The sequence below is a fragment of the Thamnophis elegans genome, chromosome 11 (genome assembly GCF_009769535.1).
Source record: "Thamnophis elegans isolate rThaEle1 chromosome 11, rThaEle1.pri, whole genome shotgun sequence".
NCBI classification, from domain to species: domain Eukaryota; kingdom Metazoa; phylum Chordata; class Lepidosauria; order Squamata; family Colubridae; genus Thamnophis; species Thamnophis elegans.
The window spans coordinates 46193919-46481769 of record NC_045551.1 but is presented as its reverse complement, the minus strand read 5'-3'; the positions used below and the strand labels follow the sequence as shown (position 1 = coordinate 46481769).

The 287851-nt window shown below is 39.4% G+C and overlaps 6 protein-coding genes across 11 annotated transcripts; 4 read left to right on the top strand and 2 right to left on the bottom strand.

Moving 5' to 3' along the window:
• The first annotated feature begins 45416 nt into the window (after positions 1–45416).
• On the top strand, positions 45417–64505 carry CLDN10 (claudin 10). Its single transcript, XM_032226132.1, is given in 7 exon segments — positions 45417–45450; positions 45453–45635; positions 60662–60719; positions 60721–60821; positions 60964–61045; positions 61967–62074; positions 64385–64505. Coding segments are annotated over 7 exon segments (687 nt in total).
• A 3416-nt stretch (positions 64506–67921) lies between these two features.
• Positions 67922–90818, bottom strand: DZIP1 (DAZ interacting zinc finger protein 1). 2 transcript variants are annotated; one of them, XM_032226740.1, is made up of 17 exons: positions 90339–90818; positions 88284–88368; positions 85620–85747; positions 84942–85103; positions 84270–84407; positions 82986–83048; positions 80348–80399; positions 80120–80173; positions 79765–79848; positions 75150–75295; positions 74036–74228; positions 73181–73310; positions 72748–72801; positions 71148–71329; positions 69518–69645; positions 68502–68661; positions 67922–68072 (listed from the first exon to the last, which is right to left on the bottom strand). In XM_032226740.1, exons 1-17 carry the CDS (start codon positions 90810–90812, stop codon positions 67990–67992), a joined length of 2316 nt encoding a protein of 771 aa, XP_032082631.1. In that variant the 5' UTR covers positions 90813–90818; the 3' UTR covers positions 67922–67989. The 2 variants fall into 2 exon arrangements, with proteins under 2 accessions (XP_032082631.1, XP_032082632.1); XM_032226741.1 differs by having other exon boundaries at positions 85620–85744.
• Positions 90819–95964: 5146 nt separating this feature from the next.
• On the top strand, positions 95965–120873 carry DNAJC3 (DnaJ heat shock protein family (Hsp40) member C3). 2 transcript variants are annotated; one of them, XM_032226365.1, is made up of 12 exons: positions 95965–96161; positions 99529–99639; positions 100290–100414; positions 101813–101887; positions 107550–107702; positions 108357–108538; positions 110618–110737; positions 114384–114489; positions 114791–114911; positions 115052–115184; positions 117098–117246; positions 118726–120873. In XM_032226365.1, exons 1-12 carry the CDS (start codon positions 96080–96082, stop codon positions 118878–118880), a joined length of 1512 nt encoding a protein of 503 aa, XP_032082256.1. In that variant the 5' UTR covers positions 95965–96079; the 3' UTR covers positions 118881–120873. The 2 variants fall into 2 exon arrangements, with proteins under 2 accessions (XP_032082256.1, XP_032082257.1); XM_032226366.1 differs by lacking the exons at positions 95965–96161; positions 99529–99639 and adding an exon at positions 99786–99858.
• On the bottom strand, positions 119390–186842 carry UGGT2 (UDP-glucose glycoprotein glucosyltransferase 2). 3 transcript variants are annotated; one of them, XM_032226364.1, is made up of 39 exons: positions 186605–186841; positions 181671–181753; positions 175247–175377; positions 173702–173814; positions 172816–172990; positions 172206–172302; positions 171725–171797; positions 170195–170295; positions 167817–167916; positions 165379–165439; positions 163405–163496; positions 162895–163045; positions 160993–161112; positions 159452–159537; positions 157643–157778; positions 154853–154984; positions 153456–153617; positions 151493–151616; positions 151297–151395; positions 148892–148986; positions 147961–148167; positions 146784–146915; positions 144349–144476; positions 143412–143507; positions 141843–141945; positions 140103–140182; positions 138381–138570; positions 136361–136519; positions 134736–134821; positions 134203–134287; positions 133991–134070; positions 131493–131591; positions 130986–131070; positions 129312–129494; positions 128016–128176; positions 127653–127767; positions 126094–126210; positions 124130–124274; positions 119390–123561 (listed from the first exon to the last, which is right to left on the bottom strand). In XM_032226364.1, the coding sequence occupies exons 1-39, from the start codon at positions 186748–186750 to the stop codon at positions 123539–123541; spliced, it is 4551 nt and encodes a 1516-aa protein (XP_032082255.1). In that variant the 5' UTR covers positions 186751–186841; the 3' UTR covers positions 119390–123538. The 3 variants fall into 3 exon arrangements, 2 of the variants coding, with proteins under 2 accessions (XP_032082255.1, XP_032082254.1); XM_032226363.1 differs by lacking the exon at positions 119390–123561 and having other exon boundaries at positions 123842–124274; XR_004256160.1 differs by lacking the exons at positions 119390–123561; positions 124130–124274; positions 126094–126210; positions 127653–127767 and having other exon boundaries at positions 131493–131583; positions 186605–186842.
• A 23303-nt stretch (positions 186843–210145) lies between these two features.
• Positions 210146–253858, top strand: MBNL2 (muscleblind like splicing regulator 2). 2 transcript variants are annotated; one of them, XM_032226632.1, is made up of 7 exons: positions 210146–210812; positions 218782–218946; positions 221239–221436; positions 223215–223469; positions 228996–229149; positions 234764–234799; positions 253099–253858. In XM_032226632.1, the coding sequence occupies exons 1-7, from the start codon at positions 210639–210641 to the stop codon at positions 253224–253226; spliced, it is 1110 nt and encodes a 369-aa protein (XP_032082523.1). In that variant the 5' UTR covers positions 210146–210638; the 3' UTR covers positions 253227–253858. The 2 variants fall into 2 exon arrangements, with proteins under 2 accessions (XP_032082523.1, XP_032082524.1); XM_032226633.1 differs by lacking the exon at positions 234764–234799.
• Positions 253859–266388: 12530 nt separating this feature from the next.
• Positions 266389–277911, top strand: RAP2A (RAP2A, member of RAS oncogene family). Its single transcript, XM_032226739.1, has 2 exons — positions 266389–267390; positions 277050–277911. The coding sequence occupies exons 1-2, from the start codon at positions 267077–267079 to the stop codon at positions 277285–277287; spliced, it is 552 nt and encodes a 183-aa protein (XP_032082630.1). The 5' UTR covers positions 266389–267076; the 3' UTR covers positions 277288–277911.
• Positions 277912–287851: the final 9940 nt, after the last annotated feature.

Below are 287851 nucleotides of genomic sequence, written 5' to 3'. Positions count from 1 at the left end.
CACTTAAAAGCATTCAAAAGAGCCTCTTTTCTGGGTTTCTTTTCCTTTAGGGTCAAATCCTAGGCCAAAATTAAAAATCATCTCATCCAGCTCCACTCACTGTCCACTCACACTGCTCCAGTGCAATCTTCATTTTTTTGGCTGCCCCAGCTTCATGGCAGCCATAATGGCTGCCTCGTCTTCGTCTTTTGCAAAGAGGGAAGAAACCCTGGGTCCAGTGCAAGAACCTCTGCTCTCCGCAACCTGCATGGTGCCTCTGTGTTTCACCCAATGGGATGACTTTAGCCCCTTAGAGGGGCCCTCCAACAAAGAGCAGTCATTGTTTCTTGTCCTACTTCCCCCCTCCTTTATTTTTTTACCCCTGATGGTTATAAGAACTGGTCATATTTTTTTCAGTGCAGCTGTAACCTCAGTTTCCACCATTTAACTGATTTTCCAGATACTTGAGGTAGCAAGTTTTCATATCAGCTTCCAAATTAGCTCAAGAAACATACAGTGGTGAAACCCTTCAGTCTCATTTGACTAAGAAAATCATACAAAACAAATAATAAAGCCAAATGAGAAAAAGGAAAGAAGGATAATTTTTTTCAACAAACAGTTTCTCTTGTGGTTCAAACCAGCAACAGCTGTGACATGAGTTTTACTATTTTGTAATGGGGGATGATGAAGGAAAAAAGCATTTATAACCAGTAGAATAATAAGGGAAAAAAAATCTTTGCTTTCCTGCACGTTTGTGTTGGAATACATATTAGAATGTATTTTGTACTGCAACTACAAGAATTAGTATTGCAAGAATTATTCAGCCAGTAAATGGCAGTGTTTATTGTGCATCTATGGTTTCTTTATGTTCTGAGGAGAGTTTCCTGTTACAATTATACAGTTGAGAAGTAGAGCACATGGTGACTGTGCTCTTCGTTCGTTTTGTGGTGCTTTATTTCTATAACAGAATTTCTAATGTGATTATTGATGCTTTCACTTTGCACCTATAAATTGAATTCAATTTCGTGTACATATGTGCACCCAGAGAGAAAGGGAGAATATGTATATGTGTGTGAATAATGGTAGCCCTTGTTTAATAACCATTCATTCAGCAGTTGTTTGAAGTTATACTGGCAGTGAACAAATGGTACTTACCAATGGTCCTTGAACTTACTGGCCATCCTACGTACTATTCCTGAGGTCATGTGATCGCAATTTGGATGCCTGACAACCAGCTTGCTTTTATGAAAATTGTAGCATCCCACAGGTCACCATTTGCCACCTTCCCTGCCAGCTTCTCGCAAGCAATATGGAAGCCAGCAAGGCAGATTGCAAACTGCTCCAGTAAGTTGCTCACACCCTCCTTCAATCACCGACAACTACTCCTGGCCTTGTCACATTGACTTCACAGCTTATCTGCCTGCATGTTTGCAAGCCACCTGGGACTTGTTTTAACAACCCGCAATTTTCACTTAACAATGGCAATGGAGAGTGCCAGGATTGCTGTCATTCAACAATGCAGCCATGCAACATTGTGCTTTCCGACTGTATCATTTAGTGTCCATACCTGTTTTTTCTCAGCTGCTGTCTACTTCAGCTGCCATGAGCAAAAGGCCAAGCAGCTTAAATGTTTGCAAGCTGCTCCAGTAAATAAGGTGAATCCAATACATCTGGGGAGCAAGGAGGCTCACTTTCTAATTCATCCTCCTGCATAGGGACCCTCATTGGTGATGTCCTGTTTATTGATATCAAGGCTTTTGTGTATACTAATCTGGGCTTGATTGCACCTTGAAGTTAGTAATATGGCAGATCATTACCTATATCTGTGATTCACTAGCTTCCTTACAATCCAAAGGCCTTTTATCTACTAGGATAAAGTTCTTTTTGTACACTTCAGATGTGTGCCTAAAAAGAAGAGGTAAAGATGCAAATAGGTTAACAAATGAGCTTTGAACCCTAAAATAAATGACTGATTAACTCTCTCCTCCCACTTCAGAGCTTCTAAGTGTTTTGGCTGGATAATGTGCGATCTTTAAGAGCTAAGCTAAGGTGGCCAGGGCTTTGTGTATTGCTCCAAGTGTACAGCATGTGCACCAGGCACAGGAAGCTACCGCCCAATTCTCATCGCCTTGGAGTTGTGCTTTGTTGTTTTTGTTTCTTCCACATCCCCTTCCCTTCCGAAAACTTTTCTTGTAATTATATTTCCACTGCAGGAAGGGGAAAAAATAGTTTGGGATATTTTTCTGCAGAAAGAATTATAGAAACGGACTAGGATATTTTTTATACAAATTGGGATTGTCAGATTACACTCACGAGGGCTGCATGTTTTAACCTCAATATCCAGAGGACTCCTCTATCCTAATGTGATTCAATCTCAAACCTTTTTTTATTCATGTGAACTCCTGTCTTGTCTAATGGGTTCTGAATACATCTGCACTTATCTTCCTTTTAAAACATCAAAACTGCATCCTTGCAGAAGTGCTTAAGATACCCCATTTCTCACCCAACAAATCTCCAAGTGGCCTCAACAACTCTCTAAAAGGATGCAAATGACTGACCATCTGCAAGGAATATAAATCCTTCCATTCCCCACCATCCAAACAGGGCTGAAGAGCTTCTTGGATGAGAAATAAAATGTCTTCAAAGAAAAACCAGAAAATCCAGTTGCCTCTTGAAAAAAGCACCTTTGGGATTTTCCACCTACTTTGAAAAATCTGAAGACAAGTGAAATGGAAGATTGCAAACATGAATCCCTATTAAAATAATGACAAAACACTCACCAGTGCAGAGAAGAAACAGCCAGAACAAATGATTTTCTTCTTAGACTTGGGATTTATCATTTTGTTTTCCTTAGAAATCTATGAAGAATCAAGCAAAAAGTGTACGTGAATTGGCCCGAATTGCCTGAAGAATAGAATCAATTTAAAGAAGCTGGCCAGTTTGATTTATGGTGAATCCTAAACAAAGACTAGAAGGATGCAATGGCTCAGTGGCTAAGACACTGAACTTGTCAGTCAGAAAGGTCGGTAGTTCAGCAGTTCGAATCCCTTGCACTGTGTAATGGAGTGAGCTCCTGTTACTTTTCCCAGCTTCTGCAAACCTAGCAGTTTGAAAATATGTAAAAATGCAAGTAGAAAAATAGGAACCACCTTTGATGGGAAGGTAACAGAGTTCCAAGTGCCTTAAGTGTTTAGTCATGCCGGTCACATGACCACAGAGATGTCTTCAGACAGCGCTGGCTCTTCGGGTTGGAAATGGAGATGAGCACCACCCCCTAGAGTCAGCAACGACTAGGACATATGTATGAGGAGAACCTTTACCTTTATACAAAGACTACATTTGGACAAAAGGACAAAGCTGTAGCAATATTTATAACCAGCATAATAATGTCCGTTATGGACCCACACTTATATTTAATTATACTATATTAAAATTACAGGGTGGGGGGCATTGACTTTGAAGACTAATTTAGACAATTATGATCTCGTGTTAATGGCTTTATACCACAAATATACACAGGTGTTTTAAACTTGAGCAATTTGGAATCTAGCCTAAGTGGCTGCACACTCTAGTTGCTCCATTGGTTCTATAGTGCTTGAGGGCCAAATGGAGATAGTCATCAATGGTGGAGAAGAATGGGCAGAGTTTGGGGAAGAAATGGCCTCATGTAGGCCTCTTCTAGGCTCTACCAACCTAGATAGGATTAGGACTCTGAGCCAGAGGTTCTCCACTCTGCTTTAGGGGTCAAAGTATGTCAGAAATGGCTACGCCTGGTCTGCTATGAATATATTGCTTCCACGTTCTGTCCTCAAGATACTTGTTGCTTTCTCCATCTCTTTTCAGTTGCACAGTGAGACCTTTCCCCAGAACTAGAAATTGAGTCCAAGGAGGTACTCTAATGACTATCATTGAGGGCTATTTCATATTTCCAATTTGAGTCTTCCAATACTTGAATGGCTGCCATAGAGAAGAAGGGGTTAATTATTCTCCATAGCACTTGAGGGTAGGACAAGAAGCAACAGGTGGAGCTCATCAGAGGGAGAGCCATCCTGGAAATAAGGAGGAATTTCCTGAATGGGTAATCAAATTGAACAGCTTGCTTCTCAGAACCATGGGTGCTGCCTTACTGTAAGCTTGGACAACCCTCTAGAGTAGTAGAAAGACTCCTACCTTGGGCAGGGAATTGGACTAGAAGACCTGCAAGGTCCCTACTGTACTAGTCCTATGATTCTATCTACAGTATCTTCAGTATAGGATTTGCACATGCAACAGTATCCTGGGTTTGATAGGTCCAATCTGGCAGGACTTCTCTTATGTAAACTTTGGCTTACAATGCCTCCTATTAAAAAATATTTAAACACCTTTGGTCAAACAAGTGCCTAACGCTAAAAGTACCATTTGGACTCTGGACCTATTTCTCCTCTTCTTCTTCTTTTAAGCGAGAAATGTGTTGTGTTTCAGATTAACAAAAAAAATTAAGCATTAACTGAATGCTAGGATGCCAAAAACAGAAAAATATTAAAGAATAACATTCCAGAATTACAAATTAATGATGCTACGTTTTAAATTGGGGGATACAACTGAAGGATCCCAGCATTTTCGCACTCATTGTCTCACAGAGGTACTTGGCTGTTGGTGTCAGATATCAGTCAGATATGAAGAATGACTGCATTTACATCGGCCTTGCCACTCGTTGAACACTTGTTCTCATGTAATGTGGTAATGTTATACTAGAGAGGCACGTGGGCTTGCTACTCCCCATTGCAACAGAATAAGCCGCTGGAAGTTGATTGGCATCCCTGGAACATGTCGGGAATACAAATTGTTGCTTTCCTCTTCTGTTTCGGTGGGATAGGGGCAATTATTGCAGCCACGGCCTCAAACGAATGGAAAGTCACCAGCAGAGCATCTTCGGTGATTACCGCAACTTGGGTCTTCCAAGGTCTCTGGATGAACTGCGCAGGAAACGCAATGGGTGCTTTCCACTGTAGGCCTCATCTGACTATCTTCAACATAGAGGGTAAGCTACCAAACAGTGGTGGATAGTCATGCAACAGCGGAGGGGCTCGTGAATAACTGGAGCAGGGATGTCTAGGAACCAATGTGGTTTTATTGGTACCCTGATATTTGTAGCCTTAGAGCAAGAGAGAGTTCTGCAGGGAGCAGAAGCTGATTTCCAGACTGTTTATCTCTATTATTACTAACAATTTATCTACTATTAAATATTTTGTTCTCATAATCTTTAACCAGGCAAAGCATCATAGGGCGACGATTTTGAACCAAGGTTTTTCGTAACTTACAGAATGCATTCAAAATCCGGGCCTCATAACTCTGTGGAATTGAAATCTGACAAATTTTATAAATCTTTTCATGACCTAATGTTATCATTATAACTATTACGAATAGTACAAGGTGTCATCAAATATTTTCTGTAGCCAACTCTTGATGTTTGATTGTCTTATGCCAGTGTTTCTCAACCTTGGCAACTTGAAGATGTCCGGACTTCAACTCCCAGAATTCCCCAGCCAGCATTCGCTGGCTGGGGAATTCTGGGAGTTGAAGTCCGGACATCTTCAAGTTGCCAAGGCTGAGAAACACTGTCTTATGCCATTGAACAAGGGCTACTTTCAAGGCAGATACATCTCTGAACAACTCCCTGAATTTTTAGGAACTTTTCAAGTACCGGTACTTTACCGGTAGAAGCTCTGCCATTTTTGTTGAAAGCATTGAGGAATCTGGTAAGGAAATACCTCTGAAATGGTGATCCAAAGAATCATCAAGTTAGTTTAATAATTTCTCCCTTAAAGGAAAAGCATATTCAATCTCTTGACCTTACATTACAACTCTGCATTTTCTCTTTTACTGTTGAGGGATTGAAATGTAAACATATTTAGTTCCGGGCACCCAGGGGGCTGCTACGGGTTCACCCAGGTTCGGGAGAAGATGTAGCTAACGTTATGGCTGGTTCAGAGAACCTCCAAATCCCACCCCTGGCTAGCTATGCCATGGCCACCACACCCCTTCCAGGAGTCTCCACATGGCCCATTTTGGATGTGAGGTAAGTGCAGGGCCCATGCAGAGGCTCAGGGAGAGGGGAAGCAGGCCTCCCAGAAGGCCTCCAGAGCATGGGGAGGCAGTTTTCACGCTCTCAGAGGGCAAAAACTCAGATAGATAGATAGATAGATAGATAGATGATAGATAGATAGATAGATAGATAGATAGATAGATAGATAGATAGATAGATAGATAGATGATAGACAGACAGACAGACAGACATTATGAAGAAATATGCAACACCCTTTTCTTTCTTTTACACTACATAGACTGTAACATAAATCAATAGTAAATCATAAATTTAATAATAATGAATAAGTAAATATTACACTATTCATCGAGTAGGCCAAGGCAACACAGATGGAGATTTTATCAACATCATAACAGTTCTTTGAAATCGTTTGGCTGTTCAAACTTATCTTATTAGTTCCATGTTAAGATGGCGCCTGCCTAATTTCCTTGACTCTTATCACACTATCTTTCTTTTGCTTGAGTAAAAGCTAGTTTTGACTAATTCAGTAGAGTTGTGATTTTATTTCTATTATTTTGGATAGAAATAATGTTTTCAACTTCATTGTCTCCACACCCCTCAAGGGCTTACAAAGAGCCTTTTTGTACTCAATCGTTTCTGGGGCAAAGCACTCGGTTGATCTTTGTTACAAAATTAAGCTGTATGGCGTTTTCTGTAAAACTAACTGGGCGAGTTCCGAGATATATCAAGAGGTTTTCTGATTGTGAAATAATAATGGCTCATAATTGCTGCCATTGTTTCTGATTTTGCAATATAGTAACAGTTTCTACAATAAAGGGGGGAAAAAACCTTGCTCATCAATTTTTGGAGGAAGGAGAGTTTACATGTTTTATGAATAAACTAGAGATTAATTTCTCCTCAGTTTAAGAACCAGTTAGCCCCTTGACCCATTGTAACTTCAGAGAGGGCTCTTATGCAATAATTTATGTCATCTTTTGAATTGGACTGAAGTGTTTTCCTTCCAGAACTTAGAATAACATAGTTATGGGGGCACCTTGGAGGTCTCGTTGTATAAAGATGGTGAATAATATGTGAGGACAGAATGTTTATTGGAAAAAACAAAATTGGTTCCACGTAATAACATGCTTAAGGGACGTGGTGCTCAGTGGCTAAGACACTGAACTTGTCAATCAGAAGGTTGGCAGTTCAGCAGTTTGAATCCCTAGTCCCGTGTAACGGGGTGAGCTCCTGTTACTTATCCCAGCTTCTGCCAACCTAGCAGTTCGAAAGCACATAAAAAAAGCAAGTAGAAAAATAGGGTCCACCTTGATGGGAAGGTAAGCAGCCTTGGTGTTTAGTCATGCCAGCCACATGACCACGAAGACATCTTTGAACAGCACTGGCTCTTCTGTGTTGAAACGGACATGAGCACCATCTCCTAGAGTCGGGGATGGCTATCACATATGTGCAACAGGAACCTTTACCTTTATAAATAGTGTGGTTTCATGGCTCTTAACTTTAGAAGTCCCTCTTGCACTAAATCAGCGTTTCTCAACTTTGACAGCTTGAAGGTGTGTGGATTTCAACTCTCAAAGTGGCTGAGGAATTCTGGGAATTGAAATCCATGCATCTTCAAGTCATGCTGACCATATGACTACTGTGATGTCTTTGGACAGCACTGCCTCTTCGGCTTAGAAACGGAGATGAGCACCACCATCCCTACAGCCGGAAACAACTAGCACACATGTGCGGGGTAACCTTTACCTTTAATAACATGCTTGAATGTGAGAGTGGGTATATTAGGAGGGAAATAAGCTGAAATTATGGGAATGGGTTACTTGGGAAAAGTGTGTAGTAAAATAAATAATACAAATAAACCAAAACTAAACTAAAACTAAACTAAAGTAAAACAAAAAGATAGGATCAAAATTGAATGGATATTGGATTCAGTGTGGACTAAATATAGAATTGAGTAGCCAGTGAAGAAATATGCACTGAGGTGGTTTGGTCACACAGAAGTGAATGAGGATAGAATCACAAAAGAGTGAATGGATTGAGAGGGAGAAAAAAGCAAGACGGTGATTATGAATGGAATTTATGTGATCTTCATAATGAAAGCAATGAATGAGGTAGATGAGAGAATTTTGTCCAAGGACAAGAAAGGAATGGAGAAGTAGACCACAGGACTATACATATTGAGAATAATGTAGCTGTAGAAAAAAATCTTAGTTACATTTTATTTTGTCCTGTATTTAATTTCTTTTATTTACTTTTTTCCTATGTTTTGTCAATGCTCTTACATAAAAAAGGAATAATGCAATAGTTATATTTCTGTGTGTTCTAAGCTTAAATGTGTCATTACAAGTTAGAGTGAGTCTGTAAGTATACACATCAAAAGTCAAACTAAGCAATTTTATAGCTGATGATCCCATTTTATAGAATGTTCAATCCAATGAATGTTAGATATATTAGAAGGATTGTTTGCCAACAAGACGTTTCTCTCCTGGAGGGCCTTCCCATCAGCATCTTTTACAGGCAAAGACCTCTTAACATACTTATTTTTATCCCAATGCCCTCATTCTCCACTGTAAAATACAGAATACAATACAATACAATACAATACAATACAATACAATACAATACAATACAATACAATACAATACAATACAATAGCAGAGTTGGAAGGGACCTTGGAGGCCTTCTAGTCCAACCCCCTGCCTAGACAGGAGACCCTATACCATTTCAGACAAATGGCTATCCAACATCTTCTTAAAGACTTCCAGTGTTTGGGGCATTCACAACTTCTGGAGGCAAGCTGTTCCACTGATGAATTGTTCTAACTCTCAGGAAATTTCTCCTCAACTCTAAGTTGCTTCTCTCCTTGATTAGTTTCCACCCATTGCTTTTTGTTCTGCCCTCAAGTGCCTTGGAGAATAGTTTGACTCTCTCTTCTTTGTGGCAACCCCTGAGATATTGGAACACTGCTATCATGTCTCCCCTAGACCTTCTTTTCATTAAACTAGACATACCCAGTTCCTGCAACAGTTTTTCATATGTTTTAGTTTCCAGTCCCCTAATCATCTTTGTTGCTCTTCTCTGCACTCTTTCTAGAGTCTCTACATCTTTTTTACATCGTGGCAACCAAAACTGAATGCAGTATTCCAAGTGTGGCCTTACCAAGACATTATAAAGTGATATTAACACTTCACGTGATCTTGAGTCTATCCCTCTGTTTATGAGCCGAGATGGCGCAGTGGTTAGGGTGCAGTACTGCAGGCCACTTCAGCTGACTGTGATCTGCAGTTCAGAGGTTCAAATCTCACCGGCTCAAGGTCTACTCAGCCTTCCATCCTTCCGAGGTGGGTGAAATGAGGACCCAGACTGTGGGGGCAAGTTGCTGACTCAAATTGCTAAAAAAATTGTAAACCGCTTAGAGAGGGCTGAAAGCCCTATTAAGCGGTATAGAAGTCTAATTAATAAATAAATGTAGCCTAGAACTGTGTTGGCTTTTTTGGCAGCTGCTGCACACTGCTGGCTCATATTTAAATGGTTGTCCACTAAGACTCCAAGGTCCCTCTCACAATTACTACTATTGAGCAAGGTACCACCTATACTGTACGTGTGCATTTCGTTTTTCTTGCCTATACAGAATAAGCAAGAATAACCTTGGCATCTTGGAGGTTTCCTAGTTCAATCCACTGCTCAAGCAAGAGACCCTGTACAGCAGTGGTGAGATTCAACCAGTAACAACTGGTTCACTGAGCACATGCTTCACAATGTGTTTGAAAACAGCTCAAAAACTTACCTTCTACTGCAGCCCCGTTAAGTAAAACAGCTGAAGTGTGGCAATCCGCTCTGCCATACCTATCAGCGGGGCTTCAAACAAAAAAAATATAGGTCAGTATAGCCCAGGGATATGCAGACCCACCTGATTGTCAGAGCGAACTGATTCCCTCGCAGCTGATCATCAGAGCTACAGGTTTATCCAAACCGGTCCAAACCAGCTGAATCCCACCCCTGTTGTACAGGTTCCTTAAAAAGAGATCCAACCTAGAACTTAGAAGAAATTTCCTATCATGGGAACAGCAATGCCAAAAACATCGACTCTATTACGCATGTTTGGGTCATCTGCAAAAGGATGAGTTTTACCTAGCAATCCTTCTGTTATATCACTTACAAACACATTGAGCAGAACAAGACCTAGGACTGAGCCTTATGGTAGACCATTCATGACTTGTCTCTGTTCACACAGCGCCCAATTAAGAATCATACTCTGGGACCCATCCCTGAGCCAACTTCCTATCCATTGCATCACCCAGTGATTAAGCCCTGGCCTGTACAATTTTTAATGAGCTCATTATGTAGAACTGTATCAAATGCTTTGCTAAAATCAAGATAGGCTATGTCCATAGCACCAACCTCATTTGTCACATAGTTTAAAAAGATAACCGGGAAATTATCATTTTTGTATGATTCCTAATTAACTTTATTCCTAAGTATTGAGCACTGTTTGATTGGTGAAGGTACTGGTGGAGAAAGCAGGAAACTATGAATTCTACTCTTACCTTAGGCATGAAAGGTAGTTGGAAGTCTCTGGGCCAGTGATTCTGGTTGGTTGGTTGGTTGGTTGGTTGGTTGGTTGGTTGGTTGGTTGGTTGGCTGGCTAGTTAGTTAATTAATCAGTCAGTCATACAGTGTTTGTGTGTGTGTGTGTGTGTGTGTGTGTATAATAATTGCACATGCACAATAAAATATGTAGTATATTTGGATGTTACAGAAGGCTAGAGATAATTTTTAACAGTTTAGAAATGGCACAATTCACATGTTATCTCAAAATATATATTTTAGAGCTTTTGTTGATTTCCAAACCTCTTTTCCCAACGCAATACTAAGAGATCTTTCAAGTATTCTAGGTAAATATAGCTGTAATATATGAAGCAGAGAGAAATGTGTTTCATTCATACTAGAGGTAACCTTACCTTATTTTCACTCCCTAGAGAGATCGGAATGCAATTAACTGCTGAGATCCATACATTTCTGATTTTGCAATAGTCAATAAACTGTACCGGTAGTACATTAAAAATGCATTGAATTGTATTGGCAATATACGCAATTATATTTAAATTTGTATGGGAAAATGCATATAAAAATAGGTATATTCAGGGAACTGCAGACAAAATGTCACTTTTTAAAAATCTGGGCTGAAAAACTTTCTTGAATGTTGTAGAGAAATGAGACTGTCAAGGTTAGAAAAGTGAATCATCATCATCAAATCTTTATTCAATCATAGACCAACACGGAAAAGTGAATAATTGAATTTGATGGTTTATCTCCCATTAGTATTAATCCATTTTAATGACTCTTGCTTTACATTCAGTAGCTTTATAGAAATTAAAAGGAAATAGGCCAATATCGGAAAGTATATTTTTAAATGGCCTAGGTTTTAGCCAGAATAGAATAAAAATAATATTATATTATTTGGATGGATAAGAGATTATCTGGACTGAATCACATATTCAGGACAGAGTTTCTTGAGATACATGTTGCATAAGAATAAGGGTATATAGCTTCTGGTGTGAAAATTTCTCACTACTAAAAGTGGCGGTGTGAAAACATGGAACTCCCACATGATTTTCTGTCCCCAAACTGGCCAAAACCTTGTAGCATTCTATGGACAGTTATTTTGTGCAGCTTTTATCTTAAGATGTAATATCTGATTAACTATATTAATGCATGAGGTGATGTCTTTATAGACTTCAAAAACAGGGACAGTGGACTTTGTCTACTGTTTTTCAAGTGACAATGATAAGCAAAATGTTCCTGGAATTACGTGTCATTTTGAAATGGCCCATTGGTTCAGAAAGATGAACCCTGATGTAGGTTTCCAAAGGAAATGAGAACTCAAGACTTTAATATTTCCTTTTGCAAATGGAAGCAATCCAAAAAAGATGCATTTTATGGTGTTTGTGTGTGTACACACACACACACACATACATACATATATACATACATACACACACACTATGTATACCCAAAATGAAATAATTCTGAAAGTAGAATTTCCCAATGAATCTTTTTGCTTTCTTCTACTTTTACTTTTAAGCAACAGAAAAATAAGTGAAGAGGAAAGGTTGAAGACAGAAAAAAAAAGATAAATGGATGGAAGGCAGGCAGTCATGCAAACTTTTACAACATAAAATGGTTTATAGAGGCTTTAGAGACCAATTTTGTTCCTGAAAACATTTTTATATATTTTAAAAACTAAAATGGGCCAATTTAGAGACATTGGAGGATTTAAGAGCTATCATGGGTATCTTAAGCCTTTCCAATTTTGTTCCTCCAAAGCTGAAAAGGAAAAAAAAGCTCAAAACTTTTCACTCCCACCTTGACAACTTCTAATTTTGAAGGGGCTGCCACAGAGAGGAGGGTATCAAGCTATTCTCCAAAGCACCTGAAGGCCAGACAAGGAATAATGGATGGCAACTGACCAAGAATAGATTCAACCTAGAAATAAGGAGGAACTTTCTGACAGTGAGAACAATCAACCAATGGAACAGAAGTTGCCTTTAGAATAAGGTGACCAGATTTTCAGATTGGAAAAGAGGGACGCCCTTCACTGGGGGGGGGGGGGGGGGGGGTAAAAAAATTTTTTTGCCAAAAGGTCACCCCAGGACACTGAAACCAGCATAAATACGAATCTGTTGCCAAACAAAATTTTGATCACGTGACCATGAGGATGCTGCAACGGTCGCTAAGTGTGAAAAATGGTCGCAACAGTCGCTAAGTGTGAAAAATAGTCATCAGTCACTTTTTTCAATGCCATTGTAACTTTGGTCACCAATGTTCCCTCTAATTTTTTTTCAGTGTGAGCGGAAAAGTATAGTGTTTGAGCGGTACATTTTCATGCCTGAGCACCTGAATTTTTTTAACAGATGTCACCTAAGACAACAACAAAATCAGTATTATTTGAAACTCAAAGTTATGTTTATTCAAGGTACCCGCTTAATTAAAAGTGTTATATAATATCAGTATCACTTAACAACGGTCCTGCTTAGCAACCAAAATGTTGGCTCAGAAAGTCTAGCTTTTGAAGCACGCAAATCTTAAAGCTATTGTTACAACACCCTCGCACTCCTAACCCTTTAGAAAAAAAACCTCTGGGGTCTTCAAACCTGACAGCTTTAAGACTTGTGGACTTCAACTCCCAGAATTCTTCCTCCCGTCATGTTGGCTCAGAAACTCTGGCCGTGAAGCATGCAAGTCTTAAAGCTGTCAAGTTACAAGACCCTTGCACCCCTAACCCTTTAGAAAAAAAACCTCAGGGGTCTTCAAACCTGACAGCTTTAAGACTTGTGGACTTCAACTCCCAGAATTCTTCCTCCAGTCATATTGGCTCAGAAACTCTGGCAGTGAAGCATGCAAGTCTTAAAGCTGTCAAGTTACAAGATCCTTGCACCCATAACCCTTTAGGGAAAAAAAACACAGGGATCTTCAAACCTGACAGCTTAAGACTGTGGACTTCAACTCCCAGAATTCCTCCTCCAGTCATGTGGCGGCGACATCATCTGCTCCATCTTCGGGTTTTTTCACAGGGGCAGGGCTGCCGCTGAAGATGCCGACGAGCCTCCCCCCCACCAGAATAACTCCTGCCGCCTCCCCCTCCTCCTCCAAGAGGACCACCACATTTGCTGCCCAGCGCTGCAGCCGAGGTGAAGCCGCCAAAGCTCCCGCAGGCGCCCCCGCCCATGGCAGCGGCGGCGGTGCCTGCCTCCCCCTCCGCTCGGAACACCTCACCTAAGCAGGGATGCTGGCGGGAGCTTTGGCGGCTTCACCTCAGCCGCAGCGTTGGGCGGCAAATCCGGCAGTGCTGTTGGGGGAGGAGGAGGCAGCAGAAGATATTCCGTTCGAGCAGAAAGCAGGGCGAGGGATGGGAGGAAAGAAAAGAGCCTGAAGTGCCCGAAGCGATGGGCTTCCGGAAGGCGGAAAACGGGAGGGGGGAGATACCGGCAGGTCAGGCGTCCAGGAGAGCCATCTCGGTGCCGCCGAGGGGGGGGACGCCAGGTGCTGGGCTGCCTCTGACTCGCCCTCTCCATGGCTCCCCAGGGCTGCAGCAAACCAAGCAACAAAGCGAGCTAGAAGGCCGCGCAGAGATTTCTATCAAAGCAAACGTGGGAAAGTCCTTTGCAGGCGGCTAGAACTGGCCGCCCGCAAAGGACTTCCCCAGACTGGGAGAGATATTTTAAAAAAACGGCGGTCCTTCTAGCTCGCTTTGTTGCTTGGTTTGCTGCAGCCCTGGGGAGCCATGGAGAGGGCGAGTCAGAGGCAGCCCAGCACCTGGCGTCCCCCCCCCTCGGCGGCACCGAGATGGCTCTCCTGGATGCCTGACCTGCCGGTATCTCCCCCCTCCCGTTTTCCGCCTTCCGGAAGCCCATCGCTTCGGGCGCTTCAGGCTCTTTTCTTTCCTCCCATCCCTCGCCCTGCTTTCTGCTCGAACGGAATATCTTCTGCTGCCTCCTCCTCCCCCAACAGCACTGCCGGATTTGCCGCCCAACGCTGCGGCTGAGGTGAAGCCGCCAAAGCTCCCGCCAGCATCCCTGCTTAGGTGAGGTCCTCCTCCGCCGCGTGCAACGCTGGGCTGCTTGCCTTCCCCCCCTCCTCCTCCTCCGCGAGCAACGCAACGCGGGGCTGCTTGCCTTCCACCCCTCCTCCTCCTCCGCCACATGCAACGCTGGGCTGCTTGCCTTCCCCCCTCCTCCTCCTCCTCCGCGAGCAACGCAACGCGGGGCTGCTTGCCTTCCACCCCTCCTCCTCCTCCGCCGCGTGCAACGCCGGGCTGCTTCCCCCTCCTCCCCCTCCTCAGCCGCGAGCGAGGGAGCACGCGGCGACCAGCAACGCCGGGCTGCTTTCCCCTCCTCCTCCTCCGCCGCGAGCGAGGGAGCACGCGGCGACCAGCAATGTCTCCTCCCCCCAGCGCCTCCCGATTCCCACGGTACCAAATTAATTAGACAATACAAAACATACTCACCACCAGTGAGTAAGCGCAGCAGCTGCAACCCCAACAAGAAAGAAAGACAAAATAAAATGGAGAACTCGCGTATGCGTCCTCAGCTAAGGAGTCCAGCCAATCAGTGAGCTGGTTGGCCAGCTCACTGATTGGCTGGAGTCCAGCCAATCAAATTAGTGAGCGGCAGGCTGGGCTGGCTTAAATTTGTAGGTAGCATAGAACGAAACGATGAGCCAGCCCAGCAGCTGATGGGCGGGAGCTGCCAGCGCCAAAAAAAGCGTGCCTTTTTAAAAAGCGGGCGGGACGCGGGAATATGCATCAAAAGGCGGGGGTGTCCCGCCAAAAGCGGGACGTCTGGTCACCTTACTTTAGAAGTTGTGGGAGCTTCATCATTTGAGACTTTCAGGAAGAGATTGGACTGCCATTTATCAGAAATGGTGTTGGGTCTCCTGCTTGAGCAGGGGGGGTTGGACTAGATGGCCTATAAGGTCCCTTCCAACTTTGTTAATCTGTTATCTGCACTGTTGCTATAATATTTCGTGTAAGAAAGAATTTGGCCCAATTCGGATCTTACTGCAAGTCTCAGTATTAATGTTACCTTCTCAGGTAAATGCTTCTAAACAATGTTTGGTATCATCAATCATGCTAGTTCACTGAAGCGTTTGATCGTAGCCAAATGCCCTCACCATCACCCCAAGCAACTCTAAACCTTGCCAAAGACATGGGCATTGAGTTTATAGAAAAAGGCTTAAGTTAATCCTCAAATGCCAGGATCCCCATTCTTTGCCACTCAGATTTTATTGTGGCCATATAGTTACAGTATCTAAAACTGCCTGCTTGTGTCTGATTCTCTTCAAATCCACTACACCTAATGATGGTGAGAATACACACTTCTCTATTCCTAAATAGTGGACCAGAGATTATAATTATCCTTATAATGTAGGACAATGTTTCTCAACCTTAGCAACAATATGTATGGACTTCAACTCCCAAATTTGGCTGGCTCAGGAATTCTGGAAATAGATGTCCACCCATCTTAATATTGCAAAGATTGAGAAACATTGGTGTAGGAGAAATCCTCACCATATACTCTTGTTTCTAAGCAACCATCTCTATGGGTTGAAGTTGAACCTGTGCGACATTGCTGAAATGCATATTGTAAACATTCTTTTTTCCCTTTCCTTTCCAGTTTCTCGCATAATCAAGCTCAGGCTTGTTTTGCACAATTTGTCCCCAACTAAGCAACAGGATTAGATGGCTCATTAAGGAATTAATTCCAGCAAATACATTCCAAACCTGACTTTGAAAAAACAAAACAAACGGAAACTTCATTTCAGATGGACTCGGTATTAATTAAGTGGCCATGCCGAAAATAGAGGCATTGGCACAAAATTGAAATTAATCTTATTCGAGTGCTTTAGCCTCTGGGTGCTGAGAACTGGTATCCATAAAATTATTGTAATGACACCGAGATATATATTTTTTTGACAAAAAGGCTCCTTACTTCATTACCTATTTTAGAATTAGGATTTGAAAGTGTGATTAGAAATGTTATGAGACATTAGGTGAAACCATCCCAAAGATTTTAAATCTTCAGAGCTAACAAGTTAAATTATGAAACATATGGTGACTCTAGCTTTCCCAAAAGTATATATATATGGTATTAGTCATGGTGATTCCTAATGGATCATTAACTTCCTTACTCATACAATAAAAGCCATTTATTTCTGAGTCAGCTATAGCTGTCCGATTCTCTTATTGAAATTACATTTCCTCTACAGTCAGGTTTCCTCTAATCAGAAGTCTTCCTTCCTTTTCCATGTCTACCCATCAAATGCTCCTGTTTAGTTTTAGTTCACCTCAACAGCTGGTCAGATAAGGTCTGTGACTGTAAATCCTCCCTTGAAAGACTTTGCTGGATGTGAATGAGCAGAATTCACCATAAATTACTAAAAAGGGTTTTTGTCGGGACAAGGAGTTTGCTTTGTGCTCTTGGGAAGCCTCGGTCAGAACACCTCTTTTATTATTTTTACAAATAGCTCAAAGTGGCATATATACCCAATACACCTTCCTTCTCCTACTTTCTGCACAACATCAATCCTGTGAGTAGTCTATGGAGATTGTCATTCATCCAGGCCATGGTTGTCCCAAAGGTGCTTTTTCAAGAGGCAACTAGATTTTCTGGGTTTTTTTCTTTCTTGAACAACATTCTCTCAACAGAGGGGGAAGAATACAACATCATCTATCTCCAGTCTATAACACACAGTTCCAAGAAGGCTTCACATCTATTTGCACTACTCGGATGACCCTGACAATATAGATAAATCTACAGGTAGCCTCAACGACTCCCTAAAAGAATGCAAATGACCCACTGTCTGCAAGGAGTATACATCCTTCTATTTCCCACCATCCGTTCATCAAGAAGCTGAAGAAGCTGCTTGGATGAGAGGTGAAATGTCTTCAAAGTAATACCAGAAAGTCCAGCTGCCTCTTGAAAAAGCACCTTTGGGAAAATCCTGTGAGATAGGTTGGGCTGAGAGTACATGACTGGCCCAAAGTCACTCAGCTGGTTTTCATGCCTAGAACTCCTGTCTCCTGCTTTCTACTCTGGTGCTTTAACCACTACACCAAACTTGCTCTCAATGTTACAATTTTGGTGGATTCGGCCAACTCACTCTCAATAAAATCCATGACAATTTCTCTAATGTTCCAGAAAACTCCAATAGCAGATAAGGGCATTCCGGTCTTAAAAATAAAAGTTCCATACATGACTTTACAGGTAAAAATACTTTTTAAAAAAAAAATCTACCTTTTAACAATGTTTCCAGTATTTGTTGGTCTTCTAATTTTGAGAATTTCTTAAATCACCAGATCATAGACACCTTTATATTTTAAAGTACATTGTGCAGAATATTTACAATGCCAGCTTATTTTGAGTACTGAAAACTGGGATGTGAATGGAAAAAAACCCCACATGATTTGGAATTTAAAAATCCTTTTGTGTCAAACACTAAGAGATTTAATTAATTAATTCATGTATCTGATTGTTCAATTAGTAAACTTGAAAGTACATGCTGTGATTTCCACTAAACAGAGGATCTGGCTTCCCAGTTACGTACATTCCAGCTTAAGAGAAACATAATATTTATCTTCTTAACAAACAAATTTGCTAACTAACTAGAAAAAATGAATAGTTGGAAAGGCTTTCTACTACCTGTAGATAAACATTATTATCTTTAGAAGGGAGATAATAAAGGGTCAACCTTATTAATAGGCCAAAGGTTTGTAAGCCAATATATGTGATATCCAGTTAGTGAGTTTGAGGTACTTGCGTGTACCCAGCCATGTTTCATTCTTGCCCGAATATTTAGATTAAGGAATGATTTTCCTGAATGTTATTTCTGCCTTGATGTTCTTTGCTTCTAAAACTGTTTCCACTTTCACCCTCCTTTTCCCTAGTTTAATTATGCACTGGAGTATTTTGACAAGTTAATATAAACTGTACCAGAAAATGCTCTTCATACCAGTTTGTGTGCCAAGCATTGCTTCTCCTTTCTTAGCTATTGTTTAAGTAATACAAAGTGTGAGTGGTTTTCTATGCTTTGTTTCCCATTCTTTATCAGGATTCCAGTAGACCTACATCTGATTCCATGACAGTTTTCACAATGCCTCTTACTGCAACTTCAGAATTACACTTAGCTTAATTCCATGTCAACCACTACTTGTATTAAATTAAGATTGCTGTTAATCTTTGCACACATGAATTATTCTTCAGCCTCCTTATCTTAAAGCTAACCAGGTATTTGTTACATAACAATTTTTTTTCATGTGATGCTGTTGAAAAAGCAACAAGGGTTAGTTGTGTGGCAGTGACTGCCATCTGACTCGACCCAACAAAGGTTATTCCAGTTAAATATTCGATTTCTAAAGATCTGAGACTGTCTGGGAATATACAGACAATATACAGAGCCGAGGTGGTGCAGTGGTTAAATGCAGCACTGCAGGCTACTTCAGCTGACTGCAGTTCTGCAGTTCGGCTATTCAAATCTCACCGGCTCAGGGTTGACTCAGCCTTCCATCCTTCCGAGGTGGGTAAAATGAGGACCCGGATTGTTGTTGGGGTCAATATGCTGACTCTGTAAACCGCTTAGAGAGGGCTGAAAGCCCTATGAAGCGGTATATAAGCCTAACTGCTATTGCTATTGCTAAGACACTGGTGAATGGGAAGAACGATACTAGCTCAGTCCAATGCTTGCAGCAGAAGTAGCATTAAAGGCAACGTGCTTTTAATTAACGAATATTGAATAATGGATCTAAATAATCAGGCTGAACAGAAAAAAAATATTCTTCATGAAAATAGGCGAACTGCAGAATTCATATCAACTGATAGCAGTTGCAGAAGTGGAAGACACTGGGATGGATTTTCAACAGAGACCTAATAAGTTCACATAAAGCCTCAGCCGCTCCTCAGTCTGAGAGCCGTTTTAAAAGCAGGTTGTCTGGCATCACTGGATGCTTTCAATTGGACATGGGATTCAGAAAACAGGACTACGTGGACCAGCGCAGGGGTGAAATTCAGCAGGTTCTGACAGGTTCTGGAGAACCGGTAGTGGAAGTTTTGAGTAGCTCGGAGAACCGACAAATACCACCTCTGGCTGGCCCCAGAGTGGGGAGGGAATGGGGATTTTGCAATACCCTTCCCCTGCCACACCCACCAAGTCACGCCCACAGAACCGGTAGTAAAAAAAAATGAATTTCACCACCAGCAGGATATTTCTGCAGTCCTGTGTTGTGATGCCTAGATATATATGAAAGGGGAGCTAATTTTCTTTCCCCCCGTTATCAACTTTTAAAATGGGAGAGCTGTCTTAGAATTGCTGAGAATACCACGACGCCATGAATACTGCAAAGCAACTGGCCAAGCTCATCTTCAGTTCAGAGCTATCATTTCTGTCAAATGAACAAGACATTTCATCTTGATTCTCACACTGCACTGTGCCATGCTTTGACCCATTACAAATAGTATCTTATACAAACCATGGTTTGCAAATCGCAATGATTGTATGGTGTCTAATTACACTCCCCCAAATAGATTAATCTTTAGTGTATACACTGAGCCCAGTGTCTTAGTGCATAAGGGAGAATAGGTTTTTTTTTTCACCTCTTCTGAACCAAACGCAGGCTTTGGATCATGCCCTGAGATGGATTAAACTTCAACTCCTGTAATTTTCCAGCAAGAAGAACATTGACTGGAAAATCTGGGCCTGTATTTCCACAGAACTGAAGGGGATTCAGTGAGCAAGGCTAATAACATAACATAGAATAGAATAGCGGGGGGGGAAAAAACCCTTGTCAGTCAGTCTGTCTGTCCATCCATCCATCCTTCTATCTGTCTGTCTGTCTGTCTACACATACCTGTTCTAAATGTGAGACAGTACCATAAAGCAATCCTTATGGTGCTGTTGCATGCAGGAGTGTATTATTTTCAAACTGCCTAGTTTCTTCCTTCGGTTCTTATTTAATTTAGAGGATGTCTGACACCAAACAATTCTAGGCAACTTCCATTAAAACAGAACTGGAGAACAAACAGCCAGGTGTGTCTGGGAATCATCTGACATAACAACGGGCTCAGCACCTACCTTAGCCCCAGGTCTAGGATCACAGCCAGTCTTCAGGACGTTTGGGATATCATCAGAGTAGAAGCTATGTCGATCTCTGGGAGTGTCTGCTGTTCCAGGGGACAACTGCCGTGACAGTGAAGGTAGAGGTAGAAGGTAGAGGGAGAAAATAAATGAGCAGGAAATTATTTTTATGTGATTATTAAGTGCTGAATACTACAAGTATGAGTGTTAAAAGCATCCCTTAAGTTGAACAAGATTACCGGAATAAAATAATGAAAAATAGTAAAGAAAGGAGAGAATGGCCAAAATGCAGAATCATAAAATTAATATGCAAGAGTCCAGTCACAAACATATTCTTTGGATTTGTTGCCATCTAGTGGTTTTATTGGAAATATATTCCTAAACTTTATAATTTAAGATTTCACACAGCGACCACATTAAAACAAAGTGGACATACATTAAAACCTACAATAAAAGAAGTAGAATAGAATAACAGAGTTGGAAGGGACCTTGCAGGTCTTCTAGTCCAATCCCCTGCTCAGGCAGGAATAGCAATAGCAATAGCAATAGCAGTTAGACTTATATACCGCTTCATAGGGCTTTCAGCCCTCTCTAAGCGGTTTACAGAGTCAGCATATTGCCCCCAACAACAATCCGGGTCCTCATTTTACCCACCTCGGAAGGATGGAAGGCTGAGTCAACCTTGAGCCGGTGAGATTTGAACAGCCGAACTGCTGAACTGCAGTCAGCCTGCAGTGCTACATTTAACCACTGCGCCACCTCGGCTCTACACCACTTCAGACAAAGGCTTATCCAACATCCAACACAAAATGAGATAGCTTTATTTATTAAAATGCAGGTAGTCCTTGACTTATGATCACAACTGAGTCCAAAAATTTATGTTGCTAAGCGAGACAGTTGTTAAGTGAGTTTAGTCCCAGTTTACAACCTTTCTTGCCACAGTTGTTAAGGGAATCACTGCAGTTGTTAATCTGGCTTCCCCATTGACTTTGCTTGTCAGAAGTTCGCCAAAGGGAAATCACATGACTCCGGGCATTGCAACCATCATAAATATGAGTCAGTTGCCAAGCACCTGAATTTTGATCACATGAAGATTGGGATACTGTAAAAATTGTGGGGAAAATGGTCATAACACATTTTTTCAATGTCATTGTAGTTTCAAATGTTCACTTACATTACCATTACCATTACTTACGTTACCAAACCAACTTACAATAACATTGTAAGTTGAGAACTACCTGTACATCCAGAAGAAGTTGTTGAGTTCACTTATCTATTGTTGTAGCTGCTTATGCTATCTGCAGGGCATTCTTCTATTTTTGGAAAACTCTTGCCAGGAATGATTACAGTTCTTTTTAAATTACAATTGCTCTTTGCATATATCTGTATTAACATATCACATGCAAATTTTGTAATTGGTTCGAAGTCCTGTCTGACCCATCGCAATCCCATGGATAACGTTCCTCCATAACGTTCCTGCCCATATGCAAATTTATGCTGCCTGAAATGTGTGTCACTATGCTTTCAGTTCCTAAAAAAAAAAACTTCTTCCCACCACGCTTTCCTGCAATGAATCATCTCAGTGTTCTCCAAATATCATTTCTTTTTCTTTTCCTTGGTTCCTGAACAGGCTGTATCTTAACTGGGATGCTTTTGTGGGAAGGTGATCTCCTTTTTCAAAACATGGGATGATAATAATGATGGTGGTGGTGGTGATGATGATGATACTTCAGCATGTTAGATGGCTGGTTTGTCTCGTTCTTGCTTTTTTTTCTTCTGCAATATGATAAATAAATAAAGGGAGACTAGTATAGATCTATTTCAAGCTATTTAGTTCTCATCAGCTAGCCATACTTGAAATTGATCTATACTAGTCTCCCCTTTATTTATTTATCAGCACAATTGCAATACAAATGTAACAAGGCAAGATAAAAAGTGGCTTTCTACCTAGATGGCTCCCAGAGTGAGCTGATAGAGAGAAAAGGGAAGCAGTATGCTCCCTCCCATATTTGGGCAGACCAGGGGTTGTGACACAATACACACACACACACAGACACACACAGAGACAGAGACAGAGACAGAGACAGAGACACACACACACACACACACACACACACACACACACACACACACACACACACACACACACATATATATATATATATATATATATATATATATATGCTGGTCTTGTTGTATTCGGGTCTTTTCCCATGTAAGATTGAGATTGTCTTGGCAATATTTTTGGCGATGTCTCACTCGCCATCTTCAGGCTGGTGTTTTCGGCTTAAAGCGTAGTCGGAGCTGCCGTCTCTCTATAAATCTTGGTGGGGGGGTGTGGAGCGCTGATTTTGTTTCAGTAAGTGGATTGATTGGCTGTGTGGTTGTATCATGATTGGTAGATTGGTGCTGATTGGTGCCTGGCTGTGTGTTCCTTGTTGTTTTGTGTTGTAACGGCCTGGGTGGTGGGTGGGGCTCGTTGATTAGGGCTGGTTTCCAGATGTCTGGTAGGCGGGAGGTATTGTCATGTTTATTCATGTTGTGGGGGTGTTTCTCTATTTCTATAGCTTCCATAATTATTCTCTTGTTGAAGTGTTCAGTGTTGGAGATTAATTTGGTTCCTTCAAAATTAATTTCATGTCCTGTAGCTTTAAGGTGCTGGAAAAGGGAGGAGGTTTTTCCTTTTTTTCTTACTGCATTCTTGTGTTCTGTTCTGTGATGCGTGCATTTATTCTCCTGTTCGTTTGTCCTATGTATGTTTCAGGGCAGTTTTTGCAGTTTTTACATGGTATTCCTTGGTTTTCTAGCTGGATTTTGTCTTTAGGTACCAATCATGATACGACCACACAGCCAATCCATCCACTTACTGAAACAAAACCAGCACTCCACAAACACCCCACCAAGATTTATAGAAAAACGGCAGCTCCAAGAACGCATATAATAAATATAATATAATATAATATAATATAATATAATATAATATAACATAACATAACATAACATAACATAACATAACATAACATAACATAACATAACATAACATAACAATATAATATAATATAATATAATATAATATAATATAATATAATATAATATAATATAATATAATATAATATAATATAATATAATATAACATTTCCATCTTTAATTAAACAGTTTGTTGTCCGGGTTTTACAAATATAAATCAGTCAAATATAAGTCTCTCTTGTAACATAACTTCTTCATTTGACTCATCTTTTTGTTTCCCTGTTTCTAATTTCCATTTTTGTTATCTAATCATTGATAAAATAAGTCCCATGTCATATAATATTCAGTTTGTTCTTTGTTCTTGTAATTGCAAGCGTTAATCTATTCATTTCTACACATTCTAACATATTCCTGATCACATTCTCATCTGTAGGGATCTCTTCACTTTTCCAATTTTGTGCAAATACAATTGTAGCTGCAGTTAATATATGAATAATTAAATATGCATTCCCCTTATTGTATTTTTCAGGTAGAATCCCCAACAAGAATATTTCTGGCTTTAAATCAATATTTCTTCTGCATTCTTGATGTGCCCCTTGATCACCTCTTTCCACGCTAACATGCTATTTTTGTTGCTCCCTACAAGGAATCTTTCATTTTTCCTGCTGCCGTGCGCTATTCATCTACACCACTATTTTCTCCATTCACTCCAAATAAAATATAATGAAAAAGCCCTGGGCACTCCCAATTTCTAATATCCCAATGCCTCTCCTTCCACTATTTCACAGAAACATCCTTTTTAAAATCCCCAGCAATCTCTTTCACAACAAATCTTGTCTCTTTGCTTGATTCTTCTTATTCTGACATCTTTAGTTATTTTTTATTACAGTGAATCATCTTTGTGTCTGAATGACTGTCTTTAGCAGGTGTTTGTCCTGCACATGATTTGAATCATCTGTATTTTTTTATTTTTTTATTTTAAACACATAAACACATCAACAAAAACAAACACATAACTTAAAAACAACATAGGAACAATAAGTTCCATCGTATATCATACAGCAGTTCCGAATTGGTTTCTTTGCAGTTAGTGTTTTCCCTACTATACATTTCTATCTTTCATTCATAATCTCCTTATTCGTTATCCATTTGTATGTACATTTCTTTATTTATTTAAACTTAGCTACTTATGACCAGATATTATTTACCTATATTATGCTATATATTTTTACTGTCATTTGTTCTCTTACATAATGGAAAACCTCCTCTGTTTTCACTTGCATTCCCCCTACGTGGCTCCCTGCTGTCTTCTGCCTTCAGAATGTCTATCATCCCATACCCCACCCATCTCATGGTAACAACCCTAAGATTGTATTTCATTAATTGCTAAACCTAGCTCTCCACATCCTCAAGAGAAGTTCCATTTCAGAAAAAAACAATAAAACAATAAGGCTGTTTTATACGGCTGTGTGTATGTGTGTGTGTGTGTTCCAGCATAACTCTGGAACGCCTCGAGCGATTTCAACCAAACTTGGTACATAGATGACTTACTCTCTGGAGACAAATACTATGGAGATAAGACACCCCTAACTCCCCTCATTGTGGTGTGTGTGTGTGTCCCCTGGCACACAGGTGGCACGCAGAGCCTAGCTCAGCGCCGCCACGCATGCCCATGCATCTCCCACTGGCCAGCTGATTTTTGGGTCTCTGCCACACATCGAGTACCGAGACCTTCCATGCGTTTGCAGTAAATGTCTGGCTATTACCCTGGCTGCCATTTTAGATGACGAGAGGAGCAGAAGGCTTCAAGTGAGGGAAAAGCCCTCGCGGTGGGAAAAGCAGCAGCAGTCAAGAAGCGGGCAGGTATAGCGCCAGTTCCTCACGCAAGGGTGATTGGGGGGGAGTTTCACGGTCGGAGGCCGGGACTGGACCGGGTGGAGTAAGGGGATGCTGGGCTGCTGGCTCGAGAGGAAAGAAGTACTTGTGCACAATGCACAGTAGCCAGACTCAGGATTAGGAAAAATAAATACCCGGGCAATGCCGTGTTACCAACTAGTCACCAATAAAACATTCAAGCAATCTCTAAAAGTCTTACACTGAAGTTAGAAAGTATAAAAGCGTTTTTTTTCCTGAACTTTTATGCAGGAACTCAGCTCTTTTCCCTCCATCCTTCTCTGCCCAGGAAAAACTTCCTGTCTCTTCACTTTTTCTGTTTGGGTAGAAAAACTGAACTTCTGGCTTTTAATCAGATCCAAGACACAAAGATCTTTGATTTTTTTTAACCTTCTAGTGTTTGGGTATGTTATGTATTGTATATAGTTGTCAGTTGAAGTTCTCAATCTGGTCTTCTATTGGAGCAGGAAAATACTCTCTCCTGATTTGTTGTGGGCTGATCAACTTCCCTATAAAAGGAAGGAACGGTTGCCTCACAGGTAGTATTGAATAAAGAGCTGTTAGAAATCACTCTGGCATCACCTCCATTCTTCACCCAGAACATAACAGGGGATTTATTGAATCACAGTTTGCTGAATAAGCTTAAAAGGCTAGGTTCAGGCAGAACCCAAGTCATAAATAAGAATGGGGTCTGCAGGACCTCAAGTTCAAATATATGCACTGTTAAAATCTTGCAAGATCCTGAAATGAGATGTAGCACGTATTTAGGGTGTTTGTTACCACACTCGACAGCTGCAAAGATGTCTACCCTCTTCTAATCCATGGCTTATCAAGCAGAATTCATAGAAACACTAAGCCAAAATCAAAGCAACCACACAGATTTAACCTAATGCAGGTGATCTTGTGGGCTAAGAGATTTAATTTCTTTGCTTTGAATTTGTTTGAACGTTTTCCAACTTTTTGCACAGTTTTGTAGCAACTTCACCACTACTAGTATTTGCCCAACCCATCTAAAACGTGGCAGAGCTGTTTGTAAAGGTTATGCTGATAAATGACTCAGGAAGAATAGTGTAAATTGTGGGAGGATGACATTTGTTACAGCGAGGAGCAGAGATGGACACAGAATTTAGGGTTAACCTTCAGCTCCTTCCTCAGTTCCTCCTCAAACACAGAAAACAATGGTCTTGTGAAATGGAAGTTGGCAACACTAAATGTAAAATGGATGCCTCTGCAATTTTGCACCTTAAAATTCTCTCAAAACAAACAATTCTGAAAATGCTGTGCTGCCCAAGGTTTAGATATACAAAGGGGATATTGCCCTCAACTGGAAACAAACAAAGTGAAACATTTTATAGTTTAATAAATGCCACTATTGTGTATTTGCTGTTAGCCCTATTTGCAATTTATTCCACCACTTATTTCATCTTACCTTTGCCTTCAAAATGACATTAAATTGTATGTGAAAACTGGGAATTCACTGCTTCCTAAATGAATTGCTTTTCTTCCATTCAATCCTGCCCGATTCTCAGAAACTGCCTGGATAGATCCCTGCAGTTTTCTTGGCAAAGGATATCAGTTTCAGTTTCAGTTTATTTGTATGCCGCCCTTTTCCCTGGGGGGACTCAGGGCGGCTCACAGTTCAAAGGGGGGGGGGAGGACAAACAATTTACAACATAAAGGCACTACATCATTTAAGAACTCAACAGTCATACAATTCGAGAAGGGGTTAGAGTCTTTAACCCCAGGCCAGCCGGGATAGCCAGATTTTAAGGGCGGCGCGGAAGGTCTGGAGGGTGGTGAGGGTCCGGATCTCCACGGGGAGTTCGTTCCAGAGGGTCGGAGCAGCCACCGAGAAGGCTCTCCTCCAGGTAGTTGCCAGTCTACACTGGCCGGCGGATGGAATTCGGAGGAGACCTAATCTATGCGATCTTATCGGTCTAGTGGAGGTAATTGGCAGTAGGCGGTCTCTCAAGTACCCAGATCCAATACCATGAAGGGCTTTGTAGGTGACAAGTAGCACCTTGAAGCGCACCCGGAGATCAACAGGCAGCCAGTGCAGCTTGTGGAGGATAGTAGTTTGTCATTGCCTCCTTCCTAGGGCTGAGACAAAGTGGCCTGAGATCATCTAGCTGGCTTCATACCCGAGGTAGGACTGGAACTTGTAGTATCTTGGTTTCCACTACAAACAAACTGGGTCTCAAATGATAGATCTCTTAACTGAACTAAATCTACATGCAGAAGTTGTCATTGTATTGAACGTGAATAGAATTAGATCCATAAGTAACCTTTTGAGGAGGTAATTGTGGGAAAGATTCCAACTGTGAAACTTTACCTTGGAAGAAATAAAATCTGCCAATGCCTGGTAAAGCTTACAACATTGAGACAAGATATCACTTTCTACCTTTTTACTCTCAGGATCCAAAGTAATTAGAACTGTCTGTAGAAGAGTAGTTTATGGCCTTAATGGTGACTGATTGTGTGTGTCAGATGCTTCCTTGACTGGTGGTTCCTCTCAGGGCGTGACCCTTGGTGTCTTAATTGCTGTTACATTTGTACCAATTCTGCTTTTGCAATATACAAACATAGAATTGCTCATTATTTTCCCTCTAGCTCTAGCTTCTGTGTATCTCATTGTAGTTTGATCTGATAACATTAAATCAAACTTACTAAATAAAAGTGTCCTACAAATCTAGACAAGCTAAAAGTTCAAGAAGCAGAATGAACCCAGATAGCAACCATACACCTGGCTCGTGCCAAGCTGAGAAATCATGAAATAATAGATTACAGTTTAGCAGAGTTGGAAGGGACCTTGTAGGTCATCTAGTCCAACCCTCTGCCCAAACAGACTAGCGGAACCTCAGCAGAGTCCACTTCAATGCAAGCAAGTCAGAAAGTTTAAATATATCTCAGCAGAATGTAATAGTGATCTAGCAGTGATTTACCTGGGTTAGATAGATAGTTACAGATGGATACATACACAGATTAACAGAGTTGGAAGGGACCTTGTGAGTCATCTAGTCCAACCCTCTGCCCAAGCAGACCCTACACCATATTTCTGACAAATGGCAGTCCAATCTCATCTTGAAAGCCTCCAGTGATGAAGCTCCCACAATGTCTGAAGGCAAGCTGTTCCATTGGTTGATTGTTCCCACTGCTACAACATTTCTCCTTATTTCCAGGTTGAATCTCTCCTTGATCAGTTTCCATCCATTATTCCTTGCTTGACCTTCAGGTACCTTGGAAAATAGCTTGACCCCTTCCTCTCTGTGGCAGCCCCTCAAATATTGGAACACTACTAGCATGTCCTGCCCGCCCCCCCATCCTAAAGAAGATGCTGGGAACAGAAGGCACCACATTCAATATGCATTGTGAAAAATTGTAAACTAGGTGAAACTTTCTCAATACTTAAGAACAGAAAGAAACTCTTTAGGTTAGTTTGGTTTGTCTGTGCATTTATAGCACAATCAACAAATAGTTGAGGTTTCTTCCATGAATGGCTGCTTGGCTGCAGCAGGTGTTTAGATATTTCAGTTGCCAAGGCACCTTAAGGTGCTTTCAGATGTTATCATCCCTGATGCAGAAGTTCCTGGTCCTTTTCCTCCCGTTTTTAACTGACCACCTATCCTGAGATAACTGATGTTTGTACTGACCTACTCAGAAGACAACCTAGCAAACATTCCATTATTCGTTTGCTGGTGCTAGTCCAGGTATCAAAAGGGAGCACGTTCTGTTCTCTCGGGTAGGTGAACAAATCTGTGCCTACATTCAGTAGAAGGAAATGGTGAGAATATGTTTTCTTACCCTGCTCTTGTGTCTGGCAAAGGCATAGGAAGGAGGTGGAGATTTCCATGACACTACAAAGGAGAGGGAAAAAAAACATAATTGCTGGGTTTTTGGGTTTTGTTCTGTGTGAGATTATTGCGAATAGCCCAGACACAGATCCAATTTAAAACCAAACAAAATAAAATAGCATGGCAATATCATTTCCCAAAATAAAGGGCTTGGGGGGGGGGGTCCCTTTCACAGTGTTTGATAGTCTTCACAAATGTAGCACGTAATTGATTAAGGAAAGGTATGTGAAATTGTCTTTTGCTATAGCAAAAGTATCACTCAGAACTTTTGGTTACACAAATATCAGAGGAAGGGAAATAAAGTTCAATACTTAGAATTTAGTATGAATCTGTTTGTGTGTGTGTGTGTGTGTGTGTGTGTGTGTGTGTGTGTGTGTGTTCCAGCATAACTCTGGAACACCTCAAGCAATTTCAACCAAACTTGGTATACAGATGACTTACCCACTGGAGAAAATAATGTGGGGGTAAGACACCCCTAACACCCCTTGGGGTATGTGTTCTGTTAAGAGACAACCTGTTCTGCCTTAAAATGGCTTCTACTGTACTGCCATGAAATGGCTTCTACTGTACTGCCATGAAATGGCTTCTACTGTACTGCCATGAAATGGCTTCTACTGTACTGCCATGAAATGGCTTCTACTGTGCAGCGCAGTGGAGTTGCCATGATAATGACTTCACAGTACTCCACAGGGGAGCTTCCTCTGGTAAGGGGAAAATCCAACATTACAAATTACGTTTGGTCCAGACATATTTCCCCTATAAATAAATACCCGGGCAACACCAGGTTATCGGCTAGTCCCAAATAAAGAGGGTTTTAAGAACACTTAAAAGTAATCCACCCCAATTGCCTAATCCAAGGACGCTTGAAATTTACAAATTCATCTTCATCAATACAGGTAGTCCTTGACTTACAACAGTTGTGACCATTCAAACAACACTGAAAAAAGTGACAAATCTCCCCCCTCCCTCCTTTCTTTCTTGAAGTCCTGCAGAGCTTCAGGTCAGCTTATTCTCCCATGCTGGGAATTTGCCTCAACCCTTCTGTGATCGGCCATGTGTGAGGACTCTCCTTTCTCTTTCTTTAGCATTTGACCTCAGCTTGAGGTCAGCAACCTTGAAGATGATTGTGAATTGGCTGTACGCAGCTTTATGCAGCTTTTTGAAGATGGAGGAATGGAAATTTTATTCTACCTCAGTGTTACCAGCTCCACACGGTTTAGATTGCTCGGTGGCCCTCCTGGGATCTTTATTTACAATAGGAATTAACTAACATTGAAATGCCTTTCCTGTCAAGAATGCTATCTACTCCCTTGCAGTGTTACATGTTTTTTTTTTACTTTACAATCTAACCCAGACTTGTGGGATTTACTGATAGCCTCTCATCCAAGTGCAACTAGATCAAAACTGATTAGCTTTTTTTAAAACCAGCTAGATCCTATTATCTAAGCTGGGTTCTTATAAACTAAAAAGAAAAAGAAGACACATAGGAATGTTTTCAACTTCTAATAGTTAATGGCAGTGGTGGGATTCAGCCAGTTCGCACCTATTCGGGAGAACCGGTTGTTAACTTTCTAAGCAGTTTGGAGAACCGGTTAAAATCTCATTTTCTTTTTTTCACTTTACAGGGCTAATCCTGTAAGGAAGGCAGGAAGGAAGGAAACATTCTGGTGGTGCTTCTAGCCTATTCTTTATTGCCCTGCTTACAGAAACTGTCTCTCCAGTTAACCCTTATTACATTGTAACAACTAAGGCAAAGCACCCATCGACGTGACTGACGTTGAGTTGTCCATGCCCACCCGGTCACATGACCACCAAGCCACACCCACTCAGCTGGTCATCAGGGCAGAGAACTAGTTGTTAAATTATTTGAATCCCACCACTGGTTAAGGGTGACCTCAAATGAGAATAATATAAATTGGTATAATAGTAATACTTTCTGAATATGTATGGCAAAACCAAGTCCTTCATCATGTTTATCTGCTTCTGAAATGATCAAGAGACCAAACATGGTGTTTCCTAAACCAGGACAAAGAGAAGGTAGAATTTGGTTTGAAATCAATACATGAAACTGCCCTTTTCTCAAACACTTCTTTGATTTGGCTAAAACAACTGAAATTTCTCAACTGAGAGGAAATTTTTGAGAGAAGAGACTGTCAAATATCTTCCAGGTTCTGTATATTAAATGCCAATATTTATGTAATTTCAATAGATACCGTATTTTTTCGGAGTATAAGATGCACCAGAGTATGAGACACACCTTAACTTTGGGGGAGGAAAGCAGGAAAAAAAACCTTTCTGTCTGTTTCCCAGCAGCATCCATCAGTATTCATCTGGCTAACATCTTTGCTGCCTCAGTCGGAGCCTGATTCCCGAAGCTGCCTGGGAAACTGCGATGAAAGCCTTTTCAATGAAAGCTTCGGGAATCAGGTGCCATGTGAAAGTTAGGATCCCCACCGCATGGAGCCCCCCCAAAATGAGATGTGTGGAGCGGGTGGGTGGAGCTATATTCAGAGTATAAGATGCACCCAGATTTTCACCCTCTTTTGGGGTGTAAAAAGGTGCATCTTATACTCCAAAAAAAGTTATCTGATTTATTCCTCTCTCATTTTTTGATCACATTGACTGGGAATTCTAGAGATTGTAGTGTGACGCTGGAAGTGCTATGTGCTTAGAGCTCGAAGCATCGCTAGAGACCCCACACACCCACTTTACTATCTGTTTCTGTTGCTCCTATCTGGGAGGAGGTTTCTAAGTATTTCTAGTAGGACTACCAAATTCTGTAACAGCTTTATTCCCTATGCCATCCGTCTGGTAAACTTTCAAGGTTTGTTTTTCTCGCCATGTACATGTATACATCTGAACTAGATTGTGTTGTTTCTTTGTGTCATATAATATATGTGGGCATATGTATATTATTTGTTTGTTTGTTTATTTATTTATTTTGTCATGTTTACGGTATGTAGTGTATATTGCAGACGATGACTCTTTGAGAGCTGTATGCCAATTAGCATACATTCAAAGAGACAATAACATTATTCCCTCTCCCTCTCCCTCTCCCTTTCTCTCTCCCTTTCTCTCTCGCTCTCGTTCTCGCTCTCTCGCTCTCTCTCGCTCTCGCTCTCTCTCTGGTCTGTTGTGGTCTGTTGTGGCAGATTTGGACAGTGAGGAGTTTGGGGAGGAACATGGGCCAGTCCTGCAGTCTGGAGAAGGCTCAGACAAGTGCTCTGCATCAGAGGCAGAGATGGGGCCAGGACTGTCTGACAATTATCAGCTGCCTTCGGAGTCAGACATCAGTGAGGCAGATGAACAGCTGGAGCCTGTTTGCAGTGTGTGCATGCGCAGAATTGCCAGACGAAGGGAACAGCTAAGGAACAAGAGTTGACTTGGGAGTAAGGCCACAGGTAGACAGTGAGTGGCCCCTCCCATAGGGAATAAAAGAGGAGCAAAAGGGGAGGGGTGCTTGCAGGAGACAATATGTTCATTCCTGCATTCTTTCTAAGTATTGCGGTGTCTAAACAATATCAGCTGGCCACTCTCCAAGCCTGATAAATGTCAGTAATTGTGAACTATCTTGAAAGACTGTTGGCTGGGACTTTGTTGGAGAGGAATTCACTGTAAATTAAATAAAAGTGGTTTATCTGGATGAGGATGGCTTCATACTGCTGGGGAAGCCTAGGTCAGAACACTATCTATCATGCTGAGAACTAAAATTTGAATGTGCAGCTTATAGCTGCCACATTTAAGCCTTTGCATGACATGTTAACAAGGTCTTTGCAAAATCTCTAACAAGAGATGTTAGATGCTCTTCGTTCAATTGACAAATACCAAGCACAGTTGTTATACATTTGTAACTGCAGTAAATCAAAATTCATCCATCTATTTTTGAACAACTAATGATTCATTCAAAAGAATGCAGGAGGAGAGTTTTTGCCTATAGTTATTGGACTGAACTGCTGAAAAACTGCCTCCTGTTCTTGTACCGGCATGAAAGGTCCCTAAATCTTTTTGAAGGACGTTTTTGCAGATCTTATCTGCTCTCTATTTATTTTATCATCAGATTACAGCCAACAATATTTTATTTACACTAACAGCTCATGTAAATCTTGCCGGTATTGCTTAGCCATCAGAAAATTAAGAGGGAAACGTTAAAGAATTGCTGCAGCCTTAAATGACCCTGAACCATAAATATCTTAACAATAGATTATTATTTTTATTTCTTTCACCTGGAGCAATTTTAAACTGTTCAGAAACCAGTGAAGAGTTCTATGACAGGGAAGTGATCACGTGACAATCCCACCATTGTTGAAAGTAACCTCAAATGGCTTACTGTATATCCTAGAATAAAATCTAGTTTCTGTGCAAAATTAGGTACAGTCATTGACTTATGAGCACAATTGAGCCCAAAGTTTCTGTTGCTAAGCAGGACAATTCTTACGTGAGTTTTTCCCCATTTTGCAACATTTCTTACCGCAGTTGTTAAGTGAATTACTGCAGCTGTTAAGTTAGTATCATGGGTTGTTAAGTGAATCTAACTTCCCCATTGACTTTGCTTGTCAGAAGGTTGCAAAATCACATGATTCCAAGATACTGCAATTGTCATAAACATGAACCAGTTGCCCAGCATCCAAATTTTGATCACGTGACCATGGGGATACTGCAACGGTCATAAATGTGAAAAAGTATCATAAGTCACATTTTTTTAGTGTGGTAGTAATTTCAAACAGGCACTAAATGAATGGCTGTACATCAAGGATTACCTGTATTTGTAATCAGAGATTCTCCAGTTTTGCATAGGATTCCTTTCTGAAATTAACTACTGTAAAAGTAATACTAATTCCCAGGATCAGAAAATGAGATTAATCATGGGTTGATGGTTGTAGAAGTGTTGGTATTAATATATTTAAAATTCAAGCTTGTGTGGGTGTTCCATCATAGCTGGAAAAATCACAAGTAATTCCTAATTCTTCTAGTAGAACAGCTTGAGAGTTGAGCACCACAGTTTATTTAGCACTTTGATTTTTAAGGGGTTCATACCATGGTAAGTTTCCCTGCCAATCCTTATAACAATAAAAGCAAACAAAGTAATAACCAAAAGACAACATGGGCTTGTCAAAAACAGATCATGCCAGACTAATCTTTGACAAAGTGACAAAATTAGTGCACCAGAGGAATGCTGTCGATACAATTTACTTGGACTTCAGTAAGGCATTTGATAAAGTAGACCATAAGCTACTACTAGATAAAATAGAAAAATGTGAGTTAGACAGCATCACCACCAAATGGATTCGTAACTGGCTGACCAACTGCACTCAATGTGTAGTCCTCAATGGGACTGTATCTACACGGGGGAAAGTATGCAGTGGGGTACCCCAAGGCTCTGTTTTATGCCCAGTACTCTTCAATATCTTCATCAATGATTTGGACAAGGGGATAGATGATGAATTCATCAAATTTGCAGACGACACCAAGGTGGCAGGAATAGCCAACACTCCAGAAGATAGGCTTAAGATACAGAAGGATCTTGACAGACTTGAACATTGGCCGCTCTCTAACAAAATGAAATTCAATGGTGAAAAAAGTAAGGTTCTACATTTAAGGAAGAAAAACAAAATGCACAGGTACATTGTATGTGGTACCTTGCTCAATAGTAGTAACTGTGAGAGGATCTTGGAGTCCTAGTGTACAATAATTTAAATATGAGCAAAGCAGTGGGCAGCAGCTGCCAAAAAAGCCAACACAGTTCTAGGCTGCATAAACAGAGGGATAGCATCAAGATCACATGAAGTGTTAATACCACTTTATAATGCCTTGGTAAGGCCACATTTAGAATACTGTATCCAGTTTTGGTTGTCACGATGTAAAAAATATTTTGAGACTCTAGAAATAGTGCAGAGAAGAGCAACAAAGGTGATTCGGGAACTGGAGGCTATATAGAGAACGGTTGCAGAAACTGGGTATGTCTAGTTTGATGAAAAGAAGGACTAGGGGAGACATGATAGCAGTGTTCCAATATCTTAGGGGTTGCCACAAAGAAGAGGGAGTCAAACTAGTCTACAAAGTTCCTGAGGGTAGGACAAGAAGCAATGGGTGGAAACTAATCAAGGAGGGAAGCAATTTAGAACTAGGGAGAAATTTCCTGACAGTTAGAACAATTAATTAGTGGAACAACTTGCCTCCAGAAGTTGTGAATGCTCCAACGCTGGAAATTTTTAAGAAGAGATTGGATAACCATTTATCTGAAATGGTATAAGGTTTCCTGCCTATGCTGGGGGTTGGACTAGAAGACTTCCAAGGTCTCTTTCAATTCTGTTATTCTAAGACACAAGTAGAAATAGGATCATCTAATAAATATAGTGCATGCTGGTTCAGCTTTTCTTCTTGCATAATTTTTAAAGAGTGTATAACCAACTCTGAGAATATACTTAGCTGTAGTTTCATGATTCTAGGTCTGAAGAAGCAAAAGAATCTTTTTATTCAGTTTTTATACAATGGTAATACCTTATACCAAGCAAATTTTTTGTCATAGTGCTTGAGAAAGCATTAACTATGTCCCTATGTCTGAAATAATTTTCACGCTAGTCTGTGTTGCCTTTTATTTATTGGTTGCAAAAGCAAATGGAGAATAAACTTTTCTTTGTCACTATAAACTTGTTTGATCTTTGCCATCTCAGTTTCAGTTCAAATTGGTCTTGAGAAATTGATCTGTTCCATGTTTTCTTTTAATAAGTTTGGCTTCCCATGATGTGGCTGTGTTGGCATACACCAAAAAACCACACAATAAGGCTTCAGGCAGTGAGCATTAAAAGAAATGTAATTCCTAGAGTTTGAGGAATGTAGTAAAGTGGTTAAAGTTGATAACATTGGTTTAAACTGAGAACACTTAAAGTGGTGGAAATTGAAAAGATATTCAAATATTGCATATTATTGTAAATAATCATAAAATGGTCTAAGATGGCTATAACTGACCACGGGAAAAATACCGGAATTGTGATGGGTACTTGGAAAAGTTCTAGTCACTAAGCTTCAAAAGGGAAGAGATTGTTGAGATGAGATTGTTGTACTGATGTAGAGATAGAAAAGATGGAAGAATAGTCAACCACCATCAATTTTCTTCCAATGAGAAAAACTTACTTGGGATTTTTTTTAAGAAACAAAGGAAGTAAAGGGGAAATGTAAGATTCAACATCCCTCTGTTATAATATTAAAACCCTGGATTATTCAGCGATGCTAAAAGCATAAGACTAACACATAAATAATTTTCATACAGCACATAGTTAACAAGTATTTATATTCTATAAATTGTAGCACAAAAGGGAGAGTTTTAAATGATGTTAGACAAATTCATGGAAAAATCTGTTGGTGTCTGAAGATCTTCAGACAGAAGCTGGAAAACATGATTGGAAAGTGCTATCATGCGTTCACATCTGCTTTCTGATTTCCCAGAAAACATCTGGTTGGATGTTCTGAGAACCAAATATTGAACTTGATAAGACTTCCGCCTGTTGTATCAATTTCATTTTTTTGCTTTATTTCGGATCAAGAAACTGGGCTTCAGAAAAACATTTCTCTTATGGAGCTACGGAACACAAATGAAAGAAACAAGAGAGTCATGGAAGGATGGAGCTGCTACCATACCATTTATACAAACTGTATTTTAAAAAAGCATTTCCTCAATATACTGTAGTTCAATAGCATATCCACTCTACTGATACATTAGAGGTAAAACTAAGATACAAAGGTTTATCCTTCCCCTTTAACATTTACATGAGACCATTGGGACAGGTCATCAAGCAACACAAGATGCTTACTAACAGAATGTTGATAATAGTTGCAAATCTCCACTTCTGGTCAACCAATCACACTATTCTGGCACAGGCCCGGTTTCTGCGGTTCCACCACAAAACCGCGGTAGACTAAAGCGCGCTCGACGAAAGCGCGTACGTGACGTCATCACAGCGCGACGAAAACCTTACCCTAACCCCCCCAAACCTAACCCTAAACCTAACCCTAAGCCTAACCCTTAACCTAACCCTAAACCTAACCCTATACCTAACCCTTAACCTAACGCTAAACCTAACGCTAACCCTTAACCTAACCCTAAACCTAACCCTAACGCTTAACGTAACCCTAAACCTAACCCTAAACCTAACCCTTAACCTAACCCTTACCCTAACCCTAAACCTAACCCTTACCTTTATGTGAATCGGCTTGCTGTAAAAGCGTTTTTTAAAGCGCCCTTTTTTTCCCGCGGTCATATTTGTCGCGCTGCTGATGACGTCAGGTACGCGCTTTAATCGGGCGCACTTTAGTGGACCGCGGTTTTGACGGGTCACGGTTTCTGCAGGCTATATAAGAGTTTAGATGGGAGTAATCAACTTCAATTCAACTTTAGCAAGATGGAATGGCTCTGGGTCTTTGGTCCCTAGATATCCTCTTTGACTTTTGCTGGTGTTGCAGTTCCCTGGACAGGACTGAACAATCATGGAGTTGGAAGGGAGCTTTGAGGTCTTCTGGTACAACCCTCTGCCCAAGGCAAAAAGACCTTACACCATTCTGGACAAATCTCTTCTTGAAAACCTCCAGTGATGCAGCACCAGTGGTGAATTGCAGGCGGTATGCCCCGGTACGGGCATACCGGAGCCTGCCCAGAGCACCGGGTACCGTTCTGGTATGGTGCTCCGGAGGGCCCACCCGGCCGCCTGAACTCCTTACCTATCCTTTAAGCCTTTGGCGCTTCCGCGCATGGCGCTTAGAGTGCCTGCGTGACACTCTGCCGAGCAGCTGGAGCATCGTGGAGGTTTGCGGAGGCATTGCAGGCAGGTACGATGCATGTGCATGCCGCACGCATCCATGTGGGCGACACCGGACCCATTCCAACTGGGCCCAGTACGGTTGGAACGGGATCTGGAACCCACCACTGTGCAGCACCCACAACTTCTGAAAGCAAGCCATTCCAATGATTAATTGTTCTCACTGTCAGGAAATTTCTTACTAGTTTCAAATGTGATGTCTTTAATCAGCTTCCACCCATTACTTCTTGTCCTGCCCTCAGGTGCTTTGTAGAATAGATCAACCCCCTGTTCTCTGTGCTGAAAGAAAGCAACTGTGTCACCCCTAGTCCTTGTCTTTATTAGACTAAACATACTCTCAAATGTTCATCGTATGGTTTAGTCTCCAGACTCCTTATCCTCTTAGTTGCTCTTTTCTGTATTCTTTCTAGGGTCTCAATATCTTTTCTGTATTGTGATGACCAGACCTGGATGTAGTATTCTAAGTACTACCTCACTAGTGCTGTGTAAAGCGGCACTATCACTTCTGTGATCTTGATGCTATCCCTTGATGGAGCCTAGAATTGCATTGGCTTTTTTGGCACCTCGCCACACTGCTGATTCATACTTAAACGGTGGTCCACTATGACACCATTTATTCTTTTCTTACATTGTTTTGGATCAAGAGACAGGGCTTCAGGAAAACATGGTACCTTCCAAGACTGGGAGGCCTTGCTGATGAACCATATCTCTTCTCAGGGTGGATTACTGCAATGCACTTTACATGAAGTTGCCTTTGGAGACTCTTCAGAAATTACAACTGGTCACGCATTGGTTTGGGCACTCCTTGGTTTGCCAATGTTACACTACTGCTGCAAGAGATTGCATTGGCTTCCAGTTTCCTTCCAGGTGCAATAATCATCTTGTGAAACCCTAAATGGCACAAGGCTAGTGTCAGGCCTGTAGCCATCTTTTCTTTTGGATGTTTGGCCTGCCACACTTTGTATTATTCTATTATGCATTTTCTATTGTGGGAAACTGGGAGGGGGGATTGTAGGAGTAAGATGCGATGTAGCCATAACAACATTCTTTCTAGAAAGCCAAGGACATCCTTTGTCTTTGCACCTCTGCACCTGACTGGAACTGGATGGGTGGAACTGCCAGCATGGCAGTGGAAGATTGGACCATGGAATGGACTTGTGGGTGTGGGGGCAAGATTTTGAACTTTCAACTGGGTGGGGGAAACCAGGAAACTTTCAGATTCGGGTTTTCCCAGATGTGCCAACGTGGCTCTCTTAATAAATTGGAACTTTGAGCAATACTTTGCCTTGGACTCTGATTTACTTTTGGATGCTATTTGGAACCCCGAATATTTGCAGGACTCCCTCTCCCTGAGAATATCTGCCCACTCTAGACCTGATAGGGTGAGGACAGAGGAAGCAAGCTTCCTTAAAAGCAGCCCCTGTTCTTTGGAACATGTTTCCCTCTGAGAACTGGGAGACCTCTCCACTCATGGCTCTCCAAAATGATGTAAAGACCAGGCTTTTCGTGCAAGCCTTAGGGCGGTAAGAATCTGCAGCTCAAGGAAGCTCTACAATTGTTAAAACATACAGTAAGTGGATGTATGCTGTATTTGCAATGTCAGGAATGTATGTGTTGATTTGGATTACAGTTGGGAGCTACCCAGGGTTATAATATAGGAAGGAAGGAAGGAAGGAAGGGAGGGAGGGAGGGAGGGAGGGAGGAAGGAAGGAAGGAAGGAAGGAAGGAAGGAAGGAAGGAAGGAAAGAAGGAAGGAAGGAAGGAAGGAAGGAAGGAAGGAAAGATCTTATTTCCTGTTATCATCAAATTAAAGACCCTACATGTAGTATAGGGGTCCCCATGGCCCACAGCCAACTACCAGGCCATGAGCTGCTCTGAATTGGACCGTCCAAAGCAGCCTGCATGCGGACATGTGCACATCCTCACTTGCACGACCAGTGGGCAAGCATGCACGTGCAGCTCCATTTGTATAAGCAGCAGGCACACTTGCCCGCCACTCATGTAAATGGAGCTGCGTACGCACGCAAAAATGCCCGCCATTTGCACAGAACCATCCCTTCCCCTACCAGTCCGCAAAACCAAAAAAGATTGGGGAACTCTGCTGTAGTGCATGCAGTTAGCTGGAACTGGTGTGCAGGTTGCATCCCATGGCAAGTGATCTGATAAATAAATTAGCAAAGAATTTCAACCGTGGGAAAGCTCTGTGCCCCTGACCATAAATCCGAAATTAGAATTTAGGATTGCTTTATTAAGATTTACATGGTGAATTCAGAATGTACAGCATGATGATCACAAAGACATCATGCACTATGCCCATGAGGTAAATATAGTATTTTTGTTGTTGCAACAGTGAACATAGAATTTTGGTTGTTGCAACAAAAAACATTTCTGTGGTAAATGACTGAAGAATCACTTCCAGTGGACCGATTTGTGACACAATCCTAGGCAGGCTTGAAAGATTAATTGGCACTGGGCATTACTATTTTCTAGTGCAGATTTTCAGAAGTGTAATTTGAAAACTCGACTCAGATGTTTTTGAATGCAGAAAGGATGCTTCCAAATAATTCCTACCGCTGTGTAACTATTTGTCCTAAAGTTGAATTCCTCAACTGAATAGGCCAGAGGGTTTTTTTCCCCCTTTGATCTGGGTTACTTACTGTTGTAATGTACTATATGAAAACACCCACATGGTTTTTTCCTCATTCCAATTGCTCCTTTGCCAGCTGATTCTGGCAGCTTCTCATCCCATATTGCCAATTAATTCATCATCAAGTCACATTACAATTACTGCTTTCATGACTAAGTTCAGCTTGGCCAGCATTTCACCTTTTTACTTCTAATCTTTATAGTAGTGTAAAACATTACAAAACTCTTTCTTGCCCACAATCACAATTCATCTAATCCTGTGAAGAACAAGGCTGTACTTCTGTTATGTTGAAGTAATGTATTCTTAGCTATGATACCAAATACTTTAGATCTCTTACAGAAACTGCTGCTGGCCTTATCTTAGCAATATTCCCTCATTTGCAAATAACTGTATTTTTAAAAGCAACAACTCTTTCAGTAAAACATAGAAATTGGGTGTTTTTTAGTATGTGGAGAATGCATTACCCTCACAACTGAGAAAAAACAGTAAATCCCTGTATGCTTTAAATGTAATGATTTTTGTAATGTAAAACATTGCTAGATGGCTCGAAATTTAAATTTTAAATTAGAAGAAAAATTGGTGAAAACGTAACCAAAGGTGACATTTCTAAGTTTTTGAAGGGGTATAAGGAGACTCAGTCACTACAAAACCACACTGGTAAGGCAGGAAAAAGTGCACAACAGAAGCGATGATAGAATTAAGAGACTGTGCCTACATGACGAAAATCATCTGGGTATATACAAGATGAAATGCAATGCAATGTGAAGTTGAGTGCAAGGACTATTTGGCACATCCTGCAGGAATTTGGCCTAAATCTAGAATTCCACGAAAAAAAGCTGCTATTCTAATAGCAAATCCTTCATAAAAGTTATTGCATTACATTCTTGATTGAAGTATCTTTCCATTGATATATAATCTTATGGTACTACTCCAAAACAAAAATGGCCATCATACCTCAAAAATACTGTACACTTTTCCCAAAAGGTTTCCCATATTTTGGGCACTACTGTGTGTCTCCTTTTCTTGCCTTGAGTTTGATCTTTTCCTGATCTTATTTTGAAATGATGAATTCTGGTTTCAAGAACAAAATTCTCCCTCAGAATAGCAAGATATTTGGACAGAGATGGGAGTCCTTGCAGTGCATGACTGAAGAAATTATGGTCTTCTAGATACAGCTGGGTTTTACCTCCCAACCAAATTCTATTTTGAAATATTTTAAACAGAAATAAGCATTAATTAAACTTGGGTGAGGGTGGATAAGTGGAAGAAAAGTGGTTTCTCCATTAAAATTACCTCCTTGATCTAGTTGATATTATTATTATTTCTTTTATTCATTAAACATGAAACTCAAGTCAACTGAACATTTAAAAATGTGTCACAAATACCATTGACTCATGCCGATGGTTGATACGGGTTGCTGCCAGCGTCCTAGGTATCAACCAAGTATCTTCTTTAAAATATGATGTTCCTAGTAGCACACTTTTTTGCAGTTCCACTGATGTTATTGCAGGAAGCTGCAATTTCTTGAAGTGTTTTTTTAAAATTCCTGGACATGGTACCAAGTGCCCCGATGACAATGGGTATCACTTCATCCATAGCCCATATAGTTTCGATGGCCAGGTCGCGATATTTCATGATTTTTTCCATTTGTTTTTTCCCGACTCTGGCGTCTCCTGGTACAGCGATATCATTAAACTGTACGCTTTAGCCCTCAACAACCTTGATATCTGGCATGTTGTGTTCCAAATGATGATCCATCTGTATTTGAAAGTCCCAAAAGATCGTCACCTTCTCATTCACATTATTAGTAGTAGTAGTAGTATTACCATCATATTATATATATATATATATATATATATATATATATATATATATATATATATGTGTGTGTGTGACTTTAAAGTATACATACATATATATATCTATATATATATATATATATATATATATATTATATATATATATATATATATATAAATTCATGATACAGGTGGCTAATGTAGTGTAAGATGTGATTTTTCATGAATGGAAATGTATATGCTTCTTTAAAATCATAAATTGGATCAATTTTATTTTCCTATGAATTTTAGTGCAGTTCTTTTCTTTTGCATGATATTGCTTTGCAAATTAGAAAAAAATCTGAAGGAAAAAAAAATCATCACAGTTAAACTTGCATTGCACATAAAAAAAACTGTTTACTTTATAAGGACAAATTATAATAAGATTTACTTTTCTGCATTCCCTTATCCTCCTCTCTTGTCTAGTGTAACTGTAAGATTTGAATCTTAACCACAATTGTAGAAACAAAACAGTTTTTAATGTCTGCACACAACTCTGGAATTTGAGTTTAAATAAATAAAAGAGTGGCACTAAGCAGAGGCAGACTATCTTTTCTTTTTAATGAGTAATCACAATGGCAAGGAAAACTATTGTAAACAGCTGCTAAGCTAGGAAACCTAACTTCTAGCAACTTTCAATCACAGGACTTGCCTCGGAAATTAAACATTATTTTGTATCCATATTCATGCAGGCATTATGTTTGTATGTGCTGGTGGAGTGGGGTGGCTAGGTGAATGAGAGAAAATGGAAATGTAGTTTATACTTCAGCTTAGCTACATTAGCTCCCAGATCATTTACTGAATGTGTTTTTCTTCTTTATTCAGAAAAAAGGAGTTTTGTCTAATATCCTGTTCTGCTATGTTCTCCTTTACAGAATTAAACAAACCCAGTAAAATATACAGAGGTTAACTTTTCAACTCAACTAATAACCACCCATCTATTCTTAGCCAAGGGCTCTAAATACGGTGTACCTTAAAACAGGTCCGCTTCAAGTAGCCCAACATAGAGGATAAATGAAAAAGAAAAACCAATCTGGAGAACAACAGGCATGACGACCCTAATCTGTTCGCTCTGGCAGAAGAACAAGTAACATTGTCATCTGTAATATAATTGATGAAACTAGAAATGGTTGCTGGTGATTTATTCTTTGAGGAAGGGGGGAAACTCTATTGGGATGGAGAGAGAGAGAGATTGACTTACATCTTTTGCAAACCAAGTTGTTCAGCTCCGCCGGAGAGCTTACCTGGTTTTGGGTAGAATGAACATCTTGTCATGATGAAAACACTCTTTACAGCTAAGTTTATAAAGTGTCACATATTCTGTGAGAATATAATAGCCCATTTTCTGGCTGAATGTTTTCACAAGATTTATACCTCCTCTCTGATGATTTGCCGCAGTGAATTTGACACAGAACTGCAGGTCTCAAATGATTTCACCTAGAGATGCCCCCAAAGATAAATCCAGACTGGGAAGAGGTAGAAAACTGCCTCGGATTGATTACTTAGCAATTTGAGTTAGTAAAGCTGAGTTTCTTCGTGGATTTTGGTGGATGAGAAGAAACTCTGGTCAATAGAGGAGAAGGCAGTCCAGTCTGGCTTTTGTCACTGTCTGAATCTGCAGAAGGCTGGCTGGTCATAGCCCTGGGAAAGTGAATCTGCAAAATCCGGGGTGGGGGTGGCGGTGGTAGCATCTCTAAAAACCCGGAGTGTGGAAGGAATGGCAGGCCTGCCCCAGAGAGTACAGTATAAGGACATCCAGGGAAATATGATTTGTAGTCCAACATTTCTGAGAGGTTTGGGGATCGAAGCTACAAGCAGCATGCCAGCATTTTGGAACTGATTCTTGTTAAAGATCAGGCTGTCCCCTCCTTGCTAGCTTTGAGGAAAATGTTAAAAACTGAATTTTTGTAGAGTCCCCCCCCCAACAGTTAAGTCTATAATTGACACCTTCTTGATGGTTTCCCCCCCTTGTTTCTTAATCTTTATTTTTATTGTTATCTTTTAATAAGTGGTCACATGATCAAAATTCAGAGGCTTCACAACTGACTCCTATTTACAACCGTGATCCCCTTTTGTGACAAGCAACGCAACGGGAAGCCACATTTCACTTGACCACCCTGTTCCTAACTTACGTCCGCAGTGATTCGCTTAACAACGGTGGCAAGAAAGGTCATCCCATGGGGCAAGCCACCCGTAATAAAATGCCTCACTTAACCACAGAAATTTGGGTCTCCATTTCGGTTGTAAGGCGAGGGGACATGCCTGTTTTCTATATTCACACACAGTTCCTCTACACGCCCATGACTGAATGTTGCAGTGTGGGAATTTCACGCCAGTAGCCAATATTTGGAATGAATCAGGCATGGCCTCGTCCTTTTCCCGTTAGGGTAAAATTGAGAAAGAGGATTGCCGCCGCCGCCGGTCCCTCCTCGCTTGTGCGCCAAGGCGGGCCCGCCCTCTGCTCCCAGGCGCCACAGGGCCACCACCGCTGGGCGCGGGCGAGCGAGCGCACCGGCAGGCCGTGAGCGCCGCGGGCTGGCAGCCCATCTGGAGACACGGCTCCCTCTTCCAAGCCGAGGGCAGCGCCCCCTCACGGTCCGCCTTGGGCGGGAGGCGTGTCCGGAGGATGCCGCGCGGGTGGGAGCTCCCCGGGGCCGCGACAGGCGGCTGTGCTCAGACGGCCGTCCAACGGAGCGCAGGCAGGAGAAGGAGGAGGCTCGCGCGCCCTCGCCGCCCCGCTCCGTGCCGTCCCCGTCGGCCATGGCCAGCGCGGTGGTGGAAATCCTGGCTTTCCTGCGGTCGTCTCGGGCTGGGTGCTGGTGTCCTCCACGCTGCCCACCGACTACTGGAAGGTGTCATCCATCGACGGCAGCGTCATCACCACGGCTACTTTCTGGTCCAACCTTTGGAAGACCTGCGTGACCGACTCGACCGGGGTGTCCAACTGCAAGGACTTCCCCTCCATGCTGGCGCTTGACGGTCTGTGAGGCTCCCCTTCTCCCCCCCCCTTCCCTTCCTTCCCTTCCCCTCGGTTAAGCTAGCGGTGTCTGCCCTGTTCAGGGTCCCGAGTGGAAGGGAAGCCCGGCGGGGTTGCCTATCGTGGGAGCTGCTCTCCTAGAAGGAGCGATTGGGGGGGGGGGGGGTGTGTGCATTCAGTCACTGAGCCATTGGCTCCAGCCTTTCGATCTCTAAACCCGTTTTAATTTATATGATAACGGGAATAATGATGGGTCTAAGATTATTTTGCTCCCCTCTTACATGGTTGCTTTGCCTCATTTTTTTGGGGAAGTTGATGGTAGAAGAAATTGGTTGAAGGTACAAAAAGTATTTGCCTATTTAGAGAAGTGAAATCTAGAAAGAAATGTCTAACTTGTAGTGGGTTAATTTTCTTTTCATTCTAGTTAAGGTGTTTTTTTTTTTAAGATAACTCTTTTTATTTTTCAAATTATTGTCTGATTTCCTGATCATTTTCTCTTTCCTAAACTGTAATATTATGTTTGCCTCGTTTTTTTGGACTTGAGTTGCTAATGAACGTTACTCTTGGCTCTAACACTGCACTTGCCCACAGAAGCATCTCAGGAATTTGCCTGTCACAAGTTCCTATCTCAATGCCATGGATAAACCAATACAAAACCAAATATCTGAACTGTGGGTCTTTGAATTACAGCTCTTATACCGGTAGTCCTCGACTTACAACAGTTCATTTAGGGAACGTTCAAAGTTTCAACTGGCATTGAAAAAAAGGTGACCATTTTTTCTTATGACCATTTTTTCACACTTCAAACCAGTACAGCCTCCTCATGTGCGCACAATCAAAACTCAGATGCTTGGCAACTGGCTCATATTTATGACGGTTGCAGTGTCCTAGGGGTCATGTGATCACCTTTTACGACCTTCTGACAAGCAAAGTCAATGGGGAAGCCAGGTTCACTTAACAACCAGATTGCTAACTTATCGACTGCAATGATTCACTTAACAACCTGTAATTGATTTTAAAAGTTGCTCGAAGTGTCCAAAGGATAAGATAATTTCCGACATTTCAACTTGCAAGGGATATTTTGATCACCCTTTTCCTCTTAGATATATGCAGATAGGCTGGGAGGAATCAGGAAGATGGCAGCAGCTCAATAGCTCAGATGAATGAAAGGTGCCCTATTCAATTAATTTTTTCTACCAGAGCTGTCCCATGAATCTTGGGGCATCTTAACCGCTTTGTCAAAAATGACTTACCCATGTAGGTTTGGTTTGGTTTATTAGATTTATATGCCGCTCTTCTCCCAAGGACTTAGGGCGGCGTACAACATTAAAAAAAACACATATTACAAAAATTAAAAAGAATTAAATAGAATATCCCAAACAAACCCAATTAGAATTAACAATGACATTTTAAGAAAATTCAATTAAAATTAACAATGATCAATAATTTGTTTTGTTTTGTTCAGGCCAGACTGGCTTGCTGGAAAAGCCAACTTTTAGGGCGTGTCAGAAGGACCGGAGGTCGGGGATTATATGAAGCTCCGGGGGCAGCTCATTCCAGAGGGAAGGCGCTCCCACAGGGAAGGCTCTATCCCTGGGGGTCGCTAGCCGACACTGTCTGGCCGACAGCACCCTGAGGAGACCAACCCTGTGGGATCGCACTGGACGGTGGGAGGCTATCGGTGGCAGTAGGTGGTCTCGCAGGTATCCTGGGCCTAAGTAACTCAAGAGATCCTCGTTGATCATTTCACATTTCACATGTTCAGATCCCTTCTGCAATCTCCTTTTGTGAGAGGAATACAGGAAGTCGGCTGGAAAAGGTCCTTTTCATCACATAACATCAGGGGTATCCATAATTTCAAGAATTACCATAGCTGCCCAAAATATACATGTTGCCATCATGTAACATTTGAAGTTATATTCTTGTGGCTTCATACTTCTAACATGAGATAAGCTGGGGACTGTAGTCTGTGAAGGGCTGCTTATAAGTAAGCGCCCAGTAGACTAGTTTTTCTCAACCCCAGCAATTCTAAGATGTATGAAATTCAGTTCCCAGTTGAAGAATTTTTGGCTATGGATTAAGCCATTACCTTGATGAGTTAATTACTTCTTATTTTCCAAGAAAGTAGAAATCTTGTTGCATATGGAAGGAGCTATTATTTCTGTTTTCTCCCTTCATCGTTTTGACCCGAACCATGTGACAATATGCCCGTGTTGGCATCTTGTGCTTCTGTATAATGACAATAAATCATTCAATCAGAAGCTAGTGGTTTGTTTGACATAAAAGATTAGAAGATTGCCAATACCTTTTACAAGAAGGGAGACTGTGTTGAGCCCTCCATTTTGGAGATGCCTTCTCTGAATACAGCTATCATACATGTTTCCAGTCTCCCTCTTTTTCTTACTACTAGCAGACTAGCTTCATATCATCCTAGAATAAGAGGAATATTTGGACTCTGAATGTGAATGTGATAGCATCAATGACTCTCTTGGGTGTCCTCTGCCTAGAGTGGGAGAATGTCCCCTTCTTGGAACTCTCAGCCACCCTTTGATATTATCAACTGTGGTTCACCTGCAAAGATTCTATATGTGAAGGGTTATTTTGTAAATATTCTATTTCTTCTTCAGTGGGTGGTTTCAATGTGGAGTAATGCTGGAAGAGAACCAGCCTGATATGTAGAAGTTGCACAGATCAACCCTCTGATCCCCTGTTCTTTAACTTGTAGAATAGAATAGAATAGAATTCTTTATTGGCCAAGTATGATTGGACACACAAGGAATTTGTCTTTGGTGCATATGGTCTCAGTGTACATAAGGAAAATAAAATACATTCATCAAGAATAAAAAGATATAACTCTTAGTGATAGTCAAGGTTACTAATAAGCTATCAAATCTCACCAGGAACAAATAAAAACAATATAAAGATACAAGCAACCTGGTTATAGTCATAATGGGGAGCGATAGATACTAGGAAAGAAGAGAAGAAGAATAGTAATACAGTAAATTATTGACAGTGTTGAGGGAATTATTTGTTTTAGCAGAGTGATGGTGTTTGGGAGGAAACTCCTTGTGTCTAGTTGTTCTGGTATGCAGTGCCCTATAGCGTCGTTTGAGGGTAGAAGTTGAAATAATTATGTCCAGGATGTGAGGGATCTGTAAATATTTCACGGCCCTCTTTTTGAGGGGCAGTATACAGGTCCTATGTAAACCTACCAGATAGGATCATCTGACAATTTGGAGTACAATTTCACCAGTATACCCAGCGGTGTGATTCAGCCAGTTTGCACCACTTCGGGAGAACCAGTTGTTAATGTTCTGAGCATTGGGAGAACTGGTTGTTGGAAGAAATCATTAGGGCAGAGAACCGGTTTGTTAAATTATTTGAATCCCACCACTGATACTCATGGTATAAGCACTATCCTAACTGGGGAGAGATGCTGTTTGTGTGCTTTTTGGGCCCGGAGGCTTAAGGATGGGAGAGAAACAACGTAAAAGCTGAGCTCAAGAGTTGTTTTTTGTACCTCAGGATTTCCTGTTGCGCCCTGTGATGTCTCTGACAAGCAGGCACTACCCATGGAGGACCAGGTCTGTCATTTGAGACACCTTCTCTAGGAGCAGGGAGAGCCATGGTCAGAGCGGCCTATGCCTAGCTTCCAGGGCATACCAATTACAACTACAGGTGGTCCTCAACGTACGACCACAGTTGAGCCCACATTTAGGCTGCTAAGAGAGAAATGTGTTAGTGAATTTATGACTTTTCTTCCACATTGGTTAAGTGAATCACGGCAGTTGTTACGTAAGTAACACAGTTGCAGTGGTGGGTTTCAAAAATTGTTCGAACCTACTCTGTGGGTGTGGCCTCCTTTGTAGGAGTGGCTTGCCGCCCATGTGACTGGATGGGAGTGGCTTGCTGCCCATGTGACCGGATATGAAGATGCCAACGACACTTGTCAGAACCACCTTAAATTACCTCACACCCAGCACTGGCATGCATAAGAATATGATGTAAACTTGTTTTTTAAAAGGCATCTTTGGTTTGCGTTAAAACAACTTCAACACACACAATGTTCTGATTGCACCACAAACGCAGTAGTCCTCCTTACCTTTCACAGAGGCACTGAGTTTTATAAATATGAGCATGATAGTGTAGAATAATCATATCCAAGGACCAGTGGTGGGTTTCAAAAAAATATTTGGAACCTCTTCTGTAGGTGTGGCCTGCTTTCCGGGTCCACTGGTGGAACCTCTTCTAACCGGTTCGGTAGAATTTGACGAACCAGTTCTACCGAATAGGTGCGAACTGGTAGGAACCCACCTCTGCAAAGTTGTGAAGTGAATCTGGCTTCCCCATTGACTTTGCTTGTCAGAACGTCACAAAAGGTGGTCACATGATCCTGGGATACTGAAACCGTCATAAATGTGAGTTGGTTGTCAAGCATCCGAATGTAAATCACGTGACCATGGGAGTGCTGCAACAGTCATAAGTGCGAAAACATGGTCATAAGACACTTTTTCAAGTGCCATTGTAACTTTGAATGGTCACTACACGAGGTTGTAAGTCAAGGACTCTCTGTAATATCTAAGGCAAAAGGACTTAAAGAACTATGCCCCCATTAGTAACCTGGTTAGATAATTGAAGTATATTTCCTCATAAAGCTGCTTTTAAAGACACCTCAGAAATGGTAATTGGACTAGAATACAGCAGTCCACAAGCCTCCTAATCCCTGTGATTGCAGTACATAAGCCCAAATTTACAGGCCTTTTATGGCTTGGCACCTGATCTGCCTTTTTAACCAGCATCAGCCCAACATACAGGTAGTTCTCAACTTACAACAGTTCATTTTGCGACCGTTCGAAGTTACAAAGGCATTCTAGTCCAATTACCACTTCTGAGGTGTCTTTAAAAGCAGCTTTATGAGAAGTGGCTTATGAACCATTTTCCACACTTACGACCGTTGCAGCATCCCCGTAGCCATATGGTCAAATTCAGGTGCCTGGAAACTGACTCATCTTTATGACGTTTTTAGTGCCTTGGAGTTATGCGATCTGCTTCGGCGACCTTCTTAGAAGCAAAGTGAATGGGGAAACCAGATTCACTTAATAACCATGTTACTAACTTAACAACAACAGTGATTCACTTAACAACTGCGGCAAGAAAGATCGCAAAATGGGGCAAAATTCACTTAAGTTTTCCCTAAGCAACAGAAATGTTGGGCTCAGTTATGGTCCTAAATTGAGGACTACTTGCATGAGAATATCCAGGGAAATACAACTTGGTCCCACATTTCTGAGAGGTTGGGGATTAAAGCTAGAAGCAGTATGGCAGCGTTTTGGAACTGATTCTTGTTAAAGACCAAGCTGTCCCTTCCTTGCTGGCTTTTAGGAATTTTTGTGGAGGATTTTTTTTCCTTTTAGTCTATATTTAATGTCTTCTTAATGGTTTTTTTTCCCTTGCTTGTTTTTTTTATCTCTATTTTATTGTTATCTTTTAATAATTTTGTGCTATGGCTTTATCCATCCATATTGTGATTGCTTTTTAATCTGACCATGGATTTTTTTTAATGTGAGAGTATTCTTTATGCCAAGAGTTGTTTGATTGCAGAAGTACAAATGTTTGATTCCTAAATAATAAAAGGCAGAGGCTTTTATTTTAAGATTTCTGTGTAGTTTAATTGTCGATCAAGAAAATATCTTCAGGCTATAAAAAGACAGCTGTTGGGTAAAATTTGGAGGCTGAGATTTTTCATGATCTCAACGCCACCTTCCTCATTTATAAGGTTACATAATATTGTACAAGACAGATAAACTTTGACATCTCCATTTAACAAAGCGTCTGAGTAAAGCTTCTGAACTACTATTGATTTTTGTAATGAAATGGAATTAAGATTGCTCTCATTACTGTGGCTAAAATTAAGAGTATGATATGTGTTTATGGATAACAAAAACATGCTGAACAATATATTTTCATTATGATTTTCAATCTCATCTGCTGTTTCTGTCTCTTGGTTTCTTACCATGCATAGATAGATGCCACACTTCTCTTGATATATTAATAATGCTGGTGTCACCTTTAACACAGTTACCACCAAATCTTAATAAAGCATTTTGTAAGGTGATGCAACTACTTACTGTATTAGCATCTTGAAAGAGCTGTCAAAATTAATGACAAATAGGAAATAGGAAATCAGGAAATAAATGAATGCATCAAACTTTTACTCATTGTTTACTTTGGTTCATATTGGCTAATAAGGATTTAGCTGAGTTACTCCTTGTCTTTCCTGGAAAGTTCTTAATTAAATCTTTGACTCTCTGGGGTGAGGTATAAATCATTCTTTTGCACGCAGATGCTCTCATGATACTGTGAAATTGTATCAAAAAAACATCCCAAATTAATAGCACCAAACGTAGGAGCATAATAAGACATATTGCAATTAATTTATAAAACTCAAACCAATCTTCTTTTGTGGATAGTAATATTTTAAACAGGTGATTACTTTTACTTTCACAACTGAGCTAATACACAAAGTGTACATCTTTTCTTGAACTGAGGGCAATTGCTTACCACTTTTAGTGACTGTTGTGTTCATTTTTACCTCAATTTTAAGGGGAAAAAATTATAATTCTCAGAATAGAAGTCCCCATAATTTAACAATATAGTTTTTGATCCTGGTCTCTAGGCAAACAGGAAACAGATTTAACTCTTTGGGGTATGATTTCCTTAAAAAAATGCTGGTAACTTCCTGCAGTTGTCTTTTTTTTAAGGCTACGTATATTTTTTTCCTCAATCTATCCTTGTAAGATAAAATTTTAGTCCCCTGACTGTTCTTACTTGCCCTCTTTTGCCCCTCTTCGCTTTGGTTTCTAATATTTCTAAAAGGTGGCAGCCAGAATTACTCAATTACATGTTACCCTTACTTTACTAGCAGACAATAGAGTAGAATATGTGGTAATCTGGAAAGCATGTATCCTTGATGCAATTTATATCTGCCCTTTTTATACACCATGCTGTCCTAGTTATAATTATAGTTATAATTTCCAAGATTGTCTTTACTGGTACTATTGCAAACCAGGCATTATGAAGCATTTTCTCTAAAACTGTTCTTTAAAACAAAACAAACATTCTTTCCCAGCCCTTTTCTATAGCTAGCAACTTACATTTTGAGCTTCATTTTCTATTGCGTTTTAGTCCAGCCTCTTAGATATATATTCACTCATATATCTTTTTCTCATGATATGTTACTTAAATAATTGTTTCGTTTTTTTATGTACTGGGATTGTCGGAGTCAAAACATAATGTTGGAAATCACTGCATATTCCTTTGGTTGAATAATAGGATGTGTATGGTATTGTCTTCTTCCAGATTTAGTGACATCTGTTTTTGTTTATTTATGGCTTCTGCCATTGCCTGGAGATGCTTTCAGGCAAAAGGGAATGTATTATTGGGTTGGTTTTAGCATGTTGACCCAGAGGTCCCTTGCCATCTTGTGATACTTATAGTATGAACATTGTTCTCTGTTTGAGAGGTAAAATATAGAGGTCTTCACCTCATCCTTAGGGTAAATTTGTTAATTCCCAGAGAAACTATGTTTGTGAATCAGAGGGTTACCTAAACCTTGAGCCTTGAGGGGAAGACACAACACCTGGGAAGAAACTCAGTTTCTTTCATCTGAGGATCTGTATAAAGAAGGATAGGCAATCTCAGTCTTCTAAGAGTTTTACAGAACAGAATTTCTCCAGGTGTAGTTTTATTCTCTCCTATCTGAAAACCTGGACTTTAAAAATACAAGTGTGGGAGTACAAGAGCAGTACAGCGTTCTTCTCAGAAGGATTTATAATCAGATGCCTTTCAGATATATGGATTGCTCATGAATGGATGACTGAAATGTTGGTCCTGCACACCTGAAAGTTACTGTAAATTAATTATGAGTTTCCAAGAGACATCTTATCTCTGACAATTCCAAACTACGCAATGTAGTCTAACACCATGTTTATAGTGGATTAGCTGATAAACCCAGCGCTGCCCTGGTATTTATTTATCCAAACCCTCCTTCCATGAACCTCGCCACAATTTCTAATGTTGAATTTTCTCCTTTACCAGAGGGAGCCCCCTTATGGAGTACTGTGAAACCGTTACCATGGCAACTCCACAGCGCTGTACAGTAGAAGCCATTTTAAGGCACAACAGGCTTATCCTAACAGAACACACACCCCGAGGGGTGTTAGGGATGTCTTACTCCCCACAATATTTGTTTCAAGGGGGTAACTAATATCTGTATACCAAGTTTGGTTGAAATTGCTCAAGTGTTCCAGAGTTATGCCGGAACACACACACACACACACACACACAAACATGTATATGTGTGTGTATATATGTATGTATGTATATGTATGTATGTATGTATGTATATGTATGTGTATATGTGTGTGTGTGTGTGTGTGTGTGTGTGTGTGTATGTATGTATGTATGTATGTATGTATGTATGTATGTATATATAAATTTGAAGTGAGTAAAGCACTCTAGAGGTAGGATCATTCTGCTTTCGGATCACATACAAAGCTATAATGTTTAAGAAATTGACCCAATGCAGCCAGTTGTGAGGGGAGCCAGTGAGCAAATAGAACACAGTAGTGCAGTTCATTCATCACTTAATTAGGTTTTGATTAAATGTGAGGTAAGAACCAACCCAAATTGTAAGAATAAGAGCCAGTATGTGAAATTCATTTCTAACTTTATGAAGTCCCAATTTATATCTGATAAAGGATATGTATAAGGCAGGGGTGGGTTGCTGCCGGGTTGCTGCCAGTTCGCTTCACACGCGCTTTGCTTGATCTGTTTACCTGTATAAACTGCATGAATGTTTTGTTTAGGGGGGTTGGGTGCCCATCTTTTGGCCACTCCATCAAAGGGTGCCAGCATCCTTCTCTTTTTTTATTGTCATTTATTGATAAAGAAAGCTATATTATTTCTATTCCCAAGCTGGCAAAATTAACTTCAATTTTGCTTTAGAATCTTTCTAGAGAGCATCAGTGATCATTTTATTTAGGGAAGGAGAAATAAAACTTTCTCTCATTGTCATATTTCTTTTTTGTCTGTAGCAAGTCTGATGCCAAGCGCCCCAAATTAGGAGATTTATGCAGTGAGAACTCTTTACTCTGTTTTCTTTTTTTGTGTGTGAAAAATCACATGCTGGTGTGTAAATGATGGATGGCGGCCATTTTGTTGTGGTTGGGGTAAATCTTACCATTTTGCCCAGGAAATATAGCTATAAATTACCTTGAAAACACCTCTGGGTAAATAACTTCATGCTCCAGCACATTAAATGTCTTAATTAGCTACTAACAATGCTAATAAATTGAATGTGTCGGAAAATAATGACTTCCGTGGCTAATTTTAATGTATATAAGTAGCAAAAGAAAAAGTTACAAGATCCCCCAAAGAAAACTGGGGTTGAAGAGAAATTTTACACTAAATATCCATTTTTAGTAATAAAAACTAGGTGTAGGTAACTTTTCTCTTCTTGCAGAATTTAGCTTAAATTGTCTGGTGTTCCATGAGGTTATTTCCTGTGTTATGCCTTATCTAGAAAAGCATAAAAAGTAAGAATGCGCTCCAGGCCTACATTAATGCTTGAAATTAGGCATGTGCATTTACAGTTAACTAACAGCCTGTTTAAAAGACCGTGCCTCAGTATATAATCCTTAATAAAATGTAAACCTATAAAAATTTGAATAATGGGGAATTTGTTCTGAAATGTGTTTTTTTGTCTGCAATGGCACCGTCTTAAGGGGAAAAAAATCTTTTAAAAAATGACTTTTGTTCCTTCCAAAAACAATTTAATATAAATAAGGTAAATGAGAGAAGATTAATGCTAGAAAAAAGTGTCACTAGCAAATTTCTAATATCGGTATGTCATTAGGATTCGTAACTGGCTGACCAACCACACTCACTATCTAATAAAATGAAATTCAATGGTGAAAAGAGTAAGGCTCTACATTTAGGCAAGAAAAAACAAATGCACAGGTACAGTATAGGTGGTACCTCACTCAATAGTAGTAACTGTGAGAGGGATCTTGTAGTCCTAGTGGACAACATTTAAATATAAGCCAGCAGTGTGCAGCAGCTGCCAAAAAAGCCAACACAGTTCTAGGCTACATAAAAAGAGGGATAGAATCAAGATCATATGAAATCTTAATACCACTTTATAATGCCTTCGTAAGGTCACACTTGGAATACTGCATTCAGTTTTGGTCGCCATGATGTAGAAAATATGTGGAGATTCTAGAAAGAGTGGAGAGAAGAGTAATAAAGATGATTAGGAGACTGGAGACTAAAACATATGAAGAACGGTTGCAGGAACTGGGTATGTTAGTTTAATGAAAAGAAGGACTAGGGGAGACATGATAGCAGTATTCCAATAGCTCAGGAGTTGCCACAAAGAAGAGGGAGTCAAACTTTTCTCCAAGGCACTTGGGTGTAGAACAAGAAGCAATGGGTGGAAATTAATCAAGGAGAGAAGCAACTTAGAACTGAGGAGAAATTTCCTGACAGTTAGAACAATTAATCAGTGGAACAGCTTGCCTCCAGAAGTTGTGAATACCCCAATACTGGAAGTCTTTAAGAAGATGTTGGATAGCCATTTGTCTGAAATGGTATAGGGTTTCCTACCTAGGCAGGGGGGTTGGACTCCAAGGTCCCTTCCAATTCTGCTATTGTATTGAATTGTATTGTATTGTTGGACAGTTTTGACTTTGTTGATTTGGATGTCAAAATGCAGATCTTTATGCAAAACAACATTCATACAATATTTATTGATGGGGAAATTGGAATGGGAATGTATTACCCTAGGCAGCCTTTTCAGGCAAGAGTGGGGAGATGTTTTTAAGGGATATGTCACAACCGCATTGTCAGGGTTCTAAATAGCATCCAAAATTAAATCGGAGTCCAAGGCAAAGTATTGCTCAAAGTTCCAATTTATTGAGAGACATGTTGGCACATCTGGAAAACCCAAATCTGAAAGCTTCCCGGTTTTTCCCACCCAGTTGAAAGTTCAAGATATTGCCCCACACCCACAAGCCCATCACATGGTCCAATCTTCCACTGCCATGCTGGCAGTTTCCACCCATCCAGTCCTGTTCAGGTGCAGAGACAAAGGATGACCTTGGCTTTCTAGAAAGAATTTTGCTATGGCTACATATCATCTAACTCCATATAATTCCCCTCCCATTTTCCCACAATAGAAAATGCATAGTAGAATAATAGAAAGTGTGTCAGGCCTCAGATCCAAAGAAAAGATGGCTGCAGGCCTGACACGTGGGTATAAAGTATTGGATGGAACTTAGATAAAAACTAAACTTGATTTAATTTCATTTATCTATTAAAATTAAGTACAGTTAATGTCTACTCTTCAGTTATAGATTTAACAATTTTCTGTATCCATCATATTTTGATCCTCATGGCTATACTCAAGACCATTGGAGCAACCTGCAGTGATAGTGTCAGATTGTGCAACTCTAACTTAGGCTGCCGCCATTGATATTCTATTTGAAGCTTACTGTATGAAGCATTTCTGTTTGCAGTATTTACACACACAGATTTTTCTCTCAAGGATGGATCTGTCCTCCTTAACCTTCTTCTTTTGCACTAAGTATCACAATCACAGGGTACAGTTGACATGGCCCTGTAGCCTCCTTTTTATACCTTGAATGTGTGCAGGAGTTTCTGAACGTCACTTATTTTAATTATTATTTTTTTTGAAATAAAATATCTGATAGACCTTACTACCCTAGGTTTTTAACAGCTGCAGCACCAGTCAAAACAATGAAGTGAAACTTTCATTTTATCAGGCCAATGCTTTCAGCGTTGTAAGGGATAAGGTCATAACAATAACAACAAAAATTTAGTACAGTCATAGATCAGACTCAAATTATAGAGAGAAGTGTTTTATACAATACACAGTAGCAGACTTGGAAGGGACCTTGGAGGTCTTCTAGTTCAACCCCCTGCCTAGGTAGGAAACCCTATACCCGTTTCAGACAAATTGCTATCCAACATCATCTAAAAGACTTCAGTGTTGGGGCATTCACAATTTCTGGAGGCCAGCCTGTTCCACTGATTAATTGTTCTAACTCTCAGGAAATTTCTCCTGAGTTCTAAGTTGCTTCTCTCCTTGATTAATTTCCACCCATTGCTTCTTGTCCTGCCTTCGGGTGCTTTGGATAATAGTTTGACTCCCTCTTCTTTGTGGCAACCCCTGAGATATCGGAACACTGCTGTCATGTCTCCCCTGGTCCTTCTTTTCATTAAAATAGACATACCCAGTTCCTGCAGCCTTTCTTCATATGTTTTAGTCTCCAGTCTCCTTATCATCTTATCCTCTTGATGTACAATATATCCAAAGAGTAATATATCCAAATTAGTTTGTCCTGTTGCCTAATGGTGATTTGATGGTGTAAACGTGGCAGTTAGATAGCTGCTGGAAGATCATTTTGAGATCTCTATTCACCATAACAGTAACCTGTATTTGGGTTCGCCCAGCTAACTTTACAAAGTATCTTTATATCATGTACAAAAGACTACTTTACAAAAGTAGTCTTTATATCATGTGGCATATGGTAAAAATACAGAAAAAATATAGAAATTTAATAGTGTTTATATCATCTCCTATTGCATTCATAACCTGTCAGATCTGCCATCTTCAGCTTTGTGCTTTGCTGTCCATAAATTGTTGAGGGGGGGAGGTGGCAATTGGCATGTGGACAGTAGAGTAGAGATGAGCAAGGGTGTGTGTGAGTGTGTGTGTGTGTGTGAGAGAGAGAGAGACAGAGACAGAGACAGAGAGAGACAGAGAGGCTTGATGGAAACCAGAGTTGTGAGAACAGGCCTATTCCAGTCTTCAAGGACACCTTGCCTGGGGAAGAGAATATGATCTGCACCAAGTGGCACCAAACATCAGAGCTGTTCCCTAAACACCTATATAACACACCATTGGACAAAAACAAAGAGGGAAGTCAAGTGGGGAGGGCTGGGGAGAAGGGGAAAATCTTAATGCTTTGCACGGGAACCTAAGATCTAGCCTTGCTTTTGCTGCAACCCACTAATCCTTAATAAAAGAACCTATCACTTCAATCCAATGGAGTCGAGGTCTTTCTTTCCCAGGGACCTAGCTGGGGCAGGTCTGACATAACCCTGGGACCCTGGAGATTTGCTCCATCTGCCCTTCATACCTGAACAGAAGAGAAGTTCCACAGCTGTGGAAAACCAAGTACTCTCTTTGGGCAGGAAAGATTATTGACTTCTTAACTAATAACTATTGCTATTCCGCTTAGCAATGTTATTGCTATTGCTTTTTAAAGATCTTTTATAATGAGAGAGAGAGAGAGACAGAGACAGAGACAGAGACAGAGAGACTAGATAACCTCCTTTAGACTGTATTTTATTTCAATTCCATTTTAAATCATATTTTATTCCAATTCCATTTTAAATCGCTTTTATCAAATTTTAGTAATAATTTGTTTCTGGAAATTTTCACTTTGATATGGAGAAAGAAAGAAAGAAAGAAAGAAAAAGAAAGAAAGAAAGAAAGAAAGAAAGAAAGAAAGAAAGAAAGAAAGAAAGAAAGAAAGAAAGAAAGAAAGACAGACAGAGATAATGTGGTTATATGGTGAATGAACAAACTGTTGAAAGTTCATTTAAAATTATGAAGCAAATGAAATCAGGAAAAATTGGGTATTTTGATCACTGCTAACATTCAGAAATCCTTCTCCAACTTACCAGAATAGCGATGAGAATAGTACAGAGTATTGGTTGGAAAATTATCCCACAATCTAAAAAGATGCCATCTTTCTTTTGGCCAAATCTGCTTTGAGCAGATCCAATTTTAAAGTAAGGAAGAGGGAGAAAAATTGCTTTTCTTTTTGGTTTGATCTGTGCTGTCAGTATGATAAAGAGAATACCAACAGTTAAATTGAACATTGAATAGGAAACGAGAGAAGCAGTAGGAACATATAAACAAAAGAGAATATGGGAACACTGTGATTCTTTCACTTGTTTGCATTTTAATTACTGTGATTTATATTGATTGCGTTTCTACAAAACACCAAACATTAAATCAATAATACTGGCTGGTCTTGCAATATCCAGCTATGAATTAACTATATTTAAAACCCAAAACATAGATAATGAGAGTTGGAAGGGACCTTGGAGGTCTTCTAGTCCAACCCCCTGCTTGACCCTTATACCATTTCAGACAAACAGCTGTTCAGTCTCTTCTTAAAACAGTGATGGAACATCCATAACTTCTGAAGGGAAGCCTATCCACTGATTAATTGTTCTCACCATTAGGAATTTTCTCCTTAATTCTAGATTGCTTCTCTCCTTGACGAGTTTCTATCCATTGTTTCCTATCTGGCCATCTAGAGCTTTGGAAAATAGGTTGACCCCCACTCTTCTTTGTGGCAGTCCTGACACACTGGATGGTGCCAAGATCCCTGAACCAATAGCTATCTTTATAGGGTGCTATCCATAAAGGTGGGAGCACGTTTATTTCTAGTACAACCTGTCGTGTTCATATTTACATTACCCCCTCCCACCACGTTAGCTACTGCCATGTGAATTATTGCAAAAAAACAACAACAACTGTGAAGAAAGCGTGGAGATTTGCATAAGAGGAGTTCATCTAATAGAAGAGATATGAAAGCATCTTATTACCCAGGTGACCTAGACCAGGAGTGGGTTCTGGCAGTCACTACTGCTGGTTTGTTTGTGGGTGTGCCATGCACACGCAGTGCAATAACAATTGCTCTATGAATGTACAGGAGCAAAAAACAAGATGGCTGCCTCTATGGCACCGCCCGGAGAACCAGTTTGGGGGCGTGGCAGGCCTGGGTCGCTGCCCATTCCAGCGACCCAGGGTGCCAAACCACTACCAATTCAGCCGAACCGATCCATCTGTAGGAACCCACCACTGACCTATACTGTACCGAAAGCCCTTTAAACATGGACATCACACAATTTCTTCTTGCATTTTTAGGTTACATCCAAGCGTGCAGAGGACTCATGATTGCTGCTGTCTGCCTTGGTTTTTTGGCTCTGTATTGCCTTGATTGGGATGAAGTGTACAAAGGTTGGAGGCACAGACCAAACTAAAGCTAAAATTGCTTGTTTTGCTGGACTGATCTTTATTATCTCAGGTAAATATGAAATGATCAAAGCTGAGTTTTTCTAGGCAGGTCAAATTAAGTGGGAAAATTGATGTCGATGGTAGATTCTGGTGGATGTGTATCGAAGCATTTCCAGATATTAATCTGTTCTGCACTTGATGCATTTTTTTAGGACTGAGTGCATTGACTGGTTGCTCCCTCTATGCTCACCGAATCACATCTGAGTTCTTTGACCCCACATATATTGCACAAAAGTAAGTCCAGTTGAAGAAAAACCCACTGAAATAGGAGATGTTTTACTTGCTGTTTTGGTCTATCTGCCTGGTTCAGAGGAACCAGAGCTAATTAACCTGCCCAAAATAAAGTTTAAACTGGCTATAATGAAATAAAACAACAACTGCTGCCTTTTGAACTCCGTTAGTATTTCAGTGATGTTAGAATGGAAGATTATAAGGTCCATAGGCTTGAGGAAGTTCCTCATGTCAGACAGCTTTGAAAAATATACTACAGTACAATATAGCTAAAAGAAACTAACAAAAATTAAAATATCTTTTGTTCTGTTTCTGAAGTTAAATCAACCAATAGCTGATTATCTATATTCAAGGATCTTTTTCATCTTTCTAGTTATTGCAACCAAAACTGAAACATTTACAGCAAATAATCTAATTCTATATTAATTCTTGCCCATATTTAGTAGAAGTACTCATTTTTGTGACCCAACAAGAAGTAAAGGATTATTCTGCTATAATTACTCAAATAATTGATTGTTATTGCTGAATTATATGCAGCAAAGTACTCAGCTTTTTTAGTGCAGACAATTTATGGCCTCTTTCCTTGTAAATACTTAAGGTATACATTGGAAAGCAAGACAGTAACTTCTCCAACTCTTGAGAATTATAGAAGCGAAGACGGAATTAAAACTTAAATGCCCATTAGTAGTGACCATAATTAAAATGGCTTGTTTTAGACAGGAGCAATGTTTGCCAAGCTTTCAGATTTGTGTGGGGGGGTGGGGTGGGGGTGCTGAGGATTGCAGTGGAAAGAGCAAGAATTATTTTATTACATTTTGTTAATACAATGAATGAATTTAGCCTTGTAAACCTTTCCCATCAAGTAAATGAAACTGATTTGCGGATTAAACTATTTATTAAACATGAATTATCACCTATCTGCAGGTATGAACTGGGAGCCGCTTTATTCATTGGTTGGGCTGGAGCATCGCTTTGCATAATTGGTGGCAGCATCTTCTGCTTCTCCGTTTTTGAAAGCAAACACACTCCACGGTACAGACAGCTGCTTTTGTTAAAATTAATATTAACAGATTTATAATTACTAAATTGTAAATCAGTAGCCCAATCCAATCTGCAAATATTTCAGAAATGACCCTAATCAAAAGTCAAGAATGATTATTTGAAAAAAAAGAAGGAATTTTTTTAAAACCCTCTGCTTATAGGGGAAAAAAACTTGTCAGACACTGCTCATCTCTGTAAGATTAAAGAGAGGATTAGAAATCATGTAGCAGAAGCTGATGGTGAATTTATGCCACATAAGATGCCTTAGCGCAATGGGTCTCAACCTTCCTAATGCCGCAACCCTTTAATACAGTTCCTTGTGTTGCGATGACCCCCAACCATAAAATTATTTTTATGTTTTCCGTATTTTTTCAAAAATGTGTTTTCTGATGATCTTAGGCGACCCCTGTGAAAGGATTGTACGACCCCTAAAGGGGTCCCGATCCACAGGTTGAGAACCGCTGCCTTAGCGCTTCTTTAAAATAATGCATGTTGCATTTCAGTGCTTTTAAAATGCATGAATGACATGATTCACTTATGTTTAAGTTTACTGGGCATTTTGTTTCCACAGAAATAGATTTAAATTGTGAAACCACTTCCCAACTACCTCCCTTATCTTGAATAGTACTGAGACTGCAGTATTCACTAATAGTCCTTATCGTTCCAAGCTTTTTTCCTTTTCATCTATTATGTAGTACATTAATTTTGCTTCCCTAAATACAAAATGAGTGAAAATTGGGATATTGAGGAAATCATAAAGTACAGTGCAGTAATGCATTTACTGTGATTTTACCTATTGTGTTGAGAATGTTGTCTAAAAGTAGGGCTGTAATAGGAATTCATGAAAAATTCTACACTTCCAGCAAGAGCTACGTGTAGCCCAGTCTTAAATTTGGGAATGGATCCTATGTATCACATAGGGTTCACTTCCGAGTAAGCAACCTCAGATTATGATGTTTTGAACAAACAAGTACATCTCAAAAATGTAAACTCCATGCCTGAATTGAAGCTGTTTTGAGGACAGCTTGCTACAATAAATGGCATGGAGAGAGAGAAAAAAAGCATTGATTTCATGGATCTGTACTTGGTCAAATAAAATCAGCGTCATGGTAGCATGACTGAAATGATTAAGAAATGGTTGCTAAACAAATCCTTTTATTCCCTTCTGAAAATGAAGTGGTAGATTCTGAACATCAGATAACAGAACCAGGGGGTGGGGGGTGCAGGACAGTGGTTAGAGTGCAGTGTTGCAGGCAAACTCATTGCTCACTGCCAGCAGTTCGATTCTGACCGGCTCAAGGTTGATTCAGCCTTCCATCCTTCCGAGGTCAGTAAAATGAGATTATTGGGGAAAATATGCGGACTCTATAAACTGCTTAGAGGCCGTAAAGCTATATGAAGCTGCATTATCAGTCTAAATGCTATTACTAATAGGGTCCCTTCCCAGGTTTTTAATGTGAAGCAATTAGAGGTATCTGCCTGGAGAAGCTCTGTGACATTTGGGAATGTTCCACAGGCATCCTTCATTGTGTCATCAATAATAAGGTAGCAGCTGCATTACCTGGCTTGGCCAGAAAAGCATTTGACCCTGTAGGGCTTTGACTGATTGACCTCCATTGTATGGTCATTAAGACAATTTTAGCTTCCCACTGATACTCAGTATGAGCATATTCTTCAGAACACACCTATTTTTTTCTAGATATTTGATTATAAGGTTAAGACTGCTGTGCAAATAATCTTTAGTTCAGGCTGAGAAAAGCTGTTTCTACCTTACTAGTAAGTATTCTTACATCGGAGAAGTTTTGAAAATTGTTCAAAATGCCACCCTACACTTTTGATTACGGAAAGCTTTCCTCAAGGACTAGCAAAGTATTAACACTATTCTTGGTAAACTGTCACTCGAAAGAAAAAGTATTAACATTATTCTTGTTAAACGGTCACTTAAAAGAATATTGGGACTTGACCACAAGTAGACTCCTGAACTGCAATGTCTGAAAAGTTTTTACCCAACTTGAACAAAATGGATGAGTATATTGTTCTGATTTAAGGTGTGAGTACATGCGACCCCTGCAATTCATCCAGACAGGCATATCTTTTTCCAGGACTGTTAAGACAGCTGTGGGATCCTGGAAATCGATGCTGCTGCTTTAAATGAGCTGCAGATAGTGGCTGTGCTCATCTTTCCTTGTATTCCAAAATGTCTTGTCTATAGTAAAGCCCAAAGCACACAGCAGCCCGGTGACATCTTCCTTTCAATATTTCTTGACATTTAAATGAGCTCTAAACTTTCTCATGTTTCAGGATGGTATATGCGTACAACAAACCAGCGTCTATGATGTCTACTCGAACCAAGGCCTACTCAGCAGATTTTAAAGCATCCAAAATCCCTCCAAAGCACTTTGACAAAAATGCCTACGTGTAAATGGATGGTTGGAGGAATACTTTTGTTATTAAGAATCATAATGTATGTGCTGTCCATCCACAGAATGATTTTTAAAAGTGGCTTGGTATCTTGAGCATCAGCAGTTTTATAACTATTGTAACTGTTTTATAAATGAACTTTTGTCTACTTGATGTAAATTTTCTTCATAACTTGTTTTAAGATTTATACTTATACTAGACATAATTTATAACTGCTATGTTTTGCTTTCTGTAAAAAGAAATATAAATGAAGTTGTTTTGATTACAGCCAATATTGTCAGGGATCTTCCGAATCAAACATAACAGTTGCAGCTTTTAAATGGATCCATCAGTTTTGAAGATCTGCTTTTAATAACTTGGGACTAGTTTTCAAAGCATGTTAAAACATATAGTTAAGCTTAAGCAAGATCTTAATAATGCATTATGAAACACCAAGTTTTAATCCCAATATCACAATTATATGGATTAACAATCCCCTGCACAAACACCCAAATACCCTGTAACACAAAACAAAGATTTACCATAATTTTCCACAAGGTTAAAATTTGAATTTTAGATTTACATAATGCAACTTGTGTTCCACTGAGAAGATAAGTGTGTCCATTTCTGAGGAGTTTCTCTCTGTAATTTCACTTAATCCCTCAGCTTCAAATTGGTTGATTTAAAATCAAGACAGTCTCAGATATTGATTAGAACGACAAACTGTGTCCCTGAAGATTTGTCACATTGCTCTAAAAATTTAGTCTCATCACGGCACCAAAATGTACAATGTAATATACCGTTGGATTATATAGTTTTATTTTGTGTAATGTTTTTAGATGTGATTTAGAAACTAGGTAGTATTCAATTATTTTTTATTATTTTTTTGTGCCTGCTGGTCAGAGTTAATGCCTGGCAACTGCCTGGACTAATCCTGCAATATATTTTTTTGCCAAGCATTGTTTGCCCTTTCCTTTCTCTTGCAAAGACAGTGTGTGAGAGACTGGCCCAAATACACCCAGCTGGCTTTGTGCCTACAATAAGACTAAAACCCATGGTCTCCTGGTTTCTAGCCTGGTGCCTAACCACCACACCACACTGGTTGTCATAGTGTTGTAGTACATAATTGTAATGCAGTAGGAATGGCTTCTTCCTTGTTTTTCTCTTCTCCTGTTGACAAAGCTTCACTGCCTTGATACCCATTATATAGTTAAAGACCAATCCTATCCTGAGTTTTTGTAAGATATGAAACCCACTGAAATTTAGAATCCTCCACAGACAGTTTTTTTTTTTTTACTAGAGAGAACCACATTGTATATTTAGACGTCAGTAATGGGAAGATGGGGGAATGGAGCACATACATACTGGTTTCCAGATATGCTTACTTGTGCCTAGAACTAAAAATACCGAATGTTTAGGGAAAGAATAGGGTATAAGAAAAGAAGAGATTTTAGTCATTTTTATGAGACCAGAAATGTAGCTTTAGGAATTGTTTTGGATTAGAATAATGTTTAGAAGAACCTTATTGTTTAGTTGGGTTTAAAATAAACAATTTCAATTTTGTAAAAAAAAAAAAATTATGCCTTCTGTCCCCAATTCAGTTCAAATTTTGCTTGTTAAAGGGTCATTTAGGGTTACTAGGACACAATCTATAAAGTACACTGAAGTTATTAAATACCCTGAAACGCTAAGTGAGATAGTATCTGGTGTGATTCACCCGTCCCCTTGAGCAGTTATTTCTGCACGTTCAAGGCAAAAAGCAATTTTGTTGTTCGTAAGAGGCAGGAGTCAAAAGCAGGGGCATATATCACCTTCTCTTGCAAGTTTGATAATAATGACAGATGAGCAAACAGGCCAGGCCAGGCCAGAGGTCAGGTTTGACAGGTTACAAAACATGTGATGAATGTGTTCAACTTAAAGTGAACTGAAAAGCATTTTAATGCATCTTTCTTAGTTGCTTCAACCGATCCCCAAGCAGTGGTCATGTGACCTGATATGATCCCTAATATACCCGTGGTCACCATTTGTACAAAAATACAAAGCTTGGGATTCTCAGTCAACTTCTTTACCATTATAGAAATCTGCTAATCTTTCTTAAATTGAGGGGCTCCTTTCACAGAACGGCTGTATCAACAGATGTGGTTAAGTTTTGGGGTAGGGACTTTTAGCAGATGTGCAGTTAACTTTCAGCTCAGATGTTATGTTGCACCAGAGGAAACTGAATAGGTTTTGCAGTGTTTCCTACTAGTACCACTTTATAAATCCTTAGAAAAGACTACATCTGAAATACTGCATCTGGTTTTAGTCACCACATTACAAAAAATATGTTGAAACTTTGTGCGAAGAATAGCAACTAAGATGATTAAGGACCTGAAAATAAAAACATATAAAGAACGGTTGCAGAAATTGGTTATGGGCAGTCTAGAGAAAAGAAGGACTAAGGGGGACATGATAGTAGTATTTCATTGTTTGACGGGCTGCCACAAAGAAGTGGGGGTCAATTTAATTTCCAAAGTACCACAAGGCAAGGCAAGAAACAATGGATGAAAACTCATCAAGGAGAGAAGCAACCTGAAACTAAGGAGAAACTTCCTAACAGTGAGGACAATTAACTAGTGGAACAGCTTGTGTTCAGAAGTTGTGGGTGCTTCATCACTGGAGGTTTCTAAGGAAAAACTGGGCAGCCACTTGTCTGGAATGGCATAGGGTCTCCTGCTTGAGCAGGGGGTTGGACTAGAAGACTGCCAAGGTCCCTTCCAAATGATTGCCCAGCCCCCTCCCTCCAGTTACCCCAGCCCAGTATCCAATCTGCGACTCCCTAAGGTGTCATGTGGGGTGCATCTTCAAGGGGCCTTATCAGGTTGTTATGCGAGGCGATTGGCCTTGACCAAGTCCAAACATCAACCATCAGCATGCGCAGAGGATGATGAGAACAAAACTCCCTTTCCCAATACCCTCCCCATTTCTATGGCAGCCGATAGCAAGCAAGCGAAGCAGAGGCTGACATCCAGCTCTATTCTGATTGATAATGGGTCTCACTGGTGGAATGCCTGTTTTATCTTGCCTCCTGGGAATTCCCTTCCTGAGTGACTCTTCTTCCTCCTCATCCCCCAACCCAGAAAGCAACAAGGATGAAAGTTGGCAGTGATGCAGAGAGCAAGAGAGTCCAGGATAGGAGCTGCATGGAAGTGCCAGGAATCAAAACAAATCCAACTGCTTCCAACTTTTTTGTCGTCCTAGATGTTGGAAAAGCAAGAAAGTAGAATTAAGTTTATATAAAGTCTTTGTATGATTTAAATATGTGTTGATTTTTTAAAAAAAGTATTAAAGCAGTATTAATTGATAAAACACTTTTAGCCACTTCTTCCAGGAGAACTAGCTGGAAGTAATTAAAAGCTCGCGTTTGATAAAAGGTAAAACTTTGGACACAATTTTGTAAAGAAAAGTTCCTTGTTAGTGCACCGTAAGAAAAAAGGACAGAAATCAGATTAAACCTCCTTGCACAATCAAATATCCGAAGAGTCACTCCAATCTGTAACAGTGACCAAGCTGCATTTCGGTGAGCTTGAGATATCTGAATCTTGACGTCCTGTTTAAAAAGAAAACAGTTATTTCAAAAGATTATTTTTCAGTGAGAAAGATGCTTTCATTCCCTGCCACCTTTTGTTTTTACACTTAAGATAGGTTTTCATTATTATGCAGTCTAAATCTTTTTGGTTTAAATGCCATCTCCCATAATCATAGTTGGCCAATGTGGGAACTCTTCAGCTTTGGAATCAGTGCCATTGGGCAAAGCTAGGAAATTCATGAAACTCTCACCATGCTCTCAATGACTGCAATGGGAGAGTTGTACATCTTGTTGCCATAGGAACTCTTCCTAAACTAAGCTATCATGTAACTGATAGGTCTATATAAACAGTATCCACAGCCACAGTAGATGTAGGTCTAGATTAACACCCCCCTCCCTTTTCAAATTGTTCAGGAAAAATATAACACAGCAATTCTAGCGTGAAAATACCTTCATCCTTTATTGGTTTTCCCCCTTCATGGGTCGTTGACACAGCACCTGGATCATTCTTTTCAACAGCACGTACATTCTTATTTTTCTCATTTTTCAAAGGTTTTTCATCTTCCAGAGATGATAAATCCCAGTCATCCTCATCTTCAATATGTGTAAACTATATATAAAAAGAAATAACAGCAATTTCTTCAACTTAGGAAATGCTTAGCAATATTTCACTGAGCGATGGTTCTCAATCTTTTTCAACACAGTAAAACAGTAAGATGAAAGAGATACATCAGACTATCGAAAGACATTTGGAATTCTCAGGAGTAATGCAGAAAAACAATGATTTTATTTTCCTGCTTTAAAAAAACTATTTGAGGAGACAGTATAATAATGTATATTTTCTTGATTCATTACTAAACATGAACATTGTATCAACATAGATAGAAAAAACTGTTATTCTAAAAAAAAAAACAGCGACCTCTACTGAAAGGAGGTAGAATGAGTATGATGAAAGCAAAACAGAATACTGTCTATCAGATATTACAGTTGTAATTCTTTTTTTTAAAAAATGCAGCACTGTTAAAATGTTTCTACTTGTACCTCATTCGTTTACACTGGGAAGAACATGTATTTTATTCTCCATTGAAAATAATGTTTCATTAAAGCTACATTAAGAATTCCAGTGGATACAAAATACAAGCTGTATGTAGGATTCTACTGCTCTGAACTTAATTCTGGTAGTGGTTTGCTAGGAAAAATATTGATAATAATAAGACCAGGGTGATCATGGAACCACAACAATAGAAGCTGTTGGATCCATGGCACTAGGTGTGTATAAGCAAAGTCTGGAAATGTTAGGGATTTCTGCATGGAGGATTCTGGATTTGACGGTTTGAGTTGCTCTTTGCAATCACACAGTTACAGTTCTATGATTACGCCACTTGACATCGGAGTCAAATGGAAGTGTGGACAATAGGACCAGAAAACATTTAGCGGGACAGCCTAGAATCTGATTTGGGAAATACCTTTACTCCTTGGGCACATGCTTGAATAGATGATGAACCACCATTCATTCCTCCAATTTCTTTGCTTTCCTTTCTTTGGCTCAAAAGAAACTTCTCCATTTCATCCATCTCATTTTGAAGTAAAGAGCCTAAAACCCATCAAGATAGAAGACAGTTTATAAAACAAATATTTGAAGACACAGTGGCAGTAGCTGCTCCGCTCTCAACATTTCTTTAACAAGACTTAGTCCAGAGACTACACTGTACAGTTCTTACACCCACACCTATCTTTCTTCCAGCATTTCAAGGAGACATACAAAGAATAACCTCCATTTTTTCTCTCCACAATAACACTATAACATACATTGGTCTAAAAAATTGGCCCCAAGTCACCCAGTAAGTTTCCATGGCTGAAATCTGGGCTCCCTTTCGAAACTAGCAGACTTTTGACTATCCTGGTTTGGGTTGTGAAACTACACACCATCTTGCTGATAAGGTGGTTTTCTACTTTTGCCGCTAGCCCGTGTTCTGCCCCCTTTCATTCCCCATATAAAACACGGCTGGCTGCTGTTCCTTGTATGCCATCGCAGCAAACTTGTCCCACTGCTGTACCATCTCAGATTTTAAATTAAGGAAATATTCAAAAATGAATATTGTTTAGTTATTGTATATTTTAATTTCATAAAATACACAAGAAGTGTATTTTTATGAAATAAACATGGTGAAATTTATTTCTTCTGGGCATATGAAATGCAGCCCAAGTAAAATTAACCTTACATTAATTGGCAAAAGGTTAATAGGGAAGAAAACAATTAGATCCAAGGCAGCTGTTCGGAACTACATTCTAGGCATCAAGTACACACAGCAGAACCAGGATAATATGGCTATCAATAATTCTGCACTATCCTGACATTGGACGGGAAATTACAGCAAAGTAGAAGAAAAGAACACTTGCAGAGATTAGCCAATTTTGTACGCCTCACTGCATTATCACCCAAACTCTGATCTGGAAAATTAAAGTACATTCCAATCCTGAAATTAGACTTAATAAAATGTTGATTAGCTCCCACCTAAAATAATGATGAAACCTTAAAACAGCTGTCAATCTCTCAAGTCATAATCAAAGAAAAAAGCAACCTGGAATTAAGAAGAAACTTCTTAATGGTGGACAATAAACCAGTGGAACAGTTTGCCTCAAGGGCGCTCCATCACTGGATGTTTTCAAGAAGAGACTAGACCAGGGGTGTCAAATTTGCGTCGTCACGGCATCATCACATGACATACCAAGACTTTCCCACCCTTCGCTAAACTGGGCGGAGCCAGCACGTGACACATCCGGCCCGCGAGTTTGACACCTCTAGACTAGGCAGTCAGTTATCTGAAATAGTATAGGCTCTCCTGCTTAAGCAGAGGGCTGGACTAGAAGACTTCCAAGGTCTCTTCCAGCTCATTCATTCTATTCTATTTTCTAAAAGTCCTAATTTGGTGGTTTACAAGGATCCTTTAGGTTAGGAATTGTTTTCCAATTCTCTGACATGGTTCATCTGCTTCAGCTTGCCCACCTTTTAAAGGCAGTTTCTCCTCCCTTACATGTGCCATGTATTTTTAGCTCCCCCCCCCAAAGTACTGCCCACATAATTAGCTTTTGTACTTCTGGATGGCTTAAGATCTACTTCATCTTCAGGGATGTTTACATCACTCCGATATGCAAATCTTGGCAAATTGTCTTTGCTGTGGTCCTTGGATGCCTTATGCAGAGCTAATTCAGGTGAGATGTAGGAGTGCCTGATGTCATTTTCCTCCACTTCCTCTTCTGAGCTAAATGGAGAAGTTCTGGGAAAACAAAAATTCATCCATGAATTTAAGCTGTTCCAGTTACAGCAATTTTAAAAATATTGGTTGAGGGAGCTCAACCAAATCTCATTGTACATATGTTGTGCACTGGCAATAAAGAATTATTACTATTAATTAACTTTCTATAATAAAACTAGAATCGATAATCTAGCAAACATTATACCTAAAACAGTTCCTTAGCAACTCTCTTATCAAAGCAAGGCTAATTGGGAGATGTACCCATTTTTATTGGAAGATTATTTTGGCATCAATAGGCAGATATATAACTATTACATCATAAGAGCAATGAAGCAAACTCTAGAACAGGAGTGTCAAATTTGTGTTGTCACAGTGTCGACATATTGGGACTTTTCCCCCCTTCGCTAAAACAGGCGGGGTGAAGCCAGCATGTGACAAATCTGGCCCGCAGGCTGCGAGCTTGGCACCTCTGATCTAGAATAAACCCACTCTATAAAAATAAGAATTAGTTAAACTATTTTTTTTTACTATTTAGGCAGAATTCTATTTCAGCCTTTTCCAAAGTATTGCTCTCCAAAGGTGCTGGATTAAGTCCTTTCATGATTTTTAGTGAAATAACCTGTATTCCAGCTTATTTCAAAGGCACAAGGTTGGAAAATGATGAGCTACATATAGATTTCAGCCAACTAATTCACTTAATTCCATTCAAATTAAAAGGTAGATGACCTAAAGTAGTTGAATCATAACCATTGGTTGTTCCTGTTATGTATAATATTCAATGTAATTTATGAATCCAGAAGTATGCAAATAGCATTTTAGGAGGTCAAGAAATCAGAAGAAGATTAACAGATTTCGGATCAGAAGCAGAATGTCCTGTCCAACCCTCTGCTCCCCTTTCTCTTTTTGCTGTCCTTGTCTCCAATCAGCCTACACTACACTTCTTTAGGCAAAGTGGCACAGGTAGTTCTCGACATACGACAATTATTGAGCCCAAAATTTCCGTTGTTAAGCGAAACATTTGTTAAGTGAGCTTTGCCCAATTTTACAGCCTTCCTTGCCACATGTGTTAAGTGAATCACTGCAGTTGATTAGTTAGAAACCCAGTTGTTAAGGGAATCTGGCTTCCCCATGGACTTGGCTTGTCAGAAGGTCACAAAAGGGGATCATGTGACCCTGGAACACAGCAAGTCGTAAATGCCAAGCAACTGAATTCACAACTGAATTTTGATCACATGACCATGGGGATGCTGCAAAGGTCGTAACTATGAAAAACGGTCCTGAGTCCCTTTTATCAGTGTCGTTGTAACTTTGAATGGTCACTAAATGAACTGTTGTAAGTTGAGGGCTACCTGTATATCCAATTTGTTCCAAAATTAATTTTTGGTTGTCCAATAGAATTCTTATTTCAAAGCATGCAAAACAAAATGAAGGCAGCTTACACCGTACTAGGTGGCTTTCTAGAAACGTCATCCTTCAACATATTCTTCTTGGTTCTAGAAGGAAGAGAAAACAAATATTTGCAGTTTCTTTTGGCTAGTAAGATGCATACTTCATACACTGCCATTTGTTTTCCTGAATTTCCTCACTGGAGCCATTGGCTTATAGAGTTGGTTGATATGAAGGTTAAGCTGACTATTCCCTTGCTCTTCTTAAAAATGTAAATGTCTGTTTTCATGAGGTCAGAGGAAATAATATAATAATTTAGTAATCCCCACCATTACTTCCTGATCATCAATGGGCCACTCAAGAGTCACCTGAACCATGAGATGGGAACCTAATAAATTTCATAAATAAATAAATCACCAAGAAGACAACACTATCAGCTACTCATAAAGCATGCAAGTTATATCTTACCTGAATTTTTTAACTTACTTTGGGGTCGAAGTGTTTTCAGCAGGCAAAGTTCTTTGCATGGGTGAATGTTTGGCAAAGGAAGAACGTTTTACTGGCCTGGGAAAAACGGTTGGTAATGAAGTTCCTAAGCGAGTTGTCCTGTGTTTAGCTGTAATGTAATGATAAGAAAGGTGTCATTTAAACCACATGCCCTGTCTACAAAAGAATACTTTCTGAAATTATGTCACATAAAAGAACAAAAAAACAGTATTTCCATTTTGCTTACAAATATTACACTAACCCTATCAAGTCACTAGATTACCAAATCACAGGCTCTCTTTAGGATCCCACATTCCCCCTTTGTGGGACCATTTCCTGTCACTGTCTCCTTCCTCATGTTTCTCAATCTGAGCAACTTTAAGATACTGGACTTTAAACTCTCAGAATGCTGGCTGAGGAATTCTGAAAGTTGGAAGTCCATACATCTTAAAGTAGGAATAATATGAAGAATATTCTTGTTTTTATTTTACTTTCTATACCTACTGTGGCTTTGCTAAAAAATGAAGTTGTAAGTGTATACTTTTAATCTTTACTGCTATATTTAGTTAACGAAGCGTATAAAAAATCATGTTGATAATTTTTCATTATCTATTTATGTCAAGCTAGAACCAATCAGCCTATTTTCCATATAACTTGGAAATGTTTAAATCTGAATGACACAATGATTTCATGGGATTTATGATTAGCATTAATTGAGACCTGCCTGTTATCAGTAAATGTAAGTATTACAGTCATGTTATACATACGAACTGGCCCACGTTTATTTTAAGGAATCATTTACAGATAGCAAAGCTAAACTTTTAAATCTGACCCAAGCATAAATAAAGATCATACCTTCTGAAGAAAGATGAGGGTTGGAAAGAAATCTGCTGCAAGATGATTTTTCAGCAACTCTGAAACTGACTTGTCGTTCAAGTTTCTCTCGAATGTGCTGAATGTCAGGCACTTGTTTCCTTCTCTCTTCTCTAGCAGTCTCAACAGATATTAAGACTCTGTTCAGATGATCACTTGGGATGCCATGTACTCCCTGGATAAGATGAATTAACAAAAATTAAAAATAATTTTATTTCTTCGGGAATAATATAAATTATTCATGGGAAATGATGGAACAATACAAAGACAAGAAGCAGAAGAGAGGGAGGGAGGAAGGGGGAAAAAAGCTTCCTGTCAGGCCTGCATCTGTATTCCTTTTGGATCTTTGGCCTGCCACACTTTCTATTATTCTACTATGCCTTTTCTATTGTGGGAAAATGAGAGGGGGGATTGTACGGAGCTAAATGCTATGTAGCCATAACAAAATTCTTTCTAGAAAGCCAAGGTCATTCTTTGTCTCGGCACCTCTGCACCAGACCAAAACTGGATGGGTGGAACTGCTAGCATGGCAGTGGAAGATTGGACCATGTAATGGACTTGTGGGTGGGGGGCAAGATCTTGAATTTTCAACTGGGTGGGGAAAACCGGGAAGCTTTCAAATTCGGGTTTTCCCAGATGTGCCAACATGGCTTTCTTAATAAATTGGAACTTTGAACAATATTTGCCTTGGACTCCGATTTAATTTTGGATGCTAAATGGAACCCTGTATATTTTTCTTTTTCATGCAAAAAGTCTATTAGAGAAAACCAATATATTTAAGGTTGACTGGAAATAATAAAGTTTTTCTCTCTTTTGATTAGAATCTATTTAGTCATCTCTGCCAGTTCCATCATCTGACATTCCTACATAGTGTTGAGTCTTTCCACTTTTGAGCATATAACAGTCTTGTTACAGATGTACATCACTACTTTACTACCTCTGTGCTAAGATACTGTCTTTCGCATTTTTCCTATTCAAAAGCAATATTTTGCGTGACACAAGGTTCAGAATGTCAGGCAAGCACATCTAAAGATCGCTGCTCTGAAAAAGGCATTAACATTCCTTCACTCATTTGAACAATTTAAAGTGATCTTACGGATTTAATTCCCAAGGATTCCAACTTTTCTGCTAGGGTCTGCTCCAAAACAGTTCTCAGCTCTTTTGTTAATGAAGGATCACTCTTCAAGGTCTTTATCACGTGAGATGTATTCTTTCCTTTTGGGGGCACTTGCTTTTCTATTTCTGAAACAAGCCAGATATTTTTCTTTAAAAAAATCACATCATAAAATCAATACACGCTTCATCAAAATATTTGCAGTGTATTATGCACTCACCTGAATTTTCTGCCTAACAAATTCTAATGTTTCTATATCAAAAAGCAAAGCAATAACTTAATTTTAAATATAACTGGGCCAACTACAGAAGTCCACAATTCAACTCTTTCTTTTGGTCACAACTGCATCTGACAAATCATGTTATGCATTAGGTATCAATTATAGATAGAGTAAATCCATTAAAAGGTATTTATTATTTTAGTGGACCTACTCTTAAGAATAATTTTCAATCCAAACCAATGTAGATAAACATATAATGTGATCACAGAATCCTAATAATAACTACAGTGTTTTCCTCCAAAAAAAGACCAACCGGAAAATAAGCCCTAGCATGATTTTTCAGGATGCTCATAATATAAGCCTTATGCCCAAAATAAGGCCAAGTTAAGACTGTCAGCCAATCTAGTACCATATTTACTGGAAAATAAGTCCTAATGCATCTTTTGGAGCAAAAATAAATATAAGACCCGGACTTATTTTCATGGAAACACAGGTAGTTCAGTGAATATAGTTAATCATGCACATTGTTACTTATTGTAACATCTATGTCACCTATTATTTTTTTCTGGAGGACCAATCTGTAGCCAACTATTTCAAAACTACTCTCGATAGAGAAACTTGAATAAATAAATAACCTTAATCACTGACTTTTGTCCAGAATGGTATAAAGTCTCTTGCTCAAATGGGGTTAGACTAGAAGACTTCCAAGGTCCCTTCCAACCCTACAATTCTATGACTTCTTGAAGACAACTGTAAATCTAAATAAGACAGGAAGTATGTTTAAACAGTGGGCTGAAAGCCACACAAGCTAAGAATTGTATCAAATGAACTACAAAGAATTCCAACAATACCCCCCCCCCAATAAAGAGAAATTCAAAACCAAGGAAACTGCTTGGCCTACTTTCCTTGACTCAATTGTCTGTAGGTGTAAGAAAGTTCATGGGAGGCTGGATATAAGGATGAATAAAACAGAATCCTAGAGAGAATAGTGGTGGACACTAATTGGCAAAAGGGAAGCCAAGCAATAGGAGAAGCTACTTTTCAAAGGGATCACAGAAACACTGAGGCTATCTGAAAATGTTGAGATAAGACTTTTTGGGTCTTCTGGTAGAAGAAATGTGACACTGCTCTCATGTCTCTCGCTCTCTCATACACACACATCATGCAAGAAGAATTTAGGCCACAAAAACTTCCATTGGTCCTGTTGATTACCTTTTTCATTCTCTGGAAGCTCCTCTATGGGCTCCAGCATGTGTACCAAAAGGGCCTGTTCTAATAACGAGGAAAGACATGAATAGCAGGAGAGACAGAAAGACAGACAGTATAAAAACAGGTAAAGCTAAAGCCCAGAGAATGAGAACAATTCAAAAAAGTATGGAAACGTACGTAATACATATTTATTTGGTGATTAAAACCTAATCAAATGCAATTATTTATTGTCAACTTAATGCAAATTGTTATTTGCCTCCAGCTACATGCACCTGTCAAAATATTTATTATCACGCATAACTTTTTTTCAACCTCTAATCACAAACTGCAGGTTAAGTGGATGATGTTATGTTTTGGGATTTAAACTAAAAAAAAGCCATTAAGAAATTTGCTCTAATTTTTTCCTCCTGCCATCATATAATCCAACAGACATTAGAACTTTGCCCCTACACCATGTACAGATATTGGGGCAGTGGGGAGATACATTATTTCAGTCAGATTGCAGAAGCAGGCAATTTAATCTCTACTCTTGTATTAAGGATGCATTAATTGATTCCTGAATTACTTCTCCCAAGAGATGTAAGCCATAATAGCAATGTTATTCTTTGATGCAATTCTCACAGTACAGTCCATTGAAGCTTTTCTAAATTGGATGGTTACTTTAGCTTGGGCCATTATGTGTAAATGAGAAAACTGAGTAAAACCTCTTTGGCTATTTCTAACTCACATATGGTCCCTGTGCTCATATCACAACACTGATCTATCAAAGAAAGTATCATTTTACTAGTAACAGTTCAAAGCAAAGTGAGACATTTTACAAAAGCTTCAATGGACTGTACTGTGCAAATTGCCTCAGAGAATAATATTGCTGTCATGGGCATTTAGCATCAATCTTCATAACTGAATCTCTTCTTCAGTTTTCCAGCTTAAATATAAATCAAGAAGTCAAGTGGACACTACTTTGCAGGTAAGAATAGTTACTTGTGCCATCTACTTACGCTGTTTCCTTGTTTGGTTGCTCTACGATACAACCAAAGTCCCAGTTATTATGGCAGCTATGCTCAACAAAAAAACCATCCAAACCTCTGCTTTTGCATCTACCGTGTTTCTCCAAAAATAAGACAAGGTCTTATTTTCTTTTGACCCCCCAAATAAGCACTTGGCCTTATTTTCGGGTAGGTCTTATTATTTTTGAGGTACAGGAAGTGGCAAGCTTGGTCACTTCATGGCTGCTGCTATGTTGCAATATTTTGGGGGAAGGCTTATTTTAGTGCATGCGCTCAAAAGCCCGATTGGGCTTATTATCCAGAGAGGTCTTATTTTCAGGGAAACAAGGTACCCATCTTAAGATTCCAGCTTTTCTGGGAGAGATACAGTCATTATAAATCTAATCTTTGCCAACTTTATTACTGATTATAATAAAATGTCATCAAGAAATTCTACGCTCTCAGTATGCCATTTTCCTTCAGGATTCCATACAGGAAGCCTTCAGTATGACTACAGGTATATGAAGATCACCTATATGCTGGGACAGCCCCATACATATCAGGCAATCATGTTAAATAGCCTTTCTCCAAAACAATCATTACTCTAATAATATAATTCTATCGGAGAGTAAAAATGCAATCATAAACTCACACATTATAGTGCTGGGGAGTTGCGAATAATAATGCATTGGCACAATACAAACCTAGTAGTTTATTATTTGCACCTGGCGTCACAAGCTGGAAAAGTTAGTTGCCACTAGCAAATTAAGTTTCTTCATTTGTTATGAATACCTATGTTCATAGATCTGATTTTAAAGCAGTAACTATAAAAGGCAGGAGGAATGTGAAAGTGCAGGAAGAGAGGCATACAGAAGTAGAAAGGCTTTTTGCTACTTAAATAGGCAATCACCAATAAAATAACCCAGATCAAAACCCAAATATGTCCAAACTGAATAAGAAATACTAAATACTGAGAACTTTGTGATATCATTTAGACATTTTTGTATGTTTACAAATAGCACAGGTTAAATTGCTATTCAAAGGTAGCTTCAAGAAACAGAAGCTGCTACTACAAGTAATGATCTATTTGGAAAAAAATAAGATACCTGTACAAATTGAATAGCTATTCACAATGACAGATAAAAGATTCCCCATATCTTAAAATGTCCGATCCAAACAATCCAATTATTTGAATTGGTGCTGTTATCGTGTGATACAATTCCTGGTGCTGAAGGAGATTATACTTCTATAATCATGAACTTTTGTATGGGATACTAGAGAGATCCCATCTTACAATTCTTTGATTTATATTGATACACTGGGCATTTTTCCCTGGACATAAATTGCCTAAAATTGGAATTGTCCACATAGCAATTCCATAAATTGGAATTATCATAGAAAGGCAAATGCAAACTGGTGAGGTTGAAATACAAGCAACTCGTCCACAAGGTACCAAGTACAAATGTAGTTTGTACCCTGAATATACAGTAAAGTCAGTTCATTGAATCAACATATTTTCTACTCTAGCAAAAAAAACTATTTAATGAATGCAGAACTGCAGTTTGTACCCGGAATATACAAAACCCATTATAAAACCCATTTTATAAATAAATGCAGAAATTGCAATTTGTACCTGAATATACAGTAAAACCAGTCCAATGAGCCAACATATTTTCTACCCTAGCAAACCCCCTTTTTTATAGTAAGCAAACAATTGAGGCAAAATGATACATAACTTGCTTTGTTCCTGAATATGCCTCAGAGGTGGGGCTGGGACCTCTTCTGAATAGTCTCCCTTTTTCTTAGCAATAAATCCACCCATTTTACTCCCTCCCCACCCTCTTCATTTTCTCTTTGAGAATCATTCCTTTCCAAACACGCTTGTTTCTCCTTGAAGTGCTCCTGGCCAACCAGAAAAGCAATTAAATGTTACAAATGAAATAAATCTCCAGATCCACCCAGAGCCTTTTGCAAAATGAGAGTAATGGTTCTGCAGGCATAGTACAGTCCCTGGGAGCACTACGTTGCGCTTTCTTTGTCTAGCCTATCCATTTTCTCTCATCTCTTGCGTATTTAAAAATCTCTTGAGATAAAAACACATTTCAATTAGGTGGGTTTTTTAAAAGGTCCTATTATTACCAATTTTATTCAAGGTGCTTATCCCAGATTAATATAAACTAACCTTGGACAGCAGATTCTGGACGCTCTTTTGATAACAGTCTTACAGCTGGGAGAACGGATTGATTTTCTGCTTCAATTCCAAAATCTATTGAGCCAGCCACAAATTAATTTGATTACAACACGTTTTATGCTCTTAGTTAAAAATCCTTCAATTTTGATTTTAAATAGAAACAATTATTGTACAGAAAGAAAATGTCAGCAAGTTACATTTATGCCAATGAATACAATGACTGATTTTTCCAATATATTTCAGGAGAGCTTAATAAAAAAGATTGTTCCATTAATTAAATTTAGTTGTTACTTATTATCCCACAGGACAATACCTAAGGAGTTGCACGTCTATTACAGAAACCTACCATGCATGGATGATGGGCTTGATTTGGGTTGAAAATTTTGTGCTGAAGTTTTCACTGGAACAAAAATATGAGAGGATATAAGTGTCAAACCTCTCCTTAAAATAAACTGCACATATTTCTAAACAAGGATATGTATTTTTTTCCTGCAAAAGCAGTTTTGTAATAAAGTTTTTAAAAAAGTATTTGTGCCACATTTTAAACTCTTTCTTTCTTAAAAGTCCTACTTACCTTCAGATAACTTTAAGTTTTCTACTGGTTTTTTTGAAGCCAGTTTTTCTATCTGAAATTACAGGGTTAGAAAACATGGATAGTGATGCAGAAATGAGAATTTGCTTATACAGTGCTAGTTAAGAATCTGCCATTTTGATAAAGTAAGGCTTCCAGGTAAGTGATAGGGCTTCATCAACAGATGGGAAGCAATACGATGCTTTTGCAATAACTCCTCGCTGCACAAAGTCTCCCCTCCAGATGAACTGCTCTTAAGTGGTCCCAGGCACAAAGACAAGCACATACAATAGGTGGCAAGAAAGAGGAGACTATTCCTTATTATTATGAACTCAATGTTGGCTGAATATATTACTGTCAAGTCTGGCCCAGTGGCAAAAGGACCTTTTGTCATGGCCAACTGCAATTATAAGCAAAGTCTCCTTCACAAACTAGTGTTGGTGACTTCATGGCCATGAGATTTCTTGATAGTGGTCCATCAAAATTCTGGCTTCTGAGTTTAGCTCCCTAAGCCCTAAATTTGTATTTCTCTTTTATGCACATTTTCTTCCATTTTTCTAATTCTTTGAAAAGCAAAGCCCAGATGCAGCCTAAACATGTATTCACCTTTCAGCAGCCATGCTCTATTGCTGATTTGCAGGCCTACTAAAGGAACAAGAAACACTGATTGTAAGAACACAAAATGAGAAGTCTGTAAGGATAGAAAGTATTTACTTATGTAATTACTGAAATTCTAGCCGTATTTTTTCATATAAAAAAGGTCCCTTTGCTTATGCTCTGGCATTTTAGAAGGGCACTAATACATGGAACAGACCTGATTTTTCTGGATAATAATAAGATCATTTTGTTCTTGCAGCTTTTGTCCTAGTTCTTCTAGTCTCTTCTGATAGAAAATGTTGCTCATATTCAGTTCCTCAGCCACTGATGCTTTAAGCTTCTCAATTTGAGATGTGAGCTGAATAGGTTAAATATGGAAAATGTCTATTTAACTAGAATCATTATGTTTATCTTATGCTATCTTATGTATCTTATTATATATTTATAATATAAAATTACTGATCTAATTTCCTCCCAATGTTTTTTTGGACATAAAAGATTAAAGGGCAGACTCTCTTCCCCTTCAGCATTAGGAAAATAGAAATATATGCACTATGGAAAGTTAATCAAGACATTTCCCTTTTAGGATAAATAATTTAGATTTACGAAACAGGCTTATTTTCTTAAGGAATTAGCAAATCCATTAATTTATGATACTTTTGTGCTCTTTGGTACGGTTAGGCAACTTAGGGCCCTCAAGATAGTAACTAGAGAGTATCAGGGTGCCTATCCTACTCAACAGGTTTGTGATGACACACAGAAGATTTGTGTAGCTGTCACAATCAACCAAAACTAGACAATGCATTATGGGCATAACAGAGTGTATAGTTTGCAGTGATACTCTTTCAGAGGAAAAGATTGGTATCCTGATTAAGGTGACTCTTTTTAACCACATCATTCCACATTTCTCCATTTGTAAAACTCCTTTCCTGAGTCTTCCTATTCCACTGGAAGCAAGAAAAAAATATGTAAGTATAAATTTTGTCAAAATTCCTAAGTTTACCTTGTTCGTAATTATCTTATAAACCATGAATTTATCTATCTTATAAACTATGAAAAAAAAACCACACACACACATACACACTTTTACCCTTTACTTTCTGTACTTCTTTTAACCTTTGTCATGTATAAAGGATTTCTGTCAGGGAAGATGTTTCTCCATTGGAATTCTTGGCTTTACCAGTTCATATGTTCACAGAGACAAATCTGAATGTAACTGAAGAACTTCAAAGTAATTCTTGTAATAGCATACTTCTTGCATGCTGTAGCTTATTTTTCAATAAAAGAACTGAATGTGAATACTTCATGCAGTTATCATATTTTTTGGCATATAAGATATACCTTTTCCCCTCAAAAAAGGCTGAAAATCTGGGTACGTCTTATACACTGAATACAGAATTTTCTGCCTCCTGAAACCCCAACTCCTTCACCAAAATGACCATGCATAGCTTGTAGGCGGCTTTCAGAGAGCTCCTGGAGGCTGGGGAGGGCAGAAATAAGAGCCGAGGTGGTGCAGTGGTTAGGGTGCAGTACTGCAGGCCACTTCAGCTGACTGTTATCTGCAGTTCAGCGGTTCTAATCTCACCGGCTCAAGGTTGACTCAGCCTTCCATCCTTCCGAGGTGGGTGAAATGAGGACCCAGACTGTGGGGGCGATATGCTGACTCTGTAAACCGCTTAGAGAGGGCTGAAAGCCCTATGAAGCGGTATATAAGTCTAATAAAATAAAATAAAAACCACCACCCCCACCCCCCCGGAACACTCTACAAGTCTCCTAAGAGCTATTTATACCCTTTTAAAAAAGAACAACGGGGCCGTTTTCATGGAAACGGGCTGTTTTTGGGAGGTTTGCAGAGTGCAAAAACTTTTTTTAAAATTTGCCTCTTCAAAACCTTGGTGCGTCTTATGCTCCGAAAAATACGGTACTCAGCATGAGAATCAGTGAAATTTTACATAATCCAAGGTGGATTTAAAATAGTCATTCTGAATGGTTTACCATGTCTGTATTATTTTTTTCTATGTAGGAAACTTTTATTCAGATTTACCTGGTGCTTTTCATTTTCATGTTCTTCTTGAAGCGTTTGTACCTTAGAAGACCACTTAGCTTCCTACATAAAACAAATATGATATTGGTACTTTGAACAAAGTCTTAACTTTATATTGCTTAATTTTGTTTTATTGAAATCCAAGTTATCAACTTGTGTCAAACTCACAATATAAATAAACATGCTGTGGCAGTTATTAAATAAGTCTACATTGCTTATATTAAGAAAGTAAAATTAAACAGGTTATCTGAAACTAGAATCACACTGTGAAATTACTTTTGCTTTCTGTGCCCAAGTTGATTGCCTAGATCACTTCATGTTCATGTTGAAGCTACTGTACCATCTTAGTTTGAGACCATAATAGACATTATGAACTAATTTAGTTTGTCATTTTAATGTCTGGGATCTTCCTAATAATGCACCTGGCTCTGAGGGTCTAGAATACCTACTTATCAAAAATCAAATTCCAAGAATTTGTGGAAAACCTTTTTTTTGGGGGGGGGGGCAGGGGAGGGAAGGGAGAGAAGGATATCCCAGAGTTTATGGCATTAAGGAGAGGGAATCTGGATTCAGATGAGAGAAGACAAATATTACATCCAACCCAGGTATATATTATACCACACTCTAAGGTAAAAGTTCCCCTCGCACAAGTGTGCTAGTCGTTCCCGACTCTAGGGGGCAGTTATCACCTCTGTTTCAAAGCCGAAGAGCCAACACTGTCTGAAGACGTCTCTGTGGTCATGTGGCCGGCATGACTAAATGCTGAAAGCGCACAGAATGCTGTTACTTTCCCACCAAAGGTGGTTCCTATTTTTTTACTTGCATTTTTACATGCTTTCGAACTGCTAGGTTGGCAGAAGCTGGGATAGTTAACAGGAGCTCACTCTACTAGGGATTCAAACCGCTGAACTTTCTGATTGACAAGCTCAGCGTCTTAGCCAGTGAGCCGCCACGTCACTTTGTCACATTCTAGAAAAGACAAAAAGCTGAAACCACCTTTCACCAATCTAAAGCACAACTGAGTCTGAATCTAGAAGAAAATACATTAACATAATCTGAGCATTCCTGAGAGATCTAATTCTGCCTTCACTCATCCATGTCCCCAAATGAATTGCAATCTCAATCATCCCCAACCAATGTGCTCATTCTTGGCTTTATTGGAAACTGATTGGAAATGTGTTCATCTTACAGGGACGTGAGGGAAGACCAAATGCACATAAATTCTTTCTCCCTGTTTAAATCTGGAGTCTGAAGTCACAGTGCCTGACATTTGTATTAAATTACCTGTTTTTCAAGAAGCTGCATTACATTCTGATGATCCACAGCAATCCGATGTTTCTCATCTGTTAATTCAACGGTATCTTTTAAAGTGCCTAAATTGGATTTCAGATGTTGGTTGGACTTTTGTACCTCTAGCAAATGCTAATAGGGATACAACAGCAGCAATCAGAGTAAATTCAAAGTTCTCTTTGGAAAAATAAATAAGCTGGCATATTCTGCTAGAAATACTTCTAAAAGGCAAAGTATTTTTTTTTGCCATCTCCACCAACCCCCAAAATTTAGCCATTTTCTTGAACTCTAATTACTTAAATAATAAACCACCCCACAAATATAAAATACAATTATTTGTTTTTAAGTTCAAAGGAATAGGTGTTCAAGCCACATTTTTAGAAACTTTACAGGAAAGTAATGAATATGTGGGGCAAAAGGGGAAGAGAAGTGATATCCTTTCCAATTGAAGGGGTTCTGATGGACAATCTTAGCAGCTGCATATGAAAATAATCCTCGGCTTGAACATAGCAGGAATAGGGGTACATGGGAAAGGAAGGAATTTGTGGCTGAAGGACAACCAGTAAGCTCAGGTTTTTATAAAGTTCTACACCCTTTCCAATATTTAAAATATAAAACTGCAATATTACTCTATAGAGTACACCATCCAATTTCTCAGCTACTTACATTTTCTAATTCTGAATTTTTTGCAGTTAATTCTTTAAATTCCTTCATAAACATCTCTTTCACCTTCTCAAGTTCACGGGCCAATTTCTCCTTTTCTTCGTCTTTCCATTTGTGAAATAAGTGCCGAATCTCCTCCTCTTTGGATCGGCGATCTTCATATTCCTGAAATTGAATGAAAAAGCTATTTTAAGAATTCCAGAAAGTCATTTTCTAAAATTCCTGCCTTTTGATCATGATGCTTATTCCAAACCAATGAAACCTTATCATAAATTAATGTGATATATGGATTGTAAAATATTCCAATCTAACTAGAGGATTGCTGATCAGTGAAAAAAGGTTTGTAGGAAGAGATAATGGAAATGGTGATGTGTGAAAATGTATATTGTATATCCTTTTAACCTGGCTCATTGCTAGAACAACTTTTTGATGAAATCTATGGGCAGGATAGACAATTCTGTGAAATTTCCCAAAGAACATAAAAAAGAAGTGCAGATTTCATATGCAACCACCAAGTCTAAAACAGTCAATCATTTTTCCATCTACATTTCACTCTGTAAAGTGCAAAAATATCAAACAAGGCTAGTCTTGATTTTCTTCTTTGAATGCTGATATTGGTTTAGACTTATAATCTTAATTAGTAAGGTATAATTGGATGGCATCTTACAGAATGTCCCCTACCTTAGACAGTTTGACTACATGGGCATGTTGTTCAGCTTCTAATTGAGACCTGGTAAGTTGTAACTGCTCTTTCAGTTCGTTGATCTCCTCCTGCAGTTTATAAGTATGTGATTTTTTCTTCCGATCTGCTTCAAAGAATGTATAATGGTGATAGTGCTTGTTAATATACTTCATAGAAATGCAGTTCTACTTACACAGACATTTGAAGCATTATTTTTTCCTGTGGATTATAATACCAAGTACTTCCTCAGTACATTACCATCTAAAGAATGTAACAGAGATTCCCCCAAGTTACTTTAACAGTAAGTTACAGGGTACTTTTATAATCATTACTTCAATGTACTTTGCAAATACTAGCCTGCAAGAAAGTTTCACATTATCAGAGAATCATTATCTCATTATCATTTTCATTTCATTATCACTTTTTCTTCCAAATATAACACACTCCAGCCATGTCCTAGATCAGAATGGACTTTTCTATATGTCCCTGTACTAGACCTCACACCATTTTTCACATTAAACATGCCAATAGTTGTTGTCATCTAGGGCCACAGGTTTCCTGTTCTTCTTTTTGGAATGAGTAATGGGAGGAAAGGAACAGGAGTAACGCCTTCCTCAGCAGAGATGAATTCCATCGCAAATAGCATTACCGTATATACTCGAGTATAGGCCGACCCGAATATAAGCCGAGGCACCTAATTTTACCACAAAAAACTGGAAAAGTTATTGACTCGAGTATAAGCCTAGGGTGGGAAATGCAGCAGCTACCGGTAAATTTCAAAAATAAAAATAGATACCAATAATGTTTTTGAATATTTATTTCAAAGAAAAACAGTAAACTAGCGGTGTATTCAATGAAATACTTCACTCACCTCATGATGCTGATGTCCCGCTGTGATGATGATGTCCCGTGCAGCCGCGGGAGCGATGTCCCGCCTCCTATGACACACGGCACAGTGATTCCTATCATTGGATCACTGTACCAGAGGAGGTGGGACATCGCTATGTGGCTGCTTGCCATAACAAGGAGGAGGTGGGACATCGTTGCAGAGCGGCAGGAGGGGGAGGAAGGGGAATCGTAAGACAGCCCTGCATTACATTAGAACGTGAGGAGGGGGGATGGTGCGGTGCGCGCTGCGCGGCAAACTGACACAGAGGGAGGGGAAACTCATAGGGGCACTGGGCCATTCACGAGTGTCACCCAGCGGCATGGCCCCGCCCCTTTTTCTCCTCCATTTCGGGCAAATTTTTCACTGACTCGAGTATAAGCCGAGGCGGCTTTTTTCAGCCCAAAAAGTGGGCTGAAAAACTAGGCTTATACTCGAGTATATACAGTATATAGAAGTATTATCCAATCTTAAAACATAATCACCATTAGTGAACAAATAAGATAAAATAAAAGTTGGCATATTTCACTTCAACCATTTTGACCAAATTCTCTTTAGCCACAATGCTGAATAATTTTTATGATAGACATCCTGTCAAACTGAACCCAGGACCAACACAGCCTTACTCTTCTATTTTACTTCATGAAATCTTTCCTCTTTCTTATACATATACATAATAAATGAATAATAACTAAGCTCCGAGTGCCCTGATGACATCATAGTCTGTAAATAATCTGTGATAACCTCAATCAGTCTTCAATGCAAATACTTTGAACCATTCAGATCCCTCCTCCTGCTAAAAATTCAACCCTACAGAGAAAAGCAAATATGTGTAAGGAATATTGTGAGGCAATGCTCTTCACATCAACTTTCACTTTTCTAGAAATGTTAAATTGCAGATGTAGATTGCATAAAACCATAGGACCATTAGATGGCAGCAAAGACTTTTTTGCAATCTAAAACTGTTAACCTAAGTTTCTCTTTATCCATACTATTGTGTTATTAAATTTAAATTCTTGCAAGAAAAGCAACTGTATCTGAGAAGGCAATTAAGCTCCTAAATATCACGTATGATCATCTATTTTTGAGCTAGCTCCTTAATACAAATCCACTGCAATTTAACCAGTCAGAAGCTGCAGTAATGGCAAGAAAACAATTTGTTGAAGAAGTAAAAAACAGATCGAATATCTTTGATTTACACTTGATTTATGCAAATACTTTTAAACTATGTCCAATTATGTCTCAGAAAATTATATGCAATTATGTCATAGAAAAAAGTTGCTACCTGTTACATTGCAGGAAAGGAAATTATGTCCAATTATCCAGAAAACAAAAGCCTATCGCAAACAATATATTTGCTTAATGAAATTGGGTCAGTCATGTGATGACCTGCTTTACAACCATAATGACTTATGCCCTTAAGTGCCAGACTCAATTACGGTTGTAAGTTGAGGATTAGCTGTAGATCTTTTCCTCTGAACATAAACAAAAAATTAAAACTCACTAAAAATAAAACCTAAAAAAAATAAATTAAAAGTTACATAATGTTTTATAGATACAAACTGTACAAGCTGCATTTGTAAAATTCTCTTTAGCTTAATAAGGGCCCTAGTAGGTTCTTGAATATTGACAAGAAGTAACAAATGTGCTGGATTTCCTAATAACGAATTGGCTCTCTAAACAACCTCTCCTCCTTGTTCTCTAAATAGCACCTACTGCACTTGTTTGCTTTTTTTGAACAAGAAAGATTATGGATTGGATGTCAGATTTCACTTACCAGTGACTGGTTCTTCTGAATGGCGACGCTGCAAATGACTGTGCAGGAAAGAAGCGTTCATAAAGGCTTTGTCACAAAACTGACACTGTAAAATAAAAGTTTGGTTAAACAACATCTGTGAAAGTAAGTAATTTATCTCAGTATGTTTATTTTTATCTCTGTATGATTTGATGTATGTCATTATTTCAAATGACAGTTTTGTTCTGAAAACAAGAGCCATTTAAGTAATTTAATGGTGGTAGTATGGTGCAGGGAACTCAATCCCTAAACAAAAGGACTGAAAAAGACTTGTGATTAAAATGTATAAATATTACAAACATTACAAGCATATGCTTTTAAAAGTACAATGCATAAAAAGAAACTTAATTCTTCTAAATCACTACTGGTGACAGCTGGTGGCAGTACCCAGTTGATATGGGTTAATCTTGAAAGAATCCTTGGACAGAAGGGAATTGAATAGTGACTAGACAATTCATGCTCCATTGATGTCACACCGTGAGCATGAGGATGCTGCTTTAGTTATAAGTATGAAAAACAGTCAAAAGCCACTTCTTTCAGTGGCAATGTAAGTTCAAACTAATGTAAGTTCAGGAGTACCTGTATATTATCATTATCATGTATATTCAAGCTAGCATAATTCACAGGTTATGGCAGATGAAACTGAATACTGGATTCTACTGCAATGTACAAAGACTATACAGTAGAGGCATTATAGAACAATTCAGAAATGTCTGAAATTCTGCCAATGGGCAAGGTAAGCAGAAGTCAACAATTCTGGGCTACTCTTTTAAAATTGCAAGCAGAAAGAAGTGACAGAAAGGATTAGCCCACCAACGTAATTTAATAACTTTAGGAGAATCGCATTCTTGAATGTATACAGGGATTAAGTGATGATGCACTTAAACACTGTGACAAGGTCATCAAATGAGGCAAAACTCAACAACTATTTCTTTAACCTTCAAAAATAGTCCCCAATACTTTATTGTTTTGCTTTATTTACAGCATTTGTTATTCCTAGGTATCAAAGCAAAAGCAAAAGACTAACTTGTAATGAGGCTTTCCCACATATTCAGAACAGTACCATCCATACTGAGTTCAAATCCTCAAGCTCACAACCAAGTCTACTCCCACTCCACAAAAAACGGGAGGGGGGGCGGAGATACTAATCCTCCATTCATACGGACATAACAATATCAAATGCCCTTTGGGTCACATCAACTTCTACATGTCAGTTGTGTTGGCAAGCCGGCTGCCATGGGACATGTTTTTCAACCTCCCAAGGCTGCCTCCAAGAAGTAACCCAAGTCAGGCCTGCTTAGCTTTCCAGCTCCACCAGATTTGGCCATATCCCACTTCAGGGGTCCTTGGTGCTCTCTGACCTCGGTTGCTTTCTTGCAGATCTTTCATGACCCAAACTAGGTAACATCATTGCACTGATATTAACCTTGTTTGGGTAATGAAAGGCCTGAAAGAAAACAACCAAGCTCAGAGAACACCAAGCACCCTTCAGGCCAACCCTGGGCTACAAATATTCTCCTTTACAGGTAGTCCTCGAGTTCTGACCATAATGGAGCCCAACATTTATGCTGCTGTGTTAATTTAAATGTTAATTTATGTTAACATTTGTTAAGTGAGTTTTGCCTCATTTTATGAATTTCCTTGCTACGGTTAAGTGCATTTAAGTTAATAACATGGTTGCTAAGTGAATCCGGACTCCCCATTGACTTTACTTGTCAGAAGGTTGTAAAAGCTGATCACAAGCCCCCAGGACACTGCAACTGTCATAAATATGAAGCCGTTGCCAAGCATCTGAGTTTTGATCATGTGGCCATGGGGATGCTGCCAAGATCATAAATGTAAGTCATAAGCAACGGTCATTAAATGTAAGTCAAATATAGGCCATAAGTCACTTTTTTAGCTCCATTGTAACTTCCAACAGGTCACTAAACGTACTGTTGTAAGTTGAGGACTACCTGTATTAGTACCCCACTTCCCCAAATCCATCACTAGCTCCTCGATTAGGAGCCAAGCTTTCTGTCCACCCTGCCAGCCCACCTGGTGATAGGTGGCCCCGGCCTGGAGCATCATCTGCTGGGTGGCGATCATCTTCTTGCGGCGCTTGCACTCCTCCTTGAGCAGCCGGATCTGCTGGGCCCCGCGGGCCACATCCTTGGCCAGCAGGTCGCGGTGAGCGTCGGCGGCGCGGAGCAACTCCTGCCCTGCGCGGAGTTGGGCGCTGAGGTAATCCTGGGAGTGGAGCAGGTACTCGAGGCAGAGCTGGGCCAGGCGCAGGAGCTTCAGCAGCAGCGGGTCGGCAGGCGCCTGGCAGTGAGGGCAGCGTTCGCGGCCGGCGTTGCAGAAGGTGACGTGCTCCAGGTGCTCCTGTAGCACCGCAACGTTCACTTCGGCCGCCACGCGGTCCACTTCCACGGCGCTCAGGCGGCGCCAATCCGGGCCTTCGAGCCGCGAGCGGAATTGGAAAGGAGGCAGGGCAGCCCCGGGCGGCGGAGAGGTCGCCGCCGCCGCCATCCGAGCTGGCGGGTCCGCCTGTTGGGACAGAAAGAAACGGGGTTCCCGCACCGCCACCTGGCGGGGGTGTCTTCGCCGGCCTGGCGGGCGCCGCATGTCTTCCCCGTTGCCGCGGCAACCGAGGCGGCGTTGCTGGAGTCTCACGCGAGGAGGGGGTCCCTGCTAACCGCCCACGAACAGGCCTCCCCGACCCGAGGGCATTTTTCCCGCCATGGCATCCTCCCTTTCCTTTCCCCTCTCCCCCACTTTTTGCAAGCGGGCGCGTCCCGCGCTGCCACCCACAGTTTTCCCTTTCTCGATCTCAGGTGCCCGAAGGCGTCTGTGAAGGCCCCACGCCTTCAAGCGCCCGTGGGCGAGGAAAACGCTGCTTCAGAAACCGAGCTTCGCCTTCAACCTCCCCTCTGCCAAGGCGGGCTGAGAAAATCTGGAAGGCCGCTGGATGGCAACAAAACGAAGCAGGAAACTCCCTGCTGTTTTTTTTATCCAAATTGTTGCGGATCCAGACGGTTAGGGGCTCCAGGTAGGCTTTGGCTGGCCTACTTCGCAGGGGGGGAATCTCCACCCTCCCACACACAGAGATGTAAACATTTTAGCAACTCCCTGTCATAAAAATAAATTTCAGTTGCATTAGAGCAGGGTAAACTTTATACCCTGGTCATGCAAAGTTACCCAACTAGGAGGAATCACTGGTTTCTATTTAAAGGTTTGAATCAAATGCAAGCAAAATTGCCAATTTCAACTTTGGCACACCCAAAAGTAAAGGTAAAAAAATATATGTGTAAAAACAATTAATTTTTGGTTTACCCATTGAGGCTTCAGATCAAGAAAAAGGGGGCCCAGAGAAGTTGAACGCAAGCATCACCAACTCTTAATCCTAATTTCAGGGAGATTATCACTAGATTTGTCTTTGGAAGCATCACTTTTCCTATAAGCATCCATTTTGCACTGGCAGCACCATAATCGCTCCTAATTTGGGAAGTGTATAGCATCTGTAGCATCTGACATATAATAATATAATAATCCTTCAATGCAATGGCACTCAACAACGTTTAAGATGCAGTCATATATTATGAGGAAAGGGAAACCTTATCATTGATGTAAAAACAAGCTTCCTATGGCTCCCTACTTACCTCCCTTGCTTTGCATTTCCAACAATTAACACAAGGAAAATGGTTGGTTAATTTGGATTTAACTTGTGGCTTGCTGATAAGCCAGTTGCCTATTATTGTGAGGATTTCTGTATTATAGAATATAAATTAAATCGTCTTTTAGCATCTCCCTCTGACTTCAATGTGATTATGTGATTACAGTCATATACATATACGTATGTAAGTTATGTATTTACAGATATTCACACAATTCTATCTCTGACAAAATGAGTTGCAATCTCATAACAGTGGATGCCCCTAAAATGGAAGGGAGCGACCACAATATTATATTTTATCAAATAAAAGCTCACGTTAAAAAAAAAAAGCCAAATGAATATTGACCCAATATGCAGCTCAGCCGCATGGCGTATGGCTCTAATCGCGGTGTAAAAAAAAAAAAAGTCACCGCGATTCGAGGCACTTCTTTCCCGCGAAGTTGGGAAAACGAAGCAAGCCAGGGAGGACCTGCTCGAGATCAAGCTTTATCCCAAAAGCCAAGCCCAATTGCAAAAGGAGACGAGAGCCGAGGCTCCCAGGCTCTTAGAGACGAAGCAAACGGGTTTCCCGCCAGCCCCGTTTCCCTCCTGGGTTCGCACTCCCAAAGCCGGGGATGTAGAGCCAGAACAGGCTCCCTCTGCTGGTTGAGATGCGGGAAGATCCCGTCCCGGAGCTCTGCAAGGGGGCGGCCGGCGGCAGAGCCGGGATAAATCAACACCCCAGGCCATTTGATTGCCCGCATTGAAGGGCTCTCCCTCCCCCGAATGCGGCGATCCATCCGGTCGCTGCTCCCCTTTCGCTCGCCTCACCTGGATCAGCCGACGTTCCAGAGAAGCGGCTTCCTCGGCTGCCCAACCCCGCCTCCTGCTCTTGCGCATCCCGCAAGCGATCGCACGGCCCCCCGCCTTAAGATGCTCGGGCACTCGGCGATTTTCCGCCCGTCTTCCCCCCTTCCCTTCCGCTCCTCCAATCCGATTATCCCCAGGCGTGATGGAACAAGCGGAGGCAAGAAGAGGCCTTTGATCTCGTGGCCGGGAGAAAGACCGGGATGCGGAAGAATAAAGCAGCCCCTTCTGTTCCTCCGGGAGTAAAATTCCAGAAGTGCGGCTGGGATTAATTTCGGATCCGCCGTTCATTGCCGAGGAAGTCAAGCGCGGCCGGGTGCATGCTCTGGATTTGCAGAGTTGGTTTGATGCAGAAGCCGCCTCTGTGTAAACCCGTCCCAAATGAATCGGTGGCTAAATGTGGTGTGGAGCCACGTTGTTAGTGAAGACTCGCCTTTCGGGGCAACCGTGCAGAAAGAGGCCAGCTTTCCCTTTTTCTACTTGATCGTCTGACCCACAGGCTGTAGGGACCTCAGCCAAACATTGTCCAAGGTCAGACATTGGTCAGCTTCTGAGTTGGGGCAGGCTGCCCATGGGATGCATGGGTAGAGGATTTTTTGGCACATCCAGTTGCTGGTTTTACCAAAACTGAAAAGAAAATCCGAAGCTGCAAGTTCAATGGGAACAAGGAACCTAGGAAGCATGAAAACTCAACTAGTGAATGTTGAAATGAATCAAACACACCTTAATTTCTTAGACACCAGTGAACTAGGATAGACTGGAAGTAGATACTTTCAGAAAAAAAATTACCTGGACACAAAACGCAAATCTTTTCATAGCCAGAATATGTATTGCAAGAATAGTTGTTGAGCACAGAGTAGCTGATTGGGTTGCCACACATTCCCCTCCAGCATCTCTTTGCAAACCTGCTGCCTACATGTGCTGCCTTGGAGGATGCTGACCCGTTGCCTTTATTAAAATAACTAGACAGCCTATCATTGTTTCAAAAATATTTCCCTACCTAACGCTTATAAACTCCTGTACAATTTCCACAACATTTGCTGCACTTCCCTGTACCGTTGTGCCCCTCTGCACAATCTCCCCAACCCCATATGGCGCCTCTTCAACACACCTTAAAGAGAGATCCAACCTAGGAGAAATTTCCTCACAGTGAGAACAATTACTCAGTGGAACTGCTCGCCTTCAAAAGTTGTGTGTGTTCCATCACTGAAAGTTTTAAAAACAGATTGGACAGCCATTTGTCTGAAATGATATTGGATCTCCTGCTTAAGCAAGGGGTTAGACTAGAACAGGGGTGTCAAACTCGGATTTCATTGAGGGCCACAATGACCTCAGGGGGCTGGTGTGGGCGTGGCCAGCTCATCGTCATTTGTGTCCGGCCACCTGTGGTGGTCCGAGAACACTTTGTCAGCGAAAATGAGCTCCTGAGCTGCGTTTTCATATGTGATGGCTTCTGCAACCCTCTATCAAGAAAAATAGAACTTGGGAGGGCCACCCACAACCCTCGCAAGCTCTGTTTTCGGCTGCAACAGCCTCCTGCAACTCTGCCAGCGAAAACGGAGCTTGTGAGGGCCGCATGCAGGCCAGCGCGCTGTTTCCAGGGTGGCCCCGCGGGCCAAATCCGGCTCAGAGGCCTTGAGTTTGACACCCCTGGACTAGAAGACCTCCAAGGTCCTTTCCAATTCTTTTAAAATTATGTGACCCCAACTGGAGCACAATGGGCGTACAACCTCCATTTGTATTTAGTTGTTAAGTGAATCACCTATGGTTGTTAAGTGAGATGCCACATGACTGCAACTTGAGATGTTCCTACTGTGTTCTTCACTAACCCTACTTGTGGAAAGCCAGTTGGGAAACAAACAAATGATGATCATGTGGCTTGGAATGATGCAGTGGTCATAAATGTGAGGATTGGTCACAAGCTCTTGTTTATACCATTGTAAATTGCTAAATCGGATAAGCGAGGACTACTTTTGTATCTTAGTGCAAATAGTACCTTTGTATTGAGATGGCAACTACTACTGTATAGGGTTGCAGACTGGGAAGTTGTAAAATGTTGCGTGAGAAACCAGCAGCAAATGGATGTAATATTTTATGACTGTTCACATCATCAGTAGGATTTGAATTAGACTTGAAGGTGTCTTTAGCCTTTCTTTTATGAAAACAACGCATTCACATTTATTTCCCAAACTTAAGAAGGGATGCAGATATGTACTGAAATCAGTGAAATAATTGATTTCTTACATTTTATAAAATACCCACATGGGGTCAGATACATAAGAGGCATGATAGAAACTATGCCTTCATTCAGGCAAATATTGTAATAATAGTCTAATCATAGTTGTTGCTCTTCTTTGTTGCTCTTCTGTGCGCTCTTCCTTGAATCTTGGTGTCTTTTTTATATCAGAACTGGAATCTTTTTTTTAAATTATTTATTAAATTTATTTGCCGGCCATCTCACCTTGAGATGATTAGAATAGAATAGAAGCTGGAAGGGACCTTTGAGGGCTTCTAGTCCAGCCCCCTGCTCAAGCAGGAGGACCTATATACCATTTCAGATGATTCTGGGCTGTTATTCTAAGTAGCCTTACCAAGGCAGTATATATAGTTAACGTGATCCTAATACTAATATTTAACGAGATCTCTGTTGATGCAGTCCAGGACTGAGGCTGAAATGTGACCAACTTTTTACTTGATCTTATACTTTTCTTCTGATTTGAGTAATTAACAGTCATTTCCCAGGAGAACAACCTGCTGTGGGGCTTTACTATAGTTTTCAGCGTTTTCCTTGCGTTCAGATCACAAGAAGAATTCCGTGAAATTCAGAAATTCTCTCGTCCTGGGGAACTTTTTCTTTAAAAAAGTAACAACAACAACAAAACAAACAACAACAATAATAACAATAACAATCATCATCATCCCGCGAAGGTTTCCTCAGTCGGAAACGTCGTTCCTCCGCTCGCCTTTTGCAGAGCCGCAAACCAGCAGGAATGAATTCGGAGCGAAGTGCGGGCGCTGTTTCGTCAGCTCGGCTTCATTTGCCCTTAGCGCGCCTTCGCGGGCGGAAAAGGGCGGAGACTTTTGACAGTAGCCTCTCCTGCTTTCCACGTTCCCCTAGCGAGAGGCGGGATCGCGGGCCTGCCAGCCAATCAGAGGCTCCCACGACCCACCCCGGGGACGCCCTGGTTTAGAATGTTAAAAGAGTTTCCAAGAGTTCCCGGAGAGGTAAACTTTCGAAAGGAGTCCGGTGGTTGCACGCGGGAGTCGGCGGGCCGTCATGGTTTCTCCCCGGACTTGCGTTCACAAGCTTGGCTCGACGCTTCCGTTGCTGTTGGTGCTCTGGGATCTCCACTACGAGGGTGAGAGGAAGTTTTGCTGCTGGTTTAGCAATTGTCACCTGGGAAGTTTAGGGACTTGAGCGAGAGAAGGGACTTACGGAGGCAGGAAGGCGTATGTTGGGTGGTGGGAGTTGGTAGACACGGGTTAAAGTGCATGCATTATAAATCTTCCTGTAGAGCAGAGGTTTTCAAACTTGGCAACTTTTAAGACTTGTGGACTTCAACTCCCAGAATTCTGGGAGTTGAAGTCCACAAGTTTTAAAGTTGCCAAGTTTGGGGACCCCTGCTATAGAGCTAAAAACGTGGTCACGCTTGGGATCATTGCAAAGGTGGGAGAGGAAGTTACAGCCTTCCTTGTAGAGAGGGTTACACTGAAACTTCCTTGGAAAGAAACGAGTGTTTCTCTTCCTTGAAGGTGTGTGTGGGGACGTCATTCCCCAGCCAGGTATGACTAGATAAATATTTAAAGTAGAAATTAAATGTTTAATTAAAAAGTGATATTTAAGTATTAAAATTAAATACTTAGATATTTGCTGGCTGGGGAATTTCGGGAATTGAAGCTCACACATCTTCAAGCTCCCAAGGTTGAAAAAAAACATTGGTATATAATACATTAAACCAGAGGTGGGTTCCTACCAGTTCGCACCTATTCGGTAGAACCGGTTCATCAAATCTACTGAACCGGTTAGAAGAGGTTCCACCAGTGGACCTGGAAAGCAGGCCACACCTACAGAAGAGGTTCCAAAAATTTTTGAAACCCACCACTGCATTAAACAGTTCTGCTTTTGGTGATGGGGATCAAATTAATGAGGCTGAAAAGGTTGATGAAGGGGGGGGGGGGAATACCAATCCCCAAGGGAGGTGCTGTCCTTACAAAAAAAGCTCAAAATATTCTAATGGTAGTCTCTGCTCTGCTGGAACTGTAGGTGGTCCTTAGAAAGTTGACGTTTGCAGGCGTACTCTTGGGACCATTATTCTAAAATTAAAATGTAGCTTATAGGCAAGCTATACTCATTTACTCAGTGGCATTTACTTCATATGAATTGTGTTTAGGAATTTAGCCCATGAACTGGTAAATGTCCATTGTCTATTTTGCTGAAATCTTCCCAGGTTTCCAAAATAATTAAATCCATCATTTAGTGGACCAGCAAAAAGCTGTAGACACAGTACACATGGACTTCAATAAGGCATTTGACAAAGTAGATCACAACCTATCTTTGGTAAACTAGAAAAATCTGGGATAGATAGCATCATGGCCGGTTGGAGTCATGTATTTATTTGTTAAAATTTATTAGCCATCCATTTTACCCCACACTGACTCTGAGTGTCTTACAATATCAAAAGATAGAAATATAAAGTCTAATAATTTAAATACAATACTATTTTAAAAAGAATCAATCCAGCTAAAAAGATGGGAAAAGAGAGAGAGAGTCTGATGAAAGGGTGAGTTTAGTACCTGTTATTAATCTATGAACTACTGCCAATGTGAAACCTCTCCCTTGGAGAGCCAGGTCTTTTGTCCTTATAGAAGGTAAAAAGGAGCTGACCACATTCTGTGGGGAGGGTAAGATGTTTCAAAAGCCATGCGCAACAACAGAGAAGACTCTTTTCCTTTACCCTGCCAGCCAAAATATCCTGGTCGATGGTGCCCACAAACTTGATGGCACAGGTGGGGTGGGCTAATCCGACTGGGATGGGACAATCCTTCAAGTAGCCTGGATCCACGACATGCAAATCTTTAAAAGTAATTAATAGCTGGAATTGCACCAGGAAGCAAACTAGCAGCCAGTGCAGCTCCCAGAGCAGTAGATAAGGGCCACCCTTAAGGCTGCTTGCACCACTGCACACTGTGCCAGCTGTAGCTTCTGAATGCTCTTCAAGGATAGCCCCATATGGAGTGCATTGCAATAGTCCAACTGCGAGATGACTAGGGCTTGAAGGCCTAGGTCTCTGACTGAGTTCAGAGACTCCTAATCCAGAAGATTAACAGGTTAAGAGATTGACAGAGTTGGAAGGGGCCTTATAGGTCATCTAGTCCAAACACCACCACCACCCCGCTTACACCATTTCTGACAAATGGCAGTCCAATATCTTCTTGAAAGTCTCAAGTGATGAAGCTTCCACAACTTCCGAGGGCAAACTGTTCCATTGGTTGATTGTTGTTCCGTTGGATGATTATTGTTCATTGGTTGATTGGCCGCAACAGGTGCACAACTCGTAGTTGTGCAGGGGCTCTCCTATCTGTAACTACCACCTGCTCTTTGAGCAGTCGTCACCAGTCCAGGAGAACCCCAAGTTGCAGACCTGATCTATGTGGACTAGTCCCATCCCATCTAGAACTAAAGATTGACATCCTGAATCTTGGGACTCCATGTACCCAAAACCATTTGGTCTTGCCTGCGTTCAGTCGAAGCCTGTTGTCCCCCATTCAGCCACAGCCTCCAGGCACCACGGGAGGGCAGCAATAGCTTGGGTCATTATGTGTAGAAATATAGTGTTGGGTATCATCAGCATACTGCAGACACCTCAACCTGTGGTGATGGATGATCTCACCCAGTGGCTTCTTGTAGATGTTAAAAAGAAATGGAGAGAGTACTGAGCTCTGTGGAAATTCTATTGTTAAGCATGGTGTAGGGACTAAAGTTGAAGCATTGGTTGTGATATTGTACTGTATGACTTGTAAGCCTGGGAGGAGGGACCAAGATGTGGAGAGAGCTGAGAGGGCAGAGTGGAACCTCAGGATGGTCACAGGCAGAGGTAGAACCCAGGGGCATGGCACATTTGGGGATATTGGACTTGCCACTTTTTCTAGCCATGCAGGCCTGATTTCATGTATTGGTGGTATTAGAGATATTGGTTGGTTTCTTTCTTCTTTCTTTCTTTATTCTTTATTGGCCAAGTGTGATTGGACACGCAAGGAATTTGTCTTTGGTGCATATAGTCTCAGTGTACATAAAAGAAAATAGTCATAGAGTACAAATAAGCAATCAAATCATGCTAGGAAACAATATAAATCGTAAGGATACAAGCAACAAAGTTACAGTCATAAGTGGGAGGAGATGGGTGATACGAACAATGAGAAGATGAATAGTAATAGTAATGCAGACTTAGTAAATAGTTTGACAGTGTTGAGGGAATTATTTGTTTAGTAGAGTGATGGCGTTCAGGAGAAAACTGTTCTTGTGTCTAGTTGTTCTGGTGTGCAGTGCTGTATAGCATCATTTTGAGGGTAGTTAAAACAATTTATGTCCAGGATGTGAGGAGTCTGTAAATATTTTCCCGGCCCTCTTTTTCACCTTTTGATTTTGACCTGAAATTTTGATTTCCATTCCAAGAAATGCAGAAAAAAAAAACCTGACCTGTGTTTTTTTTCCCCCTTTTCCTTCAGGAGTACAATGTGGCATAAATGCAGAAGTAGAAAAACAGCTTGAATTGGGGAAAAAGCTGCTGGCAGCTGGGCAACTGGCAGATGCTCTCACGCATTTCCATGCTGCCATAGGTATGTACCTTAAGACTGCTGAGCTTCCCTTCTAAGCATATGGTTTTTGCTCCCTCTGGCCAAGATAATATGCATGAGATTGAAATTAGGGGTTGAGAAACTTACTCTTGGTGAGAAATCTAATTGCTGAATGAATGTTTTTATACTTGGTTCACAGGTCCAAAATATTCTAACTTCTCAAACAGGATTTAAGTGAAAAGGCTGATATGTTTCTGCCAGGTACATGTTAAAGTCTTATTAGCAGGGATGGCGAAAAAGATGTCCCATTACTGATCCGTTATTTGATCTTCCATAAGAGAAAGATGTAGAATCTAAAAACCAAATTGTAAAATAATTTTCCACACATGTGAGTCTGTAGTGAGAGATTAGAAGCTGTAGCACATTGGGGCTCAACTTCCTTAAATACCCACTTCTGTAAAGCCTTTAAAAGCAGACTGGGATTGGATAGGTGTTCTATGCATACTGCTGTTAAAATTTCATTACAGTGCCTACATTGCTGGAAATATTCCTTCCTTGAGTTATACGCAATGTCTCTCTCTCTCACACACACACATTAATTGTATTCCTCCTTATTGCTTGCTGCTCCCTTCTCTCCAAAGCTTTGCTGACTTAAGGCTATGTTCTGATTGCTACTTTATTTTTCCTTGCAGAAGGAGACTCAGATAACTACCTTGCTTATTACCGAAGAGCCACAGTATATCTAGCCATGGGCAAATCAAAAGCTGCCATTCGTGATTTAAGCAGGGTAGTTGAATTAAAGAAGGATTTCACATCGGTAAGCAGTACTCTCTAAAGATTCCTTGGGGTGGCTGGAAATGGCTTTTGGTCTTCATTTTTCTATTGCCTTTTAAAGGGGAGCCTGTTCCTTTTCTTTTTTTTAGTAAGTGGTGTAATCTAACAGGGAACTTCAATTATTATCATACAACTTGGGGAGATTAAATATAGGCTGAAATTCTAGCTGGGGAGACAGGATTTTCATAGTACTAATTCAGCATGTGAATTTGCTCTGATTACTTTGCGGAGTATTAATACCCTTGAAGATTGGGGGATGAAGTTTTTGGCATAGCTACAAATTGCTGAAAGTATGTGCAGAGGGATTCTTAAATCCTTTTTAGATTCTTAAATAGCCTTTCCTCATTATAATGTGATATACAACAGCACTATATATCCTGATGCCATTATATCAACCATAATTATAATATTTCTAGAGCTTCCAAGGTGTATATTTTTAAAAAGGTAATGCTGGTCTATATTTTGAATAAACACCTTTTAAAAGTTCTGGAGATATTGCATTTTATATCAATATTTAGTAATTTCGTTGCTGAGAGTTATATTTTTAGATTTGGATCTTATCTAAGATTCAAATTGTAATCCTGATTTTTTTTCAGAGTAGCATACAATAATTCAACTTTGTCTTGTGTTGAAACTAAAGCAGATTCTATCATCACAAACACAGGCATTTTTGTGTGCATGTGTTTTAAACAATCAGAACAGTGGCTATAATGCAAGAAATATAATGAAGCAAAACTTCGATCATGCAGCTGCCATATTGACTTTTGTGACTTCTTCAATGTCCAACCAGAAGTCTCAACAGTAATCATTCTGACATTTATTTTCTTTCAATAAGGCTATAATTTCAGGGAATTTCAAAGTAACCATATACACGATGCATTCACTTGAAAATCCTGTCAGTTTAAAAGAAAATGATTAAATTGTGCCTGCATTTACACCGATACCCTTTTGATTTTGATATAATGATGTTATAGGTTAAATATTTAATGTTGGTAAGCCACCCAGAGTTACCTGTACGCAGGATGGGCTGCAGTGTAATAAATACTTTTAAATATTATTGCTAAAATATATAACTAGAAAGTGTAGAAGCCATGGACATTATGAGTCAGAGAAGGTAAGATGATATCTAAAATCCCCAGGATTTTACTTAATGTAATTTATGTAGAATGTACTTTTTTTGCTTATCCCAAATTTCTATTTATAGTATTAATTTCTAAGGAGCTACACCAACCTGTCTATTTGTCCCTCATGTCCTATGAGTTACTGAAGGCAGGAAGATCTGGACCATTTATAGGCCTCCTTTAAGAGTTATGCTTTAGATTTCCCCAGTATTAATCAGGCATTCTAATCACAGTGGTTCTTTTTCTATTCCTTTTTTTAGGCACGACTACAAAGAGGCCATCTTCTGCTTAAGCAGGGAAAGTTGGATGAAGCTGTAGAAGATTTTGAAGGCGTGGTAAGTGAAGTGGTCTCTCAAGGCATAATTGAAGTAGCAGCTGTGATTAAAGAATATTGAGCATTGCATATCCCTATATATATATACTCTAGGTTGATGGTTTGGTTTTGAATTTGAATAGCGCTGGAGTCAGCGAGAAATTAGGACCATGTAAAAAGTGCTACTGTCTTGCATCTTTAATTTCCTTTTAACATTGAAATAGCAATATCACTTAGATTTATATGTTTATTAGTCTTGTATGCTGTTTCTGTTTATTAGTCTTGTATGCCGCCCACTCCCGAAGGACTCCGGGCGGCTTACAATATACCGCTTCACAGTGCTTTACAGCCCTCTCTAAGCGGTTTAGAGTCAGCGTATTGCCCCCAACAATCCGGGTCCTCATTTTACCCACCTCAGAAGGATGGGAGGCTGAGTCAACCTTGAACCTGGTGAGATTTGATTTGCCAAACTGCTGGCAGCCGGTGATCAGCAAGTAGCCTGCAGTACTGCATTCTAATCACTGTACCTCATGGCCTAAACCTGAATCTGCACCAGAGTATAGTTAGAAAAGATGAAGGATATCATGGGCCAGAGATTGCCAGTGAATGTGCCATTGGGACATTTCATATCTGACTGGAAGCAGGAAAAGTTTAAAAAAGAAGAAAAAAACATCATATATATATATATATATATATATATGTATGTATGTATGTATGTATGTATGTATGTATGTATGTATCCCCCCACCCCCACTCCCAAGCAAAATTAGAAGTGGAAAGGAAGAGATTTTTGGGAGCTCCAAATACACAACGGATTTACCTTACAAAAGGTAAACTAATGTCAGAGACAAGAAAATGGATTCAAATAACAGAATAACAGAGTTGGAAGGGACTTTGGAGGTCTTATACTCCAACCTATTGCTTGAGCAACAGAGCCTTGTACAATTTCAGACAAATACCTGTCCAGTCTCTTCTTAAAATCTTCCAGTGATGGAACCCCCCACAACTTCTGAAGGCAAGCCATTCCACTGATTAATTGTTCTCATCATTAGGAAATTTTCCTTAGTTCTAGGTTGCTTCTCTTCTTGATTAGTTTCCATCCATTGTTTCTTGCCTTGCCTTTCAGTGCTTTGGAAAATAGGTTGACCCCCCTCTTCTTTGTGGCAACCCCTCAAATACTGAATCATTGCTATCATGTCTCCCCTAGTCCTTCTTTTCTCTAAACTAGACATATCCAATTCCCGTAACTGTTTTTCATATGTTTCAGCCTCCAGTCTCCTAATCATCTTTGTTGCTCTCCTTTGCACTACAATACAATACAATACAATAGCAGAGTTGGAAGGGACCTTGGAGGTCTTCTAGTCCAACCCCCTGCCTAGGCAGGAAACCCTATACCGTTTCAGACAAATGGCTATCCAACATCTTCTTAAAGACTTCCAGCGTTCCACTCTTTCCAGAATCTCAACATCTTTTTTATATTTTGACCAAAACTAGATGCAGTATTCTAAGTGTGGTTTTACCAAGGCCTTATAAAGCAGTACTATCACTTCATGTGATCTTGACTCTATCCCTCTGTTAATGTAGCCTAGGTTGTGCTATTTCCACACAACACACCTTTATAGTTTTGCATTGAGAAAAGAAGTATTATCCATATGGTGGACAAATAGATGTTTGCTTTGTTGTGAATCTTCTTCAGGTCAAGGTTTGTTGTTGTTGATTTTTTACTTCTCTTTTTATATCTTTTGCACTCCCAATATTTTCACGTCTAATTTTGATATGATTATGTTGCATGTAACTCAATATTCCTCAATATAAAACAGTCAAAATGGTTCTTCTACTGATCTTGCCCTTACTGGAGCTCAGAATACAAAATAAATATTAGGAAGCTATAGAATGCTTGTTCTGCCTGAAATTAAAAAAAAGAACAGATTATTTTGATTGCCTATTTAATGTTTGTTAAATATTATGTAACTGGGTTTTTCTTAGTGGAGTGAGAAGATACATAAAATCTTTAATGAGAAAACTAGAATGATAACTTGCAAAATTGCAGCTCAGTATATTTCAGGTACAATTAGACTATTTAGAAAAATAATATTACCCTCCAGAAGTAAGAAATGATGAGATTTGAAAACAGGCACCCAGCCATTTACTTACGCTTCCCAAATGGGGAGCTGTTAAAAAAATAAATCATTAGGAGAGAGTTATTTTGAATATAATTCTGAAGGAATTTTTCTATTTGTTTTCTGAATTGTTTATAGCAGCTCCCTTCCTTATACCACGTTTCCCCGAAAATAAGACAGGGTATTATTATTATTTTACTCCCAAAATAAGCACTTGGCTTTATTTTTGGGGAGGTCTTATTATTTTTGAGATGCAGGAGGCAGCGAGCGTGGTCACTTCATGGCTGCTAATGAGTTACAATATTTTTGGGGAGGGCTTATTTTGGCACATGCGCTCAAAAGCCCGATTGGGCTTATCTGGGGAGGGCTTATTTTCAGGGAAATAGGGTAGAATAATAAGGAGCAGGCCTGCATTGTGGTCTTTTGTACATTGAAATCAATTCCAATGGCTGTGGGCCTTGCCAATTGATCTGCTATGGACTGGACAGTCCCTGCCTGGCTGGAAAACAATGCAGGCTTGGTTTTAAAAAGGGGGTGGGGGTGAGAGGGTCAACTTCACAGTAATAGTTAGCTGACCACACAAGAGTTTCTAGTTGCTTCTCCCTCTTGTATCCCATCACCTGGAGAACTGGTGCTCCCATTAAGAATTACAGCTCACAATGGGGGAAAACAACTTCAATCTATTTTGTGTTCTTCCACTAGAGGCCAGCAAAGTCTGTCCATGAGGGCTATCATTATTAAAACTGCATCCTCCCAGTGTAAAAATGAAATAAATTATTATTATTTTTATATGTTTTCACTTAAACGTTTATTACATAAAATGTTGTAGAATTTATATATTTATATTTTACCTAAAATAATCATAACTGAAAGAAATTATCACTTGAATACTATCAGCGCTAACAAAAACATCACCAGTCAATTACAAAAGGCAGCTTTACTTAGGACAGCTTATGACTTGTGATGATACCTCTAACACCATCAAATGTCAACATCTGCTTATCTGAGATGCTTGGGAAGGATTTGGTAGGTGGGCCCTTGGATCGCTTGCCCCCTTGTCCCATGGATTCCTCTCTCGACAGGAGAGGAAGGCAATGGGCTTAATTGAATGGCATGGTTTATTCTTTCTTTGCCACCCTAAATGTTTTAAGTGACCAGTGTTAGCACTAATAAGTTAGCACTTATTTAAGATATTTTCAGTCCAGAAATGTTTAAAGTTTTCTGCTTATGGAGCACTTGATGTGACAACTTTCTCTTGGGTTTTGTTAACTTCAAAGATATTTAATAAAATGTTTTCTTTTCCTCCGCCAATAAGATTTTTTGCTTTTTCATTTCTTTCCATTGTCCAAATGGAACATGATTCCATTTGCTTCTAGCAATAATCCGAAATATTTTGAATCAAGGGGTTGGGGGGGGGGGCAAGAGGAAGAGGTCATATTCAACATTCATACTGATGATGCTTCTCATGTGCTCCTGTTGACAGTCCCTGATAAAGTGAGAAGCTCGAGAAATCCAAGTTCAGCGCTTAGTGTACCTATGAGCTGTGGTCGTTGATTTGTCCTTTTCCTAACAAATCCATCATAAGCCAAGATTTGGCTATAAGCTGGGTTTGGAGTTCTGAGGCCGCTCCCCCAGTCCCAGCCCTCTGCAGTGACATGATTGCATTTTGGGTGCTCAGCAATTGGTCTGCATGTATGGCCTTTAACAATGGTACATGTTAAACCAGAGTTTTGAGGGCTTGTTGGTAAAATTCCTTTGTACATGAAGAGAGCTACTTTTATATTGTTCTTGTGAAAGCTTTAATAATTGGTAGTCAGCATTTAGAACTTCTTTGCTAGCACAATGGACTGTTTAAGGGTTCCCCAACGTTTCTGGCTTTGCAGACTTGTGGGAGGGGGAGGTTCACGCAAGCTGTTGGCAAGCGCATGCACATTTCCATTTCCACAAATGGCATTGTAGAGGGCCAGCACGAAGAAGTGATTGAGTGATGACTAAGGAAATTTTCTTTGGTTTAATTTTAACTTATTCTTAATTGAACTCAGTTCAGTTCGTGAAATAGGATTTACTTAACGATAATATAGCCTTTTCTACCTTTATTGGAAAAAAATTAAATGGGAGGTTACTTTTAATGGGCTTGAGAGGCTGCCTTTGTTCTGACCTAGGCTTCCCGAGAGCATGAAGCAAATTCCTTGTCCCGACAAAACCCCCTTTTATTATTTTACTGTGAAGTCTGCTCATTCACATCTAGCGAAGTCTTTCAAGGGAAGATTTATAGTCACAGACCTTATCTGGCTTGCAGAGCTGACAGGCCGATATCTGCAATACTTGGCAAGGAGTCTCGGAGAGTCATGAACCAATTAAGTGAACTAATTGTCTCTTACAAACTCCACTCCCCTTGCACTTCTTTTATTTCCTCTGGGAGAGGACATTCATCATCTACCTGTGGCCTTACTCCCAAGTCGACCCCTGTTCTTTAGCTGTTCCCTTCATCCGGCAACTCTGTGCATGCGCACACTGGGAACAGGCTCCAGCTGTTCATCTGCCTGACTGATGTCTGACTCTGAAGGCAGCTGATAACTGGCATACGGCTCTGGCCCCCTCTCTGCCTCTGATACAGAGCCCACATCAGAGCCTTCCCCAGACTGCAGGACTGCCCCATGTTCCTCCCCAACCTCCTCACTGTCCGAATCTGCTGCCAGCTCTGCTGGTCTCTGGCAAGCCACAACAGCCTTATGCTTCTAAAGGAGGTCCACTTGCACCTGCTTTAGATTTCAGCCCTCTCCTCGCCTTTAGTCCCTCTGTAGCCCTGTAATGGAAATTTCACCCTCCAATGCTTCTCTTCTCTTCTTCTTTCCCCTCTCTTCATTTGACAGCCAGCTCAGTCCAGCCTCCTTGCCTTAGGTGAGAATGGATTGAGTGTGGGACACGTAAGTTGTACAGACAGAACCTGGCAAGGGGAGAAGCCCGGGGAAAGACTCCCAGGTTGTAGTCTTCAACACACTGATTTTGTAAAATACTTCTGTTCCCCTGAAATTACTTGCTGTTATTTGTCTCCGGAAGAGAATGTACAGTATAGATGGGAGAGAGAGGGTGCGGGGAGGGAAGGAGAGAAAGAGAGGCTAAATATACACAGACATGAGTATTGAACCCTTGGACTATTTGCCTGTATGGCGGACATGTTTCACCATCTGCCTTTGTTGTGAATTGTCTGAAGTTTAGGGAAGAAGGAACAGAGAAGAACAGCCTGGCAGGAACAAGGTGCAACATTTTCAGAGGGAGAACTCAGTTTAGAGCCACAGTCTTTCTCTTCTGTTCTGTTTGGACACACACACACACAGCCATTTTCTTTTGAAGTGACTGGGGAACTGGCTGCATTCCTGTTCTGGATTTCCAAGTCAATAATCTAAAATTAATTTCTAGGCTATGATTTTTCTGTGTTAAAGAATTCAAAAGCCTGGCTCTGTTTTATTGTGGGTTTGTCGATGGGTGTCAAACACGGGGTGATGAGTTTGAATTTGAATCTCAACACGTAATTGGGTTTGTGTGCGTGTTCATTACTTGCAGCTCCTGACCAACCCCAGTGATAAAGAAGAAGGAGAAGCCCATGCTCAGTTGTTGAAGTCAGATGAGGCTCGGCGCCTGCGTTCCCTAGCACAGTCTGCCTTTCTCGAAAAAGATTACTACACTGCTATCACTCTGTTGGATAAAATTCTAGAAGTAAGTCCCAGAACTGGAAACTGATGCCAAGATGTAAGCATGGCTACTACTTTTAAATTTTAAATTTTGAATTAAAAGTCACTTTGGAGTCATAGCAACATTCAGTTAGGTATATATATTTTTTTCACCAGATGCTTGTAAATTGGAAGATTTTCAGTGGGCAAAGTTTTAGTCGACTGGCAGCATGTAGCTCCCCTTACCTGATTTTTAATGCTAAGTACTTTACAATTGGGCCTGATGCATACTTGACTAGATGAGAGAATCCTAGGGCATCGTGGAGCTGTAGCCTGGACTGGAAAGTTGAGAAAACATCCTGGAAAAAGCCAGTGGCAAACTATTTATTTACTGTTGCCACAACAATTTACAAATTTCTTCATGAAATCCAGAGCGAATCTCCTTTTGACAAATTGTATCATCAGGTTAATCTAACCACATAATTTCCCCAAAATTGTGTTGGTTAGATTAACCTGGTAAGTTAAAAGGAGATTTACTCTGGAGGAATCAAAAAATTGTGTTGAACGTGTTGCTCCAATTGTGTAGAAATAGTTATCCAATTCTTAAAGTGTGTGGCTTATTGCTACGTTTTAGGTGGGAGGGTCCTTTTGAACAAGTACAAATAGGATTAAAGTCTCCATTTGTTTCTGGTTTCTCAAGGTTTGTGTTTGGGATGCGGATATGCGGGAACTTCGAGCCGAAAGCTACATTAAGGAAGGGGAACCTGGGAAGGCTATCAGTGACTTGAAGGCTGCTGCTAAACTGAAGAGCGATAATACTGAAGCTTTTTATAAAATCAGCACAATATACTATCAATTAGGGGACCACGAAATGTCTCTAAGGTAAATGCTGTGGGGAGAAGCAAAAAATCTTGAGAATATTAGAAAACCTGCGCTGAATGGAAAGATGCCTTGCCAAGAGGAAGAAGATTTGAAGGAGGAGGGAGAAACATGGATATGGAGCTCTCCCAGGCCTTCAAATTTCTCTCTCTTTCCCCATGGGAGAGAAAAGTTTCAGAATGACCTGGAGGAGAAAGAAGTGCCAGGTTTTAAGATGGACTATACTGTATTACTGTAGTATAGCTAAGATCATGAGCTGCTATGGGTTTGCCCGGGTTCAAGAGAACCCGTAGCTAAGGTTATGGCCGTTCGGAGAACTTTCAAATCTCACTTCTGGCTGGCCACACCCACCCCGCTGCCCCTCCCAGGAGTCTCCAGGTGGCCCGTTTGGGATGCGAGTAAGTGCAGGGCCAGTGTGGAGGCTCGGGGAGGCGGAAAATGGGCCTCCTGGAAGTCCCAGAAGGTCAGAAATGGGCCCTTCGGAGCCTAGGGGAGGCTGTTCTCGCCCTCCCCGAAGCTCGAGTAAAGGCTCTGGAGCCTGGGGAAGGCGAAAATGCACCCATCCATCCCCGCTGTGGTGCAGGAAGCCAATGAGACTACGGCCACCATGGCCATGCCCACCCAGTAACCAGGCAGAGAACCTGTTGCTAAAATTTTTGAAGCCCACCCCTGGCTAAGATGCACTATAAAAAAAAGTTGGTGTGTTCAATCAGAATCTGAATTTATGCTTTTTTCCCCTGTGCATTTCGGTTTTCCTTTCTCTGGGAAACCTAGATTCCCCGCCCCTTTTTTTTTTTACTAAACAGTAGTTTACAGGAGGGAAAGAACTAAGCAAAGAGTACAATGTTATGAATTAATGAATTAATCCATTGCGACTAATATAATGAATGTCATCTGCCCAAATTGATAACTGTCTGATTCTTGACTGAAGGAAAACGAGATACAAACCAAATACGTTCCTTTTTTTCAATAGCCCACCCACATTTGACTGTGCTTCAAATAATAATGAATCATAAAGTCATATATACTTAGATATAAAATCATAAATATAATTAAATTCTATTGATTTTATTACTGCAAGTAAGTCTCTGAACAGCTGGATAATTTGAGATTATTGCTAACTTTTTAAAAGAATATCAGTTGGTTTTGTGTTTCTTTTCTGCTAATACTAGAGAAAAGTGTGTGTGTGTGTGTGTGTGTGTGTGTGTGTGTGTAATCTGGGTGCAAGGGATGACAGCAGTAATACTGGACATGTAACAATTGAACTCTATGAAATGGGCCCATAATTTTAAATCTATGATTGATTCCAGGAAATGTACTAACTAACTAACTAACTAACCATCCATCCATCCATCTATTTACACATACACACACACATACACACAGCATTTTTTATTTATATTAAAGAATTGGAAAAATTACTAAATTTTGTGTATAAATGCCCTCACTTTGCAGCTAGTCCAGGCTGTATATTCTGAAATTCCTTTAATAAACATTCTAGAGTGGATGAATATATTTCTTGAGTGGGTGAAATTTTTCTTGGATATCTTCAAGCAGGAGAATGCAATTCCCCGGTCCCATGACTCATAATTGAATATTTAAAATGTAATCAGCCACAGCATGTGAAGCCCTTTACATTTTGTTACATTTCTCCATACCTCTGATGCAGAAGCAATTAATATCCCTATTTCTCAACAGAGGAAGTAAACGGAGGGGAAGGGATCTTTTGCAAACGGACTAGGAGCAGGCACTGAACTCCGGTTGTTTTATCATTAGCATCTTGATTCCGCTATGAGTGGTGCAGTGGCCTAGAGGTGGAGCTCTCGCCTCACAATCAGGAGGCTGTGAGTTTGATCCTAGACAGCGGCAGATATTTCTCTCCCTCAGAGAAAATATCTGCTGCGAACTCCGCATTGGCAACAGGAAGGGCAACCGGCCAGTAAATACTCAGCTCTATTCTGTTGCCCCGACTCCACCCCAATGCAGGGGTTACGGATTAAAAGACACCCCCCCCCCAAAAAAAAAATCTTAATTCCGCAACCTCTAATTCTTTCTCTCCCTTGTTGTTTCCTGTGTGCGAAGTGAAGTGCGGGAATGTCTGAAACTGGACCAAGATCATAAGGAGTGCTTTTCTCACTACAAGCGAGTAAAGAAGCTCAACAAGCAGATGGTTTCAGCAGAAGAGCTCATTCACGAAGGAAGGTGAGTCATCCGTTTTGTGATTTTGTTTTCTTGGTTGAGTTTTCTCTCCGTGGCTCTTTACACAGATCACCTTGCCAGTTCAGGAGTGGTCTGCACTGCATTACCATATCTCCAAGAGATGACCATTTCACCTCTTGATTAAAAAGACTCAGACGAAGGAGAATCCATCACCCTCCAAGGCATTTGGTGTCCCTGTTCAACAGTTCTTGCTATTAAGAGTTTTTTCTGTTGCCTCGCCATAATTTCATCATCATCATCATTTTAGCCATTGTCTATTCACTGTCGGATGAAGGCCCCTTCCACATATTTCCAACCAATACAGCCCTGAGTTTTCTTTTGCCAATTGGGCCCTCAATGCTCGCTGATATCGTCAATCCATCTTAGATCTCTTTCATGGATGCTTATTATCAAGTGGGATCCATTCAGTGACTGCCTGTAAAGCACTGTGAAGCGGGATATAAGTCTAAGTGCTATTGCTATTCCCAGGGTGGTTTTTTTTCCAGTAGCCTTATCTCCACCACAATCTATAATCAATTATGATCTATCAATATTTAAAAGCCCACGCTGGCCTGTGAGACTATTATGAGCCTGACTCATAATGTGACCATTTCAGTTGTCTCTTATAGGGCTGCCAATAGGTAGGGATTTTGTGAATGTTTAACAAACTAGTAATGACTGGGCATCATGGATTAAATCCAGTGGGGTCTTTTCTGCTTACAGGAGTGCTTCTCCCAAAAAATTCATGAATACTCAATATTTAGAATAGAATAGAATAAGATGGAAGGAAACTTGGAGATCTTCTAGTCCAGCCCCCTGCTCAAGCAGGAGAAACTTTACCCATTTAAATAAGTGACTGTCTAGACCAGTGTTTCTCAACCTTAGCTGCTTTATGTTTTGTGGACTTCAACTCCCAGAATTCCCCAGCCACCATGCTGACTGAGGAATTCTGGGAATTGAAATCCACAAAACGTAAACATGCTAAGGTTGAGAAACATTGGTCTAGACTCTTCTTAAAAACATCCAGAAATGGAGCACCCACGATTTCTGAAGGCATGCTGTTCCAGTGGTTAATTGTCTTCACTGTTAGGAAGTTTCTCTTTAATTCCAGGTTTGCTCCTGAGCATCTGCTAAAAGTTTCGAACATTTTTTGTTTACACTGTTTATTGAAGATTTAATTACAAGAGTAAAAGAAAAGCAAAAGTAAAGTGGTAAAAAAGAAAAAGAAATATGATAGAGATATATAGATGATAGATAGATAGATAGATGATAGATAGATAGATAGATAGATAGATGATAGATAGATAGATAGATAGATAGATAGATAGATAGATAGATAGATAGATAGATAGATAGATGATAGATAGATAATGATAGATGATAGATAGATAGATAGATAGATAGATAGATAGATAGATAGATAGATAGATAGAGATAGATAGATAGATAGATAGATAGATAGATAGATAGATAGATAGATAGATAATAGATGACTTCTGATCGTAATAAGTACAGGTAGTCCTTGACGTACGACCACAATTGAGCCCCAAATTTCTGTTGCTAAGCTGTTAAGTGTGTTTGCCTCATTTTAGGACCTTTCTTGCCACAGCTGTTAAGTGAACTACTGCACTTGTTAAGTTAGTAGCACAGTTGTTAAGTTAAGCTGGCTTCCCCATTAACTTTGCTTGGCAGAAGGTCGCAGAAGCTGATCACATAACCCCAGGACACTGCAGCCATCATAAATATGAATCAGTTGCCAAGTGTCTGTATTTTGATCACATGACCATGGGAATGCTAGTTGTAAGTGTGAAAAATGGTCATGTCACTTTTTTCAATGCCGTAACTTTGAACTGTCACTAAATGAATTGTTGTAAGTTGAGGACTACCTGTATAAATACATTTAATAACTCTTCAATCTCTATAGGTTTAGAAGAAAATATCTCTTCTTCCTATAAGCCATCTCTTACCATATGCAAATATCTAAATCGTGAACTTTTCAATCCATAAAGGGTTACCAGAGCTTTATAAAAAACATGTTTTATTTTAATGTTGGTTAAACAAACCAACTTTATATTCCTTCCTTTTACTTTTGACAATCCTGCTCTTTAATTCATTCAGATGTTGATGAAAGATGTGGTTTGACCTTAAGTTTTATTTTTTCCCATCCTAAAATTATCTTCAAGGGTTTGGCAAATCTCTTTCATAAATCCAGTAAAAAGTCATCCAAATCATTCTTCTGGCATATTACTTGTATGCCCTCTTCAATTTTCAAAACTTTAACTATTGTTTTTTGTATCTCCAGTAGAAAGCCTTATCAAGGGCATTCTCCTGGCCTGTCACATGTATTTCCATTTTATCTCTGTTTTGAAATCCACACTCTTTTTAAATTATCCAACATTTTTGGTTCTACTATTTCTTTATAGGGTAAAAATTGATTCACATCTATCATTCTTCCATTAACATCTTTTGGACATAGTCTACTCATGGAAAGCTGACATCATTGCTAACATTGTAACGAATTTCTGGGCCCATTCTTTGAAAATTTCCTGAAGTATTTCAAATATATAACAATTTGTATTATTTTGTAGATCCTTGGACTAACCCTAAACCAAAAGCAAATTTACACTTTTTTCCTTTTCTGCCTGGAATCTTTAGTTCCTTCCAGTGTCCAAGTGTATAATGAGAAAATTTTAAATCTCTATTGCGACTTCAGATAGACAAAACAATTTGGTTCCTGCAAAAAGGAATAATTATTTAATTATTTTCAAAATCTTAGAGTAAATGTCTCAATACTCCAAATTTGTCTGAATCTTTAATTTATTTATAACTTTCTATATTTGTATTTAGCTTTTTGCTGTTTATTTCCAACTAGCCAATAACCCAGTGTTGCCCGGGTATTTATTTATAGGGGGAAAATGTCCAGACCAAATGTAATTTCTAATGTTGGATTTTCCCCCTTACCAGAGGCAGCCCCTTTTGTAGAGTACTGTGAAGCTGTTACCATGACAACTCTGCTGTCCGGTACAGTAGAATCCATTTTACGGCAGTACAGTAGAAGCCATTTAAAGGCACAACAGGCTGCATCTTAACAGAACACACAAACCACAAGGGGTGTTAGGGGTGTCTTACCCTCACAGTATTTGTCTCCAGAGAGTAAGTCATCTATGTACCAAGTTTGGTTGAAATTGCTCAAGGTGTTCCAGAGTTATACTGGAACATACACACACAGAGCCATTTTTATATATATAGATTATTTAATTGGAACTCAATATCCATTAAAAGGGCATGATTGTGAGCATGATGGCTGATCCCCATTACTTCTCAGAGAAGTGGCTTTTGCTCCAGGAATTTTCAATGTCGTGGTTTGTGGCAATGGTATAATCTCCATCTCATCTGCAAGAGATTCTGCAACTCCTGCAGCTTTCAGTAATCAGCAACATTGAAAACTAATGGAACAATTTCCTGCCATTTCCCCAACTCAGTGAAAACCAATTGGTAAAATATGAGGTCTGTGTCATTATTTCAGTCTAACAGGGAGCACTGGTGTATTTACCTTGCCCTCTGTAAAACATACAGAGCAATGTAATTTGTTTTCCTAAATTTAATAAATATACACTATTCGCTGATTTTCTTTCTTAATGTAAATAAGGTATCAGGAAGCCACTGAGAAGTATGAGGCTGTTATGAAGATGGAAACAAATGTTCCTGTCTACACTACTCGAGCCAAAGAGAGAATCTGTCATTGCTTTTCAAAGGTAAACATTCAGTTCATTGGGCAAAGCTTCTTATGGAACCACGGTGGTTATAAGGCAGTACTGCAGGCTACTTCTGCTGACTGCCGGCTGCCTGCAATTTGGCAGTTCAGATCTCACCAGGCTCAAGGTTGACTCAGCCTTCCATCCTTCCGAGGTGGGTAAAATGAGGACGCAGATTGTTGGGGGCAATATGCTGAGTCTGTAAATTGCTTAGAGAGGGTTGTAAAACACTGTGAAGCGGTATATAAGTTTAACCGCTATTGCTATTATTGTCCTCATTGGTCCATCTCCATTTTTTCAGAATCAACAGACGACAGAAGCCATTAAGGTTTGCACAGAGGTTCTGCAGCTGGAGCCAGAAAATGTGAATGCCCTCAAAGATCGGGCTGAAGCATACTTGCTAGAAGAAATGTATGATGAAGGTACACTTTGACAGCATAAATAGTCTTTGTTTTCCTTTACCCAATTTTAAATAAGTATACCATTGAAATCTGGCCAGGCTGGAAATGAATTACTGTACAGCAAATCTCTAAATGAACTCTGTTTGTTGTCTTTGTGATAGCTATCCAGGACTATGAAACTGCTAAAAAATACAATGATAATGACCAGCAGATTCTGGAAAGCCTTGAGAAAGCCCAGCGAATGCTCAAGCAGTCTCAAAAGAGGGATTACTATAAAATTTTAGGAGTTAAAAGGTAAGCATTTAGCAATTGCCAATCCCCTATAGTTTCCTTAAATGTTGCTTTTTCTTCAAGAAGCTATAGAAGTACTCTATTTAAAGTGGCAATTGGGACAGGAACTTCCATCACTAAGTGATGGGGTTATAACATGTGACAGCACATGACCATGCTGTTTTGTGACAACAGTTGAGGCGGTCACATTCGCAGCCCGTAAGTGAGAACCTCACATGATTACAAGTTCCAATTTCCTGCTAGCTTCCCCATTGTCTTTGCTTCTTGGGAAGCCAGCAGGGAATGTTGGAAATCATTATCATATAATTGCAGAGACACTGAAACTTCGAGGATTGGTTGTAACTACCAATCATTTAGCACCTTTGTAAGTTTTAAATGGTTGCTGAAGAAGTGGTCACTAGATGCAGCATTACCTTCTTATGAAACCTGTAGGAAAGAGTTTTTCAAAACTATCTTAAGGACGTTCTGTTGTAAATAAGGAAACTTATAAACGCAACATATAATGCTGCATGCAGAGAAGTTTAACGCTTGAAGGGAATTGGGCATCTTGGATGCAGGGAGTCATCATTCTACATATTTCCCTGTTACACAGAAGTTAAGCCATATAATAAAAGATGGTACCTGCCATCTTTTATTAAGAGGACAGCCAAAGAATCTCAATTCCCATCTACTGACAGGGGTCTTGGCTTCTTTTCAAAAGTTTTACCATGCCACAATAGAAAACATAAATATAGTACAAAAACAGGATGTAATTACATACAAACAGCTTCTTACCTTAGAAAGAGGTGTATTACAATTAAAACCCTTGAATGTACTAAAAGAGGAAAAGGGAATTCAAACATAGTTTCAGTATGGGCAATTACAGGCCAGATGGAAAAAAGATCAAAAAATCGGTTTTATGCAAGACGAGGATAATTTACTAAAACAACTTAGAGATCAAAGTCCAATGCATATAAAGAGACTATATAATGCATTAATAGAATCGGATTTGGAAACAGAACTAGTTAAAGACTGCATGATAAAGTGGGCACAAAATTTTGAAGAACCAATAATGTTGGATACATGGGAAAAGATTTGGGTAAGAAATGTAAAATTTACACAAGCCCAAAACTTGAGAGAAAACTTTTATAAGATGTTTTATAGATGGCATTTAGATCCTAAAAAACTGGCCTGTATGTATCCAAATTTACAACCTAAATGCTGGAGATGTGATTGTGCTGATGCTACATACTATCATATATGGTGGACTTGTAAAAAGGTTAAAGCATTTTGGATAAAAATATGGTGGATTGTGCAAAATGTTCTTAAAAAAAGGATAAAGTTTACCCCTCAGTTATTTTTGTTAGGCATAATTACTGATTGTACAGTTATAGAGGCTAACCTGATTTTGCACTTAATAACTGCAGCAAGATTGCTGGTGGCGCAATACTGGAAGAAGGAAGATTTGCCTACTATTCAAGAATGGACTTTAAAAGTAACAAATCTAGCAGAGATGGCTAAAATATCAGCATATCTCAAGGACCATTCCAATGAGAGATATAAATTGGAGTGGAGAAGATGGATTGACTATACTCAAAATAAATATGGGACTAAGAAATTCCAGATAGCTTATGACTGAAGAAACAAGGAATGATATAATCTGTTTAGAGTTAGCCTAACAAAGAGGAGTTAAAGCTCAAATGAAAGATGATACTAACTTTAAGTTTATTTTAGAACATCTTTGTTAAAGATTTATACCCTGTATTGGTTCTGGGAAGTCGGGGGGGGGGGGCGGGGGAGAAGGTTGGGTGGGGAGGGGAGGGGGAGGGAAGTAAATATTTGTAAAAGTTTTTTTTTTCAAAATTTTCAATTAAAAAAAAAAGTTTTACCATGGCAGGAAGAGATAATTTCAAGTAATTTTCTTATACTTATGACAGGAATGCCAGGAAACAGGAAATCATAAAAGCCTACAGGAAGCTGGCAATGCAATGGCACCCAGATAATTTTCAGGATGAAGAAGAGAAGAAGAAAGCAGAGAAAAAGTTTATTGATATTGCAGCTGCCAAAGAAGTCCTGACAGATCCAGGTAGATAGATGTGTAGCTTGTCTGCTTCCTTTCTTTCAGAATAAGAGGCGAGCCAGTTGGGTTGTTTTTCACTTCATCTTTAGGACGACCGACCAACATTCATTTTCTTTCAATGTCAAGTGATGTGTTTATTAAGGTTATTTCATTTTTGAAGGGACTTAGCTGATACATGGGCCAGAGAGCTTGATAAATGGCTTATATCAGTGGTTCCCAAACTTGGCAACTTTAAGACTTGTGGACTTCAACTCCCAGAGTTCTCCAGCCAGAATAGGTAGCTGGAGAATTCTGGGAGTTGAAGTCCACAAGTCTTAAAGTTGCCAAGTTTGGGAACCACTGGCTTATATAGTGAAGTAAAATAGTAGCATATTTGGTGTTAGCTGCACATCCAACCTTCTGTGCTTTAGAGCTATCCTTGAGATTTTTCTTAACAGGCAATAGGTATGCCTATTAACTTTTTGCTTAAAACTCATCCACAGTGATTCTCCCTCTGACATTCTGTTTAAAACTATTACATTTAGGTTTTAGGCCATGTTCACGCTTAACCTAATGGCTGCATTGGCACAATAATGAAGCTTGATGAATGTTATCCAAACTTCATATTCATGAGTGTTTTATGTATTGTGTAAATCCAACAATATAGATACCCCAGTAACAGATTAAGCAGCCATTGAATATCAGCCACAATGATTTGTGAGATAATTTGAGGGCTGTGTGGTTCCAGGAGTAGAAGTGTGGACTTCCAATCTATGAAAGCCTTGATACATGCTTGGTTTCCTGCTTTTTTGCCTCTTCCTTTATTAAGGTCTGCACCAAAAGGCAGGACAAAAAGCAATGGGTGAAAATTTAGAAAGAAGAGATCCAACCAGTGAGAATAATTAACCAGTGGAGTGGCTGTTGTGGGTTCAGAAGTTGTGGGTGCTCCATCACAGAAAATTTTTAAGAAGAGGTTAGACAGGCATTTGTCTGAAATGGTATAGGGTTTCGGCTTGAGTAAGGAGTTGGACTAAAAGACCTCCAAGGTGCCTTCCAACTCTGCTCTTTTTATTATGTGGCCCAGGTTTAAGGTGGTGACTGGCTTATCTGGATTTGGAAATTAAGCAGAGGAAGGCTATAGATCTGTGGTGCCCAAAAGGTTGGGGACCGATTCCATGGAGAAATGTTTTTCCGCGGACTGGAAGGGGTGTGATTTTTGCATGCTACATGAGTGAATAAATGAATGAATGAATATTTATTCTGAATAAATATATTGCCCTTTGGAGAAAATTGTCTGTGAAGGGCAAGCAAGTTCCAAAATAGTTTGCCTTTTTTTTAAGGAGTGCAGCTCTGCCTATGTTTACACCACTGCTTTTTACCTATTAGTTCATTTTTTGTGGTTAATACTCTAGTGGCTTTGGAATCAAAAGCTTTGGCTGAAAGCTGATGGAGTTCCTTTGTCGTTATGTCTGATTCAGCTGATCGCCATGTTTGTATCTTTTATAGAAATGCGGAGGAAGTTTGATGCAGGAGAAGACCCACTGGATGCTGAGAGCCAGCAAGGGGGAGGTCACCCTTTTCACCGAAGTTGGAATTCCTGGCAAGGGTTTGACCCCTTCAGTTCTGGGGGACCTTTCCAGTTTAAATTCAATTTCAATTAGAACTGCTATACTCTTTTTATTTTATTTTTCCTTTTGCATCTGGCAATCTGCAATTTTTTTCCTAGATAACTTAAAATTACCATCTAGTCTTTGAACAGTAATGAAAGCCAGGGTTATTTTTTTTGGGGGGGGGGTGATAGTTCAAAAAGGGATAACAAAATCCAGCCATATCAATAATACCGATCTGTTTGATAGCTCCGGTCCTCCCAGCTCCACGACAAGACAAACCCATGTTTGAGAAGAAACTAAAAAAGCATTTTTAACGTTTGCTAAACCATTGGGGCCCTTTTGTGGGTATTAATCACTTGAGATAACTGTACTCCAGCTGTAGTTACCACAAGAGGAAATGCGGAAGTCTCAAGTGACTGTTGGAAGTATTACACATCTGCAGAATATGACCGCGGACATCACACGGACATTGGTCACTGCAACCAGCTTAAGTTGTTCTGACTAATGTTACAAAGACAATTTTCTCTGATTAAAACCTCTCCTTCTGGTTGCTTTTAAAGAATTAAACAGAATTAAAATTTTTAGCCAGGTGGCAGAGAACCATTTTCCCTTGAAAATTTGCTTGACATTTGAGCACGACTGAGATAGTGGCCATAATAAGTAGAACTTTGTTCTGCTCTTGAAGATATATATATTTTTAAGGGTGGTAGATGATCATCCTCTTCACAACTATTATATGCATGTCTGGAGTTGCACAGACTAATAACTCATGGAACCGATTGAAAGTGTTTTCATGCAGCCGAAATCCGATATTGTGAACTGCATTCCTAACGGAGCCTGGAGTCATCTTGAGATGCAATGTTGAACTTGCCTTTTCTTTCACATCCGGTCTTTTTCAAGAATGCAGTTTTGAACACTTGTCAAAATGATATTCATCTTTCACCTCACTTGTTGTCATTAATAGCACATGTACGCCCCAGTGTATTTCAATGCAACTTCTCCAAACAGCTGAAAAATTAGTGGTTGAATCTCACTAGCTTTTGGGTGTAACGTTCTGTTCTTTAGGAATGCTTTTGAAATGATTTGGATTCATCTCAAAAGATGCCACGATGGATACTTGTTGAGTGAACATTCAGACACAAAACCAGGACCCACAAAGTGCTTTCATGTTTCTCTCCTCAGAAATGACTCCAGAAATGCCGGGAGAGAGAGAGATGTTACCTATTAACAAATCACCCTTATGTTTTGGACAGGACTGCATAAAGTGCCATTGTTAGAATGGGGGTTGGGGGAAAGAGAGCCCTTTGCTTTCTTGGACCAAATCCTATCAAGTCCATGTTTATACAGGACGTGGTTTGGGCTGCCTTGATGTTGCCGGAGCTCCTTGTTCTAGAGGCCATCAGGGCTGCACATGGATTGATCCAAATGTTCAGTAGTGCTTCTGAGTCAATTGAAATCAGACATTGCCTTGGGAGTGTTGCCAGAATAAATCAGAGAGGTTGAAGGAAGTGGGGGTGGTGGGATATATTCTTTTGAAGGTAACGAAATACTAAATAGTATTCAACAGCACACCGTTGTTTTATTTGCTTTAAATCCTGAATATTTTTTTTGGGGGGGGGGATTTGGCTGTGTTGGGGGTGGGAGGGATAAGGCAGGTTGAATTCTGAAGTTAACAATTGTGCCAAGTCTTAATTTGTTTGTACGCCAAGTAATGAATAGAAATTGCTTTATTATGCTGTTGTACCTAGTGATTTTGAGTAGACTTGGGGAAAATCTAACAAAAAAACCTACTTCATTCCTTTGGAAATTAAAGAATCAATTTAAAAGACAGTTCAGTTATCAATTGCTACCGTAAAGTATCCATGGAATTAAATGCCTCAAATGTGGAAAAATATGGGAACTTTGCCTTTGCAAAATAGCTTTACTTAAGCAATATATTTTAAGAACACAAAGATTAATATTTCTTTTTAAACTTTACTAATTTGAAATCTGGAAGCTATTTTGTGGTGGTGTAGTTTTATATTAAATTGGTGGCATTGGTGTACATGTGTTATGTCTGAAATGTGAAATTTAAAATTCTGTTTTATCAAAGCCACTTACATATACTTATCAAAATAACGATTGCCTCTCTTATTGGGACAATGCTTGGAACTCAGTCCTCTTTATATTGAACAGAATTGAGACCAAAGTAATGCTACATATTTACTTGGAGGTGTACTATAACATCTAAGTCCTTTGCCCGTTAATATATCACATGATAATGTTGCAGAAAATCAAGAGATAGGACTGCGAGATCAAGATAAGCTTTATTTTGGCCAAAAGGTCCAGACAGAGATAACAATTTCTAACATCTGGACAAAAAACTATAGAAAAGAGAGTTTATTATATATCTTCCAAAGAGCAACGTACACGGTCACTTCTTATTGGTTACCTTGAGGAAAGAGTCTTATAAAGTAGATAGGGTCTTACTTCTCCTTTTGTCTTGGGTCATAGGTACTGAGTACCTGTCTCTAAGCGACCTTTAGCTGACCCTTGTGGTCTTCTGAGAACTATCGAACTCTGCGGTTAGGCACTCGCTTCCTGTTCTTTTGCAAGCTGCAACTCTGCCTATGTGGCCTTTTAATACAGAAGGGGCCTCGAGAGGCTGTCCAGCCTGACCCAGTAGGTTTCACACTTCATGTCCAAATCTCACTTTACGTCCTACTTTAATAATACATGGGAACTACTCTCCCTCTACAGGAAGCTACAGAAGAATGGTCAAAGTAATAAACTTTCTTCTTTTTATATAATTTTGTGGCAGGCTAACAGAAACCTGTTTTATCTGTTTTGCTATATTTTGCAGTGGGGGGTTGCAATACTTGATTCCAAGTGGATCCAAGTCTAACTGGGAAAATAAATGGCTGCTTTAAAAGAAACAGATACACAGTTTAGGTGTGCACACACCAAAGTCTCTTTTCTGAATGGTTCCCAAAGTTTTGTGTCGCCCTACTTTATACTAAGAATTAGCCAGCAAGCTTAGGTTTAAGCTTGAGCTCTTGGAAGCTCAAGAACAGGGTTTTTTAATATGTGTTCTACAAAACTCAGGGAGAGATTAAAGACAAATGAGAGCTAATCCAAACACAGTGTTCTCAGTCATTACAGCCTCTTGCTCAGGAGTTCTAGCATTTATTTATTTAATTAACGTGTTCTGGGGCCTGAAAAGGTTTGCAAGCCTCTTTATCCTCGAGATCATCAGTGAGCCCGTCAAGGCTGAAATAATTAAATCTCATATTGAGGAAGATCCTTTAAGATCACAGAAAACACAAGGCGCTAAGACAGGCTTCCTCATTAATTGACAGTTTTCATAATGGAGCAAATCAGTGAGCATTCCAGAAGAATCCGTGATTTTTAATCATATTTATAAATATGCTTGAGATAGAATACGTTATCCTAATCAACGTGAAATCTTTGCAGATTGCAGAATGCCTCTGTCAGGATTCCAAAGGATGCTCTAATTCATGAGCATTGAGCCAAGTTTCAAAAGAAATCCAGTCATTTATTAGGAGCAACATCTCAGCAATACCCAAGTGGAGTCAGCTGTACCCTCGCGTAATTTACGGCTCCCTGTGACCCTATTTCCCCCCTCCTCCCTGGGTGTGTCAAAAATCACATTCTTCAATGGAGTATGTTCGTGGGCTGTAGAAACCACAGCTCTCCTGCTTGCTCCAGTAACCAGGGGTACAATCTGGAGAAAGGCATCTGTGGAATGTGCTTTAGGTTGCGGCACCCGAGCAGCTCCGTCAGTTCCTCATCCTGCTGTTTATGGCAACTCAAAAGCAGGCCTGGAATGCTTTTACGAGTTGACATTCGGCCCCCCTCACTTCCTGCACAAACGTAGTAATGGCTGCTTGGAGTTTCTGGCCCATTTGTAAAGCCCTGGTAATCTGATTTAACAGAAGCCTTGCACAACCAACCACAACTTCCAAACAATCAATGTTTTAAAAGCAGAGAGATCAGAACTGATTTTGGGGTTCCAGACTCCTCAATTATGAGTCTATGACAAAGTTACATCCCTCTGAGTTCAAGGCGCACATCCTGTATTTATTATGAATAAGTTAAGATTTCTTTTAAATGCTATTTGCAAATTGCAAAAAATAATAATCACAGTTCCTCTCTGCAGAGCTAATGGGTTGCTTCTGATGTCAGCACCATTATCCATAGCTGCCCCATCTCATCCTTTCGAACTTAGATAATGGGAGGTAATATAGAATCTATGGCACAAGTTTGTTCAGTTTGCTTTCCTCTTTTCTGTTATTTACTTCTTGCAAATGGAAAAAAAATTGACCACAGTGAATATATGTGAATACATTTTCCATAATGGGAAAACCGGAACAGGATGCAGGAGAAGGAGGAGGCTCACTGAAATAGAATTTTTGGAAAGTGATAAGGAAGGCAAAATAAAAAGATTTATAAATGATTTCAAGTTCTGTGTTAAGTATGAAATATTGCTTCATAAGCTCTTACAGGAAGAATTTTGAAATGTAAATATAAAGGCACACGGATACCATCATTTCCAAATATGTTTTATTTACTGGGCATTTTTTACAGTCTGTTAGTTCCATGCCATGTGCAAGTCATTTTTTTTTTTAAAAATTGCACAAATACACAATGTATCTCAATTACATTAATTAAATTTGTTTCCTGTCTGTGGTTGGCATTGAGAAATATTCCTAAAGTTCATCATGCTTGGAATCTGTAAAATAATTTAATATTATTAATTCTGAATGCACATCACTACAAAGCAAAACAATATTAAAACTGACCGGTATTCTCTTAAAATCATTTTCTCACCACTCCTTTCTTCTGTCATCCCACCACTACAATGTAATCAGATAGGAAACTGTTTTTACGGAAGGTGAAAAAATATAAATTAAGATTGCCGAACTGCACTCAGGATGTACCTACCAGAAGCGGTATTCAGCCGGTTCTCTCCAGTTCGGGCGAACCGGTAGCGGTGGCTATGGGAGGCCCCGCCCACCCACCCTGATGTAATGCGCGACCTGTGCATGCACAGAAGGTGGTGCGTGTGAGTGAAGCTAATGCGCACACATTCACATTTGCGAACCAGTAGGGAAGGTAAGTGAATCCCACCACTGGGGCCAACCCTTCGAATCCAACCAACAGCATAGGATTATGGAGACAACATTAGAGGAGATCTCCATGTAATGTTACCTCTTCAAGACAGATAAACAAAACCAATCCACCCTTTTCTCTTCCCTGAGCAATTTCATGAGCTACAGAAGTTTCTCCTTTTGTCTCACCTTTTGGATGAAATGGGGTCCCGTCTGTCTTCTCCTTTCTGAGGCGATTTATTAGCTTCTGTATTTCAGAGTCATAATCTGTCCATTCAGGAACAATCCTGATAGCAGCTTCTAGTTTAGGTTCCTTAGTTTTGGGGTTGTTGCACTGAAATATATATATATATATATATATATATATATATATATATTTTAGGAAAAAAGCTTACTGTGATTTAAAGTCCGAAAACTGAAACCCTATCGCTACAAAAGAAAAATCACCATGAAAAGAACTATACATGTATTAAAATGAAAACAGTGGAGTTGTAAATGAGTTACATTATCGGAAATGTGATATTCCATGGACTGTGTGAGATAATTAATCCAGAATGTAAAAAATCCTAAGGTAAATCAAGAATATTTCTGTTTCTAGTGACTCCAAAGGACAGATGAGAAAGGGAAACAAATTGGTTTTCCAAGTCTCTGCTATCTTCCTATTGGCCAACACGGGACTTAAACCTTGAGAGCTTCCCAGCTTCTTGAAATAAACTCCTAAAGCAGAGGTCCCCAACTCCTAGTTTGTGGACCAGCAATTGGGCCGCGACATGCCAGAAACCGGGCCGCGCAAACAAGTGAAGCCCCATCCACAGGCTGCAGGCTGCATGTGAAACCATGCTCCCTCTGGGTCCACGGAAAAACCTCTACAGAACCGGTCCCTGGTGCCCAAAAGGCTGCGGTTCACCGTTCTAAAGTGTGTATCATTTTGCAATCATACAAATGACGGGAAAAATCAGATATTAATATTTTATAGAGAATAACTTGTCATGCTACTCTATTAAGCTGCAGAAAGCATTCCTTTTATAAAAAGAACTGTCACCAGCTCTGTGGAACCCACAGCTATCTATCTATCTATCTATCTATCTATCTATCTATCTATCTATCTATCTATCTATCTATCTATCTATCTATCTATCTATCTATCATCCATCTATCTATCTATCTATCTATCTATCTATCTATCTATCTATCTATCTATCTATCTATCTATCTATCTATCTCCATCCATCTATTTGGATTGGCTCATTCCCAACTGTCAGAATTACAATTTACAAAGGGCAAGGAGATGAAGCTGGGAGAAATCTTTGATAATTAAATTAATAAAACAGAAATCTAGATAGAGAAATGGAAAAAGACAATATAACACACTTTATATTGTGTTCCTTGATGTTACAATAACCACTTTTTGTTATCAAATGCAAAGTATCCACAAAGCTACTGCTCAGTTAGCATCTGCTTGTACAGGTAGTCCTCAACTTACAACAGTTCATTTAGTGACCGTTCAAAGTCAACAACAGCACTGAAAAAGTGACTTATGACCATTTTTCACACTTAAAGACCATTGCAGCATCCTCATGATCACACGATTTCACTTTGATTGTTGGACAACTGGTTCATATTTATAACAGTTGCAGTGTTCCAGACTCATCACCTTTTGCAGCCTTCTGACAAGCAAAGTCAATGGGGGAAGCCAGATTCATTTAACAACCATGGTACTAATTTAACAACTGCAGTAAAATGAGGCAAAATTCACTTAACAAATTTCTCACTCAGCAACAAAAATTCTGGGCTCAATTGTGGTCGTAAGTCGAGGACTACCTGTCGAGGACTCTTTGGTATGGGCTAATGTATGATCAGGTTTTGTTTCCCTCTTCCTCCAAGCTATGGGATACAAAATGCAACAGAAATACGGAACAGTAGTTCAAGATGCTCTGAGAGATCAATCCTGTTAATGCGGCAAATTCAGGCAGGACCCACAACGTACCCCAATTTCATGGTTTCCATGATTCAGCTGTTAACTTTTACATCTAACAAAAATGGAGACAGAATTTTGGCTCACAAATATTAGGATTCCAAGGGATTGAGGAAAAATGCTGGTATGAAACTTATAGCAGCTCTTCCTCACTTCACTCCATTTTACACCCACTCACCAGATCAATGGTTTTAGCCTTTTCTTTGGATTCATTGCTGCACCAGGTTTCACACCACAGCCATTCTTGAGGGAGAGATTTAATAGGCACCTGATGAATCATGTTGTTTGGAAGATCCTAAAAAGGTAAGATTTAGAACTGTTATTCGCAAAACAGTATGCTGTCCATTGTACCCAATGTGGCATTTCCTGTGCAGGTTGAATTACAATTGCCTTCAAGCTCAGACAATGCAGGTATAGTAGAAACTCTGGTCACGACCATAATTTGTTCCATAACCGATTTGGCGCTTACGCCCAAAAATGGCACGGAAGGAGAAATCGGCCGTGGCCATATTTGATCGCGACCAATTTTTTTGTCGGAACCCAATTTGATCGTGGTCAGAAGTGATTGTGACCAGAGGTTCTACTGTACATTGGAGAACAAAACTTGTGACCACTGTAATCAAGTAATGGAGTTAAAGAAAACTACTTCATTGGCAGCAGCTAAACCAAATCTAATGTGATGCAAGTGTGGGTCTAAAGATGAATTCTTAACAGGCTTGAGATTATCATAGTAGACATTAATTCTGAGGCACTCTTCAATGGCAACCTTGGCATGGACAGTAATCTCCCAAAAAATAGGCTACAGTAGTTAAGGGCTTGGCTAAAAATCACCTCAACTGGGGCAGACAGTAAATCAACAGTATCCCTACACTCAAGAGTGGGATTCAACCCACTTAACAACCAGTTTGCCAAAAATGTGAGTATGTGTGCATGTGTGCGCGCACAGTTTCTGCGGATGTGTGGCTTCCGCCATGCGGTGAGGGTCGACCAAGCAGCTTTTCGGGGCCTACTCTGTTCCATCTCTGTTCTCCGGGGCAGCAGCTGCTTCTCTCTGCTGCTGCTCTTACCGGGAGAGAGAGTGTCTGTTGTGAAACTTAGCAGCTGTGGGCCACCACTTTCCTCTAGAGCGTCTTCACGATCGACCAAGCCTTGGCAAGGGATGCCTGCAAGATCTCCCCTGCAGCGCTTTTGGCCAGAGGGGGAGGGGGGCGGCATGTGGCGGAGACCAGGGCAAGGTTGGAGCCAAGGAATGGTGCATTCCCCGACCTGGCCACGGTGGGCGGTAAGTGGGTGGTGGTTCCAGGGCAAGGCCAGAGCCAAGAATGACGTGTCCCTGGGCCACAACCTGAGGCGGGCGGCGGGTGGTGAGCAGCCGGCATACTAACCTTTGGTGAGCAGAGCAGGTGAAGCACGGAAATTAGCTGGATGGTCTGGACCACATGGTGAAGAAAAGATAATATATAGGGCAGGGTGGGGCTGGGCAGGCGGGGCTAGTCAGTGGTCGATTTTACTGGTTCTTCGAACTACGCAAAAGCATAATTGGTTCCACCAAACCAGTCCAAGCCTGCTGAATCCCATACCTGCCTGCCCTGTCTTAAGACATCAAACAGCAACATGAGGCTTCACTCATCTCTCAAGCAGGTCTCTATAAATATGCCAATTCAGCACTTTTTAACCCCGATGAAATGCTGGGTAACAGTTTTTTCTTAGTAGCATATATTATGGACTACAGCATACCTGATCTAGGTTGGATAAACTGTTTGGATCCTGGCTAAGTGCTTGATATTGGCCTCGAAGTCTGTCACCTGCAGCAATCTTCCGGAATACCTTCAGGTCCACAACATATAAAGCGCTAACAAAAATACAATAAAGATTACAACATTACAGCATTAGAGCTTATTTCTTGCCCTTGAAAAATGAGTTATTATCAAGATGTTGCTAATATCACTGGTTGAAATGCATGATGTTTCTATGTTTTGCTATGTCCTTTAGGGAATCCCATTCAGTGAGATTTTTAATGCATAACTTTTGACAGAACAATAAAAGCTATGAATTTGCACATGGAGACAGAAGTGAAACAGATTTGCATGCCTTTCCTACCTGATGTGATACTTCTTTTTCCCAAGGTGTGAAGCCCAATATCCTGACTTCCAGAAACGATAGCCATCCATTTCTCTACGACTATCACAGAAAGGAGTGTAACCGTAAGGTGCACCTCTTAAATTTAGATCACGGAGATCTTTCAGATCACTTCTTACAATCTAAATATTGGGAGAAAATAAAGAAGGGGCTATAATTCCTGGTTATAATAGTTATTGATTACAACTGCTTTTTATTTTCCATATCTCTAAACCACCCATTTTATTAAGATAGATTTTCCATGATCCACCATATATCTGAAAATAAGTTCAGTTGGGTCATTGGGTTATGTTATTAAATAACAAATTAGCATCTAGGAGTGTGTCAATAGGCTGCCTATCCTTCCCATACAAAAACTCAAAACTTATTTCAGAGGCATACACACCAGAATATGAAAATCTAATTGTGATGAACCACACATACAGTTTATACGCAAAACTGTTTTGAAATAGTATTATGACCCCTTAATTGTGCCACCAGGAATATTTCAATCCTTTGGAATGTAAAATCAGCACCTTCATTTCTATCTAAACTTCTGATAAAGTTACATGGGAAAAAATACCCTTACTTTATAACTTTATATAACAGTAGGTCAAAGTTCCTAGTTGATCTTGAAAAAGTTAAGCAGAGTTGGACTGGTTAGGAAGAGAGGTCACCAGGATACCCCAAGACTATATGTTAAACGGGAAGTAAAAAATGAGAGAGCAGAATTGGCCTGTCTGAATGCATGGAGAAAGAAAGCATTCAAACTTCCCCAACTGATGAAATCAAATGACATAAGATAGCAAATGGCACAGAGTATGGTATTTGACTGCTTCAAAACTCATCGAATTTGGTACTCGACACATTTTGACTTGATAATTTGTCCCGGTACTTATCATTTGTTTGGTACTCGATGAGCTGTGATAGGAAGAAGGGGACAGCTGCAGAGAACAGACAGAAAGTCGGCCATGCCGGGAAGGGCGCTGCAAAAGGAAGTGGGGGGACAGCTGCAGAGGGCGGACAGGAAGTCAGCGTTGCTGGGAAGATTTCTGACATAGGAAAAGGAGCAAACAGGAAGTCCTTCCCAGCCAAAACAAAGGGTCATGTGATAAGTCACATGGTTTATTTGTTTGGCACTCATTGCTTTTAGTAATCATCTGGAACCAATTAAGGACAAGTACCGAGGTACCACTGTATCTAGAATTAAGCATGGATAAAGGAAACCAAGGTCAATTAAAACTGTCATAAATACCATATTTTAATATGTCTTGTTACCTGATCGGCATCAACGAATATTATTTTATCCACAGCCAATGGGAAGAGAACATCCAAGAAGAGAATTTTATAACCCCAGATAATTCTTTGTTTTTCTATCTCCTGATGAAGCCAGTGTGGCCATTTGTATTGCACAAGCTCATAATCAAAACCATATTCTTTAGCCATATGAGGTATAAGTGCCTATAAAACAGACATTGAGACAAGGCAAGTTCTATTTTCATTGTTCCCAGCACAACAAATCGGTCAAGGTCACATGAAAAATGCTTATACAGAGTCTCACTTATTGTGTCCCATGACTGGATATTAATTCAATGTGGTCAGAAGCAAAAAAGGCAATACTGCATGATTAAGATTTTTTCAGAGGAAATGTTTTATTTATCTGCTGGAATTGTTTTATTTTTCCTGGGAATAGAACTCCTGTCTTTACAGGTTTTAATTTTAATTTTTGCAACTTCTCTGTCCCTCAGATCATCCATATGATTACAATCTATAATTAAACTAGCAATCATGAATGACATTTTATCTGTACGATGCCGATGGCTTTTCATGTTATCTACATACATGTCATAACTGCAGTTATTCAAGGAGCAGATTGGCAGCTGCGCTTTGCCTTCTGGCAAAAGCAATAAACAATAAGGCAATGAGGCCATAAACTTAAATACGTATAAACATACACCACATCAGAGGTGGTATTCAGCAGGTTCTCGCCAGTTCTGAAGAACTGGTAGCGGAAATTTTGAGTAGTTCGCAGAACCGGTAAATACCACCTCTGACTGGCCCTGCCCCCATCTATTCTCTGCCTCTTGAGTTCCAGCTGATCGGGAGGGAATGGGGATTTTGCAGTAACCTTTCCCTAGAGTGAGGTGGGAATGGAAATTTTACAGTATCCTTCCCCTGGAGTGGGAAGGTAATGGAGATTTTACAGTATCTTCCCCTGCCATGCCCACCATGCCACACCCACCAAGCCACGCACATAGAACTGGTAGTAAAAAAAAATTTGAATCCCACCACTGCACCATATCTTTTAACAACAATTCAGTATACATTTAACTAGTGAGAATTTTTTTAAAAAATGAAAACTTGATTAAAATTTGACAGGGATGAGTAAAGCCATATAGGGAATAAGAGTTATGTGAGGCACTTAAGGTAGGATCAACCTCCTGAAGCAACAGGAGTCATCAAACATGACAAAAACTGGGGAGAAGAACATCAGTGAAGACAGAATAATGTCCAACATCTGAAAAGCTACTGAACAGACTAAAGATATGATGGGTCCGTATCATTCCAGTCGAACACTGTACATGAAATCGGAAATCCGATTATCCTTTGCATAAAGCAGCAAAATATAGTACACCTCTGCTTTAGATAGGGCTAGTAGAGATATAACAGAGCTTAAGAGATTCAAACTACTGAAATAAGCACACAGTACTTTTATGATCAGAACTAGAACTACCTCAAAACTTCAAACTATTTCAAAAGTTCAAAATTACAGCTACTATTATTGCAAGTTACTTATTTAAGTTAATCTATTGTAAAATAAAAACCAGAACTGGATTTCCCAAAACATACTTAAATAACCCAAAACTGATATTGATGCTTTGCAATTAGAACAGCCAAGATCTGTCTTGATTAAAATTGCAATGGATTTTAAAAGGGAAATACTGTGCTTACTTTAAATGTAGGTGAAAGGTAATTTTTCAGAAACCAAAATTTTACTGGTGTCTTTGTGTGGCGTAGAACGGACAGCATCATAACTCTGCAAAACAAAATAATAATAAAACAAGAATAATCAATGACAAGTGCCTTGGGAGGTTCATAGCATTCATGAGTAATATGTGCATTATTTTACAGAGATATCAAAAAGTAACTTTATAATAACTTTTTTCCCCTGAGGATAGGTTCCAGCATGAGTCCAAAAGTTCGGAAGAATAAACTTCTGGTCCCGGTGACTAACCCAGGTTGGATCCTGCATAACTTTTTTTCAACAAGAAAAAAATCAATATGACTGTTTAAATACTCAAATCTTGCTTTAAAAAAAACAACAAAATAAATTCCCTACATTCAAATCTTCTACATTTAGTATTTTTCATCACTTTCAAGGTTAAAGTACATAAGAATATACAGAGTCAGGCACCCTGTAATCACTCAACAATCCTTTCACACAAATATTTCAGATACCTTAAAAAACGCTCATATAAATGGCCAGAAGCAACAGAAAATATATTCAATACATCCATTTTCTTCTCCAGATCTGCTTTCCAAGTTCGTCCTGTAAAACTTCAAAAATATTTTATTCAGTTTGTATTTAAGACATATAAAAGGGATCATCTAGCATTACTGAAACAAGAAAAAGAAAAAAGAAAAAGATCATTTCAGAAGCAAAAAGACTATTAGATGCACAATTTATATATTCTCCAAAGTCTGTTTGCATTTATTGTCTCTAAGCTTCCATGGTACTCTAATAAAACAAGAATGATTTACAATCCTTATATACAGTTATTGGGATTGAAGCAATATAAATACCAAAATCAAATCCTAATTCAAAGCAATACCTGAAACCAAACCTTACCAAAGTGTGGGATATTCTTCCCAAGAGAAGCTGTGAATCAGAACCTGTGGTTGAAAATAATGCCAACTGGACTCGACTCAAATCAACTAGCCACAACTCGACTCACAGGGCTGGAATGAACCTTGGAGGTCTTCTAGTCCAATCCCCTGCCCAAGCAGGAGAACTTATTCCACTATGGACAAATGGATGCACAATCTTTTCTTGAAAACCTCCCGTGATGGAGCACCCACATCTCCGAGGCAAGCTGTCCCAATTTGATTAAATGTTCTCACTATCAGGAAAATTCCCCTTAGTTCCACATTGAATCTTTCTTTAAAGAGTCTCCAAAGATTATTTCTTTTCCTGTTCTCAGATCTTATTATAAAATAAGTCGACCCCCATTTTCTGTAACAGCCCCTCAAATACTAGAAGACAGCTATCATTCCACCCCAGTCCTTCTCTTTGGTAGGTTAGACCAGTGATAGCTAACCTTTTTGTCATCATGAGCCAAAAGCATGCCCATAATGCAATGCACGCGTGACACACACACCCGCACACCCCGCCCTACACATGCACATGTGACCCCGCCACGCTCCCCTGCACATGCATCTGTGATCCCCCTGTGCCTCGTAGGCCTCCCCAAAGCCTGGGACCAAAAACAGAGTATGCAGTGCTGACCACCACCTCTTGCGCATGCAGGCCCCCTGCCCCCATGCATATACATGTGTCTCCTGCATATGCTCCACCCCTGCGCATGCATGGTAGAGACCCAAAAGTCAGCTGGCTGGCGGGAGTCACACATACATGCGCAGTGGAGCTGAACTGGGGCAACAGCTTGCATGCCCCCAGAGAGGGCTCTGCGTGCCACCTATGCCACACATGCCTTACGTTCGCCATCACGGGGCTAGACATACCTAGTTCCTTTCATTGTTCATCATAGGCTACAGACTCATCTTTCGCTTCTCTGCACTCCTGCTAGGGTTTCAGCAATGTTTTGGTATTGCTGTGATCAGAACTGGATGCAATATTACAAGTGTGGTCTCAGTAGTGCATTATAAAGTGGTACTATTGCCTCTTGTGATTTTGATGCTAGTCCTCTGTTGCTGCAGCTTTGGGTTTTTGGGCAGCTGCAGCACGCTGGTGGCTCATATTTAAGTGACGGTTCACTAGGAACACTTAGTTCCCTCTCACAGTTATTGTTGCTGAGGCAGGTTTCCCCTATTCTATCCCCGAGCATTTGTTTTTTCCTGCTTCCCCATCACCACCACTATCATCATACATGGGGCAGCCCTTGAAGAGTATTCGGAGACTTCAACTCGTCCAGAACGCAGCCGCGCGAGCGATTGTGGGTGCACCTCGGTACACCCACGTTACACCTATCCTCCGCGAGCTGCACTGGTTACCAATCAGTCTCCGGATACGCTTCAAGGTGCTAGTCGTAACTTATAAAGCCCTTCATGGTATTGGATCTGGGTACTTGAGAGACCGCCTGCTGCCAATTACCTCCCACAGACCCATTAGATCTCACAGGGTTGGCCTCCTCCGGGTGCCATCTACCAGCCAATGCCACCTGGCTATTACCCGGGGGAGGGCCTTCTCTGTGGCAGCTCCGGCCCTCTGGAATGAACTCCCCGCAGGGATTCGGACCCTCACCTCTCTCCAGGCCTTCCGAAAAGCTGTCAAAACCTGGCTTTGCCGGCAGGCCTGGGGATGATGAGTTCCCTCCCCTCTCAACATGTATGGTTGTGCGACTGTTGTCTACTTTTATTATTTGTATTTTGTCTTTTTATGTTCCCTTTTCCCCCCCCCCCTGGAATTGTTCGCTGTCCTGAGTCCTCCCGGAGAAGGGCGGCATACAAATAATAAAATACAAATACAAATACAAATCATCATCCTCCATCTACTGCACCCAAGAAAAGCCCAGGCTTCTGCTTATTTTGGTTTTCCCAGGTTTTGTGTTCGGCTAAACAGAATGAGAAAAACAGAATGAGCTTCCTTCATAGGATAAGATCATTCTTTACCTGAAGAACGAGAGCCCATCTAATAATATCACAGAGATAATGAACAAGAAATGCTCCCCACAGACCATGTTTCTTGGCAAGACCCAAGTAAAGTCCAACCAGTTTACCTGCCCACAGAATCCTCCTCCTCTTCTGTTGCTACTTCACTCAGGAGATCTTCATTTTCACTGTCAGGTTTTTTCTGTACCTACACATCCAACCAAACAATATTTTCAGCACAGACAAAACGGTCAGCAATTTCTATTATTAACCACATTCAATGTTGACTTAATTTATGAATCATCTAAGCATTTCAATCTTAATTTGCCAGAGTACGTACTTGGATTCTGATGATTTTGCTTCTAAAACTATTTAATACTACAATAACTTCTTCTTGACTTTCAGAAGAATCTGTTCCTTCATGCCTGGAAAGGAAAGAAAGTTATTTTCAACTAAAAATTAGATATAATAATTACTGTTGTAATTATTGCCACACTCACAGCCCCCTCACCCTCAGTCAAAAAACCTAAATGGTAGAAAAACACATCATGAAGAAAATAATCATCAAGAGGCTTAGATTTAAGAAGATCATGAAGAAAAGAATTGAGAATGAGGTTCTTGGGATTATTAAAAGAATAAGGCTTTTGGGCACTGCAAAATATGCATGATTTCACTGCCATTTTGAATTTTTTTCCTCATAAGAGAGCCATGTATCAGTATATAGAATATATCACAGAAGTGAGTATACCCCCTCACATTTTGTAAATATTTAAGAATATCTCATATATTTCTCTTCACCCCCTCTAGTTTATTTTCAAGTCAACATAAAATACGTTTTACATTAAAAATTGTTAGACTATAATTATGTCTTACTGAAATATTTCGTAAATTTCTTCAGATCTTCCTTCACGTAATCTCAAAATCCAAGACCCTGGGTTGGCTTTTAATTGAAAATATCCCTGCAAAGGGAGGAAACAAACAAACAAACCAAAAGTCTTAGCAGATTTAGGAACTTCATACCAGGAAATAACTCCTCAAACACAGATGCCAAACAATTGGTGAAATCTACTCTTTCTGCTTGGATTTTGCTTCTTAACTAAGGCAAATACATGCACAAGCATTGTCTTAGTATTCTTTTGTATTTTAGTTATTACATTTATATATTTTCTCTAAGAGTTCAACATGGTCTCTCCTCATATTATTCACACAAAAGTCTTGAGGGAGAGATTTCTCTGACAAAAAAAAAATAACGTCCAAGGTTGAGTGGGAACTTGAACAGTTTCCTTGATCTATATGGAACCTTTACCACTAAGAAGAAATGATCTAAATTAGATTCTAATGCTGGATCTTGAATCAAAGGATCAATCTCTTTCACGTCAGGTGAGAAAGTAGATTTTCCAGATATTACTATTAACAGGCTGCTTTTCTTTTCATTGGCAGCCAATGACTGGGGGAATGTGTTCCCCTATTTCAATCACAAGAAGACTGTAACTTTCCATTTCCATTTCTTAAGCAGTTTTTTATACATTTAGACCCACTTCAGTCTGTGTAGAGGCTAACAGTATCATTCTCGACTTGGACCAAAACATATGAACTATAAATGTTTCATTGTAGACATGCACCACTTAAAATCAGCCATTCAGTGCACAGGGTGTATTAACAGCCCTTAATCCCACCATTTGAGCCACGGTGCCGCAGTGGTTAGAGTGCAGTACTGCAGGCTACTTCTGCTGACTGCTGGCTGCCTGCAATTTGTCAGTTCGAATCTCACCAGACTCTCCATCCTTCCGAGGTGGGTAAAATGAGGATTGTTGGGGATAATATGCTGACTCTGTAAACTGCTTAGAGAGGGCTGTAAAGCACTGTAAAGCGGTATATAAGTCTAAGTGCTATTGATATTGCTATTTTGCAACAGGTTTTCAAAAGGCTCTGGAGACCATACTCAAGACTTTAGGGAACAGGACAGGCATGTGATCCTAGCGCCACAATTACAACATCTGATTCAATGAGGCCTGTCAAACTGGCGGCCCATGCGCTGGATGCATCACACGCAGGGAACGCCTACCCTATCTCCGCAAAAGCAAAAAATGTCATATGTCACGATACGTCATGTGACGCGATCATGTTTGACAACCATATAATATGGTTACACCATTCTTAGATAGCCTGCTCAGGATATATTTAATGACATGGTTAAAGTGACATCGTATCTTTTATTATAATATTCTGATGTCATGTAATTTATTAATTCAGATTACCAACTTCCCTAATTTAAAAGTGGCATCCACAAGCATAGGTTTTAAGCATTTAATGCCTCCGTTTCAGTTTTTAATGTCTCTGATTTTATTCCATAAACAATCCCTTCTTGGCAAGACAAACTATAAGATTCCAACAGTAATAGATCACGCCATTAATAATATTAGCAGGCATATTAGGTGAGAACAATGAGCATTTGCATTAATCACCATGCATATTGTCCTGCCTTAGCCAGCACTTACCAAGTTGGCCATCACAATGGTATCGACTTTGAAAGGATTATTCCTTCTTCCGAGAGTGAACTGCAATCCCCGAGGTGGCTTCCTGGTGCTCACATCATAGCAATGTCCTTCCAGCAACAAATATTCCAATTCATACTCAGCTGAAACCACCCCTTCTACCTGTGAAGGTTTGAAGGTTTATTTTATTTATATGCCACCCTATTCCCTGAGGGACTCAGGGCGGCTAACAAACCCAAGGGTTGGGGGAAGGTAAACACATAGGAAATACAACAAAGAAGGTACAAGGGAATTTAAAAGACAATCAACAGTCACACAATTCGAGAGGGAAAGGGAACTCATCAACCCCAGGCCTGCCGGCACAGCCAGGTTTTAACGGCTTTACGGAAGGCCTGGAGAGGGTCCGAATCTCTGCGGGGAGTTCGTTCCAATATGTGAAAATGCATATTCTATTGAAAAGATACGTATGAAGAATCGGAAGTATTGGACATAGCCATACACAGAGTGCTTATACTTGCTAAAGCCACAGATGTATTATTGTTGCTCGTGCTTATAAAGGTAAAAGTTATCCTAGCACATATGTGCTAGTTGTGCCCCGCTCTAGGGGATGATTCTCATCTCCATTACAAAACTGTCTGAAGACATCTCTGTGGTCATGTGGCCGGCATGACTAAATATCGAAGGCGCACAGAACACTTTACCTTCCCACAAAAGGTGGTTCCTATTTTTCTACTTGCATTTTTACATGTTTTTGAACTGCTAGGTTGGCAGAATATGGGACAAGTAACGGGATCTCACTCCATTACGCAGCGCTAGGGATTCTAACTGCCGACCTTTCTGATCGACAAGCTCAGCGTCTTAGCCACTGAGCCACTGCGTATACAATCTATCTAATAAAGGATCTGTGGCTGGATGTTTTCTTGTATATCTGAAATTAAGTACCAGAGGCATTTATCTCACTCTGGACTCTTGGAGAGAAAATGTATCCTTCTCAATAATTATGTTATTTTTAAAGCTGCATCTGTTCCAATGGCAATGATCTTCTTCACTCAGCAAAGGTAACAATTGCCACAGTAAATGGGAAATGTTTGTCTTTAAAGGAGAGCTAGAACTACTGAGGAGAGTCAGGGTTGGTGTGGGTAGTGATTGTGGTTCCTGGTCAATGTAAGGATCAATCTTGGTGGTAATGAAGTAGTTTAAAAAAATTTGAGGTTTCTGAACAAGGTTTCTGAACGAATAGCCTAAGAGGCCATTTCCCTCAGGGATTCATTGCCACCAAATTAGGGCAAAAAGAATACCGCATGCTGTATCTTAGCTCTCTATAAATAGATTGAGTGAGTAACATCATCTGAAATATGGATGTCACAAGACTGCTTGTAGCAAATTGTTTCAGCCAAGTGGGTGCACAGCATGTCCGCTCCATTCAATATTGTCCTCTTGTTGGATCTGGGAAGTGTGCTTTTACTGTGCGTGCGCACACACGAGAGAGAGAGAGACAGAGACAGAGAGAGACACAGAGACAGAGAGAGAGAGAGAGAGAGAGAGAGAGATAAGGAGACATTCTCTTTTTTGGAGTTCTGGAAAGCTTTGAAAATCTACTTTTGGTCTCAGGCCTGTTTGTGGCTTGTTGAAGGCTTCTGTTTTGTATTGTTGATTTTACTGCTTGTCAGATCATTGAGTCTGTCTATCTGATTTTATCTTTTTTCTAGTTTTGTATGCTGCCAAGCTGTACACTGGAGTTGGGCAGCCAATAAATTTATACACACAAATAACCTTCAAATTCTATTCCTACCTTCTGGTTATTTTGCCAACTAAGCTGTTATCAGAGGTGTGAGCACCATTTTAAATAAATGTAGCTAAGGTAACAGGGTAAGTATTTTTCAAACATGATGCATTCTCCATGTCTGGAATAAAAGTTTTTAAGAAAAATACAAGCCCTAAAATATCTAAAAAGTGAAACAAAATATTTTTTGGGGGGGGGTCTATTCCAACTTTGTGTACACCACGTACAAGATGTACTTACATCTTTTAAATGAATGTTGTCAAGGTCATAAGAACTGCTCACAGCTTCAACCAACCAACTTTCTGGAGTTGCCATGTTTAGTGTCAGAAGAAGAGACTCTGGAATTTCAAGGAAGGTTGCTCCAGGTGAAAGAGGAAAGAAATTGTTGGACCCCACAGAAAGTTCTGGTTCCATAACTAAACGGTAAAAGCTATAACCAAGGCAAAAATATAACTATTAAGAAGACAAAAAAGCAAACAGCATTTCAGAGGGTTGCACAACGATTTGTAGAATCCTCCAAATGTTTTGCTTTTAATTTCATACATTTGATATTGTTTGACAAGTAATTGTGTAATATTACAAACCATTCTAAGTTACAAGGAACTTGAGTGGGCTTTTTTTCCTGTGCTCTTATTTTTTAATTTCTAATGCTCTGTCTAATTGGGCTCTAATTATTGTGTTAATAATTAGACAAAGACAGTTTCTTCACTGTCAATCCAGGTCATAAAGCTTTTGGGGAAGCAAGATATCCAACTCAAGATACAACATTTGCCAGGAAAATGCATGTGTCCTCCTATTTGAAATAAAATATACAGCACTGGCATAAAGCTTATTTTTTTAAAGAGTGCAATTATACTGCATAGAAGATTCAAGTAAAAGGCAGGTTAATGTTGTTGGCTTAGCCATAGGGAAAAATGGGAAGACCAAACATTTAAGGGGAGAAAACGGAACTGAGGATTTTTAGAGAAGAAACAGCAAAGATGTTTCAGAAAATTGCAACAAGAAGAGAATAGGAAAGAGGCTAGGGAAATTGATTCTCTATGCACTTGGAGAAGAACTTCTTCTGTCATAATCCCATTCCTTTGTGGGGAAGGACTGTCAGAAAGTATGATAGTAGTGTTTGCACCACTGTTTTTCTCTCTCTCTCCCCCTCTCTTTCTGTTTCTCTTCTCTTTGTTTCCTCCTGGTTGAGCTAGTTACAAAGGTTGAGAATTCTATGTATCAATTTCCAGGACCAGGAGAAATGTTCAAAATAAGAGGACCAGTCAAATTAGGTGAAGAAATTACACTGGATTGCCCAAGTCTCTACCTGCTTCTAAATATAAATCATATTAGTGAAATGACCTCCAGATACAGATGCTGGAGACAATGAAAATGTGTTTATGTTTCAAGAACCATATTATCACACATGAAACCATTTCACCAATAAAGACTGTCTGTGAAACTACTTATCAGGCCCACCATCTCCAGATTCTTCACTTCGCTGGCATCCTGCCATAAATTGCAAGGGAAGGAGAAGGAATTTGGGGTAGTAACATGTGGGTCTGGGAATGAGAAGACAAACAGTGGGAGAGGGGATACACATTGACAAGAACCAGAGGTGCCAAACTGACATAAACCAGTTTTCAAGGCCACCTGGCTTGGGAACCAAATGCGAAACTGCATTGAGAGTTGCCAAGCTCTGAACCATTCCCAAAACATCTTCAAGGCATCCTACTGGACACTGATGAACTGGTCATGGGGGGAGAGCCAGAGAATGTCGGGGGGGAGTGTAATCTTTGTGCGGAAATACTCAGATCTAGCTTTAATTTTGCTGCAACCACTTAACTTTAGTAAAAGAACCTATCACTTCAATCAAATGGAGTCAAGGGTCTTTCTTTCCTAAAAGTCTAAGCTGGGGCAGGTCTGACACTACTCTCACTTTGTTGTGCCTATTTTGCTAATAAACTTGAAGTTACTTGCCTTTTCAAGGGTACTTCCGATATGTTTGATCTACAGTTCATGAACAGCCTCAGCTTCATGTTGACAACCTGACCAAGCACCTAATGAAAACAATTCCCATATTAAAATCTTCTGCAACTTTTTGCCATTTTTCTAATTCTATCCTTTTAATTTAAGTAAATTTTTCAAATTATAAAACAAATACATACTTTGCAAATTTACATGTCTCTGCTTCTTTCTTCTATCCTATACATATTTACAATTTAATAAACAACATTATTTAGGAATTAAATCTTAGTAGAAAGAATCCTTAGTACCCCTTCAATGGAGTTAGTTTGAGAAATGATAGCTTTACTGTGAAGCACCTATTTGAACATAGGAAAATGAACCAAACAGGAAAGGCTAACAGGTCTTCTAGGTAGAAGGCAGGGATTAATATTTCTTCCTGCCTTGTGAAGTCAGAAGTATTGATCTCAGCTTAAGAGTAGTAGAACTCTGCTTTTATATTTTGTATTCTACTACAACAATGAAACCTGCACTGCTCACATTGGAAATGAAAAAAAAGTATGTTCCTTTAGGCAATAGGGTAGGAGACAGTGTGAACCTGCTTTTTTTGCTTATTAAAGTTTATTATCAATAAAGGAGAATATTTGTAGCTCAGAGTTGAAATGAGGAGTCCTTGGTACTCTCTGAGCTTGCTTGTTTTCTTGCAAATGCTTCATTACCCGAACTAGGTAGCATCATCAGTGCTAGTAAGGAGTGCTGTTTGCTGCCAGTTCATATTCTTATGTGTTGCTTCAAGAACTGGAAAAAGCAGAAATGAATTCATCTGCCACTATGGCATTGGCCAGTTCTTATTCTATTATCTTAAAATCAAAAGAAGCACCTTGTTTATTGCTCACTATAAGAGATGGATGGGATGAAGGCTGCATTCTTCTGCTATCAGATACTGTCAACACAACCACTCTGCTATGAAACTGAGTTATTCATTATGTTTTGCTGATATGGATCTGCAGGTCACTAAACCTGGTGTCCTCTGAAGGCCGTGTGATCCACTCAAGTGATTCTGGTAACTTTCCAGAAGATGAATAAAGGGGAACTTTTCTGAAAGGCCATCAAATTGCAATTTGCTGTCATGCTGATGTATCAACTGATTGATTGATGTGCCATCAAAGCCTTAGTGACCCCATAGACAGACTTTCTCCACGAATGAACTGTGTCCATTCTGCCCCTTCATTCAAAAGCAGGGAACACGGCCATTGTAGTTAAATCCATTAACTGGCTGTTGGTAATTCTTTCCTTCTTGTATTCCATCATTGCCGAAGAATCAGATCTTTCCATTATGTCCAAAATATAAGCCTGGTCATTTCTGCCATAAATGAGAACTATGGATTGAAAATCTATAGTCCACTTGCTTGTTTTCCTAGTCATCCATGGTATGACTCAGAAGTCTTCTTCAACTCTAGCATTCAAACTTCCAATGTTCTTTCTATCCTGCTTCTTCTTGCTTAAAGCTGGTTGATGGATCTATTGTCATTACTTTATTTTTTACATTTAATTTTTTAAAAATTGATTACTGAGGATATCAAAGTGTCCCCCTGTAATTTTTAACCTAGATCTCTCATCACATCATATATACAATTCAGAGTAAATAATTACCAATTCAAGAAAGATCTTAAATAAAACAGTTACATTATATGGAAAACAATGTTAAATTGGCTTAAGGTCACCACAATGCACAAGACAACAGTGTGCTCTTACAATCAATAACTGTGATAACCTCTGAGCTTCTCTTGATAGTGGATCAACAACACCAACAACATCAAAGTAGGGTTCACTTAGGTCTGGATTTATCTTCAGTACGCTATGTAGAGAAGGCGAAGGGGACACATTAAACATCGAACAAAACAACCTTAAAGGCATATATGATTTGAAGATGTAATGTTCATGAGAAATATACTGTATTATCCTTTTGCAATTATAAGCTACTTAATAAAACATGTCCTGATTCAACAAATGGATGGATTTCATTGAATATATCTCTGGTATCTTCAGACCAGTGAAGCAGTTCAAGTGAATGGTTCCACTAGAAAAACACATACTGTGTAATAGTTTGTGCCCACTTATTTTGAGAAAATAAAAGCATGCATTGAAAGCAATTTCCCCTAGAGAGGCAGGAAAGAGGAAAGATCTATTGTGAGCACCCTCCTTCTACTTATTCCCCAATCCTTGAATTATAACACCCTTTGGTTTTTTGTCTTAAGGTCTTCAATTTTAATCTTGATTTGGCAACGATAATAGGATTGATAGATCAATGATCTGTAGAGAATGGTCATTCTTAAACTGAGGTCTGGGATAGATGAAAAGGTAAGAGTTTTATCTTAATCTGATAATCTTTGACAAAGGTGAAGCTCTAGTGAAGCTCTTGTCATTCTTATTGATAGACACCCAAATCACCCCAGTTCTTCTGAGCAACTTCAAGTGCCTACTGCCTCCTATTCATTCTTACATTTTGGCAAACTTGAGAACTTGATCTAGCTGGCCGATACTTTCCCCTTTGTAGTTTTGGAGAAACTGCCCTGTTTCCCTGAAAATAAAACCTCTCTGGATAATAAACCCAATCCGGCTTTTGAGTATATGTGCTAAAATAAGCCCTTCCCCAAAAATAAGCCCTCCCCAAAAATATTATAACACAGCAGCAGCCTCCTGCACCTCAAAAATAACAAGACTTCTCCAAAAATAAGGCCAAGTACTTATTTCGGGTCAAAAGAAAATAAGACCCTGTCTTATTTTTGCAGAAACACAGTAAGAACTGACACTCAGTAATAAACTTTGTAAATAAATATAGCGATACAAGGAATTTTCAAGAATATTCATTTTAAATTCTGAACACTGTTTAAACTTCTTAGACAACTCGTTCTTAACAAATAGACAAAGAGAGAAAAACTTTTTGGGTGACAGTTTTCCAATAATGTCTTATTCTTTTGAATTGGACCTTTAGGAAATGTCCAATTGATTTTTCCTATTTAAATTGTTACATATGCACAGTCTTCTTGAAATAAATTTATTTTAATCACTTTGATTATGGTCTTTGTATATTTAAATATTTTAGTATTTAAAGATTTCATCACTTGTCAGTCTTTTTCAATGAATGTCTCTTTGAAAAGTGGAATATAAATTACTTAAATAAAGTTAATCTTTATTAACTTTCCCCCAGTGGTAGTAGCAATGGTAGCAGCAATAAATATTGCAAACAGAATAGACTGTTAATTACCTGGTCATGATTCATAAAACTGAATTATCATGAAAAAAAAGAACTACTATTTTTACCTATGTTGGTCTTTGAAAAATTCAACATCTTGACGGTCATCAGTTATTGGCAAAGAAGAAAGAAGAGCATTCACTTGCATCACTAAATTACTGCCACTATTTAAAAAATAGAGAAAAGAACTGGATATAACTTAGGAATGGAAGAATCACTTAAAATAATGTCATAAAATATCAAAAAGCAACACCACCACAATCTTGTAGACTTCCAAAGAAGATTGGCAATGCTGAATGTTGATAGCATAATAAAATGTGGGAAATTAAAGAACAAAAATATGTTTTTGAGAGGCTTTCATAACAATAGAAATAACAAATCCATCACAGATAGAAGAAAGGCCCAAAATAAGGCATAGAAAATGAAAATCATTTTTTTTCCTAAGACCATAACAGTGGTCATCCTTGGTCTTTTAAAATCCATCTCAGTCTTATATTTGTGCTCCAACAAAAACTAACCTCAACTGTTGAGGTCATCAAAAACTACCAAAAATCAATTTTTACCATTTATGTCTATGTAAATATAAAGCCTAGTATTGCAAGATGATTTTCTCTCATGCTATCAAGTCTGGATGACAGAGGGACTCAAAGACTTAAGACTACATTCAGACTCTATACTTATGTAATTTGCCGATCTATATTATTAATTTAGAATTTTTTAAGCTGCCCAACTCTAAACTCTGGGAGGCAAAAAATAATGTTTTATTATTCATTTATTATTAAATTTATACGCCGCCTATCTCATGGTTCGAGCACCGACAGGATAATGTGAAAATGATATAATTAATGCAACAAAAACAATAAAACCAAAAGTAATTAAAGATGCTATGAAATGATTGCAATGTCTTCCACACCGAGACCACACCCAGATAAATTCAGTGTCACTTATAAGTGGCAAAACATCCACAAAATGCACTTCACTATAAAACCTTCCAAAATAAGTTACCGTTTAGGATCAACCCCCATTTCCTTGACAAGACTTTTAATCTTTGCAGCTGCTGTATTCAGAGTTAGCGTCTCTAACAAATCAAAGTCCTTGGTATTTAATTCGTCTTCTTTCAAAGGGCCTAATATCTACACAACAGAACAGAAATTGACATAATTCAACATTAGGAGAAGAATATGATAACTTTGCTTTGTAATCATGCTGACTTATGTCCAGAAAGTGACTGAGAAATGAAACGGGCACAAAACTTTGCTATAAGCATCAGGTAACAGCTTTGTCATACGTTCTATAATAAGTGAAAATTTACCAACAGTTTTCAAACAGAGGTAAATATATATTCTCAACCTGGTTAGTTCAAGATGTAGGCAAAAATGTTTGTCCTCCTGAAAAGTAGAAGAAAGGTCCAACAAGGCATAGAAAAAAAAAAATCTAAGAATGCATAGAACATACAGTAATAGGGATGGAAGGGATCTTGAAGGTCATCTAGTCCAAACCCCTGCTCAACCAGGAGACTGTACCATTCCAGACAAATGGCTGTCCAGTCTCTTTTTGAAAACCTCCAGTGATGGAGCACCCACAACTTTTAGAGGTAAGATATTCTACTGATTAATTTTTCTCACTGACTTAAAATTTCTCTTTAATTTTAGGTTGGATCTCTCTTTAATGAACCCGTTACTTCTTCTCCTGCCCTCAGGTGCTTGCAAAATAGGTAGATCCCCTCACTGTAACAGCATTGCCAATAAGACATTAAGAGTTGTTAACCTAATTTTGCAAAGCTTCTTCTCTGCTGATATTGTACTGCAAACTTGGACATACAAAACCTTTGCCAGACCAATTCTTGAATACAGCTTGTCTGCCTGGAATCTACACTGTATATCGGACCTCAATACGATTGAGCGACTCCAAAGGTATTTCACAAGAAGAGCACTCCACTCCTCTGCTCGCAACAGAATACCACCAGGCTTGAAATTTTGGGCTTGGACAATCTAGAATTACGCAGCTTACGGTCTGACCTAAGCGTAGTACACAAAATTGTCTGCTACAATGTCCTCCCTGTCAATGACTACTTCAGCTTCAACCGCAATAATACATGAACACACAATAGATACAAACCAGTGGTGGGTTTCAAAATTGTTTAGAACCTCTTCTGTAGGTGTGGCCTGCTTTGTGGGAGTGGCTTGCCAGCCATGTGACCAGGTAGGAGTGGCTTGCCAGCCATGTGACCACGTGGGAGTGGCCAACTTGTAAAATGTGGTGAAACTCACTTAACAATGCTCTTACTTAGCAACCAAAATGCTGGCTCAGAAACTCTGGCCATTTGAAGCACACAAGCCTTACAGCTGTCAAGTTACAAGACCCTTACACCTCTAACCCTTTAGAAAAAAAAATACCAGGGGTGTTCAAACCTGACAGCTTTAAGACTTGTGGACTTCAACTCCCAGAATTCCTCCTCCAGTCATGTTGGCTCAGGAACTCTGGCATCGAAGTGTGCAAGACCCTTGCACCCCTAACCCTTTAGAAAAAAAAAACCCAGGGGTCTTCAAACTTGACAGCTTTAAGACTTCAACTCCAAGAATTCCTTCTCTCGCTCTTCATCTTGATAATGTGCGGATGGGCGGGGGGAGGGAGCTGGAACCTGTTCTAAATGGCAATAGCATTTGTGGAACCTCTTCTATAGAAGAGGTTAGAACTGGCAGGAACCCACCCCTGATACAAACTCAAGATAAACCATTCCAAGCTCAATTGCAGAAAATACGACTTCAGCAACAGATTGGTCAATGCCTGGAATGCCCTACCTGACTCTGTTGTTACATCCTCAAACCGTCACAGCTTCAACCTCAAACTGTCTAGTGTGGACCTCATCCCATTCCTAAGAGGTCTGTAAGGGGGCGTGCATAAGCGCACCAGCGTGCCTACTGTCCCTGTCCTATTGTCCCCCTTTATTTGTACCCATTTCCTGTGTGTCCATGTGTCCATGTTTATACTTATACCTATTATCTCAACATGTTTGACAAACTAAATATATAAATAAAAATAAATAAATTCATGCTTTAGTGACAGTTATGCTAGCAAGCTGAGAGAACTTTTATCTGAGGTGGCAGCGAATGATCTTCACAGTCTCACTTAGCAACCTGGTCACTGGAATGGCACATGGTCACTAAACAAGGAGTGGGGATAAGAGTGAGCCTTCTGTTCTGAAAGACTAGAGGAGAAAAAATGCTGGATCATGTCTCTTAATCAAAGGAGGAAGCTCTTTTTCAAAGGACTGAAAGTATCATCCTGGAACACCTAGAGAATTTTGAATTGGAAATACATTTACTTGCTTTTTTCTCACTAAACAGAGCATGGCAATACACTGGCATCCCTCTTCAAATACATGTAAATAAAACAAAACAACCCAAAAATAAAGTCCCATCTCCCCATTCTTTACTTACCCTGCCATTACTAATAACAGCCATTTCTCCAGGAAGCAATTTAAGAACTTCCTGACAAAATATCTGATGAGTCTGAATTAGATCAACCCCCATTGTATTGTATTTCTTTTCAAGAGCATCCGTATCCATGGCCTAGAACACAAAATATAAAAATGCAGACCTAATTAGAAAACTACGCGAGCAAGTTAACACTTTTCTCTACTGAGAATTTAGATACATAAATTTAGTTTTGCAACTGATGCTATGCTTCAAAGTAATTAAGAGTCTTCTGGAATCTGTTATGCAGTAATCCTTTCTTTAAAATAAAAGTGCATAAATAGCTTTAAGAACCAAGCACTTTTAAGGTATTTGTTTTGAAGAGCGCCCTTTTTTAGATATTCAGAAAAGCAGAAAAAAATAATGGTTTCTGTTTCCAATCTACTGCAACCACCTGCTCCCAAGTTATTCTATTTATGGTAAGTTCTCCTCTGTATTTCTATTCTGCCAAATGTTCAGCACGGCTAAGAAAATTTTAAAACATTCCAGAAACAATTAACTATTAAAAGTTTGGAAAACAGATGAAGTGTTACACTTTTTGTAAATGCCAGCAGTGAGGGCCAAACATAAATCCTAGAGAGTATATTTGTATAATTTGGGAGCAATGCAAAAGAAAACCCTGTATCTTGAAATCATGCTCTATTTATTTATTTGTCAAATGTATATTCTGCCTTTCTCCCAGGAACAACCCCTTCCTCTCAAGTGAGTTGGATTGAGAGGTAATGACTGGCCTAGATTCACCACATGAATATCTATAGCTAATGATACACCTGAATCTAGATATCCCACATTCTTAGTCCAACATCTTAATACAATACATACATGCGTGCATGCGCGCACATACACACACACAGGGAGGGGTTGTGGGGGGGGGGTGTCATATAGAGAACTCTATTGGGTGATTATTTGATAAATTACCACCAAACATAAATATATTGATATCTACCTGTATATACAAGAATATCCTTTAGTTACAACGAGACTACTCTAGTACATAAAATGATAGAAATGTTATACTTTTCAAAAAATGAGTGATATAAAAATCAATTTTTCAATATCCAGTGATATTAACAGAAAGTGTTATATATATATATATGCTGTGCCAAAACTCAGCCAAGTACATAATTAGGCAAGTACTAACCGGAGAAAAAAACTTTTTAATTTTAATTCCTGCAGCAAGGGCCATTGCTGCCTCCTCCTTAAGTATCCGACCGAGGAAGTTTTTCAAATGAATGTTTTTCTGGGTTAAAAATGCTGCCATGATTGCCCTTGCCATAACAGTGCCGTCTTCTGTTATTTTTGAACTAGGATTATTCACAATCCCAAGCCGAATATGACTGCTGCTTTTCTGTAAAATAAAGGCAGGTTACATACTGTGCCATAAACGTTATAACCAGAGCCTGGGAGCAGTATTTGTTTTCTTGAGATTCTGAAAAGCCGAGGAAAGAAAACAGTCTAGCATGCCAAGTTTAAAAAGCAATGTTTGCTTTGTAAGAACCAGATGCAGTAAGTAGGTGCTTATTTCAAAGAGTTTATCTCCTGCTTATCCTCTGGAGTTCTAGATAGCTCCCTGCAACAATAAAAACACAGTAACAGCAGAAATTCCATCCCATATTCTGAAGGTCAACACTAAGATGTACAGCTCAGGGTAGGAATCTTATTATTTCTACAATTTATATCTTTCACTATCATAAGATAAATTTTTGCTCTAACATTTCCTTTTAAAGAAAATGTGTAATGATAATGCAGAATTCCCAAAACCAACCCCCTGTCCTTTTTGTTTCAATTACAAAGAATTATCTTTAGCTTCTTCAACACAAAGCTTCTATGAGCAAAAATTCTCTCTTTGGATATTACAAAAGCATAATTACTGTCATGTGTTAATTATTTTATTCAGTAACTACATTTTTTACAAGTTTTTTTTGTTCTGCAATATTTTATTTTGAGGGAAGGACAGAGCCTTTATCTGCAATCATGTTCTGGCACATATCTCCCCTTTGTATTTCTTCTCCAAAATTGGTCTAAGAATTTTTTTTAAACGATGTAGGCAAAAGAAACTGTAAAGAACTGACCACATGTTTCAGTGCAGTAGAAAGCAATTGCCTTCCATCTGATTTGTCATAATCAGCCACAATCCACATGGTTACTGGGTAGACCAAAGCATCATCTGGGGGGGAAAAAGGCAAGAATTTCCACTGTTCAATATATGCGATCAAAATAGAAAACGTATCAGCAGAATATAGGCAGAATGATAGGCAGAAGGCTGTTCAAGAATTGTTGGTAGACTTCTATCTGATCCACAATAATCTTACAATACTGAAAAATGAATCCCTGAAGGTGGCTTTGTGTAGTATTTGGATTTCAAGCATCGAATTCTGGTTTTTGCTAAATTGCAAAGACAGGCAACTGTTGTTGTTTTTTTAAATCTGTAGCTGAGGACTTTGTCCTCATATTCTTTTCTAGCTTCATAGTTACAGGGGCATATTGAGCATCCCTGCCAACACACAATCTCCAAAAATAAAAGCAAAACAAAAAATTACTTTGATTGTATTCCATTAGCAACTGACAAAGTAATCATTATAGTGTTCTTTTAAAGTTGTAATATATGCAAAGTTTAACACAAATACATTTTTATGAAAGCTGAGGATTCCTTAGAAATGCCATCCAGATAAATAGACTATCAGGTCTGGAAGCTTATCTTTTGCTTTGGGCCTTCAGCTCTGCCACATTTATTGCTGTGGGAAACTGGGCTTGGGGACTTGAGTATGGGTGGTATATAGTCAAAATAACATTCCTTTCTCAGAGAGTCAAGGACCTCTTGCCCTGCACCTGGAGTGACATGACTGGGAGGCATCTCCAGTTGGGACGGTGCTTGATTGGACCATGTGATGGACATGTGGGTGCTGGGCAGGGACTTGAACTTTTGTTTGGGTGGGGGAAAACATGGAAACTTTCAGATTCCTGTTTTCCCAGATGTGGCAATATTACATCTCTAATAAAATGGAACTTTGAGGAATATCAAGCTTCTGAGTCTCCTTTCATTGGGGGTGTTACTTGGAACCCTGACATTAACCCGAATCTTGACCTAGACAGTGCTTTTTCATCAAATGTATTTATTGATCTTTAACTCTTCTTGATTCCCTCCGCTTGAAAAGCCCCATAGGCGACATTCTTTATAAGAGAGGACTTAGAAATTCAGGTTCTCTTATAGATTTCAAGAACCTGAGCCTTTTAGGAGGGCTTTTAGAACAATCCAGAGGCAGAAACTTAATTGGTCACTAGTGCAATTTTCAAAGTCGAGGTGTTACATAGGCAAATCAAAGTGTACCTATAACTATTTAAATTCTGGCATTCTGGACCAGCTATATGAGAACTTACAGACTGTTACCACCTCTGGAATGCTTCAAATCAATGGAGAAAACCTAAAGAAGGTGGATATTTTTTGGTATTTGGGATCCCATCTCCAAGGCAACGGCGACATCAATGGCGAGGTGCGAGCAAGGGTGAATGCAGCTTAGATGCGTTGGCAAGAACTCACTGGTGTGCTATATGACAGACGAATGCCAACCTGTCTTAAATCTAAGATTTACAAAACAACTATCCACCCTGTGGCACTGTATGGCACTGAATGCTGGGCAGCAATAACAGGGACCGAAAGCTATTTCCATGGCATGGAAATGCGAATGCTCAGTTGGATATTGGCATCTCCCTTCTTGACCACATCACACAATTTGACAGCATTTTGGTGTGGCATCAATTATAGAAAAGATGAAAGAAGGCTGGCTCTACTGCTATGGACATGTCCAAAGAACAGCACCTTCCACCTACCAACTAGAAGTCAATGGACAGTGACCTCGCAGGCATCCAAAACAGAGATGGCAAGACACCATCAACAAAGATAGGCAAGCAATGGGCCTGTGCCCTGGAGATGCAGTTGACCATGCAAAGTGGTGTTCAATGATCCAAAAAGTGGACTCTATACTGGATTTTAAACTTACAACCACTTTGATATTCTGGGATAAAGCCTAAATTTGTTCCTCTTCATCCAGATTCTAACAACCTCTAGTACTGCAACTGTACCTTGATGACATTTCCAGGTCAATCTGGGGATGAGATATGTAACTGGTTCTCATCAGCAACTTGATGATACCCAATTCTTTACTGATGCATGAACTTACCGAATGGTTTCATGTAAGCATCAACCATCCTGGATTATGATGTTACAATCAGTGTGCATACAGAATCAGTACAGGGGTGGGTTCCAGCTTCTGCTACTGTTGGTTCGCTCAGAGATGCGTTATGCACGCATGCACAGTAGTAAGAAAAACCCAAACAAGATGGCAGTGCCTATGGCGCCACCAATAGAACCGCTTCAGCGGCGTGGCAGGCCGAGTTACTACCTACTCAGCCAAACCGGTCCATACCGCTAGGAACCCACCTCTGAATCAGTAATAAGATTAAATGTAATGAAGCTTACCTTGCTTTGTAACGTAATTCATGTTTTCAGAAATAACAAATGTTTTATCTTGAGAGTCCAAAAAGAAAAACGCTGAGTGGTCATTCACATCTATAGGAACTGCAAAAAATTCAACATGCGGCGCAACATCAAGCATGATATCAAAATGAATTCTCCACAAATAAACAAGAGAGAGGAAACAGAGCATTTGGTTTACCTGATGGGGATTCAAAATTCAAGTATCTTTTTTCATCGCCAAGAATTCTATCATTTATATGCGAAACTACATTCTGTTGCTCCATGATGAAATCAACTGCATCTTTATGGTCATTTAGCAAGCCCTGTAATCACAATAACAGTTTAACTTACACAGCATTAACAGTTTGAAATATAGCTTCCCCTTAACTTGAGATCAGGGCCGGGGGGGGGGGGGGGCTGTTGGGGATTCGCATGGGTTCGGACGATCCTGTAGCTAGGATTCTGCCCAGTTCAGCTAACCCCCAAATGCCACTCCTGGCTGGCCACACCCCTCCCACCCAGCCCCTCCCCTCTCCGGAGTCTCCATGGCCTGTTCATCATGCCAGGTAAATGCAAGACCCACACGGAGGCTTGCGGAGGAGGGGAAAGCGAGCCTACCGGAAATTCCGGAATTCCAGAACGGCCCTGTTTCCAGCCTCTGGAGTGGGGGAAGCTGTTTTCGCCCTCTTAGAGGCTCAAGAAAAGCTCCGGAGCCTGGGGAGGGTGAAAAACACCCCCCCACACACACCCTGTGCAGGAGGCCGACTAGGCCAGCCCACCACGGCCACGGTTGCAATTTCTGAAGCCCATGCCTAGATCAGGGTGTGTAATCTCTGCTGAATGAATGGGTATCTTAGTTTAGTTTGATTTTACTAAGCCCTCTGGTACCATAACTAAGTGTTACCTTCTCTCTTCCAGCAAAAACATTTAGAGAAGGAAATTTCAAGACACTTTTTTTTAACCTTCCAAGAACAGAAAGAGATAATACTGAGTACTATAATACTGAATACTTACAAACTATTCTGAATGATAAACCATAGTTTATAGCTTAATGTGTAGTGTGATCAGAGTCAACTACAAGGTATTAAAAAATGAGGGAGCAAACTACAGCTTAGTGAATCAAGAGAAATGGGTTTCATGTCTAACTTAAATATGAAGCACAGAACCAAATATTATCTCTTCTTCTTTCTCTTCTTAAAAAGAACATTTTAAACATCATTTCTACACATTTCTAAAGGGCGCAATGGCTCCAATCATTTTAAAATATAACAAGTGCATAATTACATTGTAAGGTATTATTTATTTATTTGGCTATTTAGATCCCACCTTTATTACTTTTTTACAAAGAACTCAAGGTGGAAAACACATCTGACAAGCCTGCCTCCTCCTATTTTCCCCAAACAACAACCCTATGGGGTGATTTGGGCTAAGATAGAGTGACTGGCCCAGGGTCACCCAGCAGGCTTGCATGGTTATGGCAGGACTTGAACTTACGATCGCCTGCTTTCTACTCTGGTGCCTTAACTACTCGATCAATAATCGGTATAGATTAACCTTCAAAATTATGACAACAAATTAAAATAATTAGATGTTTGCAACATTAACTCCAAACCAAGTCTTTATGAAATGTGTAACATATAAATATAACTGAAGCAATATATTAGCTCAGTGTTTCTCAGCTTTAGACATTTGAAGGTGTGTGGACTTCAGCTCCCAGAATTCCCCAGTCATTCTGGGAGTTGAAGCAGGATTTGCCCGTGTTTGGGAGAACTTGTATATAACATTATGGATGGTTCGGAGAACCTCCAAATCCCACCCCTGGTTAGCTCCTCCAATCCCACCCCGAAGGGCCTTTTTCCAGCCTCTGGAGCCTGGGGGAGGCAATTTTCGCCTTCCCAAAGGCTCAAGGAAAGCCGAAAATAGCCCTGGGGAAGGCAAAAACAGCTTCCCCCCTGCCCGCCGTGATGCAGGAGACTGGCTAGGCCACGCCCACCATGGCCACGCCCACCCAGCAACCAGGCAGAGAACCTATAGCTGAAATTTTTGAAGCCCATCCCTGAGTTGAAATCCATAAATCTTGAAGTTGACAGGGTTGAGAAACACTGTATTAGCCCCTATTTCATTGGACATTCCTGCCTTCTAAAGGAAAAAAGAATACATACTGTGGACACTGCCCGCTGAAAGGCCTCTGTGGCATCTATGATCTTCAGCAGAGAAGTCTCCAGCTCTGCAATATTCATCTCTTTTCTGTTAAAAGGCACGCCATTAAAGAGAGCTTGAGGCAATGGGCCCAGGCCAGTCTTCTTATAAAACATTGCTCCTGCCTAAACAAATCGGGAATGTCACAGTTACACAGAAGGTAGCTGACTGCGTATGAACACAGGATTAATATAAAGGGAAAAAAATAAACTCAAAGCATTCATAAACTTCATAGTGGAATAATACATTATTTTTATTATTTATTTTATAATTATTTTTCCCTTTCAACAATATTCCCCAATCTGAAGCCTCCAGATATAAAGGTAAAGGTTCCCCTCGCATATATGTGCTAGTCGTTCCTGACTCTAAGGGGCAGAGCTCATCTCCATTTCAAAGTCAAAGAGCAGTGCTGTCTGAAGACGTCTCTGTGATCATGTGGCCGGCATGACTAGATGCTGAAGGCACATGGAACACTGTTACCTTCCCACCAAAGGTGGTTCCTATTTTTCTACTTGCATAAGAATGGTACCAGATGAAGGAAGAGTGCCTTACAACCTTCCAGAAAGCAATTTTGGGGGTGGGGAGAGAAAGCCAGTCACTCAAACTATCAAACAAGCCGAAACCAGACCAGAAGCATACAGATAAACATCTCTAATCCTAATCTGCATCACACAGGCAGTACTTAACTACAGCCCAGCAACAACAGCCAGCCAATCATATAGTCAAAAATCAGATATTCTTGACTCAGAAATATCTGAACAAACAACATTCAGACTAATTTGCATCTCATAAAAAGATATTTAAAGACCTGTGTTCTGACAGAAGAGCACAACTCAAAACGCACTGACAATGTGTCCTCGAATGGTGATGAAATGTTTGCAATCAAATTGCCAAGTTCGATGCTCAAACCAACAGTCTTACTACCAATCTGAGCTATTAATAGTCAAACACATTTCAAGCTCTGGACTGCCAGAAGAGAATTTGTTTCCCAAAAAATGTATGACAAAAAGAACAGCCAACTAGAATTCAAACTTTTGCTTAGAGCAACATGGCTCAGTCCAAGAAGTATTAGAATCATGTAATTTTCTGATCTCTGATATCAGGATGCTATTACAAATTAATTGAAGATATTTATGATGGTGACCATTCCCAGCTAAATTATCCTTTGCTATATGGATGCTATGAGGTAAGAACCCAGAGACAAAGAAATAACGAACGTCCTCATTTATCACCACCCAAAAAACAATTTCAGTGCCATACACACAGAATTAGTTGACTTGTGTCTTCACTTATGAAGACACCAGGCTATGAATCTTTTAGTTTCTTTGTGTTTCATTCTGCAACTTTCAACTCTTTCTACCTTTCTCTTGTCATCATATTCAGAGTCAAGACCGAGGATCTCTTCCAGATCAGCTTGAGGAAACTGTCTATAAAGAATACGCTTCACGTTGTCCACCGAAAGGATTTCTCCCTCCCCTACTTGACGATACATCTAATTGAAGAGAGCAAAAGAAAGATAAATGATATTATCCATTATACTGTTACAATAGAATATTTAATAATAATTAGATGACAATCCATTTTTATTATTCATTATATGAACAGTTTTAAAAAGCTGCTATCATCCATTTGCAGATTTATCCTTATTAGCCAGTTTTCAACAGCATAGGTAGTCCTCAAGTTATGATCATAATTGAGCCCAAAATTTATGTTGCTAAGTGAAACATTTATTAAGTGAGTTTGTCCCATTTTACAACTTCTCTTGCCACAGCTGTTAAGCGAAACATTGCATTTGTTAAGTTAGTAACGTGGTTGTTAAATGAATCTGGATTTCCCATTGATTTTGCTTCTTAGAAGGTTGCAAAAGCTGATCACATGACCCCAGGACACTCCAAGATGAACCACTTGCCAAGCATCTCAATTTTGATCATGTGACGGTCATAAGTGTAAAAAATGGTCATGTCACTTGTTTCAGTGAGCTATGTAACTTGGAATGAACTGTTGTAAACTGAGGACTACCTGTAATGTCTTCAACCAACTATACTTCAATGCAATCTCACTCTTCATTTCTGTACTCTCTAAGGAAAAGGAAAAGTATAATGCACATATTAAACTAGTATTTATCTTCCATAGGTAAAGATTCCCCTTGGACATATGTACTAGTTGTTTCTGGCTCTAGGGGGCGGTGCTCATCTCTGTTTCAAAACCAAAGAGCCAGAGCTGTCCGAAGACGTCTCCGTGGTCATGTGGCCAGCATGACTAAATGCCCAAGGTGCACGGAACACTGTCACCTTCCCACCAAAGGTAGTTCCTATTTTTCTACTTGCATTTTTACATGCTTTCGAACTGCTAGATTGGTCGAAGCTGGGACAAATAACGGGAGCTCCCTCCATTACGCGGCACTAGGGATTCGAGCCGCCGAACTGCTGACCTTTCTGATCGACTAGCTCAGCGTCTTAGCCACCACGTCCCTTACTTATCTTCCATACTAACCATGAAATGAGTCACGCAACCTAGGCAACCAATCATTTGCATTCAACCAGAGCCAAACCAATTAGTAAATTTCTAGATATGTATCCATATTAAAACTTTCACAGCATTTGAGAAAATCTGTGTAAGTCAAAAATCTGTGTAAGTTAAAATGTGGGTGTACAATGTAACAGTTCTAAATTAAGCACTGCAGATAGAAATGAAGGCATTTCTATTATTGGCATACAATTTTATATATTTGTATATCATCTTCTTAGAAAAGAATGGACTCTTGCTGGCTTCAAGATGTCTAAAATTAGGGAGCTCGTATTTAATATTTTAGTCCGTTGCTTCCATTTTATCTGAAATGAATAGGATATTTTTTAAAAAATTTCAAATATCTTCCATTTCCATCCTATTCTAGGGCCCTATTATTCAATTAAATAGCATCTGTTTCTCTAAAATTCATTTGCTTACTGTTTTGTTCTGCATGTCCCCCAAAACAGTCCTTTTATAATTTATGAAGATTTAAATGAATTACTTGATGATAAAGATCCCTTTGAGGTAGATAGATTTGATTTTGATGATGTGCCAGAGGCTTTTAGGAATCTCACAGGCAGAGCAGAAGACAAATCATAAACAAACTGGTGTTCTGGATTGGGAATGCAGTAGCCTATAACTCTTGAACTCATTTCTTAAGGAATCATAGCCAGCAATTACTAACCAATGGAATATCTAAAATATGTTATTGTAACTTCTGTATTCCTCCTTAGAAAAGGAATCTTATTTAGAATAGTACCTAGTCAGCTTCCTCCAGAGAATACACTTACACTGGTTAACTCTCTCTCCTCCCTACTATTTTTCCACATCCAGATGATATCTCATATAGGTTGCTCTGCTTTGAGGGAGTTATCTCCTTTTTTAAGGTTTTTTTTTTTAATCTTGTGCTTCTCAAGTGGTCACTATGAGTATCAAATGTTGGTTTCTACTGTTTTCATTTTGATTCCAATCCTGTCAATACTCAGCTGCTTGAAATTACTGTTAAAAGGATTGATAGACTGAACAGCCAACAATGTTCATTTAAGCCATCTCAAACAGTGAATATTACTACTGTACATCATACGATAGCAAATATAATAATGTATTATACATAGTATTTTGTTTTGTTGGCCCTGAATCTATTGCAAGCAAATTTTAGTGGACAATCTCAAGTCTTAAAATATCTCATCAGATTCTCATTTTTAATTACTTAAATTGCCTTTTTGGAAATTCCTTCAGAACTGTTATAAAAGGAACTACAACTTGAGTTTATACAAAGGATATTTAAATGCTAGCAGTTTTGAGGGACTTAACTAAAAATGCTTAGTATGGATACTCCATTCACTTCTGCCAGGATTAATTTATCTCTTCATTAAGTTTTACATTTTGCTCTAACATGGAATACAGAAAGATAGGTCATAATTTCATGCCCAGTGAGTTTGAATTTGCTTTGCTTTTTACCTTTAAAGTATTCTTTATACACCTTAAATATGTGACATTTCCTCCCTGTGCCTGATTATTTGCAAACTGCCCATAGTCACACCAATTTTTAGCAATGCTATCCTACGTCTATTTTGCATCTCAAAGAAAGTAAGGCTAACCTTAAATAAAGCAATATTTTAATCTTCTTACAAACACTAACATAAAGTAAGGAGACAAAAGCATGAGGGATATCCAGTTCTTCTGCAATAAAGTTAAAAGCTCTCCACAGGGCAACTCCTGCGTCCTCATTTCCATCAACCACTTCATCAGTATTTAAGATGAAAACAAAGCCAAGTCTGCTCGAGAAAAAGAGAAATACTGTGAGAATGGCAAAACCACATTCAACTATGCTGAAAGCAGGTTAAATACAACTATACTAAAAAGAGGTTGAAATATGTCATTTAGGTCTTAGATCAAGGAAGATAAGTCATGATATTCCAACAAGATTCAAAAATCTTATTAAAATGAACACCAAGTTAACATTTTATGCTAATCTAATAGAATTACCTTTGATAAAATGTAAAGTCAATGTTCCAAAGGCATTTTTTCAAGAAGCAACTGGACTTTCTGTTTTTTCTTTGAAGACTTTTTTCTTCTCCTCCAAGAAGCATCTTTAGCTCTGAGGCAGCTTCTTAGAAGAGAAGAGAAATGTCTTCAAAGAAAAACCAGGGTCCAGTTGCCTCTTGAAAAAACGCCTTTGGGACAAGCGTGACCTGGATGAGAATCTCCATAGACATGTAAAGTCAATGAAACCACAGCAAACAAAAGTTTGTTCAAGTCACTGATGAGAGCCATACCATGGTTTGAATTTCCAAAATTACAGAAGGTAAACTATTTGGGATTGCTTTGATCATAATTCAGCTTTAAGGATGTGTAGATTCATCCTTAAATTCCTCAATATTTGTCAGTTTTAGTGTAATCAACGCCTATAGAAATCTATAGAAAACTGTCAAACTGTAAGATTAATAACCTGCCCAACATTGCTGAAAGTGTTTGCAGGTTCCCAACATTCTTTGCTCCTATCCAGTTCCTCATATTTTTATTTTGGATTTGGTTCTACTTAACTGGAAATATAAGTATGCTAAAACTATGTATATGCATATGTATATGTATATGTATATGTATATTTATATTTATATGTATAAATTTATATTCATATTCCAATGGTAGAACCCGGAAGAGCAACAGGCGACTGCTCACATGCCTGGAAAGATGGCTATGCGTGCCACTTCCAGCACACGTGCCATAGGTTCGCCATCATGGTTCTACACCAGGGGTGTCGAACTTACATCGTCATGGCGGCGTCACATGATGTATACGGACATACGGGACACGAGTTTGACACCCCTGTTCTAGACTACTCTTGAATAGTCTTTTTTATACTAATTCTATCAATATGTTGAACTTTCAAATTCCTGCACAGCATGACGTGGTAATCTTTCACATCTAAGTTTCACCATACCAGGAAACCTGCAAGTTTGGGGGAAACTATTTTGCAAGTAGAACTAGATTAACCTAAGGATGAATGGAGACTGATCATGGAACAGTGTTATAAGTTACAATGACGCTATAATATTAAAGTTCATAAAGAACATGCTTTTTTTGTATCCATTTAAATGCGGTTAGTTTTAGATTTAATTCAACAGAATTAACTGAAATCTATGGAAATATAGTATTTACCCAGAATAAATACAAATCAAAAAATCGATGTATTAAAATCTCTCCTTTCTATTTTGTTGACTTGTTGAGAAATTGCAATTAATGAATCATGGAGGATTGAATATCAATAGATACATGTTGCCCACTCTCTTCCCCTTTATATTAATCAGTACTCACATAGGGAAACTATGCAGAATAACATTGTATTAATTCTATAGGGGTTTTTTTTGCCACAATTCTGAAAATGAAGAAAGTGAAGAGAAATTCCTTTACAATTTTAATCTCAGGTAGAATTTCAGTGTTAATTTACCTTAGAGGTACTTTCTGGGTGTAGATTAACTCAATAAGTTTAAGGAAACCAGCTGCTTCTTCCTGGAGAGGGTCAATAAAAAGGACCTACAAAAGAAGAAATTTTTATAAATCCACGATTCATACTCTCTTTGTACCCTTTATTTCTTTCATGACTCGTCAAATGCGCGCCCGACAAAACTGTGGTGAGAAAACCGCGAGGTTGAAAGCGCTCCCACAAAAGAGCGCCGACAAAACCGTGCCCACAAAAGCGTGATTAGGGTTAAGGTAAGAGTTAGGTTTAGGGTTAGGGTTAGAGTTAGGGTTATTACGTTGTTATTACATTGTTATTATGTTGTTTTCGCATTGTTTCTTGATGGCACGCTTTCATCGGCGCACATTTGTCGGCGCGCTTCTGTGGGCACGATTTCAACCTCGTGGTTTTCTCACCGCGGTTTTGTCGGCGTGCTTTTGTCGGGCGCGCATTTGTCAGTGAACCTCTTTCTTTTACTACTATACACTGAAAGCCCCAAGCAAGCATTCGAGGATAACCTGGAAACTTCTGTTGATGTAGATTGTCCGGTTCATGCACTCAATAGGACCAGATAGTTAGAACCCATTATGCCACTTTTCTGCCAACCACTCTACTTAGTTGTATGTCTTGGGCCCAATAGAACTGCAATTTGGACCATTAGAAACATAAATGGTTTGAAATCAACGAAGGCACTGAACAATAAAGTAGCTAGTTTGTACTTCACATGGGTGAACCTGGTTGTTCACACCTGAAATTTATCACTTCAAGGGAAAAATGGATTCAAATATTATTAATATTGTAGACCACAACGTTTGCCCTCAATTCAACACAAATGCAAAAGAAACTGGGCCTGAACTGAATTTTTAAAAGCTTGAAATGAATCCTAACAATTGAATTTACTCAATTAAACATGAAAAGCAAACCAAGGACTCTTGACTTGCTATCACACACTGGTTCTCTCAAATGTGGGCTGGTGGAATAACTTTTAGTAAAGATGGTACTTGAATGTAAGTTTATAACACTAAATGAAATAAATGATATGCCACCTAAGATACAAGTTTTAATACAGTCATAAAAGTTGATTAGAAATGACACAAGAATTGTACCACAGAATTGGACTTGTGATCTCTATAAAAAACAATTTGCTGAGAGACCTTGGTAATCTATGGTATGCAAAGTCAAAAAGAGATCCCCGTCAAATACAAAGACAAAGTTCACAGGTCTACCTCACAAATCGTTATTTATTCTGTAAATCATGGTGAAACAATGCTAAATGCAATAGGAAAATGCTGTCAAAGTATGGCTGTGCTTTTGTAAGTATTATCATAGATGTACTGCTGCAATCAGTTCAGTGGTGCATTCATAACTACGTAGATAAGTGAATTGCTGAACAAAATGTGCGAAGGAAAGGCTTTCTGTGTCTTTTGTATACTAAAGATGTAATTATAAAATATCCCTACTAAAAATATTTAAAAGACTGCACAAATGCATTCACTCACTCACACACACAGAGCATATTTCACACTTACCATATTATATAAATTCCGTCTAATCTGTCGCATCATTCCTGCATATGCTGGTTTGAGAAGTTCCTGAAAACTTGAAGGCCACTTGTTATACATAGCATCCCTTTCTAGGTTATTGACCCACTAAAAAAAATACAAGAGTAATGGGGCATTTAGTGAAGCTACTATCAAACTAAACCTTGTCAAAAACAATGTTCTCATAAGTCCATTTTAATAAATTAGTACTCAGCATGCTATAGTTTTAACATATTATGGACTTTGCTGTTGACCAATGTACCTGGAAGCCAGTGAAGAAACTAATTCTATTGCTAGAATTGGGAAAATATTTAAGGGACCATGTAGGGAAAAACAAGCTGAAAGCATCTTTCTGACCACAGTTTTAGAGATGCCAACACAATGGAAAAAGAGCTGGATCTTTTGGGCTGCAATTGTATCAGCATTTATGGGTGAGCACCTGTTACTAAGTAGTAAATACCTATGAAGAGTGGCTTCACTAATCACCCAGAACCCGTTTCACCACCAAGAGAAGTTTTGTCTGTCTGTTTGTCTGTCTAACTTCTTTCTTGTCCTATGAGATTACTTCACGTTAGATTCTAGTAATTTTTAGTGGGTATAATACTTAGGCTGCTTTTACACCTACCAAACCTAAGTTTATTTCTTTTGGCCTGGTATCCTGTATGTATCAAGACACCAGGATTTGTTTATAAACTGTAGTGTACAGTTTAGTATGTTGTATACCTCCAGCCAAAATTATATTAGTCTATTCAAAAAAGATATTTAAAGAAATAATGGCTTTGTGAAATGTGTGAAGCCAATTGGAATGTGTTTCCTTAACGCCTCTCAGCAAAAAAGTAACATTTAAAGAATAAGAAGATGTCACCCAGATGACATAAATCAATCCTTAATGGTACTTCCAAAAGGGGTGACCCCAGGAGGGCACTCTGAGGCCTGGGTAGAATCAGCCTTGCTTCCAGAAATGTTTGTCTTTTCTACATAATCCCAGAAAGGAGTCTCTCCTTAGGCTAATTGATACACTACCATCGAGGACCTGTATATTGCACGAGTCAAAAAAAAGAGCTGAGAAAATATCTACAGACCCCTCACGTCCTGGACATAAATTGTTTAAACTTCTACCCTCAAAACAATGCTATAGGACACTGCACACCAAAGCAACTAGACACAAGGACATTTTTTTCCTGAATGCCATCACTCTGCTAAACTAATCTCCACAACACTGTCAAATTATCTACTAAAATTGTATTATTATTATTCTCTTCCTTCCTGATACTTCTCTCTTTCCTAGTACTTATCTCTTTCCACTTATGACTATAACCATGTTGTTGGTATCTTTATACTTTATATTGTTTTGTTTCCTTGTATGATTTGATTGCTTATTAGTAACCTATGACTATCCAAAGTGTTGTATCTTATGATTCTTGAAGAATGTATTCTATTTTATTTTTCTTTATATACACTAAGTATACACACCAAAGACAAATTCCTGTGTGTCCAATCACACTTGGCCAATTCTATTCTGTTCTGTTCTGTTCTGTTCTGTTCTATTCTATTCTATTCTATTCTATTCTATTCTAGTCTAGTCTAGTCTAGTCTATTCTGGTATTGGTATTGCCTACCAAAATTAACCAGAAGGAAGAGACTGGTTTTAAAAAATATCTAAACAAAGACTACTTTCTGCTCAATTTCTGTTAAGCAGCACAAGCCTTCAGGACTGTGGAAATGGCAGAAAAGCACCATTTTGCCTCTTAGTATTGCTCTGTAACAAATCCAAATTTTCAAAACTAAAATAAGGTTGTTGCCAAAGGCATTGTGGCATTTATTTATTGTAATTCAAACCAAGAACCTAGCAGCACTTTAAAGATTCATATGCACAAAAATATTACTTACTACAATGGCTGAGTGACGGATGTCTAATGCGTAAGAGGCATCCTGAGATTGGGAAGCTAACCTCATGAATTTACTCGGAAGGTCTCCTTTAATTCCAAGGGAGTGAAGAACATGCATTGCTTTTCCTTCTATCTTCAGAGTTTCTAAAATGCTTTAGACAAATGTATATTTATATATAACACAGTACAAAATAATCCAGAGAATAATACCCGTGTTTTCCCCAAAATAAGACCTTGTCTTACATTTTTTTCCCTCACCAAAAAGGCACCTGGTCTTATTCTCGGGGAGGATGTTGTCTTACACTTACAGTACTGATTTGAACAATTACTGTTCTAGAGACTAAAGGAGGCGATGTAATAAATTAGTTAATAGCATTCACCAACGATTTGTTGGTTCCCATTCTGAACTACTCATTACAGAACAAGATATCAACATTTGTCTTGGAGTAAGGAGTAGTTAAATACAGACAACTGAGCATTCTGGATGGTAACCAACTGCAAAATATTTTACCTAAAGGGATCACGAAGATTCAAGTCTATTGGAAGGCCATTTAAAAATAAATGTGCTTCACCAGGCTTAAGTTCAAGAGATTCATGCAGACGCTGGAAAAGAAAGGAAAAGTTTGCCATGAGTTAACTAGCCATTTTAAAAAAAAACAAAACAACAAGTAAACAAATGTTTGGGATATCAACATACTTCAAATGGAAGCAATGCTATATTCATTTGAAATGAAACAATTTCAACATCCTACTTATTTTTCAAGATAAGGAGAGCTTCTTGATTTCTACAAAATAAATCTAATACTAAATATTCCTTTATGAGATTTTAGAAGATTGAATGATTACATATTACCAGTTTCCATCAGATATGTTTAAAACTGGTTTGATAAATTATGGACCACAAAATTCACGTTCCATATTTGCCATGAAATGTATCTTAATTATCTGAATAAATTAGGACAGCTCCTTCCTCTTTCTTAAATCCAAGATTTAAAAAATTCTTGCTGCAATTCGTGGTTTCATCTGTCCCAGCCTTCTCCAACCCAATGCCTTCTGGATGCGGAATGGGACAATTTACTGTGGCCAACTCACTGTGGCCAATTCACCATGTCCAATTTGCCACAGTCAACTCACCATAGCCAATGTTCCACAATTCAATTCAATTCAATTATTTAAAATAATGTTAAAAATATTATGTTTGTCATTCACATTTCATTTTGTCCTTCCTTTGGCATCCTTTCTTTAATTATTATATTCCACTATTTCTTCAATATTAATGTAACTCTTGTTCTGCAGGACTGTCCTGCAGCAAATTGGCCATGGCAAGTTGTCACGCAGCGAGTTGGCCATGGTGAGTTGGCCATGGTGAGTTGGCTGTGTCAAGTTGTCCTAGACCCTTCTGGATGTATTTGGCTACAATTCCAAACATTCACAAGCAGTTCACAACCGGGGGAATAGCAGTTTAGAAAGTCTGATTCTGCCCCCTTTTTATCCCACCATGATTCAGTCTAAAGGAGGTCACTCCATCTTCCTCAATGGGAAGACCAGCCTGGACAAAATGATATTGCTTTACTTTCTGATTTGATATCAAATCAAATTTGTCTGATGGCATATTATGAAATATTCTCAGGTCTGATTTTTTTTTAATGCTTCAGTCAGAAGCACTGTATTTGTTATAGTAACAAATAAGTAATTATGACAATTTCAATTCTTTATAAAGCTTCTGTACACGTCTCTGCATTTTTTTTGGGGGGGGGGGCAAGATTTTTCAGAAGTAGGTTGCCATTGCCTCCTTTCTAAGATAGAGAAAACGATTGGCCCAAGGTTACTGTTGTGGCCTGTTGGCCTCTACAACAGCTGAATCAGAAGAGGAGGAGGGGATGGAGTCAGGATCAGCATCAAGGTAGCCTGAGAACTCCAAGGGGGGAAGAGGGAATGGAGCTGTCAGATATAGAGTCCATCAGCCCTCAGATGGAGAATCAACAACCCCAGGTATATAGGTGGCTGATGAGGAAGAGGAGGAACAGTTGGGTTCAGTCCCTGACACACAGATGCGCAGAAGGCAGAGGAGAGGAGAGCAATGAAAATCTATGGGCCGATCCTTGGGATGGAAGCTCCACCGCTGCTAGCGAAGCCTCATCCTAGTTCTGGGGATAAAAGGCAGGGAGCAGAGATGAATAGGCGTGGCAGACATTTCCCTGCTGGACAGCCTTGTTACCCTGCTGTGAGAGAGAGAAAAACTTTTTGCTGGGCTGTTGGCACTCCTAATAAAGGAATCATTGATTTAACTACAGAGGGTTTGTCGTGTTTGGGAGCTGGGTCAAAACAGTTACCTAGCTGATTCTAGGCTAAGTTCTATGACTAGAACTTACCATCTCCCAGTTTCTATCCTGGTGCCTAAACCATTGCATCAAACTGACTCTCATCTCCTAGTAGTAGACAGTACATTCTTTCATTTCATATTTTAAAAATAACAAGTACAAACCTTTTGGTTTTCTTCTATTTCTTTTCTCATTTGCTGGTTTACTAGCACTCTAGTCAAGGATCTGGAGAGAAAAATGTGAAAAAATTACTAGGTACAGTAATTGTTCTGCGTTTAAATATTTATTCATCAATAAAGTGCATCACAGCTCAGTGTGGATGTCAACACTAAACTATGATTATAGAACTACATGGCTGAAACTTGATCCACCTTGGCCTCATGTGCTCATTTCCTCCTCTACACATTGCCCCTATGAGAGTAGAAATATCAAGTTCCTACTTAAATTTAATGGCAATTTGCTACTACATCAGACCATTTTAGATTATCCAGAATAATCCCACGTACTGTATATTCTTGTGCATAAATGGCAGTTGATTAAAATTTTCCAACTTCATTTGATATACAGTACATAGCAATAACAATATAACAATACAATAAAATAAAATAAAATACAACAATACAATAGTGCTTTACAATTCTCTCTAAGCAGTTTACAGAGTCAGCATATTGCCCCCAACAATCTGGGTTCTCATTTTACCGACTTTGGAAGGATGGAAGTCTGAGTCAACCATAAACCTGTCAAAATCGAACTACCAAACTGCTGGCAGTCGGCAGTCAACGGAGGTAGCCTGCAATACTGCATTCTGACCTACCTGAATATGTAATAATGAGCAACTGTATTAAATCATTTCAAAACCCTGCATAGACTAAGTACTAAATTAATATTTATCTCCAAGGACCCACATGCTCTGTATTGGGATATTTTTCCCCTCTCCAATCAATTGGAGGGAAAAACATTTATTTTTGCTAGAGAAAATGCAATCTACTGCCACTCATAAATAGTAGTACTGCCTTGTAGTTTGCAGAGATGATGTGTTTCTTATTAATGGAGAGGGATATAGATCATCATGATCTTTGATGGTTGTTTATCTAATATCTGATCTCTGAATTTAGCATTTGCTCTCTACACCCAATCAGCGACTGAAATGAAAATTTCCAGTGTTGCACATCTTGTTCAATTTCGTTTTCCCAAACTTCTGATGGCACAATATCCCCCAATATGCCTCACAGATATCCAGGAGCTTATTAAAGTTGATGCTGATAGCGATGAGCAGTAGGTGTGGGCAATAAGGAGGTGCTATAGAAAGACGGATGCCAGAAATTGATGTGAAATCAGGTCATTGCTACCTGCACCGTGTACAGAGAGTGGTGGTGTAGAAGCAATGAAGGGGAAAAAATTGTACCTTCGGTCAATTCTGACTCTTAGCAATGACTCCCTGCCTTTTCTTTTGAACTGGCTTGCTAGTCTCTTCTTTCTAGGGCTAAGAGCATCACCCAGCCAGGCTAAGACAAGACTAGAACGCGTAGCCTCCTGGTTTCTAGTCTGATACCTTAAACTCCTGCACCATCAGCAACAAAGAATGTGAGGGTATTAAAAAATGATTTCCTTCAGGCGTCCAATATGTTAAGTGCACTACTGCAAATATCAAAGTAGCTATTTTGAAACAAACTAATTTATCAGCATGAGACCACTGAACTCACATGCATCAAAAGGTTTCACGCTTCCTCAGAAGACCTTAATAAATACAATTACAATAGCTAATTGATGGACATGTATATATTTTTCTCTTTTATGTGGAATTTATAAACATTATTGTTATGCTACAGGCCAACTTTCTTAAATCAAACTCAGTGAATCTGACTTCCAAGTAAACTTTCATAATATTGTACCTCAAGCAATTTTAGGAGAAAATTTGATCAAAATAGTGTATTACTCAAATTTATTTATTTACTTAATATCTGTTATTCAGGTTTCTGCATTACACATACCACTGGTCATGTCTAATACCAATAGCACAAGCTTATGTTGCCTTGTTCCTACAGAAAGTTCTTGCAGTAGTTCAAAAACTAATGCCAGCTGGGTCCCGTAAAATCAACTAGCACCAAGCAGGATTTGGGATTCAAGACATGGCAAGCAGTAGTAATAGGCTATTTATCTGTTGGAACAGTAGAAAAATGCATTCAATTCTTTTAGAACATCTATAGTGACTGCTGTGAAAGTAAATGGAATAAGACCTGAAAACTACATTTAACATACAAAATACAATAAAAAGTCCAATATAATAACATCAAAGCCTGGTAACATTAGAAATCGCATATATGCCTCAGAAAGATAGGAAGTAACATCACTTGGAACAGAAAGCTGCAAAAATCCATCATTGCAATATACAGTATTATTCCCTAAATTTGACAATTTTTAATGAACAGGTCATTTAAAACTGAATATTCATAGTTACATGCTGGATTTTCTCAGTTTTCTTTCAAGCTTTCAAAAAGGGAATAACAAAACACATCATCCTCAGGCAAATTAAAATAAATCACGATGATAAACAAGCACAAAATCCAAACATTCATATGACTATCACAGAAATAAATTGTACCTGGCCTTTACCGGGAAGTTCTGTGCGATGTCTTTCATTACTTTTAATGCATTGTAAAGAGGGGCAGAGAGAATTTGAGACGCTGCTTGCAAACTAATATCTGAAAGAGAATAAAGCGTTGCCAAAGAACCTCATATTACATTCGAAATTTTGTAAACAATGCAGGTAATCTTCGATTTATTGGCATTTGCCTCCAGAACATGCCTTCAGAAGTTGTGGGGACTCCCCCGGAGGTTTTTAAGAAGAGATTGGACAGCCATTGGTCAGAATGGTATAGGGCAGTTATGGTGAACCTTTTAGACAGTTTAGTGGCCAAACTGCGCATACGCACATTCCCAAACTGAAATGCGTGCACGCACGCATACACACATGAACACTTGCATGCACAGACATGCATGTGCATACATGAACATGTGCAGAAATGTGCATGTGCAAACATGTGTAGATATGTGCATGTGCAAACATGTGTGATATGCACATGCATGGACATGTGTGCATGCACAGACATGCAAATGTGCAAAGATGTGTGGATATGCGCATGCATGGACATGTGTGCATGCACAGCAGAGACCCAAAGACCAGCTGGCAAGCAGGAGGCAGGGCATCCCAACACCGGCAACATAGCCAGAGGTGAGATATTTTTCTTTCATGAGCTTCTGTTTTGTCATTTGCAGGGAAACACAAGCTCACGAAAGAAACGCCACGGAGATCTGACCTGGGGCGACGGCATGCGTGTCAGCAGAGATGGCTCTGCGTGGCATCTCTGGCATAGGTTTGCCATCATGGGTATAGAGTCTCCTACTTGAGTAGGGGGTTGGACTAGAAGACCTCCGAGTTCCTTTCCAACTATTATTCTGTTATTCTAAAGACTAACTGCGCAAAGTCACGACAGCACATTAAAAAGTAACTGATGACTGGTCCTTGCATTTACAACCATTGCAATGTCCTTGTAAATTTGGGCGCTAGGCGACTGGCATGTTTTTATAATGGTTATAATAGCAATAGCAGTTAGACTTCTATACCGCTTCATAGGGCTTTCAGCCCTCTCTAAGCGGTTTACAGAGTCAGCATATCGCCCCCACAGTCTGGGTCCTCATTTCACCCACCTCGGAAGGATGGAAGGCTGAGTCAACCTTGAGCCGGTGAGATTAGAACCGCTGAACTGCAGATAACAGTCAGCTGAAGTGGCCTGCACTTCAGTACTGCACCCTAACCACCAGTACTGGTTAGTACTGCACCCTAACCACTGCGCCACCTCGGCTCTAATGTCCTAGCATCACATTATCACCATGTGCGATCTTCCCAAGGGACTTCCAATAAGCAAAGCCAATAGGAGAAACCAGATCCATTTAACAACAGTACAATTTGCTTAAGGAATATGACACAAAAGGTCATAAACTCAGGCAAAATTCACTGACTTGACTAGATTCATAAAATGTGTTAAACCTGATTATAAACTAAACAAACCCCAAAGAAAGCATATGAGGATTTAGCATGTTTTGTACACCCTAATCCACAGGTAAATAGATTAGGATGTCTGAATCATAAAGATTATTAAGGTTCTCTGTGTCAAATACAGTATCAAGTCATGTTCTGGGTTTGCGCTAAACCACAGGGTCTCACATAAACACTCAAATCGTATTTTGTTACAGTCCAAAGTGAAGCTCAGGAAGAAAATAAAAGCACAAATTGGAAACATTGGTTGGCTCTCTGTCCTAAATACATGAAATTTAGTTTAAGATTAAGTTCAGATGGATTAAGACCAATAAATCTTAGCTTCTTCAATAAAAACTGTTTCCATGTTTCCATTTTGCTAACCAATGTATATATATTGCAAAAAGTTAAAAGAAATAATGACTAATAATTTAAAAGGGAGAAAGATAACATATTATATACGTTAGCTGTCATGTTATTATGAAAAAAACCTAATATTCTGCAAACTTCATGGTTAATTTCCCTCATTGTCGTATTGTGAAGTTGACAAAATAGCTTTTAAAGTAGCATCCATTTTTTATTTTACAAAGGAAAAAAAGATTTCACAGTCTATTCTTATGATCTGTTAACAGCAACAGTAAACAAAAAAAAATGCTGTTCGGATTTCAGGCGCAGGAAATTTATGTAAATCTTTTCTTTTTTCAGTCCCCTTTCCATCAAAAAAGTCCAGCTAAACAGAAAGGCCATACCTTATTTTTTTTAAAAAACCAAGTAGTTATGTTCTTTATACAATAATGATATTTTAGTTGTATATCTCCTGCAATTTCCTGTCTGACAAAAGAAATTTAACAAATAGCATTCAGACAAGGTTTCCAACTGTAACATGGATTTATTACTGGCACATAGTATTTCACAAAGATGAAAACCAGTATAATGAGCAATACCTTTTAGTTCCCACAATTTCAAAGGCTCTGTATTATCACTGCTTTCAATCAGGTATTTTTTCAACTCGTTCAGATTGTCTTTGAGATCAGGATGGTTCTCCCTGGTTTATAAAATATAAACAAAGTTAAAATTAAAGTGCATTTATACATAGGAGATTAGATTAGGTTAGATTAGATTGGATTGGATTGGGTTGGATTGGAGTGGAATGAAATAGAATTCTTCATTGGCCAAGTATGATTGGACACATAAGGATTTTGTTTTCAGTGCATATGTTCTCATTGTACATAAAAGCTATTAAGTGATGAATCATGATCATAGTTATCATAAAAATGCATTCATCATAAATCATAAGATACAGCACTTAGTGATAGAATCAACATAAATCATATTAAGAAACTAAATAAAAAATATAAATCGTTAAGATACAAGCAACAAAGTTATACTCATAAGTAGAAAAGGAGATAGGTAACAGAAAAGATGAGAAGAATATTAATACAGTCTTACTACATAGTTTGACAGTGTTGTGGGAATTAGTTGTTTAGCAGATTGATGGCATGTGGGAAAAACTGTCCTTGTGTCTGGTTGTTCTAGTTCGCAGTACCTATTACAGATAAAGAGTAATGGAACTGGAAGGATCTCAAGGGTAATTAAATCCAACTTTCCTGATTGGTGCAATATTTGCTAAAGCATTTTGGACAGATGGTTATCCAGCCTTTATCTAGTGAAGGGGAATATATCACTTCACAAAGTCAGCCATTATCACTGGAAGTTCTTCCCATCAAGAAATTCCACCTAATATCCAACTTAAATCCATTTCCATGCCATGGTCTATTTCCATTACTTGTTCTGGCCCTGTCCTCTAGGGCATGAGAGAACAAGTCTATCCCTTCTCCTGTATGACAATTATTTAAATATTTATTCATGTTATAGTTAGAATGCAAACCACAGACTAATCAAAGTTATAAAAAGAAAACAGTAATAATAAACCAAGAAGCATGTCAATAAAATTTTGCCTTTTGCTAAAATTAGGACTGTTCTTTACTATTGTTCCTTTCCCCCCAAAAATACACCAATGCAAAGTATAAGGCAAATTAATAACTTATTGAACTTAGATTTATACTATTAAAAATATAAGTGATGTCCTATGAAGCTATTCTGTTGATGTTTTCCTTCGTATAAATCAAATGAGGCACTTGGAATGGTTTATTTGTAATAGATACTAGTAATCTCAAAGCTTAGCCATACAAGTAGTCCTCCATTTACAACCACAATTAAGCCTAAAATTTCTGTTACCAAATGAGAAACTGGTTAATTGAGTTTTTCCCCATTATACCACCTTTCTTGACAGAGTTGTTAAGTGAATGATACACTTATAATATCATAAATGGCTTTTTCAGTACAATTCTTTTAATCTTTTAAATATAAATATAAATTGATTTTTCAGTACAATTCTTTTAATCTTTGAAATATAATAAAATCACTCATTTATTCAAATGTAAAATGAAAGATTGGGATTGAAATCAACTTACGTTAATGTGTCAAAGAGAAATCCTTGGACTTCACTATCCTTATCATCTTCTTCCTCTGTTCTATTTCTTGTGGCTAAATATACATCAGAAGAAAATATGACAACATATTCAGTTTGCAAATGATTGTTTTCCCACTCCAAAATGAGCAAAAGGAAATTATAGACAAGATTTCCATTAAAAAGAATCAGAAGCCTATGGTTGATGTACATTACAATTCACATGGCTTCTATCTACAAAAAAATTACACATGTACATTACTATATTGATTCTCAGCGCTGTGGCTACTTTTGCCATCTCCCCCCAAATGAACTAAGACCATGTGTCTGGAAAACAAATACTAGATGAATTACTGCCCCAATAACATATTTTCCATTATCTTCCATTATCCATTGGGCTATGCAAAAGTTTACTGTCTCAATAACCTGACACATATTTTATCCTAATATTTCCAGTTATACCACAACAGGGAAGAAAAACGTACCTTCAGCTTGAGATTCATCCATTGCTTTGTACTCTGTACTCTTTATTGCAAGTTCCACACCATATCCGGACAAATACATCTTCTCAGTGTTACGTTTCTGGATTAAACATGCATAGTTTTTAAAAAGTGTTATGAAATCATTGCTAAACAATATGTTTCCAGAGAGAGAGAGAGACAGAGAGACACACAGAGAGAGAGAGATAGAGAGAGAGACAGACAGACAGAGACAGAGGGGGGGAGGGCTTTTTCTGCAGAAGGAACTGACTTAAGGAATATTCTTCCCTCAGAATTAATTCATTAATCATCACGTCTGCTGCTTATATTTATTCATTTTATGGATGTTTTTAATTGTTTTAATGTCTTTTAATTGATTTTAATTGCTTTGGTATTTTAAAATTTTAAGTTGTCCAGAATCGCCTGATTGAGTTGGGCAACTATAGAAAATGTATGAATAAATGAATGAATGAATAAAGTTTCAGTGTCTTCTGTAGAACACAATTTGGGAATCTAAAGAAAGATTTAAGTATTCAATTCTGCAACACAATGGAAGCTTGAAATAAATCATTTTGTTCTAATGTTAGCTAACAATAACATTTCCACATATACCTACCTTGACAAAATGTCGAAGAATGTAAACAAATTCTCCCTTTCGAGCTTTTTCAGCTAAGACATTGTGAAATGTGGCAAAATCTTTGGTACCCACTTCAGCATAAAGGATCACGACCACAGCAGGTTCCTTGAGTATAGGGAATTTATGATCTCCTTTGAAGAGATATGGTTTGGGCCTTTGATTAAGAAAAAAATAATGTTCTGCTCAGTATGGATTATACTTCAGTGAATGTACCAAAAACGCCAACTACCAAAGTATGTCATCATGCAACTCTAAAAGTTATCTACATCAAAGTTAGTTTTGTTGTGTTGATAAGAACTATCATATGATACTTGGATTGTAACTAGTGGAATAGCATCAACAAAACAATTTTATTTATTGTGCAACATTAAGTTATTAGAGATTAATGAACAATATCAACTGTAGTTTGAGTTATGCTTGGTTGAAAATCCAATGCTAGAGGAAGAATATTTATTTTATTGAATAAAATGTGACCACTATCCATGTTTCCTATTTTGCTTGATGGAGAATCATATTATTTTGCACACAAAAATAATATTGCTTCAGTGACCTGGATTTTACTCCATCTCCTTTCCATTTGGTTTAAGCCGTCACCGAGTGAACAATATGTGTGTTGTGAGAGATTAGTATTGATAAGCCTAATGGTGCAGAGTCAGTCAAAAGTCAGGAAAGACATCTACCAACTTTTGGAAAAGAAGTAGCCTGCTCTTGGGGAGTCAAGAAATAGTAGGACTTGGATTAAATCTTAGTGGGCACCATGAGTAATGCATATCACTGCATTTAATGTTCACTTTGCATGGGGTAAAGAGCTTAAAATGTATTTATATTTTTAAAATAATCATTCAATATAGCTCACTACATTCACCTTGATGGAGCTGTCATCAGAAGCTTCTTAATTTCATTAGTCTTACAGGTGCTTTTCCCATGGATAACCACAAAGGCATTGCATCCTTTTGGGGGTGGCTCAAGAACTGCAATCTAATATTTCAACAATTATATTCAATGGCAATACACTCTCATTTCATAGTACAATAAAAGAAGCCTACTTTGATTAAAACAGTTCATCGACTGCTAGGTGTCTCTTGTTTAAGTGCTAAGCATGTGAGAGAAAAATTAATAAACATATTCAAAACCCAGGAAAGAACAATGCATCAATTTTTCCAGACTCAGTCATCATCCATATCGCTAGCCTAGCAAAAGAACAATAGAGAAGTTTTAAACAAATGGTTCAACATGCTTCCATAATTGCAGTGCGCTTTAGAAAATAAAATGTTCAAAAGCTGATTTTATGAATTGCTGAAACTTATTTGAGGCTGGTGTATCTATATAGCTAATTATAAATAGGACCTTCTTGAATGTCAGACTCTATTGATTAAATTTGTTTTTGAAAATTCGCACTACAGAGCAAGAACAAACTTGAAATTTGGATCTTTAAAAGCAAATTGGTTAATTCTAAACAATAAAGAATTTATTTTTCTGTGCAGAAGCTCAGGTAAGTGTTTTTTCCCCCTGAAAAGATATAGTATCCTACTATAGTATCCTACTGTGGAAGCAAAGGGTTGAAATCAAAGTTATTCAAAACTTGGAAACAAGGGTGCATTTTATAAGGGTAACAATGTCCCCGCCAATGGGACACTTGAAGTTCTAATTCAGTGTCTGATGTCTGGAATGACATCAGTCTCTATTCTTAGCTTTATAAGATACTCATATGATTTCAACTAAAAGGTACCAAACTGCACCTTCCCTGACTCCTCCATAATATATAAGATGAAGAGAAGTTGTATTCGTAGTAATATAGGTTCTCCTGCATTATAGAGGCCAAGTGGAAATCTATTTCTCACAAACTCTGAATGAATGAAAAGATCATCCAGATGCCTGCTTCTTGGCTATTTCCACTTAGGACTCCTCTTGGCTAAGGACTGGTGCTTACAAGGTAGCCTTCACAGGTAGATTAAGTGAACCATTGAAGCAGTGGTGAAATTCAATTTTTTTTACTACCGGTTCTGTGGGCATGGTTCGTGGGCGTGGTGTGGCTTAGTGGCCGTGGCTTGGTGGGTATGGCAGGGGAAGGATACTGCAAAATCTCCATTTCCACCCTACTCTGAGGCCAGCCAAAGGTGGCATTTGCCGGTTCTCCAAACTACTCAAAATTTCTGCTACCAGTTCACCAAACTACTCAAAATTTCCGCTACCGGTTTCCAGAACCTGTCAGAACCTTCTGGATTTCATCCCTGCATTTGTCATCTAAAGCGCATGGCATACATCTGCAAGAGAATTGCTTGCTGAGTGAAGACAGCCAGTAAAGGGAGATGTTTTTTTTTTAAGTTTCTATTTGAGGTGGTTCATATGACATAACTTGAGAACTGTAACCATATACAGGTACCTAGTATGAACAGCCAATTTTACACACCTGCTGAGACATCTGGATAGTTGGGGAAAATGCCCGTAAGGAAAGAGAAAATTTCAGAAGATTAATCTGCAAATTTGACAGGAACTGCCCAGCTTTCTTCAGGAGCAAGTCGTAATAAGAATATTCTGAGACTGTATTAAAAAAAAAGAAAAATAAATATAAGTGAAATATAAAGTATCTGGGCAAAACAAAATATTTTTGGTGCTCAACTTTCAATATCAGCAGCTTGCCAATACAGTGTACAACTTTATAGTTGGTGTACACAGTGTACAACTTTATACAGGCTCCCGAGCTCTGTTTTTGGCTACAACAGCCTCCTGCAACCCACTGCCAGTGAAAACTGAGTTCGGGAGGGCTTCCCGCAGCCCTCCCGAGCTCTATTTTCACTAGCAGAGGCACTGCGGGCTGGTCTTTCACTATTTCCAGATCCAGCCCTCAGGCCTTGAGTTTGACACCTTTGTCATAGTGGATCTGCACTGAATAGAGAGCTGTTTCTATGTGGTTGAACCCAAGGCAGATATGAAATCCCTTTGTATAACTCAACAATTGCTTTTATTGTTTTAATTATTTTACTGTTTGCCTGGTTTTCCAAAATATTTCCACAAACTGTTGACATTTTAGGTAACCTTAATCCACTCACAGAACCGTAATCCTCTCACAGATTGAGTAGATTAAAAGCAGCAAAATAAATTATCAAATGAAAAAAGAAAACCTATAATGTGGAGGAAGAGACAACGTAAAGATACACATGTAAAAGTGAAAACCCACAAAGTTGAATTCATGGCAGCATAAACTGAAGGAAACAAAACAGGAATTTTGTTTCCACAAACTGATTATGGACACGACTCTCTTTTCACAAACAGCAATTACAATTCCAAACCTAACTGAACACCTGGGCAGGTCCTGAAGGAATAACAATTAAAATGAAAACACCAACCTCACAACAATTGAAACATTAAATTACTGTTGCTTTATTGAATAAAGCATTTTGAGCATGTAACAATTTGACATGAGAATGGGAGAATATCTAATCCAGGACACACTTTATGTTCACCTACTACATCTTGGCTGTTCTTTCTTTGACTTTACATACTGAAAAATTGTAGAGTTGTGAGGATGTTTAGTTTCTTGCCCACTAACTATAGATAAGTGTGATATAAATCTCCCTTGAGTAAATGAACACGCTCATCTAGTTTTTTGGCAATAGTACAGAAGTGGTTGAATTACTTTCTTCCTTTCTTGAGTATCCAATCTAGCCTACAGCCCTTAGCACTTCCTGATATTCTCCCATTCCAGTATTAACTGTCTTTGCTTATTATTTTCAGTATCAGCCAAGATCAGCTTGGTTTTGCTACTAGTTGGTACTCCCAATATGTAATCTATTATAATCCAACTAGCTGGATACCCGTACTTCACGACGAAACTATGTGATCGGGCAATGCAGGAAAAATCCGGTTCACTCCGGTTCAATCTGTTGGCTCATTGGTGGTCAGTGATTGAAACACATAAGGGAATATCGCTCCCGCTGCCATGAGTCTGGAAGCAGTTCCATAGGTGGAAGGTATAGATATTTTGGTGAGGTACTGACATCTAGTACTGTAATCCGCTCCTGAGTGAAGGAGTAGAACGTCTGCCAGTTTGAACTGAGGTAACAGAATGTGAGGCAACCTGACAGTTGGAACAGAGTTCTTTTCAAGTGGGGAGGGGAAGTAGAACTCCTTAGCATCAGAGAGTGTTAATTACTGTATAAGAAATACTAATGATCTGATAGTCATTTCAAAAAATCATTTCTTAGCAAGCATCTAGAAGCCAAGAGGAACATATATGCCAAATTTCAAGTTTGTAGGATTTACATTTCTGAAGATTTTTAGCTTGTGTGTGTGTGTGTGTGTGTGTGTGTATCTATATCTATATCTATATCTTTCTATCTGTATCTGTATCTATATATCCATATCCATATCCATATCCATATCCCTATATCTATCTATCTATCTATCTATCTATCTATCTATCTATCTATCTATCTATCTATCTATCTATCTATCTATCTGTCATCTATCTATATCTATGGATGTAAGTGGAGAATCCTGTAACATGTCCTGAGCATTTCCATTATGCTATCTCTGGGAGTTGACAATTTGTCACAGGTTGGCTGAATATGATTTTGAATCTGATAACAACTGAGATAAAAAAATAACTTTACAGCTTTATTAAAAGAAATATTTTTTCAAACATTCCAGCAAATCCATAATTACATGAATGGAGATAATTAGAAACATAATCTGATCACAATCAGCATGATTGAAGAGTCTGCAACATTCTGAACATTTGACTATAATTCTCATTTTGATTCCCATAGCAAAATTACTTTTTAAAAATCTCTTTATATTACTAACTTTTCAGCCATCAAGAAATCTGACTAATCCAATGCCAGTATCTGGGATTGACTACCATATTTTTCAGAATGTAAAACACACCGGAGTATTAGACGCACCAAGGTTTTGAAGAGGCAAATTTTTAAAAAAAGGTTTTGCACTCTGCAACCCTCGTGAAAACGGGCCCGTTTTTCATTTAAAAAAATGGCATTTATAGCCTTATGGAGGCTTATAATGTGCTCCTTGGGACTGGGGGATCAAAATGGAGCAAAAAAATGGCCCATTTTTTGCACATTTCTACCCTCCCCAGCCCCCAGGAGCTATCTGAAAGCCTCCATAAGGCTATGCACGGTCAATTTGGTGAAGTGGGCTGGGCTTTGAGAGGTAAAAAATGCTGTATTCAGTGTATAAGATGCACCCAGATTTTCAGTCTCTTTTTTGAGGGAAAAGGTGCGTCTTATACTCTGAAAAATACGGTAAATACAAAACACAGCAAGGCAAATTTCTCACGAATACAATCACAACTTGTTCTTAAAGTTTGAATAATAAAGTGTGTTATTAAATCTAATCAGTTCTGGCATTCAAGACACAGCAAAATAGTTTGGTTAAAGAGGAAGGATCTAAAGAAAGAAACAATTGGCCAGCCAAGTGTCAGCAATCAGAGATGAGAAGTGACAGGAACAGCAGATAACTAATGAAAAAAATTACAGGGTACAAAAGGCCATCTGAATGCCCTACAAAGAGAGTGGGAACTACCCCCTTGAAATTTAAGAAATAAACACGACAACCCCTAAAATAAGTATAAAAACACAGCATGAATGATTTAGGGGGAGGAATTCACTCACTAATTCATTCATTCATTCATTCATTCATTTGTTCATATACTCCCAGTTCCAAAACTCTGGGAGTTTAAAAAAGATAGATGTCATAAAAACCAAGATCAATAAAAATTAGAAAAATCAGCAGCTTAGCTTCACCAACAAAAATTAATACATACGTATACAAAACAAAGGCCTACCTGAACAAAATAATCTGTACTACTTTGTTGAAACCATATAAAGATTTACTTAGGCAAGCCTCCAGAGGCATGGTTTGGCATAATACCATCTTTGTTATGTTTGTATAATGTTCTACATGTTGTTTTGTTCACTGATAGAGAATTTGAGAGCAATTTACAACTTATTCTTTTCCTAAGGCAACATAGAGGATGGGTACAATCATTCCCTAATGGTAGTCACAGCAATTGTTGCTACTCAGAGAAATGTACAGGCACATATGTCCCAATTCACACAGGTTCATCCTTTGCAAGGGAAAAATAAGCCATTCTTACATCCACCAAAGAAACTTGTTCATGCATTTATTTAACAGATCTATACCAGTGGTGGGTTTCCATTTTTTTTACTACCGGGTGGTCGGAGCCTCCCACCACCACCATTACCGGTTCGTCCGATCCAGGCCGAACCGGCAGAAACCCACCTCTGATCTCTGCTACAAATGTGCCTAAAGTATGATATACTGGTTAATGTTTTAAATGGGAAATGATGAAGACGTCATGCTTCCCTCTCCCTCTGCTACAGAAGTTAAGTGGGTAACTTTGGGCTAGTCCTTCTCCAATTTTCAAACAGAGGCAATGTCAAGTGTCCTAACTTCGTTAGTTGAAAAAGAAAGACTTTCAAATCCTTTGTTAACAAAAGTATACTTACTAAAGCCAAGTAGTTACAGAATAGCAAAGCCGGAACTGAAGTTTCATACCCAAAGTATCTGGTTAACTTTTCGCTTCTCCCTACAGTTCTCTTAGTTATCTTACAGTAAATTATCCAATTACATTCAGACAAATTGTTTTGGTAACAGTCTCTGGCTTGGTTGGCTGGATGGTGTCACATTACATTCCATGACCTTGGAATGGCCAGCAGCTCCCACGGGATTCACAAAGAGTAGTTTCAATTCCCCTTATCCCAGCTTCCCCTCTACCTCCCCCCAGCTCCCTCATCCCATGGCAGGCTGGCATCTGGTGAAGTCTGGCTGGTGTAGCAGGATGGCAGTCCCGACAGGCATCGGTACAGAGATAAAATTCATCTTCAACCCATCTTTTGAAATGTTCCCTTTCCATATAATCTTTGGATTGGCAAAAGTTAAAATGAAACTAGAAAAAAGAAGCAGTGTCCTCCTGTTGCCTCGGAATTCTTCCTGTACCTATAGAGGTTTTCTATAACTGAGGGACATTTATTTTCAATCATACTTACTTTAATTTAGTTTTGTTCTTTGTAAAAATTTGCCTTTTAACATTTGAGTTAGATAATAAAGGCCTTAATTTTAGTCCTAGTATTATACCATTTGTTAAAATAGAATAAGCCATTTAAATTCTTGTTCAATCCAGGGCAACTCATTTCATTCTCTTTTAATGACTCTGTGCCCCATGGATCTGTTCCAATACACATTTCATGCTTTGGGCTGGTTATGCATGAAAAAACCATATATGTATATCATAACCACTAAAGATGGAAGCTGGGTTTTGTAAAATGACTGGGGCAGCTTTTACCAATGTTGCATTCTTGAAGTACATTGAAACTAGCAATAGCAATAGCAATAGCAGTTAGACTTATATACCGCTTCATAGGGCTTTCAGCCCTCTCTAAGCGGTTTACAGAGTCAGCATATTGCCCCCAACAACAATCCAGGTCCTCATTTTACCCACCTCGGAAGGATGGAAGGCTGAGTCAACCCTGAGCCAGTGAGATTTGAACAGCCGAACTGCAGAACTGCAGTCAGCTGAAGTAGCCTGCAGTGCTGCATTTAACTACTGCGCCACCTCGGCACTACATTACCTTCCATTCCCATCCTATAGTCCAAATAACTGGAGAAGCCTCTGCTAGGGATTATCATAAGGATATTAATTTCCTTTTTAATCTGATGAGTACTAGGGCCAATTTCCCAGGCTTCAATCACTTCCTTGGCTGTTTTTGTGCTTGCTTGTCCAACAATCTTAATACTGCAAAACTGAATATATACCATTGTTCATTACAGTATGAGGCTACCAATGAGTTTGGGTCTGACCCTCTGACTGTTCACTTGTGTTTTTGCAATCTGATGGCTAGCTTCCTCCCCATCTGTCTTTTGATAAAGTGACTAAATTAGTAGTCCAGTGAAATGCCTTGGACATAGTATACTTAGATTTTAGTAAGGCATTTGACAAAGTAGATCACAACCTACTTCTTGGTAAGCTAGAAAAATGTGGGATAGATAGAATCACCACCAGATGGATTTGTAAGTGGCTGACAAACCATACTGAACATGTAGTCCTCAATGGAACTACATCCACATGGAGTGAACAGGAAGTAAGTAGTGAGGTACCCCAAAGTTCAGTTTTAGACCCAGTACTCTTCAATATCTTCATGAACAATCTAGATGATGGAATAGAAGGGGAACACATCAAATTTGCAGATGAAACTAAGCCGGCAGGAATAGCCAATACCCCAGAATATAGGCTAAAGATCCAGATGGAGCTCGAGGGATTTGAACACTGGATCTTATGCAATTCATGAAATTCACTGTAGATAAAAATAAGGTTTTACACTTAGGCAAGAAAATACATGCACCACCACCACCTCGCATGCCCCACAATCCCCGCACATATAAGCATGACCCCTGGTGCTCCCTCACCCCCAGAGCATGCCCCCCACCCCCTCACTCATTTTTGGCTTCCAGGTTGGTGCAGGAGGCTTTCCAGGCCCAAATTGCAAAATGCAATGTGAGTGCCCTCTAGCACATGCGCCCCGCCCCTTGTGCATGAGCAGCAGAGACCCAAAGTTATGTGCGGTGGAGTTGGGCTGGGGCAACATCTGGCGTCCCCTCATAGAGGGCTCTGTGTGCTGCCGGCACTCATGCCATAGGTTCACCATCATGGGTATAGATACTCCTGCTTGTGCAGGGAGTCTGATTAGATGACCTTCAGGGTTCCTTCCAACTCTGTTATTGTATGTTTCATATTGAAATACAGATTTAAATTATGTAGCCATTCATATGAAGATTTGTCAATGTATATTGCTTACCTCCTTTTTGATAGATTGTTAGTTCTTTCACCGTTTCCAAAAACTGCCAGAATTTCTCATTGCTTTCTTCTGCAATGAATTCACTGTTAAAATATATATTTTAAAAATTAATATAGCTCATAACAGATATATTTTTAAATCTAATTATTTATAAGAATGTACAGGGAGTCCTTGTCATATGATGGGTCGCTTAATAACTGTGAAGTTACAATAGACACCCACCCACCCAAAAAAACGTACTTGATATTACCTGGTTTAAAGTTTTGATAGCTGCTCTCCCTTGCAGTCATGTGACTGCATTTGGGACACCTGGCTATCTGCTCAGATTTATGGCTGTTTGCAGCATCCCATGGTCACATGACTGCAATTTACTACCTTTTTTTGTCAAAAACTGGCGTTTACTTCAGTTTTCTGCAAAAATGCTCCATATCAAACAATGTGGCATTCATTTAGTAATTACCACGAAAAAGTTCTAAAATTTATTCCAATCATATGAGGACTCATTTTATGACCGTCATAACATCTCACTGTAATGGGAAGATTCCATTATGGTTGTATGTCGGTGACTACACATAATCTACCACTGATTTTGAAAGAAAAAATAAAATGTTTATTTTGTAAGTCAAAATACCTCATTAAATTTTCAAAATTCCAAATACTTTACAACTATATAGCTTTGTTTGGAATGTTTTCTATACTACAGGCTAATAATTCAAGTGAAGGCGCTGGAAAAAAGATATACGTAACGCTACTGTATTGAAGTTAAAAGAACTAAGGCGGTCAACAGATCTCTGATCCTGTAAAATGCATCTTGATAGTTTTCAATAATTTCAATTCTACTTGAAATTAATGGCTATATGAGAAAACATACTTAGGATTGTTTTGCAAAGATCTCTATTAGGGTCTTTATAGAGGTGCAATTACTGAGTCTAATAATAGCCACCCTCATAAAAACATTTCAGAATGATAACGTTCAGCTGGCCGAGAACCCACTAGACAAGTAACATAAACTGAGCTGATGAATACCACAATATGAGAAGTACGGAAGTTCTGCATTCTTTCACACATACAATATCCATAGCATTTGAGACTACTGAATATAGACTGCTAACAGAGACTTGGAATCAAAATCTGTAAATTTTACATGTACAGAGATTTCATTGGATGTTAATTAGATAAAATCCATAAGATAACATTGTAATTCGCATAATAATACTTTTTTTCTGCCTCTAATATCTATTCCTACCTTTCACTGCTCAATGTATATTAAGAGTATAAACATCTTTGCACAGAATTAATTGGCTCACACATAGCCATAATGTGAATTGTTTGACTTCGACTCAGCATATAGTATACATTCGGTTAATTGTAATATATGCATTATACCTTGAATAATAAATAACTGATGAATGTGATTTGTATATTTAGCCAACAATTGGTCATACTAGCTCCATCATGCACTATTTATTTCAGTGATTAACTTATTCTGTATCCAATCCGAAGTCGATGGGGACCTGTAGTCCTTCAAATATGGATGAATTACCGTTCTTGGCATCAATCATAATTGTGTATATTAGCTGAGCTGATAAAAGCACAGCCCATTTTTCCAGTCTACCTACATTAATAGTACAAACTTCAAAATTAAGTGATCAGCTGGATTTTTATGATTTATTTTATTGAGAATGTAGAAACTTATGCATTATTAACAGAAGCAAACTTTTTAACCAATGTCAAACTTTTCAAAAGAATCTCAGAGGGCAGGTAAGTTGACTTGTTTATTGCTAAGACATAACTCACATCTATTTTGAGGTCAGTGGAAGGAACAATAATCTGCCAAACTTTACACCACTGATTGCTAAGCAATACATCATCTGAGCACTAGAGAATATTTCTCAACTATACAGTATCAAGTATTTTTTTCACTCTTCATGGCAGGAGTAGGATTACTTTACACATGGTTGAATATAAAAACATGTGTGTTCATACCCATATTTATGAACAGTAGCAATAAGCAAAGACTGAAATATCATGGAAAGAACCAACATCAAAGTACCAATTTTGAAAAATGAAGATTTTTTCCTAGCATTATGTTACCTTATAATGCCTTCCATGTGTGTGTTATATTATAATTTCTAGTCAAGATAGCTGTTCATTATACTGGCTAAAAATTCTGGGAATTCATCATAACCAAGAGAAAATTACTGGAAAAGTCCTAAGATATTGGAATTCATAGGAAAAGACATCTACAGCAACAGGGAGTTTCCTTAAAAAGATGAAACATGTATTATGATTTCATGGCACAAGCTCTGTGGCTTAGGTACTTGCAAGTCACAATACAAGTACAATATAGGCACATTTGAGTTATATTGTTGTGTTACATGTTTCATCATTTGCCTGTTTTTCCACACTCAGTAGATAACATGTCCCAGGATCATTTCAATTCCACAAATATTGATACCCCCCACCACACACACACAATTATAGGACCTGTAAAAACAACACCTACTCATCACTTTACTCTCTCTTCCTTTTGGAAATAGCAATATGGAGATTAAAATAAGCATACTGAATGAAAGTTGAAGTTGAAGATAGAAAAACTTTGAAATTAATACTTTATGGTATTTAATTAGCAATTTGCAACTTCAAACCTCTTATTTTGAAATAATCTTCCTAAAATTTCAGTCTTTGGGATATATCCTGGAATTGGTCCCAAAAACAGGCATAAAGGTAAAGGTTCCCCTCGCACATATGTGCTAGTTGTTCCCGACTCTAGAGGGTGGTGCTCATCTCCGTTTCAAAGCCAAAGAGCCAGCGCTGTCCGAAGACGTCTCCGTGTTCATGTGGCCAGCATGACTAAACCCCTAAGGTGCACAGAACACTGTTACCTTCCCGCCAAAGGTGGTTCCTATTTTTCTACTTGCATTTTTACATGCTTTCAAACTGCTAGGTTGGCAGAAGCTGGGACAAGTAACGGGAGCTCACCCCGTTACGCAGCGCTACAGATTCGAACCGCCAAATTGTTGACATTTCTGTTCAACAAATTCAGCATCTTAGTCACCGAGCCACCGCATCCCTTCTTAAAAACAGGCATACAATATAACAAATAAAGACAATACAACAGACATAACTGCTGACAAACAATGCATTGTATTTATTTGTTTTTTATTCCACCTTCTCCTCCAAGTAGCAACCCTGAAATGGGTTGGATTGAAAGTATTTAGCTCCAAACATCCAGTGAACTTCCATCATCAAATCTAATCCCAAATCAGATCTTAATGCACTCTCTCCTTGGTTGCTCAATTTTGTGTTTTGTTAGGATAGTTGCAGAAGTTATTCTATCCATGTTGTGTAATCATTAACGCTAGATTGGGGCAAGGGAGCCGCATTCAAGTTTCTACTGTAATTATGAGATCATTGTATATTTTCTGTCAGTCTCCCTCAGCCTGACCTACCTCATGAGGTCGCTGCTGAGAGGAGACCCATGGAGAGAAACAGATTGGTCATCACACGTTTGATTTCTTTGTCTACATGATGTGAATAATGTTCTGTATGTCCCTTGTGTCATGATGCAACGGATGAAAACTACCCAATTTGCATGATGTCATTGTATCTTATGCGTGGTTGCTAATGCGTGGAAGACCCATGTAAGTGTTCTTGAGCTCTCCAAGCAAAAAGCGGGATAATACAGGTAGTCTTTGACTTACAACGACAATTAAGCCCCAAATTTCCATTACTAAACAAGACAGATGTTGAATGAGTTTGGTTCATCTCATTTTACACTCTTTCTTGCCACCGTTAAGCAAATCGTCACAATTGTTAAGTTGGTAAATTCTTAAGTGAGTCAGGCTTCCTTATTGACTTTGCCAGAAAGTTGCAAAGGTGATCAGATGATCCCGGGACACTGCAACCGGCATAAATACATGTCAGTTGCCAAGTAGCCAAATTCTGATCACATGATCACAGAGATACCGCAATGAACATGTGTCTACTTTAATGAAAAGAAGGACTAGGGGTGACATGATAGCAGTGTTCCGTTATCTCAGGTGCTGCCACAAAAAAGAGGGAGTCAAACTATTCTCCAAGGCACCTGAGGGTAGAACAATAAAGCAATGGATGGAAACTAATCATGGAGAAAAGCAACTTAGAACTGAGGAGAAATTTCCTGACAGTTAGAACAATTAATCAGTGGAACAACTTGCCTCCAGAAGTTGTGAATGCCCCAACACTGGAAGTTTTTAAGAAGATGCTGGATAACTATTTGTCTGAAGTGGTGTAGGGTTTCCTGCCTAGGCAGGGGGGGACTAGACGACCTCCAAGGTCCTTTCCAACTCTATTATTCTATTCTATTCTAATCCCTTAGTCTCGGTTACTTGTCAGTTTTTAGAATCTGTCATAGAGTGAAAATCTTTTGAACATGGGCAAGATTACATCTAGGACACAGTGAACTGATTCACATGAACCATTAAACTATGATGTGTTTTAGAGGAAATAAGAAGTATAAGAAGACCTTCAAGGTCCCTTTCAACTCTGTTATTCTATTCTATTTTATTCTATTTTAAAAACGTCACTTTTTCAGTGTCACTGTAACTGTAAATGGATATAAGTCGAGGAGTCCCTGTAATTGCAACAATAAATATCCTGCAGCTCATTTTTTTGAGGTCTTCGTTCACACAGAAGGAACTCAGTACCAACACATCTGGAAGGCACTCGCCTAGAGAAGGTTGTGCCAATTTTCACACACCTCTCTAACTTGCTGGACTGACTCTTTTTCTCGTCTCCTCGGTTTTTTCTACCAATTTGGGGAAGAGGCTAGGAGGCGCTTAGGACGCCCGGGAGCCCCCTAAGCCTGATGCCCACCGCGGAGGAAGCCTTTCTCGGGAAGAGCACTCAGCGTTTCCGGCGCTGACCCCTCTCCACGCACCCAACGCACCCACCTGGCCTCCAGAAGCAGCGGGGTCGCCGGCCACTTGGCTGCCAGCCGGGCAGTCACCGCCTTGCGCGGGGCGCTTTCTGCGCCTGGCCACCCTACACTAAGGAAGAGCATCCCGGTCACAAAAAGCGGCATCGGTCCGGCCATCATCCTGACGAGTTTTGCCTTTCCCAAAAAAAGGTAGGGGGGAGGAATCGCCCGAACTGGCTGCCACGCAAAGCTTCAACCCCACTGGGTCTCTCTTTTGCAAGCCAATCCCTTTCGCTCCTTCCCGGCTTTCCCGCCTCCTTCAGACCAGCCTTCGGGTCTCGCGGTTCCCATTGGAACTTTCCTTGGACCAATCGGCGACGAACGCAACAGCGGCCCGGGGAGTTCGCCAGAGAGGGGAGGTAGCGCGCGGAGGGGAGGGGCCTGAGGAGCAGACGCGGGGGGGGGCGAGGGGGAGGCGGAGGACAGTCCTACGCAGGACTTACGCTTCGGGGGTGGGCGCGCGCGCTTTAGGGCGGGAGATTTGCTCGCGATTTTGGAACCGCTTGCAGAGGCTGAATGTCTTGCTGTTTCCTTTTCTTCCTCTCCTTCCTTTGCAAGCATCTTTCTTTTTCTCAGTAAATTGTCCCGACGTAGCTTTTTTTTTTCCAGGAGGCAACTGGACTTTCTTGTATTTTTTCCCTTTGAGGACGTTTCACTTCTTATCTAAGAAGCTTCTTCAGCTCTGGCAGGATAGTGGGGAATGGGAGGATTTATATTCCTTGCAGACAGCTAGTAATTTGCATCTTTTTAGAGGGTCATTGAAGCACTTCTATGTTCTCAGGGTCACCTGAGTAGCGCTTCTATGTTCTCAGGGTCACCTGAGTAGTGCTCTTGGTTCCTGTAGTCTGCAATTTTTTTCCCCTAGTAGTCCATTCTTACTACCACACCATTGAAAGGGTGTTCAGTGTCAGAGGTGGGTTGCTCCCGGTTCGGCCCAGATCGAGCGAACCAGTAATAGCAGTGGCGGGAGGCTCTGCCCGGATGCTTCTGCGCATGTGCAAAAGCATCACGCACACTAGCAAACTGGTTGTAAAAAAAAATGGAAACCCACCACTGGTGTTCATCCCAAATTGTATAGCTAAAAGTAAGTTGCTAACCGGCTCTTTCACTACATCCTGGCCTGAGTGAACCCCAAGAATTCATCGGGCGAGGGTAACGCATACCTCAAAGGACTTTTAAGAGTCACTTAGTTGTATGATCCGGAGTGACAGCCATAGCTTCGATCCTTATATTATGGGATGCCCGGGGTTTTCTCCGTTCCTGGTTAACATTTGTATGAAACTGCCAGGAGAGGTCATCTTTACTCACTGCCCCTGGTGAAGACAGCAATACTGCTGATGCCCTGTCTCAGTCGTATAAAAATACAAAGTGTCAATAATAAAAATTAAATCCATGGAAGATTATAGACAATACCTTTTAAATTAATTCTGTATTGCTGTTTTTGCAGTCACAACAAGAATAGTTTCCCCACTAGTGACTTAAATATTTTCCCCAAAAATCATCTAATCATTATTGGGCCAAAGGAATAGTCATGAGGAAAGTCTTTTATATCACTTCACCAATTCTTGGATGTCACTAAGAAAGCTAGTTACTAAACTGGGAGACAGACAAAATAAAATAAAATATAAAATAAGCCTTTTAAATGACCAAGCCACAGACACCACATTTTTATATTTGAACTTTTAAATGAACTTCTTGATGAAACAATTTCTGATGAGAAAATGGTCAACGTGCAGTGAAAAATCCAGTGGATGATGAAAGATCCTGCAAGAACAGACATTGTGCTTGAGGCCAAAGAGGCTGAATTTTCAGCCTAAATTATAGAAGCTTCAGATTGCATGGCAATTCAGTGGCTATGTTCACACGCCATGCTAAACTAGGAAATGGGCAGAATCACCGTATTCTGCACATACCATCATCTAGGATAAAGGTAAAGGTTTCCCTGTCCAACTCGGGGGACTGGTACTCATCTCCATTTCTTAGCCAAAGGAGCCAGTGTTGTCTGAAGACATTTCCGTGGTCACGTGACCAGCATAACTATACTCAGAGGTGCATAGAATGCTGTCACCTTCCCACCAAAGCGGTACCTATTTATCTACTCACACTTGCATGTTTTCAAATTGCTAGGTGGGCTAGGAGATGGGGCGAGTAAGGGAGCTCACCCCATCACACAGCGCTGGAGTGTCGAATCCATGCTGTCAGCTTTCAGGTCTTCAACCGCTGAGCCATCACACTTACTTATCATCTAGCCAGCAGTAAAATTGAAGCTGGTTAGTTTTCATTAATTTGTTTCAACTTAAACAAATTTATTTAAATTACATTGATTTTCGTGCTTTACTTTTAAACAACTGGATTGTATTACTTATATTCAAGGTTTTGACAAACAAAGATGAAAAACATTCTGGCTTAGTGGCTAAGACACTGAGCTTGTTGATCAGAAAGGTCAGCAGTTCAAATCCCTAGTATAGGGATAGATCAGGTGTGGGTTGCTAATTCTGTTCCAACCGGTTTGGTTGGAACGGGGCCAGCGGCGTCCTCGTGCACGCGCGCAGTTCACACATGCCTCTTAGCGCCTGCGCGATGCTCCAGCTGCTTGCGGAGACTTGCGCAGGCGCTATATGTGCCATCCAGCTGCTCGCAGAGAATCGCGCAGCCGCTGTATGTGCCATGCGCCTGCGTGGAAGCGCAGAAGCCTTCAAAGACCGGTAAGGTGGGCGGGTGGGCCCTTCGCCGTTCCCGGAAGTTACTTACTTCCGGGTTCACCGACCAACCGGTTCGCGGGGACCACCGCGAACCGGTTGAAACCCACCCCTGGGATAGACCTAGTATAGGTCTCCTGCATGAGCAGTGGGTTGGGCTAGATATCCCTCCAATATCCCTTCCAACTCTGTTACTGTTAAAATAAATTCTAAGGGTTATTTCCACTTCATCTCAAAGGAGTCAGTCACCTTGATCCTATATGCCTTGGTATCTGCCATAACATATTAAGGAACTACTGTAGCATCTAGAGCAGGGGTGTCAAACGTGTGTCGTCATGTGACATATCACGACTTTTCCCGTCCTTCGTTAAACCAGGTGTGGGCATGGCCAGCATGTGACACATCCGGTTTGTGGGCCACGAGTTTGACACCCCTGATGTACAGGTAAGAAGATGAAAGTTTTCCAGGATGTGCCTCTCATTACCACAGTTTCATTTTTCTCAATGTTTAGGACTTTTTATAACGATCGATGAATAACAGAGAAAAATGAATGGGAAAAGTAGCACCATCATTACAAAGATCCTTTGATTTAAAAACGATAGGGCTTTTAAAATCAAAGGCTGGAATCCTATATATATATTTATTGAGCATACAAACCTTTGCAACATTTCAGTTGGGCCTTCTGCTATGGGACAGTGATAGCAATTCATGACATATTGGATCCCTAGGTCAAACACACAACTGCTGCTTGTTATCAAATTACTGTATAATGATGGAGAATTACAAGATTAAGTGTTATATATTCTGAGAACTGCAGGGACTCTCCAAGCAGTGTCCAAGAATCAAGCAAAATTGAACAGGATTTTTAAAAAAGGATTTGTATATTTCTTTTCTAAATCTTCAATCTAACAAGTTAATATCATTTTTAATTCAGTTTGAATAAATTACTGATAGTCAGTTTACTTTGATTCTTTTTATTATTTATATAACAGAAAACATATTGTAATAAAAATAATAACTGAATTATTGTTATATAGTGTGAAGAAATTATTTATAATATAGGAAATAGAAATTAAATTATGCCATTGCTTGAACAGTAGCAGAAATAAAATACTTGAATTTTATAAGTATTAAGAATACTATAGTAGCTGATGTGGTGATATTTTTAGCAAGCATTTGTCTCATGTCTTCTTTTTCTTCTTCTCTTTGTTGAATGAAGGAGGAAAAACTTGAGAACATTCTGTTCCAACGAATATCTCCATGCCCACTATTTGAGCACTTAGAAGCTCTAAAATCTCCTGAATAGGAGGAACAAGCTAGCCAATAAAAGGGATGTAAATTATTTAGTATCTGGGAGAGATTCTGCTAGAAGAAACACAATGTGCTTGAAGTGGCTAAGATTTTGATAAACTTAAAAGCACTATTTCGTGTTTAAAAGAACATAGAAAAACAAAGAATTTAAAACAGACAATATTATTACATTCCTAACAAAGCACTGGAGTGGAAAGAAGTCCTCAACCCAGCTTCACCATGGATTAGAACACCATCAGTAAATCTGTGTCAGTTTTGAGAGGCTCTTGGTTGCTTTATATCACCCTACACTTCTGCTGTTATCACATTCTTTTGGAGAATATCCAACTCTAGGATTAATAGGTTTTCTCAAAGTTGTAAGTAACTATTAGTCAAGAGAATGAATGAGTGATAAGTGATAGGAAATACTAGAAATGAACAAAATGATTACTAGAAGCCAGCATGAGTTTGTTAAAACAGATCATGCCACACACATTTTATACCCTTCTTTGATAAAGTGACAGAATTAGTGGACCACCGAAATGTTGTGGATATAGTATACCTGGACTTCAGTAAGGTATTTGACAAAGGAGATCATAACCTACTTCTTGATTAGATAGAACAATGTGGAATAGACAATATCCCCACCAGATGGATTCGCAAGTGGCTGACCAACCTCGCTCAGCATGTAGTCCTTAAGGGAACTACAGCTATAGACGGGGGTGGATTCCTGTACCAGTTGGTACCAGTTCGCTCCATGCACGCTTTGCTTGCACATGCACATTTGACTGCAAATTGTTCTTCACATGCATAGAAACATACCGGCAACGGCAGAAGAGACCGGGGAACCAGTTTCGGGGCATGGCCAGTCTGGGTCACGCCGAACTGGGAGCAACCCACCTCTGGCTATAGGGAGAGAAGCATACAGTGGGGTACCTCAAGGTTCTGTCTTGGGTCGACTTCTCTTTAACATCTTCATAAATGATCTGTATGAGAGGATAGAAGGGGAATTCAAATTTACCAATGACATCAAGCTGTGGGGGAGTGGGGAATTGCTAAGCCTTTAGAAGATAGACGCAATATTCAGAAGGATCTTGACAGACTTAAGCATCAGATCCTATCCAACAAGATGTAGTTCAGTGATAAAAAAAATATGGCCCTGCGTTGAGGCAGGAAAAACCAAATGCATAGATACCAATTAGGTGGTACCTGGCTCAACAGTAATAAATGTGAAAAAATCTAGTAGAGCAGTGGTTCTCAACCTTCCCAATGCCGTGACCCTTTAATACAGTTCCTCAACCATAAAATTGGTGTCTCGTTTCCTAAGGCCATCGAAAATATGTGTTTTCCAATGGTCTTAGGCGACCCCTGTGAAAGGGCCGTTCGACACCCCCCCCCAAAGGGGTCCCGACCCACAGGTTGAGAACCACTGTAGTAGACCATCACTTCAAGATATTAGGCAACAATGTGTTGTAGCTGTCAAAAAAGCCCTTGGGCTGCATCAACAGAAACATGGCATCAAGATCACAAAAAGTGATACTACCTCTTTATATTGCATTAGTGAAGACACACTTGGAATATTGCACACATTTCTGGTCACCATAATGCAAAAAATATGCTGACACCCTAGAAATGAGAAATGAGAACAAAGATGTGCAGAAATGAGAACAAAGATGATAAAGGGGCTGGAGGCTAAATTAGATGATGAATAGTTGAGGGAGTTAGAAGAGAAGGATTAGAAGGGACATAATAACTCACTTCCAGTACTTGTGGGGGCTGTCACAGACAAGAAGGGAGCACAAGCATCAGAGAGCAGAACAAGAAGTATAGGGTAGAAGCCAGGGGTGGGTGGCTGCCAGTTTTACTACTGGTTCGCAATCCGCGTGCATGCACTATTCAATGTAAATGTCCTTTGCGCATGCGCAGAACAATTTATAGTGAATTGCGCACATGCAGTCACTAAAATCCAAAATGTTGGTGGCCCAGCAGCAGCGAGGGAACCAGTTCGGGGGCATGGCATGCCTGGGTCACTGCCGGTTCTGCAACTCAGGTCCGAATTCCACTACTGTTTCGGCCGAACCGGGAGCAACCCACCACTGGTAGAAGCTTTTGCAGATTCAACCTAGAATTCGGGATAGATTTTCTGATAGTGAGAACAATTAACCAATGGAATAGCTTACCTCCCAGCATGGTGAATGCTTCATCACTGGAAGTTTTCAAAAATAGACTGGACAAACCATTTCACCATGATGATGTAAAGTCTCCTGCCTTGATTGGGGGGAGGGGCTAGAAGAACCCCGAGGTCCCTTCCAGACATATGATTCTATGTTCTATATAATACCATCTGCAGTGCTTTCAGAGATTTATAAAATGTGATAAAATTAAGAATAATGGATTTAAGATTTTGTCATAAGGAAGGTGGTGTTGTGTTTAAACTATTAAGTATATCAAGTCCCGCCCCCCGGAAATTCCCCCTTCCCAAATTCTGAGATATAGTCATACCCATTTTTGCATTTGATGTGGCAACTGAAGAGAGATACTGATTTGCAGAAATCTGGTTACTAAGAAACCTTCTCCATTCCACCACAGTCAGTGTCCAGAATAATTTTGTCCAATGTTACAAAGGAATTCATCAATGAATTAATCAATTGCTTATTATGGAGACGGGTTAAACCCAGGGGATTTTGCAGTTCAAAGTGTAAGCAGCAAATGTTAGGTTGTAAAAATGGTGAATTACAATAATAAATTTGTGCATCCTTTCCTTGAGCTCAGGATCAGCTGCTTTCCTCTGCCTTATAGGATTTGTTTTTCTCTCAGTTGATGGCCTACTGCAACCATTGTAGGACTGGCAGAGCAAGAATAAACAGCTGGACTTAATTCACCGATTTCTGTTTGTCATTCAAAGCAACAAAGGTTGGGAAGCACCATCTGCTGAAGGGGTGGCTCTGAATACCTCTAAATTGAATTTTATTTCTCCCTTGATATGGGGAAACTGATTACTGTTGTTTCAAGGAAAATATCTTTTCGTTGTCTTAAAAAGCAACTAAAATAGGAGCGGGCAGAGAAGGAGCAAAATAAGAATTATGCATTGTAATGATATTGATATTTATTATTCAGTATATATCTCTGCAGGGATGCGGTGGCTCAGTGGCTAAGAATTTAAGTTGTCGATTAGAAAGGTCCACAGTTTGGCAGTTTGAATCCCTAGTGCCACATAACGGAGTGAGCTCCTGTTACTTGTCCCAGCTTCTGCCAACCTAGCAATTCGAAAGCATGTAAAAATGCAAGTAGAAAATAGGAACCACCTTTGGTGGGAAGGTAACAGTGTTCCGTGTGCCTTCAGCATTTAGTCATGCCAGCCACATGACCACAGAGATGTATTTGATCAGTGCTGGCTTTTCGGCTTTGAAACAAAGATTAACACTGCCCCCTAGAGTTGGGAACGACTAGCACATATGTGCGAGTGGAACCTTTACCTTCACCTATATATCTTTGCAAAATGCTTGGTGATTGATTTGACTTGCTTTTCATTTCCAGTTAATAAAAATGTGAAATGCACACCTTCACACTAAAAAGATAAGAAGGGTCAAAAGTTTTGCATTTTTTATGTCTTTGCAAGATGCATCCTTGACCTTCATTTTCAAGCATATGCGTTTTCAAGTATATATGGAGTAATTAGCAATTTGCTATTTATCTTCCATTTGAGGAGTCCTTGGTGCTCTCTGAGCTTGCTTTCTTGCAGACGTTTCATTACCCAAATTAGGTAACATCATCAGTGTTAGCCAGCACTGAGGATATTATCTTGTTTGGGTAATGAAATCTTTGCAAGAAAACAAGCAAGCTCAGAGAGCTCCAAGGACCCCTCTTGTTAACCCTTGAACTACAAATATTCTCCTTAATTAATATCTTCCATCTACTTGACCATTGACATTGAAGGTAATGAAAAGAGGACAATGCAGGGATGCTTCTGAGAAGTCTGATTTTCAACCACCACTTTCATATTAGATTTGGCTTTTTACATTCCCCCTTTTGGTCAGCCTGCTTCCATTCTGTACTCTACGAGGAAAGCTGTGCGTTTATTCGGAGGAGGATCCGAATATCCTTCGTTGGGCTCAATAGGCAAGCCGCACTCAACACAGGGTTATGCTCTGCCCGAAAATCCAAAAGGCGGCGGGCCGTGATTTTCGCCAACACGAAGCTTCGTCGTTCATTCTCCCCCTTCCCGTCGCGATTGCTGCAATCCTTCTGGCGTTCACAAGTCTCACTAAACCACTTTGGACGCCCGCGGGGCGAAGACCGCGCGGAGAGCGGGGAGGGGAGAACTCACGCGCCAGGGACGAAGCGCAGAACGCGACCTCTCCCTAGCGGTGCCAGGCGGGCAGCCGTCCCCGGTTCACGCCGCAGCGCGTCTCGTGGGCGGCCTCATCATGGAGGCTGCGGTTTCGTGAAGAGGAGGAGCAGGAGCAGGAGGGAGGCGGCGGCACGGTTTCCTCAGCTCAGCCCTTCCAGAGAGAGAGAGGCCCTGGTTCAGGGCCAGTCTCGAGCTGCTGTCTCCGCCACTCCCGAGAGAGCGCGGACGAGTTCTTGCGCTCCGCGCCGAACTCGCTTCCCAAGCGCCGCGGCCGCTCGGTCTCTTTCGCAGGTGAGGGGGGAACGCGGGCAGGTCTGAGGGCGAGGTGCCCGTTAGCTGTTCTCGGATGTTGGCGAGGGACAGGCGGTCGGGGCTTCGAGTGTATGGGACCAGGTATGAGTGGCGGTTTGCGGAGAGGACGCGGGCTTTTTTGGGTGGGTGGCGGGGAAGAGGCATCCAGCGCTGGTGTTGTGAGTGCCTTTGCCGGGCGGGAAGAACATGCTGTGTGTGCGCGCGTGTGTGTTTGTGTATTGCTAGGCCGGCGCTGCGGGTTCCGTGCGTAATCGAGGCGGCGAGGGCGAGCGGCGTTGCCAGGCGTCGAGCCTGCTTTCATCTTTGGCGCTCGTGTCGAGGCTTGCTTCAGGAGCGAGCCCGTCAGGATAGTTCGCGCCAAGGTGCCGCTGACGCCGCTGGTTCCGTGTTCGACGACCCCTGGCGGCCTGAAAGCCTGACGATTTGGGCCGTCCGGTTTTTGGAAGGCTTTCTGGGGAGGCAGTAGAATCGAGCGTACGGCCCTTTCCCCCATTGCGATTAGTGTTTACGGTCCGCTCTCTCTTTTTCCCCTGTAAAATTGCATAGCAAAGCAAACAGAGAAGGATATTATCGGAAGATGCATAACCAGACTAGAAATAAATATAGGTAGTCCTCGACGTACGACCACAAGTGAGCCCACTGTTAAGTGAAGTTAACCACATTGGTTAAGTGGGGGGGGGGGTTGTCCCCTTTTACGACTTTGCTTACTACAGTGGTGAAGTGAATCACTGCACTTGGTAAGTTAGTAACCCGGTTGTTAAGTGAATCTGGCTTCCCCATTGACTTTGCATTTCAGGAGGTCGCAAAAGGGGATCACGTGACTTCCTAGGACAACACAACCGGTCATAAATATGAGTCGTTGCCAAGTGTCTGAATTTCGATCACGTGACTGTAGGGACGCTGCAATGGTAGTCAGTGTAGGAAATGGTCCTAAGTCCCTTTTTCCAGTGCCATTGTAACTTTGAAGGGTCACTAAGTGAACCTTTGACGCATCTCCATGATCATGTGATCAAAATTCAGATGCTTGGCCACTGGTTCATACTTATGGAGAAACCAGATTTACTTAACAACCGTGTTACTAACTGAACAACTGCAGTGATTCACTGAACAACAGGAAAGGTGGTAAAATGGATTAAAAGTCACAACAAATGTCTCACTTAGCAACAGAAATTTTGGGCTCAATTGTGGTCATATGTTGAGGACTACCTGTATTTATAGGACAGTGATGGAAAATCTTTTTTGGCACTGAGTGTCGAAAAAGTTGCACAGAAATGTTGCGTGTGTGCTCGGGGCCACGCTCCAGAAAAACTGGGTTCTAGCCAGTTGATCATTGGGTACTCACCCAATGATCAACTGGCTGGTATGAATGCACAGGCTGGTTTTCGGCAGGATCGCCTTCCAGAAAAGCTGAACTTCTGGATTCTGGCATGCATGCGTACCCAACAGTTTGCCAGCGTGCATGTGCTCACCGGTTTTCGGTACTGCCGCATATGTGAACGATAGCTGATTGTTGTATATGCATGTATGACAGAAACCCAGTAGACAAACAGGCAAGGCCATGCGTGCCAGGCAACATGGTGTCGTGTGCCACTTTGGGCATGCGTGCCATAGGTTCATCAGCACAGTTATAGGAATTTTTAAGTGCAATTCTTGGCTAAAACCCATAGAGGCAGAGCCTTTCTCTCCAATCTGGTCCACTCTGGTGCAAGGCCCTCCTGTAACTTTATCAATATTAATTAAGTAAAAAGAAAAGGAATTGTGGTCAGTATTCCAGCTCTTCCATATGGAAATGTTTGATGTTTGCCATTTCCACATCCCTTCATTTGTTGAATAGTACTTGCAATTTTAAACATGAAAAAATTTTATGCTCACTTCTTTTAAATATATACTTTTAGTGGATTTGTATACTGCCCAGAATACTGTGGGGTGATTTAGAACTGTGACTTGTTCTGTTGTGGATAGTTCTACTACAGCTATTAACTACTCAGAACATGTAGAAAGAAATAATTATTTGTGGTTCAGCACTGTTTCATTATTTTGTTAATTTAGCATTTGGCAACTTTAGTAAGAGAACTAAAGTTTGCTTTTAAACATAATTTATTCCTGCGACGAAGAGAGTTTGTCTGTGGGATGTTTTTTTGCAACCAAGTAGATTTTTTAATGCAAGCCTACATATTTTGGAAATATGTGTCCTTGAAATGATTTGAAAGAAAACATGGGACCACTGATATACAAAAATGTTTTACCCATGAAGCTGAATAGAGGAGGTAGAGTTTTTTTCTCCAGGTATTTGAAATTCATAAAATCCTAATAATGTCAAGTATTTATCATATGGTGTAGCAGCCTATTGCAGAAAAAATATGTCTGTGAAAATGCAAAGAAGTCAGTGATCCAATACATAAAAGAGTAACCTTATTGAAGGCAGTGACATTTTTCATTAAAGAATTGCTCCATTGTTTAAAATTATCTCTTACAATCACATTATTTTGGGGGGGGGGGGTATCCATGGTACTCTCTGAGCTTGGAGGTTTTTTTATAGTCATTTCATTAACCATTACTCAAACTGATGATGTTACTTAGTCTTAGTATTGGAAGGTCTTTAGGGAGTACCAAGGACCGGAATGGGAGAACTCACTGTGGCCAACTCACCGTGGCCAACTCACCATGAGACAGTTCTTCAAGACCAGCTGACCAAAGGACAAATCGCTACAGGCCAATTCAACAATTCCATTTAAATATTTAAAATAATTACAAAATTATTTTAATTTTTGTCATTCACATTTCATTTTGTCCTTCCTTTTGCATTCTTTTTTAAATGATTCTATTCCACCATTTCTTTGATATTAGTGTAAGTCTTGTGTCGCAGCGAGCTGGCCATGGCAAGTTGGCCGTGTCGTTCTTCTTTATTGGTAATTAATTTTAGTCTTATTTCTGAATTCCATAGCAAAGTTTCCCATGTAGCAATTGGAGATAGATACACATTCTCACAAGCATTGCAAGAGGAATTGGAAAATGGAGCATGGCATCTAAAATACACTGTGAAATGTGTTGAAATGTTTGCAATGAAATGCTGTCAGAATATGGCTTTTTCCATTAGATCACATTTTCTCTCTTATAAATCAGATATGGTTTTATCCAAGCTGAATCTTGTTGCTTGCATAAAGTCAGTCTGCGATGACACAGAAATTGTATTAAGGTTTATCAATAAATAAGTAGTAGGGGGGTACAAACTAATTCTCTCTGCAAGCTGAGACCATAAGAAAACTACAAACTTTGTGGTTAAGTTAGTGTACTCTCCAAGTAGGGATTCAGTTTTGTTCCCCCTAGAAAAATATCAAACTTGATTTCATTTGAGGACTGCATCAGGGTTGCGTTTGACTCGTGGGGCCAGGGTGGGCATGGCCACCTCGATGTCACTCGTGTCAGGGGCCCCTGTGGTGGCCCGAACATTCTTCCAGCTAAAACAGGTTCCGGAGCTCCATTTTCAGCTGCAACGGCCTCCTGCAATCCTTTTCCCGAGGAGGGCTGCCCGAGCTCCATTTTTGCTGGCAGAGGCACTGCAGGCTGGTCCTTCACTGTTTGCAGGGTGGCCCCACGGGCCAGATCTAACCACCCCACAGGCCGGATCTGGCCCTCGGGCCTTAAGTTTGACACCCGTGTCCTAGAACTAACTACAGAAAAATACAAAGCAAAACATAGTTTGTCTTTTTTATTAAGCACTGATACTCATGGGAATTGCTAGTTGCTAGTTCATTAATAAGTTTTAATCAGATTTACAGTGTCATGCAAATCGAAACATAGTTTTTCCTGCCAAATCTTTCATTAAAACTTATCTCTGCAAAGACATTGTATTCTCTATATAGATACACTGTTACTTGAAAAAGAAGGTAGCCATCACCCTACAAAATCCTTTACTGATTTTAATGTTTTGTTCTGTTCCTCTGAGCTTGTATAACTGAGCGATGCAGAATGATAAAGACTCACAAGGTTAGGGATAGCACCTCTTGTTGATATTTTTCAATTCACGTTCTAATGATATTCCTTGAAAATAAATCAGATTGGTTTCCGTTCATCTCACTTCAGCTTGCATATTTAACTGTTTCTTTGTATTGTCTATTGTATTATTGTACATTAATATCCTCGCATTGGAATTAAAATTTGCTTTCTGAACTGTAGTACAAGGATTTCCATTCTGGTAGCTCTAATACCATACCTATAAGTATAATTTATTGGAATCTCCTTCTTTGGGCATACCAAGAGCCTTGATACTTATATGTTATTTATATTTCAAAGTCAATCCTAAGAAATTGAAAAAAGACTGAATATTTGTCTTCTGTGGTACAGTGACTTATCTTTTACTAAAACTTGCTCACTGGACCTCAGTTGCAGTGATGGCAGTGAATCTTATCTCCCCCACTGTCAAATTGTACAGGACTGATTAAGAAGATGATGAGTATCTGTTCATATCTAGAAGGTGTTTCTTCCACAGTTCTAAGATCTAACTATCCTGGAATAAAGCATTCAGATTTTAATTAATATCAAATTGTTTTGAATATAGAATAGGAATTTAATGCTCTGTATTTGATAGTAGTAAGATTATTGAAAAACATATGGGAGAGGTGGCTCCATTGAACTTAGCAAGATTAATTCAAGACTTTGTAGACACACTTAAATAGTTTAAGTATAATGGAACTTCAGCCAGATGCAGTTATTCAATCTGTAATTAACGTAATAGTCTTGCACCATGGAGAGAGAACATTTTTATTAGTTTATTTTAGCTTTCACTCATTGGTATGATTTGGATATAAGTGGATCTGTTTTCCCATTTCTTTTAACAAAACCAGATTTTACTTCTTCACCTCCAAAATTCAGCCTCCAATCATTTTCATCATATTCTCCTTCAATTTCTATTGGTAGCTAACATTACTAATATTAATTAGGGGTAATGAGAAAAGCAGCTACCAGATGGTGAATTTCATCCAAGAGATTTTCATAGCATAAATATTGTGAATAAATACCTTGGACAGGAATTTTAGTTTATGGATGGGAATATAGTGAATATTTTGGATATTTTTGTACAGTTTATGCCATTTTCAGAATTTTTTTCTGACTTCTTCATCTTGTTTTGTAAGATCTTGTGTAGTTTCTTATTATGTTCCATTCCAAAAATGTCCATTATGTTAAAAGAGCAAAGTGTTTTTTTTGAGTTGAGCTCAGTGCTTAGTGATTTCATATCTTAGCAACAATATGGAAATAGTTTACCATTGCCTTCTACTGGGCTGTTAATTAGTTTTATAATCTATCCACACTTAGATTAGATTGATGGTTTTCCAGCAAAGAGATGCATAACCTACAGATATGCATAAAACCAAGGATGAAAGCCTCATAGAATGCATATCAATCAATGTTAAAGGAAAAAGAATAACATTGCCGTAGTTGTATACTATAGGGCACCCAACCAAGCAGAAGAAATTGATAAACTTTTTGCTAAGCAATTAACAAATGTATGTAAAAAGCATACCATAATAATAATGGGAGACTTTAACTATCCTGATATTAACTGCAAGACAAACTATGCAGCAAGTGGAAGATCAAACAGATACCTAACCAACTTAGCTGACAACTTTGTCATCCAAAAGGTAGAGGAGGAAACTAGGAAAAGCTATACTGGAGTTAATAGAGAAGTTGAAGTTGCCGGAATTTTGGGCAAGGGTGGCCATGTCTTATTGGAATTCAATATAGTGCAAACACAAGCAATAGAACATAATCCAACCAGTGTCTTAAACTTTAAAGGAGCTGATTTTAACAAACTCAGAGAAAGCCTAGGAAAGATTGCATGGATACAAATCCTAAAGGGAAAAACAACTCAAGAAGCTTGAGAAACTCAGAAAAATAGGATCATAAAAGCCCAATCCAGCACAATACTGTTGGTCCTCGACTTACAACCACAATTGAGCTCAAAATCTATGTTGCTAAGTGAACCATTTAGGTGAATTTTCCCCATTTTATTATTGTTCTTGTCACAGTTATTAAGTGAATCACTGCAGCTGTTCAGTTAGTAAAATGGTTTGTTAAGTGAATCTGATTTCCCCATTGACTTTGTCAGAAAGTGGCAGTAGCTGATCACACGACTCTAAGGCACTGCAGCCATCATAAATATGAGTCAGTTGCCAAGCATCTGAATTTTCATACATGACCATGGGGAAGTTGCAATGGTTGTAAGTGTGAATTATGGTCAAAAATCCCTTTGTTAGTGCTGTTGTAACTTTGAACAGTCACTAAATGAACTGTTGTAAGTCAAAGACTACCTGAACCACTGAAACACAAAAACAAGAAATCCAAGAAAAAAACCAACTTGGTGGCACAAATATATCTCTGATAAACTGAAAGACAAAAAGACAAGGACAAAAAATGGAAAGAGGGACATTTAACTAAGGCAGAATATCAGCAGATAGCCCGAATCTGCAAAGATGAAGTCAGAAAAGCAATCGCAATCGCAGTTAGACTTATATACCGCTTCATAGGGCTTTCAGCCCTCTCTAAGCGGTTTACAGAGTCAGCATATTGCCCCCAACAACAATCCGGGTCCTCATTTTACCCACCTCGGAAGGATGGAAGGCTGAGTCAACCCTGAGCCGGTGAGATTTGAACAGCCGAACTGCAGAACTAGCAGTCAGCTGAAGTAGTCTGCAGTGCTGCATTTAACCACTGCGCCACCTCGGCTCCTAGTTCCTTTAGTTCCTGAGCAAAGGCTCAGAAGGAACTAAAACTTTTAAGAAAAATCAAAGATAATAAAAAAGTTTCTTTACACATATAAATAACAAGTGTAAAGTCAAGGAAACAGTCAGTCCACCAAGGAGAGAAGATGGCAAGAAAGTAACAGGCAGTAGAGAGAAAACAGCCGCTTAACTCATTCTTTGCATCAGTCTTTATGGAAAAAGAAACTACAACCCAATCTACCAAAAGCATAAACTCAAAAACACAGCAATATAGGACAGGATTGCGGGTGGGTGGGCCACCCGCAGGTCGCAACTACCGGTTTGCCCAAACCAGCAGCAACCCACCACTAGTTGAGACTTTGGAAAAAGTGCAGAGAAGAGCAACTAAGATGATTAAGGGCCTGCAAACTAAAACACATTAATAGTTGGAGGATTTGGGTTTGGCTAGTCTAGAGAAAAGAAGTACTAGGGGTGACACGATAGCAGTTTCCCAGTATCAGAGAGGTTGCCACAAAGAAAAGGGCATCAACTTACCTTCCAAAGCTCCAGAAGGCCAGAAAAGAAACAATGGATGGAATCTAATCAAGGAGTGAAGCAACCTGGAATTAAGGATAAACTATAGGGCTGTGATGGCAAACCTATAGCATGTGTGCCACAGGTGGCATATGGAGGGCCTGGCCGCGCTGGCTAGCTGATTTTTTGCCCTTCTGGAGGGCCAGGGGAAGCCGTTTTCGCCCTCCCCCCGGCTTCAGGAAAGCTTCTGGAGGCTGGGGAGGGGTCGCACACACATGCGTAGGGGGGAGTCGCGCTCAAATGCGCAGGTGGGTGGGGAGGATTGAGTGGGCATGCATGTGCAATTTTGGCAAGCCGTAAGAAAAAGGTTTGCCATCACTGGTATAGGGTCACCTGCTTAAGCAGAGGGTTGGATTAGAAGACCTCCCAGGTCCCTTCCAGCTGTATTCTAATTAAATTGATTAATGTTCTTCTGGAAGACCAGGCGGTGGAATAAGACCTCATCTCCAATGGGAGAATATTCTGGAGGGCAGGGACCCCAGTAGAAAAGCAGAGATCATTTGGCAGATGGGATCTGAAATAGGCTTCTTCCGCTGGAGTGAGTGGGATGCGTCAATCCCATTAGGGTGAAACAGCTCAAGCTCCTGATATTTTGAAATGGGGACAGTAAAAATACAATAAGCACTAAATAGGCACATAGAGGTTAAACATTAGTTAAACATATATTACGAAAAACATTTACAAAGAATAATCATTAGGTATGGTTTTTTTTTAATTGCTGGAAATTAATGTTATGCTGAGCATTATTATGAGACAGGCATTTTGTAGCTCTCTGAGCTTTTTAATATTCCTAGGGCCAAATCTAATTTTAAATATTATCAGAATCCTTTTTAACATGTTGCATAGTAAAAAAAAAAACCATGTTTTAATGTACATACGAAAATGAAGTGGAAGTTAATTATCTGGCATTCCAAAGTCACATGATCTATCTCAAGTATTTCTCTAAAAGTTAAAGTTATGATACATGGATTAATTGGATTAATATGCATGAACAAATCTCAGTAGAGGATCAGAGCATCCTTTCTTCATAATCATTTACTGCAGAGTAGACATTGAGTTGATAAGAAATGCTTATCGACAAAAAAATAGTTGAAATGTAAATAAAACGGCTACTCCAATTTTAAAATCCTAATTATTTTCTTTTACATGTATGTATTTTCTGCTGTGTAACTGTCAAACCTGATAAATCAGTGTTTTAGCACTTGGGTCCCCCCCCCCTTGCATTTCTGTTCATTACTGGTATCATTTACCTTCTTCAAAACATCATATTCAAGGGGAAGGGATATTTCTGTTCTATTGGTACAGATGCTCTGCTTTTGCACGTTAGTAAGTTCTGCTGCCTTGTCAGTCACTGCCTTCCAGTGAGTTGCTAAGACCAGCAGAAGCGGCCAAGCTTTCACCTAATTGGCTACGGACTGTATTTTGGGAGGAATTTTGCTGGAAGGAAAGGCTGCAGTCTTTCGCCAGCAGCCTCCAGGCCGTCTTTGCTTCATCATCATCTAAAAGGAAATCCCCAGATAAGGCATAAAGCTTTTAGCTAGTGGAGGGAGAAAATAAACATGATAATTATTCCACGGAAACTTACGCATCATCAGGATGATGCAATTGAAAAGATATGGCTACTTCTACATTAGAGGGTTTTGCTTGCTTCATGGGAGTGCCGATTAGACACAGCTACAAAAGGTAGGTAGGAGGTTGATTAAAAAATACATCACTGAATGTTAGAGAGTTTGCTGCACTACGCTGCAGATCATCTGTGTTACTTGGAGCAAGGATTTAGAGAAAAGAGATTTCTTCTAAGATCAGAGAATCTGTATGTGAGAGTTAAATCAATTCATGTCAAAGCAATCTGTAGAGCTCTTAGAAAATAAACTGTTTATTTTCTCTAATAGCATTCACAGAAATATTTCTAATTTTCTTTTAGGTATGACATTTCTACATGAATCTTAAACGGTGTCTTTTGTTTTTCTCACTTAAAACTTGGGTCAATTGGTTTGAATTTTTTTTTCCTCTAGAAAACATTGACAATCTGTATATAAAGTTGCATATAAAGAAAATGTTAACACAGGTGAATCCATAATGCATGTTTTGAATATTTGTTCTTAAGAGTCAATATCTCAGAGGCTTAAAGATGTTAAGGATCAATGCTGATTTATACTAGTAGCTATATGCTAATAGGAACACCAATACAGTAAAAACAGAAGGCATAAATTTAAGAATTGTTCGTGTTTCTTTGGGCTGCAATTTCACCATGATTTTCATAGATTTCAGATGGTTTTAAGGAAAAAATATCAGTTTCTACATGCTCATCTTTAATCAATCCAGAGTTATGGCAGATTTAAGTGAGAATTTATATTAACTGATAATTTATGAATATTATTATCTGCTCTGTCTTTTATTTCCTATAATAGAACTGTTGATAGAAATAGAGCTGCTGGATAAATCCCTGACTTAGTGATAACTTCCAAATCCTGATTACTAATCCTTCCCAGAGTGCATCTGACCATAAAGCAATGATTTTTTTTTATTCTTTGTAAAATATGGTAGACGCAAATCTGAAGAATCAGGAATCAGGTCTACGGTCTAACATACAGTATAACAGTTTGGGAAAAATAGATTGCAAATAATTTAATCCCTTTTGCCTGATATTAATATAAATGCAGCCTAAGGCTACTTGTAGGTTGCATTTGCATAACTTTATTAAATCATGAGCAGAATTAGATTTTTGTGTAAATACCACATAGTCCATTCATCAGTGAATTGGAGGAGGATTGTTTTAACTTTGAACAGCCCCAGGATTGGATTGGCTAATCAAGTCCTCCCTGTGATAAGTTCAAAAGGGGTTATCTCAATCATTCTGGATATGTTTCAAACTCAAAGAACCACGTTTGATATTTAAATGAATTACTGACATAGCTGACTCTTAACTCCAAAGACTTCCCAAATAGTCAAAACATTTTTTTAAAATCAAGATAACATTGGGTTTTAAAGTGTTGTAACTTAAATATGTTTAACATCCAAAATATGTTGGACATCTCTAGATAATTAAAAAATATGTACTATTTACTTATAGATCTAAGAATGATTTCCTGGCAACCTTGAATAGTTCATTTTTGCTAACAAGGAATATATCTGTTGTTGGGAAATGAATATATATCCTGTCCTGTATTGCACTGAATTAATAATATAACCACATCTAAATTAAGACTTTGTGCTACATTGATTTCTAAAAAGAGAAGTTATTGTATATTTTAAATATTCATTGCAACTGGTTGAATCTAAAATAATTTATGGAATCATCCCTGTGGGTTGGTCTTTTACTTACATGTTAGACAATAATTTCTGTGTATACTTATATATACCTTCAATGTGAAGTTCTTACATCTGTTTTTTATTTTTTTATTAAATTCCATTTAGTAATGTGATACTTGAATGTAGATTAGATTTCATGACCAACCTAGAACTAAGGACAATTTTTCTGACATTGAGAACAATGAATTAGGTTTGCCTTCAGAGGTTGTGGATGCTCCACCATTGGAGGTTTTTAAGAAGAGATTGGACAACTATTCATGTGGGATGGTATAAGGTCTTCTGCTTGGGCAGGGGGTTGGACTAGAAGACCTCCAAAATCCCCTCCAATTCTATTATTCTGTTATCATAATTTTCATTTTTGGCTAATGCAGTTTAAGTGTTTTATAATTTTTTTAATACATTTTCTGTTCTTTGTTTCCATACTTAAGGCAAGGTAACAAGACTGTTTTCTTACTACTTAATGCATCCTCATTTCTATTCTTTTACAGGCCCAACTTGTATCTTTCATCTATCTTGGAAGTTAGTCTTAAAAATGTGAATGTAGCTTTCATGCCCAACAATAAGTTCTATACACCTAGTATATTGTGTCCAATATGGTTTTGGGAGAATCAGACTCATGCCTTCCATTCACATGACTTTGTTTTGGGACTTTGTCAGTCTATCCAATGCCATGGACTGCTAATTAATGAGTCCTCTTCATAAATCTGTCCTGTGACGTTTGTCAAGTTCCCTGCATTAGTACCTTCAGCTAATCTTCATCCCCACCCTCCAGGGAATTCTCTGCTAAATCTGGCCCCAAGGTACTCCTGGGGATACATCTACCAGATTAGTTCCTAAGAGACTCTGGTTTTGTTTATGAATGTTTCTACCAAATCTGCCTCTGATCCTTTAAAATGACACTTCAGCCAGATTGACCCCTAGATATTTTACACATTTTTTTTCAATCACCATTTCATTTCCTCAGATATGGCAATGCTACAATATTCAAGCAACATCCCTTTCTGTTCTTCAGTAAATTGTGTCTGTGGGACTCCCAAAGCAGACAACTTTTTCTCTTTATTGTTCTTTTACTTAGCTGGATAAGAGAATAGAGTTGAATGTTTAGGCTTGATAGGTGATTACAAAATTCAGTGTCCTAATCTAATCTAAAAGGAATCAAAGAGGAAGAAGAAAACAGTCTTTCAAGATCTTTCTGGAAGATACAAACTGAAGAGATGTTAAATTCTTATCATCCATTGCAGACTCATTAAACGCTTCACCAATCTTTCACCAGAGTTGCATGGAAAAAGGGTGCCAAAGAAAACAGACGCAATAGGCAAATTCATCCTGAAAAGACCAAGATATGTTTTGAATACATCTCTTTTCTCATTTTTTAATGAAAAAAATACCCTCTGCTCCATATACCTGCCTGTCCTTTCGCTGACTCTTTATCGACTTCTTCATGCGGTATATGGGAGTAATCTTTGCATCTTGGCCCATTTCTTGCTTTGTATTTTTTCATCTTGGTCCATTTCTTGCTCTTTCTTCCAAGTTGTGTTTCAATATTAACTTCCAGCATCTCGCCTGAACTCATCCTCAAAATCTAAACAAGTATAAGGAGAGTAGAAGAAAGCGAATTGATTAAGTGCCTATGATTATTCAATATTATGGTAAAGCAAGACTCAAGAATTCTGGTAGGGTTCCTTTCATTGTATACATCAGCTATCTATGCCCCAATGGTGGGTTACGACTGGTACGCCTTGGTACGGGCATACCGGTGCCTTCCGGGAGCACCAGGTACTGTTCCGGTACGGTGCTCCGGAAGGCCCATCTGCCCGACTGCGGTCCTCAACAGGTTTTTGGGGCTTACGCGCATGGAGCGTACGATGCCTGTACAATGCTCCACCAAGCAACTGGAGCATCGTGGAGGCGTCACGCAGCATTGCAGGTGGTACGTATGCATGTGCACGCTGCATGCGTTCATGTGGTGGACACCCAGCCCCATTGCCCATACCAGTTGCACCGGGATCCAGAACCCACCACTACTATGCCCACAAGTGAGGCATGACTCTTGGTCATGTGCAGAATCAGATTGCCACAATATCTTCCTCTGCTGGAGATTTTAAAAGATACTTGATTTTTATCCCAATACAATCTTGCAACTTATGGTGTTTACAGTTTCATAATAAAATGACTTCAGAATTAAAACAGCATACAATTCAAATCATAAAAACAAAACTGAAGTAGAAGAGAAAACCACAAACAGTGCAAATGAAGGGCTCTTGGAAAAAGCTCGGTTTTTAATAATTTCCAGTGGGGAGCCCTTTTTGAGGTTTTGTGCTGCTTTGGAGAAGTGGTGCCCTCTAGCTTCGTGGAGGTGTAAATCAATACACGGCGTCCTCTTCACATGGTCAAATAGGCTGGTTTGAATCCAATTGGAGGAGGTCATCTGTAGGTATCCAGGTGCCAAATCTTGAAGGCCTTTATAGATCATAGATTTCTAAGAACATGAGGTCTAGTACTGCCTTAAGCACAAAGCCAGCGGGTGACCTTGGGCCAATCACTTTCTCTTAACTTTAGGAAACTTATAAAGCCCTTCATGGTATTGGACCTGGGTACTTGAGAGACCGCCTGCTGCCAATTATCTCCCAAAGACCCATCAGATCCCACAGACTAGGCCTCCTCCGAATTCCATCTACTGGCCAATGTCGCTTGGCGACCACCCGGAGGAGGGCCTTCTCTGTGGCTGCTCCGGCCCTTTGGAACAAACTCCCCGCGGAGATCCGGACCCTCACCTCCTTTCAGGCTTTCCGTAAAGTCGTTAAAACCTGGCTGTTCCGACAGGCCTGGGGTTGACGAGTTCCCTTCCCCGCTCGAATTGTGTGACTGTTGATGGTTTTTAAATTTCCTTTGTATCCTGTTTGTTGTTTTTGCCTTGTCTGTATTACTCCCTCCCCTGGGTTTGTTAGCCGCCCTGAGTCCCTCCGGGAATAGGGCGGCATATAAATGAAATAAACCTATAAACCTATAGGAAAGAGGCAATGGCAAACCACTTCTGAAAATCTTGTGAAGAAAACTGCAAGGATTTATTCAGTTTCTGGTAATCAAGACATGATTGAATGGAAGAAAAAAGGTATAATAAAATACAAGTACATCTCTTTCCTTGAATCTTCATGATTTTTGTTAGAAGGAATATTTCTCAGTCTGTAATGACATCATTGTCATTTGGAATTGAGGAAAAATCCTCTTGCTCAGGGGTGAAATCAATTTACCTTTGCTACCAGTTCACAAATGTGAGCGCAAGCTAGTTGTCCACCTAGTTGTCCACTTCCGTTACATACGCAGGACATTCTGTGGATGCAGAGTATCAAAAACGGGATGTGACGATGTTTGGGTGGGTGGGCAGAGCTTCCTGGCGCCGCTGCTACCAGTTTACCTGAACCAGATAGAACCGGTCGAATTTCACCCCTACTCTTACTACTTGTCAGAGCTATGAAGTGAGATCTTGGATTCTCAACTGACCTCTTCAGTACAGGATATATCTTAGAGAAACTCAAGAATTTTCCCATCCCTGCTAGTTTTCCAAAGTACAATAGAAACGTTACCACAGAAATGGCTCTAACATTCACCAACAAGTTGTAATCCACAAGTTTGGACCAACTCCTATTATCCCTGAGGAAAAAAACCATAATGCCTGAGACTCATCCAAAATATTTGATTGGTTGTCAACAGGAAAGGTTTTGTGGTTGCCAACAACAATTTTTTAAAATCATGTAACATTTTAACTACCGGTGACTTCAGCTGAGCATCTCTACATTGGTAGTGCAAATTATTGAATTAAAAAGGAGAATTATTCAATTCTCTGAATGGAAAGCACAGCCTCGAGGAAGGACAAAGGAATTTCTTATGTAATTGGGAATACTCAAGATTTTTAGATCTTTTTCCTCAGTAAATAAATGAACAAGTATAATATTTTTGACCAATTTTATTGGGTTATTTTCATCTAGTTTTAGGCTTACATGGAGAATATATCATGTTTCATTTACCGGTATTTATTACTTTACTGAATTATTGTATTGGGCATCTTGTCTTTTTATTTCATGGGCTTTTAAAATATGTGGCTGATTGCAAGTGTAGTTATATATAGTTATATTGTAATTACATTTCTAGAATATTTTCTAGAAAAACTGATATTCATATCTTATTTGAATAACTTTTTTGTTTTGTTTTCCCAGGTTTCTGCACTATAAGTGCCTTATGTAGTCATTGTACAGCGACAACTTTATTGTTCTCATGATATCTCTCACGGCTAGATATTGGCTTTAACCTTATAAATCAACTATAGCAGCTGCTTCTTGTATATCTGATTCCAGCGTTTACAAAACGTGAGGAAAAAAAATTGAACTAAACAAGAAGACTGCTGAATCTGTAGCTTTTCCTACCTAATTAACATCAACAAAGAGGATACTACAGCCTAAAATGTATAAAAGAGTGCCATTGTATGAAAACAAAGTTTTTTCCCCAGTAGCATGAACGTTGACCAGAAATGCTACTGAGCATGATTTTTTCGCAGACAAAAGTGTACAAATGGCATATATTGGATGATAACTACAATGTTCACTGATAATAGCTGCTTTGTACATCATCTTTGTATGCATTGGATTTTCCTGAGCTACGCCTGGTTTTATTGAAAGGAACTTCTTGGCTTTCTGGAGTTTTTAAAACAGAGGCTAGTTCATTAACAACTCACAAAATCGAAAGCAGCTTTACATCATGGCTTCAATTGTTGCTCCAGTGAGAGACACAAAATGGCTGACACTAGAAGTGTGCAGGCAGTTTCAGAGAGGGACTTGTTCACGTTCTGATGAGGAATGTAAATTTGCACATCCATCCAAAAGCTGCCAAGTTGAAAGCGGAAGAGTGATTGCCTGCTTTGATTCCCTAAAGGTAAGATATGCATGCATTAGAAGGATGTATTGTAAACCTATCCATGTATTGAGATCTGGTTCTGGTCCCTGAATGGGTTACATCCAGTCAGTTTTCTCAACAATGGTATGGAACTGGGTTGCTTTTATTTTTTTGCAAGGTGTTTCGTAGCTTCCTGGACTAGGAATTCCTTGTTGCTATCCCATCTCATCTCCAACACAGCCAGGCTCAGTGTAGTTTCCAAATCTAAATTGGAAGATTTCTTCCAAGTGGAAGATCCAACAAGTTCCTAAAAATCCTAGCAGACATCTTTGTTTCCCAAAGAGTAGAGAAGGGAACAAGGGGATTAGCTATATTGGACTTAATTCTCACTAACAGAGATGAAATGATAGAAGGTGTGAAGCTACAGTATCCCTGAGGGCAAGTGATCATGCAATATTGGATTGCAACATTATGCAAGCACAATCAGTAGAACAAAGTCAAACTAGAGTGTTGGACTTTAAGAGAGCTAATTTCAATAAACGTAAAGCTTGGGAAGGATTCCATGGATGAGAATACTCAAGGGGAAAACAACTCAAGAAGCTTGGGAAATTTTGATACGTGAGATTATAAAAGCCCAGTCTAGCGCAATACCAATGAAGAAGAAAAATAACAGCTCTCAAAAAAAAACCCCAGCATCGCTGCATAAAGAACTCTTTGACAAATTGGAAGACAAAAAGGGCAAGTATAAAAAATGGAAAGAGGGGCACATTAACAAAGGCAGAATCTCAGCAAATAGCCCAAGCCTGTAAAGATGAAGTGAGGAGATGTAAGGCTCACAATGAACAAAGGCTTGCAACAAAAGTAAAAAATAACAACAAAAAAAAAAGCTTCTTCCAACATGTTAAAAACAAGAAAAAATCAAGGAAACAATTGCTGGGAGAAAGTGGCAAGAAGGTAACAAGCAACATGGAGAAAGCAGAACTACTTAACTCATTTTTTATCTGTCTTTACACAAAGGGAAAAAACAGTCCAACCTATCAAAAACAGCACCACAAAAATCAGATTAGGAACACAAATTGAAATAGGGAAGAAAATGGTAAGTGAGCACCTGTCTACCCTAGACGAGTTCAAATCACCAGGACCAGATGGATTCCACCTCAAGGTTCTGAAGGAACTGGCAAATGACATCTCAGAACCACTGAACTATATCTTTCAAAGATCCTGGAGCACTGGGGAACTGGCAGAGGACTGAAAAAGAGTTGATGTGGTTCCCATTTTGAAAAAAGGAAAAAAATAGATCCAGGAAACTACAGACCTATCAATCTGACCTCAATACCAGGGAAGATTCTGGAAAAGATAATCAAGCAACAAATGAGCAAACACTTAGAAGCAAACAAAGTAATAACCAAAACCCAACATGTGTTTGTGAAAAACAGAGCATGCCAGACTAATCTTACTGCATTCTTTTACAAAGTGACAAAATTAGTGGACGAGAGGAATGCTGTTGATGTAATTTACTTGGACTTCAGTAAGATATTTGATAAAGTAGACCATAACCTACTAGATAAAATAGAAAAATGTGGATTAGACAGCATCACCACCAGATGGATTTGTAACTGGATGACCAACCGCACTCAATGTGTAGTCCTCAATGGAGGTAAGTATGCAGTGGAGTACTCCAAGACTCTGTTTTAGGCCCAGTGCTCTTCGACATCTTCATCAATCATTTGGACGAGGGGATTGGTGAGGAACTCATCAAATTTGTAGATGACATCAAGCTGGCAGGAATAGTCAATACTAAGAAGATAGGCTTAAGATACAGAAGGGTCTTGACAGACCTGAACATTGGGCACTATCTAACAAAATGAAATTCAATGGTGAAAAGAGTAAGGTTCTTAGGCAAGAAAAACAAAATGCACAGATACAGTATATATGTGGTACCTTGCTCAATAGTAGTAATTGTGAGAGGGATCCTGGAGTCCTAGTGAACAACCATTTAAATATGAGCCAGCAGTGTGCAGCAGCTGCCAAAAATGCCAACACAATTCTAGGCTGCATAAACAGAGCGATAGAATCAAGATCATGTGAAGGTTAATACCACTTTATAATGCCTTGGTAAGAACACAGTTGGAATACTGCATCCAGTTTTGGTCGCTATAATGTAAAAAAGATGTAGGGACTCTAGAAAGAGTGCAGAGAAGAGCAACAAAGATGATTAGGGGACTGGAGACTAAAACATATGAAAAACGGTTGCAGGAACTGGGTATGTCTAGTTTAATGAAAAGAAGGACTAGGGGAGACATTATAGTAGTGTTCCAATATCTCAGGGGCTGCCACAAAGAAGAGGGAGTTAAACTATTCTCCAAAGCACCTGAGGGCAGGACAAGAAGCAATGGGTGGAAACTAATCAAGGAGAGAAGCAACTCTGAACTAAGGAGAAATTTCCTGACAGAACAATTAATCAATGGAACAGCTTGCTTCTAGAAGTTGTGAATGCTCCAACACTGGAAGTCTTTAAGAAGATGTTGGATAGCCATTTGTCTGAAACGATATAGGGTTTTCTGCCTAAGCAGGGGGTTGGACTAGAAGACCTCCAAGGTCCCTTCCAACTCTGCTATTGTATTCTATTCTATTCTAAATTATTTGCAGAGATGAGACCACTTACCGAAGATAGTAAGAAGATTTCTACAGCAAATAGAATAGCAAATTGTTTGTAATTGTTCAAACAGGAGTCTATCAATGCATTACTGAGTAGTAAGTGTTGGTTAAAAACCAGAACAAGGCAACCTGAATTCTAGTCCTACCTTGGGCATGGAAGTCAGCTGGAATACTTAGAGCTAAGTAGTCCCTCCTTCTCAACCCTAGGAAGACAGTGGCAAATTACTTCTGAAAATGTTGTCAAGAAGTCTGCATGGACTTTCCCAGTAGTCTGATTCAAAAACATATTGCCTTGTTTCATATTCACATAACACACATTACATATGCTGTGCTATTGTCTCAGTCTCACTGAATGATTAGGAACTCTCTGTGTTCAGATCTTATATCCCTCTTCCGGCCACAAGAGAATGTGTCTCAATGGCTACAATTGAATTCCTGCCTAAATTTATCATTAGATATATTATTGATATATGTAAATCTTAGATTCATTCAGTGAACTATGATGGATTATGGAACATCTGCCTGTACAATAGAAGGAAAAATTGTTGGTTCATAGCACTGGTATATAAAGATGAAATTGTTGCCAAGTATATGTGAGAAGATATGCTCGCTCAAAACTTACAATTGTTATTTCATTTCCAATTATGTGAAACCTTTCCATTTTGCAATTTTAATCTAGATCTAGAAATTTACTAATTATTTCACGCTTGAGAAATGACATTACTTATTATTAGTTGATGACAAGGGGAGAAGAGGTATCTGCCACCTCCCAGGAAGTAATTCTTTAACCAGTGGTTCTCAACCTGTGGTCAGCGGATTCCTGGGGGGGGGACACAGTGTCACGGGGTCTGTGAAGGCTTGAAGAAATGTTATGATTTAAATCTTGAGTTAAGTGTTGGGGGGTCCGTGGCCATGGTGTATAGCCACAAAAGGTATTTAAACCTGATCAGTGGTGGAGTAGAGGTTGAAAATTACAGTTTTAGAGATACAGAGTAGTTATCCCATAAAAGATAGTTTTGACCTAATCAGGTTCCAGATTACAGACATAAATCAAAAACCTTGATTACCGGGTACACAGATTTTCGATTCAACCTATTCTAGAATCCACTACAGTAGCTAGTTTATTTTTATGCAAAGTTATTACTGGAGCTATTGCTACTGTATGTTGTATACACAAATATTTCTATTTTGTCTTTCAACAGTTGCTTCTGTAGATACTTATATAAAAAACCTTCAATTCCAGACTTGGTGACATGTATGTAGTTTTCTTGGCAACAACACAGAAATGGTTTGCCTGTATCTTCTAGGACAAGGGGGGTCAAACTCATTGTGTCACGTGAGGTTTCATGACGTTTTCCCTATTCATGGAACTGGGGTGGGCATGGCCTGCATGTGATGCATCCTGCCTCCGTGTCACCAGTTTGACACCCCTGTTCTAGGAGATTCAGCAAATTGTTTAAAACCAATGCATTCCATAAGATTATAATGGAATTATGAGAGGATGTTCATTATCTGCTAATTTGTTACATGTATGTATGTATATGTATATACCATATTTTCATTCATCTCTTAGAGACTTAGACCTAGTAAGAAGGTGGCAACAGCAAACCAGTTCCTAAAATATTGCAAAGAATACCGCAGGGATTTGTCCAAGCACTCACCAGAAGACAAAACTTGACAGCAAACAAGGAACAAAGCCCACATTTAATATAAATTATTTTATTTGGTAACGATTCTCTGTGTGTCTCTGCCTCTGTCAGTCTCTGTCACTACATACATGCATGCATGCATAAATACACCATATTTTTTCGGAGTATAAGACGCACCTTTTCCCCTCAAAAAAGAGGGTGAAAATCTGGGTGCATCTTATACACTGAATACAGCATTTTTGGCCTAGTGAAACTCTGCCCCCTTTGCAAAAATGGACGTGCAGAGGGTTTGGAAGGCTTGCAAAGTGCTCCTGAGGGTTGGGGAGGACAAAAAAAAAGAAAGAAGAAGAAGCAAAAAAACAGGCCGTTTTGCCCCTCCAGCCCCCAGGGGCACTCTACAAACCTCCCAAAGCTCTGCATGTCCCCCCTCTGTTTTGTTTTGTTTTGTTTTTGCAAAAAATGAGGCACACAGAGGGTTTGGGAGGCCCGCAGAGTGCAAAAACATTTTTTTTTAATTTACCTCTTCAAAATCATGGTGTGCCTTATAGTCTGAAAAGCTACCCAGCTGCCTTTGTGCTTACAGCAGAATTAGAACTCCTGGTTTCTACCATGATGCCTTATCCCACACCAAACTGCTGTCTATATTAAAATCTGTTATATTAAAACAATTTTCTAGTTTTTAATCATCTGCTAAAATATTTATGCTATTTAACACATTTAGACACATTTTCAAAACCCTTTTAGATTTAAATAATTGTAGTGCATCCTCTTTCTATATCATCAAAAGGGTTTGATAAAGTTTGCAAGGATTTAAACCACACAATTTTTGTACTTAGAGAAATAAAACATGACTTAGCCAAATACACATTTAGTCTAGTTTTATAACATATACATGTGTACACAGATGCACAGCTCAATAATATAATCCAAACAGAACTGTACAATTATTGTTTGGTTGCAATCTTTGTAGTTAGTCAGTTCAAGAGATCTTCTAGTTTATCAAGAGGGTGAGCTTCTCAGTCCTTTAGAAACCTCCTAAAACAAGACATGAAAAGCAATTGTCAATAGAGATAGTCCTTAACTTACAACAGTTCATTTAGTGACCACTCATAGTTATAAGCACTGAAAAAAGTGACTTACGACCATTTTTCACAATTATGGCGGTTGCAGAACAACTGCAGGGATTCACTTAACAATTGTGGCAAGAAAGGTCGTAAAATGGAGAAAAGCTCACTTAACAAATGTCTCAGTTAGCAACATAAATGTTGGGCTCTATTGTGGTCCTATGTTGAAGACCACCTGTATTTTTCAGGTTGAATATATAATGTAGTATTAATGTACATATAGCAAATGTTAGGAATGGAGAGGGAAATAATATCTAAACAAAAATGCTAACTTTTGCTGATATATTGATCTTTTTCTCAAGGAGAATTTAAGTTGAAAATAAGAGAGGATCCAGAATGGAAAAGTTACATGTGTGATGGGGTTTTTTGTGTTCAGTTAATGGAAAGGTTAAAATCTGTTTGAAAATGGTAAGACTGAATTTGATGTGGCACTGTGTAGAAATGTTGACCATATTAATGCTAAGATGTATAAACCTCCTTGCCAGCAATCCACAACTAGATAAACAGAAATTATCATCAGGATTAAAACCAGGCCAACAATCAAGCAGTTAATCAATACCCCAATCAAGGAACTATCAACTGAGACAAATAAACAGTAAACAACAGCTTAATCAAAGAAGGGTCAAGAAGAAAACAAACTCCATACAACACTGACAAGGCAAGAAGTTGGTATAAAAACAGAGCAAACCCCACTCCATTCTAGAACTGATGATGTTACCTAGTTGGATAAAAGCATATATGCAAGAAAACCATGGTCAAACAGGACCAAGGACTCCACATATATAATTGGATTTTAAATATTTGTTGTAAATGTAATGACACTGAAGGTACACTCTTACTTTTGGTGGACATGTAATAAAACTAGAAAACATTGGGATCAAAATATATATTTGATTCAGAAGATATTAAAATGAAATGTACCATTGAAACAAGAGTGCTTCCTTTTGAAGTTAATGGACAAACATTGAAAAAATCTTGTGGAATTTTTATTTTTGTGTATTATAGCAGTGAGACTTCTAAATACAGGTAGCCCTTGATTTACAACAGTTCATTTAGTCACTGTTCAAAGTTACAATGGCACTGAAAAAAATGACAATTTTTCACACTTACAACCGTTGCAGCATCCCTATGATCAGATGATCAAAATTCAGATGCTTGGGAACTGACTCATATGTATGACGGTTGCAGTGTCCTGGGGTCATGTGATCACCCTTTGCAACCTTCTAACAAACAAAGTCAGTGGGATAGGCAGATTCACTTAAGAACCGTGTTACTAACTTAACTGCAATGGTTCACTTAACAATTGTGGCAAGAAAGGTCATAGAATGGGGCGAAACTCACTTAACAAATGTTTCACTTAGCAACATAAATTTTGGGCTCATTTATGGTTGTAACTCAAGGTCTACCTCTACACAAAAATGGAAAGACTTACAAATGGATGGTTAAGCCAATGGAATTGTCGGAAATGGCAGAAACTGGCAGCTTTGTTTAAAGAAAAGACTTACCAATTTTATTTCTATCAAGAAACTACTTTTGGACTTTTTGCAAGAAAATGAAAGAAATGAAATTGTGATTTGGGGACAATAAGAATTATATTGGATTATAGAACTAGTGTGAATTACTTTAAACTGAGTGTTTGATATATTTTAAATCTATATTTGTACGAAAGAAAGTCATTCTTATCCTCCACTTTCTGTTCCTATTTCTTTCCCCCATTTTTATCTTTCCCTTTCCTTTTACACTTATACTTATTCCCATACCATACACTATACCCATGTGTGCCAGTGGTGGCATGCAGCGCCCTCTGTGGGCACACAAGCTGTCGACCCAGCTCAGCTCTGTTGCACATGCGTGTGGGCCTCCCGCCAGCCAGCTGGTATTTGGGTCTGCCGCGCATGCATGGGGCTGGGGCGTATACGCAGGGGGCAGGGCACATGCAGGGGGCCGTGCATGCATGCGCAGAGGGTGGGGCACATGCAGGAGCCACATGTGCATTACATTTTGGGGGTTTGGCACACTTTGGGTACTCAGTCCGGAAAAGGTAAGCCATCACTGGACTATAGTATATTAAAAACACAATTGTTCCAGGATAAGTTTTGGAATGTGTGAGCACCACAGATTTGGATGATCAGCTTCAGAGACTTGGTGTTTATGAACCCCTTCAAATGGGTTTGGAAAATGCAATTCTATTCTCATTCATCTTTATGCCTATATATAAACTTTTGAAAGACAATGGAAAAGGATTCGAATCTCCCTTAGTGCATTCCTATTCTGTTTCTCTCCTTCCTTTTTATAGCATACATTAGAATCTTCATCAAATGTGATTTTGCAATATTTTATATCTACAGGGCATTACTAAAGAAAAGATATGGGAATACTTTCCCCCTAATTTTGGCAAAATACATAATACAATTATAATAGATGTTTAATGCCTCAGAGAAATGTCAACAGAGCAATTCAGTCCAATATGCTATTTGATTTATACAAAAGGCTCTTTTTGAGGATATGAAATAGCTGCTTTACAATAACAGATCATTATAAAATTTCCCAAAATGGATTGTTTTGTAACGTTTTCAGGGCCGTTGCACGAGGGAGAACTGCAAATATCTTCACCCACCAACACATTTGAAAACTCAGCTAGAAATTAATGGTAGAAACAACCTGATCCAACAGAAAACCGCAGCAGCTATGCTGGCTCAGCAGATGCAATTTATTTTCCCAGGAGCACCTCTTCAGCCAATGGTCAGTACTTTTAATGAAATGCCAGCCCAATTCTTTATTCTTCATAGCTGACATCTGACTAACATTATAAACAAATAAATGAATTTATTATCATTTTAATTTATAAATTACAATATGCTGTCATCAAATATTGTCCAGTAAAAATGTATAAGTCGTTGGTATGAACCTTTTCTGTTTGTAATCTTATTGCAGCGGTTGAACTTTCTGCATTTTAGGGGCCAGCCAGTTTATTCTGGATAAAGTACAAAGAAAAACATAGTGTGATTCAGTTAAGCTGAATAATTTATATATTAATTTGCTTACCACATATATGCATATATTTATAAATATATAATATTTGCATACCCTTCTAAGTTATTTATGTGGTTTGGTAAATATTTAGTTATGAAAATGTAGCCTGTGATGTGAAAATCTTAAAATGACCCAGAAACCTTTTGAAATATAGAAATCATTAAAAGTAAAAATAGTAAGAAATGGATGAAGGAATGAATGTAAAGCAATGTTAGCATGTGTTTATTAATGAAATATGGGCATATATCTTTGATTATTAATTTATTGTATTTTTAGGCTTCATTGAGTATCAACCTGGAGGTCAGATTCCTCCTCTGCATTACCAGACATGCAAGGGCTTTTGCAGAGAACTTGACTAAGATGGCAGGTGCCCTAATTTAATTTATAAATTAAATTATCTCTGGTTAATAATCAGAGCTGTGGTGGTGCAGTGGTTAGAATGCAGTATCGCAGGCTAATTCTGCTGACTGCCAGCGGTTCAATCCTCAGCGGCTCAAGGTTGACTCAGCCTTCTAGTCTTCAGAGGTTGGTAAAATGAGGACCCAGATTGTTGGGGAAAGTATGCTGATTGTGTAAACCACTTAGAGAGGGCTTTAAAGCACTATGAAGTGGTATATAAGTAAGTGCTATTGCTATATTTATTTATTTATGCATTTTTCCTTTGTAGCTGTTCTTTTCCAGGTTCATTAAAAAATTAATGAATTCACTAATGAATTAGTGGTTAAGGTATTAAGTGAGAAACCAGGAGTTTTAATCTGGCATAAAATCAACTGGATGATGTTGCCAAGAAAACTTGGTGACTTTCCAGGCAATCACAAGTCCATAGTGACTTGAAGATACATATGAGTGTGCTCTCACGCCGTGACCCGTCAAAAGCGCGGAGGACAAAATCGCGCTCGACGAAAGCGCGCATGTGACGTCATCACAGCGCGACGAAAAAAATTAAAAATTGAAATAAAATTAAAATTAAACCAAGCCGATTCACATAAAGGTAAGGGTTAGGGTTAGGGTTAGGTTAAGGGTTAGGGTTAGGTTTAGAGCGTTAGCGTTAGGTTTAGCGTTAGGTTAAGGGTTAGCGTTAGGTTTAGCGTTACGTTAACGGTTAGGTTTAGGGTTAGATTTAGGGTTAGGTTAAGGGTTAGGTTTAGAGTTAGGTTTAGGGTTAGGTTTGGGGGGGTTAGGGTAAGGTTTTAGCTTTATTTTTACATTTTTCGATCACAGCGCGATGTTTTCGTCGCGCTGTGATGACGTCAAATGCGCGATTTTGTCCTCCGCGATTTTGTGGTGGAACCCTCTCACGCACACACACAAACACTTTATTTGTATACTGCTTGAATCAGAAATTTAATGTTTTTCAAATGCTATTTTTCCTTTAAGAAAGGCTTAAATCTGGACTTGAGAGGAAAGAAGCACCGTTTTCATTGAAGCAGTAATTCATGTATGTTTAAAATTTATCTCACATCAAATGTTTTGATGTTGAATAACACCAAAAAGGCCCTTAATGTATAAATCTTTTCATCCTTGTTAGAAGAATAACATATAGGATAACCATGCATAATAAATTATAGTTTTGATTTATTTCTACTTGCTCATACCAATATAAATTTTGTGGCCATTCCTTGGTTGGTTAACCATTCTTTCTCTATTTTTAATGTATATACATGCAGTGTACATCAACTCCCTCAAAGATAAACATGGCTTCACAGCTTTCATGCTGAGTCAGTTATTCAGTATGAAGTATGCTTGTTTCAGAATCCTTTGGAACTAGTTCATCAAAATTAAAACATAATAATCAGTTTAATTTGTTAAGAAAGCCACAAATATCTAGACATTGAGTTGATAAAGTCTACCAAGTCAAAATATGAGTTATTTAAGTGTAGCATGTGTGTGGAGTCCTCTAACATAAATCAGTGAACTTTGATATTGAATTTATTACAGACCATGTGCTTATTTTTCATTTCTATATACTTATTTATCATTCCTTTTTATTCTCTCTTTCAGCCATCATTTTCAGTAGGACCAACAATAGGATCTAATCCAGCACTAAACTTTTCACCATATTTAACTCCGGTTACTTCTGGGGTTGGATTGGTTCCTACGGAAATTGTTCCCACACAATCTGTAATTGTTCCTGGAAATCCTGTCTCTGTGTCTGGATCAACTACAACACAAAAGCTGCTCAGGACAGATAAACTAGAGGTATGATGAGCATCATTCTTCTGATACATGCAGTATTTGGTATTTGGCTATATAGGATTGTGAATAAACACAGTGACTATGTTTAAATATAGAGAAAAGGCTATTTCATTTCAGTTGGCTACTTAGCATCAACAATGCAGGTCATCCGTTCTGATCTTTGGTGTAATAATTGTGATGTATGAAGAAGTGCAGAGTTCATTATTATGGCTATGCAAAACTTTGTTTTGATACATTTCACATAGCACTAGAACAGCGGTGTCAGACTCAAGGCCCACAGACTGGATTTGGCCCATGGGGTGTTTAAATGTGGCCTGCGGGGTTGCCCTGGAAACAGTGAAGGACCAGCTCATGGTGCTTCTCCAGCGAAACAGGATCCGTTTTCGGCTGCGATGGCCTCCTGCAGCCCTCTACCAGCGAAAACTGAGGTGGGTGAGAACAAGCTCTCTTTTTGCTGGCAGAGGGCTGCAGGAGACCGTCATGAGCAAAAATGGAGGCTGGATTTGGCCCACGGGATATTTAGATCTGGCCCGCGGGGCCACCCTGAAAACAGTGAAGGACCAGCCCATTGGGCTTCTTCAGCAAAACAGGCTCCGTTTTCGGCTGTGATGGCCTCCTGCAGCCTTCCTCCAGTGAAAACTGAAGTGAGGGGGAGCGAGCTCTCTTTTTCCTGGCAGAGGCTGTAGGAGGCCATCTAAAAATGGAGCTTGGGAGCCTGTCTTCTCTGGCAGAGCACTTGGGCCACGATGTGGCCCTCAATAAAATGAAGTTTGACACCTCTGCACTAGAAGGTAAGAAGATCTTCTACCCTCATGAAACATCAGCACAGGTCTTGTCTATCTTGACTGGCTGCTTTAGTTTAGGTGAATGACTTCTGTAGATGAACAGAAGAGCTCTAAACAATTAGAAATTCAGTTAAAGTGGTCACCTGAATCACCTTTGGAACAAATCATCTCCTCAGAGTTTTGCATGGCCTAGTAATTATATTGTTTGTGCAGCAGTTGTAATCTATTATGTAATTTGTAGAGAACATTAATTTGGAAACAGAGACGATAAACTAAGGGAAAAACATTAAGTTCAGTTAATTATAGCCCATTACTACTTTGTATGCTGCATTCTCAGAGAGGTGGCCTTTTTACATGTGGAAAATCTGAGCTTGTTTCTTGAGTTCTGTCATTCAGAAGTTGAGATATACAACTGAGTATTATCAATACACTAATGGCACCTAGCTCCATATTATCCGATGACTTCACCCACCAGTTTCATATAGAAAGGAGTGGGGAGAGGGTGGAGCTTTATGGAACCCCAAAAAGCAGAGATAAACCTGTCTCCCCTGTCAACACTGAGGAAGGAGAAGCACCATAACACCACATCCTCCTTCCTAACCCGTGAAATAGTCCAAAAGGATACCAGAATGGATAAGATTAAAAGTCACAGAGAGATCAAGGACCCAGATGGATTCAAGATCCATGCAGAATTTATACAATAGCGAAGGCCATGTTATAGACCAGAGGTGTCGAACTCATATCGTCATGGCAGCATCACGTGACCTATCGGGACTTTTTCCCCTCTTCGCTAAACCGGGCGTGGGTGTGGCGAGCGTATGAAGCATCCGGCCCATGGGCCGCAAGTTTGGCAATCCTGTTATAGACAGAGATTAAAGGTTTTAACAATTTTCAGAGGTTATTTGGGCCTAGTTCAAAAATTGCCTTGTACATTCTTTCTTGTGCTCAGTGTGTAATTACCCTCACAAGCATAATAAATATTGTTTTGTGCCCCAGGTTTGCCGGGAATTCCAGCGAGGAAACTGTGCACGGGGTGAAACCGATTGTCGCTTTGCACATCCCGCTGACAGCACAATGATTGATACAAATGACAACACTGTAACTGTTTGTATGGATTACATAAAAGGGCGTTGCCTGAGGGAAAAATGCAAATATTTTCATCCTCCTGCTCACTTGCAGGCCAAAATCAAAGCTGCTCAGCACCAGACAAATCAAGCGGCAGCAGTAGCCCAGGCAGCTGCAACAGTCATGGTAAGTGCCAGGGGAACGGGATCCTTTAAGAGTCAGCTTTAAGTCCTTGAGCTGGCTACTTTTGAGCCGGATTTTTGTTACGAGTTAGCAACCCAGAAAATCTGTTTCACTCAGTAATTTCAGCACAAGGGATAACTTTCTGAAACGTGGCCAAGCTCAAGATCTAATTGCCCTTGTTTCTTCAGCCTTTTGCTTCGTACTTAGTACAGACGCTTATTTCTAAAGATTAACTTGGTTTTCACTTGAATGCTTTGAAATTTGGATAAACTTGTCTGCTAACAACATACACCTTTAAATTCACATGGTGGTTTAGAATATATCCGATGCAGTGATCTATGTAGCTAGGTTATTTACTTATTAAATTTGCATGTTGGCTGCTCCAACTGGAGTCAGTAACTGTGTAATTAAATTAATTAATTAAAACATTAGGAAGGAAAGAAGGAAAGATGAAGTAATTAATACACATATCTTTTAAATTGAGGGCAAAGTACCGGAAGTCGTCTTTTTCAGATTGAAAAAGAAATTAGGTGGAAATATGGTTTGCGATAGGTTAATATGCGTTCTCTATATAGGTTGAATCCCTGGAAGGTAACCTGTGCAAGAAACTTTGTCCAATCGCTCACTGTATACCATATAATGATAACCTTGGATGGTTCTGTTGTGATATCATTTTGCTAGGATGATCTTTTGAATCCACCATTTAAAAAAAAAAGAAAATATCACTTTGTCACCTATTGGCATTTTTGTAAACTTCATTCCTTATTTGTGACATCTAGTCACAGTCCCAAGAACCTCTTTAAGTGGATGGAATATTATATTGTTTGTGTCTACCTTTTGGCTTTATAAAGATGTCATTGTATTGCTATTTTCGAAACAAGCAGTACTAAACAGATAGCTTTCTATATCATCCTAAAATCTTGTAGGAATATCAATTTAATGACCATGACATTTCTACTTACAGTATCTTTACAAAAATAGCTTCTTTTAGTTTAGAAGTGCTGAAAGAACTGTTTTATCCTGAGAATGTCTTTCCTATAAGTGGACCCTTTATGATAATTTATTTGGTCAATGAGAGCAAATTATTTTCAGTATATTAGATAATACAAGCAGAATGTTCAGGGGAGGAAGTGAAGTATCCTCAATAAAAAAATCTGTCCTCATTCTTACCATAAGACAAATAATAAAACAAATGTAGTTACTTTATATAGTAGATGTAAACTGTAGATTGTACATCCAGCCACCATACGAAATATTGTTAGAAAAACAGCTAATATATTTAGTAATATATTAATACAACCAATTTCATTGTATTTAAGTACAATGACAATAAAGATTATACTTATACTTATAGTAGCTTCTTGCAAGCTTCCAAAATGCTCTTAAATCTACCAGAATCATAGAACATAGAATAACAGGGTTGGAAAGGATCTTGGAAGTCTTCTACTCCAGTGGTCCCCAACCCCCGGTCCGCGGACCGGTGCCGGGCCGTGGAGTACCTGGCACTGGGCCGCGCAGCGGCCGGGGGGCATGATCGCTGCAGCGGCCGGGGGACATGATCGCTGCAGCGGCCGGGGGACATGATCGCTGCAGCGCAAAGGCTCCTGGGCCGTGCGCAAAAGCTCCTGGGCCATGCGCAAAGGCTCCAGGGAAGAGAGCCCCGCGCTGGTACGCACGTGATATATAAACAATCAATGTGTCGTCGCGAACAACGCCCCCCCCACCCCTGCGCGCGCTCAGCGGGCCACGGTAAAATTATCAAAGGCTGACTGGTCCGCGGCGATAAAAAGGTTGGGGACCACTGTTCTACTCCAATTCCCTGCTCAAGCAGGAGACCTTATGCCCATGATGATGAACCTATGGGCGGAAGTGGCACGCAGAACCATCTCTCCGGGCACGCAAGCCGTTGCCTGTTATTCTTCCAGATCCCAGTGCGCCTTCCAGCTAGTTCTCATATGCGTGGAAGCACTAGAAACCAGAAGAACAGTGACCTGGTACGCATGTGTGTGCCAGGAAGATAATCTTCTGGTTGCCAGCATGTGCACAGGCCACCTGGTCTGGAAGATCATCTTCCGGTGGCAGCTGTTCCAGTTTTTGGCACGCACACACATGGTCCATTTTGTGGGAAAAGGTGCATAAAGGTTTGCCAACATGCCCTATACCATTCCAGACAAATTATGTCCAATTTGTCCATAATCAATTTTACATTTATTGATATCTGCTTTTAGGGATCAGAACTCAAACATCTACCTCCTTTTAAATAGAAATCTAGATAGATTGATATGATCGAACATAATTTGATACAACATAATAAAACATAAACATAATCAAGTATAAATAGAAAATTATGAACCAACATAATTTTGCATGAATTTATTTAAAAAGAAGGAGCATGTAATGTTTTCCATACAGGAATTGACAGGTGCGAGCTTAAAAACACTGCTTAAAAACACTGCATTAAGAACCATATTTTTGTTTTGTGTGAGGACTCCATTCATCATCATGTAAAGTTAGAGAAGTTATCTTTTTTTAATATCTTTCTGAAATCACTTTAATCATGTCGGTGGATAGTTAAATTTTAGAATTTGCTGCCATAAAATGCAATGATGTGGGCCAATTTGGATTAAAAAGTGTTTAAAGTTCTAAGGACAAAATGAGAGCTACTAGGCATTATGACTCTAGGGTACTCAATGGCAGTAAGCCTCTAGGGACCAGTTGCTAGGGAATAGCTACCAGGAGGTTTTAATGCTCTCTTGACCTCCTTGTGGGCTCCCCAGAGGCATTTGATTGGTCACTGTGGGAACAGAGCACTGAACTAGACGATCCTTAGTCTGATCCAACACAGCATTATTGTATGGTGTGTTGTTGTTTTGCATAGCTAGCTTACAGTTTGGCTGAGAACAAAACCATTTGTGCCAATACTGAAAATACATCTATAATATAGCAATACTAGACATTTTTAAACAAACAAATCCAGATTAGTAGACCTTTAAATTACTGAGGAGTGAGTGAGAAAATGGTGCAGATCAGCATTGTGGATATCCCTGTTGGAAGAGAACAAAAGTTAATTAGAACTCATCATCATCTTTACAAAATTCAGAATATGAGAGTTTATTAGTAAGTTAGAAAAATGTGGGATAGTCAACATTGCCAACAGATGTATGAGTCAGTAACTGACTCACTAACTGTGCTCAGTGTGTAGTCCTTAATGGAACTACATCTATATGGAGGGAAGTAAGCAGTGGGGTATCCCAAGGTTCTATTCTAGACTCAGTATTCTTCAATATCTTTATAAATGATTTAGATGAGGGAATACAGGGGAACTCATCAAATTTGCAGACAACACCAAACTGACAGGAATAGCCAACATCCCAGAGGACAGGCTCAAGAACCAGATAGAGCTGGACAGACTTGAACATTGGACTTGAAATGAAATGAAATTCAATGTAGAGACAAGTAAAAGTTTTACACTTAGGCAAGAAAAACCAAATACACAGGTACAGATTAGGTGAAACCTGGCTCAAAAGCCATAACTGTGAGAGGGATCTTTGAGTCCTGATGGACAATTGTTTAAATATGATCCAGCAGTTTATTGTAGCCACCAAAAAAAGCCAGTGTAATCCTAGGCTGCATTAATAGAAGCTAGAATCAAGATCACGTGAAGTGTTAGTACCATTGTATGCCTTAGTAAGACCAATCTTGGAATACTGCACCCAGTTTTGGTCACATATAAAAAGGAAGTTGTGACTCGGAAAGAGTACAGAGAAGAGCAACAAAGATGAGGAGGCTAGAGGCTAAAATGTATGAAGAACAGGAATTGGGTATGTCTAGGCTAGTGAAAAGAAGGACTAGGGGGTGACATGATATCAGTGTTTCAATATTGAGTGACTGCTACATAGAAGAAGGGTGTCAACCTATTTTCCAAAGCACCAGAAGGCAAGACAAGAAACAATGAACGGGAACTATTCAATGGGTGAAGCAACGTAGAACTAAGGAGAAATCCCCCAACAGTGAGAACAGTGGAACGGCGTGCCTTCAGAAGTTGTGGGTACCCCATCACTGGAAGTTTTCAAGAAGACTAGACAGCGATTTGCCTGAAATGGTATAGGTATAGGGTCTCCTGCTTGAGCAGGTGTTGGACTAGAAGACCTCCAAGGTCCCTTCCAATTCTGTTTTTCTGTTAAAATTCCGAAACAAAATATGTAACTCTTTTTTCCTACTTAACATGGTAGGCTGTGGTTCCTAATATAGTTAAAATTAGACAACATTTAAAATATACTGAACATGATAAATTAAGGATCAGAAGTAACATAAACTAAAGATCTAAGTAAAAAACAGACTTTAAAATATTTCTAGGTTTTATATATGCGTTCATTTCATTAAAAATATTGTTTTCCGGTGATTTCAATTTTGATTGTTAATTTTTGGAAATTAATATGTGCTTCCTAATATGGCATAACTCACTTATCAGTATTTGTTTAGGAAAATCATTGCAATAACTGCTTTTCTACATAATATAAAAGCTTACTGATGCTTATTTGTCTGCAAGCTGCTATTTTATTCAACTTTCCTAAATTCCAAACATCTGTTTTATTCTTATATGTTTTTAACTAAGTTATGATAAATGCATTTTTTGCTTCAGTACTAATCCAAGATGTAATGTTCATTTCTTTAGATGATGAAGTATTTCTGTTGTTGTGCATGTCTAGTGTTCTGTATGTTGTATCTTGCATTCAGAATATTTTTTTCCTTCTCAACTATCCACAATGCAATGCCGTTCCCATGATGCACCTCTGCTTGCTGTTTACCTGTATGTTAATTCGCTTGAATTCCATTGGCCACTGCCATCATGTGCTCGCTGCCTGTTCTTAAAAAGACTCAGTCGACTGCCAAAGCAATGAAGCGACCTCTTGAAGCAACTGTAGACCTGGTACTATCACTTTCACCTTTTGCTTTGCATGTAGCTTTTCCAAAATGCAAATAAATGTAATGTTTATCTGAATTGCACTCTTAATTGTAAGGCATAATTTCAATATTTAAATAATATCATTTTTACATGTTATTATGACAGAATAACCTAACATCTTTTCTAACAAAGTTTCCTTGTCAATTGACTTATTTTTAAAAGTCGAAGTGAAGGAAAAATGTGTTTTTATCATTAATGCTATTTATTCTATAATAAATAACATGTGCTTTTTATAAATAGAAACAAATGCAAATAACGCTTCAGTCATATTTTAAACTCTAGCTAATATATTTTCCCTAGGCTCTCTCTTTTTAGTTTAATTACTATGATTCTATAATTTTAGTTTAATTGTGCCATGCATTAATTACCAGTAATAATAAAATTTTACACTGCTGCCTTTGGAGCATGGCAAGGCTTCTTCAAATGTTGAAAAAGCTGCAATAATTACACAGTCCTCATTTAAGATATAAATCTATGTATATAGATATATATGGATATATACATACATGTGTGTATGTGTGTGTGTTTGTATTTGTGTGTGTATGTGTGTATTTAATTCACAGGGCTTTCCACCTGCTGTCCTTCATCCTTTACCAAAGAGACAAGCACTTGAGAAAAACAATGGTGCCAGTGCTGTTTTTAATCCCAGTTTCTTGCACTACCAACAGGCCCTTGCTAGTGCACAGTTGCAGCAACATGCATCATTTATTCCCACAGGTGAGTTCTGTTTAGAAGTAAAGAAATATTTTGATTCCTTTGTCTCTAGATAAAAAAGCTCCCCGCAATCCCATTCCTTGTGCTTTCATCTGAATAATTGTGTCTTTCTGCCATCTCTTGGGGGACATTGACAACACTCTAAAAAAAAATAAAAAAAAATATTTCCGAAGAATATTATCCTGTTTCCCTGAAAATAAGACCTCCCCAGATAATATGCCCAATCGGGCTTTTGAGTGCATGCGCTAAAATAAGCCCTCCCCCCAAAATAGGCCTACCCCCGAAAATATTGCTACACAGCAGCAGCTATGAGATGACCACGTTCGCTCCCTCCTGCACGTCAAAAATAATAAAACCTCCCTGAAAATAAGGCCAAGCGCTTATTTCGGGGAAACACGGTATAAAATATTTAGAAGTGCCTAAAAGAGAATCAAAATTTTTTCAGTCTGAACCATTTGACTAACCTTGGTCTTCCAAACAATCTTTTGGAAAGAGGCATGTTCTTGTCTGAGTTTGTAGAGATTCTCAGTCATCCAGGTCATGGTTGTCCCAAAGCTGATTTCTCAGGAGGCAACTGGACTTCCTTGTTTTTTCTTTGAAGACGTTTCACTTCTCATCCAAGAAGCTTCTTCAGCTCTGACTGGATGGTGGGGAATGGAAGGATTTAGCCTGAAAGGAATATCAATCCTTCCATTCCCCACCATCCAGTCAGAGCTTAAGAAGTTTCTTGGATGAGTAGTAAAACATAGCAGTTAGCAGTTAGACTTATATACTGCTTTCAGCCCTCTCTAAGCGGTTTACAGAGTCAGCATATCGCCCCCACAGTCTGGGTCCTCATTTCACCTACCTCGGAAGGATGGAAGGCTGAGTCAACATTCAGCCGGTGAGATTAGAACCGCTGAACTGCAGATAGCAGTCAGCTGAAGTGGCCTTCAGTACTGCACCCTAACCACTGCGCCACCTCGGCTCCTCAAAACATCTTCAAAGAAAAAACAAGAAAGTCCAGTTGCCTCCTGAAAAAGCACCTTTGGGTCTTGTCTCAGTTCTTTGGTATCTTTGAAGAACAATATATGTTCTATATAGATATTTTCTACATAGAAGAACTTGGGGGGGGGACATAGCAAATATTTTAAGATTTACTGGGAAAAATTGTTTTTGTGGTTGTTACTATATCCTGCCTTTTTTCCTACAACCCAAGACAGAGTACAGGTAGTCCTTGACTTACGACCACTATTGAGCCCCAAATTTCTGTTGTTAAATGAGACATTCGTTAGTGAGTTTTTCCCCATTTTATGACATCTCATGCCACAATTGTTAAGTGAATCAATGAAGTTGTCAAATTAGTAACCCCATTGTTAAGTGAATCTGGTTTCCCCAGGGTCATAAGATCACAAATGGTGATCACATGATCCCAGGACACAGCAACCATCATAAGTACAAACTAAGTACCAAACATCTGAATTTTGATCTCATGACCACGGGGATGCTGCAAAGGTTGTAACTGAAAAATGGTCATAAATCACTTTATTCAGTGCCATTGTAATTTTGAACAGTCACTAAATGAACTGTTGTAAGTTGAGGACTGCCTGTATATTATGCTTCTGCTTCTTATTCTGTTTTTCCTCTAAACAATTATCCTGTGAGGTTGGCTTGCCCTCTCTTTCTCTATTTCTGATGTATACAGAAGGCTATTCTTTTATTTCTTTCCAGAGGAAAAATTATGTTTCAGATCTGTTACACTGTTCATGTACTATAACATTTGATGGTAACTTGAGGCCCCATGTATTATGCCAAATGAGAAAGTTTCACAAAGGCTATGAAACCTGGCAATAGCACAGAATAAGATTAAAAGAATCTTCTATCACTGTAAATTAAATCACATGTCTTATTCTTATCTTCATTCTTTTTCCTGCTTTATCTGCCATTTCAATATTTGCTAGAGGGATCTTAAACGTTTTTGAAAACTATTTTCCTAATGTTAATCTACCCCATGATTTCCCTTCCCAGCAAACATCATTTTCCTTCCCTTATGCTCCAATGGAGGCATTTCCAAAAATTCTCACTTTAAAATAAAAATCACCAATGCCGAATAAGTTCTCTGTCCATGGTTATGTGTCTATTGCATACATTAAGGTAAATGATTCATTGATATACATACATACATACATACATACATACATACATACATACATAAATTATCAGCACAAATGTAACAAAAAGGCAACAGTAAAAAAATATTGGGTTTCTGTCTGGATGGTCTCTTCTGACGAGCCGAAGGACAGAGAATGGAAGTAGTGATCTTCCTCCCATATTTGGGCATACTGGGGGTTGTAAAATCTAAATAGATACCTTTCACCCTGGCTGGCTGATAAGGAGTCGAGCTCTGTGGCTCAATGGTTTACACATCTGCCTTAGAGGCAATACAGCACAGGCTCGATTCCCAGTAAGGGTATGGCTAGCTGATGAGAGCTAAATAGCTTGAAATAGATCTATACTAGTCTCCCTTTATTTATTTATCAGCACAAATATAATGTATGTATGTATGTATGTATGTATGTATATGTGTGTGTGTGTGTGTGTGTGTGTGTGTATATATATATATATATATATATATATATATATATATATATATATATATATATATATACATACATATATACACACACATACACACATACATACATGCATACATACATACCAGTGATGTGCGGTGAAGTTTATACCTGGTGAGGCTCAGCTGGGCATCCTTTTGCGAAGCAGCGAAGCAGGGCAGCGGTCGGCCTCAGTGGGGGGGGGGGGAATTTGCATCGCGGGAGCAGCCAAGCGCCCGGGTCTGCAGCAAAGGCGCTTGGCGGCTCCCGCGATGCAAACTGCCCCACCGCCCACGATGCCGCCGCCCACCCACTGCCCCGGCCTGCAGCTGCTGCTTCTCCAAGCTCCGCCACTGGAAGTCCCGGATCGCCTCTGGGGGAAGGTTGAGTGAGAAGCGGAACAAAGCTTCTCCGTGGCCTCCCGGCGCTACACAGAGGCTCTCGCAGGAGCGCGTTCCAGCAGCTGGCGGCCCGGAGCGGCCCTGGCTGCGAGACAAGGCAGCGCTTAAAGCAGCCGCCGCCACCGCCCCTCCTTCGCCCGGAACGCCCCGCCGGGCGAAGGAGGGGCGGTGGCGGCGGCACGGCTGCTTTAAGCGCTGCCTTGTCTCGCAGCCAGGGCCGCTCCGGGCCACCGGCCGCTGGCATGCGCTCCTGCGAGAGCCTCTGTGTAGCGCCGGGAGGCCGTGGAGAAGCTTCGCTCCGCTTCTCACCCAGCCTTCCCGCAGAGGCGATCCGGGACTTCCAGCGGCGGAGCCTGGAGAAGCAGGCAGCGGGCGGGCGGGTGGGCGGCAGGGCACTTTGCATCGCGGGAGCCGCCAACCGCCCAGGTCTGCAGCAAAGAGCCAGCCTCCTCCTTCTCCCCCACTCATCTCTCCTCTGAAGCACGCCCTCCGAAATAGCCCGCCCAACGTAAGCGTGCTCAAGAAGACATGATTCGCTGCTTCCAGATCAGGAGGCGGGAGAATTAGTGCCTCTTTTCCATCTGAACTTTTTTGCCTTTTAACTCTTTCTTAACTTTTAGAAGGCTAAAAATTCCTCATGGAAAGGAGGCCCCGAGTTCTCTCGCCTCCTGCTTTGGTTAACACTAAGCAGACACCAAGCCACTGTGACCTGGAATCTGGTAGCGACTATCTTGGCTTTAATTATTTAAAAAAAATATTTAAATTTCTTTCTTTTTCCTGAGGAGACTGGTGAGGCTCCGCCTCCCTTGCCTCTAGTGACTGCACGTCCCTGATACATACAGACAGACAGACAGACAGACAGACAGACAGATTGCTTTTTGCAATAACCCATAGGTATCTAGCCATCAAATTCTGATCTGATCGTATTTGTAACATAAAAGGGACTTCAAAAGAAAAGCATATCATGCCATTAAGAGAACAACATGTGAATATGAAACTCACAATTTCTTATGTAGATAATAGTAAACTGTAACCTGCAGGTTGACACAAGGTCCCAAATAAACAAGCATAATATTCTAGAAAAAATATTTTAACAATACTGTACATACACATTTTGGTGCACAGTTGTTTGATACATACGAGTTCTGTCAGTTTGAATGGTGCTTAATACTAAGATGCTTAAGACAAAAAAGGATTAGTATTTGAAAAATGGAAGGAGGGACAGATAACTAAGGCAGAATGGCAGCATATAGCCTGAATCTGCAAAGGTGAAATCAGGAAAATTAAGGCTCATAATGAACTAACACTTGCAACAAAAACCAAAGATAATTTTTTAAAAAGTTTCTTTCAACATGTAAAAAACAAGAAAAAAATCAGTTGGTCCACTAATGGGAGAAGATGGCAAGGAAGTGATGGGCAACAGCGAGAAAACAGAGTTGCTTAATTCATTCTTTGCATCTGTCTTCATACAAAAAGAAAAAAAAAACAGCCCAACCTCTACCAAGAACAAAACAGTAAAAGGCAGACTAGGAGTACAAATTAAAATAGGCAAGAAAATAGTAAGAGAACACTTATCCACCCTAGATGAGTTCAATCCACCAGAACCAGATGGATTACATCTCAGAGTTCTGAAGGAGATGGCAGACGTGTTCTCGGAACCATATTTTTCAAAGATTTTGAAGCACCAGGGAACTACCAGAGGATTGGAAAAGAGTTGATGTGATTCCCATCTTCAAAAAAGGGAAAAAATGGATGCAGAAAACTACAGACCAATCAGCCTCATATCAATACCTAGGAAGATCGTGAGAAAGATAGATAAGTTACAGATTTGTGAACACCTAGAAGCAAGCAAAATTATAACCAGAAGCCAGCCAACACAGATTGTCAAAAACAGATCATGCTAAACAAATCTCATTTCAATCTGTGACAAAGTAAATAAATTAGTGGTCCAGCAAAATTCTGTTGACATAGTATACTTAGATTTCAGTAAGGCATTTGACAAAGTAGATCACAACTAACCATCTTCTTAGTAAGTTAGAAAAATATGGGCATCACCACCAGATGAGTTTGTAAATGGTGACAAATCGCACACAATGTGTAGTCCTTACCTTTACATAGAGGGAAGTAAGCAAGGGGTACCCCAAGGTTTTGTCTTAGGCCCAGTACTTTTTAATATCTTCATAAATGAATTAGATGAGGGAATAGAAGGGGAACTAAAATATATTTGCAGATGACACCAGGCTGGGAGGAATAGAGATCACATTGTAAAACAATTATTGTTATACATTCTATTCAAACTGAATTATTTTTAATGAGAATGTCCCATTGTTCAATATTAAATGAAATGTTTGCTGTGAAGATTATGACACATACCGTAACATATTGATAACATCTGATCATTGACTGTAGTAAAGAATTTCATTTGATGTATATTTATACAGATGTGTATATAGAAATGAAATGTTTTAGAATAGCAGTGAAGTTATGAATAGCCTTTTTGAACTTCTGTTTAACTCACTTTGGTTTTTCCTTGAGATGCTTGGATCTTCGAATGTTAACTCTAAACAGCTAACCTGTTTCTTCCCTTTATTCACCTTTTTTTCACCTACCATTTGCATGACACAGGGTCAGTTTTGTGCATGACACCTGCTACCAGTATTGGTAGGTTTCAACCTTATTTATTGATCTCTTTTTAATAATATTCTCTACCTTTCTTTGTTTTGGAGAATTAAAATATAAATTAGACATAAATGGTTATTTTGAATTTTCGCTCGAATGGTTAAAACATTTGACATTTATTTTTATTTTTTTAAAAAGAAACAAAACCTGGCTACTTAGATGCATCATCATTTGCAATGCCAACCCTACTGCAAAATGCACTTATATCATGAAGTTCAGTGTGCTTTTGCTTTTTTTAACGTATATTTTATAATGCGAGCATTATTGTGTGACAAACTATTGAAAAAAGCAATTTAACTTCATTAGTATTTTGAAGTTTCATAGTGGTATGCCTACATTTTCTTTTTCGCTGTGTTGTAAAAAAAGTTTTTATCAGTATTTCCCAGAAATGTTATCTTAATATTTTGAAAAAAAATAATCATTAAATATGTTTCATTTAAAACTATTATAAAGCTATTTAACATTGCAGTTCTGTAAGTGCTTTTTAAGAAGTAATTATCTTTTAATTTAATGATATATAGCAGTACAGTTTTAAATTTTGAAACATTAGAAAATTTCCCTTTTCTAATTTAGCCATTTGTCCAACAAACCCTTTTCAATTAAATTTTGAGTAAATCACATTATAAGGATGGTGTTTGAATTTTTAGCCTTAATACTTGTGTCTTAAAATCAAGGTTTTAATTTGCGTTTCCCAGATGCCCTCAACTTTCTCATACGCCACTTTATACTTATATAAGGAAAAATTAATCAAAATTAATTATTATAATCTTCACTTTCCTTGTTGAGTGTATAAAATAATTTTAGATAGTATTTAGGTTACATCTAATGTATTATAAAATAAATTGTGCTTATAGGACCATAAATGTGAATGTGTATTTGAATGTGTACACACACACACACAAACACACACACACACACAAATATACATAAACAAACACAAAGACTCACACATAAAAACAAAAGTCAAAAGAGAATAGGAAATCAAATTCAGGTTGTTTTAATAGCTACATTTTTCCATTTCCAAAATTAGGAAGTTCATTATATTTTTACTTCAGTATAATAATGAAACTTCACTGTTAGGAAATTACAATATAAAATGAACTACCTCAATCTTTATCAAATGGTTGCCATTATGTTAGAATACTATTCATGAATGTAATAAAAAATTGAACTCATATTTGAATTTTAAATATAAACTATTTGAAGATGCTCATGAAATAGTGAACTCTGAATATTTGTTTACCCAAACAGCCTGGGAAGAAAGAAGAGGTTGGAATACAATTTCTGCTATCTTTATTTAACACTATTTTCTCATAGATATATACTACTAGGAAGTCAAAAAAAGAATAAAGCAATAATGAACAACTTATATTTTGTTGCCAAAGAAACATGAACCTATCCCTTTACACCAGAGGTCTCCACACTTGGCAACTTTAAGAGTTGTAGACTTCAACTCTCAACTCTGGGAGTTGAAGTCCCCAAGCTGCCAAGTTTGGAGATCTCTGCTTTATATGGTCACTACCAGAGTTTTTACTTTACCATGTATATATATAATTTACTTCATTATGTGCTTCATAAATAAACTATATATGGTAAAGCAGATGGTGGTGGGGATTTAGCAGACTTTGTACATGCTCAGAAGCCAAGCAGAGTTGGACCCAGTAAGTCTTTGAATGACAGGCTCCCAGAGAATGTGAGGGCCATAGTCAAGATTAAGAAGTTGAGAAATATTCCTGAAAGCATGGTCTTCTGCTTTGTTTCTGAGAAAACATTCTGGACAAAGATTCAGCGGGTCTGACCAGTTCTGGAGAACCGGTAGCGGAAATTTTGAGTAGTTCGGAGAACTGGTAAATACCACCTCTGACTGGCCCCATCCCCATCTATTCTCTGCCTCCCGAGTCCCAGCTGATCCGGAGGGAATGGGGATTTTACAGTATCCTTCCCCTGCCATGCCCACCAAGCCATGCCCACCAAGCCATGCCATGCCCACAGAACCGGTAGGAAAATTTTTTAATCCCACCACTAATCCTGAACCTATTCATGGACAGTGCAGAAACCTACATAAGAAACATGTAATTAAATAATAGCAAAGGCAGTGATGGAAACTGATACAAAATGCTAAGAAATAAAAGGGAGAGAGGAATTTGTTGGAAGCAAAAATTTGTATTGGACATTGTTCGGCCTCAGCAAATGTTGGTAAAAAAAAGTGTTGAATAAAACGGTAGTATAAAAGAAGCAGAACAAGATTGACATGCTCAGTAATGCTTCTGGGTCCTGCACAATTGTCCAGGAAAGCAGGACCTATAAATGACAGGGAATTACCCAGCAAAAGAGCCAGTTAGAGAGATACATCATAATCCTATGCACATTAACACAAGTTATGCTATGTTCAATAGAACATAGAATCATAATAAATTGAATCAGAATCTTCAGAAATAAGCTAAGAAAATGATAACAAAACAGCCTTTATTTTAGTAGACAATTTATTCATGTAGTGACATAAAAAAGCAGACAGAATTAAACTGAAATGTGGTTTTCAGTGATTTAAAAATAAGCTGGCCATATTGCCTGAAGATAACAAAAAGCACTATTTCAAAAAGGATCATGGATCAAGACAAAGTAACTTCCTCTTTGTGAGTGATGCAGTTGCTGGAACCCACATTAAAATTATAGAAAGGTAACTGTTGGAATACATTTTTCATGTATTTTTTGCAACAGTACAATAATATCCAGCCAGTAGATGGCAGTGTATTAAAGTGTGTAGTTGCATCTATGGCATACACTCTATGTCCTTTTCTCTGTGTAAAGTTACCTGCTTTCTTGTGGAAGTTAAGCAGAAAAGCACATGTGGATTGTGCACTGTTTTGTTCTGTAGGGATGTATGCAGAATTTCTAACAGTAACCCTTAGCAACAAAAAACCGGTTGTGAAGGTGTTGTAAAAAAAAAAAAGATAAAGGACTCCCTGTGGCTTTTACTCCATTAGTCATTGCTGTCTATGTGAAGATGTTGAGAAGCATTAAAAGAATAGACAGGCAAGTTTTATATAAGGAAAGGTGGGGCAAAAAACAGGGAAATTGTTCCCCACCCCATCTCAATGAAACAGGCTAATTTGGAAGGAGGATGAATGTTTCATGAGTGGTGTGGTGGCCTAGAGATGGAGATCTCTCCTCAAAATGAGGAGGCTGTGAGTGTTTGATCTTCGGTAGAGGCATATACCGTATTTCACTCTCTGGGCACATTGAGAATATATCTGCTGAATATAACTGCATTGGCGACAGGAAGGGCATCCAGCCAGTAAATACTCGGCTCCATTCAGACTCCACCCCGCAAGGGATAATGGGGTCATTAAAAGGAGATAATGATGGTGAATGCTTCATGAGAAAATCATCATGCACTGCTAACTAAAATCAACTTAGAGCACATGTTTTCAAAAAAAAAATAACACTGTGTCGAAAATACATTGACTTTCTTCCTCAAGTAAGGCTCCCCTGGTTCCTTCTTTTTGGAAGGAGCTTTTAGAACAGCATGAGATAGGGTAACTTCAGAATTAGATCATCTTCTAGACCAGAGGGTCCCGAACTTAGCAACTTTAAGACTGGTGGACTTCCAACTCCCAGAATTCTGGGAGTTGAAGTCCACCAGTCTTAAAGTTGCTAAGTTTGGGAACCTCTGTTCTAGACCATCATAGTTCCAAAAAGATTCACGCACCAGGTTTTTTCCAAATATTATTGAAACTATGGGAAGAATACCTAAACATTACCCAATACTTGGATAACGTTAGCAAATACCTAAAACACCTTTTTTTTCCCCCTGGGAATTGCTGATAACTATGACTCCTTTAAATTGTACATGTAATAAGCTATTTTCCCTTTTGTTTTATTTCTCTACCATGCTTTCTTGCTTTGCATTGTGATTGCATGCCATCTGCTGGTTTAACATATGATGGCTTGCTGCTCTGATATTCACCATGCCAAAAAAATTCCACTTCCATTGCCATAACGCTACCCACACCGCTTCATTGGCTCCCCTCCTGAAAGTTTCCATGATGCACAGCGCTTCGTCAGCCACTGTCTCTGCACCAACAGCTCCTACAGCAAGTGTTCCCTTCGCTGCAGCAGCCTCAGCCAATCAGGTTTGCCTCTTTTAAAGCTTTCTTTCATTTCACAAATCCCAAACTCTAAATGAGTGCTGGTATTTCTTTAAAAAAAAAAAATTCTCTTGAGAGAATTTTTTTCTTTCATGTTTTTTTACCCATCAGACTTTCCTTTGAAATAATTGTTTTAACTAATATTTATGGACAGGTTGCACTTATTTAGAGTTAACATTTATGGCAAATAAGGGTGTAATGTGGCTCTCTGTGTATTTTTTTTTGTAGGTGTGTGCGTGTGTCTGATACTAGCCTAGCCGCTCAGTAGCTATTTTAGTGCTGATTTCGTTATCATCCAATTAACGTTTAAATTTAAGTATTAACTATCTTTCCTCCAGACTATAATTGTAATTAATTATTTAACCTTTTAAAGCAAAAACAGACTTAAAAGATTGAGGCTAAGGAACATTTCTACATATCGTATTTTTACGGATCCTTGCATACATATTATAATTGCAAGATTCAATGGGATTTTTAATGTGGGCTGCAAACGTATGGATGATCACTTGGTGGCAGCAAAGAGTTAAGAGTTTCTCTTTTACCTAATAGCTCCCCCAATAACATTTTAAACATGGCAGCTCTATTTAGTCCTAAGAATCATGCCTAATAACCATTCACAATATTGCTCTTTTCTTTCTGCTTTCTTTCTGTATTTAACTGCTTGTATTCATCGTAAAAGTAATCTTCATAGCAGTTATAGCAATAGCAATAGCAGTTAGACTTATATACCGCTTCATAGGGCTTTCAGTCATCTCTAAGCGGTTTACAGAGTCAGCATATCGCCCCCACAGTCTGGGTCCTCATTTCACCCACCTCGGAAGGATGGAAGGCTGAGTCAACCTTGAGCCTGTGAGATTAGAACCGCTGAGCTGCAGATAACAGTCACCTGAAGTGGCCTGCAGTACTGCACCCTAACCACTGCGCCACCTCGGCTCTATATATTTACATTAATAGACATAATTCCTATCTATAAACCTAATGAGGCTTAGAGAGGCTATTCCTTTTCATTTTTGCAAAATGGAAGTGAAGCAATTCCTGATTGGACCTGCATTTGTATTTCCATTCCCTCTGGCTGTATGTTCTTGCTGTTTCCTTCCTTCAAATTCTCACAGTGTATAAGGAATACTTCTAAATTAATGAAACAATTGAAAAGATTATTAGAATTATTATTAGTAGCAGTAGAAGTCCAAGTGAACACTAAAGTACCATTATTATGAGAACTTTATTAAAAAGGGCTTTAGAAAATATCTGTTCCCATTCTTCATGTTCAGAATAATTACATAAGGAACTTTTTCCCTGGGTTCTCATTGGATTAAATGTTCTTTGGAGTGGATTAACAAAAGAAACAGCTCACATTTTCAATCTTTTAAAGTACTGAAAGTAAGGATATGTATTGGTTGTGTCACCCTATTTTATCATACTACTTAAGACTGCGCTGTATATTTTTTATTAATCAGTTATCTCTGGAACATTTTATGAAATTAATCTATTTTTACAAAACCAAAGCCAATGAAAAGTGCTAAACTGACAATATGTACAGCTATTCTAAATGTATTTCTTCTCAGTGAATGCGTGGGAGAAGTTTTTACATATCCAAACACAAAAGCATTACAGCTTGTTCTTTCAAGTTAGAGCTTGTCAACATCAAAAGTGGTTTTTATTTTGAAAAGGCAACTGGACTAATTTTTCTGAGGAAAAACAAGATGTTTTGCTTCCTATCCGGGAAACATCAGTTGTATTGGATGCTGTGGGAGATAGAAGAACAGTTATTGACAGTTTAGATTAGTTGGTGGGAGGGGAAATGATAGGTTCTGACAGGTTCCAGGTTTAGAAACATTAGAGTTGTCAGAATTCTTTGCCTTCAGGATGCTCCAACATGAGTTTAAGAAATGTTCTTTCTGCCATATAAAAGCTAGTAGGAAACTGAGACACCCCCACCCAACTCTTCTACAAATGGTTAACAGAATCTAGACAGGTATATAGTTAACTATGTTTTTAGAAGTTTCCTTATGAATCCTATTAAATGTCAAATGTCAACAACTAATTTCCAGTTTTATTTTCTTAATCAGTGAATCATAAAGTAATACATAAAAACATTAGGTAATTTAACTGTACTGAAGTAGAGGATCAGTGCAGTATTCTTGCACGAGAGTATCCAAGAAAAGTAAAAGAATGTGAAATTCAGATACTGTATAATTCATTCTGAAGATATGCACATGAAACAAGCACTAAAGAAACACAGGTTATATTATACATATAAGTGAATTCATGCTATATTAAAAAAGTAATTTTTTATTTCATGAGTGTCATAGAACAATACTTGTTTTCAAAAATCGACATGCAGGACATGCTCAGTCATTGAATAGTAGACACCTGTTTTGTCAGTTACATTTTTATTAAGTTTATCAGGATGTAAAATACAAAAGAAAATTAAAATAGTGGGAAATGGGAAGGGGAAAAAGTGTAGGGGAAATGACTATTTTTAGCGCAGTAGAATGGATTAGTAACATTACACCCTCATTTTTTTTTTACTTTTACATGCTGATATATACTAGCCATTTTTATAATAACAAACCTGAAATTTTTATAATAACAAAAATAAAACTGACTTTGGGTTTTACTGATTAGATAATCAGTAAAACCCAAAGTCAAAGTTTCATTTTTTTTCCATCTCAAAATCCAGAATCGGCTTAGTAAATCTGACTGGTATTAGATAATTGCACAATTTGCTACCAACAATTTTGGTCGCCATAATGTAAAAAAGATGTGGAGACTCTAGAAAGAGTCAGAGAAGAGCAACAAAGATGATTAGGGGACTGGAGGCTAAAACATATGAAGAACGGTTGCAGGAACTGGGTATGTCTAGTTTAATGAAAAGAAGGACTAGGGGAGACATGATAGCAGTGTTCCAATATCTCAGGGGTTAAGTTAGGGTGGAAACTAATTAAGGAGAGAAGCAACTTACAACTAAGGAGAAATTTCCTGACAGCTAGAACAATTAACCAGTGGATAACTTGCCTCCAGAAGTTGTGAATACTCCAACACTGGAGGTTTTTAAGAAGTTGGATAGCCATTTGTTTGTAGTGGTGTAGGGTTTCATGCCTAAGCAGGCGATTGGACTAGAAGACCTTCAAGGTCCCTTCCAATTCTGTTATTCTATTCTAATCCTTTAGTCTCAGTTACTTGTCAATTTTTAGAATCTGTCTTATAGAGAGTGAAAATCTTCTGAACATGGGCAAAATTACATCTAGGACACAGTGAACAAATTCACATGAACCTAAAACACATGATGTGTTTTAGAGCAAATAAGTATGCCAGTGCCTGCTAATTAGACTGCTGACTTCTGTTGCAAGCAGATACAACTTGTGAACTATCGATAGTTCTGTCATTTGTTTAATTAGAAGGCATTATAAACCAGGGGGCATTCCTAATATAAATTAGTCTTCATGCTTTACAGAAGCCATTAAAATTGTGCACACAACTGTCTATGGTTTGTGGTACATCGCGTACATCAGAGATGGGTTGCTGCCTGTTCGGCCTGGTACGGCCGTACCGGTAGTAGCCCGGAGCAGCTGAGAGCGTACCAGTATGGTGACTCTTTTGGCCCGCCCGCCCACCCACGCTCTATACCTGTTTTTATGGCAAACGGAAAATTGCGCACTCGGGCACAGTTTGCGGTGCCTGCGCGAGCCCCAACAATCAGCTGGTTGTTGCAGGGGCAGTGGATTGTGCACACGTGCACAGCGCAAGTCAGGCGCATACGCGAACAATGCGTGAGCGTGTAATCAGCGTACCGGTAGTGACAGTAAGAGCAACCCACCACTCACGCACATGTTATGTATGCACCTTCCAGACAATGTTAATAATTATATCTTTACCAGCAAACAGTATACTAAGATATAGTGAATACTGTGATTGACAATCAATACGAAAGCTTAAAAAGAGAAAGAAGTTGGTTGGCTTACTGTAGAATACCTGTAGTTTCTAAGCTCCAGTACAAAGAAAGACTATCAGTTGTTGAACTCTTGCTGCTGACCGCAGCGTGTCATCTATTTCATGTTCCCCTTGTCTACAGAAAGAGTACTTCTCTGAAATAATAAGGAAAATAACAGATGGGTAGTCACTAAATTGTAACAGTACATAGGTGTGTTTACATCGTATGGAAATTACAGCTTTGCACAATTTATATTGTAGTTCATTGATAAACTTTCAAATTGTTCCAAAGATTATATTTTGTGTTGTTTTGTTTAAAAAAATATATATTTTCACAGAGAATCCATCATCAGTAATTTGTACGGTAAATATCTAACCTAAATAAACCATTAAGATATCAAATGCTGATTTGTATCCTTCCTTGAGTTAGAGAGGAAGATCTCAATCTAGTGAACCTTGCTAAGCCTAACCAGACATATCCATCACAGGAAACAGATTAAGAAATCATCGTTGCTGTCCAAAGAGAATTTGAGAGAAGGGCCATGGTTAAATCAGAGTTCCTTATACGGAATAAGAAACTTCCATGTGCAAGAGATTTTGTCTGTTGTCCATATGTTCTGTTGTGCATTCAAAGTTCTGATGCTTTGGAGCAGACTTTCTTATTTGCTGAGACAGGAATGTGGTAACACTGCAGCATTAACTGTAGGCAGGACTATAATCCAGAATATATGTCAAATCTAAAATATCTGTTCACTTAATAAATGCACTACAGGTTTTGATATTACTAAGGTAACCTATGCTACAACCGGCCTCATTAAGGAGAAATGAGATTGAAATGGGAAGGACATAGAAGACTGGGTAAAAATACCTCACCCAACATCACTTCTAAACTAGTTAGATGACTTCTGTATTTTTGTTTTGGTTAGCATGTCATGCATATTTTAAAGCATTTTGCAATTTATTTTATTATTGTATAGTTTATTTATAATAGTTTATTATTTTATCATTTATTTTTAACATTTCCAATCCCTAACTATAATTCTCAGTAGTAAATATTGCACAAAAAAGAAGTAACTTTTCCCATTTATGTTGATATATCAATTTCATAAATTCAAAATAAAATTCTGTGATGCTTTGAAAAATATAAAATATAGCTCTATTGTAAACATTACTTTAAATTAAGTGGCAAATAGTCATTTTAGTAGTTTTAAATTCAAATTATAAAATAAATTGATAGTACATTTTTTTCTCCACAGATAACTAGTTTAGATTATGTACTTTTAATCCTATTAATTTATGTGATAATATTCAAACTCTGTTAAATATTTGAGTTCTTAGTAATGCTTTTTTTGTCATATTTTTTTGTTTTGGAAATGTGAAAATCAAGTAAAAAATAGTGGCACAGAATTGCAGAATTATAGGTTAAGTAGTGCAACAATATGAATGTAGTATATATAATCTCAACAACATTTTTGATAAGTTCTCCAATTATATTTTTGTAGACAGTCTGGAAGAATATGGATTTGTATCTAGTTGATGTACATTACTATAGAATGTTCCTCATCAAACAATAGTAAATATACAGAATTTCCTTTGGGCCACAGTATCACTTTTTCTATCCTTGATTTAAATCATTGTTGTTATGATTCAGCTTTCTGCCCTAGACTTACCAGTACCTATCTTGTTTATAACAGCAGTATCCAAAATGCTTGGTCATCTGAAATAGGAAAGCTATATCCATATGTCTACCTTTCAAGGTAGTCTGTAAAGTTCTAATAAGAATATCTCTTTTTGTTTCTCTTTTTATTCTTTGACAAGCATATTTAATAGTATTTCCATATCACAGTTTGTTCGTTTCTGCACTGTCAAAACTGATGAATATGTATTCATATTTGCCTATCATATTTCAATATAGCAATAGTAATAGCACTTAGACTTATATACCGCTTCACAGTGCTTTATAGCCCTCTCTAAAGGGTTTACAGAGTCAGCCTATTGTCCCCAACAATCTGGGTCTTCATTTTACCAACCTTGGAAGGATGAAAGGCTGAGTCAACCTTGAGCTGGTGAGAATCGAAATGCTGGTATCGGGCAGTCAGCAGAAGTAGCTGCAGTACTGCATTCTAACTACTGCGCCACTGTGGCTGTATAACTGAGAATTTTTGTTTGTTCATGTGCTCATGAGATTTGTATCTCACTTTTGCTCAAGGAATTCAAGATCCAATTTTTCCTTAAAGCAATAAGCCTGTGAAATAGATTGACAGAGATAGGGACTGACCTAAAGTTTCCAATTAATCTTAATTATTACCTTCCTCTGGATTCTAGCTTTCAGCACTAGAATTCTTTAAATGCTGGACTAAAAACACATACCGTAGTATATTTATTTAATATGTCACGAAATTCTTGGTTGTCTGTGTAATGCCAAACTTACTTCTTTGTATCTTTGTAATTGAAAAAAACAAGTATGAAATTGTGTAACTTACTTAGGATTTGCTGAGAGATATAAGAAATTTCTAGAATTATTTACATTAGAACATTTCTTTTTAATATTCACCTGTATGCTATAGGAGAAGAGATCAATTGTCATATATGAAACTATCTTAAATGGCATCAAACACTTTCCTATTTGCTCCCAATAAGCCCAGCATTAAATCTTAACTTGCTGGGACAATTGCTATGTCTTAACATATTTTTTTAGCCTAAATATTTCAGTATGCTACATTTGGGAACTGACAATTTGTTCTCACGCATGTTTTACTTCCACTAGATACTGTTTTTATATACAGCAAGCAACCTTCAATTCCAAATTCACACAATTCATTCCATAATTCAAGCTTATTTGCAAATACTTTATGTAAATCAACAATTTTCTCTCATTCATACATTTCTTAATGACCTGATAAACAGCAAAGCTTTGGTCTGCATATCCCTGCTTAACATAAAGCTGCATTGCACAGCCCAAATTGTGTTCACCGTGACTTTTTGCATCCTTTCACTCAGAATTTTAACAAATCCCTTCAATAATTTAATGACCCTGTAGATTCCCTTTATTTAGGGGGAACATAACAGAACTGCAGTTCTCATTTGTCTGTGGCGTGCAACTTCAGGAAAAGAGGCAAGATGGCAGAAATAAAACTAGCTTGAACTGTGTCAGTCTGGGATTCAAACACTAGAGAGTTCCACAAGCCAGTGCAAGCCATAAAGTCATAGAGTCACAGAAAGAGAAGAAAGCAGGGACACAGGCTGGTGGAGAATTCTTTTTGATGGAGAGCAAAATCCTGTCAACAGCTCTGAAATACCATATTTTTCAGAGTATAAGATGCACCTTTTTTCCTCTAAAAAGAGGCTAAAAATCTGGGTGTGTCTTATACACTGAATACGGCATTTTTTGCCTCCTGAAGCCCCGCCCCTTCATCAAAATGGCCATGCATACCCTTATGGAGGCTTTCAGAGATCTCCTGGGGGCTGGGGAGGGCAGAAATGAGTGAAAAGGGGGGGCGTTTCCCACCCCCAGCAGCACTCTATAAGCCTCCATAAGGCTATACATGCAAATTGTTTTGGCAAAAAATGGGCTTGTTCCCCCCCCCAGGAGCACTCTGCAAGCCCCCCCCCCCGGCTATTCATGCCTTTTAAAAAAAGAGCCTGTTTTCGCGAAAAACAGACCATTTTGGGGAGGTTTCCAGAATGCAAAAACTCCCCCCCACCCCTTTTTGGAAAGTTCTTTAGTTAGTGAGGTTGATGAGAATTGCATTGGTCAAGTGCTGTGCCAGCAAAAACAAAGTTTTAGGTGCTACAAGTTGTGAGCGATTCCTTCTCCAGCACATGGATAAATACACCTGGAAACATCTACCTACCTACCTACTCTCTCTCTCCCTACCTACCTACTGTATTTCTCTCTCTCTCTTTCTTCCCCTCTATCTACCTATCTACCTACCTACTCTCTCTCTCTCTTCCTACCTAGCTACTGTATTTCTCTCTATATCTATTTCTCTCTCTCTTTCCCTCTACCTACATACCTATCTACACACACTCTCTCCCTACCTACCTACTGTTTTTCTCTCTCCCCCCTACCTATCTACTGTATTTCTCTCTCTATTTTTCTCTCTATCCCTCTACCTACCAACCTACCTACTCTCTCTCCCCCCTACCTATCTACTGTATTTCTCTCTCTCTCGCTCGCTTTCTCTATCCCTCTACCTACCTACCTACCTACCTATCTACACTTTCTCCCTCCTTACCTACTGTATTTCTCTCTCACTCTTGATTTCTCTCTCTATATATCCCTTTATCTACCTACCTACTTACCTAACTTCTCTCTCTCTCTTTCTCTTCCTCTCTATCCCTCTATCTACCTACCTACTTTTTTAAAAAAATTGCCTCTTCAAAACCTGGGTGCGTCTTATACTTTGAAAAATATGGGTAGTTCCAGATCAGAGGTGGGCAGCACATAAATTAATAACTGGTTCACCCAGCCCTGAAAATGTGTGCGCCCTCCATCCATGCATGTGCCTGGCCTTCTGCGCATGCGCTTTATTCGCATGTGTGCCTTGCGCGCATGCATGCAGCATAAAAAGCAAGGCTAGGACAGCATAGCCTGCAGATCGCAAGCACCGGTTCGCTTGAACTGGTCCAAAACAGCAGCAGCCCACCATTGTCCCAGATAAAGATACAGCTGAAGGAGATACGTTGTCCTTGCTACCTGAGTAGCTGAGCAGATCATCGTTGCTCTGTTCTCCGAAGTTGCTGGTGCATCCTAGACCAGGACACCTGGCTAGGATTGGGACCGCATCATACAAGTCTGCCTTACCTGCTTTTGCTTATTCCCTCATCTGCTCAGGTGGCCACTACCTGCCAGTTTCAAAACTGACAGCTCATCAAATGTGGTACCTCATAACAGGAGGGGAACAAATGCAATCCATATTTTCAGAAAAGATTTGCTTTAATAGAAGCATGTATCACAGGAGATAATTATTCCATTGAACCACATTCCTTGTGGAATACGGTGCCCGTTTCTGGGCACCACTGTTCAAAAATCAAATTGGAAGCAAGTCCAGATGAAAATTACTAAAATGGTGAATTCTGAAAACCAAGCTCTCTGGGGAATGGTGAAGGATCTGAGTAAGTTTAACCCAAACAGGCAACTGAAGGAAGGTATGATAGCAATCTTCAAATATCTGAAAGACTTTCAAAAAGAAGGAATGGATTTCTTTTTAATTGCTTCAGAAGGATAGCAAATGAATGTAGAAGGAAGGAGGTTAAACATAGGGAAAGTTATTGATGGAACATGAGATTGTGTTCTTCTTACTAGAGGTCTTTAAACAGGCTGGATAGTCATTCATCTGTCAAGATGTCATAGTGGATGTTGAATTCGGCATGCAAATCAGACTAGATCTCAAATTATTATCAAATCTGATTCTGTGGTTCTATTGATAGCTCCTGTTATACAAGATTATGTGACTTTCACAGATCTATTGCAATTCTCCCTTTGAGAAGTCCACACAAGATACTACCAGGCTACTACTACAAGACACTGCAACTGTTAAAATTGTAAGCCAGTTGCCAATCACTTGAATCACAATTACATGACTGTTGTAGCCACAACTTTGAGGACTGGTTGTCAGTCTCCTCATTCAGCACTGTCATAACTTTAAACACCCAGTGAACAAATGATCATTAACTGAGGATTGCCTGTAGGCAATTATAGGCAAACAGTAACAAAAATTATGGACTTTTCAGTGGATTAAATCCAATTGTACTCTCCAGATGAAATTTCATGTAATAGAAAAGTAATTAAAATTTATATGAAGGTCCAAAACTTTTGAACACTGTCTTAACAAAACATGTTCATGGAACTTAGATCCAGGAAATTACAGCCCAATCGTCTTAACATCAATACCTGATAAAATCTTGGAAAAGATAATCAAGCAGTGGATTTATAAGCACCTAGAAATGAATAAGGTGATCCCTAGAAGACAGCAGGTCATGCCAAACAAATCTATGGCTTTTTTCCATAACGCAACTAAATTAGTGAATCGAAGAAAATTTGTCGATATAGTATACTTAGATTTCAGTTTGACATTTTATAATATAGACCACAGCCTGTTTTTGATAAAGTAGAAGAATGTGGGATAGATAGTACCATCACCACATAGATTCACAATTGACTGCCCAACCGCACTCGGTATGTGATTCTCAATGGAACTATAGTATATCTACATGGAGGGAAACATATAATGGGACACCTCAAGGTTCTGTCTTGAGCCCACTCCTCTTCAACATCTTCATAAATGATCTAGATGAGGGAACAGAAGGGGAACTCATCAAATGTGCATATGACACCGGGCTGGGGGGAATTGCTAACATTTCAGAAGATAGACTCAGCATTCAGAAGGTTCATGAACATTGGGCCCTAGTCAATAAAATATGCAGTTCAGTGGTGAGAATAATAAGGTCCTGCACTTAGACAGGAAAAACTAAATGCACAGCTACATAATAAGTGATACCTTGCTCCAGTAGTAATTGTGGGAGGGATGTCCCATCAATTAAGTCGGAACCAACAGTGTGTTGCAGCTGCCAAAAAAGCCAATGCTTGTGCTGGGCTACATCAACAGAGGGACAGTGTCAAGCTCACAAGAAGTCATACTACTGCTTTATACTGCATTAGTAAGATGACACAAAACTCTGTCCAGTTCTGGCCCTTATGATACAAAAAAGATACGAGGCCTAGAAAGAGTGCAGAGAACAGCAACAAAGATAATAAGGAGCCTGGAGGCTAAACTGTATAAGGAACTAACAGAAGTAGCCTAACAAAGAGAAGACTTAGGGGTGATATGAAAACCATCTTCCAATACTCAACAGACTGTCCCCAAAGTACCTGAAGGTAGGATAAGAAGCAATGGGGGGAAGCTCATCAGAGGGGGACCCAACTTGCAATTAAGGAGAAATTTCTTAATGGTGAGAACAATTAACCAGTGGAACAACTTGTTATATTTTTTTTGTAGTTTTGCATACTCTTAACCACCACAAATACATAGGTGTTAATTATGTCTTCGAGTGCAATAAGAAAATTTCTTGTGCTACTGTTTGGTTATATGCAAAAGTTTAGATTCCCATGGTCAAATTGTATGTTTGGATGAATGAAATTTGACACAACCTCTACATATTAAGTTAAAAATAGCATTTGGCAATAATGATAGCGCTTAGACTTATATACCACTTCAAAGTGCTTTAAAGCCCTCTCAAAGCAGTTTACACAGTCAGCCTATTGCCCCCAACAATCTGGCTCCTCATTTTACCCACCTGGGAAGGATGGAGAGCTGAGTCAAACTTGAGCCAGTCAGAATAGAAGGAATCAAACTGCTGACAGTCAACAGAATTAGCCTGCAATACTGCATTCTAATCACTGTACCACCACGGCTCTTAAAATGACTTGTTCTGCAAATTTATTATATGCAATTATTTACAGAGAATAAGAAAAGAGTTAATATAGTACACTTGGACATTTGGATACACTTTCAGCTGGTAATTATGACATCTCCTTTGGCAGAAATAACAGTTTCCAAATGTTTCTGTAGGCAGTAAGAATCTTTCTGCTCTTTTGTTTTTTTTTTTTTAGTTTATTAAAATATTAAATACAAAAGAAAATAAAAAATTAAAGGAAACTAGGAGAAGGGAAAAGGGACGGGAAAAGAAAATGTAAGGTAAAAGGGGGGGGGGGAGAAGGTGTTGACTCTTGTTCAGTAGAAGATAATAATATTACAGCCTCAACATTTTACTTTTACACATTAATATATACTAGCTATTTCTATAACAACAAATCTATCTAATCAGCAAAACCAAAATCAAAGTTTATTTTTTTTATCACAAGCACAAAATCCAGAAGCTATTTCCAAATAAAAAACATAATTAAATATGTTTTATCTTCTTTGAATAGAGCAATCAATTTAACCATCCTTGCTTTTTCTTCCTTGCTGTGGAAATTATATATTTCTGTTTGCACTTAATAGTCTTTAGAAACGTTATAAACTATTACCATTTATGTTAAATTCACTATATTCTTTCAGATTCTTTAACCTTTTTCAAAAGGAAAAAAACCACTTTTCATCCACTTTAAAACACTATCCTTTCCTTTAAAAACATTTTCAAAATCAGTAAGCTTTAATATATCTGTTTAAACTGCCTCTTAACAGCCATACTTTAAAATTCATTTTCAGTAATATTTTGCAAGCTTTAAAAATTACTCAAAAATCATACATGAAAGAAAAAACCATTTTCAAACTCACGTTATAAACACAAACAAAACATAAGCTGCATTAAAGCTTTCTTTCAATTATATAGATTAGACTAATGAAAATCCAACTCAAATTCACTAATTAAATTTAAATAACTCCAAGTTATCCTCAATAGAATATTTTTCTTGTTTAAAGACTTAAAAAATTTTTAAGTTAATACATCTTTTTTTAACTACCTATTAACAGATATTTTCAAATACAATTTCAATAAAATCTTACAAGCTTTAGGAATTCCTTAATATTATAGATATAGAAAGATATACATATATATAGATATTCAAACCACTTTACATTAAAACTTTCAATTACATATATCAGACTGATAAAAACCTATCCTAATTCCAATTAACTCATTAAGTTTAAGTCACTTGTCCCAGTTTATCTTCAGAGAATAAAATCTTTTTCTTTGGAATGTCTATCAAGTAAATTATACATTCTCATTTTCTCAAGAATTTCTCTCTTTATGCCTTTATAATATTTTTATTAGTTTATAATGTAAAATGCAAAAAAAATAGTAGGAAAAATAGGGAAGGGAAAGGGAAGGGAAAAGTGTAGAAAAAGGAGGAAAAAGAAAGTAAAGGCATTGACTTCCAATTCCCTTTGACGCAGTAGAATAAGATAATAACATCAAAACTCAAGTTTTTATTTTAACATAGTATAAACTTGCCATTTTTATAAGAACAGACATATCTAATAGTTAAAACCTAAAATCAAAGTTTCATTTTTTTCCACCCCAAGCAAGAAATTGCCTCAGTGGTTTGGCAGGTTCCTATACATAATTGCAGACCAAGCTACAGATTACTTAAAAATAATACACTAAAACCACAACTTTATACCCTTATATTTCTCCATCAAAGTTGGGAAAAAATACACACTTCCTTATTTTAGCTTTCCTTCAGCAGCCTTCTTGTTGTTTAAGAATAAAGAAATCCCCAAAATCCCCAAAATGGCACAGATCTTCACATACTATGTTAAATCATAAATTTTGGTTCATAAACTGCAATGGCTAGGTTTATTGCAGGCAAAAAATGAAGCGAAACATTCAACTAATACTTTTCTGTGTTAGTAAATTATTTGTCTTGCTCACATACACCATATTAGCGCAAACATGCAAACACATATAGATCATGCAAACAGTTGATTAAAAGATCTAAGAAAGATTATTTTTTTAAAAAACCACATACCAGGGGAGGGGAAAGCAAGTGTTTATTTTTAGTATTAAATTGTATGGTTCATTTCTTAGGATAATGTGTTGATCCAGTTTTATAAAATATGATTACAATCTGATATATTGACTGTCCTAGGTTATTCCAAATTCTGTCTTTATAGTGTATGTGAACACATAACAAGACTTTAGAATATAAAGCTTCAAACTACAGATTTTTTTTAAAAAAAACCAATAAAACAATCTGAAAGCAATCCAAAAAAGTTATTAAAAACATGTTCTAAAAATCATTTAAAGTTATATCGGTCTTTTGTTTTGAGGTTAATTAATTGTAACTTGTAAGAAAAAAAATCAGCCTTTTCAGTCCAATCAAATCCAAGGAAAAGTGGTTATAATTCTGAAATAAAATCCAAATCAGGTGCTTTGTTTTTGAATATGTAATTTATTTCCAAACAACATTTAGCATATAAAATGAGATTAAATATCCATGGTTTGGTTTCTGATGCTCTTTGAAAATTAATTAACATTACTCTTGTTAAAAATTTGCATGCAATATATATTTTAACTTGTAAATATCCTAAATGAAGTGAAGTGAATGCACTTCTATGTGCTATGTAGAATTTTTAAACTATTTAAAAAATAGAAAAGTAGTAGCATTGATAAAAATTAATTGTTCCAGTAGAATTAAATATTCCAATTAAATATTGCATTGAAAATCATCGGTATTTTGTTTTCTTGTCACAGATAATCCTGAAATAGTGAACAGGAATGGAATGGAATGTCAAGAGGCCTTGTTGAGAACAGCAAAGCATTGTTATTGTACATACAACACTGTCTCTTCCTTAACAGAATTGCCACAAACTGCATGCTGAGTAAAGAGTTTATTTATCTGGACAAAACACACACTTAAGAGCTAGTGCTGCTATATCGTATATGAATATTAAGATGGTATGCTTAGTATATTCAAAACTAATCTAGTTAACTACCTGATGCCAGCTGTGATGGTTCAAGACATAAAAGGGTAATATTTTACTTTTAAAAGTTTTATATAACACTGTTTACTTCTTAGGAATATTGTCTTACCACCATAAAATAGTGAATGTAAGTAGTCCCATTCATGTATCGCAGAGTTCACAGTTTTATGACTTTCAATGTTAGCAATAACTGATTTACATTGGCCACTAAATCCAGAATCTAACTACATGAATAGTTTTCCATGGGAGCTGTTGCTTTGGTTGCATGTTTCTTCAACTGACCTCCCTGCTCCCCAGTTTGCACAGAGAAATTCTTTTGAAACTGGACTTTCAAAAGTACTTTGTAATGCTGCAAAGGAGAATCTGGTTCCAATGACGTAGGTCATAGGAATTTAAAAACAAAATACTTTGGGATATCAGTGCCACTAGTTGCACTATGATGATTGTTTGGTGACAAAATAAGTGATGCGGTGGTGAAATCACCACTAGAAGTTCCAGAGTAGTTTTCCTACCATGTTTCCCTGAAAATAAGTCAGGGTCTTATTTTCTTTTGACCCCCCCAAATTAAGCAATTGGCTTATTTTTGGGGAGGTCTTATTATTTTTGAGATGCAGGAGGTGGCAAGCATGGTCACCTCATGGCTGCTGCTGTGTTGTGCTGCTGCAGCAGTGAGGTGTGTCACTGGGCCTGCCACTCTTTTTGCAGCAGCCATTAGCGTGACAGAAGGAGTGCGGTGGCTAGGGTTGCAGGAACGGCCATTAGGGCAGGGGAGGTGCATGCGGCATGTTCCCCCTCTCTTTCCCCCCCTCCGGCCTCGCTTCCTCACCTTGTGTTTTTTATGAGGCAAGCAACCAGAGGAAGTGGGGACAGCCTGCGCATGTGTTTAAATATTTTCAGGGAGGTCTTATTTTCAGGGAAACAGGGTAGCTTGATGTCCTTCGGATATGTAGGATTTCTCCTCTCTATGGTGCGACCACCACAGCCAATGGTCATGCTGTGGGTAGATGGGTGGTTGGGAAATCCAGGGAGTCATAAGAAACCTAGGTTGAGCACAGTCAATTGGATGAAGCTGAAACAGAAGATCTAAATCAGGGATGTCAAACTTGTGGTGTCACGCCGTCATGTGAGATATTGTGACTTTTTCCCCCTTTGCTAAACCGGGGGTGGGTGTGGCCAGTGCATGATGCATCCAGCCCACGGCCTGTGAGTTTGACACCCCAGATCTAAAGCAAAAGTGGCAAACTATTGTCCATTTATGACTTATGGACTTCAACTCCCAGCATTCCTGAGTCAGCATGGCTAGCTCAGGAATTCTGAGAATTGAAGTCCACAAGTCATAAAAAGGCCAATAGTTCCTCACCCGATTTGAGGTAAAGCACAAATTGCAGCAATGCACATAAGCTGCTTTGGGATATGTATGGAGAAGTTATATGGAATCACAACATTCTAGAATTAAATCAAACCTTTGCACAGTATGATTTTCATACCCCTAACAAAAATCTTGACTATGTTATTTTACAAAGAGAGAATATTTTTTAAAGAAGTCTTTGCAGAAGTGCCTAAATTTTGTCACATAAAACTTGAAACTTAAGTGACACTGCAGTCTATATTTGAATCTATGCCAAGTGATTCAGCTTTCAGATTTGCAATCAGGTTACCAAAAATCATTTGTTATAAAATAACTTCTTCCCAATTAAATAAATGGGGCTTCAGATTATATAAGATTATATTAAATTCTATTTCAACTCAAAACTCAGTGCAGTCACTGTAAAAGCTAATAAGTGACTTTAATATAGACGATTAGGAAATTATACAAAAGGATATAAAAAGAGTTTCATTTTAATTCATTGTTACTACTGCCATATTTTTAAAATAAAATTTTAAAAGATTACAACAAAGAGAAAGAAACTAGTTCTTTTAATTGTTTATTTAAAAGTTTATGTCACAGAAATGCAAAGTTATGTTTAATACAGCTATATTAAATACAGAATGTATTATATACAGCTGTATACTGTATCATATACAGCACACATAGGGGCAAAACATTTTAATATTTACTTTTTCAAAACTGCATTGATTTTCAAAACAGTTGTACACAAATTCATTTGTTTGGAAGGTTGTACCAAATACATTACATTCAATGTTTTGTATATTGCACATTTATCACATAAATATATAGTTTTTAAATTAATGTTTCTAAACAAAAATTTGTCTAAAATATGCATAATTATTGGAAACATTTTCCCTTATGAAAATTATAAATGATTGCAGTATTTTAACTTAGGCTTTTCAAATTGAAATGGGTTTGGCAGCATTGCCTATTCTAAGGGACAGATCTACTAATTTATTTTTAATAACTTTATTTTTCAGTATTAATTTTGTGTTTCAAATGTCTAAATGTTGTTTATATTAACAGTAGTTTAATCATTTAAAGAGGAACACATACAGTACACCCAAAAATCTTATGGAAAACATGTTGTAATCTTGCATTTATTTTCATCTGAACTGTGAGAAAAATGTATGCAACTTTTGTTTTTACTTATAAATTTGTCATTATAACTTGTTTGTTGACTTGGCTGTTTACTTAACCTCTGTGCTAGTTAATAACTTTTTAATGGTCCATTTAAATATTTGGTAGATGATTCAACAATACGAAATGGCAAATTATGTATGCTTAAAATATTTAAACTGTAGAAAAAATATATGAACATAATACATTTAAACAATTATTTTCTTAGAATCACTCTGATATTATTTACTCTATTAAGAAACAGACTTTTAAGACATTTGTGAATTTTCTTCCTGGATAAAGACTGAACAAAAGAAAATGTATTTTTAAAAGAATCAGAGAGATCCCCTCTGTTGAATATGTTCTGTTCCTACATTAATCAATATATTAAATTATTTTTTCCAGATAAAGATCAAGTTGATCTCCTTGGGGATATGTTGGAATAAGTGGTTTAGGTAGTTTTAAAGTATGTGTCACAGAGAATGTACAAATAATAAAAATGACATTGAATATGATTGATACCTATACAGTCCACTTTTGAAAATTTAGCCCTTAAATTGTCCCTCACCTACCCTGTTACAGATTTTTAAGGAAACATTGCTCCATTTGTCTTTGCCACATTTTGGTCAACAATTCAATTTTTATTCTGCTCTAATTCCACCTTCATGAACAGGTTGTTGTCTTTTTTTTTTATAAGCATATTAACATTCCTCTGCTTTGAAGAGGAAATATTACTTGATTTCAGTCCTATCTAGGTTATTTTAATCTTCAGGCATTTGCATGGAAGGACTGTACTCACTTTAACAAGTTTCTTAATTTCACCAGTTTCTAGATTTTGACATTTAAACAAAACCAAATTAAACTTCATTCTAACATTAGCTTTATATGAGATCACCAAACAAGTTCTGACTTGTATGTATTTGTGGGTATACATGTGCACACACATGTACATATACTGTACATGCATATATGCTAAACTAACCGTGAATGTGTATGTCAAATGTAATGTCCAATTGCAAAAGTAACTTATTTCTATTAGTTTCAGCAAGACCATCTAGGACAGCCAAAATTATGAAAGTATAGGCTTGGCCCATATATATATATATAGCTATTTCCAAAGAAACAATTACTAGTCTGAGCTCTATTCTTCTCATATTCACCATAATTTATTTAATCCCTATGCTTCTTGCTCTCTATATATATATATATAATTTTCTTTGAAGCAAATTGACCAATATAATATGCTAAACTAGAAATTGGAGCATAATTTCATATTATTTGAGATATGCCTATACTTTTTGTAAGGTCTTCATCAAAGTATCTTAATCTGTCTACTCTATACAAAATTATTTACACTGCTAACAGTTAAATAAATCCCTCCCATTGATTCATGTCATTAACTATATAGTAGCATACATACCCATTTATAAGTGTGTTGAGGTATAATTTAATTACCTATGTACAACCATGAAAATAAAAATAAGCCTTTTAAAATCATGCCAGTATATCAGTGTTCTCTATGAGACAGAGAAGCAAAAAGCTTGAATGGAAATATACATCTTTTTTTGCTTGTTAAAACAAATAAACAGGAAATTTACCAGTGGTTTGCTTTCAGACAATAGTGCCAGATATACTTCGTATTTTCAGTTCACAGTGGAGCAACACCATATAGTATCAAACTTATGTAAAACAACACCTTGTTCCCTCAGTTTTGTTGCTTGATACCAGCTATCTCAAAGTACTTTAAAGTTGATAATGCTCTTTGAAAGAAAAAAATGCATTGGAACTGTCAGAGGTTATCATTTCAAAAATTGTGGACATTGTTTGGCTCAATGGACATTGAATGTTCAATCTAGGGGTGTCAAACTCAAGGCCCATTCGCAGGATCTGGCCCGTGGGGTGCTTAAATCTGGGCCACAAGGCCACCCTGGAAACAGTGAAGGACCAGCCCACGATGCCCCTGCCAGCAAACACAAAGCTTGGGAGGGCTGTGCACGGTCCTCTCAAGCTACATTTTCACTGGCAGAGGGTTGCAGGAGGTCATCGCAGCTGAAAATGGCGCTGTGGAGACCATTTTCACTGGCAGAACACTCAGGCCACCACAGGCGCCCCCAACACGAGTGATTTTGAGCTGGCCATGCCTCCCACCTCCAAAGGTCAAACACAACCCTCAATAAAATCAAATTTGACACCCCTGGTTCAATGGGTTTGTGCCCAACATCTATTGCATATCTATCACAGTCCTGAAATTTTAATGAGTCTTCACTTTGGCCAAGATAGATCCATTGTCCTCTGCTGTCTTGTTGGAGCACTATAAAAATATTCAACTTCATTAATGTATACTTGGGTGTGAGGGGGAGGGACAACCCACTGGGTTTTTTTTATTGGAGGACTTGATGAGCTAAATAGGGACATATCATTTTGGAGGTCTATGCTGTTGTTAAGAATTGACACTGACTTGACGGCATGTAATCAGTCCAGCAATCCTATCACCATTACATTATGATTTTATTGTGCTTTTTTACAACAAAACAATAGAAAACTCTGTCATTAATCTTCAGGATTCATATAACTACATTCATCAGTATGATTGCAAAAGAATCCAGAGATCACAGAGATATATATGAATGAGATGTCATCCTGTACAGTACATGACCGAACTGTTGGTTAAAGTATTTCTTATATACCTTAAATATAAAGAAGCATTAATTCTTCTTCTTAATGGCTTCTTAAATACAGGTGGTCCTTGACTTAAAGACCACAATTGGGCCCCAAATTTCTGTTATTAAGTGAGACATTTGTTAAGTGAATTTTGCCCCATTTTACAAACTTTCCTGCCTCAGTTGTTAAATGGATCACTGCAGTTGATAGGTTAATAACCCAGTTGTTAAGTGGATCTGACTTCCCCATTGACTTTGCTCGTCAGAAGATTGCAAAAGGTGATCACATGACCTTGAGACACAGCAACAATCATAAATACAAACCAGTTGCCAAGCAGAATTATTTAACTCATTTTTTGCCTCTGTCTTTACACAAAGGGAAAAAACAGTCCAACCTATCAAAAACAGCACCACAAAAATCAGATTAGGAACACAAGTTGAAATAGGGAAGAAAATGGTAAGTGAGCACCTACCCTAGGTGTCTACCCTAGACAAGTTCAAATCACCAGGACCGGATGGATTACATAACAGGGTTCTGAAGGAACTGTCAGACGAGATCTCAGAACCATTGAACTATATCTTTCAGAGATCCTGGAGCACCGGGGAACTGCCAGAGGACTGGAAATGAGCTGATGTGGTTCCCATCTTCAAAAAAGGAAAAAAAATAGATCCAGGAAACTACAGACCTGACTTAAATACCAGGAAAGATTCTGAAAAAGATAATCAAGCAACAAATTAGCAAACACCTAGAAGTAAACAAAGTAATAGCCAAAAGCCAACGTGGGTTTGTCAAAAACAGATCATGCCAAACTAATTTTATTGCATTCTTTGACAAAGTGACAAAATTAGTGGGCCAGAGGAATGCCATTGATATAGTTTACTTGGACTTTCAGTAAGGCATTTGATAAGGTAGACCATAATCTACTACTAGATAAGAATGTGGGTTAGACAGCATCACCACCAGATGGATTTGTAACTGGCTAACCAACTGCACTCAACATATAGTCCTCAATGGAACTGCATCTATATGCAGTGGAGTACCCCAAGGTTCTGTTTTAGGCCCAGTACTCTTCATCATCTTCATCAATGGATGAGGGAATAAATGGGGAACTCATCAAATGTGCAGATGACACCAAGCTGGCAGGAATAGCCAACACTCCAGAAGATAGGCTTAAGATACGGAAGGATCTTGACAAACTTGAACATTGGGGACTATCTAATAAAATGAAATTCAATGGTGAAAAGAGTAACGTTCTACATTTAGGCAAGAAAAACCAAATGCACAGGTACAGTATAGGTGGTACCTTGCTCAATAGTAGTAATTATGAGAGGGATCTTGGACTCTTAGTGGACAACCATTTAAATATAAGCCAGCAGCTGCCAAAAAAGCCAACACAGTTCTAGGCTACATAAACAGGGATAGAATCAAGATCATGTGAAGTATTAATACCACTTTATAATGCCTTGGTAAGGCCACACTTGGAATACTGCATTCAGTTTTGGTTGTCACAATGTAGAAAAGATGTGGAGACTCTAGAAAGAGTGCAGAGAACAAAGATGATTAGGAGACTGGAGACTAAAACATATGAAGAACGGTTGCAGGGACTGGGTATGTCTAGTTTAATGAAAAGAAGGACTAGGGGAGACATGATAGCAGTCTTCCAATATCTCAGGGGTTGCCACAAAAAAGAGGGAGTCAAACTATTCTCCAAGGCACCTGAGGGTAGAACAAGAAGCAGTGGGTGGAAACTAATCAAGGAGAAAAACAACTTAGAACTGAGGAGAAATTTCCTGACAGAACAATTAATCATTGGAACAGCTTGCCTTCAGAAGTTGTGAATGCCCCAACACTGGAAGTTTTTAAGAAGATGTTGGATAGCCATTTGTCTGAAACGGTATAGGGTTTCCTCCCTAGGCAGGGGGTTGGACTAGAAGACCTCCAAGGTCTCTTCCAACTCTGCTATTGTATTGTAAGTCTTGTTCGGGAGAATAAAAAAGGAGTTTGGAAATGAAGAAGGCTAAAAAATAAATAGACAATATATTTAGATAGAGATCTGAAATTTTGATCACATGATTATGGGGATGCTGCAAAGGTTGTAACTGCAAAAAATGGTCATAAGTCATTTTTCAGCGCCATTGTAACTTTGAATGGTGACTAAACAAACTGTTGTAAGTCGAGGACTACCCTGTTTCCCTGAAAATAAGACCTAACTAGAAAATAAGTCCTAGCCTGATTTTTCAGGATGTTTGTAATATAAGCCCTGCCCCCCAAATAATTCCCAGTTAAGATTGTATGCCAGATGGGTGCATTTAGTACCGTATTTCCATGAAAATAAGACCTAACCAGAAAATAAGCCATAATGCATCTTTTGGAGCAAAAATTAATATAAGACCCAGTCTTATTTTCAGGGAAACACAGTACTTATATAATTTCATTGGAATCTAGCTATACATTTGGTAAATAATTATACAGTAAGGGATAAATCTAACCATTAAGACATCAGAAATATCCTTCTGTAAGATTTGCCTAGTTCTATTTTCCAAGTTCCAACTGCATGCATTTGGAAAACATCCAGGCAAAGACCCCCTTCTGTGACCAGAAATTCTACTTCTGCTGCTTCTGAACCAGTCGTCAGAATTAGGAGCCACTGAAAGCTTTTATTTCTTTTAAAAAAAATAATGGGTTGCTTAGCCATGAGAGCACTTACCTTATGCCACAACAGCCACAATAGCTCAAGAGATTTTGAGGAACGGCTTTCTCAGAATCTTTCTGAAAATTCAAATATGCAATACCTATTGGTTGGTACCTTCTAAAAGCGTGGAAGAACTTACAGAAGCCACGTTCCTTTTCAGCAAGGCTCATGTTTGCTTGCCTTCTTTTCAATAGCGCTTTCACCAATTTTCCGTGAACTGTTGTGAAACAGTTCAACAGTTCAACACAGCACGACACAGCCATTCGCCCATGAGGCTGTGCCTGGCTCTTTGGGAGCCTGCTTGCAAGAGAGCAGCCACCCAGCAACCCCGCTCTTCAACTGGGCGGTATCCCGAAGGCGGCAAGCAATGTGATCATCTTTGCCTCCCCCCCAGTTCCCGTGGCTTGGCACGTTCGGGATACCGCTAGGTTGGTGAGCGGTGCTCTGACTGGCCGGAGGTGGGGGGTTGTCCAGGAGGCTTATTTGCGGGGGAGGGCTTATATTTTTGCCCACCAGAAAAATGTGGCATGGACTTATTGTCAGGACATGTCGTATTTTCGGTAGGCAAAATCATATCAGATACATGCACAATTAGCAAAAGAGAATGCACTCTCTCCACTTCTCTCTATACACCAATGACTGCATCTCAAAAGGTCCCCCTGTTAAAATACTGAAGTTTGCAGATGATACAACAGTGATTGGTCTCATTCGAGACAATGATGAATCTGCATACAGACGGGAGGTTGAACAACTAGCCTTGTGGTGCAACCGGAACAATCTTGAACTAAGCAAACTCAAAACCATAGAAATGATAGTAGATTTTAGGAGAAACCCTCCTATACTATCACCTCTTACAATACTAGACAACACAGTATCAACAGTAAAAACCTTCAAGTTTCTAGGTTCTGTCATATCACAAAATGAACACCTAACATCAAAAACATCATGAGAAAAGCACAACAAAGAATGTTCTTTCTGTGCCAACTCAGAAAGCTCAAACTGCCCAAAGATCTGGATTACTGTAACGCACTCTACATGGGGCTGCCCCTGAAGAGTGTCTGAAGACTACAGCTGGTCCAGAATGCAGCCGCGCGAGCGATAATGGGTGTACCTAGATACACCCATGTTACACCTATCCTCTGCACTGGCTTCCCATTGGTCTTTGGACCCGCTTCAAGGTGCTAGTCGTTACTTTTAAAGCCCTACATGGTATTGGACCTGGCCGTAAAGCGACTAAGACCTGGCTGTTCCGACAGGCCTGGGGCTGTTGATTAATTTCCAGCCCCACCTGATGGAATGGATGTTGTATTAATTTTTAACATTGTATTTTTTAAATATTTTAAATGTTTTTATTTGTTGTGAGCCGCCCAGAGTCCCAAGGGAGTCGGCGGCATACAAATCTTATTAAAGTTCAAAGTTCAAAGATCTGCTAATTCAGTTCTTCAGAAGAATTATTGAGTCTGTCATCTGTACCTCTATAACTGTCTGGTTTGGTTCTGCAATCAAACAAGACAGACACAGACTTTAATGGATAATTAGAATTGCATAAAAAAACAATTGCTACCAACCTGCTTTCCATTGAGGACCTGTGTACTGAACAAGTCAAAAAATGGCTGAGAAAATATCTACAGACCCCTCACATCCTGGACATAAATTGTTTCAACTTCTATCCTCAAAATGACGCTATAGGGCACTGCATACCAGAACAACTAGACACAAGGACAGTTTTTTCCCAAATGCCATCACTCTGCTGAACAACTAATTCCCGCAACGCTGTCAAATTATTTACTAAGATTGTATTACTATTATTCTTCTCATCCTTCCTATTAGCTATCATCTCCCACTTATGACTATAACCATGTTACTTGTATTTTTACGATTTATATTGTTCTGTTTTTTTTCTAATATCAGAGGTGGATTGCTCCCGGTTCGGCCCGAATAGTAGCGGCGGCAAAAGGCTCCACCCACCCAAACCAGTAGTTAAAAAATTGGCAACCCACCACTGCCTACTATGATTTGATTGCTTATTAGTAACCTATGACTATCACTAACAGAGGCGATATTCAGCAGGTTCTGACCAGTTCTGGAGAACCAGCAGCGGAAATTTTGAGTAGTTCAGAGAACCGGTAAATGCCATCTCTGACTGGCCCCGTCCCCATCTATTCTCTGCCACCCGAGTCCCAGCTGATCAGGAGGGAATGGAGATTTTGCAGTAATCTTCCCCTGGAGTGGAGAGGGAATGGAGATTTTACAGTATCCTTCCCCTGCTATGCCCACCAAGCCACGCCCACAGAACCAGTAGTTAAAATTTTTGAATCCCACCACTGATCACTAAGTGTTGTATCTTATGATTACCTTTCTCCTCCCATTCATGACTATAACCATGTGGTTTTTATTTTTATGATTTATATTGTTCTGTTTGTTTCCTAGTATAATTTGATTGCTTATTAGTAACCTATGACTATCACTAAGTGTTGTATCTTATGATTCTTGATGAATGTATTTTTTCTCCCCCCACCTTTTATGTTCACTGAGAGCATATGCACCAAAGATAAATTCCTTGTGTGTCCAATCACACTTGGCCAATAAAAAATTCTATTTTATTCTATTCTATAAAATCAACTTGCTATGTTAATTTTAACATATTTTTGTTGTAATAGCAGGGTTCATGTTTTGATTCTAACAAAAAAAAATTAACCCAGGGAAGGACCAGGGAAGGGGGAAAATTGTAACCTTTGCACAAGAATATTCAGATCTGGCCTTGCTTTTGCTGCAACCACTAATCCTTAGTAAAAAAAAATATATCTTTTTAACCAAATGGAGTCGAGGCTCTTTCTTCCTTAGGGACCTAGCTCAGGCGGGTCTGACATTTTCTACGTTCTGGCAGTAATAAAATCAAGTTATTAAAATATCTGCCATAGTGGTGCTCTGTCACCAGAGCTCTGAAAGGTGAGGATAATTGGGTCGTAGCACTGCACGATGAGGATGCTGAAGAGTTACACAACTTTGAAGCTTTCATGATGGCCGTGAAATAATGATTTGAGAGGCCCAAAATCAGGATCAAAACCATCAAGCAAGGAAAGTGATCAGTTGCGACCTACATCCAAGAATTCAGAGGGACAGCCAGCAAACTCCTGGGCTGGCCCTAAGAAATATTACCACCAGATGGATTTGCAACTAGCTGACAAACCATACTCAACAAGTAGTTCTTAATAGTACTACATCTACATGGAAGGAAGTAAAAACCACAAGGTTCCGCCTTAGGCCCAATACTCTTCAATAACTTCACAAATGATTTAGATGAGGGAAGAGAAGGGGAACTCATCAATAGTTTTCTCTAGCAATTGGTCATTGCCTTCTTTTTCAACTCCCCTGAGAAAACTTGATTCTCTCCCATCCAAGTACAGGTAGTTCTTGACTTACAAAAAAAATTTAACCCAATTTTGGGCTCAATTTTGAGTGAGAAATTTGTTTATGTAAGTTTTGCTCCATTTTATGACTTGCCACATTTGTTAATTGAATCACTGCAGTTGTTAAATTAGTAACATGGTTGTTAAGTGAATGTAGTAGTTACTCCATTGACTTTGCTTGTCAGGTCACAAAAGGCGTCCACATGGCCCCACCATCATAAAAGTGAGTCAGTTGCCAAGCATCCGAATCTAAATCATGTGACCACAGGGATGCTGCAATGATCATCAGTGTGAAAAACGGCCATGTCACTTTTATTTCAGTGATCTAAATGATCTCTCGTAAGTCAAGGACTGCCTGTATTTTTCAGGGAGATGGGCAGCCATGTAAATTTGATTAATAAATAAAAAGCCCATCTTGCCTAGTTTTCCAAAATCAGCTCCCGTCATTCTTAAAATCAGTAACACGTTGCTAGAGCCTCTTAAGATAAAGCTTTATTGTTTAATGTGAGCACACTGGCTCACATTAAAAATCTGTTGTCTGCTCTCTTAAAGACTACTCTGAAAGTAGTCCTCAACTTACAACAGTTTGTTTAGCGACCAAAGTTACAATGACACTGAAAAATGTGACTCATGACTATTTTTCACACTTACAACCGTTGCAGCATCCCCATCCATGGTCGCATGATCAAAATTCAGATGCTTGGCAAGTGGTTCATATTTATGACAGTTGTAGCGTCCTAGGATGACGTGATCCGCTTTTGCGACCTTCCAACAAAGTTAACAGGGAATCCAGATTCACTTAACAACCGTGTGACTAACTATACAAATGCAATGATTCACTTCACAACTCTGGCAAGAGAAGTCGCAAAATGGGGGGAAACTCACTTGACAAATGTTTCACTTAGCAACATAAATTTTGGACTCGATTGTGGTCGTAACTTGAGGACTACCGGTATCCCGCAGAGTTTTGACTACAACACTCATTGCTCCAAACCAGCTCCAGGCCAGGGTCTGAGGGGTGCTGCAGTTGAAGGATTAAATCAATAATATTGATTTAATCAGTAACATTAAGAGCCCTGGTGGCCCAGTGGTTAGAATGCTGTGCCGCAGGCTACTTCTGCTGATTGCCTGCAGTTCGAATCTCACCAGGCTCAAAGTTTGACTTAGCCTTTCACCTTTCCGAGGTCCGTCAAACGAGTAGGCAGATTAGAGGCCTGAAAAGCACTGTGGACGCAGTGGCTCAGACGGAGATCTTGTCAATCAAAGGTTGGCCGATTCAAATCCCTAGCACTTGTGTAACGGTCAACTCCCGTTACTTGTCCCAGCTTCTGCCAACTTAGCAGTTCGAAAACATGTAAATAATGCAAGTAGAAAAATAGGAACCACCTTTGGTAAGTGTTCTGCGCACCTTTAGTCACATGATCATGGAGACATCGTGGGACAGCACTGGCTCTTTGGCTTTGAAACGGAGATGAGCACAGCCCCCTAGAGTCGGGAACTAGCACATATGTGCGAGGGGAACCCCTACCTTTAAAGGGGTATATAAGTCTAAGTGTTATTGCTATTGGAGGAAAGGCCCCACTGGTCTGTGCTTGGGCAGGAAGGTTGGACTAGATGACCTCCAAGGTCCCTTCAATCTGTTATTTCCCCCAGGGAGTCGGAACAGTTTCCCCCATTCCCCAGCGAGAGCAAAGCGCGACATTTTAATAACCAGGAACAAGAAGAGAGAATCTCCAAAGATTCTTTTATTGTCTCGCTCCCGTCCGTCCAACAGCAGCAGCAGCAGCAAGCAGAGCCCGCCGCCGCCCCCTCTCGCCGGCTGATTGGCCCGCTCGGTTACATGCCCGCGAGGGGAATGCCCTTCTCGACGGGAAATCTTTGAAACTATGGGCCTCGAAACTCGCCCTGGCCTACGGGCGGAGGGGGTGGGGGGAGAGAAAAAGGCGGGTCTCTTGTTTCCTAGGCTACAAAGAGAAAGAGCGGCGGCAAGAAGGGCGGAGAAGCTGGGGAGGGGGCAAAAAAGCGAGAGAGAGGGAGAAAAGAAAGGCAGGCAGGAAGAAGGGCAGCGTGTCGCTCAGCTTCTCCGGCAGCGCCCATTGGTGAAGGCGAGCCAACCACGTGACGGAACGCCCAGCTTCGACCTGATTGGCAGTTCCCTCGGTTACGGGCTATGAGGGGGCGGGAAGGGCTGCGTCCTGGCAGCGCCAGCAGCAGTAGTGCCGCCGCCGCCGCCGCCGCCGCCGCCGCGTTCGCTGTGGTCCCTCGAAGGCGGCTCCGGCCATCGGCGAGCATCGCCTCGAGTCAGCGGTGGTTGACGCGCTCCCCGCCTTCGGGTTCCCTTCCGCCCTTGGATTCCCTCGTCGTTTGAAGCCATGGCGGCGGCGGAAGATGCGGTGGCGGCGGCGGCGGCGGCAGCCGGGTGACGCCCGAGGCGGCGGATGAGCGGCGGCCGACCGAGCTCTGGCGTGGGAAGAGGATGCGGGAGTACAAGGTGGTGGTGCTGGGCTCGGGCGGGGTGGGCAAGTCGGCGCTCACCGTGCAGTTCGTGACGGGCACTTTCATCGAGAAGTACGACCCCACCATCGAAGACTTCTACCGCAAGGAGATCGAGGTGGACGCCTCGCCGTCGGTGCTGGAGATCCTCGACACCGCCGGCACCGAGCAGTTCGCCTCCATGCGGGACCTGTACATCAAGAACGGGCAGGGCTTCATCTTGGTCTACAGCCTGGTCAACCAGCAGAGCTTCCAGGACATCCGCCCCATGCGCGACCAGATCATCCGCGTCAAGAGGTGATGGGGGTGGGTGGGGGAGGGGATGGGACAAACCCCCTCCCCCCCCGCCGCCTTTAACCCAGAGAGATCCCTGCTTCTTTCCCTCTTCGTTACTCCACCCAAATCCCGCCCCCCTCCTTCCTTTGGGATCCTGGTGGCCGGTGGTTTCCCAGAAAGCCTTGCCCGCTTTGCAGAAAGCGTGCACCCATCATCCTCCCCTGCTCCTGATGGGGCCAGGTTTCTGCAACTCCCACCTGCTTTCCCTCTGTATGAATTTTACTTACACACACCTCCCTCCTTCCCTCCCTCCCTCCATATATATTTGCAGTTCAGTTTCCCAGAAGCCTTGTTTGCTTTGCAGAAAGCATGGACCCATCCTTCCCTGTCCCTGATAAGGCTTAAGGGTCAAATCTCCTCTGCTTTTACCCTGTATGAATATCTCTTTCTCTCTCACCCACACCCACACAGCCTTGTTTGCTTTGCAGAAACCGTTCACCTATCATCCTTACTTGTTCCTGATAAGGCTCAAATCTCATCTGCTTTTCCCCTGTATGAATGAATGTCTGTCTGTCTCTCTCTCCCCCCCCTCTCTTTCTCTCTCACGCTCGCACGCGCGCACATACACAGAGCTCATTTTTCCAGAAGCCTTGTTTGGTTTGCAGAAAGCATGGACCCATCATCCTTCCCTGCTCCTGATAAGGCTTGTTTCTGCAACTCCCATCTGCTTTTCCCCTGCATGAATCACACACACACACACACACAGACACACACACACACACTTCAGTTGCTCTGTGGAATATTTCCTCTTATTCCTCCTTATATCAAAATGTTCTGCCGGGGCAAATGCCTCTGTGATGTAAGCCCCATTGATTCAGCCTCGTTCTGACTCATGCCTGCTTTCATCCATCCATCTCTGCCTGCAGCTCTTCTTCTTTGAATGCTGCAGAGAGACTGGCCAATAGCCTCTTGCAGAGATCTCCTCCTCGGAATCGCTATGGTCTGATCCATATCTGTGTTGCCCAAATGTGCTGCCATCCACATTGAGCGAATCGATCTTGTCATTCTTTTTTATCTTATGGCTATTCGTCCACGGAGCGCCTGGCATCCAGCTCTCTCTGTCCTCTCTGCCCTTGTGTAGATTTCGTTCTTTTTCCATACACACAGAGCTTTTGGTTCCTCCTTCCATCTACTTCCGGTGTTCTGTATGGTATCTCATTCAGCCTACACAACCTCTGCTACATGCCCCTAATATACATGTGTGTGTTTGTTTATGTGTATTTTTATTGTATTACATTACATTCCTCCCCACATACTGTTTCTCAATGAATTTTAAACAGTCTGAATTTTTCTGCTCCATAGATTTTGACATCTCTACCGCATTCTCTATTCTTGTGTTTGTCATGTGTTCACACTCATGTGTGCATACATGAATGATTTATCTTTACATTAAACTAGTTGTTTTGGATTTTTCATTTTCTACCGCTGAATACAATGTTTTGCCAATTTCCAGCAAAAAATGCACAAAATTGGATTTTCCTAATAATATAGCATTCGCTTAATGACTACCCAAAAAATGTCATAAAATCAGCTCAAATCATGTAATGAATGACCCGCTAAACCACCACCACAATTTTGGGTTCCGTAAAAATGAATTAAGCATCAAAACTACTGTTAATTTCAGAACAAATTAATGTTCTGGAATCCTCAACGTATGGAACCCAAAATTGTGGTAGTAAATTGTGGTGGTTTAGCAGGTCATTCGTTACATGATTTGATTTAATGACATTTTTTGAGGTAGTCATTATGTGAATGCTATATTATTTTAAAAATCCAATTTTGTGCATTTTTTTGCTGGAAATTGGCAAAAAAAGTAAACAATTGCAGTCATGACTGCAGTTCATTGCAAGCAGCTTTAAATGTGAGCCTGTTGCCAAGCATCCAAAAAGCTATTACATGACTCTGTGTGTGTCTTTCTCTGTGTGGCCATGATAACTTTGAAATTGTATTATAAGTAGATTTTGTTCAATGCAACTTTGAAGCAACCAGTGATAAGTTGAGACTATCTATATCATGCTGAACAAATATCTGTCCAGTCTCTTGAAAATGCCAGTGATGGAGCACCCACAATTTCTGTAGGTACCTGTTTCTCCAAAAATAAGATCTCCCCGGATAATAAGCCCAATCGGGCTTTTGAGCACATGCACTAAAATAAGTCCTCCCCAAAAATATTGCAACACAACAGCAGAAATGAGGTGGCCACGCTCACCGCCTCCTGCACCTCAAAAATAATAAGACCTCCCCGAAAATAAGGCCAAGTGCTTATTTCCGGGGTCAAAAGAAAATTGGGGAAAACATGGTAATCAGTGGAACAGCTTACTACCAGAAATTGTGGATGTTCCATCACTGAGCTTTTCAAGAAGACACTGGACAGCCATTTGCCCAGAATGATATAGACCAGGGTCTCCTACTTGAGCAGGAGGTCAGACTAGAGGACCTCCAAGGTTTCTTCCCACCCTATTCTAGGTTCCAAGTTGTATATAAAGAGTTTATCTGGCAGAGTACTGTATTTCAAGTAACAGGATTTTTTCAAAAATACACCAGGTGCTTTTTCAAAAGGAAGCTGGACTGTTTTTTCCTTGAGGAAGATGTTTAGCTTCTGATCCCAAGAAGCTTCATTGGTTCTGCAGGATGGTGGGGACGATGGAAGGATTAGTTCTGACAGGATGGGGTGGTGGTGGAAGGATGATATTTCTTTGCAGCCATCTGGTCATTAGTAAATTATCCTTCCACTCACCCCCTAACTCTGGCCTGGATGACTGAGAATTTCCACAGACAAGGTACAGGCTATTTCAACAAAAACCCACTATATAACTTGACTTTATAACTTATACTATAAAGATAAGAACCAAGGTTAAATTCTGTAAGAAAAAGATAGGGAAGACCCTACATTGCATAATTTCAATTTTTATTTCTAAGGAATACTAAACTGGTAAAGTAGACTCACTTATCCAACCTTATGTATCCTAGAACAGGGGTCCCCAACCTGTGGGCTGCGGCCCATTACCGAGCCATGGCATATTTCTAACCGGGCTGCGGACTGGCACGTGCATGTAGCGTGACTCACAGGTGAATGCTGGCGTTCACAGCCCCACTCACGCAATTGACAGGCGCCATCACTCCCAACTCCACTCCCAGAAGCAGTGGGCACTGGCATCCACTTCGCCCGTGCAGCCACCACTCGCACAAATGAAGCTTTGCGTGCATCTGCCTCTCGCACAAACCCATTCCCTCTCTCCACTCCCTTGCACCAGGCCGCAAATCCGGAAAGGTTGGGGAACACTGTCCTAGAATGCTAAAGCAGAATTTCCCCTGGCTAGTATTTGGATAGGGGACCATTAGGAAATCCCAGCACTATAAAACAGATTAAATTTTTTAAAAGAAGCCCAGGCGACAGATGAAAAGTACTTCCATATTTTTGCAAAGTGAATTGCATCTGTCCATTAAATGACAAGGAATTCAGATGGTTGTTCAGACGAACATGGTGGATATGCTGCTAATTCATGTAATTGTAAAATGCTTATAGACAAGGATCAGTTGAACAGCTGAATAACTTTACCTGTTATACAGTGGTACTTTGGTATTGAACACTTTGAATCTCATCGAATTTGGTACTTGGTGCATTTTGATGTGAACTTTTTCCTGATAATCATCATTTGTCTGGTACTCAATGCACAAGCTAGAGCTTGTCGGTGTTAGCTTCTTTGTGACTCACTACCTTACTCCTTATGGGAAAAACTTGTTTGGTACTCATCTCGCCTCCCAGAACCAATTAACGATGAATACCGAGATAGCACTGTACTGTAAATGAAGAAAACCACAGTAAATGCTGAGGCAGTGGCATTTGTATTCTCTGTTCGGAGTTGTTACTGCATCTTGTTTAAGAAAACTTTGTAACTATAACACAGTATTATACTGAATTAGGGCAGCCTGCCATCAGTTACCATCGCTGCTTGTTCTCTGAGTTGCAGCTCCAGCTTTTCTGGGGAGCCCCAAGTTTGGAAATGCTAAAAAAAATATATGTTCCTTTGCTCCTTCTGGTATGGAAAGCAGAAAAAGAAGATGCAGAGTGACAACTTAATAGTATAATACAGGATGTGGTTCCCATGCTCCCAGACTGGGATCTTTGATGTGGAAGCATTATTGCAGGTAGACAAATAATCTGGGAAGAAACTTGTGCCTTTGCTTAGGGAGCTGCACATATCTCAAATTCCCTGAGCCCTTGTCTTCAAAGGCAGTGATTTGGCTTAACACCATGAAAGGGAAAAGTCTGCAGGTTCTATTTGCAGAATTTAGAATAACTGAGTTGCAAAGGACCTTGGAGTTCTTTCCCTGCTCAAGCAGGAGACCGTATACCATTTCGGGTAAATGGCTGTCCAATCTCTTCTTGAAAATGTCCAGTGATGGAGCACGCATAACTTCTGAAGGCAAGCTGTTCCACCATTGAATCAGTTTTTCTGACCAACAGGAAATTTCTCCTTAATTCTAGTTGGATCTCTCTTTGCTAAGTTTCCGTCCATCTTCTTCTTGTCTTCCCCTCAGATGTTTTGGAGATTAGGATGATCCTGTCCACTCTATGACGGTCCCTCAAATATTGGAAGACTGCTATCATGTCACCCCTAGTATTTCTCTTTGTTAAACTAGATCAGTGATGGCGAATCTTTTAGACACCAAGTGCCCAAACTGCGGCGTGCGCACATGCCCAAACTGAAAGGTCTGCGTGCACACAAATGTGCACATGCACAGCAGAGACCTGAAGACCAGCAGGTTGGCAGGAGGCGGGTGGCATCCCAAAACTGGCAGTGCCACAAGAGATAAGATCTTTTTCTTTCATGAGCTTTTCTCATTTGCAGAGAAACAGAAACTCAAGAAAGAAATGCCAAGGAGATCTGACCTGGGGAGAGGATGCATGTGCCAGCAGAAAGGGCTTTGCATGCCACCTCTGGCACGTGTGCCATAGGTTCGCCATCACGGGACTAGATGGTATCTTCTCTCTTCCTGTTTTACTTTCTCGCACATCTGTTTTGGCTCCCCCCAAGGAGCTTCATGATTGAGTGGGTCTTAAATCAAAATTTGTTATCACGGTACAAAGAGTGAAGGTTAAGAAAAACTACTTGAGGGAAATATCCTAATTAACATAGACATTTGATCCTGCAGTTTTTATTTTTGGACTTTCCAAAATTTCTGTTTTGTTTTTTTCCCCAAAATGTTATACAATATGCATTTGAACATTTTATCTAATTTGAGTTAAACAAAATCAGAATGACTTAATCTTGACTTTTTATTACTGTGCTGTAATAACCACTGTGCTGCCTCATCTATGATTGATGGGATTGGACATATATTTTCCTCTCAACATGCATAAGTTTAGCTGGGATATGCAAACATCTTTAGGTTCTTGACACTTTAGAGTTAGCAGGGTATAATCAGTCACATAATGTGGGGGATACTGTAGGAGGAAGGCTGTATTAATCTATGGTAGTAACACATTAGGAAAAAAACATCCTAGCATTTTTCCCCCCAACAACATGTTTTTTTAAAAGGCATAAGCTTTTGTGAGCTGCAGCCTTTTAATAACATTTGATAAGTGGAAAAGTTGCCGTCAGCCCCTCCTGGTCATGGGGAAGAATGCAACTAATATGAAAAGAATTGTTGTTTTGTTTTTCTACTTTGGTTGACATATATGTAATCCAATACAGGATACGTAACAGCATCAAGAAGTTTAGAGAACAAAAAATATTGTTCCTTTCTTCAAAGCTGAGTAAGTATATTTAACGAGAACACTGGTCAAAACTCTGAAACAATATATTAAGCTTGACCGTAAAGTAGGGGTCCTTGAGCCATGGCCTACTGCCGGGCCATGGTCTATTCAGAACCAGGCCATGCAAATGGCTGGCCAGTGTGCACACTTGTGTGAATGCCGGTCCACCACGCGTGCACAGCTCAACCTGTGTAAGTTGAGCTGCGCACACATGCGGGTCCGCACCAGCCCACCACTTGTGCAAGTTAAGCTGTGATGCGTGCATCCCCTGGCCTGCCACTCATGCAACCTGATTCTCCTCTCCCCCCCTCTGATGCCCCCTCCTCCAAGCCTCAACGGTTGGGGACCACTGCCGTAAAGGACTACTTCTAATGGGAGAAATGTCCACAATCTTGGTTGTTTTAATACCAGGAAATACTAATCAGCCAAATGCATGAGCTACAAGCAGACTTTTCCAAGTAGTTGTAACGTCCCTGAGGACTCTTCCTAACCCGTCTGATGTGGTAGCTGGGGCATCATCTTTTCTTTTGGCCTGTGGATTCTGAGGAAGTGGGCAGGATGCTCTGATTTGACCTGTGTTGCTTGTAGATCTGAGCCATGATATCTCCTGCTTCTGCATAGGGTGGCTAGAGGATGGCAATGAATGTAGGAGGCTGTCAGTGCCTCTTTTGCAGATAGGGTGATGCCAGCACCTTTTTTTAGCCAGACAGAAGGTCCTAGAGACTGGATCCCACATGCAAGAAGGAAGATATGCAAGCTCTTTACTTACTCAAGAGGAGATGCATTTTCTTGTCATACAATTAACAGTGACCACCTGTTTGCTTTTGCTCACCCTGAAAAGCCATTAGTTGATAGAAACTATCAATGACAGCAGTAGCTCCTCCCACTATCTCCATCAAGGAAGCCAGACAGCTGCCCAATAATTATCACTTCATCTTCTCTAATGTCTTCCGCTGCAGCATGATGATGGGAGTCCCGAAAAACTCAAAATGAAGGGAAGGAAGGCAAACACAGTTAGGTTGGTACAGGTCCTAGCTGAGCTCTTTAGCTATAGTAAAAGGTCACAGGAACTCCAACTGCTGGCCAACAAGGCTCTTCTGCAGTTTGACACACCCAGACTGGAACGATAGGGCCTAGAACTGAATTGTATTTTCCTTTAACTAAGATTCTCTAAGAAAATAACCAAGTTCAGAGAGAACCCAAGGACCCTGCAAATAAGATTCTGGAGAAGACTGAGGTCACCAGACCAAGAAAATCTTGGGATGATTCCTGTTCTTTTGCCACATTGTAATCTTTGGAACATTTTGCTTGCCATGTTTGAAGCAAAAGAAGAAAGAAGGCTCTTATTAGATACTAGCTGGCTACCCATGATTCACAACAAAACTATGTGATCGGGCAATGCAAGAGAAATCCGGTTCACTCCAGTTCAATCTGTTGGCTAAGTGGTGATCGGTGATTGAAACATATAAGGGAATATTACTCCCGCCACCTTGAGTCTGGAAGCAGTTCTATATGTGGAAGGTGTAGACATTTTGGTGAGGTACCGACGTTTAGCATTGTAAGGAGCCCCAGGAAGCTCCTGAGTGAAAGTGTGGAACATCTGCCAGTTTGAACTGAGGTAATGGAATGTGAGGCAACTGGCAGTTGAAACAGAGTTCTTTTAAGGTAGGGAGGGGGAGTAGAATGTCTAATTCCTTAGTATCAGAGCATGTTAATATAAGGCAACTGGCAGTTGGAACAGAGTTCTTCTTAGCTGGGGAGGGGGAATAGAACTCCTTAGCATCAGAATATGTTAATTACTGTATAAGAAATGCTAAGGATCTGATGGTCATTTCAAAAAATCCTTTCTTAGCAAGCACCTAGAAGCCAAGAGGAACATATGTGCCAAATTTCAGGTTTGTGGGCTTTATGGTTCTGGAGATTTCATTATGAGTGAGTGGTTTTTGGCTTTTATATATATAGATGGAATGTCAATGCAGGAGGGAGGGATGTAGCATCCTGGTCAGACCCCTATCTTCCTAGTGTGGGGATGAACCCAAACCCAGACTAGTGGGCAGGAACAGAAACTATGTGGTGCCCCAAAGATCCATCCAATGGATCATTCAGACTATGAAGAGCAAATTTTAGGAGAAGAATTTGAAGAGACCAGAAGTAGCCAGCAATGATATTCTACATCTAAATAGGAAGATAGTGAAAATCAATCTATTAGGGTCTAGACTCTAGAACAATTGAACATGTCTGCCTTAACATGCCCACTTCATCTCAAGACTCCCACTGCAGCTGACCCGATAGTGGCATTCTTACTCAGCTGGCTGTGCATCAGCGCTCCTCTCTCGCCATTGGTCCACCAGCCCATCCTTTCATCCTGGGCGTTTCACAGAGGGATACTTTTGCATGGCCAATTGACAGTGTGGGATATTTAACCGCACTTTGAAGTGAATCTGGCTCCCTCATTGTCTTTGCTTGTCAGAAGGTTGCCCAAGATGATCACATGACCTTGGGACACAGCTACGGTCATAAGTATGAACCCAGTTGCCAAGCCTCTGAATTTTGATCATGTGACCATGGGGTGGCCACAATGGTCATAAGTGTGCAAAAATGGTCATAAGTCACCACAAGGCTTGCTTGCCCTTAAAGCTAAGTGATAATGGGCGGGTTCATACATTACAATTAATAAAAAATGAACAAACTGTATTATTACTGTTGCATGAACTAAAGATGATTGTTGTATTTTAGATTGCACTACAGTGGATACAGTATACCAAACATCACACTTGTTTATCCAAAAACATTTTCAAAAATTACAGGGATATTGGCAGTATTTTCTTTATTAGCTTATTCAAGCTTTTAAAGTAAGAGACATTATGTTGCTAGTTAGAACACTGAAACTGTTGATGATTGCAAAATTAGAATTCTAAAAAGATTCAATGTCATTTCATAGAGTTCATGAAAATAATTTCAGTGATTCAGTCTTGCGTCTGTCTACTTTTTATCATGCTGATTATGTACAATATTTAGGCAATGCTCATGTATGCAAAATCGCAATCACAGTAGCACTTAGAGCTCTCTCTAAGTGGTTTACAGAATCAGTCTATTGCCCCCAACAATCTGGGTCCTCATTTTACCGACCTTGAAAGGATGGAAGGCTGAGTCAACCTTGAGCTGATGAGAATCGAATTGCTGGCAGCCAGCAGTTAGCAGAAGTAGCCTGCATTACTGCATTCTAACCACTGTGCCACCCCGGCTCAAACTAATATATTCTGTATGTGCCCTGGATTATGGATACTGAATTTCAATATTTAGATTTCAGAATTGAAATTGTGCAGGATAAGAAGACAGGTTTTTTTTTGGTTCCATTCAATCATATCCAATTCTCAGAGACTATCTGGATAGGTCCGTCCAGTTTTCATGGCAGGTTTTTCAGAAGTGGTTTGATGGTTATACTGAATGATTTGATTGTTTGGGTAACTTGGCTACCAAATGTGTCATATTTTTAATGTGATTTTATAGGGTTTTTTTATTTGTATCTTCTTGGGGTTTGTTTGGGGGTTGTTGTTTTTTTTTTTGCTGATTTTTAAAAATTGTTGTAAACCACCCAGAATTATGCATATGAATAAATCAACGTTTTTAGGGGCTGTAGAAAAACCAGTTCTGAGATTGAATACCTGCCTTTAAACTTTAAATAATGGGTAAAACTTTAATAATGTGTCCCCTAGTTTGAAGTTCATTAAATGAAGCCTTTGTAGAAGACTGTGCTGAAGACCACCCTCATGGCTGAGAGCAGAGACAATTTTGACTACTTTTATCTTCGTAATGATGCCCAAAGACTTCAACCTTGTTTCTTTACCTCTAATTGCAGATATGAGAAGGTACCTGTAATCTTGGTTGGAAATAAAGTGGATTTGGAGAGTGAGAGAGAAGTTTCATCCAGTGAAGGCAGAGCTCTGGCTGAAGAATGGGGTTGTCCTTTTATGGAGACATCTGCTAAAAGCAAAACCATGGTGGATGAGCTCTTTGCAGAGATTGTCAGACAAATGAACTATGCCTCTCAACCGGATAAAGATGACCCGTGCTGCTCTGCATGTAATATACAATAGCATTCCAAGGATGGAATTGGACCTCATTTGCTGTATTTGGGTAAGGTGACAGAATAGACTATTTCACTCTGTGATTTAAAGTTGGTCAAAAATTCAAAGTGGAGTAGCACTGACCCTCCAAGTGAAACATAAATATGGATCAGTTTAGTTAAAAAGAAAAAAAAAAAGAAATTGAGAAGCTTTATTTGCCTGCAGCACAACTTCTGCATGTTCTACTCTGGCTTAGCCAACAGATTACAGGGTGAGCACAATCCGTGCACATTGGCTTGTCAGGTAACAGCTACTGCTTTAAATTAAGAAAAGTTTTCGGTGAAAAGGAGCCCACCAGCAAAGACCTTTTGCACTCTTGCCTATTCTGTACTGATAAGGAAAGATTTAACAAAAGGTATCTCCTTACTGAATTTCAGGACTTTTATCACTTGTGGCCAAATCAGTCAAATATGCTAATTTTATTTTTTGACGCAAGTGTTGATCAATTGATTGGCAAGCTAATATATAGTTCTGTTATTTCTTTTACATTCATTATTTTCTGTGATCCCATAATGCAAAAAGGAAAATGCTCCATCAGTACTTGAACGGAAAGAGAGAAGCTCTGGAAAAAACAAACAAACCAACAGCTTGTAAAGAGAACACTGAAACATTAAAATATGCCAGATATTCTGCATTGTTGCTCAGAAAATGGTGGATTGCTTCAGCTGCTGTTCAGTCAAGATACCAAACCAGCCCTTGCTTTACAAGAGCAGGAAATGCATTTCTCTCTTTACTGATCCAGGAAGAAGCAGCCATGATGGGGTAAATAGAATTGTTTGGCCTTACTAATGAGGAACATTGCTAGCACATTAACAAGTACCACCTTGTAAGGAAAATGAAGCCATGTTGTATTCAGACGTTCCTTTTTGCAGAAACCTCACAGAGGCTGTAAAAGCATCCTCTATTTTTTAGTTTTAAGGATACCAGTTTATTTTTTGCCTTTTAAGGGCTGTGTCTTGGATGTGATATACTAATTGAGCTATGGAATTTTAATTTTGCCACTTTATATCTTTTAATGTTGGCGATTCTGGTTAACCGTGTAGAATTACTTTGTCTCAGAAGGTGAATACAAAATATTTTAATTCCATGTGGGAATGAGAAAAAAAAAGGATTTTTGTCTTCAATTGCCTAACATGCTAGTCAGGTGCTGCCATTAAAAGTGATCCTGTTGCCCTGGTTATTGCTGTGACAAATAGTGAGTGAAAGCATTGTTTTAAAATGGTGGCCGCAGCCTCTAATTTTTAATTTAAATAGCAGTGAAATACTTAAAATTTGCATGACTTAACAGCACCAATTATATCTATTATGTCTTACAATCTGAGGAAGTTTCCAATCAGAAAGTCTGGTAAGATTGAAATGGTGGAATGATAATGGACCTTGATGGATAAATTGGCCTTTACAATACAATATCACTGAGCCTATGGTCCAAATACTATTCCTGAAAGATTGGTTTTTCAATCTTGTGACGTGGTTCTGTAACTTCTTGTGTAGATGAGTGGAAAGGAATGTATGTTCTGTGTATGGGTGTGAGTGTGTTGGTGAGTGCAACTTTTTACAAATGCTGTAATGAACTTGAGTTCTGAGATTTTGCCTTGATCAGCAGAAAAACAAACTGCAATCTAAAGGGTATCAAAAGCAAATGAATTTTTAAACGCCTTTTAAAAAAAAAAACACTTGGCCACTTTATACCTTACACAGTAGAACACATTTAATTTAGATTAGATCAATTTCTAACAATAATGATGGATGATTATTGGCTATACTTGCCTTTGTTCTTGAATTATTTTTCCCTCATAATCAAGAAAAACAAAGAGTTGTCATTTAAACAGTGAGGTCCTGTATTAGAAATGTAATTCCTTCCCAAACCTCTTGCTCAGCTTTAAGAATTACTGAACCTTAATGCAGCTTTTATTGGCAATTTCCATGTATTAAGGCAAAAATGATGAATTATAATCTTTAAATTCTTTTAGAAGGAACATTGTGCAGCAGTATGCCAGAAAATAATTTCACTGATCAAATAAAAGTGGAATAAGCAGGTATAGAAGAGTGTTGAGTGCATCTTATACTGATTGATTCCAAAAAGAAGTCCTGTATTGCATGTCAGATTATTTGATGTAAAAAGAATGAGGAGCATAAATGGCATTTCTTTATTTTTGTCAAGGCATTATTTTAATAGGAAGCTTTGAGGGGGAAAAAAACCACAACTACTTTGTAGTGTATAATCTTCGCTTACAGACTAAACAATATACTTTCATACAAAAGCAGGTGATATGCTAATTCCAAGAAACAATTTATATTCAATTTAGACTGTCACTGAGTAGTGCAGTATATTTGACCAAATGATATAAATCAGTAAGAGGGGATATCCCAGGCTATCAGTAATGGTTATGTGGATTCCCTCTCTCTCAAGTCATGTGTGTAGACCAGGGATCGGCAACCTTAAACACTCAAAGAGCCATAAAGGTCCTAACCGGAAGCCCCCCATTCAGTTCTGTAGCTGACCGGAAGTTCAGTTCTCCCACCATAGAGTGTCCTCTTAGCGCGACATCCTTTTTCCTCTATCTGTTCTAACCAAAAGCCCTATCAATTGTGGAGCTGACGGAAAAACCGCCCCTGCCATAGAGTCTCCTCCTGGGACACAGTGCTTCCCCCCCCCAAACCAGAAGCTCCTCTCAAAATTGTGGTGCTGACCGGTGACAGGGAGCCGCAGCAGAGAGCTGAATAAGCCACATGCGGCTCCAGAGCCACGGGTTGCTGATCCCTGGTGTACACCTACAGAATTAGTGGCAGCTAAAAGGGATTCCTAGTGCCAATGCAAGAGTGTGTTCCTGTGTCAATCGTTACCCTTCCCAATTTGTAACTGTGAGCAACTTTGTTTTTTTCTGGCCATCACTGTGTAAAGATGATCTTGCCATTGGCTGTCCCAGGACACAGCTTTTAAAAACTAGATCAAAATAAGCAAAATAATCTTGGCCACAAGGTCATTCTGGCACTATATATGCCACACTTCCAGCATACAGTCAGTAGCCTCTATACGTATTGGTGACATGTTCCAATTTATCTGGTTGGCAATATTACTTACCTTGGGACTGTTTGTTGAGACTAACTACCTGTATTGCATCCTAAGCAGATCTAGTAGACATAATTTGGGAAGGAGGACTAACATGCCTTAAAATATTATCAGTTCATCCAAAGACCCGATATTCTTTGCGTAGAGCTTTGTATTTTTCTGCAGCTGTAAGTCCCTCTTTTCCTTTGAAACTGGTTGAACAACTCAAACATCTGTGCAGAATGTTTTTGTAAGATGATTCAGCACACATGGAAGTATCGATAGCAGTTTTTGAGGAATTCCTCATCTGGTGGTACCAACAATAAATACAAATAGCCCTCGACTCACGACCGTAATTGAGCCCACATTTTTTGGTTGCTGGGTGAGACATTTTCTTGCCACCATTGTTAAGTGAAACGTTGCAGTGGTTAAACTTAATAACCCAGTTGTTAAGTGAATCTGGCTTCCCCATTGACTTTGCTTGCACAAAGGTCACAGAAGGCCTTGATACAGGGACACTGCAACAGTCATAAGTATGAACCAGTTGCCAATCATCCAAATCTTGGTCACGTGGCCATGAGGAGGCTGTAACGGTCATAAGTGTGAAAAATGGTCGTAAGTCACTTTTTTCAGTGACGTTACTTCGAACGGTCACTAAATGAATTGTTGTAAGTCAAGGATTACCTTATCATATACCCCCATTATTTAAAATTGGCATTATTATTTTTTTATCAGCAAATTTTTTTTGGTCATGCTAGTATTTTTTGTCATATATGCCGCTTAAAGGTTTAGGGTGAGGTGACACATGGTCTTCAATAAAACTGAAATAACTCCACAATAAAGCAAATTTGGCAACTTTTATTGTGAATTTCTCCTTTCTGAATTTTCGATCAGGTTTTAAAAAGGGATTGCAGTGTGTTTTTGCAAATGTAACCATTGACAATTTGTCATTTCTAGAGTTGAATAAGCATCTTTAACAATTGACTGTGGACCTCTGTTACAACTGATAAATGGGGAAAAAATACTACATTTTATAAGTTATCAGTTGTTTAAATCGATCTATTTCAAAATAAAACAAATTGTACATAGAACTCAATGCAAACTCAGCAGTTGTATCTGGAGTTAAATTATTTTAACAAATAAATTTATTTAATGAAATGTCTGTCGGCTTGTCTTCTCGTATTCCTTTTTATTTGAGAATAAAGCAAAAACCTAACTACATTCTTCACGTATTCCAAATTCAGATCTCCTTTATTAGAATGCTTCTTTAAAAAGGAACATATTTGTCATATTGTTAGTGAAGAAAGTTTGCACTGATATTGATTCACTATTGCATTGTTATCATGACAATCCTGCTAAAACCCGTCATTATAAGAATTACAGGTGGCAATAACTACTGTACTAGATGGTTTTGTTTCTTAAGATATGTAAGTCCTCTGATGCCAAAGACTGCTGTGGGAACTGTATATTGCCCAGCTAGGGCTGCAAAGATTGACAAATGTAGCTAATTGTATGCAGCCATCAGCTGGTCTTACATTTGATAATTGACTCCATTCATTCATTCATTCAGTTTTGGCCCAAATCCCTTTGGAGGGCTCTAAGTAGCTTTGTTTCCATGTATTGATGTGTGTGTTGCAAACAAAAGTAGCTGTATAGAGCAGTATAAACCAAATTTTCTTGTTTGCCCTCCCCCTCTCTTCTTTTCACGAATAAATTTACAACTCTATGAAGTTTTCAATAGCGCTGGTCTTTTTAAATGTTTCTTGGTGTAGCAAACATTAAAGAAGACAAAAACATTACAGAATAAATGAAGGGCAATTATACAATAAGTTCAACCTTTCTCTTTTAGGCGATACAGAAGAATCCTAAATTTGGAGCACAGACCGGTAAAAGGTTTCCATGTTAATATTTGTGTTTGTATTTAAAGCATCATTAATACCTTGTTCCTTAGCTAAAAGTATATGGATGATGCTGAAATATGAACCAGATAGTGCCTACTCTCAGGCTTATATCTAACACAGGATTTTCCTCCATATTTTGTGTTTGTGTATCTGTGTATATGGGGGGGGGGGCACACCAAGCTTTAAGAATAGATTAAAGGTGCTGTGACAGACCCATTGTCTTCAGTGACCGCTGAGATTGCCCAAATACCAATACAGTAAAACCTCTGGTCACAAAACGCTTCTGACCATAACCAAATCGGATTCTGACCAAAAAACCCCACAAAATTCATGAATCTGGTCACGAACATATACTCGTGTGGTGATCAAACACAGCCGCAGCTGATTTCCCCTTCCGCGTCATTTTTCTTGTAAGCGCCAAACAATAGCGACCTCGTGTGGCCACTGCATTAATTTTGGTTAGGTTTGTGTCATGACCAAATTAAATTGTGACCAAAGTTATGGAACGAATTATGGTCATGACATGAGGTCCTACAGTATAACAAAAATTTTACCAAGTAAAAAATAAATGATACCACACCAAGGATTTTGGGAAAAGAAACACCAAAAGGAGAACATTACATTATGCTGTAATTTTGGATAAAGAACCAGATCTTCAGAGCTCTTCAAAGTAACAGCAGAGTGGGGCCATCCAGATCTTTTTTTGGGGGGGGGAGATACCGCTTTCCAGAGGGCGGGCACTGATACCGAGAAGGAAAACTTGAGGGGGGGTCCCGAGATATGACATAGTTGAAGGAATCAAGCACCTCAACCCTATGGGATTGATTCAGCTGGGCAGGTTCTATGAGAGGCGGGCAGCCCCTGAATAATCATGTAGGACTTTGTAACACCTTGAGTAATCTGGAAGCAAACTAGCAACTCACGAAACAGCCCCTGTATAGTTAAGTCATTTTGGCTCCCACCTGTCTCCCAGGGCCGGGAGGGAAAGTGAGGGCTTGGACTTGAGGGGTATAGCAGAAGACACCCAACCTGTTGCATTATTGTTACGGTTATTATTAACTGCAAAATTAAATCCTATAGCTCCTTTCTGCTCATAGCTCACAAAAGCTGGAGTCGTTTAAGAAACTATTAAGGGGCCACCCTTGGATTTTTGGCTACCATAGACCAGTACTGGGATTCAGTTGGTTTGGGTGAACTGGTTGTTAAATTGCTGGCTGGCCCCACCCCTTCCTGCCCTGCCCCTTCCAGGAGTCCCACACACCCTGTTTTTGCTCCCTGGAGACTGCAGGGAGGCCTACTAGGCCCAAAACGGGGTGGGGGTGGCACAGTCCCCCGCAGCCAATTTTTGCTCCCAGGGGGGTGGAAGCCGAGTGCTGCCTGTCACACACCACTGGCCACGCCCACCATGGCAATGCCAATCCAGCCGGTCATTAGGGCGAGAACCAGATGTTAAATTATTTGAATCCCACCACTGACAGACAAATACAACTTTCTTACAGTTTACAGATTACAGATACTCATTAACTTACAACCAAGTGTTTAGTGACTGTTAAAGTTACAATATCATTGAAAAGATGACATGAGTTTTTCACATGAGTATGACAGTTGCAGCTTCTTCATAGTCATATAATCAAAATTCAGACACTTGGCAACTGGTTTAGGATGGTTGCAGTGTCCTGGGGTCATGTAATCCCCTTTTGAGTGGGTCAAGTAGTTTTCAGAAATATCTCGGCAGGTGCAAAGTTCCTTCTCACCTTTCTAAAACATGCTTAGGATTTCCTTCAATAAATGTTATATTTCTTGCTCAGACCCATATTTTAATTTAAATATGTAGTTTGATGCTCCTTGTCTAGTTTGATGCTCCTTGCACTTATAGACAAATCTGGATCTCATTTCTTATGCATATGATATTTTTATCTATTATATTGGTTGATGTGTGAGGTTCCCCTCACACATACCGTATTTTTCGGAATATAAGATGCACCGTTTTTCCTCAAAAAAGAGGCTGAAAATCTTTGTGCGTCTTATACACCAAATACAGCATTTTTTGCTTCCCGAAGCCCTGCCCCTTTACCAAAATGGCCGTGCATACCCTTATGGAGGCTTTCAGAGTGCTGCTGGGGGCTGGAAGGGCAAAAATGAGCAAAAAATGGGCAGCACTCTATAAGCCTCCATAAAGCTATGCATGCAATTTTTTTGACAAAAAATGGGCCCATTATTGCAAAAAATTGGCCATTTTTTGCTCATTTTTGGCCCCCCACCCCCCAGGAGCAATCTGCAACCTCCCCCCCGACTAATCATGCCTTTTTTGGTGAGGGAAAGGGCCCGTTTTCATGAAAAACGGGCTGTTTTTGGGAGGTTTGCAGAGTGCAAAACCTTTTTTTCCTTTTGGAAAGCTCTTTAACTGATTGATGAGAATTACATTGATCAAGTGCTGTGCCAGCAGAAACACCTACTTAGCTACTGTATTTTTCTCTCTCTCTCTCTATTTCTCTCTCTCCTATCCCTCTACCTACCTACCTACCTACCTACCCACACACTCTGACCTACCTTCTCTCTCTCCCCCCCCTTTATCTACCTAACTACTCTCTCACTCTTCCTGTTTCTCTCTATTTCTCTCTATCCCTCTACCTACCTTATCTATCTACACACTCTCTCCCTACCTACCTACTCTCTCTCTCTTTCTCTATCCCTTTATCTACCTACCTAACGACTCTATCTAGTTTGTTTCTCTCTATATTTCTCTCTATCCCTCTACCTACCAACCTACCTACACTCTCTCTCCCTTTCTATTTACTGTATCTCTCTCTCTCTCTCTACCTACTTACCTAATTATTCTCTCTCCCTACCTACCTACTGTATTTCTCTTTCTCTCCCTGTCCATCTTTCTATCTACCTACCTACTTTTTTTAAAAATTTGCCTCTTCAAAACTTTGGTGCGTCTTATACTCCGGTGCATCTTATATTCCAAAAAATACAGTATGTGCATTTGGTACATCAACCTATAACAGAAAGAACTGGCTGTATTTCTCTCCAGTGCTATTGGAGATTTATTTTTGGTTGAGAGAAATCTTTGTTATTCCATAGCAACCAGAATGGGATGTAACACCAGAAGTTGGTCTGATAAAAATACTTCTAGATTCAACTGGGCCAATTAAGTTCCTAAAATTAAATTCATTGACATAATGTGTTTCAGTTTTAACATTATTATAAAATATAATTTGCAAATGTCAAAAACAGATTACTGTGATTATCTTGAAGAAGGATTTATACTTTCTTAAAAATAAATCAGAGGACGAATGTTGGTATTGTTAGTTGTGAAGTCGTGTCTAATCCATCGCAACACCATGGACAATGTTCCTCCGGGCTTTCCTGTCCTCTACCATCCTCTGGAGTCCATTCAAGCTCACACCTACTGCTTCGGTCACTCCATCCAGCCACCTCATTCTCTGTCGTCCCCTTCTTCTTTTGCCCTCCATGTTTCCCAGCATTAGGCTCTTCTCCAGTGAGTATAAATATAGTGAGGACCAATATTGGTTACAGCAATCTACAATTTATTTCCTGAAATTCTTAGAAGTATTTATTTGTTAAGGTAGATTATATGTGACATTCATGGCAGGAGAGCTTACCTTGTATTATAAAATATATATTTTTTCAAATGGACCACTATTTTTGAAAATATGATTTAAATCCTCCCATCAGCTAAAATTCTTCAAGGAGATCTGATTCCAAATAGCAGGTATGGTTGTTTGTCCTAACTTGTCTTATTTCATTCTTACAATAATCTTGGTAAGTAGTACTTACAAGCAGTAATTGGTATTTTCTCAGTAAACTTCGTGACTGAGTTGGGAATTTAAATCTTGCTATATCTAGTCCTAGTTTGATGCTCCTTGCATTTATAGACAAATCTGGATCTGAATATTTCTTATGCATATATTTTTACCTATTATATTGGTTGATTTAAATTTTACTGTAACAACAGTGATGCACATAGTAAAACATAACAGTAAAGGTAAAGGTTCCCCTCGCACATATGTACTAGTCCTTTCTGACTTTACGGGGCGATGCTCATCTCTATTTCAAAGCTGAAGAGCCAGCACTGTCCGAAGACGTCTTGGTGGTCATGTGACCAGCATGACTAAATGCCAAAGGCGCACAGAGCGCTGTTATCTTTCCACCAAAGTGGTTCATATTTTTCTACTTGCATTTTGTACATGCTTTTGAACTTCTAGGTTGGCAGAATCTGGGACAAGTAACAGGAGCTCACTCGGTTAAGCAGCGCTAGGGATTCGAACCGCCAAACTGCTGATCTTTCTGATCGACAAGCTCAGTGTCTTAGCCACTGAGCCACCGCGTCCCTTATCTATTTCTTTGTCTAAGCTGCCATAAATTGTACATCTCCATCTGAAATGATACCGTTAAGGCTATTTCTGCATCAAAATACATGGTCAATAAAAAACCTAGTAGTTTGTGGTGCAGCAGGAAGAGCCTTACAAAGAATACAGTCAGCCATGGTGACTAAATCAATCAAGTCAATAAAATTCAAGGAAGCAGCATCCCAAGGTCCTTCAAGAGAGATTTATGGATATAAGGCTTGCTTGTTGAAGGTTTGCTTTGCTTGCAGACTCTGCCTCTTGCAAGAGAAAACATGAAACTTTCATGCAAAAAATCTTAAGCAATAAAAACATTTTATTGTCATTTTCCAGATTTTTTTTTCCACTCACAGCTTCAATAATATGTAAACAACTCTTATGGAACAGTCATCTTCCTTCACCAGAAAAGAACCTTCCAAAGGGCTCCCTGATGTACTTATGGATCTTCTTGATACTGAAGACAGATTTATTAGAAGATAGAGACATAGCATAATGTTGGAGATTGATGTAGTATTGTTGGCTGCATGTTCGTATCCAATAGACTTCCCAGTGACAGAATTTGAAGTAGTTTTCCACTCTTAACAATTGCCACTTCCTGTTATTTGGGTTACTTGTTCTCAACAGACCCAGAATAGCTTGGAAGGACATTTATAGGTCCAGAATGCCCATATTAGGTGGTCAAGGTAATTTTTCAACTGCTAACTTCCCCAGAACAGTGGTGGGTTACAGCCGATATGGCCCCAGGTACCGTTCCAGTACGGTGCTGCGTAGCGCCCACCTGCACGTCCATCCTCCTTACCTGTATTTGACCCAACAGGGCCATTTGCGCAAGCACACAGAGCATACACGCCTGTGCAACACTCCGCTGAGCAGCTGGAGTGTCGCGGACACGGTGCGCATGCACCTGGTGGATGCCTGGCCCCGTTGCAGCATACCGGTTGCAACGGGATCCAGAACCAACCACTGCCCTAGAAGTATCATTACTTAAGCTGTCCATTGTGCTAACAAAACAAAACCCTAAATGCTTGCCATTGGTTACTAAAATTTGCACGAGACAATTTAAAAGATAATTCAACTCCTGATTGAAGGAATCTTCTGTGCTGATGCCTCCAAAATAGGCACAACAAAGTGAGAGTAGTGTCAAACCTGCCCCAACATAGACACTTACTATTTCTGCTATTGGCCAAACCAGTAGAATACTGTGACCCGAC

What these genes read in the sequence shown, in the direction of transcription:
- UGGT2 (XM_032226363.1), bottom strand. Translation starts at nt 186,750, where the DNA reads ATGATGGCCGGACCGATGCCGCTTTTTGTGACCGGGATGCTCTTCCTT. An exon ending in GAATTTTGAATCCCCATCAG is followed by an intron (nt 151,396 to 151,492) that starts GTAAACCAAATG and finishes AATTTTTTGCAG; the next exon opens with TTCCTATAGATGTGAATGAC. An exon ending in GCAAAATCATCAGAATCCAA is followed by an intron (nt 134,071 to 134,202) that starts GTACGTACTCTG and finishes TTGGATGTGTAG; the next exon opens with GTACAGAAAAAACCTGACAG.
- RAP2A (XM_032226739.1), top strand. Translation starts at nt 267,077, where the DNA reads ATGCGGGAGTACAAGGTGGTGGTGCTGGGCTCGGGCGGGGTGGGCAAG. An exon ending in CAGATCATCCGCGTCAAGAG is followed by an intron (nt 267,391 to 277,049) that starts GTGATGGGGGTG and finishes CTCTAATTGCAG; the next exon opens with ATATGAGAAGGTACCTGTAA.
- MBNL2 (XM_032226632.1), top strand. Translation starts at nt 210,639, where the DNA reads ATGGCTTCAATTGTTGCTCCAGTGAGAGACACAAAATGGCTGACACTA. An exon ending in AGGCAGCTGCAACAGTCATG is followed by an intron (nt 223,470 to 228,995) that starts GTAAGTGCCAGG and finishes TTTAATTCACAG; the next exon opens with GGCTTTCCACCTGCTGTCCT. An exon ending in GACACCTGCTACCAGTATTG is followed by an intron (nt 234,800 to 253,098) that starts GTAGGTTTCAAC and finishes TTCTTGTCACAG; the next exon opens with ATAATCCTGAAATAGTGAAC.
- DNAJC3 (XM_032226365.1), top strand. Translation starts at nt 96,080, where the DNA reads ATGGTTTCTCCCCGGACTTGCGTTCACAAGCTTGGCTCGACGCTTCCG. An exon ending in TAAAGAAGGATTTCACATCG is followed by an intron (nt 100,415 to 101,812) that starts GTAAGCAGTACT and finishes TCCTTTTTTTAG; the next exon opens with GCACGACTACAAAGAGGCCA. An exon ending in AGAAGAAATGTATGATGAAG is followed by an intron (nt 114,912 to 115,051) that starts GTACACTTTGAC and finishes TCTTTGTGATAG; the next exon opens with CTATCCAGGACTATGAAACT.
- DZIP1 (XM_032226740.1), bottom strand. Translation starts at nt 90,812, where the DNA reads ATGGCGGCGGCGGCGACCTCTCCGCCGCCCGGGGCTGCCCTGCCTCCT. An exon ending in TTCAGAAGAACCAGTCACTG is followed by an intron (nt 85,748 to 88,283) that starts GTAAGTGAAATC and finishes CATTCTTTGAAG; the next exon opens with CAGATCGGAAGAAAAAATCA. An exon ending in AAAATTCAGAATTAGAAAAT is followed by an intron (nt 84,408 to 84,941) that starts GTAAGTAGCTGA and finishes TATCCCTATTAG; the next exon opens with CATTTGCTAGAGGTACAAAA.